General features: G+C 42.1%; 3 protein-coding genes across 6 annotated transcripts; 1 reads left to right on the forward strand and 2 right to left on the reverse strand.

Annotated features, from left to right (window-relative positions):
- Positions 1-104,769: 104,769 nt before the first annotated feature.
- ARHGEF28 (Rho guanine nucleotide exchange factor 28) lies at positions 104,770-232,676 on the reverse strand. 3 transcript variants are annotated; one of them, XM_082784005.1, is made up of 37 exons: positions 232,610-232,676; positions 223,910-223,953; positions 201,240-201,387; positions 199,075-199,365; positions 188,335-188,518; positions 186,266-186,446; positions 182,448-182,520; positions 178,269-178,315; positions 176,810-176,870; positions 158,499-158,629; positions 156,314-156,615; positions 153,290-153,485; positions 151,878-151,989; positions 150,026-150,106; positions 148,993-149,032; positions 148,634-148,757; positions 147,085-147,217; positions 146,672-146,727; positions 145,123-145,174; positions 144,532-144,679; positions 144,308-144,426; positions 142,576-142,716; positions 141,854-142,104; positions 140,816-140,938; positions 140,330-140,447; positions 139,169-139,423; positions 138,126-138,202; positions 137,249-137,427; positions 136,526-136,620; positions 135,501-135,683; positions 131,316-131,435; positions 130,443-130,543; positions 126,696-126,734; positions 126,559-126,606; positions 124,295-124,774; positions 121,929-122,229; positions 104,770-105,846 (listed from the first exon to the last, which is right to left on the reverse strand). In XM_082784005.1, the coding sequence occupies exons 2-37, from the start codon at positions 223,940-223,942 to the stop codon at positions 105,686-105,688; spliced, it is 5,184 nt and encodes a 1,727-aa protein (XP_082640131.1). In that variant the 5' UTR covers positions 223,943-223,953; positions 232,610-232,676; the 3' UTR covers positions 104,770-105,685. The 3 variants fall into 3 exon arrangements, with proteins under 3 accessions (XP_082640131.1, XP_082640130.1, XP_082640132.1); XM_082784004.1 differs by having other exon boundaries at positions 199,072-199,365; XM_082784006.1 differs by lacking the exons at positions 176,810-176,870; positions 178,269-178,315; positions 182,448-182,520; ... (4 more) ...; positions 223,910-223,953; positions 232,610-232,676 and adding an exon at positions 164,499-164,803.
- Positions 232,677-238,544: 5,868 nt separating this feature from the next.
- UTP15 (UTP15 small subunit processome component) lies at positions 238,545-249,600 on the reverse strand. 2 transcript variants are annotated; one of them, XM_082783857.1, is made up of 12 exons: positions 249,398-249,597; positions 249,037-249,129; positions 248,765-248,949; positions 247,454-247,632; positions 246,656-246,781; positions 245,909-246,044; positions 244,842-244,926; positions 241,283-241,432; positions 240,993-241,094; positions 240,657-240,790; positions 240,090-240,148; positions 238,545-239,575 (listed from the first exon to the last, which is right to left on the reverse strand). In XM_082783857.1, exons 1-12 carry the CDS (start codon positions 249,485-249,487, stop codon positions 239,352-239,354), a joined length of 1,563 nt encoding a protein of 520 aa, XP_082639983.1. In that variant the 5' UTR covers positions 249,488-249,597; the 3' UTR covers positions 238,545-239,351. The 2 variants fall into 2 exon arrangements, with proteins under 2 accessions (XP_082639983.1, XP_082639982.1); XM_082783856.1 differs by having other exon boundaries at positions 248,765-249,129; positions 249,398-249,600.
- Positions 249,601-249,678: 78 nt separating this feature from the next.
- ANKRA2 (ankyrin repeat family A member 2) lies at positions 249,679-257,711 on the forward strand. The gene is made up of 8 exons (XM_082783858.1): positions 249,679-250,077; positions 252,133-252,291; positions 253,691-253,756; positions 255,096-255,193; positions 255,362-255,487; positions 255,825-255,891; positions 255,983-256,063; positions 257,157-257,711. The coding sequence occupies exons 1-8, from the start codon at positions 249,780-249,782 to the stop codon at positions 257,210-257,212; spliced, it is 951 nt and encodes a 316-aa protein (XP_082639984.1). The 5' UTR covers positions 249,679-249,779; the 3' UTR covers positions 257,213-257,711.
- Positions 257,712-288,358: the final 30,647 nt, after the last annotated feature.

The following is a 288,358-nucleotide window of genomic DNA, read 5'->3' on the forward strand; positions in this document are numbered from 1 at the left end:
TAGAACTGAATGCAAAAATAATTCCACAAAAAGTGCATTTCACCTTCTTTTCTGTCCACAAACTTTTTAAACCACATCAAATTCAGTCATTCTTTAAAAATTATTTGCACTACTCTTGGTATTTTTTTTTTCCTACGCAAACACTGCAATGGCAGTTCACTGAAAAACAACAACAACAAAAAAACCTACATTGATACGTAATGTAAAAAAAATTAAAAATGTGCTGCGTATTTGTATCATGAGGTGTTTGGACACTGCTTGATAAAAGCATATAAGCAGAGCCTGTGGAAACTGGGTCCAGACCCTGACATTACTGTGATTGAAATGATATGCAAATAAACTAGGTGTTTGTGCTTGTATGGCTTCTGTGAACTTCAGGATTCAGGTGCAAGCAGTAAAGAAAAGTTGTTATACCTTTATATAAAAAATGATACTTTTCTTACAAACCTTTAGGAGCACGAGATTAGAAATAATGTTTGCAAATACCTCTACTCACGAAGTTTCAGTTCTTAAAAATGAAGAAATTGAGCCTGGAAGGATGATGACTTTGGCCAAGTTAGCCATCACTTCTGCTTGTATGTTTTTTTCCTCATTTTATTTCTTTTGATATCCTCCATAACATCTATATAAGCAAGTGCATGGCTTACTAGAATCTCATGAAAATTCAAGAATCCTGGTATGAAGAGCTATAAATGATAAACTGAACCACATTTAGGTTGCCATATATTCACCCTAATCCTATATAATTTAAACGCATTTCCTATATATGAAATCTGGATTGGAGGCATTGCTTAAGAGGAAGTATGGAAGTAATAAATTAGTATATCTGGCAATAGCATGAATTAGCCAGTGAGTAAATGACAAAACTCTAAGATAGATGAGGGGCCTCACTGCTTAGATTTGAGTCATTTCTCTTTGACATGCATGCTTTGAGATCCAGCTTCTGTTTTCCAGATGGAATGTAAGAGATCTCAGAGTCAAATAACTCTTTGGTATTAGGGTATGTGTCTCCTGTCACTCAGGAGGCCACCATGCCTTGGGACATGGGAAGCAGAGGGGGGTGAACCCATCACCTTTTCCGTTGTAATACTTGTGCTTTGTGTAAAGAGCCCGTGGGAAAGGAGACTTCTTTCTGTTGAATGCTCTAGCTGCTGGATCACTGACAGTGCGAGCTTCTTTCAGCACAAATGCTCAACATTTGAGTAGAATGACTTCTCCACTCTCACCATATTCTCACATGACTCTAATGTCATACAGCACATGCAGCACAATTCACACGGAATATACTTGAATTCTTAAATCTACTTAAATCTACTGCCTATGTGTACTCAAAATTCCTGGGACTGGTGGAAAATGAATTTTATATTAAAAATCTCAGGTTAGGTGAGATCTTCTGTGTTGGATATATGGATCACGGTTTTACATTACCATAGCCTTGAGTTCCCAAACATACATTTGAAGTAATTTAGTCCTATTAGGCAAGGTAGACATTACCTTGTAAGGACTTGGAAACTTCGTTCAAAAATAAAAATATTCTGACCTTCCTCTGTAGTTATCTAAAACTCTCAGTTTCAGATTATCTTTCTGTTTTAAGGTTGCCTGTTAAAACATTATCTGTGGCTACCCTCCACTCACCGCTTCACACTGAAGATATTTCTAAGGAGTATGAGTGGCCAGGAGCACTGAGCACAGGGCAGGCAAGCAGGGTGTGGTGTATCAGCCAGGGCATGGCACGGCAGTAAGTTCTGCTTTGAAGGAGGGCCACCCCACTGGTCAAGTGGGATAGTTGGTATACATATAACCCAGAGACCGGGACCATTCTGTGCCCATTTGCACTGGTGAAGGATGCTCACCCCACCTGACCCTCAAGGCAGAAAGGTGGGCACTTGTCTGAAAGTGAAGACTGCAGCTCCAGCTGGAGGGCCTGCACCATCTGTCCTAGCAGTGGACAATGCCTCTGCCCAGGTGAAGCTGCTGAATGGAGAGGTTGCAGTGCAGACCTCAGACTGCAGGCAGGACCTTTCTCCTGGCACAGGGACAGGCAGCAGACCTGCCTGCAGAAGGTGTGCCCAGGTGGAGGACATCCTGCAGCAGGTGGCTGAGCTGCCAGGGGTGGTGAGAAGGCTGCACAGCACCAGAGAGGCTGAGGAGGAGTAAGATATCTGCTTCCAAGTGCAGTCTGTAGTGGGCTTACAGCCAAACCATCAAAAACTCACCCACAAGTGCACACAGAAGGGAGGCATGCCAACAATGGAAAAGAATGAAAACCTGCAACAGCAAGGAGCAATAGGAAGAAAAAAGACTTTCCCTGAAGCCTGAGTAGCCATTGAAGGACCACCTCACTGCTCTGTGGACTGACTAGGAAGGACCCATCACTTCAGGGAGGATGCTGGCCCTGATTAAGCCAGCCCAATCTGCTCCCTGTGTAACAGCCAGCTCAACCAAGACAAAGCAATGGGTGATAGTTGTACATGACTCTCTCCTGTGAAGTATGGAGGCACCCATTTGTTAACCTGACCCAAGAGAGGTGTGTTGCCTACTGGGGATTCATATTAGGGATGTTGCCAAGAAACTACCAAGCCTTGTACAGCTCACTACTGTCCACTGCTGTTACTTCATGTGTGCACCAACAACTCTATCAAGAGCACACTGAAGCATATCATGAAGAACTGCAGAGCCCTTGGAACAGCTGTAAGAGGTTCTGGAGCACAGATGGTCTCTGTGATCCTACTTGTCAAAGGAAAAGGTATTGAAAGGACTGGTCAAATCCAGCAATGCATCATTGCAGGACTGGTGTTATAGCCGGGGATCTGGCTTTTTAGACCATAAGACTTGCTTTGAGAAACCTGGTCACTGGGGACTGATGAAGTCCATTTGTCAGAGGAGGGGAAGAATGTCTTTGGCTACAGGGTTGCCAAGCTGGTAAAGAGGACTTTAAACTAAAGTTGCCAGAGGAGGGGAACCATAATCCATCCAACTCCTACCAGCCAGTGCCAGCAATCAATGCCCAAAACCAGAAAAGGGATCAAAGGTCAATGAGAGAGCCCATGACGAGAAGCACAAAGGAATCCCAGTCACTCCAGCCAGTAAGGCAGCTTCAGCAGTGCCTGACATAAATGCCTCTACACAAATGCACAGAGTATGCATTGGGAATAAACAAGAGGCGTTAGAAATATGTGCATGCCTGCAGGGCTATGATCTTGTTGGCATCAGAGAGATGTGATGGGGTGGTTCCCAAGACTGGAATGTTGAAATGGAAGGATACAGGTTCTTTAGGAAGGACAGGCAGGGTAGACAAGGAGAGGATGTCACTATCTACATGTATGTCAGTGACTAACTGGAGTGAATGGAGTTCCACCTGGAGATGGATGAAGAGCAGATGGAGGGATTAAAGGGAGGGCAGGGACAGGTGACTTTATAATAGTGGTCTGCTATAGGCCACCTGACCAGGAAGACTGAGCAGATGGGGCCCTCTATAGACAGATAAGATCAGCCTCATGTTCACAAGCACTGGTCCTCATGGGGGAATTAAAATTGGCCAGAAATGCCAAATAAAACAAGACAAGCTTATAGTGTTGTGTTAATGATAAAAGGAAGAGTAGGAAAATTGACCCTCTCTGGAAGGAGATGTGAAACCTGGTTATCTAGGATATGGAGAAATCTGTGGTACTTAATGTTTTTTTTGCCTCAGTCTTCACTGGCATGAGCTCTAGCCACATAGCCCAGGTCCCAGAAGGCCAAGGCAGGGAATGTAAGAATGATGAACCATACACTGTAGGGGGAGATCAGGAACCTGAAGGTGTACAAGTCCATGGGATCTGATGAGATGCATCCTCAGGTCCTGGGGGAATTGGTGGATTAAGTCGCTAAACCACTATCCATCGTATTTGGGAAGTTGTGGCAGTTCAGTGATGTCCCCCCAAACTGGAAAAAATAAAACATAACCCCCATTTTTCAAAAGGGAAAAAGGAAGACCCAGGCCAGTTGGACTCAGCTTTGTGCCTGGCAAGATCATGGAGCAGATCCTCCTAGAAGCTATGCTAGAGCACATGAAGAACAGAGACATCACAGAATCACAGAATCACAGAATTTCTAGGTTGGAAGAGACATCAAGATCATCAAGTCCAACATCTGACCTAACACTAACAAGTCCTCCACTAAACCATATCACTGAGCTCTACATCTAAATGTCTTATAAAGACCTCCAGGGATGGTGACTCCACCACTTCCCTGGGCAGCCTGTTCCAATGCCTAACAACCCTTTTGGTAAAGAAGTTCTTCCTATCATCCAACCTAAAACTCCCCTGGCACAATTTAAGCCCATTCCCCCTTGTCCTGTTGCCAGTCACATGGGAGAACAGACCAACCCCCACCTTGCTACTGCCTCCTTTAAGGTACCTGTAGAGAGCAATAAGGTCGCCCCTGAGCCTCCTTTTCTCCAGGCTGGACAAGCCCAGGTCCCTCAGCCACTCCTCGTAGGACTTGTTCTCCAGGCCCCTCACCAGCTTTGTCGCTCTTCTCTGGACCCGCTCAAGCACCTCGATGTCCTTCTTGTAGCGAGGGGCCCAAAACTGAACACAGTACTCGAGGTGCGGCCTCACCAGAGCCGAGTACAGGGGGACAATCACTTCCCTCTCCCTGCTGGCCACGCTGTTTCTTCTACAAGCCAGGATGCCGTTGGCCTCCTTGGCCACCTGAGCACACTGCTGGCTCATGTTCAGCCGACTATCCACCAATACTCTCAGGTCCTTCTCCACCAGGCAGCTTTCCAACCACTCCTCTCCCAGTCTGTAGCTCTGCATAGCTAACATGGCTTCACTAAGTGCAAATCATGCCTTACAGACTTGGCAGCCTTCTACAAGAGGGTTACAACATTGGTGGATAAAGGAAGAGAAACTGATTTCATTTACCTGTAGTGCTGCAAAGCATTTGACACTGTCCAACATGATATCCATCTCTCAAAATTGAAGAGACATGGATTTGATAGATGGACCACTCAAAATTGACTTAATAATCACACCCAAAGAGTTGCAGTCAATGGGTCCAGGTAGAGACCAGTGACAAGCAGTGTTCCTCAGGTGTCTGTATTGGGACCAGTACTATTTACCATCTTTGTTGGCAATGTGGAGAGTGGCATTGAGTGTATCCTCAGCAAGGTTGCAGATGATACCAAGCTAAGTAGTGTGGTTTACACTCTGGAGGGAAAGGATGCCATCTTGAGGGACCTTGATGGGCTCAAGAGTTTGGCCTATGCAAACAACTTGTAGTTCAACAAGGCCACGTGCACCTGGGTTGTGGCAATCCCAACCATGAATGCGGGCTGGGAAATAACCAGATAGAGAGCAGCCCTGAGAAGAATGACTTGGAAATACTGGTGAATGAAAAGTTTGTTATGAACTGGAAATGTCTACCTGCAGCCTAGAAAGCCAATCATATCCTGGGCTCATCCAAAGACCTGTAGCTAGGTGGGTGATTGTCCTCCTCTACTCCATTCTTGCAAGACACTTCCTGGAGTACTGAGTTCTGCTCTGGGGCCTTCAGCATAAGAAAGACATGGACTGGTTACAGCAGGTCCAGAGGAAGGCCATGAAGCTGATTAGAGGGCTGGAGCACGTCTTCTATGAAGAAAGGCTGAGAAAGGTGGGGTATTTTTAGCCCAGAGAAAAGAAGACTCCATGGAGACCTGATAGCAGCCTTCCAGTGTTTAAAGATGGCCTACAGGAAAGTTGGGGAGGTACTCTCTTATCGGGGGTGTAGTGAGAGCACAGGGGGTAGTGATTTTAAACTAAAAAAGTGTAGGCTTAGAGTAGATATAAGGAAGAAATTTTTCACTGTGAGGGTGATGAGACAGTGGAACAGGTTGCCAAGAGAAATTGTGGATTCTCCATCCCTGGAAGTGTTTAAGGCATACTGGATGGGGCTTTGGGTAAAACTAGGTCTACTGATCTAATGGAAGGTATCTCTGCCCATGGCAGGGACATTTGAACTAGATGATCTTTAGGTTCCTTTTCTACCCAAATCATTCTATGATACTACAACTCTCTAAAAACAAGAAAACAGTTGCTCAGATGACCACAATGGTTTAAATGTTTGGCTGGCAGCTTTAAAGTACTGATTATTTTAAGTTTTGTTTTTTATGCATAATATATTAATGTCCACTTCTTTAGATACAAACTGTCTCCCAAAGGTTCCAGTTAAAACTATTTTGGAAACAGACATGTCAACAGCACATGAGGTCTCCATGAAATAGATGAGCATCTGGAAAGAGCTGCAGAAATATCACATCTTTCACTTTTAACTAAAGAGTCAACTGCTCTATGATCTGTTTTTTTAGATTCATTTAGGGGATTGACCATTTCAGGGTCTGGTTATTAGTCTGACATTCTGGATTTTCTATTTGAGGCCAAATAATAACTTGCATAAGGCATCCATTTTGCAGTAAAGCACTCTTTGAATTAAAGCAGTATTCTAGGATGAAGTACAAAAAAGACTGTTTTCCACTTTTTAGTCTCAATCTCAAAATTAGACTAAAGCTTTCTAAAGAGTGGAAACAGATCACTGAAAAGTTTTACCACTTTTTCATTGTTATATATACTGGTACTTACTAGTCATGACCAGAATTATCTGTGGTATGAAATGCAGACAATATTTCTCAAATTTCTGGACAGAAGAAGCAATCTTAATATATGGTTTGTGGCACTACACCTGGAATAGAAGAGTTCTGAATTAGAAGTTCCCTGAATTTCAGATAACTTTGCCTTTCCTGTGTTGCACTCTGACTTTATTGTCTTTAAACTTACCATTTACAGGTCTTCCATGCCCATGGTCCTTGCTGTTCTTTAACTTCTTCAAATTGTAGGCTGACCCAAGCTTTGATGAGTCGGGTTAGAAAAGATCAAACTGTTCCTGGTCAGAAGATTGTTAAGGCACTATTCTTTCTATCTATCTATCTATCTATCTATCTATCTATCTATTGCAAAAACACCACTGTCTCACTCACTGTCTTATATAGCTAAAACCTTGTATCTGAGTCACCCTGAAATTTGATTCACTGTCTATAGTGAAATCCAGATGTGAAATTTCTCTGCTTTTTCATTTGATTTTACAAAATAAGCAAAGAAAACAATAACATAAAAAAACATTAAAATCAGAACTCTTCACCCCATGTAGGGTGTCATACCTAGAATTAAAAATAAAATTAAATTAAATGTTTCTTTTCATCCTTGGCTAGTGCAAAGAGAATTCAACGTGATGTGAGAGTAGAAGGATATCCAAGACCTCAATTTGAAGCTGCAGTGGGATTTTCAGTAGTCAAAAGTAAGTGAATTACTCAAGCTGATAGAAGGGTTTTGGCTCAACCAGACTCTACATATGATAGATCACTGTGAGACTCTTAACAATCACAAGTTCTCAAATCTCCATTTTAGTCTCCAGTGCAAGCCCATCTCTTTCAAAAGATGAAGAATTAACTGTATTTCCTTACTGCTCATATGGAAAAAATGTAGTGGTCTAATCCATGTGTGTGTCTATTCTGAATCCTAGTAAGCACATCACTTTTAAATGACTTTGCTTCTAGGTAAATCATTTATCCATGCCTATATGTCTGCCTAATCCTATCTATCCATAAAACTGTGAGGACTCACATGTAAATAACGCTCTTCTGCAAAATATACCTGTTTCTTCACACCCAGACAAGACAATGTGTTGACATGCAGAGAGATATGTAACAGCACAGTTATATACAAAACTTGAATTTTGAGAATTACAGAAGGGGAGCCAAAGACTGTGGTCCGAGTTTTCAAGGTGTTTTTTTTTTTTTTTTTTTTTTTTTTTTTTTGTTATTGTTGTTGTTGTTGTTATTGTGGTAGACATAAATATCAGTGGTATGCTGAAATCACTTTGCAGTCCACCTGGGACTTAGTGTTTGTTTCTCATTATCTTTTTCTTCTTATTCCATATTCTATAATTGCAGGAGCTCTGTCACAGAAACACTATTGGAATTAGACAGCATAGAAAGAATTTATCTTGGAAACTGTAATTAAGCAATAAACTCTCTTATCCTGCAGTGAACAATAGGGTACAGGAAAAATCTTCACAGAGTTTTACTCAGATAACAAGTGGGGGCAGTAGAAGCTCCCAAGCCAGAAGCACAACTTGAGGGTTATTCCCAGCAAGAGGTATGTCTAAAACAAAGAGATTATCAAAAATAGAAGAGTCAGAGGAGAGAGAGAGGGAAAAAAAAACAAAACAAAACAAAAAGCACTATTGGAAACAAAGCCTTACATCTTCACTCAAAATAGAAAACAATTCTCCAAAAGTGCATTGTCAGCAGTAAAACATTGTCAGATAAGAAGAGGTTTTTGTTCAGAAGAAAAAGGGAAACTAAGAGAGTCAATTTAGATATTCTGTTATTTATCTCAGTTGAGGTGGCTAGATGAAGAAGCCAGGGTGTGAAGACGTTCTGGCTAGTGTGATGCTTCAGAGAAATTTATGCACCTACTGCAGAATTTAAGTTCAGGCTGACAGTATGCAATTCAGCCATCATACACTCCAGAACTGTTAAACTTTAATTTCTTATGCAATCAGAAAAGCAAGTTCTTTGTAGGAATACAGATCTGTCACTCTCTGAAAAGAAAAGTGGCTGCATTTTAGAAAGTTTGTATTAATTTTCTTTGGGATTTCACAGTGTTAAAAGTGCAAGTAATCAAGTTAATCCTGAGATGAGTTTTCAGGAGGCACCTGTGCATAATCCAGGTAAAGATCTCTTGATTTCACTCACAATTCATTGAGGAAAAAATTGCTTGTGTAAGAGCAATGTTCTGTCTTCTAGCAAGCTGCTTGGTCACTCTAATCTGCATTTTTGTTTTAAAAGAGCAAATTTTCTGTCTCATGACTGAATGTTATTTTTGGGAAATGCTGGGTTTTTGTAAGGCATATGATACATCAAAGAGGAAGTCTCAGCATGTGAGAAATTTCTGGGTAAAAGTCCTTCACTATCAATCTTTAGATTTCACAGAATTGTCCTGTGTTGTTGTAATATGCCCACACTCTGTCCTGTATTTGATAGCATGCTACAAACAAGTTGCTGAGACTAGATACTTAGTGGAAATCAAGCTTTTCTTGTTTGGATTATGTCATTTTGGTTTAAGCTAAGCTATACTTAGCTCCAAATGAAAAAGCAAAACCCTCCTTTGGGATTGTCTTTACCTGCAGACAAGCTATGAGTTTAGCCATTGTTCAACAAAGGAGGAAGAGGTTTTTTGTTTTGTTTTTTGTTTTTCTTTCTTCTTTCAATACACATCCTTCCCTCACAGGGAAATATAATCATAGAATCATAGACTCATTACTGTTGGAAAAGACCTCCAAGATCATCTGGTCCCACTGTCCCTGTACCGCCAATATTACCCACTAAACCAAGTCCCTAAGCACCATGCCCAACATTTCCTTAAACACCCCTGGGGTGTTTACTCAGGTAGGCAGCCGAGCTCCACCACAATCACTCCCTCACTCCCCCTCCCCAAAGGGAAAGGGAAGGAAAATACAATGCAAGGGGTGCAAAGGTTGAGATAAAGACAGAGAGATCACTCAAAAAGTACTGTCACAGGCAAAGCAGACTCAGCATGGGGAGATTAGTAAAATGTATCACCTATTCCTAACAAGCTAAAGAAGTGAGAAACACGGGAAAGAAACACCTTCCCCCATCCACCCTCCTCCTCCCTCCCCAAGTGGCACAGGGGAATGAGTAAATGGGTCTGCAGTCTTCAGCACTTCGTCTACACCACTCCTTCACAATCACTCTCTGCCCCTGCTCCCCGTGGGGTCCCTCCCTTCCCAAACTGGTCCTGTGGGGGCTGCCCACAGGCAGCAGCTCTTCAAGCATTGCTCCCACACGGCTCCGTACCACGGGGTCCATCCATGCCCCAGGAGCAAACTGCTCCAGCACGGGTCCCCCACGGGTGGGCGGCAGCTCCCCCCAGACCCCCTGCTCCTGCGTGGGCTCCTCTCCATGGGCTGCAGCTCTGGCCCGGGGCCTGCTCCTGCGGGGGCTCTCCATGGGCCGCAGCCTCCTCCAGGCCACATCCACCTGCTCCACCGGGGGCTCCTCCACCCATGGGGGGGCTGCAGCATGGAGATCTGCTCCATGTGGGACCCATGGGCTTCAGGGGGACAGCCTGCTCCACCAAGGGCCTCTCCTTACACAGGCCACAGGGGAACTGCTGCTGCCTGCCTGAAGCACCTCCTGCCCTCTTGCTTCACTCACTCTTCACCTCCTCACTCTCCAAGCTGCTGTTGTGCAGCAGTTTTTATTTTGTTTTGTTTTGTTTTCTAAAATATGCTCTCACAGAGGCACAAACAACATCACTTCTTGGCTTGGCTCTGAGCAGTGGTGGGTTCCTTTGGAGATAGCTGAAACTGGTCCTATCTAACACAGGACAACATCTGGTTTCCTCTCACAGAAGCCACCCCTGCAGCCCCCCACGACCAAAACCTTGCCTCATAAACCCACTACGGCCACCAGGAATAGTGACTCCACCACCTCCCATTCGTATGCCTAACCACTCTCTCTAAGAAGAGGTGTCTCCTAATTTCCAACCTAAACCCCCCCTGGTGCAACTTGATGCCATTCCCTCTAGTCCTATCACTAGTTACCTGTGAGAAGAGGCCGACCCCCAGCTCCCTACACCTTCCTTTCAGGTAGTTTTAGAGAGCAATAAGGTCTCCCCTGAGCCTCCTCTTCTCCAGACTAAACAACCCCAGTTCCCTCAGCCACTCCTCACAGGACTTGTGGCCCTTCACCAGCTTCATAGCCCTTCTCTGGACACACTCCAGGACCTTGATGTCCACTGGTGATCAGTCAGTCTCCAGCTGGATTTAACTCCATTCACCACCACTCTCTGGGACCAGCTGTCCAGCCAGTTTTAACACAGCAAAGAGTGTGCCTGTCCAAGTCATGGGCTGCAGCTTCTCCAGGAGAAGACTGTGGGAGATCATGTCAAAGACTTTGCTGAAGTCTAGGTAGACTACATCAGCAGGCTATTCCTTACCCACCAGGCAAGTCACCTGGTCATAGAAGGAGATGAGGTTGGTCAGGTAAGACATGCCTTTCATGAACCCATGGTGTCTGGGCCTGACTCCCCTGGTTGTCTTGCACATGTTGTGTGATTGCACTCATGACCTGTTCCATCACCTTTCCTGGCACTGAGGTCAGGCTGACAGGCCTGTAGTTCCCTGGGTCTGCCTTATGGCCTTTTTTATAGATGGGTGTCACATTACCAAATCTCCAGTCATCAGAAATCTCTCTGGTTGACCATAACCACTGATAGATGTTGGAAAGCAGCTCAGCAGTCACATCAACTCCCTCAGCACCCTCAGATCCCATCTGGCCCAATGGACTTGTGACAATCCAGGTGAAGCAGCAGGTCTCTAACTGTTTCCACCTGAATTGTGGGGGGTTTATTCTGCTTCCTGTTCTAGACTTCAAGGTCTGGGGACTGGGTACCCTGAGGATAACTGGTCTCACTGTTACAAACAGATGTAAAGAAGGCAATGAGAAGCTCAGCCTTCTTATCCTCAGCAGTCGTGTTCCCAACTGTGTCCAGTAAAGGATGAAGATTCTCCTTGGCCCTCCTACTATTGTTTATATATTTGTAAACATGATTTATATATATATATATATAATCTTTTACCACAGTAAATACTTGTTCTTAAAACTTATTTCACTTCTCTTTGGCAGCCAGAGGAAAAATAAGACAGGTGAGAGAGCAGCTGGGGAACACAGGCTGGAGACATGTTCACAGAAGCAGTAGGTTGGCTTGTGTCAGGAGCAGAGAGAGCTCTTTATTCTCATCCTACTACTCCACCAGTCAGTAATACTTGGCTGGAAGTTAGGGAATGAAGCCTGAGATGGTCTGCAGAAAGCACAGCTCTCCCCTAATCCCCTCACCCAGACCATGGAAGCCCTTGACATGTTGAGAAAGAAGGTTTCTCTGCTTGCTCAAGGGGCTCTAGCTTCTGTCCTCTGGGAATTTGACATGAATTTGCCTGCTAAGGCATGACAAATGGTCAGTACCTTGTGGTGCCTAGTAGAATACTGTTTATAAAGTGCCTCCTTTAATGAGTATCCCCAGGATTGCCTCACTCCATTAGTGCCCAGTTACAAAATTAAATGATTCAGAATTACATGAGGGGACAGAACAGACTAGAAACTGTAATTTTACTCTACACAATACTGGAATATCTTGAAAGCTCAGCACAAGGCTATGGGTTAAATCTACCCATACCGATTAAATCTACCCATACCCTCCTCATGTATCGGGTACCGATACATGTGGAGGTCATAGGGCTAAGAAGCGTGTGCATGAAGAGAGCACTAGAACACCATCCAGGAAATGCCAGTGTGGTGGCTTTCCATGGTGGAAGGCAGATAATTGCAGGTTGCTTATCTTTCAGTGGAAAAGAAGTATGCTTCCCTCACATTTGAGGATTAAGAGCTAATAGACAAATAATTATAGAGGGTCAGCAGATATACTGTAAATTCACCTTCTAATTTGCCCTGCAATGACTCATGGGCCTACACTTTGTGTTTTTACCAGAAGCATTTTGTTTTACTGTAGCTTCTCTGTTTCCTGATAGTGTTAAAGTCTGTTTCCCATAGTAAAGCCTAGCTGCTGTAGAGCTCCACTACTGTATCCCTCAGCAGCATCAGATGGGACCCAGCTCTAGTGAGACCAGCAGAAGCCATTCTGAGTCCTTGGTGGGTGTAGTGGGGTTATGTGGCAAGGTTTTGGTAGCAGGGGGCCATAGGGGTGGTTTCTGTGAGAAGGATCTAGAAGCTGCCCCATGTTTGGGAAGGGCCCCACTGCTGACCAGAGGTGAGCCAATAAGCGATGTTGTTTTGCGCCTCTGTGAGAGCATATTTAAGACAGGGAAAAAAATGCTGCGATACACAGCAGCTGGGAGAGTGAGAGGAGTGAGGAACAGCCTTGCAGGCGCCAAGGTCAGTGAAGAAGGAGGGGAAGAGGTGCTCCAGGCGCCGGAGCAGAAGTCCCCTGCGGCCTGTGGTGAGGACCATGGTGAAGCAGGATGTCCCCCTGCAGCCCATGGAGTACCACGGTGGAGCAGGGTTCCACGCTGCAGCCCGTGGAGGAGACCACGGTGGAGCAGGTGGCCCTGCACCGACGGAGGCTGCCGCCTGTGGAAGACCCCTGCCGGAGCAGATTCCGGGCCGGACCTGTAGCCCACGGAGAGGAGACCACGCAGGAGCAGGTGATCTGGCAGGAGCTGCTGCCCGTAGGGGAGCCAGGTTGGAGCAGTTTTCTCCTGAGGGATGGACCCCATGGTACGGACCCATATCTGGAGCAGTTCTGGAAGAGCTGCTGCCTGTGGGAAGCCCATGCCGGATCAGTTCATCAAGGACTGCATCCCGTGGAAGGGACCCCACAGCACAGGGGACAAGAGTGACTGAGAAGGAGCGGCAGAGAAGAAGCACTGTAGACTGACCATAACCCTCATTGCCCCATTCCTCTGCGCCGCTCAGGGGGAGAGGTGGAAGAGGGTGGATGGGGGGGGAAGGTGCTTTTGGTTTCTTTCCTTTGTTTCTCAGTTCTCTAGCTTGTTAGTAATAAGCAATAAATCTTACTATCTCCCTATGCCGAGTCTGTTTTGCCCGTTACAATAATTACTGCGTGATCTTCTTGTCCTTATCTCAACCTTTGAGCTCTTTTCATCGTATTTTTTCCCCGTTCCTCTTTGAGGAGGGGGAGTGAGAGAGCGGCTGTGGTGGAGCTCGGCTGCCCACTCGAGCAGAACCATGACAGTGGGAATGCCCAGCGGATGGGATTGATTATTTCCAATGTTATCATCCTTTACTTTTTATAAGCTATATTCTTTTCAGCTTTTGCAACGTTCCTGTATTGATTTATATCTGTTTTGCCCAGGGAAGAAAGCAAAGAAATGTTATTCTTTGTGTCTTGATAGAAAACCTTGGAGCAACAATGTGCTGAATGTACTCTTGCAGACCAAAAAAGGCTGCTTGGCAAACTGACATAGCTGTTGCTACTGTGCTCTGATTAGATAGCATCTAATCACTTAGGTGGCATCCAAGACTCAATTGTTGTTAAAAACATAACATTGTAAATTAGATTAACATAACACTAGAATGCAAACAAATAAACTTTTGAATAGCTTTCAAGCACAGCCAGCAGAAATACAGATATTTTTATCATCCATTTCCAGATCTAACTACCAGCTGTCTCTGAGGGTTTTTTCAGTACCAAATGATTTTTTAGTTTCTAGAATAAGCAAAAAGTAATGGAAAAGGAAAATCACAGGTGACCTGCCCACTTCACCTGGATTCAATTGCATCTAATCAATTGTTTAGGGTAAAAATTGTTGAGTTATGGGCATTTGGTATGAGATGACTAGCGTCCTTTAGGTAGGCTCAAATTCTGACCCTGGGGACAGAGATCTGTTACAGTAAAATCTGACATTTTGCCCTAAAAGTGTAAAGGAGTTTTTGAGATTACAAATGCTTTTACTTGAAATGTTCTCAGCTTCCTCAGAACAGATGGGTCTCACTAAGAACAGAGGCCAAACCAGGCTGCTGGTGTAACTCATCTTTTTGAGCACAGAGCCAGGTAACTTGTCATTTTCCCTTCACTCGCTAAGTTTTCTGTTGGCCAGAGTGCTTTCTGTAGTTGCTTGGTGCAGCTGTGGAAGTTGGAGTGATAAAGAGTTACTCTGAGCCTTACCCAGTGCTGCATTTGGCTCATTAGTGCCTTTTCTAATTTACAGACAATACCCTTTCAGACACGTGATCTCCATCAGGAATCAAGTAGAAGCCCAAGAAAGACTAGGATTCAATTCATTGCTGAATTCAAAATTTCCCACTCAGACTCTGTCAGACATCTGCAACTTTGAGGAGCAAGGAGAGGAGTATGTCCCCGGGGCCTTTTCCACAATGATCAGAGTGAAAGACAAGAAGTGACATAAACTTTGCTCTACTAAGTATGTAGCTCTAATAAAACCTCTTCCCAGGGCACTGAATGCAACAGCATACAGTGCTGAGTGAAACTTAAAAGGTTTTCTTGTACAGCTTGACTGTTTTTCTGATGTGCAGCCAAATTTTAAGTATCTCCTGAGCCTACAGAATAAGCTGGAAATTGTGTGCACACAATCCTACTTCTATAAGGTTCCTACCTTCTGTTCCAAATGGAAACATCACAGTAATATCCTTGTGATGGTGTGCCTGGGTTTCCAATTTCAGGCACAGACAGTTTGAAGAAAAAGATAAGTAAGATCTGCTTTTATTTAACCCTTCTTTCTCGTGCTCCCTGCTTCCAAAGGTTTTTCTTGGATGTTTGTGTAAGTCATCAATGTTTACACCTTTATTCCATTCATTTTACCCTGAGAAAATAGGATGCTTTAGCACAGGCCAGAACTTCTTCTTGTTCCATCCACCACAACTGGCAGTGGCAGGTCTCTGTGCTGCATGCCAGCTATTCACGCAAGCTAAGGTATCCTCTTCTTGCCTTTTGAAGGACTTCTAGGCTGCCTGAACTATAGCCTTGCTACACTGGCTTTCTAACACCGTATTTTATCAAAATTTTCTTTCAGTATTCTAGTGCAGCACTTTAAATTCCTCGGGGCTGTCCATCCCATGTGTGGCAGCACATTTTCTTTCTACACCCTGAGCCCAGATCCCATTTCTGCTGCTCCCCTCGGCAGCTGGAAGTTACTGGCACCTCACACCCACCAAACAAGTCGATCAGCAATCCCTCAATGTTTCAGCTCATGCTGGCTGGATTATCACAAGCCTGTTACTTGCACCATGCCAGCTGCTGAGACTGGAGGTCAGGATGATGCCCAACACCTGGCCAGCTGCCCTGGGGAGTGGAGAAGAAGGGGGAAACCAAAGTCCAGCACCCCACCAGCGCGGCCTCCACCTTGTCTTGTACTGCCCAGGGAGGAGTGTCTGGATTCAAGTCCTGGCCCCTGTTCAAATGCTTAACATGTGCAGGCTTGCATAGGGGAGGGTTGAAATAACAGACAAATTAGCCCTTCTCCGGTTTCTTTCTTAATAATATTCTTTCACATGGAAACTAAAGAGGACCACAGACTGCAGTCAAACTGCAGCAAAGCCTGCACTTTTATGAGTGCCATCCCCTTTCTGCAGTCTTCTCGGGTTTTCTTATTTCACATTCTCTCTGTAACTTTTCAGTGCCCAGACTTACCACTACCATTTTTCATATCCTATGGAGCAATTATGAACTCTAATAATTACAACTATATCAGTATTTTTCCCTAAGACAAACAGAAAGGGAGAATGGCAGTTTACAAGCAATATGTGTGAAAAACTTCCGTATGCTGTGCAAAATACATTAAATAGCTCAGAGCTACAGTTGGGAGAGATGTTTCCTTTATGTTGGAGAACACTTTTCATCCTCATGAAACACATAATGTGAAATGATTTGTGTTGAGGGTAGCTCCAACTAGTTGTAAAGTCAGACACATGCATATTCATAACCTCAGAAATATACATAATGCACCTGTCATCAAATTAGTTCTGGGTAAAGACATCGCATGAAAGCTCTGCTGAGGGTAACTGTGATATCTCAACCCTCTTCATAACTGCATACATGGGAATGTGGTCCCCAGGCAGCTCAGCTTCTCTTTACAACTGTTTGTGTACACAAGCAGTATCATCTGCATATATAAATTGTTGATTGTGTCCATGCACAACAGGTAGACTCTGCTAACCAGCATGCAGGGGCAGTGTGGACAAGAAGCATAGACGAGAATGTGCATATACACAGACTTTGAGGCATGTTAGAGGCTTGTTTATACATCTTCAGAGACATTTTCACCCTCTCTATGGACTTTGCTACTAGTTACACTTCTTCACCTGTTTTGCCCCTTGAGTCTTAAACATTGAGGGAACCCTATAGAAAGCCTATATAAAATATCCTTCACAGTACAGAGGAAAGCGAGACTGTGCTTAGCAGGGAAAACTTTATGTCCTGAGAATGTTGCATGGGTAGGTCACACAGCAATCACTTGAGTTAATGCAAACTTATATTACTCCATTGGGGGATTAGAGTAAATTGGGTCTCTACTCATTTGTAGGCCCAAGGATCTGGGGCACTTATTCTGTACTTTTTTTTTTTTTTTTTTTTAATTGTATTTAGTGTAATATTGCTCTGAAATGTGCAGTTAATAACAACTTCCTGTTTTAAATTCCATAGTTATTATTCTCCTGCCAGAAGTGGATTGCTTATAATAGGATTGTGTCCCTTTTTGGCAATATGCTGCTAAGCAGACTCCATTCCCATCCTTATTATTCATGTTCTGTATCAAGAGAATACAAGCTCACAGGGTGAAATTCAGTCTCTGATAAAGTCAGTGGCAGGCCTCCCAGGCATTCAGGAAGGCTGTGTTCAGGGGTTTTTCATTCCCACCACACCCTTCTGCTTGTCAAGCTAATGAAGCATCTCCGCTAATTACACTGGAGGGGAAAGATTGGTCTCTCTATAGCCCTAAAACACAGTCACATCATTTTTCCTCAAAGCAAGTAGTTCTGGCTATATTCTTTGAATCTCACAGTCTCTATTGCACTTTTAACCTCTGGCTGTGGAGATGTAGCATCCATCAGGAGATGCCTCCCTCTAGGACAGCTCTAGAGTAACCAATGGGCCCTCACTCACCACTGCCTAAACACATAGCAGGTGAACAGGCACCTCCTGAGAAATACATGTATGTGATGGACACAGATCTGAGAACACAGACTTTGCCATCACTCAGCCCCCAGCCCCCCAACCCACCCCCATTCTTATGCTGAATAGTTCCCTTTCGACATAAGGATAGTGCTTGTGGGTGTGGTTTGGCAGCCATGCAGACTGAATCATTTTCCTCCTGGGTTAAAATTCTTTATTTTCTTTGTTGCTTTAATTTGGTAGTGTTAGGAGTTTCACTTTACTTTTGTGCAAGTATAGTCACTACCATGCATCAGACCAATTTTTTTCTTTGTTAAATGAATAAATATAAATATAGAAAAATAAGTATATATATGACTGTATATACATGTGTATATATGTATAGATACATATTTTTGTATAATACAAAACACTGTATTCTATTTTTCATACAAACCTAATACAGTAAGATTGTAATATCAAGCATAGCTGACTTACATGCATGGATATATTATGTGCTAAGAAACGTAGTGTTCACAAAATTGGAAAATGTGGATCTTGCTCAGGAAAGTATTGTTTGAAGTCAGTAGTAGAATGCAACATTTGCTGCAGAACTTTTTCACAACCAGATTTTTCACAACAATATTGCAAACCTGCAAATCTGTGATACCCTTCCTGTGAAGTGGTTTTGCAGGAAAAAGATGGAAAGAAGGAAGGAAGGAAGGAAGGAAGGAAGGAAGGAAGGAAGGAAGGAAGGAAGGAAGGAAGGAAGGAAGGAAGGAAGGAAGGAAGGAAGGAAGGAAGGAAGGAAGGAAGGAAGGAAGGAAGGAGAGAAAGAAAGAAAGAAAGAAAGAAAGAAAGAAAGAAAGAAAGAAAGAAAGAAAGAAAGAAAGAAAGAAAGAAAGAAAGAAAGAAAGAAAGAAAGAAAGAAAGAAAGAAAGAAAGACAAAAGGGTATTTATTGTGGAGTTTTTTGAATGTAATATTTTGTTCTGTTAATAACAGAGCCAACATGACGTATTATTGGAGCAAATAATTTGTGGAGGCTTAATAAATGAAGAGAAAATAAAAGTAAGGTCAGGAAGGAAATGTTCAGTAGCAGTCAATACAGTGATTAGAGAGCAAGTTTCAGGAATGTCTCAGAAGGACAAAGAGGTTACATCAGCACATCAGAAACACTGTTTTTTCAGAGATGATGCCAGGAAATGTGGCCTTGCCTTGAGACATGAATTCACCAAGTTTCGGGCCAACAAACTACTGTAAGCATTTCTCGTGGACCACCGTGACCTTCCTTCACAAGTCTGAGATGGAAACATTCAGAATTGAAGAGAAAACCTCACCCAGACCCTGAGGACCACTCGCCACCCACAGCACACAGTGTGGGAACTGCTGCTCTAACGCAACAAAGCATCCAGCATATGACTCACCCAATACCTGCATACAATGAAAAGGAAACAAAGCCTCATAACTCCTCTCTGGAGATCCACTGTTATCTTGCCTACTCTGGGCTGTGGGGACACATAGCCTATCAAACCCAAGGTCCTTGCTACTCCACACAACAGAGCCAGCAGTGACACTGGAGAGGGGAAGAGCCACTGCCCCTCCATGAAGCTGTGTGGGAAAGGAGGTGGCAAGGGCTGTTTTTTCTTAGGCAAAGCTTGACTTGTTTATACTGAAGCCTTCAACATACTGCTTATTGCTGGACAAGCGGATCAAAGCAAAGGGCAATATTATATATTTATGTAGCTTCAACAGCGTGTTAGGCACTTAATTTGCCATCTTGGGCTGCTCCTTTTGCTGTGATATTTCAGACAGGGATTCTCATTTATCACACTGATCCCACTCAGGGGCTGGAGCACAAGGTCAGCTATCATTGGCTCTGTCATGCTTAAAGGCTGCAGAGCTCTGGTAATTAAGACTGTTAGATGGGAGGGCCTCTTTTCCTGCTATTTGATGTAGAGTAGGTGCAGATGAAAGATTTATAGTTTTAATTCAAATACGGGACTTGTCTTTGACAACTTAATTGTGTTTGCAGAGAAGTTCTGGACCCTTTCTCTTGCCAAGTCATTACAGAAAGGCCTCACATCTTGGATCTACCAGGAAGCTGTTTGGATTAAAGAAATAACCAAAGGGACTCTGCATTAGTGCTGATAGAAGCAATAAATATTTGCTTGTCCTTCTTTTGCTTGTAGTAAATATGTGTATGTTGCTTAAGGTAGTACATTTTCTTACTTTAAGGCCAAAGTAGGTATATTTTTTCCTAACTTATTTTCTGTGTCTATATTAATCTCTATAAATAGAATTTTCTCTTTTTATAGCACTCATTAAAATCCATTAATGAGGCTGGTAAAATGAAAGGCTAGACTGAACAGGATACTAAAACCAGGTACTCATTCCTTTAATAAAAATGTAATTATAAGCAATAAAATATGGTTTAGGTCTACAAGCAGAATTGCTTTAACATTTGTTTTGGAGCACTTCACAGTTATCGCAAAGGCTTTCCTTGTACTTATTTAGTAGGCGCTAAACATCAGGATGGCAAAGTGCATTGCCTACAAGTTACGAATGACTGAAGACATCCGGCCATGGGACCAGATTTCTCATGGATGGGTATGCAGTGCTTGAGCTCATTGCTTTAATCATCAGTATTGGCCTCTGCTGGCAGAGGCAGGTTGCAACACTCTGTGAGGACAGAGGGATGAAGATGATGCACTCCTTGCTTTTTATTTATTTGTCAGTTTATATAATGAGTAAATATTTATGGAGCAATTCCAGGCAGGCGAGACAGCAAGCTCCCTGTACAGGTGCACCTGGCCACTGTGCCTGCCTCTGGAAGAGATGATGTATGGTCAGACGGGTGCTGACAATGCACCTTGTACTGTTCATCTCTTTGGAAATGAGGTTTGCAGCAGTGCTGTAAAGCCTCAGGTTCGCAGTCTGGGCCCTCACCTCTGCTCTGTTTGTTATAACCTGCCAGCCCTTCATACAAATCGGCTCTTTAACAGCAAGGACACTCAACATGTCCAAAATATAGCAAGAAATACTTCCTCTCTTTCTTACACACGTAAGGGAACAAAGCTAGACTGCTTCCCTTTATGTGGCACTCATTATGGAGTGTCTGAGGGTTTTACAACCATTGTTGCAATTGTCCTCGTAAAAGCAACTGAAGCACACAGACTTAAAGAATGGCATTTAAAAAGGCATTTCAGCCCCCAAAGTGGCTGATAGTTTCCTGGTGAGATTATCCAGAAATCCCTAGCCAGGCATTTTTCTCAGCAGAGATGTGTATCTTCAAGCTCATAAAAACCTTCAGACTGTGGATATCTGGCCCAGAGTCACACAAGGAGCAGAACAAGGAATTTAACCCCAATATCACAAACTCCCCAAATCCAGCATTTCTGCCACACACAGAGCATTGGGTACATGATTTGCTTTTGTCCAAAAGGGAGAGCAGAGATGGGGGTGCATAAAAAGCTAGAGGCTGGCTAGAGTAGGAGTGGAACAACTCCTCAGGCATTTCCAGAGGAGCTCAAAAAACAAATCAGAGGCACTGTATAAACCCTTGTAAGAGAGAGCCTCTCCAGAGTTTTTGTTTTCCACTTTGTCTGCTGAAATCTTGTTGGCAGGGGATGTATGGGATGAAGGTAAACACCTCCCAAGGCTCTCAAGTAAAAAGCATGCAAGAGTGGAAGTGCTTGGCCTGCAGGGCTAGAACCCACAGGCAATAAAGCAGCAGTGGATGCCTTTCTCAGGGTTAGCAGAAGCAACAAGGGCAGCAGAGCAATTTGCAGTACTGGGGATAAGACTTTCCAAGAAGCAAATCAAACCTGTGCTCTCTCATTTACAAATTCTGCAGATAACTCTCCCTATTCATACTGCATATTACAAATAAATCTCACCATTTTAAATACATACTGGTATTAACTTCTTCTTCTGTGTTAAAATACAGATTCAGGCAAGACAAGAGGGGCTTTTCAGCTGAGAAGTGTGGCCTCTGGAGGTCCAAGGTAGTGAGTCATCTACCTTTTGACAAAAAAAGCTGCTCTTTTTTTTACAGGTCATCCTGCTCAGTATGATCTGGAGCCAAGGCCGCCCAGCAGTGTTTACATCAGGCAAAAACACTGGGTGAATGTTTGCATGTTTTTTAACCTCAGAATGTCTTTTTAATTTATACATCTATGGATCTTACTCACCTCCCAGCAAAATACAACTTTCCTGTGCTTTTGCTTAGTGTTCCTAAAGATCTGGCAGCACATGCTGACTGTACACACATTGTTATGAGATGCACCTTTATAAATGGGGGAGTTTTACAGCCCTCAACTTCACTGAGTTTCAAAGTGCAATTTCATGGTAGAGCAGAGGGTGTTGTGTCACCAAATGATTGTAGTCCTGTGTCAGAGGGTGCCACGGAAGCCAGGAGAATCTGTCCAATTAAAAAAGAAATTGGTCCAGGTGTTTAAAAAGGACTCAAGTTACTTCAATGAGACAATGTTGGCAGAAAAACTTGTTATCAGTGTAAGGGAGAGAATTGTCTTTAGGACAGAAGGTTTTGATGATTTTGAAAGTTTTCTTATTAGGATGAATTGTGCTCGGTATAATAAAAAAGGGGGACTGGAAAGGCAACTTTTCATCACCTCTGAAAACCTGAACAATTTTTCTTTAAATACCTGAAAGTAGATTTAGGAGCTTAACATCAGACATCAAGCTTTGTAAATGCTGGCCCATAATAATGACAGATTTTCCCAGCTGCATCTTAAATCCATTGCTTCTTGTTATAACCTCATTAAATGAGAAGCATGATAGATATTCCTTTAGCACATCCCTTTATGTTTCTGCGGTCAGTTGTCATCTATCTGTTATTCTCCACATCATTTATTGTATGTGTTACTCTCTCCTGATCTGTAGAGGAGGCCCCAGACAATTCTCACACTGCAGATGTGTGATTTTGGCAGGACTACTCAGTTACTGTTCCTCAGAAATAACCCTGACTTAGTACAGGGATGAAAAGCTGCAGCAGACCCTTTCTAATTAGCTGTGAGCACTGAAGGGACAAGTCCCAAGTCCTTCCCCAGTGCTCCCTTATACTGCTCAAAGGAAGGTGGTAGGAAAGCATCCATTGGCCAGAGTGATGCTGAACCAGATGGGAATAGCTCAGAGAGCCTTTTGGAAGGTAAATACTACATGTATTTCAGATGATTGTTGTGCATCTTGATTGCACTACAGCAGGGTAGATTAGCCAGCATGGAGCTCTGAGCTGCCGTGACAAGGCTATTATCAGCTCTGAGCCTGTTAATTTAAAGCTAGCTCAGACTCTGCACTGTCCTTCTCTTCCTTCAAGGCAGTCTAGATATGATTTCAAAGGATACTCTCTCACAGTCTCTTTGCCTGGGTTTTGGTTAAATATGTGCCTGAAAAATGCCTCAGTGTGTTAACAAACCTTCAGAGATGTTCTGTGTTCCTCTGTGTTTGTCTTTGTTCCTTAACAACTGGAGTACCTGGGGGTCTGGGGTGCAAGCAGCAGATAACCGCAGACTAAATCTGTGCAGACATTTCAGGCAATAATGTACATAGGGTGTCACAGCACATCCAGCCTTGCATATCTTTCGGGACATCCCATATCCTTTAAATGTGGCCAGCCATTTGCAGCTTTCAAGTATAGGAAAAGATGTGCCAGGTGACAGAGTGAAAGAGTATAACCATATTTGCAGAAAATATGTATCCACTGGATTATCTCTTAAACATATCTGACTTTTATTTGTATGGACAACTTATTTCTTTACTGTAGATATAGCAATTCTCACATCACTAACACTATTATTTAAAATACAATTTTAATTAATATCACTCAGGAATTAAACAGCGAGTTAGTTCACTTCCTTCCAAGGAGGAAATTCAAATCCACAGGGGAAGTCACAGACAACATGTATAAGCTCTTCTGTGGATGGAAAATGATGAAACATCCCAGAGCATCATTATTGCTCACTACTTCCTGAAATCTGTTACTCAAATCCCCCAACTCACAACCCAGTGGGTTTATGATTTACCGAGAGATCCATGGGTTTCTCAGACCATTCACCCAGCTTTGTGAGGAAGTGAGGGATTACAGGGAACTACACAAGCAGGTCAGCCAAGGTTCACATCTTGACTTAACTCTAAGTTGATGGTGACATTTTCCAGATATTTATGGGAATTCATCTTGGGAGATGCTCATTTATAGACACAGGGTGGAATTTCCTAAAGCAGGTATTTTCAGTGCCATGTGCATTGTAGTGAACATTTCCATTCAAACATCTCTTTCATGAACATTTGAAACATGAAGAAATGGCAACATGCTCTGCAGGTCAAAGAGGAGAGGGCTGAGACATGCTCTTTATCCCCATCCACTCTGCATCCCCAGCCACCACTCATACATGCAACTCATATGAGATGGGCTTCCAAAATGCTGCAGCTGCCTGGGAGAATATTTCCTACCTCTTCATACCAGGAGGCTGAGGGATTCCTTGCAAGCAAGGGATGGGCAATGACTCCATAGCCAGCCCTGGGGCAAGAAAGCCCTGAGCCTCAGGATATTCACCAAGGGAAGTGTGTGTCTCCAGGGCAGGCTGGCACAGGTCCACCTAAAGCTCTGGAAAGCATCAATAAGTGCCTTCTGCTGTGAGACAGTGTCACTGTAAATTTTAAGGTTGCTATCAGCAGCAGCTCAGGCAGGGGGCTGCCAAAAAGCAAATTGTATAATTCCAGCCCTAAATCTCTTGTTACTCTTTAAAATTCCAGATGGTCAGTTTATCCAGCAATCTAATTGTTGTTGTTAAAAAAGCCAGAGGTGTGCATGTTGCTTTATAGATAATTAAAAAGGGGCAGGTCTGGAGCATGGATGGCTTCCAGTCTGAATCAGACACAACATAGCAAGGGATGAGAATGACCCAGTTGGGAGAGAAGGCTGGAGAAGACGAGGACTGAAAGAGTGAGAGATTACTCAATACCCGTCTTGACTATGCTGGTAGTCTCCATTTTGAGGAGTCAGTTTGAGTAGAAGATTAAATGGAGATGATTTTAAGCAGATCAGTGCCCTGTGGACATGAACGGGTTCAGCACTAGCTGGAAAATGATGGCCACAGTTGTTGCAGATGCTTGATTTCAGTGACTTCAGAAACAGTATTTGTTGAAAGACGGGAACAGTTTTCCCTTGAAGAATATGTTACTGCTGCTTGCTACAGCTGTTCATAACTGTTTCTGAAAATGATGACCAATCTCACCAGCCCTCTTCTTGCTGTCATTCTCTCTTATAATGCTTAGAGAAATTGTGGAGGTAGATTTCCAGATTATTGTTACTACATCTCCCCCTAGTCCGCACCTACAGAGTATCTGCCTCTTTTGTCTGTTGGTGAACCATAAATTCTCTGAGAAATTTCCACATGTTTTTGGTACATCTGGGAGCACTTTGGGGGCTCAGCCTCAATTGACACTGTAGGATATGTACTGCAGTGTGCATCAGGATACTGCCTTTCAGATTTCTGTGATACCTATTGCAATATTTATTTATATGTTAATGCAATATATACATATTGCAATTTTTATCTATATCTAAAAGTTAAACATAAAATCTATTGAGTGACCGAAGTTGAAAGGAGCTGGTCTTGTAGATCTGTATGGAACAAGGAAGGTTTTATACCTGACATGAGCACTCCCTGTCTTATCTAATAATATCTTACAGCTAGCAATACTCAAAGCACAGAGATTACTGTTCATCACAGTAAGTGCCAGTATATATAGGAGGAAATACTGCTCTATGACACTAATATGTTAGTTATGCTAAGCTGGGCATGCCTGCAGCAGAATTGCTTTCTTTCTCTTTTTAGGACTCCTTTTTTTTTTTTTCTTCTTTCATTTTCACATGTATTTGGCAACTTAGTGGCCAACCAACTTCAAAACTTTGATAAAAGGAGGTAAAGGATTGTATTTTTAATATAAATATCTGAAGAGAGAAGCAAAGAATTTGAGTTATTCTGACTATAGCCAGCTGTTGCATCATTGCCACTTTAAGTGATCATGAAACTCAGTTGTTTTCCCTCAAAAAAAAATGAACGTAATTTACCAGGCATAGTTCTCTGCAGAGAAGAGAAAGCACATTACCTGTAAATAAGACTTGTGCATCTACACCCCATGCAGATATTTGGCAAATATGTTCCCACAGACCTCTTCCCAGATTGTTCAGCTGTGTTTCAGGCTTTGAAATTGATTTAAAGGCAAAAGCATAAATTTAAAAACGTTAATCTTAGCACTGGGGTATGCAAAATGTAAACTGGAACAACAATGTTTCATTAAAAAACAATATGGATTAACAAAAGGAGTTTTTACAAGAGTGTCATTGGCTTAAGTTACAGTAGTTTTTTAACTGAATTTGTTCTGCTGAAAACTATTAAAATCTGGAAATCGCTATCATAAATACATTACCAGGGTCAGGATGGTATAACTGTAACATATTTTGGACCCTTTTTCCTGATACTCTTTTTGTTTTCATTTCCTCTTTTGTGTTTAAAAAAAAAAAAAAAGAGAGAGAGAGAGAGAGACATCTCTGCTGACAATGAGAGATGCCTCCCTCCAGCTTTTCCACCCACATGCATTGGCTGCCTAGATACCTGTTTTCTGTTTTTGTGGATGTAAAGGTCACATGAAAAGCATCACCTGAACAGGAACTGGCCAGCAGACCATTGGCCAGAGTATGCTGTAGTGTCCACACAGAGGTCAGTGACACATTTCAATACACAGTGCCTGCAAAGGATGTGATAATAAAGCATGAAACACACGCCGAAGTGCAATGCTTCAGCTTCCTTTACAGTGTTTTCATCCTGACTTCTCTCTCACACTAACTCAGCATTGTGTAATGCTATGAACAAACTCTAGGTGGTCTACAGAAGGAAACCACAATGATTTCAGTGCACAGTGCTTCTAGGAGAGCATTATTATCTCATTTTCTAGCCCTTCTGCCTGTGAGCATCCTAAGACATAGGGTCTATCAACAGAGAGTAAGGTGGGAACACCTGAGGGAATTGATCACTACAGAGCTGAAGCACTGAGAGAGGTTAAAGAGCACAAGGACTCCACCTAGGTGGATCCTTCCCATCAACACAAGGACTGTTTCCAGTCACTTTGTGATCCTTCTTACCACACTGTTTCTGTAGCAGTGGCAGGGAATGGGAGTCACATGGGTTTAATTCATTTATATTCATGTCTCCAGAAACAGATACCTGCACCTGGGCTAAAATCCATTAGAGGATCTGGCTGAGAGGATCTGATTTTTAGAGTCACTGGAAATCTAGCAGATACAATGAAAGGAGTCTCCAGTGCTTGCCATCTTGTCTTAAACTAGGTGCCTAAACTGAACTGGGATAATTTTAACTTCTTTAAATTCAGAAATATGGTTATGTAGGACTATAGAGAGTTTTAGTAACAAATGTGCCAGGAGGTAGACATTTAAAGCCTTAAGAATGGCAAAGAAGCAATAAAAGTAATAACTTAATTATAGCAATTCTGTGTGTGTGCCATCACTCCTTTGGGTCTGAAACACATGTTGCTGAGGTTTAAGTAACTTCACACTTGAAGTCTGCCAGAGTTGAGATAAGTGGTTTTCATTAAAAAACATTTCCAAAGAAGCTTTACTGGTACACAGGAGAAGCATTCATCAATTAGATGTTTGGGTATGTACATCTTCACCTACCTTGTTGCAAAGGAGCTTTGTGCACACAAATGCCTTCTTTTCTGAGTGGACATTTGCAAGCTTCAACTAGTGTCAGTAGTTTTTTCTAAACTCTTTTTACCATGGCTGCCACTACATTTCATCATGAAATCTAGTCAAAAGAGGATGTTCGGATCATGAGGGGTTTTTTAAAAGGGGTTTATTTAATACGCTTTGCCCTACAGTCATACAGTCATGGCAAGAAATATTTATTTCTTCATGAGTGTCTGGCTCTGTGTGCTTCAGCTCTCTGGGCTGAACATAGCAAGGCTCTTTTATTTCTTGCAGACTGTCAGAGTTCCTCCCATCTGGCAATCAGGAAAACACAGAATAAAAGGGTGTTTCCAACAAACACCAGCTTCAGTAAAAGCTTTCTTCTAAGTTTTCAACCAATTTGGGGTCTGCATCATAAAGCAAAAGGAATGGGACAATAAGCGAAGAGCTGTGCTGTGCAAACAGATTGCTGTTGATGTGTGTTCTACAGCTGTACTTAGGGACACATAAGCTTGTTCTGATGTGATAGAAATTTAACATCCAGACTTCATGTGCCAGCTGATATAAATGATGGGGGACAAATTAAAAACAGTTTCGTTAGCACAAAACACTTGCATCAGGAGTCTGTCAATTAGGTGCTAGCACAGAACATTGTCATTATACAAGCGCCTTTTGGCCATAAATGACTGTCCAGCACCTCTACTAGAAACCTGGGTCTTGAGGATTGCTAGTAGGAGGCTGATTTCAAAGTTCATTAGGTTAAAACTTGGCAGACTGGTTCTCAAGCCAGATGTGTATTTTTTATTTTCCAAAAAATTGTATAAATCAGTTCAAGCACCTTTGATCTACAATTCTGCAGTTTGGCAAACAGCACACTCTTCTCAAAGTTTCATATGGAGGCTTTTATTCCAACCTTTAGGTTAACAATAATTTCCTTAAAACAGGGAGCGGAGGGCATGTGTGTGTGTCGGGTGGGGGGTGGGAGGGTGTTGCTTTGTAAGCAGCTAGCTCGTCAAGCTAGTTGTTTTGGTTTCTTACATTTCCCATTTCTCCCTCCACAAATATTGCTTGCAAATGGAAGATAACAAAAATGCCTAGTAGCCTTGTTGCCATGCTTCAGTGCCAAACTGAAACCATGCCACCCCATAATAAACCTTGACCTGCATTATAATTGCTCAATTTTTCATGGTTTCCTACCCTGTCCTGGCCATTTCAAATTGTAGTGACCTGCCACCCACTATACCAGACAAGTTGCCAGCCAGAAGTCCAGTTTTTAAATGAAACAGGATTATAACTCCAAAATGGTATGAGGAATTTAACTGCTTCAAGATGTATCATGTGTTGCTAACCAAAGCCTGGAGTGCTACCTAATATATGACATCCCCATGGAAATGTCAGCAAATGCTACTGCAGTGCAAAAATAGCAAAAGCTGCTTACAGTAAAGGGAATGAGGTGGAAGATTATAACTGTACTGGTGAGCTTCATTGCCGGAAGTTTTCAAAATAAGCCTGCAATTAAAGCTCAATTTTTATTGAATCATGTTACAGATTTCCAGAGGATTTTGTTGACTAAATAACATAATCAGCAATACAATGGGAAAAAAAAAAAAAAGAGAGAGAAAAAAAAAAAATCCTACTTTATCATTAAAATGCATTTTTAGTAGAAAATTTGTCTTTTAAAGCAGTAGTGAATAAGTCTCAGTAGAGATAGAATTTCATACCAACATCTAAAAACATAGATTTTCTACAGTCCTCCTGGTAGTTTTGGAGGTCCCTCTTTGTGCTCACACCTGGGTTAAAGCAAAAATGTAAATGCTCTGCATATGACCCTAGCTCCTTTGGATGCACGAGAGTATAATATTTGCTTTCATGAGCGTTTATAAATAATATACATTTATAGCCTACAGTGGTACAAAGCACACCTTGAAAATATAAGTGTCCACCTTTGCTCTGCAGGTAGTCTGAAACACGGGTTTGAGCTGTATAGGCAATCTGGGCATCTTAATCACTGGGGTACTTAACTGTATCCATTCCCTCTGTAACAAAGGATGTCTGCAGCAGAATAAAATGTCAGGTGACCCAAAACACCACCTAAGGCAGACACCACATGCATTTCATGAGGCTTCATGTATACCAGAGGTAAGGTATACCAGACAGCAACTTGTGTACATCCCAAGGAAGGTTGTTGCCCTGCCTGGGGAACAGCGCAGTGCAGCTGCAAGGTGCTGAGGAGCATCCTCAATCCACACCTGGGCTAGGAGGATGGGCCAACCTCCTCGGATCCGGTGATGCTTTCAGCTGGCATTACTGGCACCAGGATGACATCAGAGAGGACACCTCTCTCCTGACTGCTGCTATCCTAAGGTAGAAAAGCAGCATATGGGGGAAGAAGCACCTGTTCCTCCTAACTGAGGGCTGCTTGGCTCCACAGGGGCTCTTTTGGCTACAAAGAGGAGCTGTGCTTTTGCACGCTGTCAGGCTCCACCACGTTGCTCCCTGATGAATGATGTTAATAAGGCAGGTGTTTTACCCAGCCCAGCCGGTGTTTTGTCCCTGGGGAGGTGTAATCCAGGGGTGTGGGAGAAGGATGTTCATGCAGTAAATCTTTTATTATTTAAATAGGAAACATTTTTTATGGGGGATATGAGCAGCATTTAAAAGCTAGAGAGCTAGACACTCCAGGGATCCGCTGTAAATGAAGGTTAAGCCTTGAGAAGGCTTCTACCTTGGCTTTTTTTATTGGGACTGCTATTGTGACTGAGGCCTTGATGTTTTATTACCCTGGCCATATGGTTATGTGGTTTTGGAGAAGAGAGTTTGGCAAGGGGCAGAGGAAAGGGGGGAAGGAAGGGAGGTTGTTGTTATTGCTGCAGTGGAACAAGTATGTTCAACTTTCCCAGTCTGGTGTATCCTAACTTGCAGCATATGGACACCAATTCCACATTTTTTTACAGGGAAATCACATGGGCATTGTTAAATCATTTAATCTAAACTTTGAAAGAGAAAAATAATAAGGTGATTAAGGACAACCTGAAGCTACTTGATAAAGTGATTCTGAGGAGATGGAATCACCTTTCACTACCATGCTAGGGTGAATGCTAGCTGCTGAATACAGGGAAGAGACAGAAGGTAGATTTTTCAGATTTTTTTTTTTTTTTTTTTTTTTTACAGCAGCTGCTTATGTTCTTTCCATTATAAGAGCAACAGACGTGCAGAGCAAGAGCTTCAATGCCTTCTGCAGAGAGCTCCATTAGTTCTGAGCTGAAATTGAACCATGCTAATTTTAAAGTGCTGCAATATAACCATTTTATTTCCTCCAGCTGTGGGTCTTGACTTTCAGCTAGAAAAAGAGGGCAGAAAGACAGATTGAAAGAAGGACTGGAAAAAATAAAACCACAGGATGCCTGTCAATACCTGCTCTTGATATAGGAGACTCTGAATAAGACTACAATTGAAAGAAATTATTGAAGTATTTTGCTGCCTCCCCCTGGTAATGAGCACAATCCTTGTTCTTAAATATTTAGGATGCACAATTCAATAATTCTTTTTCCACTTGAAATTCTTCTTGGGACTTTAAAAACATTGGAAGTTCCCTGAATATCCTAGCAGACTGCATGCAATCAGGCTGCTATACCACTTTTCCCCATCAGAGACATTATTGGGAAAACTTTTCAAAGGCACAAAGGGGAATTCAGCACCTACCTCCTACTGATGGCCTAAATCCCCTCTGTGCCACTGGAAACCTTCCCTTAGATGAATAACCAATGAACTCTGAAGAACCCATTTCCAGATGTGAAGCTGGATTTATGATACTAGAAATGCTCAATGGCAGAAAAGTGCTGAATTTATAGTTCTTGTTTGGATTCTTTCATAAAGTCTTGCTTACTTCAGTTTTGCTGGAGGTTTTCTTATTAACTAATAGAAAAGTTGAGATGAGAAGAAGCATCATGGAGTGATCGACAGATGCCCACAAGTTTTCAGGCATTCGCTTTGATAACATTTATGAAATGTTAGAGAAGTACTGCCAAAGTGTCAGCCCACACTTTGCAAGATGTCTAAGTCATTTCATCCTACAGAGAAAACAAAAATTGTCTATTTAAATCTTTAATGAGATGTGGTAGAAGCTGCAGCAAAGACTTAAAATCCAAATACACTCTGGAATTTGCTTTATCTGTCTGTTTTCTGACCATCTAAATTAAATTAACGCAGTTTAACACATTATGCTTAAATGGTATTGTTATTCATCCTGTTATTTTCTGAGGTGGTATATCTCAGTCATGGCACTCTGGCAGCATGCAGTGTATGTGACACTAGGGATGCTTCATGGTTTGGAGGTGACTGAGCATCAGTGGAGAAGCTGCCAAATTGCTACGTGAGTGGTTGTGCTTTGGCATTGTCAGAGCCAATACCCACAGAATAACAGGGAATGACAAGCCTTACTGGATGAGATAACCCCTGGGAGTGCCAGGAGGATGGCCTTACTGAATGGAGAGAGGAGGGACATTTGCCTCACCTTCTTGGGGCCAGGGCTATGGCATTTCTTTGAGACCTGCAAATTTCTTCCAGCCTATGAATGTGTAGTGACAAACCGCCAGCAACTCATTGCATTCCCACTGCCAGAGCCTGCCTCTGGCACTCAATGCTTTAGTAGCCAATATTAAGGTGTTATTCTAGGTAAAAGTCTTTGTAACAGGTATGTGCCAGACACATTTCTGATCTTGTGAAGAAGTTCAAAATATGAAGGCAGAAGGTAGATTTCACCTACCATCCAAGAAAGCATGTACACGTGTTTTCTACAAGGAAAAAAAATGCTTTCAAAGGACAAATGTTATCTCCTTACAACTAGGATAACACTTGATTTGCAGCTGTTTTTTATCTTCAGCATTGTGCAAATGCTTGACCAACAGTCCTAAATTTTGCTGTTTTGGAGAGACCCTGAACTGACACTGAGCTCCATCACTTCATGGGAAGGCCCAGGAGGGGTGACAACACATGTGCCTGCATCCCCTCCCTCTGAGCATAGGGCTGGAGAGTGCCATACTGGCGGAGCCTTACAGGGATGTGGCCATTGCGGAGTCCACCAGATTAGTGTAGCCTGTGGGAGGAGGTATAAAGCTTTAACCACTCTGACCATTCCTTGCCTGAGAGCTGCTTCATGGCTGCTATTGAGGCTGGTGGCAAAATTAAATACCCAAATTTAAGCACTGTACAGACAGGCACCACGCTGAGGTGTGATTGCTTCCTCTGTAGACTGAAAGCAGGCAAGAGTGCAGCCTTATGAAATGGAAAGTGTGCATCACTAGCTTCCAACAGGTCACTGATAACCTTCAGCATCCAGTGCTTGCAGCACAGCTACCCTTTGGAGCTACACTTATATTTTTATAGAAACTGTTAATTATTTTAAAATAAGCCAAATTCACCCAAATAATAATGAATAATGAGTAATTCCTTATTCTCTTCACAAGTATTTCCTTTCCAATACCTGGCCATCAGTAGACTGAAACAGTTCCTCATATCTCAAGGAAATGTGTAAGGAAAAACTTAAACCAACATTTCTGAGACAGATGGAGAAGCATCAGCCTCACTCCTGTGCACCTACTTTTAATCCCTGTTGCTGCCTATAGTACATAAAGAATTTTGAAGCAGAAATTTCCCTTTACTTTGATTAGTAGTTACATTTTAAAATCAATGACATAATACATTCTCTGGGAAGGAAACAATTTCTGAGAATAAATGAAGACCCAGCTTTCTGAATGTTGGAAATAGTGCTAAGATCTGCTGAAATGCAAACGAGCTGTTTAAGAAGCTCCTAAGAGGCTTCTAAAAGACAGAGAAGATTTGACAATTGATCTTCAAGAAAAGAAAAAAAAAAAAAAAGTGTTTTTGTTTTAAAAGAATAAGTAATATTAACAAGACTTTGATGTCTTATTATTTAAAATTAGGTATTTTCTTAGCCCATTAATTTCCACTGGTTTTCATTTTATACCTGCAGGAAACATAATTAATCTGCAGGAAATATACCCAGTGTGTTAGCTAAACACCAGTGCGATGACAAGACAAGGACTGACATGGCATACATCACAAACAATACAAGTCCTGAAGAGGCCTTGTAAAGGGCAAGAAGCAACTTTTGTTCTGCTCAGCTACATGCATCTGTGCAAGATCTCTCTGGGTTATGCCAGCAACCTGAAGTTGCCCTTCCAAATCAGTGAGCTTCTGGGTTTTAATCACTTTGAGTAAATGAGCTATTCTAGTTACCAACAGGGAAACAGTTGCCAATCACAGCAAAGAAGAAAGCAGACCTACTGCAGGGCATGAAATTTAATTTTCCAGGTAGTAGCAAGTAATTGATACCACAATGTGACCTTTGCCTAAAGCAGCCAATTTAGAGCCATGTGGAACAACAATTGGAGTAAGCTGGAGTCTGTGACCACCGGCAGGTTTGCTCAGGAAAGGAACAGTTCTGGCAGCACTCTCTACTTTGAAGCAGGCAGCAGGTTGCTCTGTGGATTTGTAACCTGCATCAAGGGAGGACCTCACCTAATGTGGACAGCTCACTGACAATATTTTTATACAGACAAGTTTTTAACACTTTTGTTATTTTGGTTTTGTTTGTGTGATCATGTGTAATGTGGCAAAATCAGACTAAAACAAATTTGCATACAAATGACAAGGAACTGACAATTTTCCTTGACAGGAACATATGTCTTGTTGGCAATTGCAATTTTTCTCCAACCTGATAGCTGAAAAATTACTGAAGAACCTGTCTGAGTAATCCTCATTGTATCCCATGTAGATATTAGGCATAGTTTCTTCTAGGAGGACTCTGTACATCTTTTCTAAATCTTCAAACTCTCTGAGCTCCTACTGACACAACAAGTGAAAATGATGATTTCCCAGAGAGATCCACACTCATCCTAGAGATATGCCCATAAACCAAAGTGTCTGAGCAAGGAACACAGCCGTCCCAACCACCCCAGAAAAGAGAGACAAGCATTGGTGGAGGGGGATTTGTCCCAGCTGCAGGCTCAGTAGCCTTTAGGGGTGCCTATCTCACCATTTCTAATGTTCAAAGAAAGAGTCAAGAATCTCGAAGCTGCCCAAATCAGCACCTCAGTTTAATTACCGTGGCAAAAGAGGATTGGTCTTAGTCTACAGGCTGATGCTGACAAAAGTTTTTTCATCAAGAGCTTTGGATGAGGAGCTCAGCCTTCATCCACTATCAATGAAACCAAGAGGAATTTTGTTGCCAACACCACCCAGTCCACAATCAAGCTATAAAACCAAAATCACACATAAGGGAGTCTTTGTAAAGTGACTGTCTTTCACACCTTACAATATCCAGCAGCTGCTGAAAAATGAGCCCTCATGTCCAGACTCCTGAAGACCTTCTTATGGATTTTCTCCAGCACATTTTTCTCCGTGATCTTTGTAAGACTACTTGTGTGCTTAAACCAGGCAGGAGACTAAACGATTCACTGCACCGGTGTCTGGAACCAGCCCAACATCACTGGGGCTTCCTCATGAAGCACTGTTTATAGTAGTGAATATCAAACCCATTGCTGACATTTTTACTGCTCTGTTGCAGAAACAGTAATGCATTCTCTCGGGCCACTGGAGATTGAAGCTGTACACTGAATACAAATCTAGCAGAGCCAAGAAATGCTGATAATGTTATCAGCTGGGAGAAATTAGATACATATCATTTAGAAATGCTTCGCCATCCCCAGTTGTTTCCCAGATTATTTCTTCTTACAAATATGCATCCATAATCAGACATGAAATTCTATTGGTTTGATTAGAAATGCCTCCTGACTTTGGGCTTATTAGAATACAAGCTAAATGCAGAAGGAAGAAGAGATTTTAAAAAATAATAATAATAATACAATTAGATTTAGCTCTCTCAGCCATGTAATTTTATGATTGCAGAAAACTGGAGAGTCACAGTTCCCCTGTTCAATTTAGATTGCAATCAGATTCTAATTCAGATTTCAATTAATATTCTAATTTTAGGGGGAAAAAATGCCACAATAGTGAAGGGGAAAGTGAGCTGCAGGGACTCTCCATGAAATGAAAAGTCAGAGTTCAAAAATGAAGGTCTCAATAGGGAGCCCAGGCTGCTCATTAACACCACTGCGTACTAGGGAAGGACAATGAAATAGGAGGTGTCCTTTTCCTTCCTGGTTGGATCTCTACAAAAATAACTCTGCAACTCTCTCTCTCATCCTGCCTGATCACAAATGAGACCAATAGCTGTCATAAGCATTTTCAACTTGAGAGCAGCACTGACAAAGGAAAGATGACATTTTGTTATACTGCTGTTAGACCTCACTCTCACACTGCTGTCACTGAATTGTAATGCGCTAGCGATAGCAGGGATGGCCTCTGAGCCACAGAAAATAAATAAATTTTGCTTCTCCAGGATAAGGATGAAGCAGCTTCCTTGTACAGGACATGTGTGATATATTGCCCTCCCCCTTGCACCCAGTCACACAAACAGAGCCCTTGCTTCTTTCCCCAGTGCCAAGCAAAGCCTTTTCTGCCACATTCCCTCCACCTGGAGTGATGCACCTTCACCTTCTATTGCAGTGCTCAGTGCACTCCTTGCAACCCCTCACATGGGTGCCTTCTGCACCCACTCTTCTGGACAGTGTAAGCCGCTGCTCACACAAATACTTTATTATTCACCTTTGTCCTGCAAACTGTATGATTAAATAGGCAGCTGCTTCTTGGTTTGCAGGTTGGCTATGGTCTTCTGCTCAGCTTTCAGGTTGGTTGTGGTATTCTGCTCATTCAGAAACTTCCACTGGGCTGTGAAAGCCAACACATGTTGGCAATGGAAAATCAGACTATGTACAAGAAAACAAATATTTGTATCACTTTTAACAGACTGAGGGCCATAAGGAGTATTCTGTGAAGCAACCTGATGGTGAGATATGTTGTAGCTAGACAGAAAGGGAATTATGTGTTAAGAAATTTTTTGAAATTATAATCTGGAGAGCACCCCAGGTGCTACACAAAGCTGAGATATAAACCACAGGACAGCCTTTAACTAACAGTTTAATCTTGTTATTGTGTAGCCCTGAAGCCCCACAGAATTGGACCTAACACTCTGCTATGTGCAATTAACCTTTTGTAGGGATGTTCAGCATAGAGCAGGTAACCCTGCCCTATGGGGAGCTTCTCACTGGAAGCCCCAGGGCACAGGGACAGGCAGTTTTGGGGAGCATGGGCAGGCACTGCACCAACAGCAGAAGTGCTGGAGCTCTTTCTCAAACATCAGCTAGGGTGAGGTTCACATAGCGATAGCCTAACATGGTAGTGCCTGACAAAAATTAGGGCTTGTTGTAATGTGATGATCTTCAGTCTTGATGATTCTCATGAGTGCCAGCCATGCACAGCCGAGCCTGCACCACGTAGTGCTGCCCCTGCACGCTCAGGCGTCCCTCGTGCTGGTCCTGCCATCCTATATTTCACAGTGTAGCCATACCCAATGCCTGACTTGTGGAAAACCACATTTGCTTGCTTTTCTTTCTTTTCAGAGCCTCTTGCTATTGAAGGGAAAAAAGAGCCGCAAGCACTTTGCGCTTTGGAGAAATTAGGCTAAGGGTATGGATGGGTGGGAAAAAGGCTTCCTGCCTCCGCTGCTTCTTCCCAGCACTCCTGTCCTTCATTCACTGGCTGCTTTTTTGTTTGTTTGTTTGTGTGTGTGTTTTGTTTGTTTCTTTTCAGGCCATGATATTTCAATGTTAATCCCTTTGAGGGGTAAAAACAGACAGCCTGTCTCCTAAACTTTCACACCATCAACTATATAATGACCTCATGAAAAGAAATCCAGCAAACATACAAATTTCATCCTAATGAAGTCCTCTGTTTGTGGAGCTAAGGGCATCACACCTTCGGCAGCCTTTGGTGGTCCTGACCTTCTCAAGGTGCCTTGTCTTGGAGATGGGCGGCTAGCCCATGGAAAAAGTGCTCCTCATGCAGCCAGGCTGAGACCTCATCACACCAGCACAATAAAGATTTCAATAGCCAATCATAAGACAGCCATCAAAATTAACATTAAGGGTGTCTCATAAGGAACTTAATTAATTTTATGATAACATCTATGAACTGACAGTTGAGTGTCATTAGGAGATGACATTGCCCTCAGAGCTTTTGGCAAAAGCAATTATCTATCTGTGTGGAGGTTATTGTTCTGCCTACATCAAAAGTTGTGGGAAATAAAGAGCAAAAATGCCAGTTTTTTTTTTATAAGCAACAATATAGTCTCTGTGTGTGTCATAACTCCATAATTATACCTGTGTAGCCACCTGAAAATTTTTGTTAATTTTTTGAGACCTTCTTCTCTCATCTCTTCTCCACTGCTTCCAGCAGCACTCATGTTCAGTTTGCTGGTATACGAATGATTCTGAGCTAAGAGTTATATTTTTTAGAATTACTGTATAAAGATGGGAGATATTTTAAAAGTAGTAGGCTTAATTTATGTTGTTCTTATGTCCAAAATATTCTATATAAAATGTCATTAATGTCCATATATCTACTATTGCTGGTTTTGTTGTTGTCTTTTTTTCTATGCATAAATGTGCATAAGCACATGCACCTCTATACTCATGTAGTATTTTGTACTATTATAGGCCATCTTTACTGAAAAGAAACAAATCTTTTAACCTTGAGGAATGTTCTGATCCACAATTCTAGATCTACACCAGCCAGAAAATATCCAATGTGGGGAAAATCCAGATGTGGTGCTGAACTTCACAGATGTCACAGTTTTCTCAAACAAGTCCACTTTTCATATAATCATTCCATACAGTTCCTCTCCTCCTCTCCCCGTTGTCTTCCCATTCCATGCCTATACAATATGCCTGGATTGGGGTCAGAAATTCCTGACCCTATTGCTTCAGTTTAATCTTTTTGTATATCTCTCATTTAGATACAGACCAAAAAGGAAGAGAGCTTAAGATACTTGCTACTTCTCAAGATGGTGAAGTTCTCACAGCTCCAGCAATTTTCATGGTATTTTTATTTTGGGATGAAATCTGACAGTATAGATTTTGAAATTTTGACAGGACTAAGCCCTAGTCTTAATTCAGCCTCAGATCTGAGCTCTAAGCTACATCAGCTTCACACAATCATCCAAATGCTGCCTTATAATGAAGAGGAACAGAAATTATTTTCATTCTTATTTTAGGACATTATTACATCCTATGTCACACACTTCTACTGTGTGCACTAATTTCTCTCTCTAACCACCTATTTCAACCACTTCAGAATAACACCCGAGTCTGCCTTGTAGTGAAACCTCAGGTAGGTTTCCTTTTCCCCTCATAATTATGGCAGGTTGATCTCTTTTTAGTTCATTGATGACATGAAGTGGCACTTTTTATTCATGATGTGGTTTTTTTTGCAATGGATAAAATGGAGTGCAGCATATGATATTTGAACGGAGGTCTTCTGGTCAGAAAATATTCAGTTCTGAACTGTGACACAAAAAATTAATAGCAATATTAGAAAAAGAAAAAATTATTTCATACTATTAACAAACAAACAGAAAAAGCCTTAAAAATAAGTCTGTATCAGTATTTATTAAGATTATAATTTGTTGTTTGTAAATTTTCACAGAAGCATCTGGAAATAAAAAGGGGCCATATATAGCCAGAAATTAAGCTTGAATGCCTTAAATATTTTGATGAACACTGCAAGAACTGAAATCTGAAGGGCACCATCTGTACAATTTCTATTGTTCATCTGCTGAGAATCTTGAAAGCTGCCTTTTTACAAAGAACCACCATGCTGTCTTAATTATCAGTGTAGAAAAAAAGTGAAAGAAATTTTCTGGCAGCACCCACACTGACAGGAAATTCAAACATTTTCAAGCACATGAGCCACTGGAGATGCTGAAACTGAACTCATTGGGTGCAGGACTTTGTTTTGATGTGTGTGAGATGAGCCTGAGGCTGGAGGTGATTGTGTCAGGCAGACTGAAAGAGAAGGAGCAGGAGGAGGAGGGAGAGGATGAATAGAGCACCAAAACACACTCTTCCTCTGAGTGTCTGGTGGGTATTTCCATGCCCAGCTTGCCGCCTTTGAGCCTGCTGCATCCCTGCACAAGCTGCTTGTGTTGGGCATGATGCCAGCCCTAGGCAGAGTAGCTGGGACTTGCCCAGCAGGAAATCAGCATCTCCTGGTGCCCTTTGGGCAGACCATGCCCACAGGGCTGGCATAAATTTTCCTCCTTCCCAGTATTTGCCAGCTCTTTACAGAGACTGATGCTGTAATTTTACTCCCTTTCCACATTTCCTCTGCTTGACACATGGTGCACAATCTCCTCAAACTGTTAATCATCACTACAAACTCCCTTTGGCTTCATCTGAGATGTTTTCAAAAAGTACTTTAATTTTTTTGATCTAGCTGTATATTTATTCTTCTTGATCTCATTTATATTCATGCACGTACACACAGACACATCAATTTTACAACCACTATTAGCATCAGCTTAAGGTGAATTCTGGCAGCCAGACAAAACACAACCCATTTTGATCTGCCAGGCTTAAATGAATAGAATCTATTGAACTGAAAACAGTGCCAACAAGTTAACATAACAGATTGAGAACAAAACCTTTTATATATTGGGTAAGCTAAGATTATTAGGGACCAACACATTTGGAGAATGAAAATGTACAGAAATCTAATTTACTTTCCTGAGGAGAATAAATAAATAAATAAATAAATAAATAAATAAAACCAGCTAATTTCCCCATCAGTTAGCCATTCAGTCCATCTACTCATGTTCAATAATTTGACTCAGGTATGCAACACTTCATTTTCTATAGCCAATGTATTCTTGATATTTCATTTATATGCTCCACTCTCCATTCTGGGTGTGTTGTTCTTCACAGCTCAAGCAAATAGCTGTGAGCTTTTGTTTCTAAAACAAGACATCTCATTTCACTCTAAAAAGATTTCTGTCTTGGCTACCACTAAGCATTTTCTTTCATCACTAACACAGCAGCGACATAGTTCTTTCCTTCCCGAAACTGAATAACATCTGAAGAACTATTTGAGTTAAATTAGTGAGCTTAGCTAGTCACTTACTGTAAAGCAAGGAAGAATTTGCACAAGGAGGCTCCCCACAGACTGCTTCCTGTGCAGGAATGGCCAGCAGTGTCCAACAGGGAGCTGAACCTCCAGAGAGCTTCCCATCAGCTCTCTAGAAAGGACACAGTATTGATGACCTACAGGACATTCCACCTTCTAAACAGTGAATAGAGCTGGCAGGGCACAAAAAGGACCACACCCCAAAATGTGGCTAACCTGGCACGTGCTGTTCCATTACTCATAGGAAATTTGGAGGAACACTCATTGGCAGTGTGTTTGCTCTGGTCCTTGTAGCTGGAGGGCTTGAAGATGACATTAATTTCAGAAAACAGCTGAGCTCCTCATAATGAAGGAGGCCTACTGAATTGTAAAATACGGCTAGTAAAATGACACAAAATGAAGAGCTGACACCCTCTGCATATTCAGTGTATGCATATTGTTGTCATGCTGTCACAGCAGTCATAACATAAGTGTCCAGAAAGTCATCATTACAAATAACTGCAAAACAAGATCCTAGGGGACAAAGAAAAAATAACTGCTAACCCTTTGCATTCTCTGAATGCACGAATCAGTTCCTTTTATTGTAGGGAGCAAATAATACTCTTGAGAGACCTGAAACAAATGAGCTCACATTTCTGTTGCTAAGAAAGTTATATGACCTTCGATAAATTTCTCTTCTTGGAGCCAAGTGTTCTTCTGATACATTTTGTTATTCCTCCCTTTCTTCAACCTTGGGAGAGCTGCATAGGTCCTATGGGGACAGTGATCAAGCTAATATTGAGGTAAGAGCAGACTCCTTTACCTCAGTTGCCCTTTTCCACCCTAAACTGACTCCACCCTGTCTCAGCCTTCCCTGGAGGAGCAATCAGCCCTCATCATTGCCAGTGACTGGCAGTCCTTGCTGTTCCCCAGCTTTCATGCATTCTTTCCCACCTTCTGCTAATGGTTGTCTTTCCCAAGCTCTTCAAAAGCAGAATAATACATGTTTTGCAATTTCGTTTGTATATGTCTTTAATTAAATCTTCCTGTTCTGCTGAACTAATCTCACACTTTCTGCACCCTGCAGATTAGTTTGCTCTTCACTTCTACAGCTCTCTGATGAGACAGGCTCTTTTTCAGGTCTGCAATATTGCTTTCATGGCTAATTTACTTTCCTCTGTTAGAATATGAATTTGATGAATCTACTAACATTGCAAATCCTCTTTACTGTGTTCTTAAGGATTTATGAGCTTCCAAGAAATTAAGCTATTCCTCTCTCTTGCTCAATTTCACAAAGATTACAAATCACCATTGCATATTTTACAGTGCACTTCTGTAGGAATATCTATAGTAATAATGTATTTATAGGACACCTATAACTCTATAATGTTGCAGCATTAGCCAAGGAATGGGTCTGGGGAAAATAAGGATGGGAGTACATTCACCTACTTCTTGGATTCCTCTTCACAGTTTATAAAACACTTGGTGTCCAGACTATAGCTCGGTGGAAACAGAGAGGCAGCTCTGCAGCCAATGAAAGCAGATGGAGCTCAAACAATTCCAGCCCTTTTATCTGTGTGCAGTAGCTGAGGCTCACTTACAAGCTGGAAAGCTTTGGCTTCCTTAGAAAGAGTGATAAATCCCCCTCTCAAAGTGTTGCTCTGCATTGTGTTCTCCAAAACAAGCAAACAAAAAGGGGGCTGCAAGGTTCAGTCAAATCTCTGACCTGGCATAGAGTGAGGTCCTACAGTTTCACCATCCCCACAGGGAATGTGACCAAGTGTTATTTGGGGATTGGAATGAGCAGCCAGAGGCAGGAAAAGGTGGAGATCTCTTAAATCAACTTCAGTATAATAAGGAGCTACACTTGGTCAGGACAGACGAAGTACTTACATTTCTCTACTGTAGTAAGCACTGGTGACTCTAGCTCAAGTACACCTAACCTTCAGCAGGTGCCACTGCTCTGTACCAAGAGGCAGAGATACAGATCACATTTTGCCATCCTTCTAAAACTTGTGACAAAAGTCCCTTTTGTAACACATTCTGCACTTATGTTTGGGAATCAGTACTGTTATGAAACCTTTGGTCAAATCAGTTCTCAGATGTGTGATCAAGAAACCAACTATTTGTCAGGATATGGAAATTCTTTCCGTACATTTAGTATCTTTGGAGACTTCTTCATTCCAAAAAAAATAAAAAAGTTTGTTCAGTGTAGTAGTGAGAGCTGGTGTTGGGCAAAACTGGGGAAAGGCCAAGGCGGAAAGGGATTCACTGGCAGACAAGAGACACAGAAAGGACACCGTGCATCCTTACAGGATCATAAACTTGCATTACCCTGCAATATGAGCAAATGTCCACAGGCCTTTTAAACAACCTTCTCTTCATGGCTCAGGTGTTTCCACGAGGATCATAATCTCAGTTTATGGGGAAAAGGGTGTCATTACCAGTCCCTGAGTTGTCCCTGTGATTCTTTCCACCTGTTCTAGCTGGCCTTTTGTGGAGGACTTGGGTTTTCAGAGACCCAGCTGGTAAGTTGGTCTTTGGTGGGAGATTGAGGACTGATCCACCAAAGCTTGGGATTGCAGTATTGTGGAAGGGTGGGACCAATGTATTCAGCACCGTAAGAGCTACCTCAGTGTGTTGGGTTCATGTGGCGAGGTTTTTTTAGCAGGGGTGCTGCAGGGTGGCCTCTATGGGTAGAGCCCAGCAGCTGCCTCATATGAGACCAGCACCAGCTCCAGCTGGCTCCAGGAGAGAGTCACCACTGACCAGATCCAAGCCATGAGCAACTCTGGTTAGGCCTCTGGGAGAGCAAAGTTAACGAAGGGGGGAAAAAACAAAAACAAACAAAAAAAAAACTTTGTAAGACAGCAGCTGGGAGAGAGGAGTGAGAAGCAGCCCTGCAGCCCCACAGGTGGCAGGAGGTGCTCCAGGCAGGCAGCAGCAGCTCCCCTGCAGCCTGTGCAGGGAGAGGCCCCTGGTGGAGCAGGCTGTCCCCCTGCAGCCCATGGGTCCCACATGGAGCAGATCTCCATGCTGCAGCCCCCCCATGGGTGGAGGAGCCCCCGGTGGAGCAGGTGGATGTGGCCTGGAGGAGGCTGCGGCCCATGGAGAGCCCCCGCAGGAGCAGGCCCCGGGCCGGAGCTGCAGCCCGTGGAGAGGAGCCCACGCAGGAGCAGGGGGTCTGGGGGGAGCTGCCGCCCACCCGTGGGGGACCCGTGCTGGAGCAGTTTGCTCCTGGGGGATGGATGGACCCTGTGGTACGGAGCCGTGTGCCAGCAGCGATTGAAGAGCTGCTGTCTGTGGGCAGCCCCCACAGGCCCAGTTTGGGAAGGACGGCATCCCATGGGAGGGACCCCATGGGGAGCAGGGAAAGAAATGAAGTGTTACGGATGGACAGTAGCCCACATTCGCTATTCCCCAGTGTTGCTAAGTTGGAGGAGGTAGAGTCAGGTGGATGAGGGAAAGATGTTTTTAGTTTGCTTTTAATCTCTCACTGCTCTAGTCTGCTAGTAATAGGCAATAAATTATATTAATCTTCCTACGCGGAGTCTGTTTTGCCTGTGACAGTAATTGGTGAGAGATCTCCCTGTCCTTATCTCAACCCTTCAGCCCTTTTCCATTGTATTTTCTCCCTCTGCTCCTTTCAGGAGAGGGAGTGTGAGAGCGGTTGTGGTGGAGTTCAGCTGCCCATCAGGGTGAAACCACCACATTCAGATATCTGTACTGCAGGTGAGGAGCTATAGCTGACAACCTCTACCTGCTCCATGGCAAAGCAAAGCAGCAGTTGTGAACAACACCTGGACAGCCAAAATCAGATGAGCAGTCACAGCTCTGCAGATGCTTTGCTTAATCCTAACCTCTCCTCCCCATAAGCTGCTAGTGTTACTCCTCACTGCAGAGTCTGCCTTTAGATCATTTGTTTGCAGGATATAATATTGTGTGGAAGCATTCCTCATTAGTGGCTAGTTCTAGCTTCCCACATTCTCTGTTGCCTTGAACTGTCAGACATCTGCTCACTTGCAGAAGTGTAGTCCTTGACTGCTATATAAAAGCTAGAAGCTTACTGCTAAAGAAACAGCCTTCTTGGAGATACAGGATTCATCTATATTCCTAGCTGCAAGTACACACACACCCCTCCCCCAAAACACACACGCACACTTGTCAGTTCTTATTTATGGGTTGAGGTACTGCTGAAATACAGAGGTTCAAGGGTTCTGTTTCTTTGTCTGCCTGGAGTGAGAATGAGGTGGCAGCTTTTGCAGCCCCATTCTGACCATTTTCTTCCTGCTGGGGTGCAAATGCCAGCTGAGGTCTAGCACCTTGCTTTATTGTGTGAGGGCTGGAAAGAGATTTCTCAATTAGCTTTAAATTAACTGCCTCTTGTCATTATGAGTTCCCTGAGGATGGGTGTGAGGGTACGCTCAAAAAGGTCGTTAGGCAGGCTGCCAGTGTGTCCACTCTCTGGGCACCTACCAGACTGTGCCTGCCATTTCTCATCCCCAGGTTTCAAGTTTAATTAGGAACCTCCTGTGAGTCCAGTCTTCACAAGCACCATCTGGCACACCACATAAAATATGCTCTGTTTTTACTGCTGACAAATCCTATGAAAGTTGTTTGTGTGTATATTAGAATCATGGACCGGTAGGGAAGAGGATTGGGGCAAAAACTTCCAGAGCATTTCAGAGTGGCAAGAATCTAGGGAGAAAATGAAATCTGCATCCAAGTTTGGTTCTGCACTTAGAATATTATAAGTGTTATGCAAGCTTTTCATTGTCAGGACTTCTACATATGGACTGTGATGCAGCATGCTGGAGCATGTCCACTTTTATCACTTCCCAGTACGGATCTGGAAAATATAAGACTTCTCCTTTTGTATGCCTTTGTTTTTTAGTGCATATCATGACCAAGATCTAGCACTTCTTTCCTCCAAAATTCACAGTCGACAAAGAATTTTCATAGGAACTAGAGAGTGCCTTGTTAAATGCAAATCCTTGTTGCAATTCTGTAAAGCACTCAGAAATGCTGTAATTTTTAATATTAATACACACATTTTCCCTTCTTTTCTGTGGTCTTAGTAGATTGCTAAGCTGTAGATCATAATGCTAAAGGCCCAGGTGTAGCTACCGAGACACGTTGCTAACAAACCTGGGAACAAAGAACAGACACCATACTGTCCAAAATCTTGAGAAACTATGAGAGAAGGTGGCTGCCTGTGGTCTTTCTGCAGTATCTTGCAGTCTAAGACAGAACAGAGACATTTTCAATTGCATTATTTGGAAACATTACAGATGGAAAAGCACATGAACTATGATTTGTGTTTCTAATGCTTCTTCTAGCAGCCCACCACTGTGATGAGCTGTAATTGTGGCAGCCCTGTCTACCACACACAGCAGTGGGACAAGAATGTATCCTATCCAGAGATTACTGCTGGGAGGCCAGGTTTATCCATGGTAAGATGGGAGACAGCAAGCAGCTCAATGAAAGAAACCACTCCGCAGATCTTTGTTCAGTGCTGCAAATAGCATAAGAAGAAAATGTGGAGTTTTAACAACTCACTTCTTCAACAGGAGAAGCAGTAGTCCAGATAGCCAGGTAAAGAAAATACAAACATGAGAAGTGAAGTTGAATGTAACTATATCAATTGTAATTTCACATGATGGATATGGGGATAGAGGCTTAGCAAAATAGGTAATGTATATGAAACAATGGTAGAATACAGACCCAGTTGGATTAGGTTTCTTACTGCAGGAAATAGTTTGATAGGTGTCTCTTTCTTCTTGAAGTTTATATAGGACCATTATCTCTACATGGGGCTAAGACAGCTTTTGGAATGTCAACTTTCACAAAAAGCAGCATGAAACTTTTACTTCAAGTCGTGTTGTTTGGTACCTGCAGTGCAAGTGGAAGTCCTCGGGCTGAGCTGTAATTGAGCACCAGTTTCTCTCACTCTCCCTTCTGCCCTTGTGTTTAAGCCTGTTTTTTGTTGTTGTTGTTTGTTTGTTTGTTTCCCTAAATCTGCTGTAGCACTGCTGCAATGCCACGTTTATGCTGAAATTGACTGGATTTTCAAGATGAAAGGTATTGTGTATAGTGGAGGACTTCAAGATCATATGCCTAATATATGCTAAAACATTTCTAATGTTCGATTTGGTTTGAATTTTGGATGCAAATTCAGTGTTTCTTCCATGGGAACCGTTAGCCTTAACCCCCGGGGCTTAAATCCCCAGATGATAAGAAATGCCATATACCCTTCAGCACTGAGGAAACCCGAAACATACTGGGCCATTATTCTTTGCGGCTGCATGCAGGCAGGAAGGAGCTAACTCTTTTCCCATCCCTAATTTGCTTTCCCCGCATCCCCCGGGGAGCAGCGCGGGGGGAGGCACCGCAGGCGCACGTGAGAATGGTTCAGGAGCATCGGGCCTCCAAAATTCATCTTCAGCTCCCGAAGGTGAAATCCTGACCCAGCTGGAAGGATGCTTTTCACGGGAGCTGGTGGGTGCCTGCTCGCTCTTTTGAAAGCCTAATTGCAGGCGCTGAATGCGCCGGCAGATCTGTTCCCCTGCTCCTCCCGTGGAAACTCTCACGCTTTTGAAGTCTCTGGACACAATTACAGGTCAAAGTCTTTGTGACCGGCTCTGACATTACGGTTTCAATGGCATTTTGCCCGGGGGCATTAGCATGTCTTTCTCTCAAGTTGAGCTGAGAGGACCTTTATTAGCTGGTAACTGTTGTTTTGTTAATCTAATGAATGGCTCTTTAGGAAACAACTGAGAAAACGCTTATTAATGGTGAAAGCTTCATCCATTATAAAGCTCCGTGCCTCCAAAGAGATCAGAAAATGACAGAATGTAGAAGGAAACTACTTTACCCATACCCATCGGTCTTAATTATTCACCGTATCACAAGTTTTGTCTGATCCTTGGAGAAGGTAAAGGTCTGCCTCTCACGTGTGCACAGTAAAAAGCAAGAACACCAAAATGATTATCGAAATTAAGTTTTTAATCACTGAAATAACATTCACTGCTGTGTTTGGCTGGAATACTGCACCTCACAGACAAATTGCTGCAAGTGAAGTGTTGGCAGAGAATTAAGACTTAATGCCACTGATGCTCTGAGAAGATGTATTAATTACTTTTTAAATACCTAAAATATACTAAGGCCATCTGAAATATATACACACACACACACACACACACACATTATATATGTGTGCATTTGAGCTATTTTCTTAATTCTAGCAACACTTATGGTGGTGTAACCTATTGTAATAGAAAGGTGTAAAAGTAATTGTTCCTTAACCTTGTAGCCTGTTATATACTTTTGCATAAGAATATCAGATTTATCACTCCCTAACATAAAGACTCAGCTGCATTTCTTTCATAGTCTGTTCTCTTCACACTCGAGAAAGAGGAAGCAATATACTTGCTGTGCAGGGACCTCATTCAGCTACAGCCACAGAACAATTAACATTACCTCATTAGCTTTTGTGGTTCCTTGAAAGCAGAAAAATCCAGATTTTCTTCTCTCCATCTGCTGCTGTTATTCAGCACAGACGGCTGGGTGAGAAATAAGTTGCTTTAATTTGAACAAAATCTTCAGGACAGAAATCCATGACTGCTGAAATGGGTGTCCAGACTACTCTGCTGTTCCCATACTAACTTAGAAGACAAAATTAATTGGTACACCAGTAAAAAGACCGGGGACTATTAAATTCTCTCTCTCTCTATTTTTTTTTAACAGTGGCATAAGTAAAACTCTTGTGCAAAACCCTGGCAGAGATGAGGCGCAGCTTGTACCACAGATGGCTGGCAGGATGCGCTGCACTCCTCCTACCCCTGAATCCTGAGCTGCAGACCTTTGGTGGGTGGAAGTGGGGCATACAGAGCATGTAACAGCCCCAGTTGAAAAGATGAGATTATGACCTTGTCTATATTTGGGTCATGTATTATAGTGAATCAGGGACATTTTTTGAAGTGCATGGTCTGTCAGGGCCAGGGCTGCAAGGGGAGGTGCAGCATCATATGCGTTGGCTGAAGAAATGACCAGGCACCAGACAGTGCCTACTGACCATCAGAGAAGAGGTGAGTTATGTCTGCACTGCACCGGGAAGAGGAAATGTAGCATTTGGGTCCTTCCTGTGCCAATGCCAATGTGCCCTGGCAGCAGGAATGACATTTAACAGACACTGACTCGGTCTTATAAAGCCTTTCAAGATATGCTTCTGTATGGGATTTTTGCTTTCTTGGTCCTTCAGCACATTAAACATCTGTGAGATTGCTGTAAATTAAACAACAGAGCACTAAAATATATTTTGCTCTCTGTCTCCACATTTCTTGAATTACACTGAATTCACTCCAAGTAAGGTATCGCAGCACCGCGGGTTAGGAAAACATTCAGCATAAACATTCCTATGAATTTATTATCAACACTCTCAGTGGTCTCAGGGTACATCTCTATGTCCTTGGCTAGACTTTTTCTCCAGAACACTATAGAAAATGCTAACACTGTTCCCCAAATGAGGCATTTCATTACTAGTAAAGGTAGTGCCTAGTAAAACTTTTCATGCAACTGGGTGCAGCTCTTTAAAGCAATGCATGATTGCTCTGGATCATTCCTTCCAAGCAGGTGAGTACAGCAAATATCCCAGGAGCAGTAATGCCCCCAGTATAGTAAGGACTAATATGTGACTCTTCAGTTACTCTGTCAGTTTTCTAGTGAGGAGTGGCTTCTTTCAGATGCACAGCTGTTCTCCAGCTTATCGCACCACACTTCTACGATGTCAACCTGAGAGCTTCATACCTGCCCTGTTCCTCCAGTAGATCTTTACCCATGATCAGTCTTGTTCAGGACCTGGTTTGGTAAGGCATGTAAGCAACTACTTAATTTGAAGCAGATATTTATAGACATTGTTTTGAAAGAGCTGGAGTGAAAATCAGCCCAGCAGGCCTAGTGAAAATGCTTCTTAGAAGAGATAACAGAATAGGTCTTCCAGAAATTATCTGGGCAAAGTGCAAACTCATTGAACAGGAAAAAGAGAAACATATGTGTATTTTTATCCTTTAAAATATTTCTGGAATTATAGTTAATTTGCAGAATTTCTTGAGTAAAGAAAGATACTAATTCCCATTGTTTGCAGATGATTAGTTGCCTGGCTAGTACAATGTTACTATGGTGACTACTGCCAAAGGAAATATTATAACAGACAGCTAGATTATTTTTTTATTTTTTTTTTTTTTAAGTGAGCAAAATTTAACCTTCTGGGAACAAACATGACCATAATGACTTACATGAATTGTGAGTGTTTTTGAGGCTTGAGTTTGATCTGGGGAGTGAAAACAGTGTCACACTCTGAATGCCCACTCACTATTCATCCTCTATTACTTGGCTGGCTGGCTGGCTTTTTCATATCATATGGAATGATATGAAAAAGAATCCAATAATAAATTTAAAAAAGAAAAAAAAAAAAGAAAAAAAAGAAAAGGAAGAGAGCAAAGCCCTTATGCCTCTCACTGCTACAGACTGTTGAGAAGCCCTCTAGGTTTGCTGTAACTGTACTGAGATCCTTCTGTGACATTGCTCATCACAACGTGCCTAGGGAAACTGGAAATTGCAGCTGAAATGGCTAAAGAGCTCTTTGTGGGTCTTTGCAAACTGCAGCCTCCTGGATGTAGCCAACACCTTTTAACCAACTGTCCAGTCACAAGTCTTGAAGGTTCTAGTAATGTTGCAGAAGACTAGACATCAGTTCCACTGAACTAGCAGAGTTCATGGATATCACATTTATTTGGTTTACCCAGTGTGAGCATGAGTAAGACTTTATTGGAAGCAGCAGCATTGCACTGCTTATGAAAGAATAAATGCGATTAGTATGTCTGTCTGGAAGTTAAGAGGATATCAGTAATTGCTATCAAAACCAGAATTCACATGGAGATCATTACAATTCAAACAGCTATTTGACCTGACTTTTTAAAAGACCAGAATAAAGTAGCCTGATTGGATTCCCCAGGGAATCTGGTGTTCAGCTGGGAGAGGCTTTAGCTTTGTTAACCGTCTCAGCACTGGCAAGTGTTTAAACTGGAATAATAAGGTTTGAACTCCCAGGGTCAGCAGGCCAATGCAGAGAGTGTATTTTAAAAAGAAAAGCATGCTTTATAAAGCAATTAATAAAACTCAGACCCTAAGGTGGCATCTGTTCCATTTATTTCAAGAAAGGCATTGCAGCAGATCAGCAAATTGCCTTATTTCTTTGTTTGGGTTCATTTGAAAATATATCTAATTGTAAAAGAGCCCCCAGAGGACTGCCATCAGGTATAGCAGTCATGTGTAATTCTCCAGGGCTCAGCCTTGCATAAGAGACCATAAGATGCACTTTACCAAAACTGAAAACTGAAGCTGCTGTTTGGAGGTGACAACCACACATTATCACTTTCAGGTACATTGGTATCACCAGACAAAGCAAGATTAGAAATTAGCTGTGCTAATTTCTAAAAAGAACCACTAAATTGTTTTATTGTTTTGTTTTGGTTTTGATTTTTTTGTTGTTGTTTTTGTTTTCTATAACCTTCTGTTTCATTCAGTTTCAGACAGAGTAATCCAGTAAGTGAGTAGAGATGAAGTACCATTGAAGATACTCTTTTAGGACACCTGAGTCTGGCAAAAGCCATAATTACATGGGCATTACATTTATATATCTTTTCCTTTTCCATTTATATAATCTTTTCTGAAACATTAATATCTGGCTTGTTTCAATATGAATTACGGTATAACTTTCTATTCAACAACCTTTGGTCTGATCATATAGATCCACTGTAAGTCAACGGCAGTTTTAAGTTACCGTGGAGCAAGCCTTGTCTTCTTACATTTGCAGTAAATGCCACATAGCTAATATAAATCATGCAAACTACTGGACATTGTCAGGATTTAGGCTTGGGCTGCTGCTCTTACTGTTCCAGGCTTGCACAGAGTATTTCAATCTCAAGGACTCAGCCAACAGTTAAAATAAACAGAATTAACGAATCATTAAAAATTTGTAATGGAAAGTAAAAAACTAAAATATGCATTTTTCATTTTAGAAAGCCTTTGTTTAAATCTCCCAGCACAGCCTAATACACTCTGATCACTTACATCTCTCATTTCAGGCTCCGATACAGATTTATCTGTGCTGCAGACTTTGCAAGTAAATTAACTACACACAATTGTAATCTGACCTCTCCACCAGAGTTTGTGGAAGGCATTATTATGTGAGAAGCCTGCATGTGAGATCTGAGGGTCTGCGCAAAGTGGATAGACCAGAGGATATTTTCCAAACTACCTATACGTTACCTGCAGGAGATGTTTCTAAAATAGACAGAGGTACATCTCTGCTGTTAACTTCAGTGTAAAAAGGTACTTCTCAAGTGCTCAACTAGTGCTTACAGTATGCAGTAGAAGTACTAAGTATATGACACTCCAGCTGAACTAGTATTAACGCAGATGTTAACCCTGTCTTCACAAGAACTGCATCAGATCATTAATGGAATCTGTTTGCAACTAGGAAATGTTGTCCAGACAAAATTTCTGTACAGTAATCGACTCTAATAACACTGCAGCAGAAGTGCAGGATGCTATGGAACAAACTGTGGCTGAAAACATAAATCTATGACCTCCATTTTGAGTTGTTCTCTAAAATATAACTAGAATCTAAAAAATAAAAGTTTGTTTTTCAAAGCAGCCTTGAGGAGCAAAATACTAGTTCAACAAAAGTGCTGTTCACTGCCTCTGGACAGTGATTTTCCTTGTTTATCCTTTGAAGATAATTTCTTCTAATCTTTCAAATGTGCCCACCTTGGGGATTATGGTAGTTCGGATGTGTGTGAGCCTGTTTGGAACCTGCAGTATTTACCTGCAAGTCATAATAGTCTAGCAGAAGGGTAAAATCAAATACCTAAATAGTAGAAAGAATTTTGATTGCATTTTTTGAATGTAAGTTAAATCTGAAGTAAATAAGCGGCATGGGTTTTCCATGGTTAACTGACTTTGTGTCAGTAGTTAATTCTCTTGTAATCAATAGCTAATCCTGCCAGTGATGTTAATAATTCACTATCACTAGTTGTTTCTTCTAAAAATTTCATATAGATTGGTTGGATTTCTTCAGCTGTTTTTAAATCTCTCCCTCTAGGTTTAATTGATCAAAGTTGTCTCTCAGTTAAGCTCTGTGCTTAGAAGAAAGTACCAAACAGCTTTCTGTCATAAAACATAAGATTACACGGTGTTTCTTCTCTTTGGGGAACCAAATAGCTTATTTCTTTGCAGCAACCCAAACCCAGAGGCAGGAAAGCTGAATTTTCCTCCTTGTTGTTCCAACACCTATAGTACAGCATCTTCCTTATCTTTGAGGGGAGGAAGAGAGGGCTATGTTCAGATGTAGCTGTCAGAGCAGAAGGCTCCTGCCTATCCCTTTTGCCACCTCAACTAGAGTCATGAGGAGGTAAGGCGGAGGGTGTTGACTTAACAAAAAAAGCTGATTTTCACTGTTATCTTCAAAGTAGGCAACATCTCATCACCAGCTGTCTGTTTTACCTGCAATTAAAGCTATGACACCTTCACTTTGATGTTTAAGGTTGGCCAGCAGCATAGCTTCTTCCTGGCATTGCTGCATGGTATGAGGAAATGTTTAATTCAAAGCCATTCGGTGTTTATTAATAGAACAAAGGAAAACACACCCATGTCTCACTTCTCCATGTACCTAAAGCTCACATTACCATGGCGTTTCTGACCTTTATATTGTTTTTTAAATAGTATCAGTCACCTGACCTTGTGGATGGTGAAATGCCACTGCAGCTTAGAAGCTGGTGCTCTTTATGACCATATCCCCTGACCTCGGAGGGTCATATTGTCACTTCCAGCTCCACAAGGAAGATGACCTTTCTGAACTTCTTCAAATACTGACGCAAAATGGAAGAGCCCCAGTACCTGGTCCTTGTGTCCTTTCCAGGTGGCACTGCAGGTGCAAGGTTGTAATTGTTTTCACAGCACAAATCAGATCACATCATTCATTCCATGTGAGCTGCTGGATTTTCAGCAGCTTCCCCATCGGCACCCATATGAATATTCAAAGTGGTAATTAAAACCTAAAATTTCCAGGTACATTACTAATACTACTTAATAGTTAGAATGTTATTCATACAGGCTTCAGCAGAATAACTGTATCCAAATATGGATTCCTTTGATGAAAACCTGGTGTCCTCCCTTAAGGCATATCCCTACATAGAAATGGGAGCTTGCACAGGACCTGTAGCACTCCCACAGGATTGAGCAATGATATTACTAATGCAGAATTAAATTAGGTTCTGAACTATCCTTTAGATGGTGCCCTTTCTACTAACCACATCCATATCCTACAGCTGAGATATGGCTTTTTTTTTTTTTTTTTTTAATCTTGATTTTATATAATATCAAAGACAAGCAGTGCTCAGACTTTGGAGATACCAAAGCTTCACCTGTGGCAAACACTACGGATATACGTGCAAGAACAAAGTCCTGTGTTCACTTTTTCCTGCACACATGCATAGAAGTTAATCAATGCTGGCCTTGTGTGGCTAGCTGATTTTTGGAAAAAGACAGGCACTAGGTAAAACTTCACATCCCAGTATCACTGTGATTACAATACTACAAGAGCTCTACAAGGTCTGTGTCCCATCTGGGAGACACAAATGCCATGTTACTTTCTGGAAGGAACACTCCCCTACATGTTTTAACCTCTCTAGGAAAGTTCATGCTGGGATATTTACAACCCTGGTGTCACTACAATAACTTTTCCTTTGAAATCTTCAAATTAAAGGAAAAAAGTTGATATTTCATGCCCATTAGCCCTAAACAGCAGATTTAGAAAATGAATCTCAGTGAAATAATCTGACAGAAAGAATTTTACAGCATTTGCTATTTCTGCCATATTGCATTACAATTATCATAATTCCACGTGGTCTACAGAGAGTCACAACAAAGAGCAAACACCTTGCTGGGCTCCACAGCACTCTTGGTACAGCACAAGGACCTTCACTGTTCCAAATGTTCTAGAATCTGAGTTGTGCTACAAAAAATGGTGTAAATTGAGCTGCTGGATATAGTGGTGTGAGATCATTGCATACTGTATTCAACAGCAGACTGTGTCTGTAAATATTACACTTGCTCCATTTATATTCATTTACTCCAGTTTTACAGTTCCCACTCTTGTCCTGAATACTTCGAGGAAACAAGAGTTTTCCACAAACCTCCATTCACCTTCCACTTCATATATATTGAATACATGCACATTAAACACTCCCATTATAAACTTCATCTGAATCTGTCCTTTGTATGAAATAATGGTAGTACTCAAGTAATATAGCACCTGTTTCCAAAGCACTGCACAATGTAGGGACAAATGATATCTTTGTAATACTCACACAAAGGGTACCTTGGGTAAATGTTGTCTCTTATTCAAATAAGGAAGTGAAGAAAGAGATTTTTACATGCCATAGGGTTAACAAAAGTGTTTCCTAGAACACGGACTTGAGGAAAACCACTTTGGGTGGTCTACAGCTGGTCTGCAAAACCACAGATCCGGTAGCTTAAATAGGCATTAAAAATGTCTGATGTCCTTGGAAGAATCTTGATTCTTCATGCAGAAATTTGGGAAACCACCGATCCATGTGAAATCTTACAATACTATTATTTGACACTACCTTGAGATTTGTGCCATATTGTGTTGCAATGACTATGAGAAGGATCTGATTCTATCCACAAAGAGCTCAGAGAAAATGCAATGTCAGACTGCTGTAGCCAGAGCCACAAAGCAGTAGAGTGACTGGGTTTCTTCTCTCTGCTCTGTCGCTGATTTGTGAAGAAACTTTACTGGAACATCTTCAGGACAGGAAGCAGATTTTCTTCTTTATGTTTACTGTGCATTTCTTCATAATGCAGGTAAGAAACAAAGATACTTCACAAAGTGAAAATTACACCAGTGTCGTTAGGACCAGGAGCTCATTATTATCTCTGCAGCTAATCATAGCAGATATCATTAAAATACCATCTCTATCTACATGCCTGCAGAGCATCTCCTGTTTTAATTGTAGAAGGAAATCAAGTTCAATCAAGTAGTTTGGATGGTGGATTTGACTTTTTCATGTCAACCCTTTTATGAAAATACCAGTATTGTTTTCAATTATCACTTGTACTAGCTAGAAAGACTCTTCACAGCAGGAAAAAAAAAATAGCTGTGAGATACTCTAGGGACTTCCAAGCAAATGGGTAGACAGAGAGAAGCAGGACATGCTGAGTCCTTCCTCTTGACATCCAGGATTTGCATGGGAGGGTGAAAATGTTGGGTGAGAGTGTGCTGACATGGAGCCCCTTCAGCATAGTCAAAAAAACAATATTTTTTGCTAAAGGCAAAATCTTTCTCACTAGTTTGTCAGGTCACTGACCTCATAACAAGGAAACTTCCTGGGTTTACACAAGTGTAAAAAAAAACAAACCCTAAATAATGAGAAATGAGTTCTGTGTCTGAATGTAACCATTACTCATTACTCTAAGGACCACAATTGGACTGTGGTACATGTCTGTCTGTAAGGAAGGAGATGGTAACAGAGAGATGGCATGCCTGTCCCTCATCACCTAAGGTCTTCCCTTTCCCCTGACTTGTTTGTTTGTTTGTTTGCTTTTTTTTTTTTTTTGAAATCACATTTTTATCTTCTTTTGAGGGATCATAAATTGCAGTGAGAGCCGTCCCACTGACCTAATATTTCAGGATGGAAACAGAAGGAGTAAATCAATACCTCCTCCTGCAATCATTTACACGGAGCCGTGCTTCAAGAAAATGAGACAGAATGACAGCCAGCCCCTGCCATCCCTCCTTATTACAAACCCTGCAAGCCAGTGCCAAATTCAATACAGCCCATCATCTCTGGTCAGTGTCTCTCTCTCAACATGAGCTGTTGTTTCCTTACTGTGGCTTTTACTAAACAAAGCCCTTGGCCTGTAAATAACAGGAGATGTCAGCACCACACAGGCAGCCCTTGCCCCACTGAAAGATGGCTTTGTGCTGCACACGCGGCCCCAGCGAGCGAGCTCAGCTTGCTGATGCACTGTGGTACTCGCAGGCACATTTAATGCTCTCACTTTTCACACCTTAGCCCCTTCAGTATTTCCACTGGCTGCTAGAAAGGTGCCAGCTATAACAGCAGCAAAGACAGAGGTGGTAATGGCAGGTATCTGCCCCACAGGACGTCAGGGTTCAGCTAAGGTGCAAGGGTCAGGACAACTGTTTTGTTCAGAAGTGGCAAAATGCAGGGCATGATTCAGAAAAATATGAACTTTTTTTAGCATAACCTCAATCCTGCATCACCCTACTAGAATAACAAAACAAGACCCCCTCCTGATGCCTGTGCAAGGAGATGCTTTGGCTTAAAGCACACTCTCTGTCCCCCAGCAAAACCCAGGGACAAGAAATGGCTTTTTAAAAGCTCTTTATGGTCAGGTAGCTCTGGAAACAGGCCTATTTTGGCCAGAGCCCCAGAGAGTCCTGGGATGATCTGGAAGATGATCTAATCTGTATCAGCTGCCCATGTTGACAGAAAAACTATCTGCAGTGAGGTGGAGAGGTCTGTGCAGTGCTCCTAACAACATTACCACCATCCTGCAAGCAGAGAGCTTGATCCCTCTGGAGCAATGTCAGGTAACAGCCATGGTTCTGCTGGGATGGAGATTCAGCTGAGGAAGCCATTACCAGGTGTTTGGATTGGCCCTGGTCACCTGAAAAGGCAGAGAATCTCTCTGCTTTCTTGAGATTCTGGGGAGAAAGAGAAATGGGAAAGAGGAAAAAAAAAAAAAAAAAAAAAAAAAGCAGGCAGACCAAAGCTCTCCACCAAATCTCTTAGCTGTCAAATTTGACCTGATGGCTAAGGAAAGGGACAAGAGCTGTCAGGAACTGGGAATCCCCAGAGCAGAGTTACAAAACGTCTGGAAAATATGCTCCCTTGGCCCGAAGTTCTCTTGCCTCCCACACTGGGTGTAGATGAGGGAAACGTGCCAGGAGCTGTCTATGCTAGAGCAGGGTGGTGGAGGATTCAAGAGTAGATGCCGGAAAATGGGTAAGGAGGCCCCTGGACATCCCAGAGCTGCTGTTTTTCAAATGGGCTGCTCAGGCAGTGTTGCACAGGCCCTTCCATGCCCAGTCTCAGACTGTGCCATTGCCGCTTTGATTCTCACTTGTGTATTCCCATGTGACACATTTTCTCGACATCCTCTCCCAATCCAGGCACGAATAAAACATTAAAATGTGACTCATATTTTCATGTGGTATTTCTTAGCTTAATACAGGTACTCTGGCATATTTGAGTGCTTGGTCTGAGAACAGGAAAGAAATTTAGAGTAATGATACTTTACATTTCCAGAACCCACTGCGACAATGCCTTTCAAGGTGCCTGTGAGTGAGATTAAGAGTTTTGCTGCTGCATATTCACTGTTCTGCCAAACAGCATTATTCTGCTATCAGTGTTCTGCAGGCGCATGCCCTCAGCTCTTGTATGTGTCTCTGCACTGAACACCACCACTCCCTTCCCTCTGCATGGCTGTAGTCAAGCATAATTATGCAAAGCAAACATGTCAGCTTGCACAGCAGCAACCTCTGAAAAATGAAATCCCTATTCTTGCCTCTTAGCAGTAGGAAGATCACAACTCTCTGGTGTTTGATTCTGATCTCACACTCGTTCTCTGCTAATGGGATTTCCTTGACTTCAAAGAAGACATTATATACAATGGAGAGAGACCCTTGTACAGCCCAAATGTGTAAGCAGTTCTCAGTCAGTCACATGTATGCTCTTAGGGTTCAGCTCAGCAATATTCATTCCTAGACTGATCTCTTCTACCCCCTCCATAGTTGAGATCTCACCAAAGACTTGTCAACAGCAGTAAGTAAATGTGAATCCTTCATTCCCCTGTGTGTGGCATCACGTCAGCATCAGTGGGATTAACCAGCCAGGCCCAACCACAGCAGCAAGCACCACGATGTCAGAAATTAAACTTGCCCTCAATGCTGTGTGCTCAGTGCTCATCTCTAGTGGTGAGCTTGAGGGACAAAACCATGACAATCATCACAGAAGGGCTTCTCATTGACTTATTTGCAGTGTCCAGCTTAGGGACTGCAGATCTCAGTAAGCTTTTTTATGTGCTTGTAAAAAAGAATAAGAAATAAAAAAGCCCACAAAGTCAATAACCATCAGAAAGAGGCAATGTATCAGGTATCAGAAGAAGAAAAAGTGTGCATATTTTTTTTCCATCTAAATTGCTCTCAATACAGTCAGAAACTGGTCTGCTGTAAAGGCCAACACTTTCCAAGGGAAATCCTGTATCCCTGTATCCCTGACCTATGGATAAGGACAGGGGTATTAAGAAGATGGATAGGAAAAGCTGGTACATTACTGCTTTCAGATGCTGTGTTTCCCACACTAGGAATAGGCACATGGTAAATTTTAGGGAGCGATAATACCCTTTCCTGTAAGGAAGAAAAACATACAATATCAAGCCAAATCTTTATAAGACAAATCATTCTACATGAGTGAATGCCTTCATTTAAATATTTGTTCTTACAAAATACCTCTATCAGTGCTGCTATAGATGCTCATCGATACGAGGCACTGGAATACCAGTTTGAGACAACAATCAAGATCCAGGCCAATAACTGGAAGTTTCCACAAAGAAATGTACCCTGGCAAAGCAGAGTGTTGGAAACACAGCAAACTATAGGAAAAGGCCAAGAAAGGGTATCAGAGATTGGTTACAATATGTCAGGCTGCCATCACATCCACACAAGAACCCAGGTAGCTTTCCATGCCTTCAGAGAATCGCTCCATTCCCCAGAGTGAGGAGAGATCTCCCATTTTTAGAGAGAACCACCATGAAGGAGCATGCAATGAGTTCGTAGCTGTTGCACTTCAAGCACACACTACCTTACAGTGCTGTAACTTCTTGCTCCAACAGCTACTTCTGAGTGTGAATTGTGCAACAAGGAGGGTCTGTTTGCTGACTGTGTGAGAAGCATCCCAAATTTTTCATCTCTCTGCTAACCATGAGCACTTATCTGATTGGAAAGGACAGTCAGGCAGCTGCTCACAGGCTGTCCAACTCTGCAATGGCAAAGCCAGGGCTTGCTGCCTCCTGAAGCTGGCTGGAGGGGAACCTCACCCCAAAGTTTTTGGGGTGGCACCATGCAACCCTCATCCCATGGTGAACCTTCAGTTTGGGAGCTGCATTTGTTCTCCTGGTGAGATGTGTGCCTCTGACAATGATGCTGGCACCCCACATGCGAAATTGAAAATTTGATTTATTATGGATGAAAAACAGTAGGAAAAATGCGCAGTAGTGAGACAGGCAGCACAATACTAGATCCAGTGTCTTCTGCTGGCATTTCCAAACAGGATTAAGCTAAGTGGCATAAAATCATCAGATTAAACTGGATGCATAACATAAACTATACACGAATACTACATGCATAAGCTACATGCCGATTAAATGGCATTGCAGGGAAGGAGTGCAGAATGGATGCAAGTGTAGAATAGCTATTAGGCTTTTAAATTCCTCCTTTCTCTTTTTACACACCAGCAACCCCCTAAATACCTCATGTAGCCAAACTCATAAAACCAGCACATTAGTTAGATTTTGTCAGACTTTCCCACTAGTCTAAATTATCTAAGTTCAATAAACCTTAATGATATCACTTTCTCCATTTTCCCACATTGTCTCCTGGTGAGGAAAAAATAAATAAAGAAACCCTTAACTTTCAACTACAATTGCCTTCTTAGCTTTTAAATGAGGTTTCCCCACCCAGAGAAGCTATTTGTGTAGAATTCAGCTTTTTAATGCTGCAAATAATGCTTTTTAATGCTGCTGCATATAGTGTCCAGAACCACAGTGCACTGAAACCTCAACAGTTTTTACCCTAAAAGACCCAGAAACCCTAGGGAATCTGTGGGACACCTCTGCAGAGTCTGCAAAAGCTGACTGTGAAAAGTAAATCCAAGTGAGCAGACTAAAGTTCGCTATGCACTAGAAAGGAAGGAAGGAAGGAAGGAAGGAAGGAAGGAAGGAAGGAAGGAAGGAAGGAAGGAAGGAAGGAAGGAAGGAAGGAAGGAAGGAAGGAAGGAAGGAAGGAAAGAGGGAAGGAAGGAAGGCAGGAAGGGAGGAAGGAAGGAAGGAAGGAAGGAAGGAAGGAAGGAAGGAAGGAAGGAAGGAAGGAAGGAAGGAAGGAAGGAAGGAAGGAAGGAAGGAAGGAAGGAAGGAAGAAAAGGGAAAAAAATTAGTATAACACAAATATTAACTGTGATGATTTTTTTCATCTTTGTGTGCATGCATCTAGGAGTTGGGTCTTTCCCTTAAAGAGGAAACTGTGTTTTGCACACTAAACAGAAAATGAGGGTGAGGTTTTTTGTTTGTTTTCTTAGTAAGTCTAATAATAATATATAGTCCGTGTCAGAAATGAGAGCAGTATAAAATGCAGAGGATTAAGAAGTGTTTGAGTTTTGGTGACACTCCTACTTATTTTGAGTTTTTTCATTGTTTAGAAAACTATGTGTGACTTGCAAGTCAGAGAGACTGCATAAGCTAAGACTGGACCACTGAGATTTTATCTTGCCATTAGAGTGGCCCAAGTGGTTTGAGTGGTACTAACCTAACAGAGAGCTGGATTCAATATTCTATGGGAGGAGAGATTTGGATTGAAGAAAAAAAGCAAAATGAGCACATTTTCAGACTTGGACATTTGTCTTCATCTCAGCCTCAGCTCATTCATGAGTAGGACAGTATCCATGTGAAGCATGCTGATACCAAGAGCAGGCATCCACTGCTGTTCCTGCCTATGATAGACTCAATTCTTCCTCCATTTTACCCTCACATTGGTGCCTCTGTCTTCCTCCTCTTCTTCCACAGCCCCTGTGAGGTGGGAGTGTTCCTCCACCACCTCAGCACAGTCTGACAGCTGGGCTTGCTGTCAGCCTGAAGTAAGCACCATGTCAGAAAGAGAGTTAAAAATAGAAAGAGGGGCCCTTTTTTTTTTCTTTTTTTTTTTTTTTTCTTTTTTTTTCTTTCTCTTTTTTTCTTTTTCTCTGTCTGTGGTCTATAATACCTGTCAAATGAAGTGGCTTTTTCTCAGGCTAATGTTTGCCGACCAGTGTTCCTGCACTGGGAAGGCAACTCCTGAGACTCATGTTTGCTTTCTTATTCTACCTGTTACAATGAACCAAGAAGCCCATGATAAGGTTGTTATGTATTTTAGGGCAGGCAAAAGTGAAGAGATGTAGGAAGGAAAGGACAAGGCTAATACTGGAATTCACACCTCCATTTGTTTAAAGCCTGGTACACAGGAGTTACCCATGCAAATACTTCAAAACAAGTCAATGCGAGCAGTTATTCAGCACCAGCTAATGCTCTATTATCACTGGCTGAGTAATAGCATGCTATCAGACAATATTAACTTTGGCTGGTGGGTGGCAGAAAGCCATTACGGACTCTGTTATTATTAGCTTGTGTTGAACAACTTCACCCTTTACCTTATGGAAATATATTACTTCACCTCAAGATATAAAATGCCCTTAGAGGTAACGGGTGCATTTTGCTTACCCAGCTACAGTCCCCTTGGCTTCCCAGTCCTCCTCTACTCTTATCCAGCCTGCCTGCAGGCATGCCCGGCGATAGGAATGTGATAGAGTTTAATGGGGAGGAAGAAGCGATGAAGATCTAACGTTCTTAAAGCGTGTAATCTTGCTGTCCAATTCAGTGTGCTACCACTTAGTCAAACTTTGATATGATAATTAGCCTCTGGCCCCTTTGTAGCCAGCTCTGCTTAACTTACTGGAGATTTTGAAGATTGCCGCTGGTCTCCCTCTCTCATTACAGCTGATGCCATCTGAATGCTAACTTCCCATCTCTGCAAGTAGGAGGACAGGGAGAGTCTGGGCATGCAGAGTTAAATCAATCCAAAGGTTATTTGTATCACATTAATTTTTTTCTGCCATTTGCTATATACAACAGAAGAGGCTCTCAAATGAGGTAATGCACATAGAAGGCAATGGTAATATATTATGACAGGTACAGTAAATTAATTTGGAGACTATTCTAAACAGCGTGAGTATATAGATTTTATTGCAGTTTCATCTGTGGAAAGATGGCAAAAATATCTTTTCTTAGTAATTTAAGAGGCTGCAGTTGCTTCCAGAACACTCTGATGAAAACTTCAGCTTCTTAGACAAGGGAGACTCCACTTGACTGGCCAGAGTCCAGAAGAGCTTTAGCAATTTAAACCAGCTGAAACCATGGTCTGTAATACTGTGTTTACACCCTCAGCCCTGGAGAACATTTAAACAGGACAGATCCAAGTTTCTACAGCCAGTGGAAAGACTAACATTAATTTCAGAACTCAATTGAGCCATTAGCCAAACCAAGTTGATTCATTTTAGATGAAACAGAGGCATATGCAAAAACAAGTATGTGAGAGTTTTGGTTTTGAAAGCACAGGTTTCAGGAGGTGAGAGAACTGGATAGTGAAGCCAGTCAAGCCAAAGAGTTATATATAAGGTACTTCAGCTGAAGAATATTTGGAATTTATTTTCACTAAAAGCTGCAAGGAAGGAGCTCTCTGCAATTTGCATCACAGGGAGGGACAAAAACCTGCAGGAAATGGCTGCAGATTGAAATGGATGGACTGCACTAGGAAGTCCAGCACAGCATCTGTTTGGAAAGGAGGAAGGAGCTAATCAGCAAAGAAAACTTCATTTTGGAGGCCAGGAAGCACGAGGCTGGGGTAAACATTGCCAAAAGTCAAACCAAGTTAGAAGTTTGATGAGGAAATGAAATGATAATATTAAAAGGAAATCATAAAATGTTATTTAGCTATTGAAACAAAAAGATTTTAAAGGGGAAAAAAGTGATGTATTTATACAGGGAGGATTAGATCTGTTGTAGGTGTGTGAAAACATTAAATGAAACTGCTTTGGTTTTCTGTGAGAACATTAAAATCTGGAGAAAAGCAGGACAGATATGATATGGTGTCAGGAAATTGAAAATACCTCCTCAAGGGAGAGGCAAAACTCTGAAAACTGGATGTGGCAGGACTCTCCAAGACCTGGCAGCAACTCTGAGTAGTTTTGTCGAGCCATGATGGAGGGGGACCCACATGACTTGGGAGCAGTAAATATAGTAACCACAATTAATTGAGTGAGTTTGCATATAGAGACACTTTAGCTTGATTGCAATAGTATGCAAGAGCACAAGGCAAATTTTAAAGGAAAGGAATAATTAATGAGATGGTGATCAATTGAAAATTTAAGAAACAACAACAGATTGGGCCTGACAGCTAGGGAATACCAGGTCAGCCTAACGCTTTTCTTCTACAGTAGAGCTCACAGCTTTATCAAACAAAGGTGTCTGAACATCAGGGAAGCATTTGCCATATTGGAAATCATTAGTTCAAATTAGGGGAAAAGAAGGGAAAAGCACACAAACTACTATAAGAAAGTAAGAAATGGCTTTAATGTTTAAATTACAGAAGGTTGTGCTGAAGGAGAGCCCTTAGCATTCTCTCTGAATTGGAAAAATTTTTAGTTGTTCCTAGTAATTACTGTGGTTGAAAAAGTAGGTGCACAGTAATGAAATTTGCTGATTAGCCACATGTCAGAGACACCTTGGCATGGAAAGACATCTGAACATAGTACAGGTAGAAACAGATAACCTGTGAGTCTGAAGTAACATTAAAAGAGTGAAATTTAGTACCAGTTTTCAAGATCATGCCTTTAGCAACTAATGGGAAGATTTCTGAAGTACTCTGGGGATTCATAAATTGGAAATGGCAGAGAAGGAGGTAGAACTGGGAATTTTACCTGCTCACAGGAATTACTGTGGGTCACCAGGGAGATATGCCTGTACAAAATCAGAGAATCATAGAATAATAAAATCATTAAGGTTGGAAAAGACCTCCAAGATCATATGGTCCAACTGTTCCTCTACCACCAATATTATCCCCTAAAACATGCTCACATCCAACCTTTCCTTATACACCCCCAGGGATGGTGACTCCACAACTTCCCTGGGCAACCCATTCCCATGCCTAAGCACTCTTTCTGAGAAGAAATGTCTCCTCATTTCCAGCTGAACATCCCCTGGTGCAACTTGAAGCCATTCCCTCTAGTCCTATCACTAGTTATCTCTGAGAAGATGCTGACCCTGAGCTCCCCACACCTTCCTTTCAGGTAGTTGTAGACAGCAATAAGGTCTCCCCTGAGCCTCCTCTTCTCCAGGCTAAACAACCCCAGTTCCCTCAGCAGCTCCCTATAGGACTTGTGTTCCAGGCCCTTCACCAGCTTCGTAGCCCTTCTCTGGACACACTTCAGGGCCTCGATGTCCTTCTTGTAGTGAGGAACTCAAAGCTGAACACAGTACTCATGTACTCACCAGAGCTGAGTACAGGGGGACAATCACTTTTCCTGCTGACTACACTATTCCTGATACAAGCCAGGATGCCGTTGGCCTTCTTGGCCACCTGTGCACACTGCTGGCTCATGTTCAGGTGAGCATCAACCATCACCCCCAGATCCTTTTCCTCTGCACAGCTTTCCAACCACTCTGCTCCATGTTGAACCCCATCCCACTGGCCCCTGCCCATCAATCCAGCATGTCTAGGTCCCTCTGCAGGGTCTTCCTACCCTCGAGTAGATCAACAGTTCCTCCCAACTTGGTATCATCTGCAGACTTACTGAAGGTGCACTCAATTCCCTCATCCAAATCATCAATAAAGATATCAAGCAGGATGGGCCCCAACACCTACCCCTGGGGAACACGACTCATTCACCACCACTTTCTGGGCCCAGACTTCCAGCCAGTTTTTAACCCAGCAAAGAGTGTACCTGTCTATGTGCAAATGTGATCATAGAATTTATTAGGAAAAGTGCTTCCAGTAGACATAGGAAAGTGTTCACAGCTTTGTGCAACACACCAATCAGATGTTATTTTGAATACTGAGAACAAGAATTGTAACTCACATTTGAGAAAGAGACATATGGGAAGCAGCTCAGTTGGAAATTCTCCTCTGTGTAAGGAGATGGGGGGAGTTCTACTTGCATAGCAAATGAAGAGCACTAGCACACTTGAAATACTGACCTCTTGGCTCAGTAGACTGTATAGCCCAATGTGCATTTGGGATTCAAAAACCAGTATCCTTGCACACATGTTCGGTAAGGATCAGCCCTCATCTCCTAATCCAAGTTTCCTCGGAAATCTCTGGGAAGATGTAAACCTGAAGATCCATCTCCGTCCCTGGAAAGACCTCTCCTGCTTTCTATCAGGTCTGGACTTCCTGTCCTGCAAACTCAGAAAGATGTTGAGAGACACCTTTAAGATAAAAGGATGCAGTAATCAGAAAGGTTGTTTTGAGATCTGTCATCATGCCTAGATTTAGGTACCTGAAACAACCTTCTGAGTACAGGTAACCAGAGGCCTAACTTACAGAGGGCGAAAACTAGGACATATCAGTCCTACATTAAGGGCTAGATCAACAGGTATGCCTTCTTATTCAAATAAACTGAGTTAAAGAGACTTTAAGGGAGTTTTTGAAATAATAGTTCAATGTCTAGAGGACTTGAACAGGTAATGGATGAGGTGAGGCCAGTACCGTTCTCAGCCTGGAAAGTTCAAGACTAATTTATTATGTCTCACATAAGAGAATGTCCAAACCTGTGAGCTGCAGGCAAGTCTAAGATATGGAGACAGTCCACCCCTCCAATTAAAACCATGACAATGAGCATCTAAGAACTGAGTATTTGTGAGACTGTGTATTGACCAAGAGGGACAATAACAGGACTTGACTGAGAGAAAGGTAGTCTGGAAGGGCATATAGTATGAGCTTTTTTCCCTCAAGAAATTTGAATAAATAACCATAAAAGTAAACATAAAAAGTGTGCCCTTTTCTGGCAACAGGAATGCAGCCTGCCATGTGACCTTTGTTATAAATACATGGTAATACCTTAAAAGACATGGAAGAGAAATGTATGTGTGCTTGTGCATAAAATCATGTATGTGAGCTTGTGTCGCACCCCTCTAGGGATTGGCATTGGTGTGTGAAATGAGTGCCCTTTGTACTGGGTCTGGCTGGGATGGAGTTAACTTTTCCTGCAGCAGCCCACACAGTGCTGTGCTCTGCACCTGTAGGTAGAACAGCACTGGTATCACTCCAATGTTGTGTCTATTGCTGCATAGTACTGGCACCTCATCAGGACTCCCTCCAACACCACCAACAGCCAGCAGGCTTGGGGCGTGTAAGAGGTGGGGAGGGAACATCACCAGGGCAGCCAACCCAAACCAACCAAAGGGTTACTCCATAGCATATGATGTCACACTCAGCAATAAAAGGTGGAAAAGGGAAAGAAGAAGGGAGGGGCGGGCTCTCTTTATGAAAATCTCTGTCCTCCCAAACAGTGGTTAAGCATACTGAGACCCTGCTTCTGGGATGTGGTCAAGCATTGGTCATGGATGGGAAGTAGAAAGTAATTACTTTCCTCTCTCACTGTGCTTCCACAAAGCATTTACAATTTTACTTTAATAGTTATTTTCCATTCAATTAAATTATTCTTACCTCAACTCATGTGTCTTTTTTTTTTTTTTTTTCCTTCCCACCTCTTCTGAGAAGGGGGAGTGAGTGAGCAGTTCAGCTGCCTAGTAAGGCAAAACCACCACACTGATTTGGCTACCTCAACCAAGACTGTATCCCTCTGGGCCCAGTTAAGAAGCACCTATGTACTGGGGAAATGTAGGTGCCTATGGTCTCTCAGATACCAAGAGTTTGGGTGGGATCACTGTGGCTCAAGCCCTCAAATACCATTATCTAAACTGCAATGGTGATGGCTGAGGTCCTGGGTTCAGCCCTTTGGGTGGATCTCACCTCACCTGATGAATGTGAGGGATGAGGTAGAAGCTAGTTCTCCAGCTACACCCCTAGTCAGTGAAAAGAGACAGATGGTAGATACCTTCAAAGGTATCTCTGTTGGTTACAGGTAGAATTGGACAACCAGCTCAGATGACATACCTTGCTGTTGGAGAGCTAAAACCACATGGGACAAATCCTACCATGCAGACCTGAGCATGTAAATATCCAGGTCAGGGGGAATTAGGTTCCTTTGAGCTTCAGATGTACCTGGCAAAAGGAAAGGCAGAGAGTGAAGATCAGCTTGCCTGTGAGAGTCTTCAGGCCAAACAGCTGTATGTCAAAGGGTTTAATAGCTCCATTGGCAAATATGATAGATTTTTTTCATGTTTAGCAAACCCAATCTCTTCATTTAACTTACAAAATTTACAAGGTCTGGTGTAGTTGGTGGAGCTTATACCTTTGTGATCAGATGGAGCCAATGGAGCCATGTATGTTATGAGTGCCAAATAGTTCAGACGTTGCTTTCCCTCTTGCTTGCTTTAAATCAGCAGGAAAATAAAAGTAAACAACTACCTTCAAGATTAGAAAATAGAGCATTCAAATGCCAGAAAATCTCCCAAATCCCACAGCAAAAATAATTCATTCATACTTCTCTTTTGACTTCCCCTGAGAAGTGATTATCACAGAATCACAGAATCACAGAATTTCTAGGTTGGAAGAGACCTCAAGATCTTCGAGTCCAACCTCTGACCTAACGCTAGCAGTCCCCACTAAACCATATCCCTAAGCTCTACATCTAAACATCTTTTGAAGACTTCCAGGGATGGTGACTCCACCACTTCCCTGGGCAGCCTGTTCCAATGCCTCACAACCCTTTCAGTGAAGAAGTTCTTCCTAACATCTAACCTAAAACTCCCCTGGCTCAACTTAAGCCCATTCCCCCTCGTCCTGTCACCAGGCACGTGGGAGAACAGACCAACCCCCACCTCGCTACAGCCTCCCTTGAGGTACCTATAGAGAGCGATAAGGTCGCCCCTGAGCCTCCTTTTCTCCAGGCTGAACAAGCCCAGCTCCCTCAGCCACTCCTCGTAGGACTTGTTCTCCAGGCCCCTCACCAGCTTCGTTGCCCTTCTCTGCACCTGCTCAAGCACCTCGATGTCCTTCTTGTAGCGAGGGGCCCAAAACTGAACACAGTACTCGAGGTGCGGCCTCACCAGAGCTGAGTACAGGGGGACGATCACCTCCCTAGCCCTGCTGGTCACACTGTTCCTGATACAAGCCAGGATGCCGTTGGCCTTCTTGGCCACCTGAGCACACTGCTGGCTCATATTCAGCCGACTATCCACCATCACTCCCAGGTCCTTCTCTGCCTGGCAGCTCTCCAACCATTCCTCTCCCAGCCTAGATTGTCATCAACATGTAGCAAAAACACAGAGATTATCATTGCTATTCACTTGACAACACTAATAGAATGGAATGGGTTAGAAGAGACCCTTAAAGATCATCTTTCAGGACTTCATTTCTCAAGCTGAAATTTTTCATTAGCTTTAATGCTTCACTTTTCATTATCCTCCCATTGGAAAATGAGTTGACACAATAGTTAGGAGTGCCAGTTTGGTGTAGGAGTTTGTTTGCCACACACCTACTCATTTTCCTGTTTCTGTACCAGAGCTCTGCATGCATAGATAAACCAGGAATAGTCCTGTAGGTCTGGGAATAAGTCAAATACAAAGAAAGAAGGAGGTAAGCAAACCTAACTCCTTACTGCCAAATAATTTTGAGCTCTTTGGATGCATCAGCAGGATAGAAGGAGTTGAAGTATTTTACAAAGGGAAATGCTAAGGTGGAGCACTGCAGGGGAGGGAGGGAAGTGTTATAAATACTCTGAGGCCAGAAAGCAGCCCTGGCTACCCCATGATGTGCCAGATGCAATGGTCCCAGAGAAAGGTGCAGCTAAAACCAGCTTTCTGGGCATGAGGGACCGCTGCATTCAAACACTCCCAGCAAGTGAGCCCTCTGCACTCACCTCTGATACAAACTACCCACATGTATCCTCTGCTGGCAGCCCCTGACCTGGGTTGGGATGGGGCAAGAAGCATGGCTGCTCTGGAGGGTGTTTTTCAAGGCAATAGAGCTTTTCAAGGCAATCAGGCTTCTGAGCTTGATTGAAGATGGCCCACCTCAAAATGTTTCATAGGGAAAAGCAGTAGCAAAGGCAGTCCAACAGCTCTTCAAGCAGAAACTGGCAGCAGCTTCAAAGGTGTCATACTGTGGGGAGAGTCTGAGTCAAAGCTCAGGGTGGGAACAAATCGGTCACAACCCTTCTTGTGTGGGTAGATGTACCCGGCATTGCAAAGGTGCCATCAGAGAAGGAAACAGTGTCTTTCATCTCTCCTCCTTCAACTTTTCACCCTGCAACACTTGTGAGGTTGTTTTCACCATCCAAGCTCTTGTGTCTTCTCTGACTCTTCTGATGAGGGAGGTGAGGCTCTTGCTCCACTGAACAACACCCTGAAACACCTCTGGTGTTTATAACACATTGCCTAACTTAACAGGGCTCAGGGACATGACAGTTTCACAAACACATGATTTTTTTTCAGGAAGGATAGTAAGTATTGGTTCCTGGGGGTCAAGATCTGTGAATATTGTCTGGAAGTGCAAGTGTAACTGTCAGACCTAGGTTATCATGAGTCAGTTTTAGTGCTGTGACTTCCAGCTTCTGTCTGAGGTTTTCTACACATCAGGGTTGCCAGGCACTGTGAACCAACTTAGGTATATTATTGAAGCAGGACTTTTAAATCTAGATCTGCACCATTTTATTTTTTTTTTTCATAAAATCCAGAAAAAGTCAGAACTAGGACTTTATTTTCAGCTTCCCTTCATTTTTTTTATTTTTTTTTTTTGTCTTCATGCCTAAGCTCACTGTTGAACCTATTCCATCGTTTGTTCCTACTCACTTATGCATACACATGCACATGCATGTATATATTTCTTTTCCACCTTTCTAAAAGAACTGCCATCTATTTATAACTAAAATTCATGATGGACACTTGTATTTGGTAGCTCACCTCTGAAAAGCAGACAAAGTGGTTATTTTTACCGCTATTTAGCATAGTCTCCTAAGGAAACAAAAAACCTTGCTCTTGGGCCATCTTTCAACTCTGGAGGTTGCTGCAGTTATAATTGTATGTGACTGTGAGAAGTTTTAATTTCTAGTTTTCTTTAAATCAGTAACGTATTGGAGGAGAAGATGAATTACTCCACTGAAAGCATGTATTCAGGGCATCCATTCCAGCCCACAGCTGGCACATCTCACCTGGACGCCAGCCCCCAGCTGCCCGCTGGTGAGGACACAACAGGTTAGAAGGGAGGATCTGGGGGATGTGGAGGACAGATGTAGGAGGAGTTGTGAAGGACAGCAGGCAAATTTGGGGGGTCAGTGAGTGTGGGGCTTTGGACTGAGGTAGGTGTAGGCTGATCTCATACACTGAAACTAAGTTTTAGCACATGCCACCAGTTGAATTTAATAAGAAACATGCCTATAAAAAACCTAGCTATACTGTAAATGTACAAATAAAATGGTATCATGGTCCCTGCAAAGACAGTATCAGTGTATCTAAACTGTTCCCAGGCACTCTTTTTTTTTTTTTCATCAAAGCAAGCTTCCATTTATGTCAGTATTTTTGGGAGCAGACCAAGAATGTACCACTTGGAAGTAATTTTTCTATTTCTGAATGAGGGGGAATTTTGCCTCTTCTGCCTCTTCCTGGTTGGTTGATTCACATAAAAGTACCTGATTCCTGTGGCTGAGCAGGTAATTAACCTATATACAGGCCAGAAATCTTTCTCTCTCTTTGATATATTTCTTCAGTAGAAGAATAAAAGACTTCTCTGTAGTCCCCTGAATTTAGCTATTTTTAAATGGAAAGCAGTGCAAGAATATTTTGTGCCCTTCTTTTGGAACAGACAGCAAGAGGACATTGCTGACCTGTAGATCAGGTCCAGGTCTAGTCTTTTACCAACTGTCCAACCAAATGTTAGGAAGAAAAATCTATTTGTTAGCTTCTTGTGTGAAACTAAGGGCATTCACACGTACTCTTTCTGTTTGACAAGCTCAAACTTTTGCTGTTGCTGTGCATGATAAGCTCTTATATATATCCAGGCATCTGCTTTACTGTAAGTGTTCTGCCAGCTCCAGCACAAAGTTATGCTATTCCCTATTGTCTGGATCGTGCATATTTTTGCTCTTAGTGACCTGGAGTCTAGTGCAAGCTTTGGTTTAGTAATCTCCCACTAGGGCAGTATTTTCCAGTGGACTTTCACAATCTTTCCATAGAGCAATGGAGGAGACCTCTCGTGGCTAGCTAAAGCATTTTCTGCAGAGATGTAATTAATGTCACAGAGTCACAGAGTCACAGAATCACCTAGGTTGGAAGAGACCTCCAAGATCATCTAGCCCAACCTCTGACCTAACACTAACAAGTCCTCCAGTAAAACAGATCACTGAGCTCTACATCTAAACGTCTTTTCAACACCCCCAGGGGTGGTGACTCCACCACTTCCCTGGGCAGCCCATCCCAATGCCTGACAACCCTTTTGGTAAAGAAGTTCTTCCTAATACCCAACCTAAACCTCCCCTGGGGCCACTTTAGCCCATTCCCCCAAAAAAGAAACACTCACACAACCCCTGAGAATCGGTAAGAGCTGTTTATTTCTGGGACATCTTGCAGGCAAGCCTGCGGGATGTCCATGGTGTTTGGTGGCTCCAAGCTAATGCTTGCGATGGAGCCTGAGCTACAAGCAGTGATAGGTGATATTATTAGGCACTGAGCTGACCCTACAGGGGAAATATGAGAATGGAATTTGCAGTGATTTGATCATGGTCACAAAGCCACCATAGCACAAGTATCCTCTTCTCTGTCTCTCCACTCCACAATAATTTCATTATTACTTTTAAAGCTTCACCATGGTAATTTTGTTGTCCATTTGGTCTGAATTAATGAAAGCTGCATAACCTGAGTGACAACTTATTTCATTCTTAGTAGTGGCTAAAATTCACTGCCCTCATCCCTATCCATGTCCTTGCAACAGTTTTCCAGGCAGACAACCTCCTTCAAGACCTCGGGCCATCCATCAAGTACATAGAATCACAGAATGGTTTGGGTTGGAAGGGACCTTAATGATCACCCAATTCCAACCCCATGCCATGGTGTTGCCACCTCCCACCAGATCAGGTTGCTCAAAGATTGTATTCAACCTGGCCTTGAACACTCCTGAGGGTGAGGAATCCACAAGCTTCTCTGGGCAACCTGTTCTGGTGCCTCACCACCCTCTGAGTGAAGAATCTCTTCCTTATATCTAAAACCTACCATGTTTTAGTTTAAAGCCATTACTCCTTGTCCTATCACTACACTCCCTGACAAAGAGTCCCTCCCCAGCTTTCCTGTAGGTCACCCCAGAGTCTATGATTCTCCAGGTTGAACAACCCCAACTCCCTCAGTGTGTCTTGATAGAAGTGCTTCAGCCCTTTGATAATATTTGTGACTCTCCTCTGGACTCTCTCCAACAGGTCTGCGTCCTTCTGGTTTTGGGGCCCAGAGCTGAATCCAGCACTTCAGGCAGGGTCTTGTGAGAGCAGAGCAGAGGAGCAGAATCCCCTCCCTCAACCTGCTAGTCATGCTGTTTTTGATGCAGTCCAGGGTACAGTTGGCTTTCTGGGCTACAAGTGCACACCGTTGGCTCATGTTGAGCTTCTTGTCAACCAAAACCCCCAGGTTCTTTTTCTCAAGTCTTCTCTCAATCCACTCCTCACCCAGACTGTATTGGTGCTTGGGATTGCCGTGGCCCAGATGCAGGACATTGCACATATCTCTGGATGTTCATGTCAAGCAGGAGCATTCAGCATCATGAGTCAGAACTCAACACTGTATGAGTCTTCTGAAGACAGAGCAAAGTGGTAATTTTGGGTAATTTTACTCTTTAGGAACCTTGGGGGAATACAACTTTTTCTTACAAAAGTGTAGGAGGATTTCTCAAACATCCACATGAGCCAGGTTGCCCAGCCCCTGTGGGAGCCCACTGCTGTCATTACAGCCTAGTCTGGACCTGGGCTGAGGGCAACAGGAAAAGTGCTGAAGCCACCTGCAGCACTTCTTGCTCTGGCCTGCCCTGAAGATGAAGGCAAGTGAGGTGATGTGGTTAATCTTTACCAGGGAAAGCTAGAGAGGGGGGTCCTGAGCTATCCAGCTGCCAGCTAATGCTGCCTTGGCAACTGTGTAATGGGCAATGGCCTGTACTTGAATGGCTGCAAGAAGAGATGCAATCAGCCATTCATTATCTTTCTTCTTTCCATTAAGTTCAAAGTGCTATATAATCACTTCAATTTTCTTTCAGCAGTGATAAGGCTCAAGAATAAACCACAAAGCTTGAACTCTCAGTCTGTTCCATATTTTATCCTGGGTTTATCTTCAGCCATCATCAGGTGCTGTCTTTCTGCCTGACCCCATGTGGAAACTGGCCTCCAAGAAGGGTCAAGCATTCACTTTCATTCTCCTCTGTGCTCGAATGCTTTTCCTGGCAAGATTAGATAAAGCAATTCCCTTTCATTTCAGGCCATCCCAAGCAGATTCTTTATAAAAATCTACTTTAAAGCAATTCTTTTTCTCATTTGCTATAGGTTTATAGATTGAGACTATGGCCAGGCTATTCTTATATTCACTATGCCAGGAACAAAGCTCAGTAATTTATTCTGCTTGAGGAAAAAAATTGATTTTTATCTTAAAAAGGCATTTAGAGGATATTGTCAAAGACTCCTCTCCCGGTCACTACCTGGTCAGAATCTGCAATATGGCTCAGAGCCAGATCCAGTAAAGCTCAGCTTCTTTGCCTTGCTGCCTCTGGGGAGAGAATGAATGCACCACCACTCTCCCCATAGCCTACAACATGGGCATGGGCTGGAGCACTCATGAGATGTGGGAGATGAGGGTTCATGCCTCCATGGAGAAAGTATGAAACAACTTCTTTCCTGGGTGAATGCTCTTGCCACTTGGCTCTCACTGCTTGGCATTTAAAAGTGGGAAGCATGTTTTTGAAAGGTTTTCTACAACATGCATGAAGCCTGGGACACCACCACCTTGCAGGGATTTATTTGCATGGTACTACTCCTCCCTGCCCACCTGTTCCCCAACATCTCAGGTCTGTGGCTGTTTTACCCCACAGCGCCTGCCCTAGACCTGCATTGGGCAGCTGCCCTGCCCCTGTCCCAAAGAGCTGTTGCCATGCAGACAGGCACTGGGCCTTGTCCTTCACCTGGCCACCAGATGAACAAGCACCAGCTGATATACATGTCCTCAGCTTAGCAGTGATCCCACATCCTTGAATGATGTTGCTCCCCTGCCCATTTGTGCAGCAGTAGGCCAGAAAGACAAATCATTTGCCTTGAATCTCATTGAATATCAGGATGCAGTCATGGTCACAAAGTGAAATCAGCCATGGGGTGAGCACCTCCAGGACCTGTGCACACACATGCATTCGCACCTGCATACACACACACACACACATTTTGCTCTGTGCACACACAGGTCTGATCTAGTGCACAGCCGGTGAACCCCAGCAGCCAGAGTACACCCCAAAAATTAAACACAGGTGATTATTCACAGTTCAGTGTCTTAATCATGCAGAGAAGAGGTAGCTTCCTGGTGTGCAGTAGCATGACAGGACTTGCAGCAAGGACACCAAGCACTCACAACATGCTCTAGAGAGGTGAAATAAAATATTACAGGGAGGGCTGGTAATGCAACTAATTCTTAAAGATACTGGACACTTTCCATTTTTAGACATGATATTTGGCTCCTTAAACACCAAATGTTGACAGTTTGGTCTGATTTTTATGTGTGCCAGATGTTTGCATTGTGCTTCTGTAGTATTGCTTTCTAGAGATGGAGAGGAAAGAAAAAAGAAAAAAAAAAGAAAAAAAAAAAAAAAAACAGTTCAGACTCTTAGGAATACTGAACTAGGGAAGATATGTTGCTTTATTTTTATTCAAAAGTATTCCAGTGGCCTTTACTCTGAACATCTTGGGGTGCCCTGTTATGTTTGAGAAATATTTGGCAAGCTGAATAAAACTGCTTTCACTTTATGCACCTGCCTTCTGTTATCCCATGAAAACATTCCCAAATTTGTCCAGAATGTAAGCCTAAGAAATCATCCCTATTGAGTGGAGACCCTGATTTTATCAGCTGAAATTTTGGAAGCTATTCACACAAGACTTGCTCTGCACACATGGCAGTGAGCACACGCCGGCAGAGCTCCTGGATCAGCAGTCCCCAGCCCATCCACCTTCAGTGGCTGAGTGACCGTGTCTGGCAAAGGAACAAAGAGCACTCTCCACTTTGCCTGCTGCGACCAGGAACTCTAGTTCAGAAAGCTAGAAATATACCAAATATTGGTATATTTGGGCAAATATTGGGAAATATGCCAAAAAACTCTACCTCCTCCTAGCTGTGTTGTGAGTATTCTGGTGCCTCTCCTCACCCTGACTGGGACAAAAGGGGCCTGATGAGACCAAGGAACCTGCTTTGGCTGAGGCAGGAAAAAGAGACAAGTGTTCACAGGAGTGAAAGGGAAGCCAGTTCTCAGAGGCATTATATATGTTTTTCCTTCCATGATCTTACCCAGCTGCATCTTAAAAGCACCTTTCTTTGCCCATTGCCGCCTTCTTAGAAGTCTACGGCATATTTCTCTGATGTTGAAGTGTTTTCCTTTAAATTACAGCCTGCATGTGTTTGTGGGAAGTTTGTTACCATTTGTTCTCATGCCAATGCTGTCCTTTAACTTGAAAAGTGGTTTTATTGCTTAGGTATTTTTGTTTTTTCTTGGCCTCGTTTGTAGACTGCTGCAATATAGATAGACTGAGCAAAGACAGAGCTTCAGTTCAGCCAAAAAGCCCTGACTCCAAAGCAGAGCTGGGTTCAGTGCCTCAGGGTCTAAATCCTAAGCTTCAAGTACTGATTGTTTGTCCTCTACCAGCCACTCAAAAATTTCATCCTTCTCCTAAGGGGGCAAAAAACAAACCACAAACCTAACCCAAAAGCAGTGGATGTGAAGTAACACCCCACAAGCCAGATCTAGCTAGGTGGACAGCAATTACAGTGTTGTACAAACCTCAGGTACACAGTCACAATCCATTTTTTTCAATAGCATCCAGTATGCAGGATAGACCAGCCTCAAACATGAAACAACTGTTCTTCCTTCGAGCAATGCTCTGCAACATAAAAGACTCAGGCTATCAGTGTTCTAGTATTTTGAGTACTCAAAACTAAGAACCTAAACTTGGGAAATATGTTAGACCCTAATCATTCTGTGCTTCAACTTGCTGGCTCTAAGATGGAGATAACATCATCCTGCAGAGCTAGTGGGAGGACATATCCATTATTGTTTGTGAAACACTCAGGCTTCATAATGGTAAGCACCAGAGAAAAGCCTATAAAGCAGTTAATAACTTCATCCTCACAGCAGAATTTACACAGATGAGTAATAAATAAGATATAAAGCCTCATATTAAATAGCAAGGATGGAATAAAGCACAGAATAATTGCTCACTAAGGGGACTCATCTGCCCTGCGTACTTAATGAGGTATAGGTCTATGGGAAAACTTGTATGTTGTCTTCTTAAAACCATATCATGCTGCATAAGGTACAAAAGCAACAGAGGTAAAAGTGTATAGGAAATCTTCATTCTGGCATTTCCTACATTTTTAATTAATTGATATTTCAAACTTGATAATGTGCTTTAACACAAATTATTGTCTGTGCATGCGTTGTAATACAGACCTAGAGGAAAAAAAGCACCTGCACGTTCATCATATCATTTCACTACCTTTTTATTCTTCTGGAAAAGCTTATACAGTGTTGTTGTATAAGAAAGCTCAGGTTTCCAATACAATATCCTGGTTTCAGGTGCTTGTCCCACAGAAAGAAACATGCCAGACTGGGTCACAACCTGCTTAGAAAAGCAGAGAGGGAGAACAGCAAAGCTGCAGGTTTTATTAAAAGTCTCTCACAAAAGATACATCTGCCCAAAACATATTTTTCAAATGCTTCAAAAGAGGATGAACTGTTAGAATTTGCACTTTTTCACTATTTGCTGAGCCAGCAACTTTCCCAACACTGGCCTCTCTCTGTATCTGAGGTGTGTTTACTGGCAGTGACAATGGTATGCATGCACTTCAGCTGTGAAATGACTCATTTTTTCCCTTTGTCTGATTATGGAACTGACTTTAGAAACTGCTTCCTCAGGTTGAAAGCCTATGAAGGAGTGAGCAATGGAGGTAACCAAGCTTTGTTCCCTGCCACCCCCAGGTGTGGTGGCACCTAGGGGACCCTCTCCGCGATGTGGTATCCCCTCCAGTCAGCAGGCAGAGCATAGGTCAGGGCACTCAGTGGACAAGATCTGATAGCTGCTGAGGTATGCAACAGCCAGGGGTGCCCAGTAGCTCTGTGGTGTCTCCTGAGAAGGTATGGCTCATCTCAAGAGAGCTGCTAAGCTTCAAACAAAAATTAAAATGAACCGTGTAATATGATTTGCAATTAACACAAATGCATTAAGTATCAAGAAGGTCAAGAATATAACATTTTGTACATATATATATATATATATATATATATACACACACATACATATACACACATATATGTCTGTGTGTGTGTTATATACAGGGATATAAAAGCACATACATAGCACTCTTAGCGAGGTGGTACACTGTGCCTACCATCACTCAGCCCCCTGAGGACGCTTCAGCCCTGTCCTCAGGGATATGCTGTCGTGTCATCGGAAACCAGCTTGTTAACAGGACTGGCAACCTGCTACTCAAGCCACCCATGGTAATTAAAAAATGACTGTCTACTCCACCTCAAAGGACAGGGAACTTCAGCAGTGTATGAAGAGGAAAGCACTCACTCTCTCACTAGCACAGAACATCAGGACCAATGGTGTGGATGTAGCTGTCCAAGTACACAGCTCTAGCTCGGGTTTCCAAGATAATATTTGTCATTTAACATGCTGTTGTCTTAAAATATGGATTCCAAGCATAGTGTGGTGATATAGATTCAACATTATGTTTAAGGTCATTATTAATATATCTCCTTTATGTGTTTTGTTGTTTTTTGTTTGTTTGTTTGTTTGTTTGTTTTTTCCCCCTTTTTATTTGTTCCTTTGTGCTGGAATAGGTATTTCATGTGGTTTCTTTCTTTGTTTTAGTTCTGAATTTTATAGTTGTGGAGTTGTGGCTCCTTTTTATTTTTATTGTTGAACTTCCTGTTCCAACTTATTAAATCATTATTCCTTTATTTATTTATTTATTTATTTATTTATTTATTTTTACAGGGCAACTTGCATGGTTTCATGGTTTCCTCTATCTCTCTCTGGAGATCAGGGTTTCAATAAATGTATATTTCCTGTGGCTCTTACAATGTTTCTTCTTTTTTAATTTCTACCCAGGGGATGAAAGAAGAAATATAGGACTGGAAATCAATCAATAAATAAATAAAATAAAACCACACATCCAAAGAGATAAGTAAAAGTGGTGAAGAGCCTCATTCCCTTTGCATCAGCAGCATCACTTCCCAGTGACTCCTGTGCAAGTCCTCCAGGACCAACACAGGAGATAAGGCATTTATAGTTAACATTACTCTCTCTTCTTCCTTCATCAGTTGCCGGCTGTGGGCTCTTACTCAGTTTATTTCTGAGCTAGTTCTTTTGGACCTTTCAATAATTTATGCTTCTACAGTGAAAACAGCTGTCTGAAGTACCCCTGTAAATTTACTAATGACACCTCCAATTTTGAAAGCTGAAACCATAAAACCTTTCCAGTGATATAATTTTATGACATACGTTTGACTTCCTGACAGCTTTCTGAGACTTACATGGGCAACTTTGTTTAACCTGGACAGCTTATCCCTGGTTGAGGAAATTAAGTTTCCCTTTAGAAGTGTTCAAACTTCAGCTGAGGGCTGCCACCGATACCAGGATATGTTGCAAAAGTCTGCACTTTTTTGATCCTCTCCAAGTCTCTTTTTACAACCTCCAACATAGTACAAAGAGCTGGCCATTGTTCGTGCTGCATGATTTCATGCTGTCTTCCTTCCCCTCAGCCTTGTGTGCAGGTGTGGCCATCCATGGCAGCTGCCAGCTCAAGTGACCAACAGTGCCATCACTGCATCACAAAAGCTGTGAGGGAAATAAATGTCTGCCCTGATCGAACCAGTCATGTGTGCCTGAGATTTATATGAAGATATGGAGGGCTTTGCATGAAATCTCCACTCTGAAGATTGCGTGCAGTGTCTAATAAAATATGAAACATTTAATTAGAGCGAGTGATTACTCTCATTTGTTCAGGAATCCTGGAGCTGTAGTAATTTGTTGAGGGGAAATTTTAAAAATGAATCATGAGTACAGTAAGACCTTGATGAAACACACTGGGAAAAAAAAAAAAAAAAAAAAAAAAAAAAAAAAAGGAAAAAGAAAAAGAGAAAAAAACAGAAACATGAACAAACAGAGAAATAAATAAATAAAAGGATTCTTACCTAAACAAGGGCACTGCAGTACTTTTAAAAGAAATCTTTGAGTCTGTACTATTTTTCAGAACTAAAGCAGACTGATTGGTAAGGGGGTGGGATGTGATCTCTGTGTTTAATCAAAATTATTATTCACTTTAAAGTCTCTTATGAGACACCCTCATTGTACTATTTCTCTGTAAGCCCTGCTCAAGCCTTTAGACGATCTGGGTTACAACAGATATGTGTGAGTTGCTTTCCTATCACCCATGAAGATATTTTAAATGGGACTTAAGGGAGAAAAAGCCAAACAAACCAAAACCACAAGGATGGAAGAACTGCGGAGTAGACAGGTTCTAAAGGTTCATAGTTAATCTGTTTTGCAGAAGAGCTGACTCCCTCATTAGGGCTCCGAGGAGAGTACACAGGGCTATGAGATGGACATGGAAAGACACGATCCTTCGCAGAGCATCCACCTGATGTGGCAGCTCTGAGGAGGTTGCCCCAGGAGAAAGGCCATGAAAGGAAGTTGTGGAGGATGCTGACACCCCATTCACCTCTCTCCTTCAATGAGCGTTGCTTTGTGGTCTCCTCTCACTTTCAGGGTGCCACTGGCTGATGACAGCTGCCGAACAGCAGCACAGTCTGCTTCTTCACAAGTGTCCACTTGACTTGTGCACATTAATCTACTTCTGGTTATGCTGTGGTGTGGCAGGGCAAGAACACAAGCAGTTGTGATTGTTTGAAAATACCAGTTTGCTTATGTAGAAGAGGGAGAGCTGTTCATGCTCCTGAAGTAACCAGATTTATGAATGAGACTGGTCAGGATTCAGCTTTGCAAGGAACATTGCAGCTGTGATGGCATTTGCCCAAATGTCATTAATGCTCAGCCCCTAGCTATTAGGAGATCCAGCTGATGTTTCCCAAGGGGCTGTCAGTATCTGGGCTCTAGCTCACATCTAGGCACCTACCTTTTAACCCTGGGGCTTACGACCACAGTGCACCATCTGTCCACCAGCCCTGTTCCTCATCTCTGTTCCTCAAGTCCAGTCCTGGTTCCTGAGGCTCTTGTCTGAGTGTAAGTACATCCTCTCCCAAAACGCTGAGCATTCCTGTCCTGCAAAATACCTTTTTGAGGCCTGGGACAGAGAGAAACAACCAGACATGCAGATATAGATAGCCTTTACAGAAACTCTGTAAAGACACTATTGAATTTACTTACAAAATAAAGTACAAGAGATCAGAGTTCATTAGAAAAATGACAAAATATCCCCAAAGACAGATTTCCTCTCCTAAGGGGTCCTTGAGACTCTATCAGAGTCAGACTTAGATATTACAGCTCTGTACCACAGCTAGCTGAAAGACACTGTTACAGGAGCCTCAACCTGTTGTCTATTATCAGTGAAAAATACTGAAGCCTTTGTAATGCTCTTTATCAGCTATTTGTGTGGGATTATTTTTTTTTAATTATTATTTATTAGATATTTATAAGATATGATCTGGAACACATCAGGAGTATTTTTGATTTGTGAATATACATAAAGATTTTTGTTTGTTGGTTTGTTGACTGTGAAAGAAGGCAAAGGGAAAGCATTTAACCTTCCTCTTGTGCTGAGATGAGATGTTATTGCCCATATACCTGTTAACATGACACAACTCTCTGCATTAACCAGTCTTTTTTCAGAAATCATTTTCAGTCAAACATACATTGTCTCTTATGCAAGTATAGATAAACAAATATTTTTACTGTGAGTTTGATGTACAAATTAGATACACACGCTTCAACTGCATTGTTAATATTACTCTGTGATTATTTGTTATGTGTGTTATGGAGCACTTGTAATCTGCAATACTGTAATGAGAGTTTGCTGGGCACAGCTAACAAAGACAAAGCTTGTCCCAAAGACCCAACAAATTGAATATAAAGGCAACAGACAAAGGACATAAAATAAGTGCTGGGTACAGAAAAGCAACAAAGTAGTATTGATCAACATCACATACACTGATCTGGCACACCAGCAGCTGTCATGTTTTTGTGGGACATCATGGAAAGGAAAGTGTTTTAAAGACGTCTAGCCAAAATTTTCTTTTAAACTGAAGGAGGTTGTCCTGCTGCACAGCTGTAGCTCAGCAAACATCACAGAGTTGATAGGGTTAAATCTATGTTCCTGACAGGAAATGCAAAAATAGGTAGCGAGAAACAAGAAGCCAACAGCAGAGCTGCACAATGCAGCACAGAATAACAGAATATTGATAAGGCAGCAGGACTATCCTCTGAAGGATGACTACCATACTCAGTAATTAGAGGACGGCAAATTACAACTGAATCAGAGAAGGATGTTCTAGTTCCATCACTAGTGTTGAGACATTTCCTTAAAATGAAAGGGAAAAAAAAAAGTAGTTTAATGGTCTATGAGGATTGTCTGAGCACACTGTCCTCCTGCTGCTCCATGTCAGCAGGCAGTGCTGTCAGATGCTCTCACATTGCTTTCACAGCAATTACAAAACTCAGAACAACTTGCAGAGAGAGGTTACTTAATTTTAATATTGATACATAGAATAGTCAGAACCACAAAATATGTGCATTCCTAGTGCCTCTGAGAGGTATTTTTTCTGTTCCTCAATTCCAAAATATAACATCTATGGTACATCCCTATTTGCCACATTTTTTTTTCTCTGAGTCCTGCAGTGTTCCCTTTCCATCCAAACTCTACAAGCTTTGTAAAAGCTTATCAGCACACTTCAAGTGCTGTGATTTTATAATTTGGAGACCTTAAATGCTTGGTATTTGTTAGTCACAGGCATCGCAGGGCTAAATTTACCTTACCACAAGGAATGCACATACCCAGACGATTTCCTCCCACCTTTCCATCACATGCCGAGGCAGGCACCCAGCTCTGGGAGATGCTGCATTCACCGTGTGACGCTGCCTGTGGCTATTAGGAAACAACTTGCACATCTGTTTTCTTGGCATCGGACAAAAACTGCACTCACACATCTGAAACCTGGCTCTTAGGAACATTAAAGGTATGCATGTTGTTTAAATCCAACCACTGCTGTTGAGGCAGCTTTTGATGCTCCTTTCCCTTGTACTTTGTGTTACAGCCGAGTTAGAGGACTAGTGGAAAGAAGCCTTGCTCCCAACACCAGTGCCTGTTCCTACTGAAGTCAGAAGAGAGCATGCCATTACCTTGGGCTAGAGTCTCAAAGAGTGTAAATGAGCATAACTCCTGTCTCCACTCTGCTGGAGATGTGCCATTTCACACTGCTTGCAGATCTGCCCTTACAGGTTCGTACATCATCTGCCCTGCAGTTTGCTGATTTCCCAGATTAAGAGTGTGAAGATGGGAAGGCACCCGTGTAGGTGATGGGTGCAGTCCTAGCACTGCACGGGATGGCTATAACTACCTTGCAGTGCCAGACAAGCTTCAAGTTGCCAGAGAGCAACTGATGCCATCTGAAAGAAAAAATCTGTAGGAACATGCCAGCCTTTTACTATATCAGAAGTAAGGACTTGTACTTCCCTTTCAGGTTCATTCACTCTATGACATGCCAATGTTGGTAGACTTCAAAGTCTTCTCTTTTTTTTTTTTTTTTCTGCAGGGATCAGCATTTTCTCAGCTTGGGGTGGGATGAGTAATCAAAGCTTTGTAAGCATGCCATAGCATTTACAGGGGACATAATTCATACAGCAATAATATATATATTCATGGATTTGATCCGAGCCTTCTGTAGCCCATGAGCAGTGAAAGAAGAGAATTAATGTAAAACCTCACCAATCTGATGTGACATGTTTTATAGCCAGACCTACTGTTCCCCAAAGCATAAATAACTCCATATATGATAAATCCAGGTGAGGGAAATCACATATAAGTAAATAACAAGCACTGCTGCTGGCCTAACTCCTAAGAATGAATGTCCTGTGGATGAAGCAAACTCTGTAGCTGGCTCTGAACAACTTGCTGCCTGTTGCAGTAGCATTTGCAGTAAATTTTAAAATATGAAGTAAGGCACAAGGATCAGTTAACCCAGCAAAACTGAGACACACAATGTAATGGGTACATTGTTTCTTCTGACCAAGTGTTTGCTTTTTCTTCACCTTCTTACTCTGCATCAGTTCCCATCTTTTCCATTTTCTTTGTAACTGTCCCGGCTGTAAATGACAGTACTGGCAAGAGATAATATGTTGCCCTTTTTGTAGTCATTTTTCAGCACATTTCCATGGTTCATGCTGGCCAAGATGATTCATTTTATGCAGCATAGTATTCTGGCTGTTTAGCAATCAGATGTGAATATCAGTGAACTTTTGCAGACTTACTGCTGTCTTTTTTTTTCTTAAGCAGAGATATGGTGACAACAAGTGAATTACTTCCAGCCAACCTTAAAAAACTAAACATGAGTATGGTAAAAGTAAAAATTCATGTCCTGGTCCCTTGTGCTGGTTTAACCATATGTGGGGCAGAAATTTTGCCCTAGACTTGTCTCTCCAGTTTTTCCTGGGGTGAAATACAATCTTCTCAGTCTACCCGTCTTGTCTGAGAGTTCTTGTTTTTCAGAAAGTGCTGCTCTGAATAAATCCCAGCTCCTCAGGTAGCACAGAAAGGGCCACTTCTGCTTTCAGCACTTACTTCCTTGGGCTGGAACAAAGCTGGCCTGGCTTGAGGGGCTTGAATCTGGTTTGTAAAATGAGGAGCCCACCCAACTCAAAGCATTAATGTTCTCTTTCAGGCATTGGCAAGGATTTGGACACTGCTGACAATCTATGGACCACTACAGTCTTTACCTAGGAATATCGTAACCAGCCATTCATTTTCTAGACCAGCAATTAAACACAAGCACTAAGCTATTTTGCAATGTTGCCATGAGATGAGTAGAACTAATACATGGATTTAAAGACTGCTGCACCTATATGGAAAGAAAACGCAGAGATGTGGGGCAAGTACACATGTTGCAAGAAGATTGGTCAGAAAATTGACCAAACCCTGCCAATACATCCCAGCACATTTGACTCAGCTTCTGTCGTATGCAGAGTCATCATTATGGATTTAGCAGAGCTTGTGCCTGGAGGAAAGACGCCTCTGAATTATCAAGGACACTTCCCAAGGCTTTCACAGGATCTCCCCACCTCAGAGATATCAAGAAAATTATGCATTAACAAGACAACTGTAGCAGAAAAAAAAATGCCCTAAAGACCTTATAATGATCAAATTGCAATTAATATTTTCCAGGATTTCTGAGTCTCACACTGAGTTACACTGGTGAGGAGGGAAAACTGGTGCTTCTTCACTGCACCTGTGTTTTGTAGGGCTGTGCCAAGCCCTGGTGTAGTGAACATAAATGATCCCAGTCCCAAGCAGAAACACATCCTTGTATCTCAGTGATCAGGAACCATGAATTTAGTCAGCTCATCTCTGAACACACAAACACAACAGCCCTTGACCTGAGCCTCATCCCCCTTGTCTTTCAGATGAGCTGGAAGAATCGAGAAGGACCCCATCTCCTCTCTGTGCAGGTGGGATTTCCAAGCTGCTTTTTGCTTCCTTGCGGGTAGGCTGCTGCAAAGCACTCGGTGCACACTCCCTTGGACATTAAAAATACAGCTACAGCCCCAACTCTGCAAGGCAAAGAAATATCCAGATGTCAAATCTGCAAAAGGTTTGTGAGTATGGGGCCTAAATGGGGCAGAAATTCCCTGTTGGCAGTGTCACAGCTTAGGTTTTGGGGTTGGGTGGGAGGGTAACCTGTGCTTTTTTTTTCTTTCTTTGTGTCCAGGAACAGCTCCACTGCTGAGAGGACATAGCCCTGGCCCTGACTCCTGGTTTTGTAGATATTAGATGGAGGTTTGCTGCAGCCCTTGACTCAAGCAATTAATCATGCTCCTTAAACATTGTTGACAGAGGCTTGTTTCTCATTAAACCACCTGAAAGCAGATCTCCTGACAGTCCCAAGAGGAAAATAAAGAAGAAAGGTATTTTTTTCCAGGCACAGTTCAAAGGCAACAAAACTAAGAACTGCTGAAACAGAAACAATCACCATTATTTTATTTTATTTTATTTTATTTTATTTTATTTTATTTTATTTTATTTTATTTTATTTTATTTTATTTTATTTTATTTTATTTTATTTTATTTTATTTTATTTTATTTTATTTTATTTTATTTTATATTTTTTTCCGCATCCTGAGATAAATTCCCCAGGCGATGTCTTACTGAGCGAAAGCAGCATGGCTGTCTGCTGAGACACTAGTCTGCTGTTGCATGCCTTCCACATGGGGTGACAGGAGGTAGCTTGAGAACTGGTAAATTAGTGAGGAAAAAAACTTACTCTAATCTCCAGAGATGTAGGTGGGCATTCACACCTGGAGTACTGGGTCCAGTTCTGGGCTCCCCTGTGAGAGAGAGACATGGACACACTGGAGAAAGTCCAGCAAAGGACCACAGAGGTGATGAAGAGACTGGAGCAATGTTCCTATGGAGAGGCTGAGAGAGCTGGGACCATTCAGACTGGAAAAGAGGAGCTCAGTGTGGATCTTTTCAGTGCATACGTAAATTCTCTGAGGAAGGGTGAAAAGAGGACAGTCAGGCTCTTTAGAGTAGTGCCCGGTGACAGGGCAAGAGACAATGGCCATGAACTGTAACACAGGAATTTCTTCCTGAACATCAGGAAGCAATTCTCTGCTGTGCAGGTGGCTGAGCACTGGAACAGTTTGCCCAGAGAGGCTGTGGAGTCTATCTCCTTGGAAATCTTCAAAGCCATTTGGAGACAGTCATGGGCAATATGCCCTAGGTGGCTCTGCCAGGGCAGGGAGGTCAGACCAGGTGACTTCCTGAGGTCCTTTCCAACCTCAGCCATTCCGTGATTCTGTGATGAATTCACTGAGGTCAGAGATACAGTTAAAAGCTTACACTGACATAATCAGGACTCTAGTCCCACAGCTGCACAGTGAAATATGTTCAGACAAGTGAAATATGTTCAGACAAGCAAATACAGTGTAGTTAGAATTTGATTAATAGATAAATATATAGAGCAATGCATCTGAATTCTCGTGTCCCCTCTCAGCCAGCAGGACCAGCTGACCCCGTGCAATACTGATCTGAATTACCAGAATGGAGAATAATGCAGTCAGAAGTGTCAACTCTCTTCTGCAAGTAACAGGTTAAAACCCTTGCAGCTGGTGGAGTTGCTGATGTTGGCTGCAAGCCCACTTTTTTCTATTTTTTTGTTTGTTTATATGTATTCCCTCTATGTAAGTTAAACTGCACCTGATTTTGTGAAATGACACAGCTGCACTTCCTCCGTCTGGACTTTGAATTCATTGTTTCCCAGAGTGTGGGGAAACATGCTTATCTGTGTGCTTCCTGAAAAATTACTGCAATCTAACATGCCAAAAAGCTAGGCTGTGATAGAAGAGTCCTGGGAAATCCATGCAGCAAGCATGTCCCAGAAGAATTTCTGGCTATCAGCTCTTTGGTGGCCTTGGCAATTCTATTACAACTTTCTTGGGGCCTTGGTTTTCTAGCATACAGCAAGTATGCTACATCATACAGTGTCTTCATTCTTGGAAAGGGTTGGCTGCTCAGCCATGTGATGAAAGCAATCTGCACTCCAAGACTGACCACGGGTGCAGCTGAAAACTTCATCTTTGTATGGTTTAGTACATAGCACATTTACTACATCTCATCGACTTCCACCTCTAAAACAAATGATCCTGGTTTGCTCCTGCAGGTGCAACTAGTTCACCCCTGCAGCAAGATCTCTGTGTAACTGCAACCTGAGGTGGGATTGATCACAGCTCCAACTTCATGCAGGGAGCGTATGCAGGTGGTGTGAATACCATCACATTGCAAATGACCACAGCAGGTCAGGAACACCTCCCTTCCCTGTCCTCTGCAGACACAGAAAACATGAGCTCCCTGTTTTCCTTCTACCATGCAGATGATTGAATGAGGCTCCAGAACTAAACCACTTTCCCATCCTTCTCCCTTGCTTACGTCTTTGATCCACTTGGGCTTGGAGAGGAGAGGGGAGCACCTCTGTTGGCCAGGCTCCATTGAATCTTCAAAGTTTGCCATTTGCTTTTGTATTCCAAATCATTTTTCCTGGTTGTCAACAGGGAAAGTAGCTGAGATCCCAGTACAGGAATATCAAAAGAAGGAGTGACATTTAAGAAACTGATCATAATGGTTACATCATCCTCAGATGAGACAGGTGCCAGACATGTCCCTCTCAGACAGTGCCCTTTCATTAAGCAAGGCTGAAAAAAACAAACCTCCACCACCACCACCACAAACAACAAAAAAACACTTTCATGGTTAATGAGAAAAAGCATATTGAAAATATCAAATAATACATCATCTCAAGTCACTGCAGCCCTGACTGACATCCTGCTCTTTATACCCAGAAAGATAAGAGGTAGTCCGATTTTCCAAGAAATTTTATTAATTGCTCTCAGTCTGTCAGAAAGCTCATTATTTCCTCTCTGCTGTTGTTTACAAAGCAGCTGTATCCACTCCTACAGCCTGCTCTTAAATCGCCAGCTAAGAACAAAGCAGATCCCAAATGCTGGAGACTTTGGCAGCATGCCCTTGACCCCTAACATCATACACCAATGCTCACATGCTTGGGGGTATCTCCCAGCTAACTCCCAGTGTAGAAGGCACACACCATGGCAGATGGAATCTCCAAATTTCTCCCCAAATGATGTCTTGACACTCAGCTTGCAGGATTTGGCATTCTCTCTGCTGCATGGTGCTGGATTCGTCTTTCAGACTCTGCCTTTCTGAACCAGACCTGGCAGCACTAGCCCAATGCTCTGTGCTCTTTGAGAAGGAAGCACCTTGCACACTGCCTGTCTGGTTATTAAATAACAGAATTACAACCCCTTCTGCCAGCTCCAGATGGGAGCTAGCAATCTCAATGCAGCTTCTGAGAGGCAGCCTCTCTGAGGTCAGTGAAGGAACAAAATGCCCGTGCCCTCTTGGTCACTGCTGCAGGTTACACACCATGTGTTCTGGCAGTGGTTTGTGCACCACGAGTGCTTCTGTCCCTGGTAAATAAAGGAACACCTGTGTGTCTGGCTGGCACCTTTCCCAAATGCTCATAACAGCGTTTGGCTTGAGCCCATTGAAGCCAATGCAAGTCTTCCAATTTCTTTCAATGGACTTCTAAAAAGCTTGCAAAATAAATAAATAAATAAATAAATAAATAAATAGAGTAACCTCAAACTACACACCACTGCAAGTGAAAGAACTTGAAATTCAATCCTCTAAATTTTTAAAAAATTATTAGCAGGATTTAAATTATAAAAAGAGATACAAATTACTTTGAGAATATATCACAGGTTTGTGTGCAAAAATACCTAGTAAGATCACAGGTTTTCAGCATGAAATTCTGTGTTAGCTAGGACTTTATTCTGTAGCTTTGATAAACAGCTGACACAATGTGGACTGATGTTTATCGTGCTTCAGATCCTCAATTGCCTCAGGTATTATTTCTAGACAGCATGTGAAGCCAAGGCTTGTGTTCTCCAGTCCAAGAAGAATATTTTAAGCAAAAATATTTCAGCCCATCTCCTGAACCTACAGCCTGCAGAAGATCGGCTACATTGAAGATGAAACAAAAATACTCCAGAGAAGCAAAATTCCCTTTCAGTGTTGTGCTTAAGGCAACACAGTACCTACTATCTTTATTCAGAGAGCAATAACTGTATAGTAAAAAAGCAGGGTAAAGAACAGTGACTACTAGAATAGTAGTGATAGAAAGTGATTCTGTGTAATTTCATGGTATCTGTTGTGGTTTAGCCCTGACAGGCAGCTGAGCACCACAGCCACTCACTCACCCTCCCTAGGTGGGATGGCGGAGGGAATCAGAAAGGTGTAAGAACTCATGGGTTGAGATTAAGGCAGATTACTAGCTAAAGCAAAAGCCACGTGCTCAAGCAAAGCAAAACAGTGAATTAATTTGCTAGTTCTGATCAGCAGACAGGTGTTCAGCCAATTCCAGGAAAGCAGGGCTCATCATCCAGAACTCCTTGTTGGGAAGAACCATCACTCCAAACATAACCTCCTTCCTCCTTCTTTCCCACAGCTTTTGTTGCTGACCACGACATCACAAGGTACAGGACATCCCTTTGGCCCGCTTGGGCCAGCTGTCCTGGCTGTGTCCCCTCCCAGCTCTTTGCACACCTTCACTGGTAGAGCTGTCAGAGAAGCAGAAAATTCCTTGGTTTTGTGTAAGTACTGCTCTGCAACAACTAAAACATCAGTATGTTATCATCACTATTTTAATCAAAAATCCAAAACACAACATCATATGAACCTCTGCAAAGAAAATTCACTCTATACAAGACAAAACCATTACAGTATCCACTCTTTTGTCCATACCACTTACATCAGGTCCCATGCTTTCCAATACACTCTCATTAATCACCTCCCTTCCATTCATACACAGGTATCATTCTCTTAGTCTATGGACCACCCCTATGATATGCCCTTAAAATTTTCATAAAATGTCTTCTGAGTTCTTTCAGTCCATGACTTGGATTCTACCTGTTGTGGTGGCCACTCAGGACAGGAGAGGTGGTGTGCTGCATGGAGTTACTGGGCACCAAGGCCAGCTCAAGTTGGTTCACTGTTGCACTTGCACTGCTTCTTGTGAGACATCCTCCATTGGTTTGAGTGGTTCCTGCTACAGGACTTCCTATAACATGTGACTCATATTGGGTTGAATGGGTTACAACAATTTTAAGGTATATCCATCACAATCTCCACCCTTGGTCCCCTCCGACCAGGCTACAGGGTTCCACGTTGCAATGAACTCCTCCCTTTGCCCCTTGCCTGGCTAGCAGCAGAGGTTTCCTCCTATAGCGTTCCCTATAAAATGCAGCTCAAATCATGGGTTAGAGCAGTTTGAAGGCATATCTACTACAATCTCTACCCTTTGTGCCTTTGGACCAAGCCATAGGGGTTGACATTGCAATGAACACCACTCCTCGCCCCTGCTCCAGCCTTAGTTTGTCCACTGTCCACAGCCCCTTAGAGGTGCACCAGCTCTGGCACGACCTTACCCAGGAGCCACAGGCTCTTCAGAGGCCTACCCGCTGCATCATGGCCTTGTCCACAGCCACAGGTCAAGGTGTACCTGCTCTGGCATGGTGACATGGGACCTTTAGGGGTCCCTTCAGACACCTCCTGTGTTGTGCTCTCACCCACGGCCACAGACACTATGAGGTGCCTTTTGTCATGGCTTTATCCACAGGCATGGACACTGCAAGGTGCACCTGCTGTGGCACGGACATCTCCACAGCCACAGATGCTTCAAGCTGCACTTGCTCCACTGGGGCTTCTCCATGGCCAGAGATGCTTTGGGGTGTACATCTCCCACGTGGGTTCACCCACAGGTCTCCACCCCTCTGACTCAAGTTCACTCTGAAGCCCCAGCCTGTCCAGTAGGGCCACACAGGGACAGCAGTGATGCCCTGGCCATCTGCCAGCCTGGGCACATGGTCACAGCTGTTATCAAAATGTTCCCAGGCACAGCAAAGCAAGATCATAAGCAAATGGCAGAGGCAAAAGCAGCCACTACAAGCACTGGACAATAGCATAAAAAGGGAAACAGGCATTGTGACAAGCACGGGAGCCTGCCAATTAGCAGCTCAATGGCTGTAGCATATATAAATTTGGTCTAGCACACTGCACATTGCAATCTAATCTGTCATCACCTCAAACCCTTTGTGTCCCATGTTGGGCACCAAAAGGGCTGTTGTGGTTTAGCCCTGGCAGACAGCTGAGCACCACAGCTGCTCCCTTGCCCTCCCCAGGTGGGATGGGGGAAGAGATTTGGAAAGATAAAAGTGCAAGAACTTGTGGGTTGAGATAAGGTCAGTTTACTAGGTAAAACAAAAGCTGCACATGCAAGCAAAGCAAAACAAGGAATCCATTCACTGTTTCCCATCAGCAGGCAGGTGTTCAGCCACTTCCAGGGAAGTAGAGCTCACCACATGTAACTTTTTTGGGGAAGACAAACACAAGGACTCCAAACATCCTCCTATTTCTCCTTCTTTACCCAGCTTTTATTGCCCAGCATGATACCATGTGGCATGGGACACCCCTCTGGCTCCGTAGGGCCAGCTGTCCTGGCAGTGTCCCCTCCCAGCTCCTTATGCACCCCCAACCTCCTTGCTGGCAGGGTAGTATGAGGAGCTGAAAAGTCCTTGGCTTAGCATAAGCACCACTCAGGAACAACTAAAACATCGGTGTGTTATCACCACTGTTTTATCAAAACACAGCGTCATATGAACTTCTACAAAGAAAATTAACTCAATCTCAGCCAAAGCCACAATAGCATAGAATTTGGAAATAAAATACAAATTTTCTGTTCACAGCAATAAATCCTGGTTATATGCCTTCTAACAGACCAGAATGAAGGTGGTGGTGAAACCCAAATTGTATGCCAAGACAGTAGCAGAACAATGGAGACAATAAAGCTTGTATAGACTGGTAGACAGGGTGGGACAAGATAGATGCAATAGTAATTTCTACAATATCAGAGGGTAATTTAAGTTGAAGGAAATCTCTAGAAGTGTTTGGCCCAACCGTTTTCTCAAATCAGGATTACTTCAACATTAAATTGGGTTGCTAGGGTTCTTGGTGAGTCACATTTTAGAAAACTTCCAAGGATGGAGCTGCCACAGCCTCTCTGCACATGTCCTGGCTTGTGTTCCCTCCCACCCCAACATAGTGGAAAACTCTTTCTTCAAATACAGTAGGATTTCTCCTGCTGCTGGATCCCCCAGAGCCCAGCTCTAGCATCATTCCAGCCCAGAGGCAAGAATTTACATTCATCATTGCTGACAAATACCCACTCAATTTGGTTTCAAGAGTGATAGGAGAGGCAATACTGAACACTTTGCTAAAGAAGTCAAGTAATATGTTCAGTAAGAAGTTGCTAGAAAAATAAATTGAAGCATAAGATGCAAAACATAAATTTCTGTCCCTCTCCTGTTCTATAAAGTTTTAGCACTAAACAGGCTTTGACGTTGAAGATGCAAATCACCTTAACAGTATCCAAACTTGGTTTCAAGAAATTAGCTCAGATACCAGATACATCTTAGACACAGCTGTATGGCACACACTAGAGGTAATTTTCCCTGCCAAGGAGTTTAACATATGCAGAGCCTAAGGTTGTCACAGCTACATTTTGTATAGTGTCCAAGCTAGTTGATTTATATTTAGCTGAAGGCTCTTAATAGCGTTGGTTGGTGTAGCCGTAATCCATTAACTGTGTAGCCATAATCCATTAACCTTCAGATAGAAAAGACTATTAGACTATTCAGATAAAAAAGACTATTTCAAGAATAATTTGAAATTACAGTAAGACAGACAACTGAGGACATCAGAAAGGGAAAAAGGTATGTGGGGAAGGTGATCTAATAAGGAACTGTAGGAAAAATTTCATTTAAATGATGTAAAAGCATAGCAACATTTTGCTGTGTATTAGTAAAAAATAAAAAATAAAAAAAAATAAACTCTTAACAGAAAAAGATGGGAAATGGTTGTAAGATTAGCCAGCAACATAAGGATGCACATAGTTAAGGAGTAGGGACTGGGGGGAAAAAGGGATTTAGGCATCTACCTAAAACTAAGAAAGTATCTAAATTGAAATCAAGTAGCTGGTAACCAAATACACGTTTAGAAACTACCTATATAAGGAAAGTCAGAAGTCCAATGTTAGGAAAGTATGTTCTAGGGGAAAGTATTCTACTTGTTTAAGGAGAGCATGTAGTTAAATCTACATGTACGTAAAGAAACTGCACAGGTTTCATTCAAATGTTTTGAATTTCATCACAAATCTGGGGACACTCCTGCTCGATGGTACATCTAATTTCCCAGTGACATAGAAGGTGAGTTAATACCTTCAGTCCATTTCAGTCCTTCCTATTTAAAAGGTTATCTATGTTTAATTTTGTTTTATTCATTTAATCAAAAACTATTCAACCGTTTCTGTTGATTTTTCAGCTTTCTCTAAAAGATTTATTTTTTCATATTATGGATTAGATTGTACTTTTCTTTCTGCAGAAAAAGTTTTCTAAATCTAAGTAAGAACAAGCAAAGCTCTCATTAGCAACAAGAAAAACAGAAATAAATCTAGACTCATTCAAAAAGCAGGCTGTAATCTTTTCTAATTATTTCCATAACCTTAAGGAAGCCACATTTCCCAGGAGAGCATCTGAGATAATCCTTGAATATTAAGAAATGAGCGGAAAATGCAGCAGATCTAGCAGGCAAATTGGAAAGAGAAAGAGAGGATTGAGCACCTGGTAAAGAGATATGCTTCAGCATTCATTAGATTGGCTGTTTTTTCCCAAAATCTGGGAAAAAAATCTGTCACTTTTCATTGATCATACAGATGATTCAGAGAGTTTTACACTGCAAATAATTCTACTTCAAAAATAAGAATTTCAAGTACCTGATTGTTACAAGAGCAGAAGACTGGAGTATGAAATTTTGCCAAAAGTGCTTAGAAATTCATTTTTAAAATAGGATCCAGGATGAGAATCGTGCCATGGAAATATTTTATTTAATAGCTCTCAGCAAGTTAATATCCTTGTGATTGCCTTCTACCTCTTTAGATGAAAATGTCCAATTTTATCTTAAAACTAGGAGTTGCAGCAACATATTTTCTTATCAATAAAACTGGACATTTGTCCCCTTAAAACAGGAAGCTCTCGGCCTTCTACAAAATTTCACTTGGAAACATTGCAAAGACGTTTCTTCCACTGTAGAGAATGTGTGCAGTTCTGAGATGCCAATTTTTCTTTTTCAACAAAATGCCCTTAGAAAACACTGGGAGCATTTTTTCACATTTCATTTTCAACCAGCTGTGGTCCCAACACAACCAGCTCTTCACAAATTAGCCATAGCTACTCCAGAGCACTGCATTGCCACTTCCTAATGGTTCAAATATGCAAGTTCGAGTTATGGTGTTTTTGTTGTTGTTGTTTTCCCAGTGGATAGCTTATAGATTTTTTCCTTCTACATGCTTTTGGATGAGGCTTCAAAAATTGGAAACCGTCCATCTCCCAATGAAAAGTCAGGGGGAGAACAGGAACAGTGGTGGGAGAGCAGATATCCATCACCACATCTACCTCTCTCTCTGTAGTGTGCTGTTCCTACGAGTTCCTATTTTCACAAATAACAGTCCCTATGAAACCTAGAGCATTTCCTGAAGCACTGGTAGATGATTGGGCATTGCTCCCTCACTGTCCGGCAAAGAGGAAACAATTTAATGATCTCAAAGCCCTGCTATAGCAATAGAACAAAACTCAGTGAGCAGAGGGAGAGGAATAAGGTTTGGAAATGATGTTTTGGTGTGCCTTTTGAGCTTAGCAATACCCCACAGATGTCAGTAAAACAGCAAGTCACCTAAACTTTAGATGCACAAGCACATGTATAAGCTTCCTCTTCTGTCTTTGATTGCATAATTTATGTATGCATATAAATGCCTCTAAAAGCTTTATGTTTGAGCATTTTAGGCTATCATTAAATGCTATTCTTCAACTTTAATCTATTTCACAGGTGAATTGGCTCTTCTGAATTCCTGAATTTTGTAGGAAGAGGTAGGGCAGCTTTTGTCCTTAGTTATAGCATTTTCTTGTGAAATGATGACCCAGATAGATGCTGATTCTTAGTCTTTTTTTTTTTTTTTTTTCCTTTAATCTCTATTTCAGCATGCAGAGGGGCATCAATTGTTGTATACCAGTAATTCATTTTACCTGAAAAGTTGTCAAGCACAAATTTAGGTGGATAGTTGGATAGTTCTCTCTTCCTTTGTTTCTTTCCCTCCCCACCCCTCCCCAAAAAAACAAACAAACAAACAAAAAAAACCACCACACTGATGCAGACGCATATTAACTGCAAGTAGAAAGCACAAATGACACTACATACTCCACAGCATCTGCTCAGGCCTTAATTAATCCAACCTTCATGTGGTACCCATGGCAACGATGCTTAACAGACTCTCCTGACTTGGAATATTCAATAGAGAATCTTACACTACATATTTTATTCAAATTATGGCCATCAAATTACTTCTGTGTTAGCAACGTAGTGTTGGTGTTGATGGGAACAGAATGAGTCCTTGTTCTACTTGACCCTCGTGCATTACCTCATTAAAATGTATAATGGCGTTCAAAGCTAAGTCACATGAAAGCAGACATACTCTTTTTCAAAGCCTAGAAAGAAGCCCATTACCACTTTTTTTTATGTTTTAAAGAATATCTTGGTGTTCAGAAAAATGAATAGGATATTTTTCAACCCTACTCCTGCAACTGCTATCATAAAGTCAATAATGAAAATATCAATAGGAAAAATCCTTGGTGTATTTCCTATCTCTCCAGTCCTGGTATCTTATCAGCCTAGTTTCCAAGTATGTGTTTTGGCAACATCGCACTCCTCATTATTTAAGCCTCAAGGGATGCTGGAATAACAGTGACTGTTAGAGCTAAAGGAAGAGTTGCGTATTTTGATGATTGGTTTGGCAAAGGAAGACCCATTCTCAACTGAGATGTGGCCAAAGCCACATCCTCTCTAGCTATGTTGAGCAAGGCACCAGGCTGGATATCTCCACCACGATGCTATTGGACTGCTCTGCCAGCCAGACCTCAGGACTCTTCTTTCTGGGAGTGAAAAGCTCATATCAGTCCCCTGGTGAAGGCAGTCCTGATGGCCAAGGGCCAAGAGTGACCCATTGCCAACCCAACCTCTCCCATAAAAAACAGAAACCCAAACAGCAGGATATTTGGATAAAAACACTTAGGCCAACACCACAGAGGGAAACACGAGCTGTCCCTGATGTTTTCCACCCTGCTCATTCCCAGAAAGCTGCCTCCTCAGGGACAGAAGTAGCATGGGGCCCTCCAATAGCAGAGGAATGAGGAGCCCTTCAAACTGAGACCAGGCTCCATTAGTGGGGCTGGAGCAGGGTGCTGCATGGGGTCATAACCACACTTGGCAGTTTTTGTCACATAACAACAACCATGTACTCACAAAATTATGCCCATGGAAAAGAAGGAAGGAAGGAAGGAAGGAAGGAAGGAAGGAAGGAAGGAAGGAAGGAAGGAAGGAAGGAAGGAAGGAAGGAAGGAAGGAAGGAAGGAAGGAAGGAAGGAAGGAAGGAAGGAAGGAAGGAAGGAAGGAAGGAAGGAAGGAAGGAATCAGACAAGTGATTTTAGAAGGATCTCAGGTAAAATGAGAAGAAGGCAGCAGGAGCAGGTGGCTTCAGGCCACAACTGTGCACCAGTGTCAACTGTATGGAGGGCACATAGGCTTGGAAAACCTCTGTAAATTTGCATCTCATAAACTGCTGTATCTTTCCTCTGGGTATTAAATTAAAACTTTAAACACAGACAGCATACACACAGAGTTTAAAAAGATGATTTTGCTATTGTACATAGACAGCTAAGTTGCTCTGAAGGTATGTACAGACTAAATGTTAATCTGAGTGCAAGGATAATCTAATTATTGTTTCCTTTTGATGTAAGAGAAACAATGTTTACTGAGTAAATTATGGACCTCTAAAGGTAAAATTTGCTTTGAAGATTAAACAAGACACATGTTGTTAGTTATTATAACCATACTTGACCCCTATTGCTTTGTAAAAATTGAAATGAATTTTGAGCTTTCACAGAGATGTTGCATTTCAGACAGCATTTTACTGCTTCATATCCTTGTCAAATGCCTTTAAACAGTGACTGAATAGGCAATATAACAGAGAACCTGTTTATGTGATGTGTGCAATGCACAGCTACTATGTAGTACAAAAAAATACGGTCTTCCTCCTCCCCCTATTTTAGCATGGAGGAGACTCATGTGGCATGGAGAATCCATCTTCAGCATTGCAGCTGCGGGCCAAGCTCACAGGCCAGCTCACTTGGTAGAGGCCTTGGGTAGAGAAGCCTAGACCTGATGCCTGCTGGAAAGGGCCCAGAGCATCCAGATTTTGTGCCAGGAGGGTGATCACAGCGTAGGACTGGACCTAGGGGCAAACCTGGCACCTCCAGGACAGTTTAGCAGCTCTGGTGGGACAAGACAGTGCAATCTCACACCCCTCCTCTGACAGTTAATGAACTGCAAAAGCTTCCACAGAAAAAGATGATCCTTCCTGCTACCTGGCCGTGAAATCCTGAGGTGTATCACACCCAGTCCACCATGTTCAGCTTCATTTCCAACACTGACTTAGTCTAGAGCTACCCCATACTTTAACTATATACTAAATACCAACTAACAAAACCCCCAATTAAACCCAATTAAATAATAACAAATTATTGTTATAAGGTAATTTCATGGAATTCCTTTATGATATTTTTTTTTATCAGTAACTTCCTGAACACTATACAGAAGGATCTGTTGCCACCATTTCTTTCAATGTATTATTTCCTTGACTACTTATTTTTGAGTCTCTGTCACTTTGACTGACATTACATAATGTAAGTTTGAAAAACATCACATTGAGTGGAGCAGTTTATCTGAGTCTTTCAAGTTTTGATTCAGGTCTGCATGTTCCAAATATCTGAAGGTCTTTGGTTCTCTTTTATGTTCAGGCCTATCTCTGTAATTACCCCAGAATCGCTGACAGAAGTAGCAGAAATAATAGGTTGGAAACATCTGAGCAATGTTTAGGGAAATGTTTCTGCTTATCAGAAGGCAATTGGGAAATTAAGTGGTGAACACTAATTGAGTTACATTTAATTGAAATTATAGATGGAAGGACTGAATTCTGGGGAATTTCAGTTGCTCAGATGTTCTGAGTTCCAAATTTACCAGAAGGAAGAATATTTTGAGTTTGGTATCTGTAAACCGTGCTGTTTTAGGCATGTTCAGAATATCTGAGAAGTATTTTGAAGCCCCAGTCATCTCATTGGGCCTTTTGTTTGTAGGACTACAACGCAGTCCTGCCTGAGGGACAAGCAAAAGTGACTAAGCCCTTGCAAATAAATTAAACTGCTTTGCCTCTCTTTGGCGGCCTCCCACAATGCTGATATATTGTCTTTGAAAGTTGTTATCCTGATCTTTTGAAGAGTTATGCTATAAATAGAATTGAAACAGCTGGAGTTAGAATTAGAAATTGAGTCACTTCTACTGTGCAAACCAAAACTTCCAATAAAACAGCTGAGGAGTGTTACCATTTGTCAATAATTACTTCATATTGTGAAATACCCTTTAGCACTCAGCATTCAGTTTTACATACCAACAGTGGTATTCCGTGCTGCAAGCCACCTTTCACAACCCGTATACAAACAGCCAAACTCAGTGTATGTACCAGAGAGATGACAGCCAAACAGGTGGGAGACCTGTCCAATTCATGGTCTCCTCTGGGGCCCTGTCACTCTGCTGTGAAGCAAATCAGGGTTGAGTGTGCCTGACTTGGTGGTGTTGGCTTCAGATGAATGGCTAGTTCCTCCCTCAACTAGGTTTTTGGATTACCAACATGCCAACTGTCAGCCCTGTGACATCCCCAGGGCTGGAACTTTTCCCTCCACATCCACTGTTTCCATTATGGAGCAGATGAACATACCTTGTAGCTCATCTGTAACACTGATGATCACCTTTAGTTTCTCAGGGAGTTTGTTCCCCATCTGTGGATCAGCCACATGCAAGGTTTGCTTCATGTACCAGTGACTTTCACCTTGTGGTAAAAATTACCACAGTTCCAGAAGTAGAAAACCATCAGTCATGTGATGTATGATGAACCACCCTGGAGTTTTAGGTATTTACTTAGGATTTAAAATGAAAGAAACTCACCTAGATAACCCTTTGTACAGGAAGCCTAGGCAGCAACTGGAAGGTAGTCTGATGTGCTGAAGAAATGTGCCACAGCACTCAACAACAGCAATGTGGTTTCCTGTACTCTAATGACTTACTGCCCAGAAATTTTGTGTGGATGTAGTTTATAACATATACAAGATAGATATCAAAGTAGATATCAAATGAGGGCTAGCTGAAGCTGGGGCATTATTTCCATGGTGGGACAGTCTGCTAACAATCCAGAAGAAGGAAGGGAATCTCACTCACAAATAAAGCTATGTGCGAACTTTTGTCCATAGAGCATCTAAAAGCACTCCCAGATCTCAAAGTAAGTAATGGAGTTGATGTGTATTTCACATGAGTCACTTCTCAGCTTTGGAGTGTCAAAGTCCTTCCTTTGTTTGCAGCATTGCTGCTGTCCAGCCTTCATTGAGATATGAGCTGTTTCAGTATTACTCCAGAATCAGGCACTTGGAGATAATTTTATGAAGTCCAGGCCACATTGTCAACTCACCCAGTGGCTGTACACATGTTTTAAATCAGACCATGGCTGGTCACATGGGAGTCTGCAAAAGAAAGCACCATCAGCAGAGAGGCAATTTGACTCCCTCTGATGTTCTCATTTCTACTGACAATTTCAGTACATTACTCTGAAACCCTGCTCCTTACACATAGGGGGCATCAGTAACGCATAGTAAACAGCATCAAAAGCTGCAGAGAGGCCCCAGAGGGTGAAAATGGTTATCCCCCACTGACTGAAAATAGGAGACCCTCAGTAACTGCTCTGAAAGCTATTTCTGTCCTCTTGGCTGCCTTTGTATTTAGATTGTGCTTGACTGAAGATATTTGCTTCAATTAGGTGTTTCTAACCTGCCCATAACAACCCCTTCAGCATTGCTAGGACAACTGTGTGCTGATAGGAGAAAAGGCAAAATTGACTTCAGGTCTGACATTATTTAACTTCAATGAGGAGTGACACCATTTATTTTTTTTTTCCACTAATGAAGAGGAGCAGAAGTAGATCTACAGCTTTATCTGAATGTGCTTGAGGGGCTGGCTGAACCCACAGTCCTGTCATTGCACTCACTTAGGAGGGCAGGGGATTAGTGCTGTCTTGACAAGCTGTCTTCAGTTCATGGGATAATTCATTGTGCAGGGCTTTGTGGTGAGCAGTGGTACCCTGGGAGGGTGAAAGGCTCCCACCTCTGCATAATTCCTGTAGTCATGATTTGGTGATTTTATAGTAAGTTGGTAGGAAAGTTTCTTTGTTTCTGCTAAACAGCCTCTATAGGTGAAATTGTTTCTGCTTGTATGCCTCACTGTCACTTTTGCAGATATCTGATTCTCATTCCATCTGGCACTGGTTTTCAGAAACATGGCATGTAACCAGTTCTCAGATTATCAGGCTCACAAACAATAAGCAGTGCAATAATTGCTGATGTATGTTTTGTGTGTGTGGTTTTGCTTTATTATTTTTTTCCAAGTGGAAAAGCTTGTTCCATAAAGGAGTTTAGAAAACATCCCACAGGTAAGGGACACTCTTCCTGCATTCTCTACACCCAGAGTGCCTTTTTCATTTTTCTTTTCTCTCGTCTCAGTTTCTTCCTGTAGTATTTTGAACCCCAGCCTCAGAACTCGGTGGGACCTGCAGACTTCCCTGGGACAGAGACCTTGTGTGTAAGGGATGGGAATGTTTTTACCAGAGACTGAGTCTGAGTCAACTGGGAGAAGAGGAAGACACTTCTTCACAGCTGAATTTGGGAGCCATCTACTGACCTGGATAGAGCTGCCACCAATACTACTCTACATGTCAGTGAAAAACGTTGACATTCCCAGATGACATGCTTAGTGCATTTCACCACCATGGTGCACAGAAGAACTGCAAATTCCTCCATCATCCTCTGAGTCTTTGGTGATCACCTGATACCACAAAGCCTATCTATCTATTTTATGATGCATTTTTTGCAGAGCAAAGGGCTGTATTAATGAGAAAACTGGCAGGCAACTGCCAGTAAATTTACCCTTTGAGATTTCTCCTTTAAATTGAAGAAATGAAAATGTAGATTCACATCAGCCTGATAAAGGAATCCTTTATGCAAAAATTCAAGCCACTGAGTTTAAGACATCCTTATGGTCACATCTCAAAACTGGGCACCAGGTGAGACATGAAAACCTTTTTGGGGGTTGACATATAGTTGTCATGACTAAGATTACTGAGAATATTCACAACTTCTTCTGCGGTGCATCTAAATACAGGTCATTTGCCAGGGATAAGAAAACAACAAACACAACCATGTACCTTGGTAAAAAAGTCACAAAGTGACTGCTATTCAGTAACAGAAAGAGTAGACATCCAACCTCTTAAAGTATGCTGATGCCCCATAACCTGTGCTGTAACCTCAGATACGAACTGGGCACAGTAAAGGCTTTGCTCTGGAAGGATTTGGGGCTGGAATTCTTTCCAAACAAGATATTCATTAAAAGGTATCTGAGAAGTCATGTTATTTTCCCATTTGTCATCAAATACATATGGAGAACTGCCTCATCTGCAACTTTCTTTTGCATTCAGAATCCAATCAGTGACATTTCTAAGAATGTTACTAGCCACAGCACAGCCTCGCTTATTTTTACTGAATGAACAACTCTGTGAACATGATTTTACCAGTGTTACAGCACTTTACTGAAGAATCTACTCTGACTTAATTGAGATGCAGAGAAAAGTTTTACTAGTTTTGTTGTTGTTGTTATTTTTAACCTAAATGGATGGCATATAAATTAATGCAGCCCACAGGGCACAGTAAGTAAAATGATTCATGTTCCTTATGTGGTAAACATTAACAGATTATTATTATTTTTTTAATTATCCTTGTAAATAAACTTCGTGGAGTTTTGCTGAGAGCCTAATCTGTATTTAATTTAGTCATTTGAAATTACACCTGTGCATAGACAAGCTTTGTGAAAAGTCTCTAAAAAATGCAGCTGAGTGTGCTGTTTACCTTAACACTCTTAACAGCAGCCAAGTGAAGTGCTCACTCTATTCTGGCCTCATCTTGTAGATGATGGAATGCATAAGTCTAAGGCACCAAAAGCTTGAGCCCTTCATTACTTTTTTTTTTTCTTTATCATCTTCATAGACTTGCTGTACAAAGTTTAGTTGAGATTTTCCATTAAAAATCTTCCAAAGCTGTTAGATATGGCAGCTTTACTAGCATGCAATGACATTAAGGAGAAAGTGCTGGACAAAGTCTAAGTATAGTGATGAAGAAACCCTACTTTGTTAAATGATGGAAGAATTCTAATAAAAACAAAAGGAACAAAGGGAAACACCCAGTGCAGTGGAGATTTACAGAGCAGCAACTGCTTCTTTTCATGTCAACACTGAAGTGAAGTGAATGACTAAATTCAATTTTGAGCTTTTAGAGTCAAGACGTCTTGACAAGCATAGCTAAAAAGAAAACACACAGGAGTTAAAAATAAATATAACAGGCTATACAAATATACCCACTTCAAAATAATATAATGAAGATGAGGGAAAGAAGTACTTCTAAATACATTTTTCTAATTAAAAAAATAAATAAATAGGAGGAATCGTTAATACATGCCTGATAAAGACAAAAACACAACCTGCTAAAATAGCTGTCTTAAAGGGACTGCATTTAAATTCTGAGTATTAACAAATGCCTGAATAATGGACAGAGTTCAGGGGTGCATAATACATCTTATTACAAAGAGCACCTGCCGAGACCATACTGGCCTATAGTATAAACATTTTCTACAATTAAAATACCTAAATCTAGAGACCACCTGTTTCCTGTCTTTGCCTTCCCCAAGTGCCTTACGTTTTACTGTAAACACAGGTGAGCAAAATAAGATGCTGCCTGATAGGGGACTTGAGGAATTTGCCCAACAGTTTAAGTCCTGGCTAGCCACTTTCTGACTCCCAGTGCCTCAATTAAAACTGATGAGAGAAGCAGAATCCTCTTCCTCTCCCATTTGCAAGAGACACTTACGTGGGAATTCCCACACCAGGTTGGGACAGCAACTATCCATCCAGCAGCCTGGATTTGACAGTAACCAGTACCAGATGTTGCAGCAAAGGCATAATAAAAAGCAGAGTGAGCAATTGTGGAGCAAACTTCTTAGTTTTTCCCAGTCTCCCACCAGTTGCTGGGCAATGTGCATATGCTGAGACATAATACATTCTAGGAACTGGGGTGGTTATTCAGAAATTTACCAAAAAGGTGTCCAGATGGCAATCCAGGTTCACTGCTGACTGGTAAAACAGTGAAGGTTTGGTCTGTAGGATCCCTATCAAGAGGCTGTACTCCCATTTTAATTGTAGTCTAATCGTGAAATTTAAAGCACATCAAACACTCTGAAATTCTAGAAAATTGTTTTTTTCCTCTTACATGAAGATGGCAAAGAAGTGCTGTCAGGTGAGCAGGAGTCTTGAAGGCTGGAAATAGAAACTGGAAAATACCTCTGCAGGCCCAATCTTTCCACAATGACATGGGAAAACAATACCAACAGGCAAGCAGCACCTACTTATCAAGAACATCAGTCACCCAGTTATTAGCCCAAGACACCAGCCAAAGAGACAGCCTGGTAATCCAGTGAGAAGCAACTTGGAAAGCACTGCTTTTTTGTTTTTAATATCCCCATTAGCCTACCAACCCTGGATGAGAAGCCTCCACAACGACCACCATCCAAACTTCTGCTCCTTGCAAAAGATTTTGCACAATGCAAAGCTTAGGGTAAAATGGAAACCCTACGATGCTTGGGGCACATCCAGAGTGCTCCTGCTGCACCACTGCAGGACACACCTACTCAAATAGGCATGGCTTTGGTTTTGCCAACCAAGGTGCCTGCAGCACAGCTTTGGTTGCACTGCACCAATGCAGGAGTTGGGCAAGGAGATTTTATGTTAATTTTTTTCCTTCTGTTTTCAAACTTCTTTGGAGGACGCAGCAATACATCAACATGACAGTTTTGCAGAAAGACGTAGAGCATTTAATTGATTCAATTAAAGTGTACAAAGATTACTTAAAGACAAAAAGGCATAAAACAGGTCCCAGTTGCTTACTGCCTAACAGCCTGATGATCCTGTAAACCTGAAAGCAGGAAGCTAGTTGGTTCCATGTAGAAAAGCAGCAAAGTTTCCAAAGGGATTGGTTAAATGAAAAACCTACGTTTTTTCCCCTCTCTTTTGTGTTGTTCAATGAGGCTTCATCTGGTAAATTTTAATGTATAAGGGCACTTACTGACATGAGGTACAGTTCCAATACAATAGAAAATTGACTTACAGCATCTCTACACAGAACCTGGCAACAGTACCAAAATGATGATAAGGTCTGGGACCTGAAAAACACTTACTAGCAATTGTATTGAGACCACAATCACCCTCCTCTGAGCAACTTCTGAGCCAAGGGATAAGGAAAATGACCCAATAGTTAATGTACATAGCACATTTCAGGAGAAATTATAGCTATTATTATTACACTGCTCTCTTCTCATGTAATATCACAACTGTTAGAGGGTTGCTGATTCATACCCTGGAATCACAAATAGCAGGCCCAACTCTCTTAGTTTGCTCTTTTAAAAAGAGGGCTCATGAGAAAAGCAACAGTTGAATTCACAGCTCATAACGGTGTCTTTGCAATTCCAAAATGTTACATCTCCCCTGCTACCCACTTCTTGCAAAACACTTGAAATAGAATCATAAATTATTTTTTTTAAAGACTTCAAAATAACTTAATTGTTGTACACATAATTGGGAAAATCTTGCACTGAGTATTAAATACTATCCTTAGAGCCACTTGGTCATACAGAGAGCAACTACAGACATTTAGAAAAGCAAACACAAGTATATTTCTAAAGTGCTACAAAGATTAGGAAATGAGCCATCAGAGGTAAACAATTTTCTCCTCTCCTCTGTCTCCACTCTTCATGTCCTGCAGGCTCTCAGGCTGGTGGTTCGGCAGCAGTGCTTCAACCCGTGGTGTCTGGATGGATCCATGGCTCAGACTGCTTGTTTGGGGACCCTGGGTTTGTGAGGCATTTAGATCTGTAACACAAAAAAGAAGGACACGTGACAATACATCTTATTCCATACCCATGCAATCATTAAGAGCAAATTTTAACTTTTAATTAGCAGTGTGCTGAAGTACCATGTCCTATCTTGTGTCTGTCTAAAAAGGAAAACATTTCTTACTATTGAGCTATACAAAAGCCTGGTGAGAGCTAGGTTGTCAAAATTTACAGAAATCTGTTCAAGTCTTTCCATTGCCATCCAAGGATCAGTGCCACTATTTTACAATAAAATACATGTTTACCCTTACTTTGCCAACCAGACACACACTAATGGAAAGGCATAAATGCTGTCAGAGTTGTGCTGGAGGGAAACGTACAGTACATAACTGGTACCTTTATTAGCAAGATAATCCAATTGTAAAATTAATACGGTTTCCATCATTACACAGAATTTTATTTGCAATTTTTCTTTTCGTGTATGCAAAAGAATCAAGTGAGCAAAGCCCAGGTAAAAGTCTACCGGACTTGCTCTTGCAGTATGTAATAGCTTTATAACCAGTCAGCTTTTTCTGCCAGTTTTATCTGTGCTTCTTTGGGCAAAACACCTACTCTATTCTTGTCTCAGTCTTTTAGCTGTGGAGATGGTACTTGTAACCAAATGCTACAAAATTACTTCACAAAGACTTTTCATTTGTTATCTTCCTAATTTTCTCCTGCAAGTGCAGTGAACCAGCCACTTTTTTTTTTTTTTTCCCCAGCAGAGCTTCGAAGGCTGTTGCAATGATTTATGGGTTATTACAATAAATAAATAAATAGATAGATAGATAGATAGATAGGCTGTATTTTCTTTCCCAGTCCAATGTTTGTACCACTTTAGGACATCAGGAACCACACCACTGTAGTTGGCTCTTCTACATCTTTATTCCTTGAAATCAGCATTTGCCATAGAAACAAGATGCATGAGAAGGGAGCATGTATCATCATACTTGGTATGAAAAAAGCCTGCAATGGCCATGCTGCAATATTTGGTCCATTCCTTTTACTGCAATCTCAGCCCAACCAGCCCATACTACCTAAACAGGGTTAACACCTCTTTCTTACCTCTGGTAAAACTCCACAAGAAGCAGCAGAGGTTGGGACATCTGCCACAGTCACCACGGTTAACACCAGAAGCAAGCAATCCCAGCTCTGGGGGCCTTTGGGCTTTCTGTCATTCATTCATGCCACTTTGTGCCTGCCCTGGTCTCTGCCCCTTCTCACACGTGTGCAATGAAAATCAATTTTAAAGGATATACTTGGCATTTTACACACTGTCACTCTAAATGGTGGCAATTTACAATGTCACCTGCCCACAACTGGCACTTCTGTGATGCACACAGCTCTCACCAGTCTTGTTCATTGAGTTTACAGAAAAACAAGTTTCCTGGCACCCTGCAAAGCCCAGGCTCTCCGGTGTTTAGAGTGGTGGGAGAAGATTACAGGACAGGCATGTGGGAACATGTCATATCACTGCCTCTGCCTACAGCGTGTTCTCTGCTTTGATATTTACCCAGCTAAGGGGAGCAAACAGGCTTTGGTGTTTCACACCCGGTGCAAGCTGCAGGCACACTATACCCTCTGCTGAGATTTCAGGGTGGGTGCCAGGGCAAGGTATTTACGTACAAGCAGTGCTTGGTCATGCTGGGGTTGTAGTAAAATGTCCAAATTCCCTTTCTTTTACTCTTTTACACTGGATTTAAAGGATCAAGTTTTTGCCTCAGTTGAGATCCAGAATAAGTCTTGACTCTGGATTTGCAATATCTAACACAGAAGGATTGGACTCCCTTACTTGAACAGTCCTGCTCTGCTAGTTGACATTTGCATTTATTTCTTTGTAATAGCCGTATTAGAAAAAGATTATGATTTGCAGGCTCAGATTCAAGAAACCAGAAATACCCTACATCTGCTTGTCTTTATGCAAGCTGGAGAGTTTGCTTCTATTTATTCAGTAAAAAGAGTAAAAGGTCCTCAGCCTCTGAACACGTATGTTTCTGGGTAATTTTGTCCACATTAATATTCCTTTTAAGTCCTGCGAGTCCACTCATCTTGACAAAGTTATGTGCATAAGAATATCATACAGTAAGCACTTATTTGAAAGATCTGTTTCCAAAGTTTACGAAGTACATAATTGGAGACGCCTAATTACAAATTTGAAGAAACCTAGAAAAGAAAGAGAAACACCTTACACAGTTATTTTCTACCATCAAAACTAAACAGTAATTGCTTCACCAATTAAAATAGTAGCTGTTTCCAAACCATTTCTCATTAACTGGTACAACACTAAGCAACAGATCTATGCAGTGAAAACTGACAGCATTCTGGAAAAACAAATCAGATGCTGTCACTGTTGAAATAAGTGATTTGCTGCTAGTTTAGCTGTTGTGTTTTTGTTGTTGTTTTGCTTTTTTTTTTTTTTTAATTTTTATTATTATTCTCTTTATTTATTCTCTAATCCTTTGCACCCTGAGAACCTGAGCCACAGGAGACCATCCAGGAGGCTCCAGCCCTGCCACCACTGGGGGTGACAGCAGTTTGACAAAGTAGGAAAGACCTGCTCAACCTGGCAGATGAAAGAAGGGGCTGGTTTTTGGGTGGCACTTAGCACAGCCTTTGCCCCACAGAAACACAGAACGTCCCTGGGCCGAGGTCCCCAGCCTGCCAGGTGCCCTGCTGGCAGCTGCCTGAATGGACACCAGCCAGCCTTGCAGGAGCAGAGCAACGTGCTGGGGGACCAGCTGCTCAGTGACAGGGGAAAAAGAGGCTGGAGTCAGTGATAAGCCTCAGAAGGAGGGAGAGCAGGGAAAGGGGACTTGCTGTAGGGTGACCCAGGTGTCAGACAGCATGGGCTCGTCGTGCAGAGCAGTGCCAGCTGCCAAAAAGGCTTCCCTAGCTCCCCTGCAGCATGGGGCAGATGAGCTGCCCTTGGTCCCAGGCAGACAGCTCTTTAAAAATGCTCCTCCAAAAGAAGGAAGAGCCAGGCTTGAAAGCATCACCTGCTGGCTAGTGAAGAGTCTCAAGGACTAAGGATGCCCCAAAAAATAAAAGTATTAAAAAAAAATAATCAGGAAAACAAGCCATTTATCCTCAGAGTCCATGCAAACAGCAAGGCAGAGGACAGCAGGCAAAGGGAGCTACTGCTGGGAAGGGGCTGCCCAGAAACTCTCCAGCACTGTGCAGGCAGCTAGGCTGGCAGAGGCAGCACAGAGACACCCATGAACATTGCACCAGCTCCAGTCCCGGGCTCCTCTCTGCAGCGCTGTGACAGACAGTCAGGGCTCGGAAAGGATTTAGAGTTAGGTCAATAAGGACCATCTGCCTTTTTAAGAGCCTCCTCCGTCGCAATCTTAATTCCCCTGCCAACATTAGACACAAAATGAGCTTTGCAGTCTTCTCTCTCTTACGTTTAGCATTTATTTATTCCTTTCTTCCGCGCTGCCGTGGGGGTGATGCTAGGGCTGACTGTGCTCGGCTCAACAGCGCGCCCACCAGACCAGTGCCCACATCACCAAAAGCGATGCTGCCTCACCCCTCCTGACCAGCCAGGCAAAAACAAACACCAGAAAAATCCATTCATTCACTCTAGGGCTGGCCAAACTCCCCAGCAAAGCAGGATGTGCTTCAGTGAAGCTAGAAGCCAGGTATTAGATGATCTGTAGTAGCACTTCAACAATAAGCATCATTTACGTCCAGCTTTTTTTCTCTCTCTTTTTTTTTTTTTTTCTCCTCAGTCAAGTTAATTTTATTTAAATTAATAACAATAATTTAAAATAAATAAATAAATAAACAAAACATATTCCCTACTTCCTCTCACCCCCAATTTTCTCAAAAGTAGTTGGAGGCTGTTTCAGCAGGATTCTGGAAGGAATTACAGATTGTCTCATGAACATTTCGTACTGCCAAACCAAATGTTAAAAATGAATCCCCCCACTCCTCATTTTCCATGACCATTGATACAGTGCAATGAAGTTAGTTATCAGGCAAAGGTAGACAAACATTTTAAGCCTCCAAAATACATTTCTAGGCAACCTGAATATAGCAGTAAGGACCATACTGTAGGCTTTCAGCCTGTGGGACCAGTTTACATGGGATTTTCTAGGAGGACCTCAGTTCTGCCCCCAAGGGTCTGGTCCCAAATTCATAGAACCGATGGCTCCTGCCTAAAAGCATGCTAATCTTGTACGGGAAATGAAATAAAAGTGGCATTATGCATCCTAACTACCTTATCCTACCCTTCCTGAAACACCAAGAGACAGGATTAGTGGCATAGAATAAACCACTCAGAAGGTGAAAGACAAAGCAAAGGAATTTGCAAAATCTGAGATCAACACATACCAAAACAAACATAGCCCGTTATCCTGGGCTGGGGGCTGGTGGTGGTACAAAAGCCAAGTAAACAACTCATTAGTCACACTGATTCTCACCTTCTGACTGTTGTCATAGGATGTAATCATTTCCACATCAAATAAATGCCACAGATTTTCTCCTTCACCTCTCTTTCCCCGGAGAATAAGACCTCTGCAGGTAACCCTGAAGTGCCCACAGTGATGGTGACGGAAAGAATGGGAAGATCGCCCGGCACTTAACCTAGCGTTAGGAAATACTCCAGGCAACAAAACCCTCTCAAGTATCTATGTTTCTAATAGCCCTTTCTCCTCCAGCTCTGATCCCAAATTTTCAGCATTGTAGTATAATTTAAGTTGGAAAGGATCTGAAAAGGTCTCTGGTTCAACCTCCTGCCCAAAGCTGGGTCATCTCTAAGGTCAGGCCAGATTGGATACGCAGGGCTTTCCAAAAAGAGAGGAAAAAATAGTAGAAAAGAGAAAGAAAAAAATAATGAAAGAAAGAAAAGAGTGGGAAAAAAAAATGAAAGGAAAAAAAAAAAAAAAAAAACAAGGGAAAAGAAAGAAAAAGGGAAAAAGAAAAAGAGGAAAGAGGAAACACTACATGGACTGCATAAACAGCACATACACACTCAATGACTTTGCTGTGACTTTCAGAGATCCGTGTCACGTGTTGTCTATCTTTGTACAGAAAGAGAGATTTACTCCACTTCCAGCAGTGAACATGTTAAAGATTCTTAAAGCCATTATTTCCTGAGGGGGTAGGGTGTAGACAGAATTAGTTTTTAGTTTGACCATTTATTTCCAATAACTGATACCAGTTTTTATACCACGTTCATCTGGACTGACAGCTGACACATCAACTTCAGGCCAGAGCTATATGAAATGGCAGAGTTGCTGTATTTAATCCCCCCTGCCGGCACTCATGCATAATGCAAAGCATGGGCAGACACCTAAAAAACAGTGCTGTCTACCGGGTCTGGGATATTCAAAGGAATCCAAGGGAGACAGGCTCTCAATTGCCATCACAATTCAATAGCAAATGGCAGCCTAACTCCCGTAAGCTCCACTGAAAGTCCCCACCAGCAATCCTAGGGCAGCTGTTTATCTCTAAGGATGCGCCCTGTGATTTTCGTGCAGATTCCTTTGCAAGAGCTGATTTCCCAGGCACCTCTGAGCATCTCAGCTTTGCTCCCTTTCCTCCCGGCAAAAGGCACTGTGATCAGTTTTGATTGCATTTTCAGTTGATAGAGACTATTGCGACAGATATTGCATTGATAGACTTGCAATGGTTCTCCCATTATTGGGAGTTCAGTTGTTTGTGAGCCTACTAGTTGGTAGGGGGAAGTGAACAACATGTGGCAACATCAGATGTGCTGGGGCAACACAGCCCTTTGCCCATGGAGGGAATAACCAGGACACCGAGCCTCAGCAAAATGCCAGGAAAACATTTTGATCTTGAAGCTAACCATGGAAAGAGGAGCATAATCCATTCCTTAACCAACTAAGGCAAGAAACCAAGCTGATAATGTTGATGCTGTTATTTACTTGTAACCAGCCCAACCAGAGGAAAAAGTGGCAAACAAGCACTTCCATGAATAAGAGGTCTTTTCACAAAAAGCAGGTGATCAATCAGGTCATAACAGAACCTACGTTAATTAAACTCATAAGATTATGGTGCCATTTGTTTGTTGTTGTTAAGAGACACAGAACAGAAAGAACCTAAAGCCTATGATGATGGTATGCCATGTACCCCTTTTTCATGTCTGTTCTTTGGATTTTAGATCATGGTAAAATTGCTCAAAATGTCTTTATTCCATGTCTTTCTGCTCTTTGTTTTAGCTCTTGAGTTCAATATAATAATGTGAGTCACTTTTTTGGGTTTGCCTCATAATTCTTTAGAGAAGTTTGGTCTAGACAATTTGGACCAAACTGTTGGCCAGGAAGAAATCCACATTATTCAACTGAAAATGCTTTTTCATAAAGCTTCATAATGGTTCCAATTCAGTTATCTGATACCTGTCTTATCAGATTTTGAAGTCATATGATAATGCAACCCTCTTCTTTTATTAAAGCTCAGCAAACACTATTTCTAACATGGATGATATCAAAGAAAAAATTGAAAAAACATCTCATGCTCACTGTCAATGATACCTCTCTAACATCAAATTTATAGCATGCCCTAACCTAGGTCAAAATAATTTTAAATTTTAACCTACGTACATGGCTACAGTATCAGTTGTGTTAGTTTTAAAGTGCACAGCTTCTGAACTATTTTTGGCATGCTGTTTTTTAATGTATATCAATGAGGGACTTAAAAATAGGTCTTAACTTAATCATAACTTGTCTGTATTTTAAATACCCACAGTCTCACCTTGGCAGGGCATGCTGCCTGCCAGCTCTCTGCTTCTGCTTAATATTAATTTATTTAGGTATGAATTCCCTATTAAGCTTTCTTTGTGCTAAGCTTTGAAGCTTTAGATGGTCAATTACAGACACACACATGGTCCAACAGGTATTCTGCTAACAATGAACACATGTTTTATTGACCTACTTCTTTTCCAGCTCATTAAACACAGCTGCACTCAAATGATCAAGAGAAAATAACCGTAAAACCCCAAGAACACCCTTCCTGCAGAGGATCACAAAGAATGGTACAAGCTGCCTGTGCAGAGCCACCACTCCGCACAGCCCTCAGCACCTCTCCAGAGGCAGAGCCATCCACCCAAATGATCATAAAAGTGAGCAGCAACAGGTAAACACCTGGAGCCTCCTCCTTCAGGAGCCTAATGCAAGTATCCAAGGCAAGATGCAGCTACTCCTCCCTGTCCCATGATTTGCAGAAGACATCCAACCAGCAAACTGAAGCCACAAAAAACTGCAGCCAGTGATGAAAGCTCCAGCCTGAGTGCTTGCTGGAGAAATGGAAAGTTCAATTCCCAGAGATTTAACAACTGATGAAACCAGCTCACCTCTCTGCTGCTGGGAAGCAGACCCCCCTGCCTTCCTTGCCAGCCTCCCCACTTTGCACCCCAAGAATAAAACATTGTCATGCAGCTTGCTCTCCTTCCCTACCAAAGAAACAGCATTAACCCTGAAAAAACAGCGTCTCTGGCACAAATTTACTCCCTTTGAAACAAAATGGGACATTTACACATCAAAACTATTCTCCAGAGCTGTCTGTTACCACAGGTTGGCATTACTGTGCTGATTAACCTCACTTCATATTTTATGGTGTTGTGTTGTGTTTTGTTTTGTTTTAAACTACAAGTTTGCTTTGAAATGAACATTCAATCAAAGTCCCTGGAAAACAATCAGTTTTGTCCCCAGCTTTTGGCCACTCTCTCAAGGTACAATACAAAGGAGTAAGATCTGGAATTTAGTAAATATTTTCCTGAAGAAACAGGAGGGCACAAATGAAGGGGCAGGTCATTTATAAAACACTCTCAAGCTACCTCCTAAGCACCTTGGCTTTATACAGCGGTTTTCCAACAACAGACCAGCTCCATCATTTTTCACTCATAAAAGCTGACAAGATCAAAACGGAGTAATTGGTACAAGAATACTAAGCCAATATAAGGAGTTGCTGCATAAGCAAAAATAAGGCAAAGCACCTGTTTCAAATCAATTGCATGGTAATTTTAACCTTTAATAGAAGCTCCTCCTTATTGATTAATACAGGAAAAAATATGGGCATTGCTACGAGTAAGTATCTGAAAAAAACCTCTTATCTGATGGTCACAGAGATAACTGCACTCCACTGAACTCAAAAGACAGGGAAATATTCACTAATTTTTGACTGCAGATTGAGTCAACCACTTTTATCTGTTTTAAATCTGGTTGTTAGGAAGTGTAGACTGTGACATTTATTTCTTGCAGTCAATTAAAAAACAAAAAGAATTGAACAGCTAAACATTCCACAAGTTCTGCTTTGTAAGCAGAGGAAGTTTTAGGGTGTGATCAAATATTTTGAAATAGTTGCCCTTTTTAATTGTTTGCTAACCACTCTGTGGACATCTAACTGCTGTGAAAACAGTTTGCCTATAAGATATAGGGAAGACCATACATCAAAGCCCAAGGCACCATTATCAAAAAAACACGTGCTTTCATCCTGTCAGCCCAGTGCTTTTCTCAAAGAAACTGGAAGTACTTGGGTCCACTTTTCTTTTTTCTGCTCCCACTTATCGCTGCTATGGGCAACTCTGGCCTTACTTGTAAGCCTGAATTAATCACCACCTCCTTCCACTTTGCCTTTGCCACAGGTTTTGCTCATCTCTAGTCACACAGAATCACCTCTGTAGACCCAGATCTGCTTTAGTCTAGCTCCCTTCAGTGCCTTCCCATCCATTCCCTTCATGCAGCAGCTCTGCCTTGGTCCCATCCCACTGCTACAGAGACCAGGCTGTTTCCCCCCAGCAGGAAAAAGTGATGCTATATTTTAAAATACCTTCCTCCGTTCATTTTGGGAGGCAGGTTAAAACTGCCCATCTTTAATGCAGAAGCCTTTCTCAGGACTTTCTCCCCCTTCCAATCCCTCTGCTGTGTTATAATGGCAAGTTTCTTTGCAGAGCAGACATCTTCTCTGCAGTTATTGCTGTCAGCAACAACTATCCTGCCATTCTCAATTTAAAAAAAAATGCTTTTCGTCCTTGCCAAATCTACAAGATGTCTTGTCTGTCATGTATTCTTTAACACAGAATATATCCAATGACTTTTCAAAGTGCATGGGTTTCTTTGATTTTTTGTATGGTAGACCTAAGCAAATATATCCAAATCACATTGATTTTTGTGGCATTTATGTTCCAGCTCTAAATAACACTTCAAGAGAATACTCAAGGAATCTCAGCAGGTTACCACTGGAGATCTTATTTGATTAAACTAAAAACAACTTCCATACTAGCATCAAGGCTCCTCCTTTCTACTGCCCCACCAAAAATTTACACCCAATGGAAAATTTTCTGTAGCATCTGGGGAGGCAGAACAAGATACTCCATTAAATCTCCCCTAGCAATTTGGCTAGTGCCAATATAATTTATGTGGAAGGCAACTGGATGCTCTTATAATTGGTGCCAATAAAAGACAGACAGACAGACAATCTTCCCCAGTTTCTCAATAAATATTTAACAGCAGATGCTGCTAAGGTGGTTTCATATTACTGAGACTTCATTACTTTTACACAACATGCTACAGGCCATTTCCTGGAATATGTAAAGTATTATACTAAATAATTAAAATGAGATTTTCCTTTTCAAAATAAGCCAGACAGATACATTTGGTGATTCAGCTACATGATTTTCTTGGGTGTGTTTGCATACTCAGGATCTTGCAAAATTCGATCATCCATAAACTGCTTCTCCCAGCCATTAAGATGGATTATTTATTCATACTTCTTAATCTATTTCAGGTTGTAACTGCAATAATAAACCATATACAAAACATTTTTAATGTACTAATGCAGGGCACCCAACCAGGTCTCCACCCACAGCTCACATTACCTACGGAAAACATGGACCTCCCAAGGATTCTTCCTGACATCAGACAATTAACAATTGTTTTGTGCTTCTCCTCAGGGATCACCTCTTCCGCTTTGGACTTACTGCTGAAGTCACAGCTCTGCACAACCCTGAGCTGGAGCTGCCTGACCAGAGACCAAAAGGAGCAGTCCTTTGGCAAATGACTCCCCATGTCTTGTTTCAAAATTTGCTTCTCTCCCCCCTACAGTTCTCTGTAACCCTGATCCATTGGAACAACCTTGCTTAAGTAAAGAATAAATCTGCATATAAAAGATGACAGTCCACACCATTCTGAACTCACTAATGCCAGTAATTCCACTGAATTCAAAAAACACTGTACTGAAATTGCTGGAATCATAAGTACAAGCAAGCTGAGAAAGATTTGGCCATCATTCTGTTGCTTATGAAGTCTGCAGGCAAGGCACCTCTCAGTGCAATGTGCACATTTATACCAATTCCAGCAGTACCCCAAAAGAGAGGATGGATAATCTTTACATTCCATTCATAACTTTGAAGACATGGCACTATTTTACACTTCCCTCCTAATGAATGAGCTCTCAGTGGGAAGATATTAGAAAGAATAAAATCAGACAGGCATTGGACAGGAAATTCTGTACTTACATTAGTGTACAAAACAAAAACAGTACATCATTAACTGCCTTAATTAAGAGGTTATGCAATACCACTGAATCTACTGTGGTTACGTTCAGAAATAAGAAGTATTTTGAGAAGAGAAAATTAGTAACAGAAGAACAAAACCCTAACATTGCAGAGCTGAAAAGCAAATGTTACTTGAAATATACTAATTGCGGATGACATATAACGACATATTTTTTGCTTTGGTATCACACCGCCATGTGATTTAATCCCTTTTGCCATCTGCTTTAAACAAATGGCAGTGTTATTCCCAAGAGGAAAAAATACTTCCCCTGTGATTCACTTCCACCAAGTATCCCACAGACACTGATGTCTTATGGCAGAGCACAAAACTCAGTGTTCTGTGATACGAAGAGGAGACAAAATTGCTGCTATCAGTTACAGCAAGTTGTTCTATTAAATTGATGTAATTTTGAACCCAGGAGCAATGGATGGTGATATTCAGTTACATATTCTTATATCTTCCCGTTTCAATTTATTCTCATAATAACTTATGTTGGGCACTGAACAGGTTGTCTGCTTACCTATGCAGCCACCCATGCTAAAAGCAGAACGAATAACCAGGATACAAAGGGCACTATTAAATTTAGAATTAAATGGATGTTCCTAATTTGACATCTACTCAATTAAAAGAGACAGCAAATTTAAAGTAGCTCAACATATCACATCTGCACAGGAGGCTCCCTGACAATCCTGGAGCTCCATAGTCAGGTATCTTCTGCTTTTAAGAGATTTCCACCATTTCCACTTCTTAAGTAAAAGAATGGAAAGAATTCACATTCCATGCAAAGCAAACAATTTTTAAAAAATCACTGTTAGAAATGTTGTGAAGCACAACAGAAAAATAAAACTCAAAATAGGCAGAACAGCATCCTTCCGTACCATTCTACAGGTGATACGGGACTGGTTTGCTGTTGGCTACAAAGGATGATGTTTAAACTGGGGACCAGTAAAGCGTGTACTGTGCAAGGTACAATTACATTTCAGTTCAGAGGATGAGTGGGTCAAATGTACTCAAAAGGAGCTCACACAGCAGTACCATTAAAGAAATTAACTGACAATGGTCATATATACAGAACTGTGATGACCTTTTTTGTTAGAGTAAGTCATTATTTAACAAGTTCCCACTGATGAAAGCCATCTTATTCAACAAAGTCCTAAATATCCCATTAACCACCCCTAGTGCTGGCAGCGGTGTCTGCCCTGAGTTACCGAGCTCCAGCCCTTGCCAAAATCCTGTGCTGACTTGGAACCATGGGGAAACAGCATGTATGTTTTCAGATGACTTTTAGCACTGTAGTACAAAACATATTTAATGTGATTTTTATCACATTTGCTTCAGTTTTACATTGTATAACTGTACTGACATCAACAGATTTGCCTTATGCAATGAGTGAAGAGCCAGGCCCATGCAGCACCATTCTCATCTTCCCTGATGTAAACATATGCAGATACTTCTATACAATGCCATTAGGCCATAAACAATGTTAAGGTAGCCAAAAAACAATGTGTCATTCTAAACCTCATAGCAGATATTATCAATGGGAAAATAAAACAAATGAATCTCATTCTCAATTTTAAGAACAGGCCCAACACAGCAATCACCTCTAGCACAATCTGCCTTTAGGAACAGGAAAATAATTTCTTATGAAGGATAAAGAAAACAAATGAAGTTACAGGACACTAAACGTTGTTTCTGTGATTGGTTTGTGGTTTTGCTTTTTCTATAGTGAATTAAATATTTTACAACTCTAGAAACCACTTTCTTTGATGAAAACCACTGTAAATGGATCGTTTTGCCAAAATCAAACTATCTCATTTGCTTGTATGCATATATGTACAAATTACTGTCTCTCAAAAAATTAAAAACGTTTTATTCAAATATAGCCCTATTTTTTTTCTCCCTTTTTTTTTTTTTTTTAATTTGGATGTTTATGGAAATCATAGTGTTTTCTATGTTCCCCATTAAGATTTAAACCGCATTTTTCACTACACCATGTATAAAGATCCTTCATGCTAACACTGCAAATGTTTGGGAAAAATCATCCATAATCAAGTTTCAGTGCAGTTTTCCAGATGTTCCACTTTTCAACTCTATTCTTGTAGGTATGACTTATGAATAATAAATAAGTAAATAAATAAAATGTGAAAAAATAAAAAGCAGTACTAGGTACTGCAATGTTGTTCACTTCAAAGCTTAAAAGAATTAAAATTGCATTGATTTCCGAAATCAAAGAGGTGAATCCATAGGTAGATCCTTAGGCATTGCTCCAGGTAGTCAACCCGACATGTCAATTAAATGCAAGATGTAATTTATTCAATTCTCAGTCTAGTCTGACACAAAACCTATACTTCCCCTGATTCCTAATTAGCCAAAGTACTTGTCTTCTTTCATGCAGATAATTTCATAACCATTAGTGTAAAGCATTAACACGTTTTTCTTTCAATCATATTTTCCTCCTGTTGACTGACACACCTTTCTTTTCTAGTGAGTGTACTCGTGCCAGTTTCAGCTTTGTGGGAACTTGCCCCAAGGTCTTTAGTAAAGTTCCCTCCCATACACATAAAACAATGATATATAATCATGATGTTAGCAATGTGAAGAGACATATGTCTTACCTTAGAAAATATGAATGGAAAACTATGCACTGGAGGAATGTAGCTACTTCCATTTAGGTACATTTATGAAGCTAAACTGCACAGTATTTAACTTACAGTATAATGCAGCATGACTAACTCCTTGACAACATGTTCAGGTGGTATTTCTCATTAAATAATTTATTTTTTTTGACAGACCAGACTTCTTACAGGATGCCTAATAATTCTATGAAAATTATTCAAAACCAACAAGTTCTTTTTGTGTACTGGGCACACAAACTTAATATACGCAAGATCTGGCTATGTATGTAGCTGCTACGTGGCAATTCCCAGTAAAGCATACTCAGTATTTTTTTTCCTTAATTCTTTTTTAACTTACTATTTAGGACTGCTTTTGGAAAGATGATTATAAGTCTTTATATAGAAAGCTGGTTGAAGAATACAGAAAAATGTCATGACATTTCATCAGTATAAAAATATGAAAAGTTTCAGCTAACTTTCAAATTCTTTCTAGTGCTTCTTTCATTGTATCCTTGCTGGTTTTCTTTCACAGCAGTCAAAACTGACTTTATCTTGCAGAGGAGTCAGGAAAAAGAGGCACAAGGCACTTCTTAAACTTCTAAACTCTCTGGGGAAAAAGCATGGCCAAAAAACAACAGAAAGGAATTTGCTTTTTAGTTATGAAATGTTCGTACTATTCAACTTGATTCTCGTTGCTTAGGAATGAGTGATTCACTTAATTTTGATGTGGGGGGCCATTTGCTGGGGCTACGGATGCCATCTGTCTTTCAGGGGGATGCTCAGCGTTCTTCTCATTCCCTGCTCCCTGTACGGTGGCTCCTAACGCATGACAGAAGCAAGCCCAAATCATACAAACTCATGCACTGCATGATCAGAGAATAAAATACTTGTCACCCTCTGAGTCACAAATGTGACTACGGAATATGATGGCACATCCCTCTGGGGGGAGGCTCCCTCCCTGCCTGCTCTACCAGCATGCCGAGAGCTTCACAACACCATCTGCACCACCAGGATGCCACAAGGATTTGCTGCACTGCCTTGCCAACAGTGCTTTGTGACTTAATCAAGGCATTAGCTCCAGTTTTTACAGACTTGGCGTCAGCAGAGAGATTTCAGCTAACCTACTGCTTTCCCTCTTGGGCAGGTTTTGTAGCTACTGCTGGTCCCAGGCGGCTGGGGCTGTACTGGTGCCCTGTTTCCACAGCAAGATCAGGATGTCTGCATGAGATGCCGTGACAGCAGCTGAACACCACGCTGGCCTACTGTCAGCCCATTGTAGGTGAAGGGCATCTTTACACAGAGAAGCTCCACCAGCTTATCTTAGAATCAGTGCAATTACACTGGTGCAAGCCAGTTTAATTAAACCAGACGCTCTCATGTGGGCTTAATTTAGAGTATCCTGGTTAGCTTGCATCTGAACATTTGCCAGTGCAAGCTAATCCACTTTTGAAAGGTTTAAACCCACGTATGTGTTCCTTTTCAACTTTGCACTAGCTTAGCTAACCTATTACTAAAATGACAGCTTCAGTCAAACTAGAACAAGTTTCACCAGGCTAATTATTTAGGCATTTTTAGAAATATTAATCTCTTTTGCTAATCAGCTTGGTTTGCTGATTGTGGTGATGAGAATAGTCAGCCATACCTTTGAATATAAAATGTTGGTTTTTTTTTTTTTTTTTTTTTTTTAGCAATCTGTGTACTCAGGACAATGTTGTTATACTAAGGCTGTATAGCACATGCCTGATTAACACATTACAAGGAGTCCTAAGTAACAACTTCCTTAACCAAGGACTTTTCCGTTTGAACAACTTCGAGATTTGACCTAAGAATACTAAAAAAATAATAATAATAAATTGTACCCATATACGATTTAACCTTCTGATCCTACCTAGTTCTGCTGCCCACTGGTCTTGCTGTGATCTGAGCTGCATGCAGCAGGCATGGGGACTGAAGACATCCTGCACTGCCAGCTGCAGAAAGAGGGCGGCTTGTGTGCTGCTGCAGTGCTGACTTGTCATGTGCCACCTGGATCTCATGACTGTGCAAGGAAAGCCCCGACAGATCATTTAGTCTGTTACACCAAAAGTGCACCATTGTCCCCTATGATTCCTAGATGTGTTTTTAAAAGCCGTTCTGCAACTCTCACTATAACGAACAAAGATACCACAAAAGATCAAAACTAGCACTGTGAAACAGGAGAAACTAAAAACAGATAGTTTAGTGTTTCTCATTAGCATGGCTTTAAGCCACTCAGGGAATTTTCAATGCAATGCAATGCTCAGATAGGTGCCATTTTTCCACTCATTTTGGTAGCAACAGTTAGTAACTACCATGCAATTAACCAGTCTTGTGGAGTTCTGGCAAAATATATAAGTAAGGAAAGGTAATGCAGTAAAAGTTACTTTTAAATCACATGGCTGCTTATTGTTAAAGATTATATTATCCCTTAAAAGTGATGTAATTTTCTTTCTGCAACTACCATGAGCCTTACAAGATATTTTCAGTTCATTCCCAGTGAAGGAAAAAGGAAGGTCTTTGATCAGAGACTACCATTTCAATATAGTAAAATAAAAGCTGTTCTAACCAGAAATCATCTAGAAGTGTAGCTGTGTCCTAAAACAGCTGCTAAACCACTAAGACGAACTTCAGTCCTCCTGAAAAAATAGCCAAAAAACCATGAGGAAATGATTTGCAGAGACCAACACACTGAATAGCTCTACACAGACACAGAGAAGGATATATTTTTTTTTGCAAAAGATTTCTGTATTTGTGTTCTATGCTGCTCATTTTCTCATCTACCCTCAACAATATTGCAAAATGGCATGCAACTGTTTTAGCAAACTCGATTGCTTATGCCACTACCAAGCTGCTTTCCTCCCTAGGACTATTCATCCTGAGAGGTGGCAAACTGCCCATACTACTTGTTAACTAAATAAAGTGCTAATTACCATTATTAAAGGCATCCTTGTTGTTTTTGCAGGAGAAAGGCATCTGCTGGGAAGGGCCAGTGGATTTGCACAGTTCATTGGTCAACGCTGGCTGACAAGAAGTGTTTGTTCTGAGGTCCACCTGATTTTCAACAGTCCGTGCTATATCAGAGTTTGAGATGTTCAACCCATACACACCATCTTTATAGACAAGAGAAGAATCTGATCTGTTGAGGCTGCTTAGAGACACACATACTACAGTGTCATTTAAGTAGAATGAATGTTCACGAAGAAAGCGATCCGACTGATTATGTCCCATTATCTGCAAAAGGAAAACAAAACAAAACAAAACAAACAAACAAACAAACAAATAAATAAATAAATAACAGCATTTTCAATTTTGTCCAGCACAGAAGAACCCTTATACCAGGGTACCTTAAGTTAAATGCTGGACAGAATGAGGATTCATACCACACAGTCACTTAGTTTCGCAGAAGCTAACATCAGAAAATGCTAAATTGGCCACACGTACAGGAATATACATCAGTAATTGAGTATATTTTGCTTTGGCTACTCCCAAAACACAGAAAGAATCAGTAATAACTGCAAAATAGCGAAACACAAAGACCCCGTACCTGAGATGTACCAAGGTTAGCTGACTTCTTTTAGGGAGTTAATATTTTGCTCCATGGCTAAATAAGGTACCATTTCACACGGTGTAACCATAGAGACGAGGACTGCAACCGCCCTACTGGAGACTGCAGATGGTGTTCAGCAAGTACATGCGGCTCCTGGGAGATCCAAATGCATTACCTGCAGCCTGCAACACCCCGCAGGCGTGTTATCAAGACTGGGTGCACCAACAGAAGGAGTAGCAGTAGAATTAGCTGTGACGTCTGGCCATCCAAAAATAGCTAGGCTCAGAGTGATGGCAAAAATAATGGTCTGGGAGAAAAGGCTGGCTGGTAAATGCCCAGTCCTGGTTCTGCTGCTGCTGCAGTGTGTGGCATTGGAAAATGCAGGACAGAGACAAGCCCAAGGACTGGAGTACATTCAGGTCATATATTTTACTTGAAATAAAAACACAAGTGAAATGGCTTTACACATTAAATAGTAGGTTAAGAATTACTTAAAACCTGTGGCTCTTTGACACTCAGGATTTCATTATTTTGCCTCTGTCTGTGGCACCCTGGACATCCCTGAATCCAACTGTCATCCTTCAACTTCCTCTCCTCAGAAGACTTCAAAAGTCTCATTAATTAGAGCTGATGGGCAAGTTCAGCTTTTGTTTTATCATCCACTTCTTAAGCATTGCCAAATAAGTCAAACTTTTACCACAATCTGTACTAATACACACTGCCTTCATTGTTTGGGCTGGGCAAGCATATAGGGATAAGTTGTGTTCACACCATGCTGACAAAAGATGGATGAAAAGGAAGAGGTCAGAGGCCAATCCTTCATCTCCTCATTCAGGCTCAGGCTTAGACACTGAATGGTCACTGCCTGTTATGGGTCAGCTGCCAGCTGAAGAGCTAGGGAGGTGATGGCCTGAAGAACGGCTCTACATTTTTTCTTGTGAAAATGAAAACCTGAGGGGAAGAAAGCTGTTTGGGTCAGTGGGCTTTGAATCCATGTGATTTGTTTTGATTTACAGGTGCTTTAGGGAACAGCCATGGAAACCAAAACTTTGCTCACTGGTGGAGGGACTGGGCAGCCAGGGCACACCTGGCAGGTTAACACCCAAAAGCTGAGTGCAAAGCCAGCTTCTTTTCCTGCACCCTCAACTTCAAGAAGAATTTAACCATTTTTGATACTAGCACTTAAGCAGCATCAGAGCTGCTTTAAAGAGCATCACCTAATAATGACCATCTAATAATGACCAACAGTATAACCAATTATACTGTTGAGGCCAGAGCCACACACCGACCTCATTCACTCAGGAGTTGCTTGTTTCAGAGAAGCAAGATGGACAGTGCAAGGCCCGATAGAACATCGTGGGAATCAGGCCTGCTCCTGGAGGAGCCTTTGTTCCTTGCTGGAGACAGTGCTGCCGTCCAGGAACAAGGAGGGTGGCTGACCCTTCACTGACAGTGCTGCATGCCTCAAGCATTACAATTTAGCTTTTCTACAAGAAGCAAGAGGCAGAGTGTATCTTGCCAGAAGGTGGCTACCACAGCAGTAAAGTAGAATAAAACACAATTCTCACACTTCTAGTTCCCATCTCCTCAATGTAATATCCGAAGTGTGGCTTCCACAGGGCTCCAACATTAAAAGAAAGCCCTTGGATATTACCAAGCAGCGGACACCGATGAATGCTGGTCCATTCATCGAGGAACATCTCTACAGCTCTGCAGCTGGGGATGTCATTATGGCATGGAAACACGTACCTCATAGCTCCCTGTAGCTGAAAGCAGGCTGCTTTGACTACCTTGCTTCCAGCGCCAGAGGAGCTTCTTCTGCATTTTCACTCTGTCTCTCTCTCTGTCCACCATTTTCTGGCCCTCCCGCAGCCTCTCCAGGCTCTGCTGGTACTCCTGCAGCTGCAGTGCCAGCTCCTGCCGGCTCCTCTCCAGCAGCTCCTCCTGGCAGACACAGGCCCGCTCCCGCTGCTCCAGCAAGCTCTCCATCTGCTCCTGCTCCCGCTCCCGCTGCTCGCATTCACGCAGCCAGCGCTGCTGCTCCTGCTGGAACTGCTGCTTGAGTTTGTCTATGTTTGCCAGCTCCTCCCTTTGTTTTTCTGAGCTCCGACATTTCTCTTGTTCCATGAGGAGGGTGAGCCAGGAACCATGCCCCCAGCCCGTCTTCTCATTCTCTTGCAGAAGTAACCTGTAGAGTTCTTTGTGGCTGTCCTGGATATTTAATGCTGCCTAGACACCACAACAAAATCAGACACAAATGTTTAAATATTAACATTAATCCATTTCTATACTTCAGCATTTTATAAAAATGCTCCATCCTCCCTTAATATCAGTGCTAAATGCTTCTGGGGAGGTTACTCCTCATGCAAGCAAAGAACTCCGTGTTCACGCCTATACCAAGAAATGTTTCTAAAAGCACTCAACCATTTCAAGCACTTTTAATGAGGCTTACGGTTTGCACTTGGTGTTACTATATACAACGTTTATGTTACAGCTGGGGTTCTGTTCTGTCAGATGATGTTAAGACACATAGGAAAAATAATCTTTCATGGTTTAAGAGGGCATTAAAGCATCAGTCTAGGGAAAGCTGCACTTGACAATGTATTCCTAATACAGATGTGGCTTAGGCAGAGAAAAACGTACGATTTCCAGTGCATCTCATTCAGGACCTAAGAGTCACCTTGCTAACCTGCAACAGCTCAGTCCTATCAACATTAGACCTACAGGCACCCGCCAACAGAGTCAGGTCATCAGGACCTTACTTCTACATGCAGAAGACCAAGATACCTGTGCCAGCTGAAATCTGCCACATAGTCATTATTTCAGTTTTGATGTTTCAGTAGCTTCTTTTACAACCAAGAACACAACAGGGCATCCCTTACAAGGATGTTGTGACATTGTTTGCATTAAAGATTGTGACATCCTCCAGTAGAACAAAAAAATTGCTGGGATTCAAATACAAAAGAAAGCAAGAAAGGCCTAGGTCTACTGAGGCACTTAGTGCACTGCCTGTCCTCAGGAACTGACATGGGAATCTACTTGAGCAGATATTCCCAGAGAATTCCATCAGCCCCGTTACTCCATGCCATCCACACCCAACTGCACATTTCATAAAGCTAAAGACTTTTTAAATTTTCTGGCTTTTTTTTTGGCTCTTCCCCCAGTACTGGGTCAGTTCCAGTGATTTGTAAACAGGGCAAGGACAGTATGCTCTGTTTGTTTCTTTGCACCTATACTGACAGCTTATGCAATTTTCATGGTCTGGACAATAAGGCATGATCCCTTTACTTTACTGCCACTGGTATTAAGCTATTTGTTTTTCATTTTTTCCAACACTTTAGCTGATTTACAGGCCTTTTATTTTGCTTTTGCTTTGCTTCAATCCACTTAATTTCTAAGCCTAAAGTTTCCAGAATTGTTAAGAAGCATGCTAATGTCAAGAAAGTTTAGAAGTTAAATGAAACATTTCAAAATTAATCTTCAATTGGACCTAACTGAGTGAAAAGAAGTTAAAATATTCAAACACGGCATGGAAGAGGCAAAAGCTTTAGACTAAGACCCTATAGCATATGCACAATAATCAACGGAGGTTGAAATATCTTCAGTGTGTTAACTGGTCACCTAAGTGGCAGAGGTGTGTTTTAGCAGTTGCCAGCAGAATATTCTAAGCAAAATACTTAAATTTTTTCAACATTTTTAACTATAATTTCAAAAATCTGTACATGAAATGAAATCAGCTCAGCTCAAGCCATCATTTTACTTCCTCCCTAGACTTTTGACTGTACATACAACCTTTTTGGGAGGGAAGTAATCTCCAAGCAAGCATTATTCAGTTCTTAAAAGAAACATCAGTGATGTAAAATAAAAATATATCATATGACAGCTTGTGCAACAGTCAGTAGAGATAAGTATCCACTGACATAATGTCTAAAAATAGTGCGAGATGAAAACAAACCTTTAGAAGTAAATTACCAAGACTAATTACTCTACAAAGTTAACAGTGGAATAGTCACCTGTATGCTGTACAAGAGACGAGTTAGATTCTGGACTGTTTGTACAATCTAGAAAACAAAAGAGAAGGATTTTCAAAGCTTTGTCCATTATTAACTAAATAGTTACTATATTCTGTCTAGGGTTTAAATAAACTCACCTCTGTCCCTGTAGATCCTGGGAAAATCATACTTCCTTCCTAAAATAAACACATGTTGCTTTAAAAAGTAGTTCTTAATTTTACAATTGTATCATATAGGTAATTTTTTATTTATTTATTTTTTTTACTAGTGGAGACATTCATATTGCTAATATATGCAGTGCTGAGTCAAACTCTCTCGTGGGTATGTGAAAAAAGACAGAAGCAATAATCTATGAAGACTAATAATTCATCAACACTGTAGTTTCCGTGGAAATCACTAGAGATCCTAAGCACAACTGTAAAAACAAAAATATTTCATCCACAATTTTAATCCTCTTGTGACTAATGCTACACAGAAGAGACATTTCCATTCACTCTTTGTTTACCTGACAGTTTTGAAATACAGTAACCAGACTTCTGTATATACAGCAGAGTGGGTTTAGATTACTTCTAGTAGGATGAAACAGCTCAAGACTCTTCAGAAATCAAGGCATTAATAGAGTAAGAAGTTGACAGCAGTTACATTAGTGGGTTATGGCGAGTGCCTTCAGTGAGCAGTGAGGCACAGAGCTAGGGCTGTGTGCCTGCTGTACCTTTGGAAATCTACTGGCATAGTGACAACCATCCACAGCAGCTAGGCTTGCTGCTTTCAGATGAGGCTCAGCCACTTTGCACTTTCCACCCTATCCTCTTTTTCCTAGGAAGCTTTTTTAATTTATGGGGTGAAGCCACCCATAATCCTTTCTGCATGAAAAACAGCTCCTCTGAGAAAGATAAGGTGAAATAGTGGAGAAATAAAACACAATCCCTCCTGAGGCTACACTGGAAAGACTTCCTGTATGATTTCTGTAATTTTTTTTTAGAGAAGTGGAGGAGGGCTTGGGGAATATTTGTTCTTTCTGTAATTCTCTTAAGTTGTCTACTGAGCCTCATTTCCCATCACAGAGAGCACAGCAGCTGCTCCATTTCGCTGCAATAACTGGAAATGAAAACGAAAAAGGCCAGGCCCCAAAACAGAACTCACAATGAAGATGAAGTTTAGGAAAAAGGAGCACCAGCTGCTGCATTTCCTCCACAGCTTGCATTCTGCCTCATTATCTCCCTTCAGTATTTTCCTCCCCACACCTTCACCTCCTCCACTTCCTACTGCAGCCATGAACCCAACCACTTGCCCTGCCGCAAGACACAGAGGACACAGCAGGGATGCCTCTGTAGCACTGGGGCAGACACACAGGAGCTTGGCCCTCCTGCTCTGGGCTGCCAACACAAGCTGCAGACAGGGAGGAAGAGGAGGGTGAAGAAGGGATGAAGAGAGAAGAGAAGAAGATGCAGGTGGGGTGAGGAAGAGTGAGTGTATGAACGAGGGCCCATTCGTTGAACAGAGGTGTGGGATCAACTCTACACTTTGTTTCATTCTTTTAAGCCCTGTTTAATTTAACAAAGGAGGTTTACAGGGGGATTCAAGGCCTGGCTAGCTTTGGCATGGCTATGAGGTAGCCTGTGAACAGCCCAAATGCCTGTGGACTCTTTAATGCAGCTAGGCAGCACCACTTGAGGACTGGCCATAGTCTGGGCATGGTCCTGGGCACCCTGCTGTGGGTGTCCCTGTTTGAGCAGGGGGTTGGACCAGATGAGCTCCAGAGAGGCCTGCTAACATCACCTATCCTGGGATTCTGTGACTAGGGAGTGAGCCCAAGGAAGGTGTGGTCAAGCTACCCAGGGAAACAATAGCATTGTAGCTGCACCACTACAGCTTCAGCACAAGTCCTTTAAGTCTAGTTAGGTCTGAACCAACATATTCAGCTGTTTTACTTGTCCACCACCATCTCCCTGCCACTCTACACCTTTGTTAAGAGTGACGAGCAGCAGATGTTCAGACCCCAGTGCAGGCTGCCAGTCCTCAGGCAGCGAGCTGGAGATAAAATTACAATGCAGGAGCAGGGGGATGAGATGGAGACTGCCTCCCACTAGTGCCCGCTTGGCATCCCAGGAGGAGCGCACAACACTCCTCCTGCTGCTCGGTCAGCACCTAATCCCAGAGCTAGGCGCCTTCAGTCTGGCTTTCTGGCTCTCTTCCCAGGCTAGCTGGTCTGATACCAGTGCTGCCATTCCACAACCTCAAGGCACTGCACACAGCATCTAAAGGCAGGCTGGTGAGCACACTCTGCCTTAGAAAGCCCTTGCCTTTCCTGTTCTGTTTGCACATTCTGCCACCTCCTGGCGAATCTGATTCTGACACAGTAAGATGTGACATGACTGTTGCCCAAATAGTAGGCTAAACTGGAATAAGGAACTATGATGGCTTGCTGGAAAACCTCTAAGTGGGTTAGGTGAGGTTGTTCAGGGCCTTCTGCAGTCAAATACTCGAAATCGTCAAGGACAGAGACCCCAGTGCCTCTCTGTACAACCTGTTCCTGCTTGATTACCTTCTTCATGGTGATTTTCTTCCTCTTATATACAATCAGAATTTCCCTTGCTTCAATTTGTAACCTTTTATGCTCATCATGTTGCTGCGTGCCTCTGAGAAAAGTCTGTCTCTGTCTTCTCTGTAACCCCAATGGCATTTTTTTCATGTGAAACTACTGAAACTTTTAACAGGGTAGACCTACGCCCCTGTACCTTTTATTATTTTATTTAATTTCATCTAACTTCTGTGACCCCTCACTTGGAATCGTCCCTACCCTATTTTTTTCCATACACAATTTTCTTTCCACTCTCCTAAACAGCAGTCTGGTAGACAAGATGACCTAAAGCTGAACATGACGTGAGGTTTAATGAACATGAACATGAGGTAAGGTTTAAAGGGAAACAAGTGTTTTAGTAAGAGTCTTACAGAAAGAGCTAGAAAAAACATCCAAGGTTTCAGGCACACAAGTCCTCTTTTTGATCTGACGCAGACATCACCATAATGCTAAGCATCTACTTTTCTAGCAAACTTTGCTTTCCCTTTCGTGGCACGCATCTTCTGTTCTTGTCTCTCCCTTTTATTCCTTTTGTGGTTCTGTCCCTCCATCTAAGGTCTACACAATTACAGTTCAGTTTATTTGCACATACGAATTCATACTGCTCTTGCTGTAACACTCCCTGCTGCTACCACAAATTTGCCATTTATAATTCTGCCCAGAACTGACTTTTCATTCTGTGTTTTTTGTTGTTGTTGTTTGTTTTTTTTTTTTTCCCCCCCTCCCCCGGATTCGCTGAAGAGTTACAGGACTTTGAAAAATATGCTGCTTCACTTCTATTTTTTAATTGCTCCATTTTGTTCTAATTCAAAATTCTGAAGCAAGCTGGCGTAAGACAATCCATCCTATTTTATATGCTTGTTCTGAGGATGAAGCTCTTCCAACGCATAAGCCTTCCTTGCATTAGCTGAGGTCTCTGTCATTGCAGGAGACTCAACATCCTGTGAATAGGAGGAGAGAGTAGAGGGAATACTATCAACTCCACAGAGGTGGATGTATTGAATGATGACAGTGGAGAACCAGGGTCTTAAGTGTCCCATACAAAAGCATTGTGGCTGCTATCACACCCACCAATCTGTAAGCCTGTCAATAAATGATTTTTTTTAATGATTTTTTTTTAATTCATCATTAATTGCAGTGACCTCTATTAAATTGAATTATCTGGACTTGGATAAAATGTGCCTATCCCATGCTTTAGGTTTTGGAACAGTCTTTAGTCTTCCTTTAAACATTTGGACAGCAGTTACATTCCCAGTGCCCACAGTCATAAACACAACACAGGAACAGAAATCAGTTACGCTACCTTATACTCTACATTGTCATCTGACGTTTCCTTATCAACAGGAAATGTGCCTTCACTGAGGTCGACGTCAGATGATTCTTCAACTTCCTTCATTTCTGCATCTAACAAATAAGACCACAACAGGATGCAAGAGAAAGCTGTATCAAAGCATATTCTGACTGCAGAAACAAAGGGCACATTTTTTTCACAGCTACACACAGGATGCTGAAAATACCTAATGCTCTAGAATTTTAGGCTGAGGAAAAACAAGTTTCAAAGTCAGGATGGCATGGCTGGGACAATCTGTTTTTCCTACCATAAAAAATCAGTAGTATTTAAATTATGAAAGCTAAGATATAAATACAGCCGTATCACTAAAAATACTCTGCAGCAATGGCTTTTACAGGACTTAATTTTTGTGTGTGTGTGTGGTTTTTTTATTTATTTTTGTTGTTGCTGTTGCAAGAAAATCATGTTATACTTTTTATAGCTGAAATTATTGCAATATCAATCCTACTTATGAGCTGGCTTTCAGGCCTTCAGACAAAAATTAGTACCCAGGAAATGGGCTACACTGCAACATACATTTGCTGTGGAGCTGAGCAACAAAGACTAGAAATCACGTATACATTATGTATGAAATTACACAAATCACACTCAATAATGCTGATTACAGACATACGATAAGGAAAAGATGCAGTGGATGCAAACAGTCTGTTTGCATTAATGAAGTTATATGACAGTTTACACTATCGGAGCATTTGTCCAAAGACAACTTTTGTTACATTTTTTTTCTGTTGATTCTGCCATAGACTGAGACAGCTTTCCAAAAAAACAATCCTGTATCAATTATTTCAGCAATCCGAATACATAGAAACATCAAATTTTACTTACCACCATGGGAAGATTCCAAGATTTCATTGGCACTAAGTTCATGCTTCAAATTTAATTCTTCAGGACTTTCCTCTGATTCACTCACTTGTGAGTATGTGACAGCAACACGGAGACTTTCAGCTAGAGAGGAAAACATGAACAGTTAGAGGCCCTTTAAATAGCCCTTTAAATAGCTCCTTTATGCATAAATAAATGACAACAAGTTGTAGAATAAGTTAGTCTGGAAGGGATTTTCAGAAGCCATCTAGTCCAAACTTCTGGTCAACAAAATTGGGTCACTCAGAGCTTTGTACAAGCAAGCTTTTAAAGTATCGAGGGACTGAGAGTTCACAATCTCTCTGAGAGACTTGCTCCAGTTTTTGACCATTCCCACAGTAATATAATTTTTCCTTTTATTTTATTGGAATTCTCCATGTTCCAACCTGTGCCTGCTGCCTCCTGTCCTATCCCCATGCATCTCCAAGAGTTCAGCTTCATAGAATTACAGAATTGTTTGGGTTGGAAGAGACACCCTGTTCCACTCCCCCTGCCATGGGCAGGGACACCTCCCACCAGACCAGGTTGTCCAAAACCCCATCCAGCCTGGCCTTGAACTTCAGGGATGGGGCATCCACAGCTTCTCTGGGAAACCTGTTGCAGTGCCTCACCACTCTCACAGCAAATAATTTTCTTCTTATATCTAATCTAAATCTACACTCTTTTAGTTTAAAGCCTCTACCCCTTGTCCTATTAAAACATTCCCTGAAAAAGAGTCCCTCCCCAGCTTTCCTGTAGGTCTCCTTTACTGGAAGGTCACTATAAGGTCTCCCCAGAGCCTTACCTTCTTTAGGCTGAACAAACCCAACTCTCTCAGCTTTTTTTCATAGGAGAGGTGCTCTAGCCCATTTACTATCCTTGTAGATCCCCTTTACTATCCCCTCTGGACTCTCTCCAACAGACCCATAACCTCCTTGTGCTGGGGGCCCCAGACCTGAATGCAGTAGTCCATGTGGGGTCTCATGAGAGCAGAGTAGAGAGGGAGAGAACACCTCCTCCACCTTGCTGGCCATGTCTTTTTTTGATGTAGCCCAGGATACAGCTGGCTTTCTGGGATGTGATAGCACATTGCCAGCCTATGATGAGCTTCTCATCAACCAATAACCCCAGGTCCTTCCTCTCAGAGCTGCTCTCTGCACAGCCCGTACTTTTGCTTGGGATTGTCCCGTCCCAGATGTAGGACTTGGCCTTGTTTATCCTCATGAAATTCACACAGGCCCAACTCTCGAGCCTTTCCAGGACCATCTTTAGGAACATGTCCAGGTCCAACCTTTTCCTCCAGTGTGTCAACTGCACCACACAGCTTCAGCAAAAAGTGTCATCAACAAACTCTCTGAGGGGTGCACTCAATCCCACTGTCCATGTCACCAACAAAGATGTTAAATAGCACAGGTCCCAATATCAACCCCTGAGGAACACCACTTGTTACTCTCTCCACTTGGACATTGAGCTATTGGCCACAGTCCTATGAGTGTGACCATCCAGCCAATTCCTTACCTACCAAGTGGTACATCCATCAAATCCATGCCTCTCCAATTTAGAGACAAGGACATTGTGGGGGACAGTGCCAAATACTTTGCACAACTCCAGGCAGATGATGTCAGTTACTCTTCCCCTATCCACCAATGTTTAACCCCATTATAGAAGGTTTGTCAGGCATGATCTGTCCTTAGTGAAGCCATGTTGGCTGTCGCCAATCATCTCATTTTCCATGTGACTTAGCATAGTTTCCAGGAGGATCTGCTCTGCGATCTTGCCAGGCACAGAGGTGAGACTGACTGGCCTGTGGTTCTTTGGTCTTCCTTTTTCCCCTTTTTAAAAATGGGGGTTTTGTTTCTCCTCTTGCAGGCAGTGGGAACTTCACCAGACTTCCAAGGCTTCTCAAATATGATAGATAATGGCTTCTCCGCTCTTCTTCAGCTTCTCTGTTATAGTACTTTTATCTGGTTGCAGACAGTTGTAAGATCCACCAAGCCTTCTTATTTCAAGGCCTAGCTTTTGCAGCCCCTCCTCAAACATCACATTCTTCATGCCCTTCACTGGACTCTCTCCGGTATGTCCATGTCCCACCACTGGACACAGCATTCAAGATACTTCCCACCACAGGTGAGTAGAGGAAGGACCACCTCCCTCAACCTGCTGGCAACACTTCTCCTATTGCAGCAGCCCACAAGCCTGCTGGCCTTCTTTGCCCCAAGGGCACACTGCTGGTTCATGGTCAACTTGCTGTTCACTAGGACTCCCAGGTGCACTTCTGCAAAGCTATTTTCTATCCAGCCAGTATGCAGCCTATACCAATACACGGATTACTGCATCCCAGATGCAGAACTTTGCATAGTCTCTGTCATTTTTTTGAGGTTTCTCAGCACATTTTCCCACTCTGTTGAGGTATCTTCAGCACATTAATCACTCCTCCTCATTTGCTGTCAGTCATTAATTTGCCAAGAGTTTACTCAATTCCTTTGCTACTTCACTAATAATATGCTGAAAAGTACTGGTCTCAATATCCATCCCTAACTCCCTATTAGGGATTCCCTCTCCCTTAATAACACGTTGCCAGCTGGACACCGTACTGCAGATCAAAATCCTCTGAGCCAATTTTCCAACCAGTTATGCAGTCCTTACATCACCAATGTGGCTGTAAGGATACTACAACCAGTGCAGGCCACATTGACTGCCTTGCAGATATAAAGGTAAAAACATGCGCTGATCTCTGCTCATCATAAAAGCCATCAAGTTAGTCAATTTGCCCTCAATGAATACATACTGGCTGTTGCCAGTCACCTCTTCACATGTTTTGAAAAGGCTTCTTTGAGTATTTCCTCCATCATCTTCCCAGAGGCTAAGCTGAGGCTGGCTGCTTTGTAGTTCCCTTTATCTTCCTTCTTGAAGAACAGTGTAATGCTGTTTGTGTTCTTCAAGTCATCAGGAACATCTCCTGGTCACCTTGACCCTTTGAAGATGATAGAAAGCATCCTCACAAAGATATTGGCCAGCTCCCAGAGCATACTTGGATTTATTCTATCTTTCCCATGGATTTGAATATATCCAATTCGCCTAAGCATTTCCTAATTCTATCCTTCTCTACTCTGAGTAGTGTTTTACTGCTAGAGAGTCTGTTATTAGCTCAGGGACTTAGTATTTGTGTTCTGGAAAATAATCCTCCACACATTGCTGTAAATTCATTATAGTGGGCTGAAAAGACATCATCAACAGTACGAGTATCATGAAAGAAAGTGAAAATTAAAAGTGGGCAGAATTAGCTGTGTCAGTATAGGCTGCTGTTTTAGATAAAATCACATCTATTATGGCATCACTACCTTATATTCTTTATCTAAAGACAAAGTCTATCAACAAACTTATTCTCTGCCTTCATAATGATGATGGAGGTCAACCTTTGCTGTTAGGGTTGACAGCTGGTTATTTGCTCACAGATCTCAGTCTATGTGATGCTATAATCTTGCAGTACTTCTCAGAGTATACCCCTATGTTGGATATGGCTCAGTTTATCAGGACTCATTTCAGCTAAGTTTAAAAGGAATGTGGCTAAACCTCCAGCTATACAAGACATCACCAAAACCAGTCTTCCTTACTTCAGAGGACAGCACTGTAGGCACAAGGCTATGCAGCCCCTGCTAGATATTATGCAGAGAAACACAGCTCCTCCAATGGCAGGTGCGTCTTGGCAAATCTGCCAATACCATCTGCAGTTTGGTTTGTATATGACCCTACATGATCCAGACCTATCATCAAATCAACCTAGGCAGGTGAGGGTAAGGGATCAGATGCAGTATCACACTGTATCCCATTATCTTCTTCACCAGGCTGTACTGCAAGGAGTCCAGTTAAGGAAACACTCCTTGGATACAACCTAACACCACGGTCCAGCCTGCTTACATATGATGTTATGCACTAAACATATCCCTTATGTCACAGTCTGGCAGATACGATCTTATGCACCTGACAAGTATAAACTCAAGAGACTTTTCCTCAGCATCATTTGCCAAGTTTTGACACTGCCAGCTCTTGAGACTTGGTAGAATTGCAAGGCAAGCCAACATGGCTGTATTTTGTTACTTGGAAATGTAAAATGTTATCTGGAAATCCCATTTGGAGAGGGCAGAAACCACTATTCCCATACAAACTCACCTTCTCTGAGTGCTGCTGCCAGCAGTGAAACAGCCTGTGGAGTTTCTCCAAAATCCAGTTTGATAAGGAGGTGAGGCTCTACATGAACATCCTTTAACCCAATCATATCTACCAGTTCCGCATAGGTACGCAACTTGTCTTCCAAGCAGCTGCAGATTTGCTGGTCCTGGTTACTCAGTGATTCTGTCAACAAAAATTGAGTAGCATATTAATATTTTTTTAACCTGCAGGCAAAGTACTTTGGACATTCACACTTCTAATGCTTACACCACACAGACACTGCTAATGAGCTAGGCAACAGACCTACACGATACCTTTTGCAAGTGGCTAGGACCCAAATTCAACCCATAGTCTGTCCTGCCTGACAAAGGACCAGGCAACTGCCCTATCCTGATGAGGTGGCCTTGCCGGTGTTCTGGAGCACTCAGCTATCTCCTGCTACACTCACAACAAGCAATGCTGGAAAAGCACTTGGCTAATTCACTGTCTCAACATCAAAGAACATCTGCTCTCAGTGGAGGATGCCCTTCCCTGTTTCTCTCTCCAGGAAGGACATTGGTGAAATTTCTCTCCTTACAGCACTTAAAGATGTGGAAATTAGGTGTACAGGAAACAAGGAAGTGAAATTTGTCTTGATTAGTGATAATTTTAGACAAAAATAAAAGCAGCAAAGGTGTACTGCCATAAACAAGTAGAAAAGTAGTTACTGGAGGTTTGAGGTACTTCCACAAATAGGAATCTATCTGACCTTGATGCTGATCTGCAAAATTTAGCGCTTATTCTGAAATAAGCCATTTTACCTTTTCTTTTGTACTCACAGTAATGTAGTAAAAATATAAAGTACTTGGAAAAAAATGGTTCTTTTTCAGGCAACTCCCATATACAATCAGACAACCCTAGCTTTCTGTGCTGTGACTCTGCATATTAAGCCATTCTGAGTGCATCAGCCAACACGTGAATGTTATTCCTTCATCCTAAACTCTCAGGACATGGGAGGTCTCAGAGTGGCAGGAAAGGTACCGCACCTTGATATTTCTGAATTCTGGATGCTTTGGCCTCAGCAATACGTCTGTCCTCATCAGATTCATTCATTTTTCTTCCCTTTTTTTCCTCTGGACATCTTTAGAGATGAAACAAATGTGGATAAAGCAAAATCTGAACATTTATAATTATCTTCAGTACAGCCTTGCATTCATAATAAATCGCACAACATCAACATCAACTTTTGCTCCAATCCAGCAGCATGCCATTTGCCTACTTCTTTAAAAAGCAGTAACTGGGTATGAACAATACTGAAGGATTCCTTTCAATCCTGATAAGGTTACATCATGCAGTGAGTGGGTGGCTGGCCCTCCTGCAGGTTTGCAGCTCCCACACGGAGCAATGCTTTCCCTGCCATTCCTAAGGAACTAATACCAAGGTGTAATTGGGGATTTATCCAGAATGGATGTATGGACACTTGCAGAACTCAAGAAAGCATCCAGTGCCAAAAGGAAAGGTGAGAGAAGCCTAAAATGACAGGTGAGGACATCTGATGGGGAGCAAGAAAGGTCTGTAGGTTCAGTGGTAAAACAGAAGAAAACGGGTAGTTTGGCAGAAGTGATGGTGAGGTTTTGGTGTTTGTGAACCCAGCCTCATAGGATAGATCCAGTGCAGTGCAGAAGAGAGAGCACGCTGCAACAAATACCCAAATGACCTCCTATCTGCTTTGGACTGCCAAGGTGAAAACCAAAAGCCTTTTTCTCTACCTTTCCACTGCATCTTGAATATGCCTCATCCAGCTGTTACGTTCCTCTTTGGAGCTGGTATGAATCTCATACATTTCAGGTCCTGAAGATGAAGCGCTGATCAGAAACATCCCCCTTTCTTCATTGGCTACTTCTCTTACTATGAGTTTCTGAAGACAGATAACTGAAGGCTTCCGGTCCTGGGGGAAACAGTCACAGTATATTAAAAAAAATAAATGGGTTTCTCATAAAATACCATACTTTTATAATAAGGCATATTTTTGAATTAACTGAACTAATTCTCCTACTGTTAAACTCAGCCTATGCATGTTCTCACCAAGTATATGGCTGCAAAAGATGAGTATTCAGACATCTTTTTAAACTATTTTTGTTAAATACCTTACAGTATTCACAAACAAGTAAAGCACTGTGTATGCGCTAAAAAATAAATCCCAGGGGATCAATGATACTGACACACTGTATTTATATAGTATTTATAATAAGTTTGGGAACTTCAGTCCATGACCTTTCATATATTTTATGCGTATTTACTACTACATTTGCAGTCAAATTATTCTTCTGTTTTGTTTAACAGAACCAGAAGTTAAAATTTATTTTAGATAATTGAAAGAGCCTGCTCTGCTTCCCATCCTCATAACCACATGAGGCACATCGCTAAACATCATTCTGTTGTTTTATCCTTCTTCTTCCCCGAGATTTCTTAATTTTGAAAATAAACCACGTTTTCCATATACTGGTACATTACCGTTCTGAATATACTACCAGGATTAAAGAAATAAAACAATATTTGAGAATAACCTAGAAAGGGTCCTCACATTTGAGAAATACACAAACAAAAATGTAATGTATATATTCAAAAGTCTGGTAATATACTTACAACAGCTGCAAAGATGTATTTTTGATCTTTTTCTTGTAAGAACAGCAGCACATCAGTTAGAAGCAGAGCTAAGGTGTCTTAAAATGAGAAAAGTAAAAGATTTTTTTTAATGAAGGGTTATACTTAACACTATACTTAATTTCTTCTTTTATACTTTAAAAAGGAAGAAATCCTGTTCAATAAGTCTCCCACATAATCCTACAGTAAACTAAACAGGAAATAGCTGGATTGCCCTATGGTCTGCACAAAGCAACTGCAAGACATCACTTTGTGCCTCCTGGGAAAGACCCCACTTTCTACTATTCACCCTCCTGCAGCACAGTGCTGGAGCACTGTCCCATGGAAAGCAGAAACCCTCACTCAAACATCCCCCCACATTTCCCAGGCCACTGACAGGCAACCTGGCAAAGAACAACTCACACAAATTTTGTTTTGCCTGTAGCAGCACAGTATGAAAGCATTTCTGGAGTAATAGTGAGGAGATAGCTTTATAAATCTTACAACAAATACTAGTAAGTTTAAAAAAAAGACAATCCCAACATATGATTAAAGTGAAAATCAGACTGTGAACTTGAATGTAAAAACTGGGCTCTGGCCATATTTGCCCTCATGTTTTCTTTTTCACTGTCTGTGTACCAGTACCACTGAAGAACCGCATGTAATTTTAATGCCTTATTTTCAGTAGTCAATGCTGTGAAGAATATAAATATGTAAGTCAAGAAGCTACTTCACGGGATGAAGCTGCAAACTGTGGGAACTAAAAGAAGTGTCTGGAAGAAAAAATGCAACTAATAGTAGAATGTACAAAATTTACAGTTTCCCAGGCACTGTAGGCAAACTTGTCATTTTAAATATACAGGGGATTACCTATAAAACATGACAGCTTTTGGAACTATTCTTCCAACAATATTCTCACTACCATTCACCCAAAAATCTGTGTTTGCAATGCAGTGTAACAAAGTACTTTCATTCTTAAACCAAACAATCTTTATATGTTACTTGCAAATAAAGAGTTGGAGGACTTTACTGCTAGGATGCAATACCTTTGAAACGACCTGTAGCTGTTTTCCAGTACACTAAACCTTCATGAAGAAGTATACTCTCTTTTCTCAGTAAGTCTTGCTTCCTAAAAACATAGCCGCTCTTCAGCTTTGTGTATGTTTTGTTGTCAGTCCGACTGAGAATTTCCAACAGCTTTTGCTTTTTCTCATATTCATTAACTTTTAAATCTACTGCGGCAATTATGTCCTTAATTAAATGAAGGGCTTTGCACAGGTCTTTATGTTCTTCTGTTCCTTCTGTAGGAAACAAAAAATAAACAAACTGATAATAGCTGACATATTCAATAGAAAGTATTATTCCTTACTTTCTTGGAACTAATCAACATGATGCAAGGCTTAAATTGATAAATATGTCATTTTAACTTGAACACAGTAATCAACTTACTAGAAATACTAGAGATATCTGCCTTTGGTTTGCCTGTTAAAAGATGACGGGTACCTCAGATTTATTCATCAGTCAAAACTAAACATTGAATATTTCTGACATATTTATGAGCTGTTAGCATCTCTTTTTTTTTTTTTTTTTTTTTTTTTAACTAAGTTAAATCATATATTACTCTTCTGGTTAAGAGTTAAAAAGAAATTAAAATAGGATTTCAGGGATTTCAAAGACAGTTTCCAAGGAAATTTTGCAACTTTCTGCAATATAGAAATATTGTATAAAAACTTTCTGCAATATTCACTTATTACCCATTTTGAGGGTAATATCTGTAAGCTTCTAGCATTTCTAACATATTCTACAAAACTGCAGGGTTATTCAAACTTTTGTTTGAAAAGCCGAACAATAATTTGCCTAATTTTACAAGATCCTTCACTGTATCTCATTTTGAAGAACATGCACATACTTGCCTGAATTAATTCACATCCTCTATTCAAGATCTTTTGCTAAAACATGTTCTACTGGACTTCTAGGACTTACCTCACTGGAATCCTGGAAATTTTCACATCCTAGCTTTGGCAAAGACTATGTATACTAGACACACACTTTAGGTGATATTTGCCTGAACAGTAGTTACTTACATTGCTGTGTTTCTCTACAGAACAGTGAATTTCATTCTTTGTATAAATTGTATCAGTGCATATTCCTTACATTAGAAATGCACTATGATTACAGATGTGAAGCAACACTCAGCTTTTATTCACCTTTTGTGTACAGCAATATCCTTTCAACCAGAACAGGGTATTTGGTGATTCGCTGAGTGACAAGCAGAATGCACTCAGGGATTCCTCGGCGTCGTGCCAACAGGTTGCTGTTCCTCAGCTGTACAGACACAAATACATACCTTAAGTAGTAAATGCTTATCAAAGCACCAACTGACTAATAAGAAATATGATCTCAACATGCTAGACTAAACTGAAATGAAATGCTGGGTTACCTGAACCATCCCCAAGGAAGATTTGTTGCCCTGAGGGATGAGGTATGCTACAACAGAAACATGTATGTGATATATACTGAATGCCAAAGCTTTCATACATTTGAAAGAAAACTGTAATTTATTAGCTCACTCATTAAGAATGAAAAAAACTTGACATTTTTATTGACTACTAAAAGAGAGATACTGAATATAACTTTGATCCTTAAATTTTAAATAAAGGCTACATAGGGATCACATTCATGTGGAAACATACCTTAATAAAATTGTGAAATTTCTTGTTTTGCTGCAACTCTTTGAAGAGACTAACAGCTTCTTTCTGATGGCTGCAAAATTCCCCATATATTTTCTTCATTTTGGTTGCATTTTCCTCTGAAAACTGAAGAAATTAATAATTAAATCATGCTCAACATCGCAACTAACATAAAAGTATATACCAAGGATTAATATATTCTGTACATACTCAGAACCTCTAACTTCTATGCTACTTGTTTGTCAAGTTCTCTGAATGTCACTAACAGGGTCTGTCACCACAGAACAAAAAATGGGCTAGCCATTTTAGGAGTAAGGAGAGGAAGGTAAGCTGTAGAGGGCACAAGTGTGACAATCCTGCAAATAATGGCTAGACCAACTAGTATAACACTGCTTCCTTTGCAAACGTGATCCCTTTGAGGCTTATTTGCATTCATCTGATCTCCCCATCACTTATAAAACAGATATCAATAGTTCAGCTTCTTTAGTTCAGCAGGGTGAGAACTGACTGCCAAAAGGTGAAAAGCTGCACTCATTGCAAGGAACCAAACTGCTGGCAGCAAGCAAGCAGAGTTAGCTAGCAGTACTACAGCTACCATAAGCACATGTGACGACCCCTCCTCTAATGAGCAGCAACCCGAGATACACCACACCAGACCACTTTATGAAATGAAGAAATGAAAGGATAGTTTGTTTTCCATGATCAATTATTCACACTTCTGCCTAGCTGTTAACAAAACGAACTCATTGCTACTGTTTGAGCAATCCATGGGAGCAGCTTTTTATCATGAACAGAATCTCAAATTCATCACTTTCTTTGTCACTTGTACCATGCATGTACAAGTTCGTCCACCTGTTATCAGTTACCTGTCAGTAATTATTTTCTCTCATTGCTATTTCACCCTGCCATAACCTTAAGGGGACATTGAATTTAATAAGGCAACATTAGCCCTCTTCTCATCCCCCAAAAAAGTTTCAAACTCAGTAAATTGTATTTGAGAACCCTGACTATGTGAAGGATTAACAGAGCTGATGTCTCTACCTGTTGCACAAGGATGTCTCCAATTCTACTGATTACAAAATTACGGTCATTCCCCACTTCACACGATTCCTGCCGTCTCTCTCTCATTCTGAAGAAGAATTGCTTGTGGATCTCCAGTAGCTCATCTAAGCAGGGGAATATCTTATTCACTGTGTTGTGGTCCAGCTGTAGTTCTTCTTTCATTCCCTTCCTGAATATTTCAGACATAATGAACAGGGTATGGATGTGATGCACTTCTGTTTGCACCAGCTCTGCGGCATAAAAGAAAACAGCTTAGTGTAGTAATCACCTGAACATTTTAGACACCTTCTGTGATATGTTATATTATATATCAGATATCGCACATAATCAATTTTCCTTTGTGAGCCTCAAACCTAATAGATTATGCCAGTGAGAAGACTTAATATATTGAGCTCTAATGCAGCTTTCTCAGTTGTACCCCACTGAGCATGCTAGGATAGCAACTGATTAAAATGGGAACTGGATGAGGTCTCTTCCAACCTCAACCATCCTGTGAACAGGGTAGGCATGTCTTTGGTAAACAGTACGCTCCTACATTTCCTTAGCTCTAGAATAAATCATAATCTGTGACAAAAATGTTCTTTGAGCCTTATTATTCTAAATTGAGCCATTCATTCTTCCAGACATAAAACGTCAGGTTCCCTAGTGCATTTTCTACACCCAGTTGTTTCCAAACTTACACGAAGCTTTGATATACTGACCAAAAATGACGTCCTGCCTCTTGATGACATCCTTTTCTTGTTTGTGATAGAATGCTGGGTCCACAACAAGACTCCAGGACTCCGCTTCAAACTCTCTTGCATCTGAGCTGAGGTCAGTCCACTGAGACGAATCCACATACTCTGTGGGAAAATGTGTATCTCATATATACCAGCTGTATGAATGTTAAGGGACACTCCTTTGCACACACACATCTATTTGTAAATAAAGGAGACAAATCATCAAATCATAGGAATTAACTTTAAGCAACTTCTGCAAATGCTGGCAATTGGTTTTATAACAGAAATGCTTGCCAGATGTCAATAGCATTACTGTAGTATTGAAATGCAAATGTGACAGCAGGGGAGAAGAACAAACAAACAAAATCTTCTCAGATTAAATCCTTTTACCCTTTTTCACTTGAAGAAACCTTTCAAATTTAAAAATAAAATCCATCATTTTCGAAAGTATCTGTGATTTTGGAGGATCACTATTCATTTTGCAGATGTCCTGCATAGCATATCCACACTACCTTTTGTGAAAGGATTCCCTTCATCTTTGAAATTTAGCCTCTCACCTACCTACAGAAAATGCCTATATCTGTTCACCTCACAAGGATGTGTATCCATTTTGGAGGGCAGTTTACCAGTGGGAGATAAGATTTGGAATCATAGAATGACTGAGGTTGGAAGAGACCTCTGAATACCATCAAGTCCGATCCCCTGCCGAGTAGGATCACCTAGAGCACACTGCACAGACATCCAGAGAGGTTTTGAACATCTCCAGAGGAGACTCCACAACCTCTCTGGGCAACCTGAGCCAGTGCTCTGTCACCCTCTCAGTAAAGAAATGCCCTCTCATATTCAGCCAGAACCTCCTTTGCTTCAGTTTGAGCCCATTGCCTCTTGTCCGGTCACTGGGCACAACAGAAAAGAGACTGGCTCCATCCGCTCAACACCCTTCCCTCAAATATTTATACTCATTGATGAGGCCTCCCCTCAGCCTTCTCTTTTCCAGGCTAAACAGGCCCAGTTCTCTCAGCCTGTCCTCATATGACAACTGTTCCAGTCCTCTCATCATGTTCATAGCCCTCCTCTGAACTCGATCCAGTAGCTCCATGTCCTTCTTGTACTGGGGAGCCCAGAACTGGACACAATACTCCAGGTGTGGCCTCACCAGGGCTGAGTAAAGGGGAAGATCACCTCCCTCAGCCTGCTGGAAACACTCTTCCAAATATACCCCAGGATACCATTGGCCTTCTAGGCCACAAGGGCAAGACTGGAGGCTACTGGGGAAACAGAAGGGATGTAGGTTTATATTTTCCAATGTATGTTGACAATAGAAACAATTAGGTGAGTGCAGAAAGAAAGTATATTTTTTCTGCAAGGATGCCAAATATATTTACCCTATTTTTTTCCAGTAGCCACACCATACAAAAATATTCTAAAAGTTTTCAAAGATTTAGTTACCAGGAAGAAAGAAAAAGCTATATTTTAAGACTATTGTGTCTGATTGTATCACTTTAATGAAGGACTCAGTTTTAACTAGCAAAAATAGGTTGCTCGTCTTTTATAAGCACCTTCCTGTATCAACTAATTATATAGGAATAATGATAATAATTAAGTGATATTAAAATAATAATAAATAATATTAAAGTAATTAATTAAAAATAATGACTTATTTTGCTCTTTGAATATAGGTTATAAAAGGCAACATTTGTATAATACTTCTCACCTTCCATCATAAATGTATCTGTTGAAGAAAAGGTCCCTAATGCCTGTAACATCTCCTCAGAACGCGACTTGGACCTCCAGGTACTAGTCTCAGAGTCTTCCTCAGGAAATGGCATAGATCTTCCATAGCAGGGGAAAAGGAAAAAAAAAAAAATTAATGGATGCAATTTTCCCAGAAATGCTGAATGATATATTTAGCAAAGAATCTTGGTGGCTACCCTCTACCTTTCAGAACTGGCACTGGGAACACTTTTGGACAATAAGTGGGACTGTGGCAAGGCTTCCCTCCACCCAGCAGACAGTCCAATAGGCACAGAGGAAGAAGGACGCACAGAGAACAGCACAGGCTGTGGAATATCTCCAAGCCGTGAATCTATGAAGCAAAGCACAAAATAGCATTTTGAAAATGTATAGCATATATTAATAACATAGTTAAACTAAAATGCTCTCTGGTTTTCTTGTAGACCCATACCAGGTACCAGGAATGTCCTCCCAAACATGGTGCAAGACTGTAATATTCTACCACAGAATATAAAGAAAAGTCTCCCAGCAAAGTAGAATAGCTCCAGTGTGGTTACTATTGATAAGAAAACAATATCTAATCATACATGCTCTCACATTGCAACCTGAACACCAGAAGACCCAAATATCTATGCATATGGTGAGTGACAAAAGCACAAGACAGAACTAGCTACTTCTGATTTCCATTCCCATGAATGATGAAGGACAGTTTCTGTTGTCATTCCCCTGATTTTTTCAAAGAGGCTTAACTTTGAAGTGCCACGTTTACACATCTTAGCCTACAAAAATACTTACTTGCTACACCAGCTTGGGGCTTGCTTTTGTTATGGTACCTCTCCTGGGATTTCTGAAAAAGAATTATTTTTGAAATAACAATGAAATCACAGCAGACAGATAACTAAATAGTCAAGTTAGTAATTCACTTACATATAACATCACACAAAAGGGCTTCAAGAAAATGGTCCTAAATGATGTTCCTAATTTCAAAAAATATCAAATAAACCTAAGTCAAAATAAAACGTTATTTGTACTACAATACAAAACTGAATCTATTTATACCAAAGAGAATTACTGAGCTACTATAAGCTGCTTTTTATGTATCAATATTGCCATGAAGGCTGCAAGAAAAGGAGATCATCTTCAGGGCTTTATATTCAAATATACTTGAAATACTTGTGGCAGGATACTGCCTGAGGAAGTCTGGGCTAGGTGTCAAGAGGCAGAATCAACCATCCTTCCAAAATGTGCTTTGCAAAACCTGTCATGAAAGGCTGTTGTGCTTAGACATGTATTTCACCTGAGGTGGTTCAGTGAATGTTTTCTGTATCTCATTCTTGTTGAGATGAGTCAACAAGAATGGTGCGGAAAGGCTCTTGTCTCCTCTTGACAAATAACCTATCAGTCCCAATAAATAAAATTGCCAGTTCAGCTCTCCTAGTGTCCTCTAGTTGGCCAGAAATGTGTGCTATAACATGAGAGCTATAAACAAAACAAATAAAAATACCTGTTTTACATCCAGTTTAAGCCTTGTTTACCCTGAAGACTCTGTGTGGAAATATTCTTCCTGCAAGCCACCATGATGCAAAACCCAGCTACACCAGAAAGACACACTCCAGTGATTTGAAGAATGACCTGCATCACTGTGGCATACTTCTTTGCTAGACCCATTTTATTCCATGCGGGCAATGACCTTACACATCTATTTTTGAAAGTGACATATTTCTTATGATAACTTCACCATATCTGCACACCTACTTAAAGGGAAGCAGCCTGTATATTTTCTAACCCTGATTTTGCTCTGTCTGCAGTGGCAGCTGAACGCTGGGGGCGAGTGCCTAGACAGGCTGTGGAGTCTCCTCCATGAGAGATTTTCCAGAGCACATCAGAAAAACATCTGCCAAAATTGTTAGCTAAAGGTCAGCTTGCCCCAGAGTAACAAGATGGACTAGGTCACCTCCTGAAGTCCCCACTGCTTTCCATTATTACACACATGTAGGACCCCATTTCTGCAAAAGGGATGTCCATGACTTTGGGCAGCCTTTCTTTTTAATCCCTTTGTGTACCCTCCAGGCACACCGTTTTCCAACTTGCCCTTGCAGTTCTTAAAAAATACAAATAACACTTTAAACTTATTTTTGACCCTCTTCTAGAAATTCTGGTTCAAGCACAGAGCTTGCTGTGTTGTTCACATTAGACAGTTTAATGCCCTTGTAACGCTTTGCATACATATATAGCATTAGGTCTGCAAAGGCTTCCTGTGCTTTCTGTTTTTTCTTCACTTTGTTTCTAAACCCCTTGGAAAGCAAATATTCTCTAAAGAGAACAGTGTGGTGTAGGAAGTTACCTTGGTGCAAACAGGAGCACACTCCTTACAGCTTTTATGGACAATCATGTTGCAATCTGAAAGAGAAGGTACATTTCAAAGCCTGATCCTGAACAGGGTCCTCAGCCTGCAGATGATGTTATTCTGAGGCTTCATCACTTTTCCTCGTTCAGATCCCCTTACTAAAGTATACTTGAGGCTGCTGTGATGCTACAGCTGGAAGAAGTCTCTGCCTGGAGATGACTGTGGTCCCTTCTGAAGTTTTCATCTGCTGTCCTTACCCCCTTCTCCCCTGCCAACCTCAGCCCACTACATGAAGTAGGTACTTCCAAATCTAGGCAAGGTTTCTTTTTGACATAAAACACTGAACCAGGATCTCCAAAGCAGGTTTCAGAGCACTGCAAATTCACACACAAAAGCTAGCAACTACTTACAAGAGCACTGAAGGGACTCCTTTCCTAGGAGAGCCTTTTCGCAGGCCATACATGGCATAACTCCTGAGAAAGTCCCATTTATAAAATTATGTCTGTTCAGTTTCTCTTTATCTTTGGTATCTTTATTTTTTGTCTTCATCCCCAACAGCACAGACAAGAAAAAAAAAAAAAGGGGGGGGGGAGAACATTAGGAAAGAAGATAAAATGATTCAACCTTAGAAACACTACAGCATTCTCTTAAGAGCAAAGGATCTTAAAGCATTCATTCCTTGTTCTGGAAGACTTATAATACTATAATATATTATTACATCTGACATTGTTAAAGTTCTAAAATGATGAAGGCATTAATTTCACTGGCAGCTAGGCGAGAAAGCATTAACACAAGGAAGACTGGCATTTAAAAACCTGCAAAAAAGAAAGGGCCAGGAAACAAAATTTAAGAAGTCTTATTGACTTGCCACATACAAAAAATATTTTTGTTTGTTTGTTTGTTTGCATCTTCTTGAGGAGTACAGGCAAACTCATGCCTGTGCAGTTAAAGCTGCATTCACATAATCTTATGCAAACTGTCTTCAAATATTAAATGACATCGGAAATAACCTATTTTCAATAAGTGTTAATGGATTTAATAATTTTTGACTATTTTTACAGTACTTCTGTTGGTGTGAGCATACATTCCTCTGAGCACTTCTGGTAGTCATGCTTTAGGAGACCACACAGAAACACATTCATGTATGGCTGCTGGACTGGACATATGTGTTCAGAGCCAGCTCTGCCTCATGGGAAGATCTCACCCCAGCAGTAGTTTGCTAACCATCTTCATACCCACATATGTTAGGATATCCTGGGGCACAGCAGTGTGCATTAGAAAGCCTGCAAAATTGCTGAAACAACCCACAGGCCAAATCCACCCCTCAATCTTTTAATTGATGCCATTCATCTACACTTCAGATGTCTCAAGATTAAACCACAAACATTGTCATCTACCTTTCATAACACGTATGTTTGACCAAACAGGCCTTGAATCTGCACCTCTTTAATGCTAAGCAGCATTTACTCATACAAGAAGTACCATTAACTTCAAATAAAGGAAATTCAACTGATTAAGTGCCCACGTACAATGACTAAGTGCCCATGCTACAGACTTGAGCACTTATTGAGAATGATTACAAGAACAGGAATATATCTTTTAATTTTATTTAGCAGAGAAAATTATTTCTTAAAGGTATTTCTAAAGACATTTCAACTTTGGCTAAACAGTAAAATGAAATTATTGATAACATTGAAAAATGGCACCGGCACCAGTTGATGTTGTTTTGCTAATGCTATCATTTAAAAGGAAAGCTGTTTTTCTAATATGAAGGCCTTTTGAGGGTATTCTGCATAAGTTTTAAAATTACAAGATAAAGACTGATGTTTCTTCCTATTACATGTTTTTTGCAATAAAGAACAAGCTATGTCTACATAAAAATTTAGATTCTCATCTACAATTAATTTAATCACAGTGACATAATTATAGATAATAATATAGACATAAATCTCAAATTACCTTGCACTTATTCCGCGAGCTAGTCATTCTGTTCATTAGAAAGCTGAAAGTCCGACTCACTTTACATTTTTCAGGCTCTGCTTTTGAAGGAACAATATACTTATCCCATTCCTCCTCCTGAATCCTAGAAACACAGACCAGCAAAAACAACTCATCCCAGTGGGAAACAGAGCAGAACCTAGATGGGGGTTGCTTCGTCTGACATTTACAGCTACAGTGTTTAATTCTGGTTTTAGTTCTCATTATTACAAAGATGATAAACACTATTTATTTTTTCCCCGCTCGGCTCCCTAGGTGGCAGCACGCTTGCACAGACCCGCTCCCGGCTCCTGGGGACCCGTGCCCGACGAGCATCCTACCTTTTCTCCCGGGAGTGCTCGGGCAGGCTGTACGCTCGCTCTGCAAGACACAAGCAGGTAACCAACATCAGGCTGGGAAGACACCACGTTTACGGGAAACACGCGACCTCCACCGGGCCGTAAGCTTGTCATTAAGCGCTTGCAATGTCATTTTAAAATTAGGGAAGCAAAAACAAATAGGTACATTAGAAGCAGCTTTTTCTAGGGTAACGCCACTGCTGACTGGGCTGCGGTTAGCTGGTGGAACCTGATAGAACTGAGATAGACAGGTATCAGCAAATGCCAGCCTCTACAAACAGTCTTAAGAAAAAATAAAAAATATATTTTTTTTTCTTAACAACCCAGACTTGAATGATTCATACTCCATTTTGCTTTTTAGCAGATCTGTCATAATATATCTTCATGATATTCTTCTAACATTCACAATTGCCTGTTTAATGCAGCTTTATCTAGAACACTATTAAAAAAAACAAAAAACAAAACAAAAAAAAAACACCTTTTCCTAAAGAGGAACAGTACTAGCCTATGTACTGCACAGACCATGTCACTTTTTAAACGTTTACACCCTGGAAAGAGTGGAGAGGTCTCAAGGAGACACTTTTCAGCTAACTACCTAGAAAACAAAAATAAATAAATAAGTAGATAGATAGATAGGTAAGCTGGGTTGTTTTGATAAATTAGAATTTCCTCTACTATTTCCATATGAGAAGTAATTTAGTTTTGCAGAGATTACTTGAAAAGTATCAGAAAGATACTTAAACAGCTAACCTGAAGCATCAGACTGTGCCATGTTTAAGGTTAGATACAAACTTAAACATGCTCCACAGAATCAGCACGTCTTCAGACAAACATGTAGTTCAGGTTAGCGAGAGCCAGAGTCAAAGAAGCAGCGAGACCAAAACAGCATCTCAGTTAGCTGCCAAACAAAACCTGTGCAGCAGGATGCTTTCTGAAGACACGAAGACCATGGTGCCCAAGGAAGATGAAGGCAGCTTCATGCAAAACAGCGTCGTGGGGTTGTCGTGGTACTTACTACAGGGGTGGAGCAGAGACACTGACTTAGAGAGTGTAAGAGCCTGAAGGAGGGATCGACCACTGTTCATGAGCACACCATCTACAGAGCAGGGACAAATCCTTTACTGTTATGGCCTGGTAATACCTTCTTGAATAAAAACAGGCAGCTGTTTTAAACCTGAGCATATCAAAAAGCTTCCCTCAGAAATAGATGGGGATTTCCCATTTTTTCATCATATTTGGTGTGAGAAAGACCAGCCTGTTGCCATCGTGCATTCCTCTCTTTGGCTTACACCTTATTGACATGTACAGGGTCAGCAGTGCCTCCCTCTGGCACAGCCAGGCCCTGAGTGAGATGCCTCATGAGCTGGCAGCTGGGCAGAAGGGGCAGGTTTCCAGCAGGCAGACACCCAAATGGACCTAGACACAGCCCCTCTGTAGCCTGCAGAGTCCAGGATGTCCTCTCATCCACGGCCCTTGCTCCCAGCAGTTGGTGAGTGCAGAGCACACTACATTTGCAGTGTGGGCTGCAGAGCAGCTTTTTTCCAAAGGAGAAGGAGAAGGAGAAGGAGAAGGAGAAGGAGAAGGAGAAGGAGAAGGAGAAGGAGAAGGAGAAGGAGAAGGAGAAGGAGAAGGAGAAGGAGAAGGAGAAGGAGAAGGAGAAGGAGAAGGAGAAGGAGAAGGAGAAGGAGAAGGAGAAGGAGAAGGAGAAGGAGAAGGAGAAGGAGAAGGAGAAGGAGAAGGTTTCCAACAACACAGGGAAATGTCTAGCACTGACAGTCCTAGGGGGAAGGGAGGAGAGAATGGACAGGATGTGGGCTCAAGCCCAGATCAGGTTGGAGTAGGTAAGGGTGTCTGGATGAAACTTAATGTTCTGTGACACCAACGGTCCCTTTGGCAACAAGGTCAAAGGTTTTAACTCTAAGCACACACATTACAAGGTTCTGCTTATCAGCCATCCTCTGCTTCTGTGACATACTTTATTTATTTCCTTCTGCCTTGCATTTTCAAAGACTTTTCACTAATCTGTAGGATACGAATGGTTGCAAATACATAAGCGGCGTGACAAAATGCAGCACAACTACATGCTGCAGCACACAGTACTCATTTCAAGGGGACATAAAATCTTACTCAGAATAAAGCATGTTAGAAACAATTTGTAAGACATTACAGGTTAAGCAGAAAAGTCATTTTGACAACACCGGAATAGAATGTGATGTTCTTACAGAATTTTTCCGTGGGAAAACACCTGTTCACTCATAAATCTGACAGCTCAATCTGATCAGAAACAGGCTGAGCCCAACCCTCAGCTTGAACAGCATGCAGATGTCATACGCATGAATCCCCACCAAGACACCTCCAACTTTGTTTGAAGGAGAGGGTGGGTTCTGATTATGAAAAAGACCACAAAGCCAACAATTTTAGAGATTCGCCAGGATCTAAGTGAAACTGGGGCCACTCGCCTTCTCCGACTCTGCTTCCGCATCATCTTTAGCCTTCTTTCAGTCTCTGTTGGGCACACAGCAGGAGGTTAGGGTAAGGCTCTTTGGAAAAGAAGATTAGTGTCTACATTACCTTTTCTGACTAATGGTCTCGCTGTCCCAGTTCACATGTCCTCCTAAGAATCTGCTGCTGTATTGGGGGACAGCATGAGGAGGTAGTACATGGGAGAAAAGCAAGGGAAGATGGTACAGGAACCTGAGGGCAACTAAACCCTTCATTCACGGGCACTAGTGAGGTCTATGAGTGCATGGACCTTGTGCACACAGGTACCGAGGGGACACAACGGGCCTGAGTAAAGACATCAGCACTGGGTCTGAAGCAGGCAAACATGGGTGCAGATGAAAAGCAAGAGCAGAGCTGGCACTGACCTTCATTTGAATCACCAACTGTGAAGTCCTGAGGAATGTAAGGTCTTCCTAATACATCTTTTGGTGAGGAGCAGGAATAGGAGCGTGACCGAATTCCAGAAAGTGAGCATTCCTACAACAAATTGCAGCAAATGAGAACCTGTATCGGTTTGAAATTTGCCAGCAACGGAACCAAAATAAATCAGTGGCAACATTTCTAAAAGAGACAGTTGACCACACACATATATTTACTTGGCTTCATTAAAGTCTTAAATTCAAGTACAGGTTTTGTCTACTTTGAATTCTTAAAAGACCCTGCCATACTTCTGTCATAAGAAATTCTGGTATATTTCAGGAAATGTTTTCTGGGTGCAGGTTAGACTAAGAGGAAGCTTACATTTTTCTCGTTTGGTGGCAAGCATCATCCAGTGTTGTGCACCATTACATCTATCTGATGACCAAGTTATGGTTTTTTCCTATGGGAACCACTAATTCTTTGTGGTTTAATACCATAAGAACATATCATATAGACTAACACCCTGTCCTGGTAAGTAGTGATAAGTCTCAAAAGAAAGCAGTTAGCTTCTTTCTCCTTTTCTCCCGTTCTTTTTTGATTGTGCTTGAAAAAACATTCTGATCCCCAACTATGTCAATGATATGGCTTGAAAGGAACCCCCTCTGATTTTTGATGCATCATTTAAATTTCAAGACAGGCTATTCCTAAACTGCTTATACTGCTTTTAAAAGTCTCCCTAACAGAATTCAGCTCTTGCTGGACTTCTTTTCTCCCTTCAAGTAATTATTTACTGAAGGTCAGATAAAACTACAGTTTCACAAGTAGCCTGCCTAATAAAATATAAAGAATCTCTATGAATATAGAATAACTCTGTATATGTGTCAGATATTGACAGAAATGGCACCAAGGTCTAACGAAAACAAATGTAGCCAGAATGCTTTAGGAAACTGTAACCTGGAGGACAGATCTGCACTGGTCCTTGTACAAAACCCAGCTGACCCTCCATGAGTCTAGGAATTGTTTTATGGTAGGCAGCAGACTGGATTTATTCTTTACAAAGCTGTTACCCTTTCACATAACTACAGCTGGTTAAACATTTTCTAACTCAATATATTTTGGTTGGAAAATGCTTATTCACTGAACCTGATCTATTTCCTCTGAAACAGTTCTGATAAATGATGCTTTTCCAAAGGTGAAGGCAGTCTCTGGTGACCCTTTCCCTGTGCTGCTGACAAACCTGGCCACAACCATGGAGCCCCTGCTCCACATCCCTGCCCATGCTGTTCTCTGGAGAGACTAGCAGCTGTGACGTCCACCTCGGAAGTGAATTTTCACTTTCAGATTTCAGGAGTTGCTTGTATGTTTTCAGTGACTAACTTAAAAGGATGACAATCCACATCAAAACAGTATCACATACCTTGGTTTGCAGACTGGTGGATAAGGAAAGCAATTCTGTCTGGTTGATATTAAAATCACTGCTCATCTCAGAAGAGTCTAATCCATCTCTGCTGCAAGCCTTCACATCTGAAGGTCCGAGGGGAAGGGAGGAAATGTGGGGTCTGTCCAAAACACCATCATTTCCGCTGTCTACTTCAAGGTCATCAAGGCTTGAACTGAAGCAGACAACAAAGTCTTTAAGTCTCATGGATTTTATGAATCAGTCTCAACCTTAATGCCACAAAGCAATGATACGTCTGCATACTCTGATAAATGACAACCCAAGTCACACTCTTGAGTACCCTCACATTTTTCCCATCACCTGGTCACTTTGCACAGGACTTATCTGACCTAACCCAGTGGATCTGCAGTACAGATATTTGCATTGTCCAAGTCACCCAGATTCCCACCACATTTAGCCACCTCTGGAGAATGATATTCAGAACCATGATAGTTATCTCCCTTAAAAGGAGATATTTTGTTCCACACAAGTACCTGCCAATCTACATAAACAATAAAGAGAACCAAGACAACTAGCTCAGATCTCAGCAGGAAGATACATAGATGTGTGGATTTTGCTGTGTGCCTATGTGCGCATGTGTGTTTATGTAAACCATACCATGCGGCTACTCACAGAAGTCTTTTCTACACCTGTGAATTGATGGGGGATGGAAAAGAAAACAGAGATCTGAAGGAGGGTCTGAAATAGTTTATGAGATTAATTTCAAAATATATACATTTAAAAGCATATGTAGGTGGTGAGGCAATGGAAGAGGTTGCTCAGACAAGCTGTGGATGCCCCATCCCTGGAGGTGTTTGAGCCCAGGTTGGACAGGACTTTGGGCAATGTACTCTAGTGGAAGGTGTCCCTGCCCATGTCAGAAAGTTGAACTAGACAGTCTTTAAGGTTCCTTCCAACCCAAGCTCTACTGTGATTCTATAAACATATTCAAAAATCTCTGGCTAAATCAATATATCGAACATCTAGATAATTTGATTGGCAGGGGTTCCTGTACAGAATAGGACAATAAGACTGCTCAGCAGCATCAGGCTGCAAGAGGTCTCCCACGTCGGGTCACATTGGCTGCACATGTGAGTTCATGGTCTCTTCATCAGTGCTACTGGAAAGACTGGTTGACTGCTTGCAAAAACATTCCAGCATTACAACATAAAACTTTAAGTTATGTGTGGTATTTCTAAATAGCCAGAGTTTCTACCAGAAATATTAGCACAATAACTCCTTCCCACACCACTACAATTCAGTTTGCCAAAGGAGGAATCTATCAATACTGTCCAAAATTACTTCCTTATTACATTTCTGAAGACCATCTTTCACAATGTTTCCAAATAATATCATATGTGATTTCTCAGAAATGTTATTCAACCATATTATCAGTTATTGTCATGTTTTAAAACTGGAAAAGCAATACATGTCTATGTCAATAGGCAAGCAGTGCATGTCTTACTAGGGGTACCTTAGCCAGGAATTTTTTCTGACATAAAAAGATGTTTTAAAGATCTACTAATTAACTTGCCACATCACCCCAGATCCTTCAAGGAAGATGCCACTGAAATTACATACTGATTTTTCTCATTTTATGTACAATATTTGAATCACTTACACTGTGGATACATCAAGGTCAATCACATCTCTCTGAAAATTCATATAAGCTCTTAAAGCTTATATATAGCTACCTGACCTTGGTCTTACAAAGTCAGGAATAACTAAACAAGTATAGGAGAAAGAATGCTTATGTCAGAAAGGCAAAAGAAGATTATTTATGGTAGTGTGCATTTTATCCCCATAGCTAGTAAAACAGAAAGGTCTGAGAAAGATCAACTTTTAGTCTAATATTTGTTGCCTTATCCGTGCCACAACATTCCTCCCAGTGGGATTTTATAGTTGCTTAAGGAAAGAAAGACTATGACAGAGAAAATGTTATTGATCACTTTGAATCATATTGATCAACAATGATGAATAGCCTCTACTGCTCCCTTTCCAAGCGTTTTTACATAGATATGGTGCCCTATGTCCAGTTAGTCCAAACACTCCTGAAAAGTGGAATACAAATTCAAATTTACTTCTGCATAAGAAGGAATGGACTTCAGGTCTCTTCTACCCAGAGCAGCAATACAGCATTTTTGTTGTTGTTTTGTTGTTTGGTTGGGTTTTGTTTGTTTATTTTTGGTTGGTTGGTTGATTTTTGTTGTTTTGTTTTGTTTTGTTTTTGTTTTTTATTTTATTTTGGTTTGGTTTTCCCTACGGTATTAACCAATTGCTAAAAGCAAAAATGATCATTTCTTCTCCAAAGTTCTCTCTGAATTCCTGAAGCCAGTCAGTTCCCAGCATAACCAGCATAACCTAAAGCTATTTGACGGAGAGTCCTCAGAGAACTGGCTCTGCTGGCCTCACACTTTTTGTATCAGCACAAGAGCAGAAAAGTCTGAACCTATCAGAAACATGAACTGTACCGTGTACTATGTATTTTGAGGTTAAAAAGTATATGAATTCATGAATATGCTGTTCCTTCCACATATAGGTGCCAAGAAAGAAAAGACTCCTACAGAATTCAATGGATTTTGAACTATTCCCTTAATGACAAATAGTCAAACTATTCCCAAATAATGACAAAAAGTGAGAAAAACTCAGGGTGAAATTGCAATTTCTGACAAAAACACCATAATGGAAACTTACGGTGAAAAGCTGATTTTTTTTTCTTTGTATATTACATACAAGAAAAAAGGTTAAAAATATATAAAATTTGCATTAAAAATTAATCTGCTTAGAAGACACCTTTTGTTTGTAAATAAAATAAAGATAAATAAAAGTCTTCATAACTACCATATAAAAACAGATCATTAAGACAATTTAAATATCAGTTAATGAACAGTGATTTTACCTTGCAAAAAATATTTATCACTACAGATTCTGCCTCATCTTATAAAATAAAAGATTACTGTAAACAATTCTTACTCTGGCCATATTATTGAGTCAATTCCATACCTTTTTTCTTTCATGTCAGCATAAAGTCGACCTCTCTTCTTAATTAATGTCTTGTATGGAATGTCTTGTGTGGAATCTGGTCCATACAGATCAGAAGGTAAAACAGTATGCCTTAAACCTACATTTTTTCTGTTTTTTACTGACGTTTGATTTCTTTCATTGGGATCACATTTATATTGGTCATTCTCCTCCAGAGACAGAGTTGAAGAGCTCTTTGCCACTGATGCTGAGTTGGTGGAATTCAAACATGTTTCACTGCTGACACTATCTCCATGAATGGAGTTCATCTTTGAATCCCCAACCTGCAGAGGAAAAGCAAATGCTGATAAAATTTAGTAACAAGATATCTTGTCAGGGAACAAGGACCAGGTTAGTTTGCCATTCTATGGTTATTTCATTTTTTTTCCTCTGTTACTTCTTGTAGCATGTGAATTTATAGATCTTTTTATACCACATGAACTGAAGATAAATTATATGGCTAAGAAGTTCTAGACCTTGTGCTGCTGTTTTGCATGACAGTAGTAATGGATTGACAGTAATTGATAGTAACCAAAAATTTTGAAGTCAATCAAAAAATATGCATAATACATTAGTCTGGGGAACATATGGAAGAAAATTCAAACTATTTAATTTGGAAAAATCAGCCTATACATTACGCACACTTTTATTTTTTCCATACTGGTTCCCTGACCTTTGAGATAAAAATGCATGACCTGAAACTGAGGTTCTCCACATAAGGATGAGAAAGGAATCTCTCTTTTTTTGTCATTAAGCAGTTGCAAGCCATGAGGCATCCTTTCTCTGGCACAAAACCAAGAATGCAGCTAGAAACTGTTTTCTCAGGAACAGGGATTAGGATTTAGACCCTGGTTACAAACGCTTAATTCTTTATGAAACTAAGGTTGAAATTCTCTGTCAAATCTACATAAGATATTCAATTCAGTCTGTTGTCAGTCGTTTAGGTAGACACTACTGCTGTCTAGATAGATGCAGAATAATATTGAAAAGCCAGTGAAGACAACCTCCCAAAAGCACCTGTATAAGCAAGAAGAAATGAAGGAGTGGAAGTGTTTCCAAAGTCCTCTTTTTTCAGATGATTGATTACCTTCTCTCCAGCCCCATTTGAGATGTATTATCCCATTCATAACAATGTTTCATAAGAGATGGAAAGAACTGCTGACATTTTTACAGCGGTCCATATTTGCAATCAAAGGTAGTTCTCTTGTGCTGTGCAAATGAGATGCATAAATGAAAAATTCTTCTCCCAGGTTTTACAGCTGCTCCTCCCTCCAAAGTTATCACTGTGCAGGCAGTGTTTCCACTCCACACAACCACAGAGTGGGTCAGTGATGCTGGCAGAGCAGTGCTTAAAGGAGGATTTTGCCCCAGTCAGCAGTTTAATTAAGTTAAAGTGGCTACATGTTGAGCTATGAAAGGGTGGTAATCCAAACTGAAGGTCCCACCAGCAACACACTCGGGTAACATGAGCATTTCTGCAGCTCTGTCCTTACCACCACAATATTATTAAAATCAAGGATTCACTGATATTCATAAAGAGTACCCTGCTATTTACTCACTCCTAGGTCGTTATTTCATGCATCTCTCAGTAACTTTAGGTGCATTTTGAACATACTGACATCTGACAGAAACTTCTGCCTCAGCAGTCAGAGGGCTGCAGTGTATGTAGTGCTTGAATGGGGAGAGGGAGAGGGAGAGAGGAAAGCACAAAGGCATGAAGAAAAAAAGAAAGAGAAAGCGAGAGAAAGAAATCACACCTCAAAATCTCAGCCTTTTTCTAACATTACGATCTTATCATTTCTTATTCCTATATTCAAACTTTCACCCAAGTCAAAGCTAACAGTACATTATAAACAAATAGATCACTTCAGCCTTCACTAAAACACAGCCTCATGATGCCAAAATTTTGCAGCTGTTCGACTACACACAATGACTAAGATTGGACCAGTCCCCCTTCCCCAAGTTATGATACAGAAGTGTGACCATAAAGAGGTATTTCAGGTGCAACGCACTGATCTAAAATACAGTTTGGTCTGCATGCTCTCTAACCTCCAGTGCTGCTAATAAATTGATAAGAAATGTGAATACTAATCCAGGAGCTCTGCATCAATTCTAAGGCACTGACTTCAGCTTCTCACCTTTCCATGAAGTTCAAACATAAACTTACTTGGCCTACTACCATGCAGTTTGCATATATTTCGTCTCCTCCATTCAACATGGCAGAATGTCTGGCTGCAGCAAAGAAAGTAGGTGGAGTTTTGAGCTTCCTAAGAACATCAAAGGTAGGATGTCTCTGCTCTGGAAAAAATAAATTGTGGAAAATAGGCAATTATTTCTCAAACCATTTTCTTTTTTATGTAATGTCATAAAAAATTGAGAAGTTTAACTAGTAAGCACCAAATCTTAAGATTACAATTTGAGAAATGTTTGCATGGCCTCTCAAACATCTGCCAATTTCTTAATTGCCTAACACTTGGTATATGTTTCTAGAAACCTATAGCCAACAAAACTACAAAAGATACCACAAAATGATTCACAAAAAGTAAGTGTTCCTGCAGCTTGGCTAGGAACACCTTCCAATTTTCCTACCAAGCTAGAACTTTGTACAGTCTGTGGCTGCAGAAGTATAACCGCAGTAAATAGGACAAGATTTATGGGCTAGGATGAAATATGTAGGATTCTGGCCTATATGTTAAATATCTAACATCAGATGCATTATACGAACAGAATACAGTCCATTTGCAGCCAAATAATGACTTTGACAAAGCATTCTGCCTGCTGGGAGCAACATAATCTTAAACCAGTGAAGTAAATTACTGTTATTAAAACAAACAGACAAACAAACAGCAACAAAATTTTAAGATAGAGATAAACAAAATACTATTGATAGTGTCTTTACAGAGTGACAGAAATCAATTAAGGTTTGATCTGTGAACACAATGTTTGGGATGAAGACTGCACCTGATATCTTTTCAGTAGCAAAAGCAGAAACAACCAGTTTCAACAGCGAACAATCTTTATCAGAATTTCAGGACTTATATTTCTATAGTGTGTTCATGACTGCAGATATTACAGAAAGCTGTGTGTGCTGACTCAGTATTTCAGAGTTCTGAGCAGTAGAAAACCCAACCAAGTGCTACAGAAACAGTCAATCTGTCCTGTTGGCACAGATCTCTTGAAGCTGCTTTTGAGTATGAGGAGCATGCACCAACCTAGCACCTGATCTGGTCATCAATGCCTCATAGTATCTTCTGATTGTAGAAGGAGCAAAGTTTCACAAAGTGGGAGCCAGTCAGTTCTATAGAGTGTGAAAACAGGTATATAAGATATATTTCTAGAACTGCTTCTGGAAGACACTGTGCCTATAGCCATCAGACTGCAAGAAGAGTTACAAAATACTGGATTAGAAACTACGCTTGACTAGATCTGGGACATTAGTTCCTTAAAAAAAAAAAATCCTGGACAATGGCCAAAAATGCAACACTACACCACAGCTTTTATTTAATTTTAAGATCCTATCTCATAAAAGCCCATGAACAGTAAGCTCTATACTTAGAGAAAACTGGAAATTCCCATTTAGAAATGGCACGCTATGAACTATTTTGTTTCTAGTCCTGGCAGGCTTTGTGGGATCTCATACCATTAAAAACATCCTTATATCTCTCATTTTGTTTCTTCCCTCCTGTAGGATTTTTAACATGATTTTAGTGACTGCCATCTTGAGACTTGCTAAAGCTACAAACCATTTCCTTATGTCTGCCAAAATCCTGAAGTCTTTGTTTATAAATAGCGTAAACCATTGTTTTCTACAGCAATTCATCAGACTTTGGCAGCTAAAATCATAAGGAAATGTGATTTGGCAAAACAGGCAGTGCTTTCTTGTGGCAAGCAAAGTTTTCCGAGTGCTGATCTTAAACCAACAACCACTGAAGAAAATCATATTAAACTCTACATTGCCTCTTGTGCATTCACTGTCTCCACTGCCTCCCCCAGGTATGAGCCTGGTGAGTACAGCTGGAAGGGTGGCATTTGGCTCCTGTGCTCGGCTGAAGGAGGTTCAATTATACACCCCCAACCAGTCTGCTGTTAAACATGCCTCTAAATATTCACCAGAGTTTTAAGTGAAAAGATGAAAGAAAGCGGGGTATTTGGGGCTTTGTGATGCAGCACGATTCCACTGAACCTCCTTACCCACTTCGCCCTCAGATTTCAAACATACATGAAGTGATGACCACATTGCACTAACTGTGTTAACCATGAAAGCATTTCAAGACTTTGCTGAATGCAGGGGAGAGCATTATTAATTACAAGTAACTTATTTCTACTGGAAAGGCCAGCTTAGTTTAAAGGAGGACAAAACCATAAGAAATTTCCACATCATGCACTGTATTCCTGGAGCCCCACTAATTGTTATGCTAACAGCCTGCATCATGAACAGTTATGAGTCATCATCAGTCTTACAGGGACCATCAATACCTTTCACCAGTTTAAAATGACAGCAGGTAGTAATAGTTCACTGCACTTGGTGACAGTGTTAAAGCCCAGAAAGGCCTTTTGTTGTTGTTATTTGAAAGGTTAGGAGTATTGATTAAGTGTATTTTCAAACACAGTATCTCATAAATATCCCCCACCCTACCCAGTCAAAAGCGTTGTTATTCCTATTGCAGATGCAAATTCCAGCACGGTGTATGAAGAGACATTAAGACTGGCATCTCTTTTGGCAATGAAGGTGTCCCAAAGAGACCTAGCTCTGAAAAGTGTTGGTAATGGACTTCAGGATGCTTATTAAGGAAAACACAACCTAAATATGACACAGAATAGACCCAGCCCTCTGCTGCTGAAACAACCCAGCAAGCACGCCTCACCAAGCTGATCCTCTTTCTCAGAGATGAATGCTCTGACTGTATACTGTGCCACAGCCACCAAAAGGGAATAAAATAAAGGCATGTCTCCCTTTAACAGAGCATGTGGATCTCTGTTATCTGCCTGGTAAATGGATAAGTAAGATGTGTGCATTGTTTAGATGCAGGTGAACAAAAGCCACAGTGCTTGGAAGGATAATCTCCAAACATGGATAAAATAAAACATGTGGACCACCAAACGACTAGGCACAAGTTCTCTACATCTTTTGTTATGTCAGGTTGTCATCAAAGTTATTCAGCAAAAGCTGCACATTTTAACAGGCACAAATGCTCGTGAAAATACTTTAACTTTAGAAAACACATGATCATCATGGCGGTAATTTAAAACATGCTTAATACTGGCATAAGAAGATGTATAGCCTTGAATGACCTGTTTTGGAAAATGGTCCAAACCAGTATTATGACCAAATTCATAATACTGACTTTTACCACAAAAATCAAAACTTAAATTTTCTGAGAAGGCACATAGTAAAAGGGAAGTGAAGTACATCAGTGTGACCAAGCTGAGAGCCAGAAAAGAAATTACAAATTCCCCTCTCTAGATGCAACGAATAGTTTTCAGACAGCTCATCACATTTACCCCCAGCAGACCAAATAGGGGTTAATGTGTAACTGGAAGTAAGAGAGGTATGAAGTCAGAGAAGAAATGCAGACAACTAAATGCATGGGTCATGCAGGACTATGGTAATGTTCCTCTAAATCCAGAGGTGGTCACCTGAATTTCACAGAAGTCCACAAATTCCTGACAAGGCACTGAAAAAGCAATATGCATATTTGGAGATGTGGACTGTATGATTACTTTCAACCAGGTATCTTCATTCCTAGCCTGGGGAGTCTTAGTGCTCCATTCAGACAATGCAACCACTCCTGGGAGTAAAATTAAACAAGCACATGAGAACAGCACTGCACTGTGCATAAAGTGAGGTTGGCTTTGAGGTGCTGTTGTCACAAGCCTGAACGTGACATTTAAGTGTCCTGAATCTGTGGAGCGGGAAACTAAAGCACTGTCTCCATGATGTATATGGGAAACACAATCAGGCAGCTGTATGCTAGAAATCTTATCCAGGATGTTCCAGACGTGATGCTATAGTAGCCACTAAGAAAAACAGACGATAAAGGCACTTTTTAATCATCACCTTTGATTTTTGTCACCTAAACCTGGATAAGAAGAGAGCAAACTCATCCACCATGGGATTCACAGCCCTGACCGCCCTCTCTGAAGCAGGTACTGTAGCTGTTTGCAGTAAATCAATGAGTATAAAGGCAAAAATAAGTTTGTACAACACCAAAATGCAAAAACTACATTTCCAAAATAGAGTATGCTTGGTTTCTTAGTGTGCTCTGTCCTGTGAAGCCTGAGAGGTCTCCAAGCAGGGACAAATGCTGAAGCTGGGGTGAGAAACTTAAAATTTGAAAACACTGATGTACGTAATGCAAAGTAGCATTCAAGAATTTCAGCTTTTGAATTTCCCACCAGAAGTCTGCAGAGCTTCACTACCTCCCGGGAAGAGAAACCCCAGACCGTGAAACCAACAATGGGCTTGGGGAAGAAGGAAGGAAGCTGACGTTTATTGCCCAGATCAGCCAAAACACCCAACACAGGTACATAACTCTTCATGACTTTTGGGGTGGGGAGGAAGAATCCCCCACTGCCTCCACACAGTTCTCAGGGTCTCTTGTTCACTGAGACCCGAAGCTGTACGTGATGGAAACACAGATGCAAGGCACCATGTCCCACACCTGGCCATGTGAAAACAGGTCACGTTCTGCTTGGAAAGGAAGCGACCAACACAGCTGTCCTGGAGCAAAGTGGAGAAGAGCTCATCCCCTCATAGAGGTGCTTCTCCCACCTTACTTGCTGCCGGGATTTCAACACCACAGACACCATTTGGAATTTACCACTGAAACACACAGGTGCACCCGGAGCATCTTCTTGCTCCAGCAACACAACATAGCCTATCACCTGTGCACACATGCCACATGTGTTGGTATGTTATTCAAAGAGACAGGAATCAAGATGCAACACTATAACATGAAAACATCAGGAGTGTATACAATGCTATGTAACACATAAAATATCTAAGAATAATAATGCTGTCCTAAGGTAAAATAAAGAACAATCAAAGTGCCATGGAGGATGGGTGAATAGCTACAACATATACAAATAAATCAAGTACTCATGAGAGACACAGACTGCACACTACACAATTTGCAATCCTTTTCATCTTCTTTACAGATTGTGTACACATCCACACACATTACAAAAACTCCTCTGCACTTGGGAAATAACGGATTTCCCCACTAATAAATAGTTCATAAATTGCTGTGTGCTTTAAAAAGTGTATTCTGTACACGTTTTTTGCTCTAAAAGTTAAGGTCAAAGTCTGAGCCTGTGTAAACAACATGATTCTCCTCACTCACTGACTTTAATGACACTGATGGATCTTGATTCTCTTATTTGTTCTTTTCCCTTTCTGAAACAAACAAACAAAAAACTATGAAAGGAAATATAAAGTACATTTTTTCCACTCGTCCTCTTTTCTTTGCTTCTAAATGCAGGAAAAAATATATTTCCTTGTTAAGGCTTTTAATGATAATTCTTCCTAACACAAATTTTCTGCCCAGTGCTTTTCCGTCTCCTTAAAACTCCTTTTCTCATGCTGACAATTTATAATGCTTCCCTGTCAGAGGCTTCTCCACAAAGACAGACAATATCTAACTGCACCAGTATCTGTGCAGAGAATGACTGACCCTGCCATCTCTTTCTTTTACAGAAAGCAAAAGAATTCCCTCTTCATTCTGATAAGATTTCTGTACATAATTGTAAAGGTTCTCTTGTTAGCTGTTGAGACATATTTGAGTTACAAAATTCCCCTTAAGTGAAAACAACTGTAGCTAGCAGAACTTTGTGTAGCTGCAGCAGTGCCGTTCTGCAAGCTCCCATGGCACCAGAACTGCTTAGTGAGAGCAACACATATAGCCTGAAGAAAAGAAGTCCTGAGAGAATAAAGAAATTAAAACAATTTTAAAGAACAGTACATAATTTGGAGAAAACACTTTTTTCCTCAACAATTTTCAATAACATTATTTACAAAAGCATAACTAACAGTGAGGTAGACTTTTGACAAAAAGGAAGAAAATTTGCCTCATTACAGCTGTCGATAGCCACCTGCACACAACCAGACAACAAAAAAGAGGCAGAGCAAGTAAGCAAGAGTCATTTAAAAGAAGACAGCTTTTTCTACCTTGTTTGGATGCCCTTCTTCGAATCCGCATTTTAGGTAGGGAAGGCCAAGAGTAATTAAAAGGTGAATCAGAGTCTGAGTCCATTTTTTTGCTCAATAAGCAGAGAGCAGATTCTCAAAGTTGCACTTTGTTGTTCTCAATTGCAAGTCAAGTCTAAGAGTGATGTAAAATAAAGGAATGGACAAAGAAGGATCAAATTGCCCACTAAACACAGGGGAGGGAAAAGCTGTAAATGTTTGCTCTCTTCAGGCGTCCAGGCATGTAGACAGATCAGGCTGCAAATATTAAGGCAGAAGCAAGGAGGTTAAAGTATGAGAGCTTCGAGTGGAACTGTTCCATCGTGGTCCAGAGCTATTTGAAAGGTCATTGTGTGCCAATGAATCATTAACTCACCTTTCCATTTTGATGTAAATGAAAACAATAGGAGCTGAGTAAGGAATGAGAAAATATGTCTCAAAAGTAAACAAACCAGTGTAAGGTTTTTCAAAGCTTCATTTCCACGTTAAAGCTAGGATTTACAAGAGTCTCAAACTGAGGACAAGCAAAACGCTGGGAGTGAAGAAGCGAAAGATTAACAGTAAACTAAGAAAAATAGTCTACCTGCTGGACCCTTTATAACTGCGGAGAAATGCCTCCCCTCTCAGTGTTTTTGACTTTGGCAGACCTTGGGATGTAGCAGCTGGAAAGCAGAGATAACCCACTCAAAAGCCTGTCGCTCCCATCTTTCTAGCTCAAATGAGCGTAAAGCTTAAGTGTTATATAGAAAGATTACAATGTTATTAGAGGAGCTCTCTTTCAAATAATATTTAGTCTGAATAGTGTTTTCTCCATCACACAGTCACCAAGTGAGACAGTGAATCATAAGGATTTTGTAGAGCTGGCACCTTTACAGCACTAGTCTAACCTCATAGCAATGCACAATACAGCTAGTGACTAATTTACAACAAATCCTCCATTCTTATACAGTCTCCCTGAACAACTCACAGGCAATTAGTATTCAGTAGGAACTCATTATCCCTTCCCCCAACATCTTTACACTACACAAACTACATTTTTTAAACAGGCTCGAATGTGGCTATACAAGAGCTAATACAAAAATAACATGTCCACTGTTTCTTAACCAGCTCCGCCAAACATTTCTTTTAGTTACCCCACAATGCATGCGTTTTTGTGTTCCACATAAAGGAGGAGAGGGAATGTGGATCAGCTTAAATGTCAGTTTTTGGAAGATGATGACATTTGAGCTTGTTAACATTCCTTACTTCACTTCAATTATTTTTCAGGCTGCTGAGGTCTGCAGCGCTACTTCTGTATTATGTTTCAAGTGATTCCTCAATCCACATTGCAGTCGGAGATAACAATGTATTTGTTGAAAGAAGATCATGCGATTCAAATGCAAATTTAATTCAAAGCTCATTATAAAAGTATCTATCAGGTTTTCAGGGATAAAATAATTATTATATGAGCACTTCATAAAGTGCACAAATTACACAAAACACAATTGAAGCAGATCATTGTTCTGCCCTTCCCTTAACTGAAGTCCTGCCAGCTTTGTTAGGCCTGGAAAGAGTAATTTGCCCCAGACGCTGGAAGCCTTAGACTTTCACTTTAAATATTAGACACTCCCATTGACTTTGTTTGATTTATATATATAATTAACAGCCCCAGGGAATAACAGCAGACAATGGATAACTGACAATACAGGGAGGATATAAATCCACGGTTTAAGCATCCACTTCAAAACATCTCCACTCGCTGGAATGTCAGGTTCGAGCAGCACTGATGGATCCCCTGGGCCCACGGGAACGCAGGGGCGGACATTCTCCTGTGCACCTGCACCCCGGCCGGCCCCCATTCACCAGTTGTGGCCACAGTTAAATGAAAAAAAGAGGAAAGGATGGAGCATATTTACTGGGTAACTTGTTCGCTTAGGAAATGTCTTCCCAGCTGCTCCAACACAAAAGATTTTCCCTGTACACAACATCTTTCCCTAGCCAAGCTCTCTTTATCACCAGATATATTTAATGACAACCTGAATACAAGCCTCAGTTTCAGATGTACTCAGGGCAGTGCTCTGTGAGCAAACTGGTGTTCATATTTAAAGAGCATTGTAAGTTTTACACTGGCCTTAAAATTCCTTACCTTTCAGTTTAGGCAATTATTCTTTCATTCGTGATGAGGAATGTTTTTTTGTTTTTGTTTTCCTTTTCTCTACATTGGCCAATTCTGACTTTTTCACTCAACTTTATATGATCAAGAAAAATATACTTCTTCACCTCCACAGGTCTTCCTTCTATCTATTTTATCTATAGTTAGTCCAGAAAGAAACAATTAGAACTGAACAAAACTCTCACAGCGTGGACATGCAGCTGATGTATTAAATGGCAATAAACTATTTTATATGCCAAGATATTTACTTTTCTGAATGACCTCTGTATGTTTCATAAATGCTTTCACTGACTGTTTCAGCTATTGCCTGCCCTTAAACTAGCAGTGTTAATTTAGAACCTCCAAACATAAATGAGTAATTGAGGACTGTTAAGTAATTTTTAAACTGCAATCCTATTACATAATTCTTGGAGAATCCAGCTTTTAAACTTCTGCTGTGATAAAGACCTGATCATTTACTGCTGCTATTTATTCTCTATTTCTTGGGCAAATCTTAGGCTTTTTACATGCTTACTGCAATCTCCCCTGAACAGGATCTTGCATGAGAATTTGTCAATTGCATTCTGAAAGTGCAGATAAATTATCAACCTTAACCAACTATTTCTGAAGGGCTAATTGAATACCACTCACATTACTTGCTCTGTTCAGGCCCTATGAAAGATTTATTTTTTTTTCTGGCTTGTAGAAGTCCTTTCTTCAGAAGACCTCATGCTGCTTTTCTGCCATGAAGACAGGTTTTGCTTTGCCTTCCAATCTATGGCTAAAAGTATTTTTCTCCCCATTCTTGCACTTTGGGGGATGATCCAATCTACATCTCACCTCCCACTCATCATTTCCAAAGTGGCAGCATTTCAGCAGTGGTATTTGCATGCAGCTGGCATAGATATTTGGCAGCTTATAAGATAAAAGGTGATTTCTAGCTGGAAAATATTAACCTTACTTTCCATGTAAAATGTTTTCAATTATGTATACCAACGTATAGATGTGAAGATAAAGAACAAATGTTTTTTGTGTGCATTACCTAAGGCTAATGCTTTTGATAAATACTAATGCAATGCTTTAAATTCTTTCACCTAACGCTTGCCAAAACACACCCATACGATATAAATGTTTTTCAGAGATATTACAGTCTATTGTCTATTGTCTGACCACTCCCTCTGCTCGTGGCAAGACGGAAGGAAGTACAGGAATGTCACCAACATTTACAGTTTCCATGGAACAGCACCATCACCTCCCCAAGGCACTTAGAGGACAGCCTCATAGTGAAGTGGTGTGGGGGATGTGGTCTCCCTCTCCTGAAACACTGCTAAAACAGCCCCATAGCTGGTAGTTAGCTCCCTGGCAGGCCAGAAAGAGAAGATCCCTTTGAGTTAGGTGCCCCGTTCCCAGATGGAGAACAGATCTACGGGGCTAATGACCCCAGAAACAGGACCGGTGATGGTCGACATAGGGTGTGGGTGTTGAGAACTGCATGAGCAATGGTTTTGACAGAAATGCCCTCCCTGGTTTGCTCTGAACAGTCCTCACCAACATTAGGGACAAAGTTGATTTCCGCCAGCTTCATTCTGTCCCAGGACCAGCAGAGTTCATTTCCCAAAACTGTGGAGAAGACTTTGACAAGGAAAGATAGCATAGAAAAGGCTACATGCTTTTCTCCACCAACCTCTGTGACCCACAGGTCCATGTGACTTTTCTACCATCTTCACTCCATTGTTTGTCTAAGGTCACAGAAAGGACCTGCCAATGTACCTGGACAAAATATCTACATTACCTGACAGTAATCGCTGTTTTGAAAATTCAGCAAATGTGAATTAAAGGCGACTGAAAGCAAAGTGCTACCAGCCAGTTCCCACACACCAAGCACACCCCAACCCAAATGTTCTTTCCACCTGCCCACAGCAATTATATGGTGACTGTGAAGATCACTGTCAGCAACAGCATCACAGTTCCCATAAGACAGCTTGTCATGAAAAAAAAAATAAAAAATCTTTACCACCTCTCTTCTCTGCCAAACACCTGGGTCTTTTTTATAGAAGTTTATACTGGAATTGTCAGAAAACTTTGCCACATCTCTCTTCTCCCCATCTCCCTTTCCCAAATCATTGATGAATACACTGAAAAACACAGAACAAAGTCCAGATCCTTAAGATCTTGGCAGATGACCTCCCCAATTCGTTTTTATGATCTTTCTTACTGCTGAGCTTCCAATGGATGATTCATTCATTCAGTTTAGAGAACTGTCTTTTCTGATGTATTTATTTCCTTTCTTTGTGCACAAGCAGAGGAGATCTGAGAAGGTCTCCCACTAGCAACAAAACAACTTGGAATTTAAACTGCATAGCAGTGGATCACAAAAAGATTCAAGCAGCATTCACTGGCCATCATCACTGCCCAAATTTTGACAGTATTTGGTAGAACCTGTCTCTTTCATTGAAACTGCATGCAAAACTCCCTGTCCCATGTCACCGTCAAGGGGAATACTGCAGGGAAGGGGAAAAGTACTGGAGAGGAAGTGGGAATTGCAACCTTCCTGTACTGCACACATTTGTCAGCAAACACACATGCTTTTCACTGTTTCAGCCCCACCAATGCTAAAGGTTAGTGCTAGCAACAGCCTTGTGAAAGATCATCATTGTTTATCATTATGGAGCCTCTTCCTCTCACCACCATTTACAGAGGCAGATTTTTCTCTACTAGAAAAGCCCTAGGTGAAGGTAAATATCAAAGCCAAGTAAATCCTGAGATAAGATTAAATGGCCCTGAGCCCTCAGTCCTCTCATCTCCTACATGAAATACTTGCAAGCATTCTCCACCTTTCATAAATAAAACATAAAGATGTGGTGCTATAAATTTGGGTTGATTTTTTCTTTTATTTTTTTGTGCAATTTCTTGCGCAGTAGTCTGATGATGAACCAAGATGCTACAGCTTCACAGAGACCCCAGTGAGAGTGGCAGGCCACCTGACCTGTCTCTAAAAATGCTGTTGTACACAAATAAGAGTTTACTGAAGCACTCACGTCACAGCAGACAACAGAAGAAGCAGAGCCAATTTGCGTGCACTGCATTCTGGTTCACTTTAAGCTAGATTGCCAATCCAAGCATTTTCATGTTCCATTGCATTTATTTCCCCAGGGATATATCCTTTTACTAACTCCAGACAGTGCACATAGACTCACAGTGTCGTAAATGATCCAGACTGAAGCAGGCCATAACATCTACATTTTTTATCTAACTCTTCAGCTACTCACTTGCAGGTGTATTTCTAATTACAATGTGAATTATAAAATTATTTTTTAAGGCTGTTCTGCACATTTTTTCTTTGAAACAATAAAGACAACTTCAGTTAGAATGGATTTAATGAGAATAATGTTTTCATGTTAAAAATACCATGTTTATGACAGTCAATGAAAGGTGCATCATTCCACAAAGATCTACTGGTAATACTTATCTTCCCTTTGAAAAGCAACTGCTTCGTATTTCTTTGCTAAACTAAAGGAGCAATTCACCTTTAAGAATACAAGAGAACCAGGTTTGCATAAACAATACTAGTACTGCAAAATCTTTGGATAACACCCAAGAGACTGGGATGAAGAAGAGCTCAGCGCTTACAAAACTGAGGCAAAGCGCTACCTCTGCTCAACCCTGAGTCATTCTAGCTCCAAAGAGCCACTGGACAAAAAGCATTATTTCAGGCTTTGTCCCAAATGCATTGGCCAGTTTACTGTACTGATATTATGGTTTCACAGTGTTCTTCAGATCCAGAGCTTTCTGAAATCTGGTTCATGACTCACTGGATATGCTTTCCTTTTTTAAAAAAAAAAAAAATATATATATATATATACACATATATAAAATATCTACAATATATGTTATATATTTTATATATGTGTGTAATAATAATATATATTGATATGTATATAATATATATGTAGATAATATATATAGATAAGATATGCTTTCTTTTTTTAAATATATATATATATGTATATATTCACCTGGTTGTTTAGGATAACAGTTTCAGTTTGGGTAACTAGCTCATTAATACTACTTTCATGTGACAGCGGTCAGTATGCCCTGACTCCTGAAACAACCACTAAGCTGTTCCAGCAACGTACATAGTGAAATAATTTGACTAAATGCTCTCCTTGTCCAGCATCTACTCACATCAAAAGGGTAGCTGGGATATGCAGTCCAACTGTGGACAGAAAGCTCATTGCTGTTTGTCTCATATCTTGATGAAAAGGTCTCCTGAGTTTATTTGCAAATGCTTGAGAATTAAGGGCTAGGATAAACAGAAATTTCTTCCTGGTTTCTGCTCCACAAAGTCCTGTGCAAGTCCCAGTAATGCAGACAACACACGTGGCCGTACATGAAAGCACACCAAAGTTTGAATTGGACCTCACTCATACTGAAGTTTTGCCAATGACTTGGTTGTTGAGTCTACAATTACACTGGCAACCTGAGCAGCCAAAAAGTTCACCAAAGACCCGATTCATTAAACATTCAATTTTCCATGTTTCAGGGAAGATTTCAAGGGAAGGGCTGCTTCTCAAGGAGGAGGAAAGCTGAGAAATGTGATCATCTGTGCATTTTCAAGACTGCAACTGTTCTCTTCACAATATAGTTCTGGAATACATTTCATATTTAAAGAGTAGCTTGACATTAGATATATCCCAGATTGTTTATTTACGTTAGTGTGAAATGAGACTGGGCAGAAGACAGGCGAAAGAGCTTATTTAAACATCAGAAAAAAGAGCCTCTTTTTGAAGGATTATTTTGTTGAGCAAATTTGTTTTGGATTTTAGGCAGAGGAGGAGGACAAGTTCTGGGAAGCCAGACAGCACATGTTTGTAGCTTGTTCATTTTTCTTTCTGTCTTCCTTTTGAGGTTAACTTGAATTATAATGTCTCAGAAAATGAAGAGTGGAGGAAACTCCAAGAAACAAGAACAGGCTTGTTTTACTGCTTAATGCTTCTTCTTCCAGATTTCTCCACAGCTTTTTAATTAAGCTCAGTTGAGGCTTACATCCCAGGAAGATTTTCCTTCCCACATCTTCTTTAGCTCTCAACTATTCAGCTATCTTCAACACTCAGTTGTTTATAGACAGTTTAAACAAACATGAAAATGTTTTATCTAACGCAACGAACAACAACAAAAAGTCAGCTATATGTTGTTTAAAGGTTGTTTCTGGAAGGGTTCTGACAGACCAGATCCAGGTTAAGTGTCTGTTCTGCAAGGTGCAAGAAACTACGCAAAGGTTTTGCTCAGTAAAAGAAGCACCATAAAGATCTGAGAACTTCAGTGAAAAAGGGCACAGTATAAATGCCACAGTCATTAAAAGACAGCTGCATCAATAACTCTGCAGTTTTCTTCAGCTAGTATTTTTCTCTGCAATTTTCAAACCCGTCACATTTCCAAAAAAAAAACAAAAACCTGCCTTTAAAAAAAAAAAAGCCTCCTTCCACTGCAAATCCATCTTCCTGAACTTCTTCAGCACATCTCCAATCATTTAAGTATTTCAGTGCCTCTTTCTCATCTTATTCTTCATGATCTCCCTTACTTCTGATGAATAACAGATACAGGGAAAAGATAATTGGCATGTCCAAGGTCATGTTGTAAATCCATAACAGAACAGAAACTGAAGTAAAGGTCTGCAGATACAAGGGCCGGATCACCCAGCTTCTCCCCAGGCATAGAAAAGGGGAAGACTGGATTGGGTGCTGCCATGCAAGGACTGCAAACACAAAAGATCTGCCTAGCATTAATCATAGGATTCTCGTAACTGTCTCGAATAGGCAACACGACATACAACTTTCACTTTTATCTGTCAATAACCATAAAATTACCTCCTGTGGTTCCAATCTCAAAACAGGTACATTTGACTCAGAATAGTTCCAAATGTAAATATTCTTCTCCCCATTGAAGGGGAAAAAAAAAAAAAACACGGAGTGAAAAAGTTAACCCCAATCAGTAGAAGAATCAATCATTTTACAGACCCAGCAAAAACTGTGTCAAGGAGGGACTCTAGACAGTAGAACCATGCTTTTTTGTATTTAAGCAAAACAAAAAACTTTTTAAGTCTTACCAACCACAGTAAGGAAATCTAATTGAAAAAAGAACAAAACAGCAACATTGAAACCAGATTCTCTGCAGATTACAGTGAAGCCCTTCTGGTTTACACAGAGAAGAAGATCATTGTGTTCTGTTCCTTAAACTGATCTGCGGTTAAACTAGGATTTCTGTGGAACCATGAAAATCAAAGGACAGATTCTACTAAAAACGTTTCACAGCTGCCTGATCACATACAGAGAACCGCCAAAATTTGGCATCAGTATTTTTATCTCTCAAAGTGCAAAACCTGGCTTGCAATACCCTTTCACCACTGGCAGAGCAAACAGACTAGATTAGGCAGACACCAGTAGGTCACTGGCACTGTAACTAGGAGAACAGGGAAAATATTTTGAAAATTTATCTTCATCCTGCCTTCCTGAAGTTATATTTCCTTGGAAGAAAAACTGGAGGTTAGATTTTTCTTGTTGGAAAAGAGAAACTTTTGCAGCTTTATAAATGGCCTTGTGAACATCCTCTTTCCAAACCAGCTATACAAAACAGGAAGGAATTATAACTCTTTAAAAACACATGCCCTGCTAACACCGTCACATGCCCAACAGTAACAGCATTCAGCTGTCACCTCCTAGACTCTCTCCCAGAAAGTACAGGGCTGCTGACTCTTGAGGATGACAATGCTTGGCAATAATACATACGCTTAATATTGACAGAAAAAAAAAATAAAATCCTTTATTTTCTTGCTTCCCTTTTTGTTTCTTTCATTCACTCTCCCCAACTGGATATTGTTTTTCCTCTCTCAATCTTTCCAGTGTGTTTCTTTCACTGAAAAAAGCCTTTGTGTTCTATTTTTTTAAAACACAAAATACATCTTTAGCAACTTCTGAGAGAGAGAGAGAGATCAGTGGAGGAAAGAAGACTGCCAGGTGTGATTATCACTGAATTCAGGTGTCTCTACGCCATCCACTGTTCGTCCTGGTTTAGCTTTCTCTTGTGCCCCACAGTTTACTCCTGTTTTTAAAATTCTTGAATATGACAAACCCACTTCACCCGAAGAAAAAACATATGTAATTCACATGGCTTCCCATGTGTGTTCCTCACCTCCCCAGTACACATCAGGGTGGGACCCCAGGGCCTCTTCCCTCAATTCTGGACAATGTGGTGCCTCTTGCTCAGCAGAGGCCAAGGGGAACAATTTTTGGAGTTGAACTCTGAGAATCAAACAGTGCCTGAGGCAGCCAGGTCCCAAACCAAAGATGAAGACAAGGAGCAAGAAGAGTTGGCATCCTTTTAGTACCCTACTGACTGCTGTGAGCACCCTTGCAAGATACTCCCAAAACTTTGTTAGGTGAGGAGAAAGAAACACATCAGTCAATACATTTGAAACGGCAGGGTGGAGGGAAGACAGACTGCATGAACAGGAGAACCCCTCCAGGACCCACCATGCTTAGACCAATTTTTGGAAAAGCTTCTCAAACCACGTGGAAAAAGAGTGAGATGCAGAAGTAGAATAACTTACATCCCATTCAAAGAAACCCATTCAAAGAGTACTGGTGTTCTTGCTCTTAGAAGTCCTCTTTGATTTACACATCCAACTTCCTAGTGAGATTCCAGAGTTTGCTTGTTTCTATTCATTCTTCTTCACTCAACCCCCCCTAGCTGTTTTCCCTCTTCCTCTCCCCCACTGACAACCGTTTCCATTTCTCTTCTTATTCCCCACTGTGTGCTCTTCCTGCCAAAAGAGTTGCCATTTAAAAACAATGCCAGGCAAACAATTATTTTTTTAAAAGTAGTTTAAAACAATTCAGGGTAATAAAACTGACATTTAGCAATATGGTTATGTGAGTCAGGTTAGAACATATACTGTTTTTTATATTCAAAGAAACCCATAAAACCAGCTTAAGCCAACTTATAAATTTTTGGTTGTCACTAAACCCTAATTTCATCCCTTTCCCTCCCTACCTTCACCTTTTAGTGCACATCCAAGAGCACCCTTAAACCCCAGCTTGCACTTCAACCCCATCACCTCTCACACAAAATGCTGATGGGAGGCCTTCCAGGCTCTGGTAAGGTCAATGGCAAAAACCCATCAAATGTCAGCACTACAAGCTGAATTTCAGCTGAGTTCAGTAGTCAGAGATGGGAGATGGGTAAGGAGAGCTCAAGACCCACATAGTAGTGAGACCATGCTCCAGTCTTCACAGAGTGAGCACATTTTCAGTTACAGTGATTTACTGATGTCTGTTCTAAAACAAGTAGAATAGACTTCACTGCAGCTTCTCCACACGTAAGTCAACCTCTTAGATGCATTACATGGTGATTACAGTTTAGTGAAGAGAGAGAAGGTTCATTTTCAGACAGAAGGTACAATAGGTAATATTTCTGATTTTAATATAAGCTAAGCATGTGCTCAGGACAAAAGCTTTATATGTTCACATGTATATGATATGTGCATGTACACATTTATCTACGTATTTATAATTTATTATTGTAAATGAATAAGATGCCTAAGAAAATAAGGTAAAATCAAATATTAAGCACCTAAATCTTGTTCCAAGCTGTATGCAAGTACACCGTTTTTTCACCTGGAAGCTCCTTTAAGAATCTACCATTCCTATCTAGCAGTATGAACCACAGCCAAAGTCTCTTGCTTGCTTCTTGCAGGGGACCCAGGATCTGCTGGCAGCTGCCTATCCAAGCTTCAGAGAGGAGAGGGAACTGTTCTGAAGCCAGAGGGCCTGGCTTCTGTTCCTGCTGTCACATCCAGCCCTATGCAAATGATGACTTAGAAGGAAAACTCATTTCAGGGGTAAGAAAAAAATATCAGCTATAATTTCAGGGTTGAGAATTTCCACTATGCAGCTTTTCAGCTACCTTCTGCTCGTTCCAGATGGTGTAACTGGAACTTAGACCGGAGCAGATTAGCAAACCATAATCACTCCCCAATGGCTCCACACCCTCCTACATTGAGACGCAGCCCAACATTTTGGTCTTCCTTGACAGAAACAATTTGATCATGTGGGAAGTAACATTGCATGCACATGCACTGCATTTTTGTGCAAGACAAGGACTGCTATTCTGTGCTATTAACAAAAGTATTAAAGCCAGTATAACCATGCATATTAATATTTTTGCTACTAGTCCCAATTTCCTTATGCAGCTCCCATATCGCTTGGATGGAAGAGCAAGACAAGCATTTGGATTTGCTGCAGTACAGGCATTTGACCTAACAACAACTAGAAAAATTGAGAACTAGATGATGATTTTAATGAGAGATTATTAAAATAATCTGCTGCTTTCTTATCTTACAACCATGTCTCTGAGTTTATGCCAGCTCATTTCTCCCTAACATATAATGCCTCCATTCATGCATGCACATCCCCCCCCCCTCTTTGCACACACACAGAGCAACTGGTGGTTTTGTAGCCACCAGAGCCTGCACACAAGTGGTCTGAATGCAGCCATCTGGGCTCCGCCATCCTGAGCTCAGCACTGGACCACAGGCAAGCCTTTGCCTGGCACAGCAGTTCCCACAGGCAGAGCTCAGCTACTTGTCTTTCTCCTCCTTGCTCTGCTTTGTATGCAACCATGGTTGCACTTTCCACTTGGAGCTTTCCCTAAACTTGACAATACTCACCTTTCCATTTGATTTTCATTCTCTAAATGCACTGTCTTAATGTAGTTGGCTATATTCTCCTTCTGGCCCTACAATGCACTTTGCACTGTTACATCTAAACATTTCCACTTGCTTCATTTAATCTACAGTCACATATGTTGGAAATCGATCAGAAAATCAGAAACGATCAGAAATCGTTTTCAAGATTCTTATTTCTACAACAGTTTATATTCTGCTGAAAAATCCTAGGATAACATGATACTGTTGGATGCATTGTGTATGTACATTAGAAGCATTTTGAAAGAGGTTCTCCCTTTGACATAGACATAACTCATTTGATCTTTTGCCAAGCTATGTTGCAATGTAATTGATATTTACATTTTTAAAAGACACTGCCTTATGGCATCAGAATACATACCAACAGCTTTTTGGAAGTCAAAATGATTAATTATTTCTTACCTATGCCCAAGAGGACATGATCTTCATTTTCATTAGAAGGAACCACAGCATCTCGGAAAGGCTAGAAACAGAAAACTTTAGCTAGATCTTCTAAGATTAATAGTTACATTTGTGCTTAGTTACAAGCTGTGCTTCAGGCTTTCTGAATTCAGTTCAAATAAAATCAAGCAGCAGTCACTTCATTTTAGTCATTTTAATGAAGGCAACAGATAGAGAATGCCTCTTCCAGACTGATACGAAAATGAATTATAAGGCTGACCTGGTGGACTCAAACTCATAGTCAAAGAAGAGATCAAACTCTCTTGACATGCAAACTCCAGTTTTCTTCCTTAAGAAGTTTAACTGTGCCCAGAGTAGCCAGTAGAGTGCTTGGGAGGAAAGAGACATTTCTGAGAGGGCTCCTCTAATGCCTGAGCTGTTCATGCCTATAGCAGTAGTATAAGCCAGCTCATTCTCTATAAAGTGAACTACAGACTTTCCCCACCACAAAACAAGAAACAGTCAACACAGTACCAGAAACTTCTACCCCACAGCACGATTTGTGAGCTACCACAGTCTGCCCCAACAGACATTATCAGCATAGACTCAGAAATTCATGCACACTGCAGAGATATGATTTTGAGATGACACAGATTGCAATCTCAAAGGAATGGTCAATCTTCTTTAGAGCTGGCGCTTAAAAGAACTAAGGGGGTGAGCACATTCAAAATCAGGGTGTAATAGCAGTGGCAGCCTAACAACATTCCCAAAATTCAAATGTTATTTAAAATCAAAAGTCACTAACTATGCAAAAGATAATACCTTTACCAGATTTGCCAGATTTTGTTTCTGTCGACCTAAATAATTTAACTTCACACCCATTTGAGTTAATAATCAAATATAAACTTCTGGCTTAAAAAGGTGTCAATAAAAAAAAAAAAAAAAAAGAAAGAAAAACAGAATGTGATTTCTCAAAAATATTTTTCCTCCACAAAAGCTGTTTGAGACCTCCATGTAAAAGACAATGGGAACTGTTATCTTTTCTACAGCAAACATTTTTTCCCAGTTGAAAACTCACAGTTAACCAAGAAGTCTCCTTCAGGTGTAGCAGACCATGCCATCCCAAGGATGAAGCAGGTGCTCACAGGAGACAGGTTTTGACCCCACAGACCAGCAGCTGAGCTGCAGGCTGCCTGAAGGCACTCAGGATGGCCACAAACACAAGAGTTTTCTGGTCCAAAAGCAGAGCTTGCTTCTGTGACCCAGCTTCCCGGCCCACAACCACATAACAGGTTCCTTCAAATGATAATCATCTGCACACATAGCTATTCCTACAGGATAGGAATGGACAGGAAATGTTGGCTGGCAGGCATTAGTCACCTTATTTGTTAGTTCTGAGAGATCCTCAGATAGCCAAGCAAAGGTTGCTGCCCCCGAGCCTACAGGGAGCTTAGCTATTTGTATAAGGAGAAATCTGTACCTTCATATCATCCTGGGACAATTCATCAGATGTCAAGTTCACAGGACCTGCAAAAGCAAAGATTCCTGCCTTTAAGAGCAAGCGAATGCAGTTTGGATCTGCTTTGGCTTCTGCTGCTGGTCTCTCTTCTCTTTCAGATAGGAGGGGGAACAACGAGCACACAAACATGCAGGCAAGCCAAAACAATGGACTTGTGCAGCCCATGCATCCCCCTAAAACAGCATTCCTGTGGGCAGCAGGCAGGCTAGATGCACAACAAGTGCTATGTTATTGTCATGGGACAGTTATGAACAAGCTATTGAAACCAAAGGCTAAGAAAACATGGTGACTTGTCGGGCAGATGCTGATGAGCCGCCAAAGTGTTCAAACACCACTGTTTCTTGTTCTGTGCTTTGCACTAACTCTGCAGAGCATTTGGGATCTGTTTCTTTCCCTGAAAGAGGTCTCTTGTATTTTCCAAAATTAGACCTCACATCTTCACACAACCACACACACATACAAGGGAAAAAAAATAATTTCTGTCACTCTCTCTTTTACAGTTTCTTCTCAGAACTGTGGGAAAGGACATAGCACACACATAACACTTTGCAAGTTTTGCCCAAACAGCCTCCAGCACTATTGTGAAACAGCAAAGAGAAGTAATCTGGCTACAGGAATGCAAATGAACACCAGAATCACCCAGGCTTCCAGGAACATTATTATTTACTAAGTATATTTTAAATAATAACAATTATACCACCATAGTTATGCTGGTAAATATGTGGGGTTTTTTTGACTGAATCTTTCAAATTGAGGTTCAAGTCTGCTGTCACCTACACAAATCCCTCTCAATTCCCCATTTCCAGCAAATCATTAAACTAAGCATGACTCAGCAGCTGATATAGGGTGGTTTAGGGAAGTGCCTTGAAGAATGGTAGGTTATGTGGCAACTCACTCCTTTCCTAGTATTCCAAGTATTTCCAAGAAGGGAAGGGAAGGGAAGGGAAGGGAAGGGAAGGGAAGGGAAGGGAAATCACAAGCCCAGTGCAATCAGAGCACCTGTGATCTCTGAGCTCTGCACAGCCTCGGGATGCTGGTGTGAGTCAGAACTGCAAAGGCCTGGGTTCATGCTGATCAGTATCTCAGCTGCTAATTCTTAATTATTTCACCTTGTGTAACGAACCTGCTGCAACAGTCAAATACATACCTTGCATTTGTCTTCCCTTGCATTCCAACACTGACAGAGTCCTGTGCATGAGGTGTGTCTGCATCCATCCTCACACAGGGCTGACATGCACAGGCCACCCTAGCTCCCTGACACCTGCCAGTAGCATGAAGCACTGCCTGCTTCTCCATGCCAATTGCTGGCTCTGCCTGAAGCTCTTCCTGTCCCTTCACAGTTGTTTTGTTTTGTTTTTGTAACTCTGATCACAGTAACTTACTTTAAAAGCTTCAGTGGAAGAAGTGGCATTTTTGAAATGTCACTTCCAGAAAATGAATGTCCAATGTTCTTCCAGATTTTTCTTTACAATACTGAGATGCAATTATTATCATCATCCAGTCTTACAATTCTCAGAAGAAAAGCTGTTTCCTCTATAGCTAAGTTATTTTGCAGAAGCAAATGGCTTATACCTCCAGATAACAGCATTCAGTCTACTTACAGACATGGAATTTCACAGTCAGAAAACAGAGAAAAAGCACAAACTACTGAATTAACCAAAATACCATCTACTTCACCTTTTGTTCTTCATCCTTACCAGATAGTGTATCACTCCATGTATTTTAATTTAATGAAGTTGCTTTGAGAGATTCACTACTAAGCTAGTAGTATCACCTTACAGTGACCCACTACTTTCACTTGATTGCATTTCACAACAAGCAACATACTGCTATAGCAACCTTTTGTAGATAAAAGCTCAGGGCTTCTGAAAGCATTGTGTTTTAAAGGACTGCTGATCTTGACTTTAGGCCCACCGTGAAAGGAGTAGTTATTTGTTCGCTAAATGGCAGCAGCTCTGAAATATGAGGGGGGATCCTTTCATGACACTAATGCACCAAATTTATATCCTAAGCTCAGCAGCCATTTTGCAAAGGAGTTCACTAAATGCAACTGAGAACATAGTAAAAAACATTCCATTAATTGTTTCATATTAGTTTTAGTTGTACAGGTAATTATTTTAATTAGATCTACAAAAAAATAAAATTATTTGAGTCTCCTGAATGCCTGCCGATGGAGAGCTGGAGAGCATAACACAGACTACAAGTCACCAGTACTGATCATTAATGAATTTTCAACATCTAGATTTGGTGGTAGGTGGTGGGAAAAAAAAAATAATCCTGGCTGATAGAAATGCTGTAACTGAGGAGAATATCAAAACATGTGAAATTAAAAACAAACAAACAAACAAAAAAAAACTGTTGCCCATCTATGTGAAAATAATAATTAAGGGCTCCCCATGTATACATGTAGACAACGCAGAATGCAAAAATGCAAGTCTGATCAGCTTGCTACTGATTTGTTTGACACTACCAAACCAGTTTCACAGTGGTTTGTGTGGTTTATTGGATACTAATAAAATGTGGCATACTTCTCTTGTCTGAAATGAGGTATTTTTTTTTAAATCCAAATCAGGCACAAAACAACTCTGATCTATAAAGGCACAAAACTACATAGCTTCCACTGAAAATGCAAATAGGTAGGTGTTCAAACATCTTTGTAGATCTTGACATGATATATGTTCTATATGAGGATCTTTACAACCAGAATCCCAAACAAGAAGCCCTGCAACCAAAATCCAACCAGAATGCAGCCCGTCCTGAACTCATGATTCTCTCTTGGGGCAATCAATACCCACTGATGTTCATTAACTGCTTGCCCCAAGTCAGGCCAAACAAAAAGTGCCTTTGGTGAAAACATCAAAGTAATTATCACCTAGAAGTTGTATTGCCCTAGCTAGTGCTACATATGATGTTACCATGCCATGCCATTCATTTTCTATCCATGAAGTACAGAGATCATGCTGGTCAGAGTATGGCCCTCAGAGGAATAAACTGAGTCAATGTGCATGCTGCATCATCAAAGCCATCCACATACCATGTAAAGGAAACTGCTGTTTACAGTTGCAATAACAGATGTATAGTTTGCAACTGCTAACAGCTGTTTATTGTTTCTCTGCAAATTTACCTTCCACTGGCATGACAATAGCTGCCTGAACACTGATATATTAGATGTGAAGTTCCTCTTCCAACACTAACCAGCAGTAATCTACCTTTTTACCTGTGACCTACACTGTTTCACTGATTTATCTATTCCCTGAAAACTTCTAGTTGATGCCACTTGGAAATACAGTCCAGCCCGGTCCAGGGCCTGCCAAAGGTTCATGCAAGTGCTCATATTCATGCTGCTCTCAGCAGGGCTGCCACCACTGCAGCCACTTAGCCTGACCAGACACTCTCAGAGCGCCCACTGTTCTTAGCAAGACACTTAATCTCAACAAACAGCACCAGCCTCATAAGCAAATGGATAAAAACTTTTAATTAATTCCTAACAATCATACATCAAATATCCCAACTTCCATACTTCTGATGCTTAGGAATGTCTTTGTGATTTTCTTTTCAGCTCTGAAGTACATACAAAGATGCATCTTGGCAATGAAAGAGCTCTGATTAGAAAGTACAGTCCTGCAACCCTCATGGAGGTAAATCACCCAAAAGCACATTGAATGTTTAATAGAAATACATGGGAGTTTTGCCACATGAAGACTTTTGGCCTGGATCCCAAAACTGTTTGCACAAGAAGTTACATTTTTGTAATCCACTCAAATCTTTGTTAATTTGATTCATTTTACCGGCATTTTCAGGCTGCAGTGTTCATTCAGTTAAACACTGCCCTCTCCTGGAAACTACTGACATTTTTCTGGCTTTTGCAATAAAGTTGATTGAGGCCTTTCCAGTCACTATGCATGCCATAACATTTTTTGAACAATTTCAATTTTACACTGGAAAAACAGTGCTCTGTAGGGAGTATAATGATTTACAAATCTCTCATAGTGTATGATTTGTGTATTCCACTGTTGCCTACTTACAGGTTTCTAATGTCATATGTAACATGATCTTCCTGAATAAATAAACAGTATATGAATCTATGCCAACTTTCCAGAACTTTTAGAGAGTTTAACATTATGGAATAAGAAACTGTACCTTCTACAGAGCTTGTCGTACTGCAGGGCATTTTTGGACCTTCCAGTGTCTCAACTGGGTTTGAATTAATACTCTATAAAAAAGAAATACATATCAAAATCACAGTAACTGTATTTGATGTCCATGACATTTAGATAAAAATTTACAAACAAAAGCAAAGACTAGCAAACAAATAAATTATACATAATACTAAAAATGCTTGATAGAGGTTCTACAGAATATTTTATCAGTTTCCCTCTCTCAAGAGGAAAATTACCCTCTGCTTACAGTAACTTCCTTCTCTATGAGAAAGGCAGCACAGCAGTTAGCTAGAGTGGCTCTGTCCAGAAGCCTGGTTAACCTTGTCAGCATGCCTATAAAGAGCAATTTTTACTGATAAGAAATACAAAAAGCCTAAATCAGGACTAAACAATGACTACATAGCAAACCCAGCCTGCAAGCAGGAGTCCATGTACCCCTTGCTGATGTGACCCTTCGGTCAGGCACACACACAGCAGGCATTGCTCCACTGTCAATGAAAGTGGGGTGGTCAGGTCCAGTCACTTACTTTATCAATTACATTCAAAGAATGTAAGTCACTTACTTTATCAATTACATTCAAAGAATGTAAGAAAAGGGAATGGAGGAGAGACTGTCTCATTTTGAGTAGTTACTTTCACCTACAATTTTACTGCTTTTAATCTTTCCATCTACAGCTAGGATTCCCATGTATATGTCATCTCTCAGAACAGCAAGCAGATAACGGCATGGTAGTTTAATTTCAAGAAAGAAAGTTAGAGATGACACTGAATTATTTTAATGTCTGAATTTTGCACCCAAATTGCTCCGAAAGCCACATAACTATCATTCTAGCTCTTTCTCCCCCTTGGTAGGCCCAGTTACATTCTTCTCAGCTCCCACACTTTCCTACTCCTACAGTCACCTGTCAGAAGTAAGCCCTTGCAGTCAGCTCCTCCTTGAGAAATTACAAAATCTATCCAACACCAGGCTACAAAGTTACTTTTAAAATGTAAATTATCTTACTCATTTTGGACAATTACTCTGTTTTGCCCTCTTTTTTTTTTTTTTTTTTTTTTTTAAACCCTGACACCATTTGATGCGTGGATGTCAGTCCATGGATTTCTTCTTCTCTTGTGGAGGATGCTTCTTCTGTGTGTCTCCAGCAAACCGATCACCTCTACCCACTGGTTACAGCTCTGCTGGAGGTGCAAGACAAACCCCAAGAAGCTCACCTTTCCACTGCTTTCTCCCTATGCCCTCCTCCAACCCACATGTGCTCCCTGCAGCCTCACTGATGCATGCTGCTACCTCCATGGGGCCATTTCTGCCTCAAAGAGGTTTAAACTTGTGGGTTTAAACTTTTTTGAATTGCACAGCCCCTGAGAGTTTCCAGTGAAGGCAAGATTACTGCACAAGTAACTCAAGCTTACTAACAATCCTGTTTGCTTTAACTTTTCCATTGCTCTTTTAGACTTGCAAGGAAAAGTGAAGCCACAGCTAGGGAGTGAAAAACATAAATGAGAAAGATCAGGTTTTGTTGGTGTGAATAAACAGAAAATTAGCTTCTGCTGCTCCCTTAGCCATCCATTTCACACACACAAATCTAGTGCTGCTTGCCACCATAATCAACACAAGCTCTTTCTGTTTAGTCCATGACTTTTTCTGGCTCAAACTGAAAATAACAATGTGGGCATTTATACAGTCTCAAAATACAATAAACTAGATTTACAGTCTTGGGGCTGAATGATCAAGTACAGCAGTAAATTCTAGCTCTATTTTAAACAACTACGTATCTAGAAATCTCTGACACCCACCTTATGCTTTGGATCCAGCTAAGGGCTGCAAGTCATTTATAACAGAAGAAAAAATAATTTTACTTTATCTTTTGGATATAATACATAGTCTAAACATGACAGTTTGATTGCCTCCCCACAGACATTTCAGGATGGCACCTGGTCTATCGAAAATTAATCAAACACTGTGACCTTCCTAATTATTCTGACTTATTTCTGTTTTAATAAAAGAAGTACAACGCTGATGCTGGGATGGACATAGGGTCCACACAAAGAAGTATTTAGACTGCTGCAACTACAGGAATGAGCAAAAGGGAAAAGCACAACTGAAAGCTGATGGGCTTTTTTCTTAAAGTACATAATTTTGCTACCTCAAAGAGTTTTTGTTTCTAAAAGCTGTGCAAACATCTAACATAGCACATTTTCTTATTCCATTTCCAATACCACAAGAAGAACATGGATTTGATGAGTTTAAGAAAAAGCCAGCGATATAAATAACAATGCATTCCTCATTACAGTCTTGGTTTTGCTACTGGGTTTACTACCGTTTCCATGGGAAAACCACACAAATTGTAGGTATTCTGCATGGTACAGAGTAACTTTTTTTTTTGTATGGGAGCAAATCAAAATCTTGGCAGTAAACACACAAGATTATACACAAGAGCTGTACAAAAAATCACACCTTTAAGTTTTTGTGTTAAACTTAACGAGTAGCTTATGTTCTAAGTTATAAGAACATGTATAATATAACAAAAGTGACTCAAGGAAAATAAGGAATGCTGAAATTAAACAAGGAAAAGGGAAGTTAAACTTTAAGACCAGAAAAAGAGAAAAGCCTGACTATTTTCAGTGTCTTTTCAGCTAACTAATTTTATGTCATGAGCTAGAACTATGATTGAGACATGCAGTCTCAATCCAAAATTATAGGTGAGCACCTGCACTGCTATTTAAAAACTCAGGTTTCCAACTCCTAACCTCCTTTGTTTACTTAATTTTAAGCTTGTCCTGAAGGTATCACAGTAGTGCTCCAGACACCTTACAGCAAAATAAGACCCAGTGCACCATAAATTCCTCCACAGCAAAAGTCTATAATCTGTATGTTCTTGCTTTGTATAATACACTGGGGTTGGTACTGTGAGAAACTAAGTTGTGTTTTTGCAGTAGAGAACTAATCTTCTGTATTCCAAGGTAGTTGTGTAGTCATAATAAGAAGAAATGCTAACTAGAGAAGTGGACAGTAGAAGGCCTCACTGTTCCAAAATAAGATAAAAGCTTGAGAAAAACAGGATGAGCAGTTTGAGAGCAGTAAAACAAAGACCACAGGTTCTCAAAACATAAAAATGGAAAAAAAAGGAGAAAAAAAAAAAAAGGAAAAGGGAGAAATTAATGGGTTGAAGAAAAAAAAATGTACTTATATGGTATAGAGGAGCGTTGAGTAGCTTGTGAACCTGTAGTACTCAGGCAATGAGGTGATCAGGCATCGGGTAATAGGGAACAAAAGGATATGATTTGTTTACTAAAATGTGCTCCTGATTGACAGGATGTCTGCCATTGCAATCGCAAATAAAACAGCTTCACAAAAGATCCTGTCTGAAAAAAAATATTGAGATTTTTCTCACAGTACATGGTAAGGGCTCACAGGCATTACACTGGTACAAAGAAAAATGGAACTAAATTAAATATTTCAAAGTACCAACATGAATACAATGGCAATGTAATCTAAGAGACAGAGATTTCAGGGGGAGATATTCACCAGGAAGTCCACAGCAAACCAAAAACAATTTGGGGTGTAAACAAAACTTTGATAAAGTTCTCAAAATCTCTCACTCTCTCCAGCTTCATATACACAGTGAGCTGCATTTACACACCGTGGAAGCCCACAGCAGTAATCCTTCATTACACTAGCCATGGGTGAAACAGGCAGCTTCAACGAGAAGGCTACTCAAAAAAAAACAATCCGGATTGCCCACAGCAAGAAATGTGTGAAGACAGCCTGTGAGCGCCCTGAGTTGGGCTGGCACCCACCTTGCAGAGCAGGGGTCTGTTCATGAAGTACCTTCTGAAGAGCCTCACGTCCGACTCCAGCAAGTGCTTTGCAGTGTGGTCAAATGTCAGCGTCAGGGCTGATGACGAACGAACAAAGCGCACGCAGGCATCCTTGCCGATCTCCGCTCTGGAAATTTTAGGTGAGCGGCTGCCCTGGGAACTGGAAAAAACACACTCCTTGAGCCAGGGCAGATGCTCTGTGTGCAGCTAGGGTGAAAATACAATCGCAGCACCGTTCCCACTCCCCTGCAGTATGGCCTGCCAGCATCCCAGCACACTCACTGCAAAATCCTGAGGCAAAAAAAGCTTGAAACATCCACTGAAAACACAGCTGGGCAAACAAATACTTACCAAGGGCTCCTTTCAGTACTAGGAAACTTCTAGCGATTGGCATGGAAAAAACAAAGACTGCTCTAGAAGTGGTGAGTGGTTAGTCACTAATAAAACAAGCCAGTGAGAGCAAGCTGTGACAATACCTATTTCTCCTAATTGCTGTCAATTAGCAGTAGTACCTTTTCCTGTTACCGTTGCCATATATAGCAGTAGGACATGACTGGCAGCTAGCAGATTTGTTATCCCGTCACAGAGAGTAAAACAGAAAGTGTCTCAAGGGAGTACAGCATTGTTTGGACATTACAAACAATTCATAACATAATGTACCATACTGCTCTTTCACGTATTTTCTTCAGACAAACTGAAATGTGCATAATTCTCACATCAACTATACACTGCACTGAACTGGGACTGAGCGAGCCTCACTAAGAAAAAAAAAAAAAAAAGTAAAGCATTCAAATTCTGGCATATTTCCCCATATTTGCAAAGAAAACCAGCAGTAAGAAGGGCTCCTGGCACTGAGCATTTCGCACTGAGAGACACACGCATCAGGCAGAACTGCAGGTCAGTGCAAGGGAAGCTCTCGACAGCTGAGGTGTGCCAGAAAGCACTTGTCCTTGAAGTCATCTGTCAGCCTGGAGGAAGTCTGGTGAAAACACAATCATCACTGCAGTCCTGGGTGTGCTACCCTCTCCCTTGATTACAACCTGAGACTTTACAAAGGCCACAAAGTCACCCAAGGCCTTTGTGAAAGTCATGTCTCTGCACCTGTGTGCCCCTCCATGTGCATTTTAAGGGATGCCTTTACTTGTTAGCAGCAGGTTTGGGCCCAGCTAAGCCAAGACCTTTTCAGCTTCCCATGCTGCCCTCCTAGCGAGAAGGCTGGGGGTGCACAAGAAGCTGGGAGGGGACACAGCCAGGACAGCTGGCCCTGGGGGGCCAGAGGGGTGTCCCATACCACATGGCATCATGCTAGGCAATAGGAACAGGGAGAGAGGGCCTGGGGGTCTGTCACTGCTCAGGGTCTGGCTGGGCATCAGTCAGCAGGTGGTGAGTGACTGCATTGCACAACACTCTTTTTATGCACATATTTAATTACTATTATTATGCTCCCTTCCTTTTCTGTCCTATTAAACTGTCTTTACCTCAGCCCAAGCGTTTTACCTTTTTTTTTTCTGATTCTCTCTCCCATTCCACTGCAGGGAAATGAGTGAATGGCTGCGTGTCACTGTGCTGCCTGCCAGGTTAAACCACAACAAACTCCTGTCAGACAGGTGTGTTCTCTAACAAGTCCCGGAAAAGGAGTACTTGTTATTTAATAATTTCCTTTTACCTCTCCCATGAATCCAAAATTATGAAATGCCAGAATACAAACTCATAAGGCTACAAATTAATGTCAGATGCTATTTACACAACAGCCTGAAGGAAAAAAATAATAATAATCCCTAACTGAATCATGGCAATAGCTTAAAATCACAGAAGTGCATTGTTGATACTAACACTATTAATGGATTTGCAAATGCAATGAAGGATACACATCATAATCTTGCTTTACTTATAAATAAGTGCCACTTGAAGTGGTAATAAAGACAAGAAGTAACAGAAACCAACACAAGACAGAATCATAGGCAAGTCTTTTGAGAAAAAAATTACTTCCCACATCCCTTAACAGATGAAGAGTTTTTCAGGAGAAACAACAAAACCATTATACTCACTTTGTGAAGACCTCAACAAGTTTGGAGTGCCCGTTTTGTACAGCCAAATCTAATGGTGTTGCTCCATCTGCATTAGGTAATGTTAATGCCACTGACCCTCCAGGCTGGGCTGCTAAGAACTGGGAGAGTTCAATCAAGCCTAATTTCATCACAAGATGGAGAAGAGTTTCCTTCTGTGTAGGTTCTGAAAAACACAATAAACAAATAAAATCATAACTACCAAAACTGGTATTTTGTTGGCTTAGAAACATCAAATTAAACTTTTTTTACGCTGAAGCAATAGCTCAGCTCAGGTTCAGACCCATGGAAGTATTTAGGCAGTATTATTTATTAGGCAGTATTATTTATTAGTATTATTAGGAAGTATTATTTATCCATCTTTCACCGAAATCAATAGAGTTCAGCCCTTAATTGTATCTGTAGAGCTAACCCAGGATATACAAATACCATCTAAGTCCAGGAGGTAAAGAAAACACTTTGAATTACATGATTTCAATACTTCTTTCTTCATGTATAGTATAGCATTCAGCACAAGGGATGTCCCAATATATAATACAGAAGATAGCTGAGGTAATTTCCCAGCTGCTGTGCACAGCCTCAGCAACACAAAACATGGCAGCATGGCTAAGTATTTATTTTATTTTATTTTACTGTAATTAAAGTTTGTGATTTTTCAGGGAGCCTGCTTAACAGCATGCTAAGACATCCGTAGTGGTGCAGTGTGACATAAGCTATCACACCTGTGGGTAAAGCATGCAGTTCTTGTGTCTCTTGTCTTGTCAATAGTTCTTGTGTCAATAGTTCTTGTGTCACTTTTTGGAAAGGTGGCCTCACCCACCAATTTCTCCTCTTTACTTTTTAACACAATCATCAAGTTCAACTGAGGCTGAACCTTAAAATAAAGCAATAGACAACATGGACTAAATCATGTGATGCTGATTGTCATTCACTTGAGCCATTTGCTTGACTTTATTCAAAGCAAGATTTATCTGTCTACATGCATTTTCAAACACAAAGCCTCTGGTTTAAGGGCAATAAATGAATATTAGCTCAAGTGCTACTAAACATATTCCTTACATCGGTATTTTGGTATGAAGCTAAATATTAGGGTGTTTTGACAAGCACTGACTTGGGACTGGACTGCTGACTTGGGGCCCCAGCTATATGTAATACTTATGGCTGGGCTGAAACTAATGTGAGATGCAATAATTACACATTTTGATATCGAAAATACACCAAGGAACTTTTCCATATATCAAATCTAGCACTTTTTCCTAAAATCAATATATTTTTGAGCTTGCACAGACAACAAATCACGGCAGAAAATTGTGTTTAGGCTTTTTTTTTTTTTTTTTTTTTTTTACATCAACTGTGCAAAATACAAACAGCAGCATTTAAAATATATATCATAACCATAAAACAAAATCTGTTTCTTATCTAGGGACCATCTACACACCCATTTTTTCCAAGGAGAGACCTATCCTAGTTCTAGTGCCATCTGCAAGCCCACACATGCTAGCCCAGGCTTTCAAAGCCTCTGACCTCTTTTCAGTCCACCTAGTCTGAAACACACTGCATAAACAGCTATGTTTCCAGAAGGGAAACTAAAGGATGTATCAGAAGAAAGAAAAAGTGGGAGGAAAAGGTTTCTCAGAAGAGCATCAGTGAAGAACTTGGCTCCTTTTGCTTATCTTCCACACAGACAAGCTCAAGAATAACCAGGAGGAGGTAGCATTAGAAACTCCCTTCTCTCTCCTTTCTGCTCTTGGGGAAAATGTTCTCTGCTTCATCCCACAGCACTGCTGCATAGCTAAGGCCAGGGCCACTGTCTCCTCTGCAGCCTGTCCCAGGTGCAGCAAGGGATGGCTGCTGCACATGGCCCCTGCCTGTGTGGGGTTTTGCATGTAATGCACACAGAGCTGTGCTGATGTGGGTGCACAGAGCTGATGATATGGGTGCCAGCATATCTAGCAATAGCCAGCTGATGCTGGTTGAGAACTCAGAGCAAAATCTAGGACACATATGCCTAAAAATGAATCACCTGGTCCTGCAGGGTCTGGATGACTCACTAAGACAAGTGAAGGTGAGAGCCTCAGAGAGAAGCTTCACAGAAACCCATGTAGTGAGCATGTGGCTGGCTAAAGTCAGCCCACAGGCAATACAGAACATTAGAATCTCACTCCAAATCACAGCTTCAAACAGTGAAACAAAGGATGATGTGCCACTTCAGAAATGGAAGACCTCCATTCGACTTCCTCCTTGGCCAGATGGGATGTAGACCCACATCTTCACACTTCTTCAGGTCACCCCCCTTCAGATGGAAGCACAGCCTGTCTGCTCCATTAACGAGTAATTGAAAGTGGCTCACCAACTATGCAGAAGGAAATTCAAGGGACGCAGGGCAGGAGGAGACCACAAAAGCAGCAGCCTGACTCTACTGCAACAGAGCATGGCTGGGAACCAGACATCAGTGTTTCCATGTCTGGCATGCTTACATTTACACCAAGGAGTTATGGTTTCCTGGAGATGCCCAGGAAATTTTGTGGTATAAAACACAGTCCCAAGGCCATATTATGCGTTTCCAGACTAAAATATTCACTAAAGCATGAGCTTTCAGAAGTGCTCCTTGCTCTTGAGCTCTTAAATTACGCTGAAGTCCCACTTTAGACATCATAGTAGGACTCTGGATGATTCAAATTTGGCCATTTTTTTCTACATAAGCAACCAGTGCATAAGACCATCTAATTAAAACACATGCAAATGTTTTAACCAGTATTAAGTACACTAAGCATCTGATTATATATTAACCACACCCCAACCCTCAGATTAAAGACAGAAATAAAAGGACAAACTATACTCTGAACTCCACTGCCTGATTAAAACTTTGGCCTTGGGTCACTGGGTTTCAGTGTCTATTGTAACACTGTAATTAATAAAACAAACAAACAAACAAACAGACAAAAAAGTGCACGCACACAAAAACCACAGATAAATTTACACTGGGCAAAATATGATTAGGACTTTTCTGCTCAGCAAAAAAGGAAGCCCTTAGGAAGACTCCCATAAGGAGTAGCCTAGGCAGTAGCCTACCCTAAGCTCTGACACTGCAGCAAATAAAGTTACATTTCTGGAGGCCAAATCTTAAAAACAATGTAGTGTGAATAAGTCTACCACAAAAGAACCTAGTTTTAAAATTAACTTAAATAACACTTATTAATCTCTGCGGTCTTAAAACATGACTTACAATAATATCTTCTGTTATCTCACCACAAATATTCTGGTAACTAATTTTTACCTGTCCAACCCAATGACCTTCATCTAACACTAGACTCAGTTTGCTCATGGCTACCTTAAAAGCATGTTGTAGCAGAACCAGCCTGGCAGTTCAACCAGCTCGTTTCACTAGCACTTAGTTAGAAACAGTACTTAGATCCCTCTGCAATCTTCAACTCCAAAGAGTCTTTGCTGGGCTACTCTCCTACTACTCACATCTGGCTTGCCTAGGAGCAGGCAAAACCTGATGGCGATTACTAACACCTTCAGGATACTAAAATCTGAAATATAAAGCTTAAGGTCTGCAAGATAAATAGGAAGGTAAATGAGTTCTTCCAATACAACGAAAATATTTTTCACCAAAAGGATGGTCAAACATTGGGACAGGCTACCCAGAGGGGTTACGGACCCCTCTGTCCTTTGGAGGTACTCAAAATTTGAAATTGAGCAACCTGATCCAACTCTGATGCTAGCCACGAGCAGGGGGCAGGAACAGACCACCTCCAGCAATCCTGTCCATCTAAATCCTGCATTCTGCTATGGTTCTATTTATGATTAGCAATACCAAAGGGGAGGGGGGGGGAAAAAAAAAAAAAAAAAAAAAGTAAAGTTCTGATTTTTTTAGCAACTTTTTTCATAAGAACAGCTTCCAGTCTCAATTCTTCTCTTTTACTCTTCCTCTTCTGGCTCCTCAGTGGCAGGGAACAAATGGCATTTTCCCATATTTTTTCATTTTCATTTACTCTTCCCTTGAGGAAGATTTGTAATGTGGCAAAATGGCAAAACAAATGCAACAATAAATAAAAATACCACATCAAGAAACAAAAATAAAGATGTGGTGAAAAAAAAACACAACATAATTCATTGAACTTCATTCAGCGGCCAAAAAAAAAAAAAAAAAAAAAAAAGGAAGAAAAACAGGAAACAATGAAAACATAAGATTTCTTCAACAAATTCATATTTAAGTGGTATAAAATACCATTTTCCATCAAGACACACAAAAAAACAATTACTAACATTTGAAAGATGCAGTGCTGGCTGATTCATACAAGGTTAGATACCACAAGCAGGTGGTGCTGTAAAGGATATGCACTATCAGGACGTTGTTTTGCATCGCATCCCGGTTCTCCAGCCAAAACACCCTGTTTGAGTTACACTGAGCTGAGCCAACACAATCTGTTTTAAACATTATATAAATCCCTTTGTTCTTCCTTGCACCTGAATCTCTTCCTACGTCCAAAACAATAAACTAAAAACAAATATTTCTCTCTGACAGAAATGACTAAGCCCTTTCTGGGCTATGAATCTCATTCATTTCCTGGAAGGAGAACGAAAACTCAAGACTTGTGACTTGAAAAGCAGAGGGAGACATCAAAACAGTCTGACAAATTCCAGTTTTTCCTGGCTTCATTCTTTTATGTATTACTCTTAATTTTTTTTTAATTTTCCCCTAGGTACGAGTTTATAAAGAAGTCTTCTGTGCACCCCACTACTGCAGAAACATACATACATGCTGATCTCACATGGCAAATGGTTTTGTGAACACACAGCAGTGAGGCATGAAGTCAGTGCTGTTCTGAAACCTAACCCCTTTCTACTTACTAACTGGAATATCCCCTTTTTCTATTCCTCACATCATCTGCCCTTCTGTAGGGTACCTTTATCGATTAAACTACTGGATTTGGTGATCTGTGTGATCCCTTCCAGCTGTAACTATTCCAGTCTATTTCGATACCCTTCAACCTACTTCAGACAGAGCTGGACCAGGCCCAGGAAGTGGGTTACAACAGTCAGGCACATCTGCTGCTCTTGGTTTGGACAAACCCAACCAGCAGCCACCAGCCTGACACTGAGACATGTTTGAGTGCATGTAGCATAGCAGGACCATAATTAGCACCAAGTAGAAACAGTAACAGGATTTACAGTGAAAGCGAGCAGGGAAGGGAAATGAAAATGTCAAAAATGCAACAGAAAACAAAACAGCGTTCCCCAAAAGCAGCCTATAAAGCAGAGAAGTTGGATACTTCAAGTCATTCTGTGAGAAACCAAGTTGTGTTTTTGCAGTAGAGAACTAATCTTCTATATTCCAAGGTAGCTGTACAGTCATAAGAAGGAGAAATGCTAACTAGATAATTGGACAGTAGAAGGCCTCACTGTTCCAAAATAAGATAAAAGCTTGAGAAAAACAGGATGAGCGGTTTGAGAATGGTAAAAGAAAGATCACAGGTTCTCAAAACATAAGAAAGGGGAAAAAAAGGAAAAAGGTGAAATTAAAGGGTTGAAAAAAAAAAGAATTGTAAATATATGGTATAGAGGAGCATTGAGGAGCTTGGGAACCTGTAGTACTCAGGCAATGAGGAAACAGGAGAGGTGATCAGATGTCAGGTAATAGGGAATAAAAGGCTATGATTTGTTTACTAAAATGCTCTCCTAATTGGCAGGACGCTTGCCATTGCAATCACAAATAAAATAGCTTCAGAGAAGATCCTGTCTGAAGAAAATTATTGTGATTTTTCTCACAATTCCACAAGACCTATTCCTAAAAAACAATTACAGAGCATTTATGAAATAAAATGAAAATTCTCTTTGTTTCTGAAAGAGAATTAAACAAGTATAGACACTGTTCTGTTCTCTATGAACCACAGCTATTTTTCATAATTTTATTGCTTCTACTAATAGCCTCAAACCTAATAGAGCACTCTTCTTCAAGAAAAAAAATGTAGTAGTGACAAAGCTGGCAGGAAACGTTCTTGTTTCACTAACAGCACAGTTATGTCAGCCAGACAACCTGACCTCAGCCTCCCAGCAATGCCCTTAAAGCAAACTGAGACACCCTCAGCCACCTGTGTGTAATGCAGATGCCTTGCAGATTCCACGCTCCTGCACTTGCGCACCCATTCTGACAGCCAGGGGACAAAAGCCTGAGCATGCCAAGGACATAAGAGGTGCAGAGAGGATGCTATGTCCATGTCTGATGGGGCTGCCAGCCCTGAAAGACTGCCCTAAGCTGACCCTACTATAGGAAGCACGGAGACATCCTCTGAAGGTTATCATAGAGCATTTCTCATCCAAATGAATCCATCTCTTCTTTTCATCTTTTTTTTTTTTATCTGAACATAACAACTGTGAGAGGATTCTCCTTTTCTGACCAACCTTAACAAGTTAATTGGGATAATATTTATTACAGTTTAGCTTCCTAAATTGAGCAATCCAATTTTCAGAATGAAAATGTCCATTACAAAAGTACAATTAGCAAATAAACAGCTTCTCCAGTCCTGTCCCTCTTTCCCCTTTCCTCAAACCCACCAAGGAGTACGTGTGCAAGCACAGCACCTCCACTGGGTCCTCAATTTCCCCTGGCAGCAAACTGGCTGTGGGCCAGGTGATCAGACCGTCTGACCCTTTTTTGTGAGCAGGCGTTTTCTGACATAGCTGTCTAACAGGCACTTATTACAAGTGAGGATTACCAGAAGGTTCGTGCTTTCTTGTTTCCTTTGTTGAACTTTAAATAATGTGGATAACAAGTTCTGACCTGTGCAACTGCACTAAATTCCTGAATTATTTGCAATGCTCCCTAGACAATCCAGTCTCTCTCTTTATCCAGTACTTTTTATGCCTTATAAAGGGAATACAAACACTTTTTCCAAATACCATAGCTCCTATGAATAAATTATTCTTCCATCTTTCCATCAACCCATACGTCTCTAAATCCTCATAAAAAATGAAAGAGATCCAAAAACACCAGATGGTGCAACAATTTTCTCAAGCCATGTGTCACTCAAAAGTAATTTTTTTCTAATAAAAATAGCCCAACAGGCCTGAAAACTGACAGAATCAGCAGCAATTTAGTCTCACAGGCATGAGATCCTAACTAGTGATGAATGATACCACCCAAAATGTTTCATAATACTGATACTAAAATGAACATCCTGACACTGTCACGTGTCAAGACACTAAACAGACCTTCACGACAAGGAATTTCAGGGACATCAAGGACGGAGAAAGGGTCTCCCTCTCTTTTTAGCTCCCATATTTCTCCCCCAATTTGATCTTTTTCAGGGGGTGTCAGGGAAGAAGCAAGGTCCTGGGGCAGCCTTTCATTACTTCATGGTGGAACAGGAAGAACCTCCTTCTCCTCTTCCTCTCACCTGTCCAAGGTCCTCCTTGCACAGTCCAGTTCCTTATCCCTCCCTCTCCTTCCCCTGCATGCACAGGGCTCCCTCTGCAACATGCAACCGATGGCTTTGCTCAGCTTCTTGGTACTGGGACAAAAATACTGGTATGGAGACAACAAGTGGGTTAGAATATAAGTCAGTGCTTCTCAGGCTCAGGTGAAAGAGAATATGGCTGTGAGACAAAAAAAAAAAAATGATTTCAGAAAAGAAAGAGAAAGGATACAGGAGATGAAGAAGAATTGTACAAATTGATTAGAAGAGACTAAAACAGATGGGCCTCATGAACAGAAAACACAGGAGAAAAAAATGGAAGAACTATGTAGAGACTTTTAAAGTAAAATGCCGAATACTCAGTTACTGTGGGTAAGCTGCTCTCCTGTCAAGTTGACTACATACACTATGAGATGACAGGCTTCCTTATTTCTATATGTGTGCACATGGCCATAACCAGTTATTTGAGCCACCCAGGCCATTCTTGCAAGTGATGCATTTAAAGGACTCCACAGACTTCTGTCCCAAAAGGCCTAGAGTCAGGACTTCTCTGGGTATGGAAGGCTCTCCACCACCTATCTGTCTTAACAGAGGCACAGAAAACTCCCCTCAAAGGCCAGGATCCATCTTGTCCTCGTTCAGCCTCAGTTTTCTTTGCTGTATCAACACATCCTTACCATAGCACTGGCAGCAACACATTTATTGTTGCTTCACAAACTCTGACAGAGGGCAGAACTACACTACATAAGGAGTGGAGGGAGGCACAGAGGGAATGTCAGTCCACCCTTGGGCTGAAGGAAAAGCTAGCCAGAAACCTTTTGGGAGCCCTCAGTCAACAAGGGTTGCCAGCCTTTGCCTTCCTGCCTAGCAGGGACACCCCTTACAAGGACTTTGTCACTCTGGGAGAGGAGAGAGCCAACCACCCAGATGTAACACTGGCACTGCCTGGAAAGCAGGGAGAAGATCCCCATTTAAAGCAATGCCTGAGGTATGAATGCAGATGTGACCTGCACACATCAATGGAGAGTACTGCAGCTGGGTCAGGGCAATCCCAGACATGAGCACAGACAGGGAGAAGAACCCATTGAGAGCAGCCCTGCAGAGAAGGACTTGGGGGTTCTGGTGGGCAAAAGGCTCAGCATGAGCCAGCAGTGCACGACTGCAGCCCAGAAAGGCAGCATGTGGAGGGAGGTGATTGTCCCCCTCTGCTCTGCCCTTGTGAGACCCCACCTGGAGTGCTGCATCCAAGTCTGGGGCCCCCAGCACAAGAAGGATGTGGGTGTGTTACAGTTGGTCCAGAGGAGGGGCATGAAGTTGGTTGGAGGGCTGGAGCACCTCTCCTATGACTAAGAGAGCCGGGGCTGTTCTGCCTAAAGAAGAGAATGCTCCAGGGTGACTTTATTGCAGCTTCTCAGTACTTAAAGGGGGCTTATTAAAAAGAGGAAAAGCAACTTTTTGCTCTGGCAGATAAATGACAGAACAAGGGGAATGGTTTTAAACTAAAAGAGGGGATATTTAGATTAGGTGTTAGGAGGAAATTCTTGGGTGGTTGGTGAGGCCCTGGTACAGGCTGCCAAGAGAAGCTGTGGATGCCCCATCCCTGGAAGTGTTCAAGGCCAGGCTGGATGGGGCTTTGGGCAACCTGGTCTGTGGGAGGTGTCCCTGCCCATGGTAGAGGGGTTGGAACTGGGTGCTCCTTAAGGTCCCTTCCACCCCAAGCTGTTCTGTGATTCTATGATTCCTGGTTAGACACACACTCCCCACAAGAGGCATGAATGACCACTGAGTCTGAGCAATTTAATGTATAAATGCTGCAGTACACCTCAAAATTGACAGCTAGCAAAACTAAAAATTTGCGATTTGGGTAGCAGCTGCCCTGGCAGAGCTCTGCCTGGTACTGGCTGTGCTGGTCTCTGATCCCCCAGACTCACAACACACACAGCAGAAACTTCCCCGAGTTTCAGGCAAACAGGTAGGCATCTAGATTTGGCCAAGCATCTCTCACTAGCTCTGGTGTCCTGCTGTTACTTCTGGACTGGGCTTCAGCTGGTTTTGATGAAAAGCTTAGCGAAATCTGTGAAAAAACTACAGCTGATTTCTTCAGACTTTGAATCAAGATCTTCACTGCTACAAAACAGTCATTCCAGAATTTGAGCGATGTGAACAAATATTTACTACACATGAAAATGAAACAAGTAAATCCAATGTCTAGCCAATATTTGAATGAGCCTTGGTATTTGTTTTTACATCTCTTGAAAGAGCTATTTACAGCAGACAGACAAAAATTATCCTTCTCCTGAGGAAGGCAGTAGCGGATTTCAAGCTGACTGTCATTAAGAATTAGAAAGATTTAAGACAGGGAAAAACCCTCACCCAGAGAAATGGGCTAAGCATTGTATTTTCAGTTCCCAAAAGCTTGCATGAATCTCTCCTTCAGTTTGGCTCATATGGAAACTGCCTGTCCTCCAAATTTTAGCAATTTAAAGTACTAAGAGGAAAACAGCCAAAAGTACCAAATTTTCAATGAAAAACATGTGAAGCCATCAAGTTTAACACTGTTTCCAACCTCAGCTATAAATCAACTCAGTCTGCAAAAAAAATTACACTCTTCAGCAAAAAGTAACTACAGCTTTGTGTTTGCAATGAAACATGAAGCCAGGCAAATTTCACCTGATTTTGTTACAAAATTTTTCAATAGCATACCCTAGTGTAAGGTTTCATGTATATTTTCATTCCACTTTCTATTTAAAAAAAAAAAAAAATCAAAACTTGGTTAATGATACTCTCCCCTAAGAATAATCATAGTTGCAAGTAAAGCATAAATACTTACAGAACTATGATAAACAGTATGCTTACTCTACATATCCAAACGCCTACAGTAACACATTATTCTGTTTTATGACTGTATACTTCGTCTCCTTTTTGTCTGCACAATTAAAACACTTCACTTGGTTGGAATCACGGTAGAGATACTCTACTACTACAATTACTACTACAATTCTTTTTAAGAGACAACCCTTTAATCTTGTAAAAGCAGAGTCTTTTTATAAAAGCTATTTTAACAGTGAGTCAAAGTACAAAAATCTTCTGGAGAGACTGAGTTACAATAGCCACAATTATTTTTAAAACTTCTGGGCGCACACCAAAATCTCTGAGTACCCTTCTCAAACAACTTTTCATCATAATCACAAAATAAAGCAGAAGGGTTGGAAACCTTCAATAAAATGCTGAGAGACTCTGCTCTGACCTATGCAGGAAGTCACCACTAGAAGCCTTCCAACCTGAAATAAAATCTTACCACCTTCTGAGTAGCTTCCAAGGATGTTCCACGTTGATGGCAATTCTTCATGAGCAATGGCCATTGTCAAATCATTATCCAGGGACTGCAGCTCTTTTATTGTTAGCCCAAACTTATCCAGTAAAACCTTGTGACTAGTGGCAGTGATGCATTCTGTGTGATTGACCAGAAAACGAGACAGTTTGCAAGTCAGGTTCTCTCTGTAGGTGACAGGACAGCTGCCGAGCACCACAGGTGAGTATCCTCTTGTGTACATTAACACAGAGACAGAAACTTCTTCCTGGCATCCATGGCCTAAAATCATAATGTAAATTAATCATTAAAATTATATATGCTCAGAAAATTAATTAGTTTTTCCTCTTTTCTCATCCTGTAAGAGCGGTGACTACTCATCCAGAATTACTTTCTTCTTCCCTCTAGTTACACCTACTTATTGTCAGGCACCCACCAAGCATTTCTGTTGATGAACTTGGATTTGACTAGATTCTGAACTGCCAGTCCTCCAGTTATACTGATATAGTGCATTTTTAAAGCAGTCCTTCTATATGAAGGTTCTTCAACTACAAGAGAAAGAAGAGGTAACCATCTCAGTACTAAACACCAAAAATCAAAAGCATGAAAGTACCTGGATAAGAATTACAAGAGACGCCCATAAAAAGAATGTCACAGTAGCATGCAACATGAACTCTGAGGAATACATCGCATCTATTTATTAACACACATTTTTTAATCTACCCAGCATCTCCATGCAGGCCAAAACCTAGATGCTTTTAACAAATGCGCATTTCATACTTTTGGCAGGCTTGATTCAATGTTGTATCAACTGTCTAATTTACAACCCTGACTGTCGAAGTCTAAGGGAATTTGCCACTTAAAAATCCCACCCCACCTTTCCTCTTTCTTTGCCAACCAGGTGAGGATAAATGTCACACATCCGTAAGGTGTGCATCCTGTACTCACACGTCTTACTGGAGAGCTGCCATGACATACTATGGGTGCAAATCTAAATTTCCTACAATAGCCTCCCAATAACTACAAGTTTATATGCAGTCTTATATCTGCAGAAGCATGTGCTTACCACATCTGCAGTTGTTTTTGAAGTGCTCTGCATTCCCTTATGTTTAATTTGGCCACTATGAACCAACAGTAACTACACCAGAGCCATATTTTAACTTCGCCTTTTATTTTCATCTGCTAATGGCCCCTGTTGAGAGCAGACAGAGGACTAAGCATTGCCTGCAGCCTCCTGTTTTTATCCTAGCTGAGAAGTAATCATTTAGTAGTGTCATTTCAGGCATCTCAGAAAAATAACCTTGCTACCCTGGGATTAGTCTAGCACTGCGTTTTCTCCCATTGTATTTCATGACAATCTTTTAGCATTTACAGACTAAAGCAGCCACCACGTAACAGCAGCAAACTTTCCCTTTTTATACTCACTGGTTACTCTAAGATTCTAAATGTCCTTTAGAAAACAAGAACAAATAACAAGTGGAACTTACTGCCTAGGTACATCATGTTTATAGCCACCTACTCCACAAATGAAAAGGTCACAAAGCAGACGATAACGACAACAGTCAGGGTTCATATTACACCAGCAAGAGGGAAAACGCCAAGGCCGAGAGAGACAACGCCAGCTGTGAGGGAGCTCAAACCCCCTCTACTTGCAGCAAGGCACCTGCAGATGATTCTCCCCATGGCTCAAGCAGAGCTCCAACCACCCCAAGCCACCACCACCTGGGTACTGCAAGCTGGGCTGACTGCTGCCTTCAGGGAAAGCCCAGACAAAAATGTGAGTTTTGTAGGCATTACAATTCCCAGAGGCAAACTCTAGTAGGATGGAACTGTTGAATAGAATTAAGTCAGACTAAAATCAATGAAATGCCTGAAGATGCATTTTCCTACACACCCTACTATGTGTACACCCAGGAAAGCCCTGCCTGTAGCATTGTCTGTGTCTGACACCATGCAGGTACAGATGGCTACAGAGGGCAGCATAACTTATGGCCAGTTAAACTCATGCTGCATCCTAAGGACCATCATTCAATGCCTACATTTCCTCCACTACAAAGCCATAAAACAGAGTTACCCAAATCACCCAGTTATGTCCAACTTCAAAATGGGACTGCAGTATAGCAAAGAGATCAGAAATAAAAACGAGTAACACTCACCTGGAACTAGGGACTGAAGAGCATTGTCACTTATCCGCGCAGCAAACATTATGTGCCTCTTCATGGATCCGTCATAAACAAAGTAAAATTCCGCATCTTCTGGCAGGTAAATGCCTTTCTCAAATTTTGCATTTATAGTCACCTGTCCCTGAAAAATGAATATGTTTTCATAAACATCCAATAGGTTTCTCATTTTCAACACACACATGAATATATACTTCTAGTGCAAACTTTTTATAACCTTTCCAACTCTATTATACAGAGTCTGTGATCCAATGACAAATCTGAAATTTTCTACTTCCCCTTTGAAAATAATGCTGTGTTTATGCCTGTAAGGTGATTTAAAAATTTGTCTTTAAACAATGCCTTTTAGCATACTCCTTTCATCCTGACTTGTGCAAATATATGACTTTTAAATAAAAATGCCTCAGAGCAAGCAAATCAATGAATCTGAGGATTTTGCTATTTACAAAGTATTCTTTGTGTTAAAAGAAAGAGAAAAAAAAAAAGGAAAAAAAAAAGTGATTGAAATATTTTAGACTTGGTTTACAAAAGCACTGTTGCAACTCTACAGCTGAGTTTCAAAAAATACTAGTTCCCAGATACCTGCCCATGTGTGTTGTTTTTTGTTTTGTTTTGTTCTCTTATAGTAAACAGAAAGCAACCAGCCAAGAAAAGTCTGCCATACAATGGCTTCAAAAAAGAACAGGAAAGGGATCTGAGAAGCAGCAAACAATAACAAGTGTCTGACATGTTCAAGGGAGGAAATTTAGATGAAGTTGCATTTCCTCAAAGAGGAGGACAGCTTGCTCCAACGTGATTCCTGGCTGCCACGGTTGCTTGAAGTAAGACTGGATTTGCCCAAGCATTATCTGAACTGGTGTTTCAGGAAAACACACCGCAGAAGAATATCTCATCATTTCACACTTCCAAAAGATGCATGTGCCCTTGCTACTCTGAACAGCTGCTGTGACATGCGCTCCATCAGCTCCATGAGAAGTATGGTAAAAGCCTGCATCAAAGCATAACACGGTAGCATAGAAATTTCCATGGCTGAAAAATACAGCTGTGCTCCTTTTCATTATATAATAAATGAGCCTCTTTGTGTAAACATGCTGGATAATTTGTGATCAAGTTAGAAAAAAGAAGTACTGGGGTGTTTCACCATCTCCACAACCTCAAGTGTCCGCAGGACTGCAGGCCATTTCTCTTGGTCCACATGCAGTGAGATCCTTGCCAGACCACTGCAAAGTCACATCTTTGACTGCCTTCCCCAAGGACATCCTTCTTGTCACTCGTAACAACGCAAATCCTGCGTTTGTTTTCCTCTTAAACACAAGCATGTCTATTGAGCTAGAGCTAAAGAGGCAGAATCTAGTTTCAGACACACAACATCTTCCTTAAATAGGATTTTCTGGCAAGATTAGATGTAAACAACTTTAGGAGACTAGCACTGAGAGCAGACATGTCTGTCATCCTCAGAAATTGATGCTTATCTCTTTTTATTAGCCTGAAGTGTTACTGTAACTGCCAAGTGCTTTCTCCTGCTTCTCTTTTTCACAGTTATACACAGAACTGGTCTTCTTTTTTCTATTATTATTTGTAACTTATATCCTTTTTTTTTTTTTTTTAACTATCATTTTTTCATCTTTTTATGTTAGTTGTGAATGGGTCTTTTTATTGGTTGAGTAATGCTATGGATGGCTATTCTGGGGAGACAGGAACAGGGTATGTCCCTGAAATATCTCAGATAGCTCCAAGGACTGCTCCAGTATGGGCTTTGCTGCCAGCAGCCTGGTGCAGGGGAGCACCACATGGGCCATCACTCACAAACCACCTCTGAACCCTCTGGACCCCAAAGGCTGAAGGACTACATAGGCAGCCAGCTTCCACACTGCGCAACTGCAAGAACACTGGAGATATTTTCGTGGCAGTACTTCTCATTTTATAAACCAACTCTTAGAAAAAAAAAAAATCAACTTTAAATTGTAACTGTTGTCTTACACTGCTCCTTAAAAAAACAAAACAAAACAAAAAAAAAAATGTCTGTTTAGACTCAGTGAAGATAGAGGAACAACTTCAGAAACACTGATCACACTGCCAGATGTGAGGAACAATTTCACAACTCCTTGTCTTCTAAAGGGTAGAGGGGAAAAGCAAAAGGGAAAATACAGTGCAAAGCTCAAGTGTATATGATAACAGTTTTTTCATAAGCCCTACCTTACAACCCTTCAGAGGAAGAAACTGCTAGTAACTTAAGGAAAAAATTACAGAAGAAAGGCAAATTGGCAGCTATCTTGTATCTGCCCAAATAATTAAGTGCTTCATTTTGAAAATTCCATGCAATTCAAAAAAAGGAGGGTTAAACCATATAATACGAGAGAAAACTCAAAGATAAAAAAACTTTCACAGCTCAATAGAAGTCTTCATGCTTTCTGATGCTGGGTGATTACCACACCTGGCATCAGAGGCAATTACTTCACTAAACATAAGTTCGTCTCCAGCACTTCCAAATTGCATCCATCCCACCTATAGACTTCCTTATATCATACTCCTTAATTCCATACTCCTCAGTTGCCTCCACTAAAATATGTATCAGTTTCCATTAGTTGATCAAGCCACCATGTGTTTTTTTTTCTCTAGCTTTGAAGTATCTCTTTTCTTCTCACCTACTCATCTCCAAAACATCCTTGGGACATTTACATCATCTCCCCTTCTCACCCTCTGAAAACCTTGTGCAACTGCATCCTGTTGCCACTGGACTTCTGGAGTTCATGCCTGCCTTTTCATCCTTTCCTGTCCCTTCACTGCTTTGCACAGCACTTTTCCCATCCAGCCATGCCCCGTGCCTGCCAAGCTGCTGCCTGCCCTCTCTTCACCCTCTCTTCTCACTTCTGCCTTCCTCATCCTCTCTTCTGAGCTACAGCCTTCAAAATGTAGTTAATACCACATTTAAACCTGAATATTTAAGCATCTTCTCCTTAACTCCAGCTACCCTTAGTGCACAATTATGTCTATTTAATGACAAGTTTGACAGTAAAGCAATATTTCCACGAAAAGCATCAAACGTGTCTATGCTGCAGAGGAAATCACAGAATTTCTAGGTTGGAAGAGACCTCAAGATCATCAAGTCCAACCTCTGACCTAATGCTAGCAGTCCCCACTAAACCATATCCCTAAGCTCTACATCTAAACGTCTTTTGAAGACTTCCAGGGATGGTGACTCCACCACTTCCCTGGGCAGCCTGTTCCAATGCCTCACAACCCTTTCAGTGAAGAAGTTCTTCCTAACATCTAACCTAAAACTCCCCTGGCTCAGCTTAAGCCCATTCCCCCTCGTCCTGTCACCAGGCACGTGGGAGAACAGACCAACCCCCACCTCACTACAGCCTCCCTTGAGGTACCTATAGAGAGCGAGATGGAGATCACGGGACTGGCTGGAACTAGAAAGCCTACATACAGTGTTTGATCAACTTCTTTCCTACATTTGCAAAATCTTTTTTTTATATATACATTTGAATAAAATTATTATACTGTTAATATAATTATCATACATGTTGTATATGTAGCATACATATAATTGTATCTCTGTATATACACACACTACAGAAAAAAAAAAGAGAAAAAGATGCCATAATGCAGCTAGACAATGTCACAAACAGATGTGACTGATGGAGATGACCACACCCACGACTGCATCCATTTGCTCTGCTGGCACAAATGTGTTTAACAGTCTTCCTAAATCCTATGACCACTTTTCTCCTCCACTTTCCTCCAGCCTTTGCTGGCAGAGGTTCATTAATTGCACACAGAAAAAACAGAATGCCAAATATCAATACTATTGAATATTGAGGATGATATTATTGTTGCTACAAGAGGTGTCTCAGTATATGCCCATGAACACATTAAATGTGCCTTACTCTTTGAATTGCTGTGAGAGAGCACCACAACTAGAATGTTGTTCATTTCCTCTGTGTAAAGCCAACTTTGTCACCAGAACCTTTTGTTTTGTTTTGTATTTTCCCCTCAAGCAAAGATCATCTGCAGTCAAGTCTAGAAAACTTCCAGGTAGAAACAGTCAGAGAAAGGGATTAGCCTCCTGCATCTGGAGAAGGAGGAAAGATGCATCCAGCTCCCAAGCCAGACCAATATGCAGTCTTTGCAGGTGGAGAAGGAAGAAGAGGAGATAAGGTGAAAATGCCAGTTCATTTAGCTCTTTGCACTCAGTTTTTAGATGTTTGGCCTTGCCTTTAGCTGTATTTAAATCCAGACATTCATGAGCGTTGACTTTGCCATGTACTCATCTCTGTATACAGGCAAGCCACTGCTTTATTGGGAGCTGTCACTCCCAGTAAGCAGTAAACTCACTTTACTGATCACCTCAGAGTCTGGGGAAGCCACTTGTTGGAGACTAATTCAGACAACTTCATTAGGAAAAACAAAACAAAACAAAACAAAAAACTTAGGATGTCCTAGGCCACATAAAAACAGCCTGGAAGGACTACCAACATACATACACATATACATATTAAATTAAACAAAATTTCAGTGCTACAACTACTTCAGATTATTATTTTTTGCAGCAGTTGTTAATGCACAGTTTTAGAACGATGCAAACAGCTTCAGAAACATGTACCAGCTTGATTCCTGTCAGCCTCACTGCACATACAATATAAGCTCAACTAGGCAGAAGCCCAGAGCTCTTAGCCTTTTGAGAAAAAGGCTTATGCTACTAGCTTAAACCTGAAGGATAGTTTACACCTTTCCAGTACACCCACTCCTGCAGAGGCAGTGCCTTCCCCAGTCCGTCGGGGGGCGAATGTGCCCAGCCCAGCCCCAGAAGCAGGCTGCAGTGGAACAGCAGGAGCTACTTGCACAGATCTTTCCTAAGTAAACAACAGCACGGCACAATGCCATGAGTCCCACAAGAAATTCCTACACTCTCAGAAAACATTTGTTTGGTAGCACTGCTACTGCCTCCAGCAAAAGTGCTTGCTCCACTGCTCCCCATTCCATTTTGCAAGGTAATATTGCCAATTACCTTTTCTTGTGTACTTCTCTATAGTGCACAAACCTCTACAATTGACCCACTGCTGAAGTATGAAGAGATTAATATTAGGGTTATCAGCACCTAAAACTAGGCAATTGAGCCCTAATTTAAATATTAACAAACAGAGCAAAACCAACAGAAATAAATAAATAAATAAATAAATAAATAAATAAGGATGGTGTACACATGACCATGTGCTCCTGGAAGGCCATGTTTGTTCTGAGCCTCTTCCACACAATTTAGCTGAAAACACATCCTACTGGTATATTTCTTTCAGAATGGTGTGTGTTTCTAAATAGAGAACCAATTTAAGCTTTATGGTTATCCTTTTCGTGCTAAAACAGAAACTATAAGGCACACTGGCACCAGCAAAGTGGCCTGAATACAAGGCAGCTGTGAGAGCATGGAAGCAGAGGACTTCTCTGGGCCACATTCCTGAGAATCTACCAGTGGTTAGGAAGCTTTGCCTTTGACATTATTTTCACCAGTTCATTGTCTAATGACAATTCAACCTCTCTCCCATTGTTTACTTTCCCTAACAAGCCTATTTATATTCAGATGGACTTGGAAAAACATAAGAGGAAGTTACAGGTTTATTTCCATGCGTAGGTAAGCTTAAGGATGATTCTCAGCCTCCACATGGATCTAAGATTGTTAAATCCTCTTTCAATAAAAGCAAAGGAAAGGATGTGCCCCCTTTACCATCTCAGGAAATAAACACAGCCCCTGGTCATGACTTGTTTCTTACAAAAATGCTGGGGAAGGTTCTTGCCTTCAAGTTCATACAGTGTTGATTCTGGCAGACTTGTACAGGAAGTAAATTTTAAAGTCAAAGGGTGTTTGTTGAGACCAACCTGACAGTGTATTGCTTAGATTTACACTCTAAACAAGAACCTCAACTTTACCTAGCCACCACACAGCAGCAGGAGATCTCTCAAATATCATCTATGCTTGTAACAGCCAAGAACTTCAGACAGACACAACATCTGCAACTGCAAAATGTACCACAAAAGTCATTGCAGACCACTGCAGATAAACTTCTGGTCAACCACCTGAACTGCTGCTGCATGGACCTTCATTTAAAAAAAAAAAAAAAAAAAGAAGAAAAGAACTTCACGTAGAGTACATTGCAGTATCCCAGTTATCTCAAGTTCAAAATTAGAGAGGCACAGACCACCTTCCTACAGCCTGAATCAAGAATAAAAATATTAAAATGTTCAAAGAGTAGAAAGGAACTGGTGTTCGGAACCAGAGCTCCAGAAAATGCCACATGCATCATGAGACTGGAGAAGATGAGGCCCTTCCAAGCCCTCAGAGATGCAGCATCTGGTAGAAAGACCCTATGGGCAAAGGCCAGAAGCTCCTGCTTCTATGAGCTCCCCCAAACGTGCCCCACTCGCAGCAAATTCAATACCTTCAGCATCAGTCAAAGAGAAGGGCTTTCAACTAAAAATTGCACAGAAGAAAGGGTTATTTTCCCTAAAGAGCTTCTTAAAGACTAAGAAACTTTGGGTGCAACCCATTTTCTTTAAAGAGCACTTGAAAAACTCTCCATCTATATAAGCCAAAAGGAGTTTTGCCACTGATTCAATGACAGCCAAGAGTATCACTGCAAACCCTGAAATAAATTAAATTAAATTAAAAAAAAAAAAAAAAAAAAAAGCTGCACCCCAAATTTTGCAGGCCCTGGGCACAGAATGCGATCAGGGAGGTGGGGCAGCAGCTGTGGGGGTATTAAAAGAGATGACAATCCTACTCCAAGCACATTAAACCTGTGACCAAGCTGTTGTTTGGCAGGTTTGACATCTTTGGGATCCATGAATTAAAACATACCTCTTATAACCAGTGAAAAGGCTGCACTGGTACTGGTGCCAAGAAAGAGATTAGGAAGGTTTGTGTTTTTAACAGGATTTATAGTTCTAAGCAATTTTTCAATGTAACCAAACAGGTTTTTTTTTGGACATACATTTTTATCTGGCTTCTCTAGGGTGCTTGAGAGCTGATAGGGATGGGTTCTGACTATGTTCTGCATGCAGGGTGCATGGAAGAACCATGCCACCATTCCAGCGAGAGAAGCAGAGGGAAATGGAGGTACCAAACCCTCAAGGCCTAGGCAGGCAGGACAGGATGGTGACGCTTCTAGTGCATCTGATCACCCTGCCTCATGATAAATCAGTGGCCCTTAACCTGAACAGAGCTTCTTCCTTTTTGAATTAATTTAGGTAACATCACTGTCTTCACTAGCAACCTGCCCCAGCAAAGCTGGTGCAATGCAAAAACATCTCTAGTGGTCTGCCAGGCCCGGCCCACTGCACCGGGTAACTGAAAATGTACTAACTGATCCCAATTCTTCTACCCCCAGCCTGGGGAAGTCTACGTTCCCAACAGATTTTTACCATGGAAATAATTAATTCCATTGTGACATACACTTAGCATACATCGTAAAGTACGCTAAAAATATTTTTATCAAGCTATATGAACAACATAATAGCTGCAGAAATACTGCATGAACACAACACTTTCAAGGATATTATCTGTAAATATAACAGTATAAGTATACTGCATATATGCAGCTTGATGGTTCCAGGAAAATATCTGTGCACAATGGTAAAACACGGTGCCTTTTTGATCCAAAAATGCAAGTTCCGACATTCTGAAGTAAATGCAAATCCCTAAGCATTGCTAGCAATAATGGAGCATTTGCCCTCTATGTAAAGCTGCCACTACAATTTAACATAGATATGCATACTAAACAGTGCATTCCAGTATAAACTCTAAGTTAGGCTCATAGACAATGTTATTTCAGAATTATATTTATTTATTTTATCTGCACCTCAAGTACTGTGTTCAGTTTTGGGCCCCTCACTACAAGAAGGACATGGAGATGCTCGAGTGAGTCCAGAGAAGGGCAACGAAGCTGGTGAGGGGTCTGGAGAACAAGTCTTATGAGGAGCGGCTGAGGGAGCTGGGCTTGTTCAGCCTGGAGAAAAGGAGGCTCAGGGGCGACCTTATTGCTCTTTACAGATACCTTAAAGGAGGCTGTAGCGAGGTGGGGGTTGGTCTGTTCTCCCACGTGCCGGGTGACAGGACGAGGGGGAATGGGCTTAAGTTGAGCCAGAGAAGGTTTAGGTTGGATATTAGGAAGAACTTCTTTACCGAAAGGGTTGTTAGGCATTGGAATGGGCTGCCCAGGAAAGTGGTGGAGTCACCATCCCTGGAGGTCTTTAAAATACATTTAGATGTAGAGCTGAGTGATATGGTTTAGTGGAGGACTGGTTAGTGTAAGGTCAGAGGTTGGACTCAGTGATCTTGGAGGTCTCTTCCAACCTAGACGATTCTGTGATTCTGTGATCGTGTAATTCTGTGATTTCAGATAATTATAGCAAGTGCGTTGAAACTGTTGTTTAATTTATCAGTTGTAAGATGAGACCTCACACTCATGCACCAAACTTAAGGCCGGAAGAGAAAATCCTGTTAATGTAACTTAAAACACTACAGTATGAAAGAGGCAGGAGAATTTTCTCACTAGTTTTCTCATCTTTACACAGGCCTTGCAAGAGTGTAAGGTTTGCTTTATCTGACCACAGCAAGCATATTAAAACATTTAATCAATGTTCAAAAAAATCACTTAAGATCTTGCTATTTGAAGGTGAATTGTTAAATATATTTCACTTGTGCTTAGATAAGAGGAGTGGCATGACAGTTTCCCTGAGCATTTTAATGACCTTTATAATAAAGCTTAGCTGCAACAATCAACAAGCCTACACAAAAGATGACAAAGCAACAGTAGAGAAATTGTTAACACAACAAGATTGTTTAACACGAAATAAATTACTTAAGTCATTAATAACAAGGACAAAGTTGTAAAGATGTCTTTCTAACATTCAGTGATATGGCTGTAATATTCACTGGGCAGTCCTTGTAGCCAGACTGCAGTAAATATTGTGATGGACTTGTTTAAGAAAGCACATTTTATATTTTAAAGGAATGCGATGGGATTCAAGGCTACATACACAATGAAACAGCAATTACTCCCAGGGAAGGAAAAGAGCAACAAAGTAAAAAACAAAATCAGAGATAAAAGCTGAACATTTCTGTATAACCATTAACACTCTAACTGTATAGCTAATAACATCTTAAACAAAAATAGCTGTTTTTTCCCAGATTAACAATTTGGCAGAATAAGCAACCAAAATAATTCATATCTTTTATATCCAGAGTAATAGCACAAGTCTAATTCCACATAGACCGGAGATGCAATGTGATGGTATGGTCATACTCAAAACAGTATTACACATTGCCTAAAAGCCTTCACACTGATATTTTTATTAAAACTATATATGTACATAAAGGTGCTTTGAGAAGAGCCATGTCCTCTGCTTATACAAAATGGCAAAACTCCACCAGCACTACAAGAACCTCTCTCATTCACAGCAGAAAAAAAAAAATAAATAAATCAGTCTTCAGCATTTGCACGTGTGAACAGGAAATACTTGAAACAACAGGACTTTTACACACCGAGTATTTTTAAGCTCCTTTTCAGCATGAGGTAGCTTTTGAGAAATGCAGAGAAAGCATTTCCACAGGAATTCCAAGCACAATTAAGAAACATCTGCTCCAGCAATAAGATCTTGTCAAAAGAGCAAGGAGAAAGTGGCTCAGTGACCACTTGGGTCTCTGAATTGAGCCTGAAGGATGCTTCCAGCAAGGTTGAAGGTCAACCTTGAGGAGAAAATACTTATCAGAGAAATTCCTTAATGAAGATTCATTCCCTGCCCTCTTTCGATATGGAGTATCAGCAAGTTCACCATTTTGGTAGTGATGCAGTGCCTTTTTGAAAGGGAAGGTAAGTGTTTGCTGCAGCTATTGCCACCTCATCAGCTGCTTAACAACCAGGGGTCACACATCCAAATAAAATGGAAAAAAAAAAAAATTACAGTATTTCCAAACAGATGACAAAAGTATGCTCCTCAAAGCAAACAAACAAACAAACAAACAAGCAAGCAAAAAGGTGGGGAGGGAGATAGGGTCAGGGAGCTGGAAGAGATCCTGAAAGGTCTGACTCTGCACTTCAGGGCAGGACCAGCTCTACTGCAGTTACTTCTAAATGATGGAGTTTGTTTCACATGTCCTAAAAGCACCCTGCAGACTGTCAGTTTGCACTAGGTTGGTGCAAACATGGAACATCTTCCCACCCAAGCAATGCTCTGCTTGGCCTCTCCCGTTCTACAGCCGGCACATGCTTTGGCTTTTTCAAGAGCTGAGATGTTTGGCCTTATAAGTCTTTGGCCTTCGTACATAGTAACTGGGTGAAACGTAATGGCCAGCAATGTAACAGAAGACTGCACTAAATGGAGCAGAGCCTTCAGTACCAGTGTTTTCACTCATAAGTTGAGTTCTAGCCAGTTAAGGCCTCTGAAGCAGGATGGTTTTTTAATTATTTTGAATAGGAGGGGAAATGAAAGTTCATGTTTTATTTTGTTAGGTTTTAACAGATGATCAGTCTTTAAATTGTGTGTGCAATCCTCCTTATTGCAATCCTCCTCCCTCAGTGACAAACTGAAGCACATTGGCTGTTGTGGGGGTCTTTGAACTTGCATACACGGGTATTTTCCCACAGCTGGTGCTCCAAATTAAGATACACCTTCTGCTGCCTCCCTAGTTTAGATAGTGACCTTCTTCATGGCCAACCGCAAAAAAACAAGTTTTGTGTTGGGAACTGCAAGGCTTGGGCCCTGGGAAAAGGAAGATCAAGAGGCAAATAAATCTAGTATAACCTGAACAATCAGCCATTTCAGGAATTAATATATTCTTGGTGCCTAGCTCAGAAGTTCAAGGACTTTATAGGATCACAAGTACGTGGCTGGATTCCCCCATGGCTTGGCTGCAGAAACTCAAAATTTAGCCAAAAGCAAGAAAACCCCCAACTGACTTTGCAAATCATAAAGATGAATAGAATGATTCAAAAGAGAAAGCATCCAGTAATTTTTCCCTCATTGTAGCTCAGTAAGTGATAAGCTGCTTCTTTCAATCTATTTAAAGACAAGCCTGAAATGACATTAATCTATCATCTAAACACAGGGCTGAACATTTATGAGTTGCCATGAGCTACATCCAGCCAACACCAGTCTGACCCACAACAGACATGGACATAAAATCTCACTTTTGTCGAAATAGCGAGAGCACACAATACACAGCTTACACCGTGTTTGTGCTTTATATGCCTGCTGCATGTTAGCAGCAGGAAAACAGACAACACCTGATCTGACCGCTGGTACAGAGCTAACCTGCCCATGTGTTTAAACAATCTGTACTAGCAGAGCAAATTTATATCAGATCAGGACTCTGCATCACGTGGCTGTGATTTTCTGAATCTGTCACTAGCAACCTTAAGGCTGTGTTTAATGCTGAATCAAAACTGTGATAACAGGTAAGGTGGATAAAAGTTTTCAGTCTCCCATATAGCAAAGTAAAAAACACAAGTAGAGAACACATCATCTCATTCTGGAATTGCTGGATACTAATAAAAATAGGTTGGATGTCTTTTTACAAAGAAAAAGAAAAAAGGAAAAAAACAAAACAAAACTTTTCAAGCAATACACAGTGCCAAAACATGTATTAACAGTCTTGCTGGTTAGTTGTTAAAAATATCATTCAGTATGTTGATGTCAATGGCAACACAATTTATGTTTGTGTTTAAAATCATATACAGGAATTAAGAACCCTGGGACTGAGCTGTTCACATACAGAGGTCAGAAACCTTCCACAACAAGGGGCATTAATAAAAAATGAACATCCATTCTGACATGTAACTGTTAACTGAAACAAGGGAGTTACCTCTTTCATTTGACTCAATTTAAAATAAATAAATTGGATTAGTTATTATTCTCATGTCCTGTGTGACATCAGGACTCTACTCTTGCAGACAATACACAAATGCATGCAGGTCCCTGATTAGAAAATCATAATTTAAGGACTGACCATGGACAAAAAAATGGAAGGAGAAAAGTACAGTATGGGCACAAAAATGATCTGACTGCTGATGAATGTGCTTTGAAATACCCACTCTTTTCCTCCATACATTTTAAAATAGATCTCATTGTTTTACATGTATTTCCTGAGTCTCATTGTGGCAGCAGCTACACATCCAAGCACAGACCAACCACTGTGCAGGCTCTTTTGTGAGCACCCCAAGCAAGCCGCCCACGACAGACCTGACCAGGCTCCCATAGGGGTCAGCAACAAAACACCCACTGACTGTGCTGGACCAGGCCAGCAAACACAGCACTGTGCATGAGCAAACACATGCTGGAAGCCTGACAGACATTTACATTTTAAACCACATTACTCTGTTGCGTTTCAAAGTCACCGTATAACAGGACAGTGATTTCAGCCTGGTTGAACACACAGACCATGGCCCAGACGTGGACAACACCACTGCAATGAAAAACCTCTCTCCTCCCATAGCAAGGAACTTGAAAGCAGAGGATGGCAAGATGGGGCAGAAGCGGGCTTCTTTCCCCACATTGCTGGCCAGAAGAGACTGAACACATTGCAAGGGCAGAAAAAGATAATAATAGTAATAAAAAAAATCTGTACTCCATCCACTGTGGGAAACTCTATCCCTTCCCAGACCTCCTTCCCACTCAACTCCTTTTAGTGCAGCTGGGAAGGACAAGGAAGACATGTAGTTTGGCAAGGCAGATGACCAACTGCTCACTATGGGAGCTATATGTGAGGCTTACTGCCGCTTTCCACTTCCACCATGCAAAAACGCACTGGAATCCCATACTAGTTTGACCTTCACATCAATCACATTTCAAAAACAGAATACACTGTTGAATGATTTATATTAATTCTGTTTCCCAACTCTCACACAGATGAAACCCATGCAGTTGTAGAGAAGATAATAATCACAGTCCATTCGTCCTTCTGGCTATAACCAGGCACACAAATGATATACATTATAAAACTATACAGAATTCCTTCCTTACAAACAAGATGATTCACAACTTTTTAACTGCCTTACTAAGTGTTTTTAAAGTCTCTCTTCCTACGGACCTCTGAACATTTTCCAACAGAAGATACGCTCAAATTATTCCTGGACATACTGCTAGAGTAAAAATGAAAACAGTGTTTATTTAATCATGCTTTGCATGGAGCACAGAGCAGAGCTGAAAAATGTCAGAAGTATTCAGGGTTGTGTGAATATTAGAGTGTACTTTACCATTGCCTTTAGCTGGAGCAACGACAACCAACAGCAAGCACTACAGAAAAATTTCACCACTGAGGTAAAAACAGCACAGACAAACAGAAGTTCCTGACAGAGCACTAAATTAATCCATTTCCTGGATATAATCTTTTCAAACTAGACTTTCTACCACTCTGCTCTCTACTCTTTTGAGAGGACTTTGATCCCTAACCTAAACCTTCTGTCTTTAATTTATTTAGCTGTACATCAGGCATTCATATTCTGAAACTGTCCTGGAAGTATTTTACGTGAAGTGTACAGTATGAAAATCCACAATTATTTTTCCCCTCCGTGCCATTGCTGTGCAGACAGTATAACAGTGGGTGTACAAAGGCCACGGAAAACAAGGTGGAAGGAAGGATGGAAAACAAGGTGGAAGGAAGGATGACCGCTAATAACTAGCTGGAGAGAGCTCCCTTGCTTCATTCTTTAGCCAATGTCTACTGGCTTGTGTCTTTATTCAATGGTTGGAAATTAGCTTGATCGTTGGCTACAACCTTTTAGAATGAATTCTGTCTCATCGTATTTCCTTCACATAGAAACCCAAGCAGTTAAATTGTCAATAAATACAGCACTCATTGCTTTGAAGAACCTTAAAATTTAGTCCAGGAATTTGCTGTTGTTGTTCTTTGGGCCCCTAGGGTATGAAATAACTCCGTTATTTCACTTTGTCCTATTACTTACTCAGACACCTTCAATTACCAAGGTGCCTGTGAAAAAGCAGTTGTGCTTTCATTCAGATCCCAGACAATTATGCCTGCACATCCTGGAGGAACAAAAATATCACTGATTAAGAAAACAGTGAAGATGCTAACGAGCCCGACTGTAGCCCAGGTGTTTGCACAAACAATCCTAGAAGAGGGCATTTCCTATGAAAAAGGCAACAAGACCACAAGAACTTTAAAATCGTTACGTAATGACAGAAGGAAATAGAAGAGATCCAAGGGATAATTAATGGAGGTAGGCTGTAATCAGGCATGCCTTTGTAGGGATAGGCTACTAGTATATCACATGCAGTAAAAAAGCTGCCAGCTTCTGTCTTGCCCAAACCAGCACTTAATTTCCAGTTTTGCAGCTCCTGGGCAGCATTTAATGCAGGGAGGCTGACAGCAACCAGCAGCAAGGAAGCCACACAGTCATTTCCACTTGCTCAGGGCAAGTCCAGCTGGAAGGCCAGCTGAGGCCACCAAGTTGCTGCCTGAGTACCTCCTGCTACCCTGTGAGAGTGCGTACCAGGGAGCAAAGCTGGAGGCACAGCTGCTGGGGACCCCATTTATGCTCAGCTGCCAATGCACAGTTCTGCCCAGCCACGGTCTGAAGCAGCCGCTCGATGTGCCTGCATCTAAAGCAGCTGCACTCCTGTCTTTTGCATCATAAATAAGATGGGATACACTTGAGTCATGAATATGCCACAAACAGTTTGCATTAGAAGCAGTTTTCACTTTTCAAAGCAAAACAAACAAAGCAAAGCAAAACACAGGAAAATGTTCTTCATACAGACATCTTTAACATCTAAGTGGCTAAAGGCTACAGAGTAAGGATGCTGCCCCATCCTACCACTAAGTTAGGATCTGAGAAACCTGGACTGGATTGTGTTTTATCACACCTTTGTTAGGTTTGTAAAGGTAAGTGCACTTCACTGCACTTACCTTTAAAAAAGATGGTCTGAGCTAATGAAGTTAAACAACATTTCCTGACCACAAAAGAATATTTGTGACTTCCAAAGAAAAAAGTTAACAGGCACTGACATTATGACAGCAATAGAAAATAGAATCAAGCCCACATCACACCACCAAAAGCAACCCACCAACCCAAACAAAACACGCAAAGAGCAGGACAAGCAAAGAACACGTTTGACCACATGAACTCTAAAGACTGATACAAGGAAAAATGCTGGGGAGGGGGGGGAAGGTGGGGGGAGACATGGAGGAGGGTGACTGGAAAACTTCACACACTCGTCACTCTGCAGCACATACCAGGCAAAGAGAACCACTGGTTCACTCCAAAGTGGGACAGCCTGAAGGTACCAATATGCTCTGCAGCTTCAAGCAGCTTGACACTATGTCCTAACCTCAGGCACCCCTGATCCAGTCAGAGGGAAAACCACTCAACCCTCAACCTTTGTAAGAGCACTGATACATCAGTAGATATATAACTGTGCCTCCCTCCATGCAACCTACAGTTCAACAGAGAAGCTGCTACAGTTTGAGAACCAAACCCAAACAGACATTCTTTTTGCAAAGAAGGCTGATGTTATCCAGGGCTTCATTAAGCAAAGTATCACCATTGGGTCAAGGGAGGTGATCCTTCCCCTCTACTCACGCAGTGGTGAGGGGTGAAGCCACAGTACACACCTGCAGTGCTGTCTCCAGACATGGCCATACTGGACAGAATGCAGCAAAAGCACACCTAGATGATGAGGGGACTGGAGCACCTCTCCTGTGAGGAGAGGCTGAGAGAGCTGGGGCTGTTCAGCCTGGAGAAGAGGATGCTCAGAGAGATCAGTCTAAGACTGATGAGAGGCTAGAACCTGAGCTGGCAAAAGTCATGTGGAACATGGTAGATAAGGATGTAATTTGCAAGGTCCTGCAGTTTTGCCACCTAACCTAACCCATAACAATGGCCTAAAAGAAAGTGGAGAGGGACTGTATCAGGGAGTATAATGATGGAACAAGGAATAATGGCTCTGAACAAATGGAGGGGAGATTTAGATTAGATGTGATGTGAGGAAGAAATTCTTCACTCAGAGCACAAAGTGCACATGGGCATTAGGGCTGAAGATGTACCGTGCTTCTGTTCTTTTCCATAAATTAATTTTAATTACCAAAAAAAAATGTTAAAAATAAACCCAGGGCACAGGATGAGAGGTGGAGGACAATCCCTGTGGCCGAGGGGCAGCCTTTCTCTCTGGCAAGCCAAATGACCTGGGGGAGCCAGCCCCACAGAAGGGGCCCTCAGCCCCCCCAGTGCTCCTCCTTGTCCACGTGAGGGCATCTTCCAGGCCGTCTCCAACACAGCCATCCTTGGCCATGCGTGGGCCACTCCACCACAGAGCCTTGCTGTGGTCACAGTGGCCACCACTGCTGTGCCTTTGCTGCAGGCCCTATAAAGCAGGACCCCTGCAGCTGGCCCACCACTCGCTGAGCTTCTAGGCACTGACAGCCAGCTTGTGTGGCAGGAAGAAGAGCCAAAGCAGCAAGGCGAGTGGCAGGCCTCCTCGGTGTGAGGACAGCAATGCAGTCCGAGGAAGCACTGAGAAGGAGTGCACCTAACAAGGAGACGTGTTATGGGCGAAGGGGCAGTGCCTACAGCACAACTGACACCAGTGCCCATGGGACATCTGGCACCCAGCCCACAGACACGTATAAGCAGTACCACTGGCACCACAACAATGCAGGGAACAGGCCGCCCCCTCAGTCATACAGCAACAGGGGGCATGGGCCTAACCAGTTGTGCAACGGTGGTGAGGGCCGATGGCCAGAGCATCAGGCAGACAGCCACGGGAAGCAGAGGCATGCCTATCGTCCAGAATACTGCGTGGGACCCAGCCATGGCTGCAAAACAGACGGCAGTGTCAAATCCATGCATGGAAATGAACCAGATGGTGGCATGGGACCTAGGCATGGAACTGGACAACCCCCTGGTTCAGCACCCTGGCCTGAAAACATTCCAGATGCAAGGCATCCCATGTGGGCAGTCCCAGGCAAGGACTGGCTCATCCTTTTGCCAAACACCGTGGAGCCCATGGAGAAGGTTCCACCAGAAGATGTGGAGGAATCAATGGACGTGGATCCACCTCAGCCAGATCAGACCTGCAACTACCCCAGCATGTCTTCACTCTGTGCCATCAGAGCACCCCAACAGCGTCATACGAGTGCCCGGAGAGCTCCCTACTCATCGCGCAGGCTCCATCCCAAGCATTAGCTTGGAGCTGCCAAACACCATGGACAGCCTGCAGGCTTACCTGCAGGATGTCCCCGCAATAAAGAACTCTGTTGCCAATTCTCAGGGGTTGTGTGACTGCTTCTTTCCCATCCCCCAGCCCCAGTGCGGGATGTGCCATCCCTTCTGCACAGAGCCTCCAGGAAGAGCACAAGAGAGGACCCAGCTCCCTTTGGGCTGCTGCGCTGGGGTGACAGGAGGAGTCCCCAAGGGCCACCATGTACCTTTAACATTTGTGAAAATAGACTGAGGGGTGAAAAACAGTAGCGTGTAAGTGATCATAGGTGGCTAATTTCTTATATTAGAAGTGAGTTTCTGTATCTGAGTAATTGGCAACAACAGACATGGAGAAGGCTGAGGCACTCAACAATTTCTTTGCCTCTGTCTGCACTGGTAGGTGGGCTTCCCAAGTCTTTCATTTCCCTGAACACATAGATGGAGGCTGGGGGAGCAAAGTCCCACCCACTGTAAGTGAAGAGCAGGTTTGAGACCACCTGTTGAATCTAAACAGGCACAAGTCTGTGGGACCTGATGACATGAATCCCAGGGTCCTGAGGGAATTGGCTGATGTAGTTGCCAAGCCTCTCTCCATCATAGCTGAAAAGTCCTGGCATTCGGGTGATGTTCCTGGTGTGTGGAAAAGTTGAAACATCATGTCCCTACTCTTCACCAATTAAAGAATTGAACAAAGAGCACAACAATTAAAACAATTAGGATACATTTCTTCTCAGAAAGCGTGGTCAGGCATTGGAACGGGTTGCCCAGGGAGATGGTGGAGTTCCCAGGTGTTCAAGGAAAGGTTGGACCTGGTGTGTAGGGACATGGTTTAGTGGGTGATGTTGTTAGTAGGGTGATGGTTGGATCAGATGACCTTGAAGGTCTTTTCTAACCTTAATTTTTCTATGATATTCTATGATTCCAAGAATGGATACGTAGCCTCCAGCATCGCCTTGGAAGATGAGGCCCCTCTGTCATCTATAGGGAACTGCTGTGAATACCCTTCTGTGACTCTACATCTCTCTGTTTCTGTCTGTTACTCCCAAGGGAGACATTTACTGGGCTCTCAGTAAAGAATAATTTACAAGCTTCTGAGATCACTCATCTTCTGCTCTCAAGAGTTGACTGCTCCCACGGTCTGCTTGCCCCATGGCAGCAAAACATTCCTTTGCCAATGTCAAAGATCAACACTGATGATCAATAATATTTCTCTTAAAAAAAAAAAAAAAAAAAAGACAAAAAATCACCTACCATTAAATAAGAAGGAAGAATTTTCCATTAGAGGGATTTGTTTTTACATACTAGTATCAACTTTCAATAGGAGGAACAACTACCATCTTTAATTTTTTTAATATCTGAATTGTGTTATAAAGCAAATATTTGCTTTTTACATATTTTTTACCATCAACAATGAAACTGATGGCTGTCTAAGGACAGGACAGGGTTATTCCATATACTGTGTTTCCTATGCTGTAAAATGAAAAGACTCATCTTGCTGAGATCCTTGCAGAAAGAACTGGATAAATATGATTTTATTTGTATCAGTTAAAAAAAACACAATTTAGAAGGGAAAAGGCTATTTCAATTCTGGTTCTTCTTGAAGCAACAAATTATTAGGACTGAAAGAAGAGACATCACAAATGATGCATCAGTTTCTACTCGGCTAGTCTTAAAAATCAGATGGGTTTATAAAGACTAATTTTAAGATGCGGTTACCAGGATTTTGCTATCTAGAAGCCGGAAGCAGACTCCTCAAATTAACTGAAAAACATGTGCTTGAAATATTTAATTTTCTGTTTCATTACCATTTATTTTTTAAACCATGACATTTATGTGTGTTGTAATTAGATTTTAATCGTATTGCTGCTACAAAAATCATATATAAGAAGTGTACCAAAATAATGCAATTTTGAAATGGAGTAATTTCATAGAGTATTTTAAATTATATTTCACAAAAATCATATTACCCAGCAAAGTCCTTGAGCTTTCTGAATACATTCTCTCTTATGCAACAGAAAATAAACAGCTCTCACTCACCTGACAAGATTACACATACTATGTTAGATTTGTGAAGAAATTCCACAATGACACAGTGGGATGGTTTGAAATAACAGTGCTGTATGCATCCTCCAGCTTTGTAAGAGCTGCTCAAACACAGCTAGTCAAAAAAGTATTTTGCATGTAATCTTTAAAAATATTAACAATTATATTATAAACACAGAAATATAGTTATTCTAAGGTAATTTTACACAAAATGAGAGTCTCTCAGACAGACATTTTCAGAATTAGGAATGGCATAAAATCCACCTGAGACAGATACTAAGTATATTTGAATACAGTGTGAAAAGCATCCTAATTTTGGACCTAGCATACAGTAGATCCCTCTCTCTCTCTCTCTCTCTAGTAAAAAAAACCCACATTTTTGTAGAGGCTGGCAGGTTGTGATTAGTTCCTACCTTTTGATCACTTTAATTGAAAGATTTTTCTGACAGCAAAAAATACTTACTACTAAAACTCACCTTACTTCTGCAGAAAATAATGTGTTATAACCATATGTTGCCATTATTTTTTAAGTTGCATGTGAACAGCATGCAACTGTCATTATGTCTTATTTTCTATATTCACCATTCCCTTTAAAAGGGACTGGAACACATCAGAAGTAACTGCATTTGTTGCAATGCAAATATCTGTCATGCTTCCTGTCTCCCCAAGAGATGCTTTCCCTGTCCTTTATAATGGATGAAAGACTCAACAATTTTTTGCTAAGCTCAGATGGCCAGAAAACTGCTTAATGATGTCTAAGGAACTTCAAATCAGAAAGGTCTTTCATGTGTTATGTGAATGCTGACTTGATTGTGTTCTCCAGCAAAGTCATGCAAATGACAGCAGCAGTGGGAAATAGTTTCCAGAACTGACAAAGTAATTGGATCTGACTAAGAGAAAAGAAATACCTTAACTCAAGGACTCCTCAAGATAGACAGACCTCTTTGATCTTCCCGGATGCGCTGAGGAGCACTCACATTAGGAACAATATTGTAGGGGGTAGGATTGTGAAGGTGCAACACTTTCAGATGCTAACTCACCAGAGCAGCTGCAGACCACAACCAGCAAGTCCTGAAGCAACACTCAGGTCCAGGACAGGCTCTCACTTGTGCAAGGCTTACAGTGAGCGTTCCCAGGTTGTTGTGGTTTAACCCGGCCGGCAGCTAAACACCACGCAGCCGTTTGCTCACCCTCCCCCCCTCCCTCTCTGGGACGGGGGAGAGAAATGGAAAGTGAAGCCCGTGAGTTGAGATAAAGACAATTTAATAAGACAAAATAATAATAATAATAATAATAATAATAATAATAATAATAATAATAATAATAATAATAATAATAATAATAATACAATTATGATAATAGTACTACTACTAATAATGTGTACAAACAAGTGATGCACAATGCAATTGCTCACCACCCACTGACCGATGCCCAGCCTAACCCCGAGCAGTCCGGTGCCCCTCCCCCAGCTAGCCACCCCTAAATATTGTTTAGCATGACGTCAGATGGTATGGAATACCCCTTTGGCTAGTTTGGGTCACCTGTCCTGGGTCTGCCCCCTCCCAGCTCTTACTGCACCCCCAGCCTGCCTGTTGGCAGGACAGAGCAAGAAGCTGAGATGTCCTTAGCTTGGTATGAGCACTGCTCTCCAATAATTAAAACATCAGGGTGTTTTCAGCACTTTTCTCATCCTAAGCCAAAACATAGCATTCTACCAGCTACTAGGAAGAAAATTAACTCTGTTCTAACTGAAACCAGGACACAGGTAAAATCACATTCTCACCCCTGTCACTCTGTAAGTGACTAACACAGCCCAGCCTCCTCTGCCTCCACCTGGTAAGCCCCTACTTCATAACAGATTTATCACAATTATTATCCAAATGCTCTTATTAATTGGAGTAAGTAAGAGATAGGAAAGTCCAATCTGTCCATGTAGTAACTGAATTGTCCTCAGCATTAAACAATACAATAACGTCCACAGATTTGCACAGATCTCACAAACCTCCATCTGGCTCACGAGTGTATAATCAAAATATCAAGCAGAACTGGCCTTAGATCTTATCCTTAGGGAGTATCACTTGTAGTAACTTTCTCTCTATCCTGGTGAGTGTTCCTGCAATGTAACCCATAGCGTATCCATACATCCTTATCTGGATTACAGGACCAGTATTAGTCTCCACCTTCATCTGACAGAATAATTTCCTCTGAGACGTGGCATCAAATGTTTCATTTCAATTAGCGGGATTAAGCCCAATTACACTGCCCTTGTCTAGCCCATCTGTTAAACTATTCCAGGAAGATATCAGATTAGTCTGATGCAGCTACCTCTGATGAAACCATGTTAAATTCTATCAATTACCAACACATTCTTAATTATCCTTCCTGTTAAAAATTGTTGAGACCTTGCACACAACATGAGCAGTTCTTACAAACCTCCACCCCACCTTTACAGACGCTGCAGTTAGTTTTCCACAGCATGAGGTTCCCACTCCTAAATTGACAAAGACAAAGAAAACTCTTGGTGTTTTAGAAAATCCTAAATTCTTTCAGTACTCCAGGGTACAGATGATTAATGCCTGCCTCCATTTTCAACCCTATCTTATCACAATAATCAGATAATTGTTTTATTTCCATCTTTCACCACCCTTTCCATTCCCATTCAGTACACTCCCACTATTCTCCTATACAACACCATTCAGTAGCCCTACTACCATTCTCATTGAAAACCATGGCAGAACAAACTAAAAAAGATAAGCCATGGTTTAGTAATAATAATTACTAGGTTGCCTGAGTTTTAATTCCCATCATTACATCCCAGTAAATTAAATGTAACTAATGCATATCCTCACATCTTTTAACACATTTTTGATCTCTTCTGAGCTCTACTTATTATATCCAATCACTTCACATTTTGCAGAAAAAAAATACATTTGATTACCAATTTCAATCTATTAGGCTTACACACATATATATATACGTATATATATATATGTGGTACAATTTTGTGTTTTGAGGAACTGGAGAGAAAGGTAGTTTAGAATTGTATAATTGTACAGCTATTTACAGTAGCTGCATATTGTGAGAAACTAGAAAGTGAGTGCCACCTCCTCACAGACAATAACTGTTTTGAAAACTGAGATTGAGAATGTTGAAGAATAAAATAATTATCCTAAAGAAAAAATAATTCTAAACTTACTTCAGAGAATGGAGCTACAGTATTATAAACCATCATCCCCACACATGCCTGCTTTCAACAGCAACATTCAACTGCCTAAGGTCGCAGACAGCTATAGAATGTTTTTTGGTTTCATTCACTCTGTGTTTGAATGAGCTGTTACCCAAAAGAAAGCGACTCTCAGGGCAGAAGCCCAACGTTGTAGAACTTACATAAAGAGGTACTTCAGTGCAGCTCAACTCCATTTTCACAGCACCTGGGAACAGAATAAACCAGCGGAATTATTACACAGCAAATCAGAAGGTACCGATATCACCCTATCCCATTTGCATCTTCCAGAATTAGTAAAAGCATAGTAAACTTATCAGACACCCAGTTGCCCAAAGTTTCCTCGGTGCGAGGAGAGGCTGGTGCAATGATGCTGCAGTAGGGGTGGCTGGTTTCATGGACACGCTGCATGCTTTTCACACAATTGGCACAGTAAAATAAAACAGGTCAGCAGACAGCGGAGCCTGGTCACAGAGACATTCCTAGTGGCAGCAGATGAAGTGCTGGGCCCTTCTTATCTCCGGAGGCAAAGAAAGGAATTTTGAATTTGACCTAGAGATGAAGTTGTAGCAGCCTTTTACTCCACACCAATATCCCAAATGTCTAGTGCTGGTATTTAGAAACTTCACAGAAGTTATGCCCAAGGCAAGTTGCCTTAAATACCCTGAACAGCAAATTACTGCCACAGTAAGTCACTGGAATTACTATAATTACAGCCATCATAGCAATACTGATTTCTATTATTATATTTCAAACACAATACAACCTCAAAATTCATACCCTAAAAATAGCATTCCTTGCAAATGAGAAAAGCATATCAGAAGCAACTACATCACTTTAAAACAGCAGGATGGGCTCAATAGCTACACTCAAGCCTTCTTCCACTTACTGAAATGGGCCACAAAAAAAGAGCCTGTCTTAAGAGGAGGCTGCCTCAGCTCAGATGTGGCCTTGTTTTTACAGCTGAACAGTTTCCAAAAACAACAGAGTTGTGCAGCACATTTCTTGTTAATGCATAGGTACAGCCTGCTATGAGTCAGATAGGATTTGAGAAGTTCTTCTCCAACAAGCTGCAAAAATTAAATGCAGAGCTTCAATCAAAAAAAAAAATCACACACACATACACACATATTTCATTTAAACCATGGAGTTTGTTAATGCTCATCTCCCAGTGCTTGTCAATTCATCTATATTCACAAGTACCTACATTTTTGCGGTTTGACTTTAGTGCAATTTCAAAAGAGAAATCACTGGCCACAAGCATTCAGTCAGAAAAAAAAAAAAGGGGGGGGGGGAGAGAGAGAGAGAGAATGCAAAAGAGCACATTCATATCATAAGAAAAAGGTCTTAGGGAAACTTTAATCCAGCCAGCCTAGTCAGCAGCTAGACACAGGCAGACGGGATTCTTATGTTCCAAGGCAGGAGGAGGAATCCTGAAGCTGTCTCCAAGGTGTCTCGCTTTAACAGACAGAGACAAAGCTCTGCAGTTTCCAGCACCAGCATCCTGAATGCTGCCTTAGGAGAAACAGTACTGGAAGCACAGCTCTGTTTGCACAGAAGAACACAGATCTACAATAGAAACTAAAAAAACATAGCATTAAGTCTTCAAGCAGTATTTAAGGTGGAGCTTCTAGCAAGTGTCACATTACAGGACAGGTGAAGCACATTGACTTCTGTCCCTGACCTGTCACCAGCTCACAATTACTGCCACACACATCATTTAATGGTAGGCTGAAATGAATGAGAGACATGCCAGCCAGATGTTTTTGCACCATTGCTCTATAATGATATACAAAATCCCTTCAACTGCAGTGGTCCTCCCTCTTTCAAGGAGCACATCCAAACTAAACTCTGCCATCTCCTCTGTAAAAAAAATACAAGCACAATCAAATCATTATGCCATGCCAACAGAACTCGACCTACTCTGGATTACTTCTGACATATGACGAGCTTGAGCTCTACAGCATCATGAGATGCATGTTATACCCTTCTCTGCAAAGGATGAGGAAAACAGCTATCTTTGTAGCCTAGTCTCCATATTGTGCTGCAAGCATGCACAAAAAAGGCTTAATTTCATCCTTCCTTTCAGGAATTACCATTATCACCTATGCAATAAATGCCTTTTTTATTGGCTAATACGAACAGAACTCACTGGAGATATGATGCTATCCCAATTTTAGTTCCCTTTACCCTTTGTTTATGTCACCCTGTGGATCATAGAATCACAGAATGTCCTGAGCTGGAAGGGACCCACAAGGATCTTTGAGTCCAGCTCCTGGGTCCCCAAAAGACCACCAAAAAATCAGGCCATGAACCGGAGATTGTTGTGCAAATGCCTCTTGAACTCTGGCAGGCTCAGTGCTGTGACCACTGTGGATGCTGTGGGAGCTTGGTAATTCTGAAACACCAAGCTCCTAGCTCAGTATTGATCCTGAGTGGATAAACAGCCCAGAGATTTAGGTCATTGGAGGCAATCAGTGTTCTCCTGTATAGCACTCAGAAAACATTGGATGCTGAACGCTGACTAGAACCACACAGAAATACGCTCAGTATTTTCAACATGTGCTCCCCTGACAATCCAGCCTATAATGTTTTTTCCTGGAGACAAAAGCATCCCTAATGATGCCCTTTTTGCCTCCTGCAGAAAAACCAGTAACTGTCAACAGTGGGTGGATGGTTCTGCTCCTCTCACTCTTCAGAGTGCTGGTTGTTTAGGAAAGGTTTCATACGAATGTCTCACGTCTTTCCATCTGGGGCTTACTGTAACTTGGTTTGCTTGCTAGAAGCAGCTGGGAGTGGCAGGAAGAGGATGCACGTAGGGAGGAAATACTCAGCTCTGGCTACTGAGCTGCTCTTTTGCAATTTCCATTTCAGAGAGAGGGACCGGAAGGAATCCTGCCACTCACCTCCTCCAAACCTCTTCCAAGTGCAGCTCAGGTCCCCATACAGCACTTTCCCCAGTAGCCAAGGGCTATCACATAGACAACTGAGGAGGAATCCAACCCTGAGCAGCAAGCACAGACTCCACATCTAGCTGGAAACAACAGATACACATCATTCCACAAAGTACAACCTCAACTACCCTTCCAGCATATGTGCTTCTGACTCAGAAACCAGTGGGATGGGCAAACAGCTCCAGTTTAAGGCATTGCCCACAAACACCAACCTCACATCTACTTCAGCAGGAAGCAGAATTCATCTACACAAACAGAAATACCTTTTTAGCTTCCAGATTGATTCAGTTTAGTATTAGATGTACTGGAAATATTTGCTGTGGTGAGCATTTCAGCCAAGTAGAAGTAAGTATACAAGAAAGAACAAAAAAAATCTTGAAAATAAAATGGTTTACCTATCTTTTTTTTTTTTTTTTTTTAATCTACACTGTCCATTAAATCTATTATCAAATGCTATTACTGGTCTCCTGACAAGCTTAAGCTTTATTGAAATGAACATCAACAAGTATTGTGGGTTTTATCTAAGTGCAAGATATATAAATAATCTCTCCTATACCTTTCTCTTGCTCTCACAACATCTAATTTATTGGTTGCTAATCACAGGACTCTTCTATTTCTTTCAACATCACAAATTTCAGCATTTTAAGGCATGGTTTCCCCAACTATCAAAACACGTTAAAAAGGCCAGAAGAAGATACCTGAAGTTTTTATTTTCCAGTAGTACATTGACTTAACTGCACTTTAATGGAAAAGACTTCAGTTATCAAACTTCTCATTCTACACACACCAAAGAAATCAAATAAAAGAAAGCATTATCTGAATCTCAGTGGAAAGGCATTTCTGCTAGCTGTCAAGGTGACCCTTCAGCCCTTCATTATTGTTTGGTTGTCCTGGCATCTACTCTGGATACTAGTGTATCATCACTATTTTCCTGAACAGAAGATACCACCTACTGATCCTACAGCTACCTGGCTTACAAGTCAGAACTCGACTTTCTCCTCTTCACTGTAAATGAAGTGCATAACAATGGCAGAAAGACTCAGAGAAAGTGAAGACAGGACACGCACCCTGATGGTTCTCTGTGATCCAGCACTGGTGTGGACCTCACTTAACTTAGGGCTCTCCTGCTGCCTTGCTTTTTTCATCCCACATTTCTGTGCCCCAGATCACTACTGATGATTCATGTATTGCAATATAATTGACTGAAAGTCAAATAAGCCTCCAGTAATACTTCATAGGTGGCTTGGAATTCAATTCTTCCTCTCTTTTTTTTTTTTCCTTTTTTTTTTTTTTCCTTTTTTTTTTTTTTCCTGTGTGTGTGTGATGCACATATTTAAACTCATGTTTATTAACACTGTTTATTACTACCATCAAAACAAGCATGTTAAATCTTGATTTCTGATCAAGTAGAGCAACAAGGAAGTAAGAGTGGATGCCACCCAGACTCTACTGGAAGGTAAGCAGGAACCCCTAGAATTATCATTCACAGTGCTTGAAAACGCATCATTATTTTCTAAGCAAAAAAGCCTTGTGCATTGTGCTGCTAGACTTTTTGCGCTTTTTACAAGCATTTTAATAGGGCTTCCACCTAGCTATCTTCCTCTGCATGGCTGTGTTACACAGCACCTTTATCACTGTGTTGCTGTTATGTATAATTCATTAGTCCATAGTGGTAGGTGCTCTACCCAAAAACTACCCAAAAAACAGCCTCTAAGATGGATATGAATAATTTTACATAGTGTTTATACTTTTCATATCTAAATACTTTTTAAAAACAGTGCTACTCTAGTATGGCGTTCATGGAGCAGCTGGTTTCCATTAATAATGTTAATCCCACTGATTCCTCTCAAAAAATATGGCAACTGAACCAAACTGTATTTTTTTACTTACTGATTCCACCAGTTACGTTATGTATGCACAGGTAAAGGCTCACTCACTGCTTCTAAAGCACCAGGAAATGCACTGCACAGAGATCAAATGTAGTTTAGTACAGAACATCATTTTATGTACAGATCCTTGCTCCGAATCTGGTTAAAAGACACTGGAAGAATTAAAAGACAGGAAAAAAGTAGAAAGCTGAAACTGTACCTATGCTAAACACTGCATTCCAAAATACAAATATTTGCACCTTTGTAGCCAAGTTTTTTGACTGATCTTTCATTCTTACACCTGGCTTTCATGAAGATCTATAGCATGAAGAGGGTAGAGAGGAGACAAAGCAAAATCCTCAGTTAAAAACTTTGCAAGCATACTCTCTTAGTTCTTTTTGAACACTATTCAAACTGAGAAGTAAAATGAACCCTTGCCTAATAAATTTATAATGAAGCTGCTTGCATTAATGTTGATTACTTCACCAAACATTAGTTGCTCTTGAAACATGTGAATAGAAGAAATGCAGCTAAACACCTTTTTTAATAGCTCTCTTTTCAACAATTGGAGATGAAAAGAGTATTAAGTCTTCCAAAGAACATCACCTCACTTATGGCTACCGTACTTCTTCATAGAGAAAATATTTAAAGACTGTCCAAAAAAAGTCTCAAATTTTTACACTTTGAAGAATGATTTGGATTTTACAACAAAAACTACCCTAGAAAAGTGCCTCTCTGACAGCAGCTAGTTCCTGAAGTTGGCAAAGTTTATTCTTTATGCATTCCTGTATTAACATTCTTAATGTAGCATTTTCATTTCATCTAAAACCAAAACAGAGTTCTAGGTTTTAGAAACCTTAGGTTATACATTTCCAAAAGACAAAAAGAAAAACAAATTGGCCCTAAAATACAAAAACAGACATCTGTCTCACTTCCCCTACTCCTTTAATGACAGTTTTGACATAGAAAATTGCTTTCTACTGATTTTGTTTTAATGGTTTTAGAGTTTACCACCCCCTAGGTTCTCTACTGTGAAGTCATAATATTAATTATATCATTAAAGGGTTTACACAGCGTAGTTACACTTGTGTGGTTCACTGAGAAGGTAGCAGAAAAGTGGATCAGAAGTGTTTGTTTTTACCAATGCCACCAAATCCATGCTCCAATGCTGCTATCAGCAATGCTTCATCATCACTCACTCCTGGTCATCGACCAAAGTGCTAGAACTAACAAACAAAGTTAGGGGGGACACATTGTGTATACACCAATACTCCTGTAATTTCTCGTCCACATTCATGAACAGCTAGAATTAACTGCCCTGAAAGCATGGCTTATTGAACTCAAAAACAGTTGGAGTGCATCTCAGCTCGCTTTGGAGATACGAGATGGTCCCGCTTTCTGATTATCCCAAGGGCAGCTGCAGAGCAGAATTCAAGCTTGTCTGAATGACTTCACCTCTATATTTTCATGTTTTCAACTATGTGGAGCACCCTGTAACACTGAACACTGGCAAACTGTTTATTTAAATATATTTCCTGGAAACTATACAGTTCTCTTCCCCCTTGTCCAAACTTCAAATTGAAAGTGAAAGAGATCATTGCCTGAAAATCTTAATAGGTTTATTCAAATTCACAAGCTCTGCAGATTTTTTTTGCTCCTGAAATCTTACTTCTTCCTTCATCTTTCAAAGTGTGTAGGTGAAAGCCTGAAGCTCAAACAAGTTCCACTCTCCTACCAACACACATAAAGCAAGAACACAATTTCAATTCCAAAGCTGACAGATTCAGCTGGGAAGTCTTCTCCCTGATTTCTCCAGAATACGGCCACACACTGAGATGATACATAAAACTGTCATGGTACAGCTTTGTGTTTACTGACTCTTTTCCAGCCAAATTTAGTCAGCATATTGTTGCACAGACCTTCTTTCCAGCTGCTTCCCCTGCTAAATTAGCAATCAAGGTACAATTTTCTTTACTTAGCCCATATCATAGTGTGCAAACAATTCTGCTAGCAAAATTTCTTCACATTATTATGTGGCTAAATGTGTTGTCCATAGGCTGTGCAAAGCACAACAAAATACAGACATTAAAAATAGAGAGGGAGTTGACATTTTTGATATCAACAGTCATTAGATATTCTGATATTCAAATAAGTGGCTTCACCCTTCAGAAGGGTGAGTATTCTACTTCACAGCTCTCCTTTAATCATTAAGGTAGTTTAGCAGTACCCACATGTTAACAGCATCCACCTTAATGGTGCCTTTAAGATACAAGTCACACAGTTCAACTAGTCAGTCCAACATTAATTAAAAATCTGTAATTTCTGAAAAAATTCAGCAAACAGCATCGAGGAAAAATCAAAAAGCATCCCCAAGATGACAAGATGATGACAAGATTGATTGATGACATGATGCTCTAGATACAGTATATAGATGCAGTAATACTCAAGGTGCTACAGAGGTGAACTCGGGCACAAACTTTCACTGCGATAAAACTTCTGCCTGCTCTTCTAGGTAGCATGCTAGCAGGTGAAACACTTATTTGTACGAGGCACAGAGAATGTATGTACCTGCTCTAAGATTACCACATCTCCCTCATCTATAAACTGAAAATCTCCATGTTCAGGTGCCAACTGACTGACACACAGACATGCAGAGATTTGGCTTTCAGCTGGCAAAGCCAAAAATTGGAACTGGATCTTCTGAGTCACCATATTAGTCATGAGCTGTCCTTCCTATATCCTGGTACAAATTCTTGTTCAACATGTTATTCAGATCAAAAGAACGGTGAGCCATTTTACACACCATACCCTTCCGAAGCAGCCGCACAAAGGAACTATTCTTGGGGGGAAACAATAGGAACTTCTCCGGAAAAACAGCAGCAGCTTCAGACCCAGAAAAAGAATACTCCTGTGTGATATTACGTAACAAAATGTTGGCAGAAATGCCCAATTTACTCGTCAACTGAGAAGGCCAGATGAGTTTCCTGGTAGATATTACTAACATGATTGCTTACTTTATTGCATTCAATATTCAAACACTGCTCTGGAAAAAGAAAAACACTACAGTAATGAGTCTTTTAACCAGATTTTGTCCTGACATTTTTATACCAAGTTTTCAGAACATAGTTCATTTTTCAACGATGTGGAAAAGTCCCTTTTAATCAAACGCCTCCTGAAGCCCTATTTCTGCAAAGCACAGCAGAGAGTAAATTACTTCCATAAAAGAGAGAGAAATAAAGTATGTCATCTGCTGGGCTTCTTATCATGTTTGCATGTCTTATAACAATCTGTGAAAACTACCTCCATTTTTGTATACCACCAAACTGCAGATGTAGGAGTAAATGCATAAGAACGCAGAAGATTTTCAGAGACTTTTTTTTCTTTTTTTTGCATAAGAACCACCGTTCAAGTTGAAAATTATGCAGCTCTAAGCTGCACACACTGTGCCATATAACAAAACACTGCATAAAAGCATTTTAAAATCTGTTTCTATGATTTTTACTGTTAGGAAAGCTTTCAATTCTTTTATATATTTAGTTAAAACAGTTTTAAAAAAAAAAAAAAACTCCTTTGCTCCGGCTCAGGGAGGCTAAGGCTTAAGAGAGGACATGAGCTGAGAAAACACCAGCAGCTCTGCAGGCAAAGTAAGGAACAAACACAAATAAATAGATGATATAGATGCAGTTACAGCTATAGATAATATAAGACATAGATGTTATAGATACAGTTATAGCTACGGATAATATAGATACAGATGTCACAGATACAGTTATAGATATGGGTATTGTTACGGATGTCGCTTTGTATATAGTTACTGATACAGATTGTGCGACAGATGCAGTTAAAGTTAGTTATAGTTACGGGTATAAAAGCACCTCCGTTTCCCCCCCCCCCGGGACTTCAGCACCCCCCTTTCCCACGGCACCGCGTCCCGGCCGCCAAACGCCGTGGCAGCGGGGGCTGCCGGGGGTCGTCGCTCGGCAGGTGCCGCCGGGGGCTGCGGGCCCCCGTCCCAGGGCTGGTGTCCCCCTCTCGGCCTTACCTGCTCGCGAGGAGAGGGGAGTGAGGTCCGCACGGGGAGGGGATGCCTGTGTCAATGCCGATGCCGGTGCCGGTGCCGGTGCCAGCGTCCAGGCTCGCCCCGCCCTCGCCGCCCCGTCGGGGGCGATCCCTGCGCGGCCCCGGCGGCCCCCGGGCGGCTCCCGGAGCGCAGCGCTGCCCTCTGCCGGCCGCGGAGCCCCCAGGGGCCCTGCCCCGGCCCGTGGGACGCTGCCACCCGCGGGGGGGTCGTGGTTTGAGCTGCGCTCGCAAAGAGGGCGGCAGTGCCGGCTGCCGGCCGCCCGCTCGCACAGCCCGGGCAGGGGCAGGATGGGGCGCGGAGTACCCCAGGCTTGGGCTGGGGGCAGGTCTGGGTTGCAGTTTTCTCGTGCAGCTTAGAAATTAGTTCACGCAGGGGAACAGCGTGCTGCCTGGGCAACGGCAGCACTTTTGCACGGTGCTGTGAAGATGAAAAAAGCTCGTGCAAGTGCTGTCAGCAATGCATGGAGAATTGTTTCGCTGGGAAGCATCATCTGAAGCACCACTTATACAAGTCCTCTGAGAGTATCATCTATGAAAGCGTGCTCCTGCTGTGCTTGTTTTATATTCTGTACTTTTTTTCCACACCCAGAGGGATAATTGCAGGTGCTGACTTCTGAACTCTCCTTGGCCAAAGGCAGTAATATGAGCACAAATATAAATCAAGCAATAAACAAAACAACAAAAAAAAAAGCAGCAATAACAAAAAACAAACAAACAAAAACAAAAGAGTGTCATGATGTGCTGCTCTTCAGAGGTAAGGAATGAATGAATGAATGAATAAATAAATAAATAAATAAATAAATAAAAGCAGGCATTTTAACAAGGAGTGGAGTAAATGCTAGGAAAAGGCAACAGTAGAAGACAGTTTGTTCCCCAAGATTCACTGGGTATAGTGGGTAAGGACTCCTCTCTGAGGCCTAAAGAAAAGGTTTGAGGTCACATATGCAGGCCTACCCCTTCCTTCACCACAAAGGGTGAAGCAAATAACATACCTTTCTCTCTCGTGCACACACACACACACCCCTCATTGTAGCCTGTCTCAGATCAACATTTCCATTAATTTGATTTCCCTTTAAAACAAACAAACAAAAAACAAACAAACAAAAAAAAAACATTTGAAATTAGAATAGTAAACACATTAAACTATCAACACAGATTGGTACTGTAAAACAAACAAGCAAAAAAGCATACACAGGAAACAGTAACACAACTGAGGCTGACATTCTCCTTATCTTATACTAGAAGGCTTATATGTTTTACATTCAACTAATAGAAAAGCTGTACCCAGGCTGGTAAATACAGTGAAAGCTTCGAGTTAGCAGCACAAAATCACCACTAGACTCAAATTTCATAAAAAAATTCAACTTTTTTTTTTTTTTTTTTTTGTCATTTTATCAGATGCCCTCAATGCAATCTTACTTCTGTAATTTGCTTTCATTCACCTATATAAATGAATGATAGTCTCAGCAGGTTTTTTTTTTTTTTAAAAGATAATGTATGTGCTGCAACAGAGCATAGGTAGCAAAGATAACCCCCTGTAAGAGAGAAAGAAGCCAGTAAAATCTGACTTTTTCCTGTGTTTTAGTAAGATTCACAGTTTTACACAGTACGTCTGTCTTTAAAATTTGAAACTTCTCATTTCATTTCTCCATGTAGCTTATCATGACATACCTGACAAACTTCTGCTCAGAGAACCAGGAAGCAGGAGCTTTCTGTGATGCACCTATTAAATCCAGAACTGAAATTGCAAAGGTGATATATCCACTGGGTATTTCCATCATGCAAACAAGCATCTAGGTAAGCTTGTTGTATGTACATAGATACGTATGCAATATGACAAGTTTTGCTTAACCAACCCAAGTATCAAAGCAAGGAAAACACAGACTTTGGAGACTCTCTTTGGATTGCACAGAGCATCCTGACATCCGCGTGACAACCATTGCCCAGGGCTTGTACATCACTGACTAACATTTATTCAGTTCTTGATGTGTAGACTTATTTCTGCTGCAGTAGTAAATGTGAAGAAAAAAAAAAAAAAGAAAAAAAAAGAGATCAGTATTATCTGCGCTTTGTAGAAGTATTTGAAGACAATGGCCTGTTGCAGGAAGCACGGCCGAAAGCACGACAGACACCAGTAGAGTCAGATCATGCTCCATTTTATTGCCCAAATAGCCTAACTTTTATAGTGAACTTAACAGGAGCGGACAGTGTTTCACACAAGATTATTGGTCAAAAGCACTCAGACAAACAGCTACAAGAAAACAACCCCACCTGCAAGAAAACAACCCCCTTGTGATTAGCAGTCACATAGACCTTGTCCTTGAAGCCAGCTACTGGTAACAATATTTTCCTGAATTCCTCAATTGGGCAATGTGGGAACACTGTCATGGGAACTTCTCATAGTTGCCCTGGTAGCTTGGTTTGCTCAGCTACAGCAAGCCATGGGATTCTTGCTGTATCAAAAATCCCTCAACAATGGCCTGCTTGAGAACAGTGACATGGGAAATAAATTGGCACACTGCAATATTTAAATAAATGTGGGCAACGGTTTTTGACTGTTTTGCAATTTAGGTTCAAGGTGAACTTTTTGCTGTTTTCCATCATAGGATAATGTTTTTAATGCTATCATTTCTACATATCAGTTACTAAATGGAGTTTAAAGCAAAGAAACTTCTTAAAGCCAAATTTGACCTGACATTACTTATTAATTAATAAGAATGGAGATATTTAAATGAATGCCTAGCATTCATATGCAACAAATAATTTTATGAAATGGGAAGCACAGTCAGAGAGGCAGTTTCTGGACCTTACTGTACCACAACTAGTACATAATACCCTTCTGCCTCCCAAGTAACATACATGTAGCTTGGAAAAACTTCTCCATGTGAACTTCTAATATTATAGTATGGATAAATTCTTACATAAATAAGAATGCTGAAATAATCCTTGCCTTAAGACCTGAAGAGGTGTTAGTTGTGGTACAGTAAGCTCCAGAAAGCAAAGCTACTCTCAAAAGAAAGAAAGAAAGAAAAAAAGTAAATTAATTTTACATCACTTTCCTTCAGAGTATGTCACAGAAACTACAAACTGCTATCTAGGCAAGGATTAAAATCAAGACATACACTCAAATACCTTTAAAACATAGTGTTCTTATACACTATGTTTTTTGTTTTTTTTTTCTCTACCTTCATTTTTAAAGGGGATTTTAAATGAGAAATTTAAACCAAAAATTAAATAGGGGGCTCTTTCTCAGGTGTAAAATGTGTGAGATCTTCCCTGAAAAGTTAACTCTGCAGGTACAAAACTTGTGTTTTAAATACTGAAATGCAGTATCCTATGAAATCTAATGTCATTTTTTTTCTGTAAAAACTTTTTCTTGTTTTGCATTATTTCACTGGAGTGCATTACAGGCTCCAACCAAGGAAGCCAGTGAAAGGTAGATGATGATTATCCAGGGCAACCAGAAAAATTGCAACTGTAACCTGCACTAACTCTGAGCTCAAGTAGGCATGCAAATCTAAATCAAGTATTTGGCAAGAATTGCCTGTGCTACACAAGCATCATTAGAGCCATTAAAACTCTTTTTGTTTGTTTTTAGATGCAGAAACATGAAAAAGCCTGAAGACTAATGATGGCTATTTGCTGGCAACACCAAGGCCAAACTCACCATCCAGACGTACTTCTGCAACCTGCGAGAGATTGCTCCCTCTGAGCAGGGTCAAAAAAATATATTTTTGGAACCTACGAAGAGGCAATTTTTGTTTTGTTTTAAGTAAGGTATGTCTCAAGTCTGCTTTAACGCACTTAAAATCTTTCCTGACGCAATTCAGCCTTTTCTGCTCTTAGTGAACTCATTAGATTTCAAACCTAAAACCAAAACTCTGGCTGGTTAAAATACCAGACAATATAGATAAACCTATTCTGCATCAAAAACTTAGAACCCAGATGTGCCATTTTCTGCTTATAGTTGCACATACACAGTCTGATTTACACTGTCTCAACTCCAGATTTCCATCAGAGAGTCAGTAAAAGTGACTTCTCTGTAAACTGCAACCTGTTTAATTTGAGGAGGGCTGGAATGAGCATGTACCCTGAGACGGTAACGAAGATTAAAAAATAAAAATAAAAATAAAAAATCTATGACAGCTCACACAACTGCTCATGGAGGAATGCAACCTCGTACATACAGAGCAAGAATATTTTCATCTTCATTTATATCCAACTCCTCATGCCTACAGTATTAAACATTCAGAATTTGCTTGCTTTATTACTCACTTTAATACTACACTTCCACTGGCTTTACTCTTTCTCCTTCACATTTTACTGTTTCCTGTGTCAAATTAATTATGGATTACATAGCATCCTTTTAGCAACCACCACTACCAATGGATCTTCACAGACAATGTACTGAGCATCATTCAGCCCCTTCTACTATGGGCTATTGCTGCAGAATGTCAACAGGTTCCTTATTAATAGTAATATGCCTTAGTTTTACTCCTCTGAGCTGCATAGGTACTGGAAAAAAATGGCCTAATGGAAAAACAAACAAACAAACAAACAAACAAACTACTAAATGTAGAGAAAGAAGACCATATTTTTTCATAACAAACAGGGTCACAAACAATAAGCAAGTTTGACAGGCAGACTAGCTTTCACCTGAACAAATACTAGCCTTCAACACAAAGGCACTGAATCCGCAACTCAAGACACAACTTAAGTAACAAAAAATCATTTGACCTTTTGTTTAAAAATCTTCAAAATTTGATTTTAGTAGTCTTCTTAGAAATGAAGCTCTTAAAATAGCGTATTTTCCCACCTTTTGATCAGATTTCTGTTTGTGTAGATGCCACCTCTGCAAGCTCACTTGACAGAACAACGTGAATGGGATACCTGATGATTAATCAAATTACTGTAAGATCAAACTGATCTACTATTTTAATGCAATTCCTTACTATGCTGCTGCAAGCCACACATCAAACTTCAAGGCAGTACAATGAATGCATAGTTCAGATAGGAAGATCATCAATAAAAACTCAGACAATGATGTCAAGGGCTGTGGTCCTCAAGTCATGGAAAACTCGGCTGTCAAGAGAAACATCCACCTTCAACAGATACTACTGAAGAGATGTGGAAGGAGGAGGCTCCAGGAAGAGCTTCTCACCCCAGAACTCCTATGTTCTGTTAAGTCTTCTAAAAGATACTGCCTGATTCAGTCACACAATTAAAAGTAAGATTTCCTAAAAGACAAAAGAAAGTTCAACTCTATTAGCAGCAATAGGATAAAAATAGTCAAGTGAGCACCAAGAAAACAAAGAAGCATTGAGAAATGTTTAAAGCTTGCATGAAAATGCTCCTCATTGTTACTTATTATTATCTTAGCCCTTCAAAATATAACTAACAAATCCCAGTAGCCAGGAAGATATATTGGTCACATATTAACTTTACAGCAGACCAGGTACTATTCTACGTTTTCCAGGTTGAAGATAATAGTAAGATTTCAGGTAAAACTCAGAAAATATTACCTAAATGTACTTAAACTTGGAAAATTTTCCCAAGTTATACTGATAAACATAACTCACTGCCAACTGCCAGACATGTACAAATTCCTTTTGAGGGAAATTCTTATGGTATCCCAGTAAGTTTCAGCCTACAGACTACAAATGAAGCTTTACATCACCCTAAATGTGTGTGGCTTTTGGCACACCCTTCTTTCCAAAATGTATGATCTTACTTCAGTTTCACGTGAAGTTTAAAACAAACAACAACAAAAAAACTACCCTAGAATACTGATACAAACTTTGTGTGAATGTAGCGCTCAGGGACATGTTTTACTACTGGAACTGGTAGCATTAGGCGATGGTTGGACTTGATGAAAAAGGTCTTCTCCAACATAAGTGATTTTATGATTTTATTCTTTAAAAAATTAGACTCTATTGTATAACAACAGTTATAGAATTAAGTAAAATCTTTTGCGTTGATTTCCTCATTGATGTACAATTTATTTACTTACTACATTTATTTTGAATTCACTTCCCCATACATGCAAGGATTATCTTTATCCTTGAGAATTAAAAGTCTTAAGCATACATCACTCTTTAAAAAAAAGAAATGAGTTTTTCCAATAATATAGAAGCATATTTCTTCTACTGTACAAAAAACACCTACTTGTACTAGTTCTTCTTAATTTGTTGTTTTCTATGAATTTATGGAAGTTTGAAGTGCAGACAAAGCAATGAAAGAAAATACAACACTATCAAGTTATATCAAATACATACATGGTTTTACTCCTGTGTCCAAGTACCTGAGATGGGACACTAACCTTAAATGAGGATGATGACATGTTAAAATTAGACAAACTTGTAATTATTTTCTGGTGAACAAAAAGTAAAAATTGATTGTTTTTCCAAAATCAAATTGTGACTTAGTACTGGATGCATAATACACTTGTTAAAAGTTAAATAGCTTTGGAATAAAAGTTTAAAATCCATTAGTTTTTCAAAAAAATACGTCATGGAGAATCTTGAAAAAGTCCTTCTTCCTCTGTCTTCTAAAATTGGCCTCTTCAAAAACACATCCTGCAAGAAAGAACTTGTACAGAGAGGGGCTTATTTTGAAAGTCACTATTATAAAAAGTTATCAGTAGAACAGGTCATCTATTTCAAGTCCATATAGTTTTAATAAGAATTTGTTGTGGTGCACATCACTTAGTTACACGTATCTTGATCCAGAGTCTTTGTAAGACCATTACTTTTGTTCTCTTCTAGATATGTAGCTTTTTTCTTAGTCAAAGTGGCAAATAGTGCATCCATCATTCCCAAAACTTCTAGTAGTTCCTCTTGATAGTCAATCTCTCTTCCTATGGCTTCCTGAAGCCTCAAGAATTGTTTATCTACAACTGCTGACTGTCCAAGCACAGGCTGATAAATATCTGTAAAGAAGAGAGTCACTTAAGATAGACATCTTAATTTTTACATTAAAGATGTAAAAATTATTTTGGCTAATTAGATAGGCATTTAAAGAACCTGGCACTAGTCCAACATTGTAGATGAGTAAGACAACTTTGCTAGTGTTCTGAAAAACAGTGTTAATTATTGGTACATACCCGCAGTAATACATAAGACAAACTAACAGAAAAAGAAGTTTTTACGATATCAAATTCTATTTTTACCTCACTGGAGAAACCAAAGTCACTTGTACTACAGAAGTACAGGAACATGAAGAATCAAAAAAAATTAAGAAACCATGAGGTACCTCACAGACAGTATCTGATTTATACTGTCTGCAGGATCAATGCTGTCTAGCAAAATTTCTTTTTGGATCAGTTCATCGCCATTGAGTTTATAAACCAAATTATGTAGGTGTAGTTTCTAAAAATGGTAGCATTTGTCACCTTATTTTCAAACTAGCTGCTGGGCTTTGAGTCTTCTCTGTGTGGTACTTACCAGTGATCATATCCGCAACAGTTACCAGTATTGGAGTAAATCTAGGTTCAATTACACGCCTGCAAAATTAGAACACATTGTCATTGTACCGTGTTGCCAAATGAAACAGTTACAAGCAGTTCTATCATACTGGCATGCAGACAACATTTTTCTTAGAGAAGAGACTTCACAGATCAGGGATATGAGTCAAAAAAGCTACATGTGGTATTTACCCTCCTCTTTTCACAAAGACAGAAGGGAATGGAGGACCGGCAAAAGCCTCAGGTACGTTAAGACATGGGTTGCATTGAAAAGACAAAAAGTAACAGATTAAGGGTAAAATGTGTGGCAAAGGGCCAAAATAGTCTCTTTTGGTGGTTCTAATAATATCAGCAAAATCTTTTCGTGCTAACATGTAAACTATTTCAGTACTACAGCCAAAGTCCCAGACCTTGGCATCAGAAAGCAAAAGGCACATGAAATTTCAGTCAGTGCTACTAACATGATCTCCTGAGCCCCTGTGGCAAAAGCTAGTAAGAAATATGGGTCTCAAAATAAGTTGTCAGAGTAAGTATGGTAAAACAATACCTTGTCACAAAGGTAAGGAGGAGACTAATTTGCTTCTCGTCTCGGCCTGCAAGCGCACTCCTTAGTGTTCCTCTGCGGTTTAGTTCCTGCATAACTGCAACTGTAACTTCAGGAGTATAAAGCCTGATGTGTGGCTGGACAGACAGTAGAAGAGTTTAGCATCAAAGCAACATCATCATACAGAAAACAGGGATGGTATCAGTTTGCAAAAAATAAAATGAACAAAGGACGCATAAGGAACCCACGCGGTTTGAATGCTCTCTAGTTATACACTGAAAGAAAAATCCACTCTGAATGACAGCACACAACTTTGATGAGACAAGAACAAAGGCTTACCTCCAATACTGCATCAAGGGCCTTGGATGACTGAAAGCCCTTCAGTAGCTTGTCGTATTTCCTCAAAACACATTTTCCAGGCTTACTGACAAAGAAATCCTCCTGGAATTGAAATACAAATTCATAATAAGATGGACACAATGAATTTGTGTAGATATATAATGTAAACATACTGCTATGGACAAGCTTGTATGTCTTTGTGTCTTGCCTCCCTTCAACTTAGCACACACCAAAAAAAAAAAAAAAGAAATCTTGAGTGCTTCAAGATACATTTCCTCACTTCACCTTACCTGTTTTGGCATGTAATTTCTTCCTTTCACATAGGTTCTATACGCTGGCTGTCTCTTCTTTTGAGACTTTTCTTTGCTTTCTTCAGGCTTTCTGTGTTTAACATTTAGCACCCCATTGGTCATGCCTACAACTATGGTTTCATCTTCAGGCTAAAATGCAAAAATCACAGAGTTAGGAACCTGGTGTTTTATTTGACAACACATGCATTACTACTGTGCACAGTTTTCAGCTTTTATGTGTAATAATAAAACTCAAATCACAGTATCATAGAAAGATTTAAGCTAGAAGCCACGTCTATAGGGTTCTGTTGTCAAACTCCCTGTACTTGAAGGACCATCTTCAAAGCTATGATCCTAAGCAACATTATCTATTTAATAAGCCTCTAATAATAAAGTATATTAGAGAAGAATCACAGAATCACAGAATTTTCTAGGTTGGAAGAGACCTCAAGGTCATCAAGTCCAACCTCTGACCTAACGCTAACAGCCCTCCACTAAACCATATCCCTAAGCTCTACATCTAAGCGTCTTTTGAAGACTTCCAGGGATGGTGACTCCACCACTTCCCTGGGCAGCCTGTTCCAGTGCCTCACAACCCTTTCAGTGAAGAAGTTCTTCCTAACATCTAACCTAAAACTCCCCTGGCTCAACTTAAACCCATTCCCCCTCGTCCTGTCACCAGGCACGTGGGAGAACAGGCCAACCCCCACCTCGCTACAGCCTCCCTTGAGGTACCTATAAAGAGCGATAAGGTCACCCCTGAGCCTCCTTTTCTCCAGGCTGAACAAGCCCAGCTCCCTCAGCCGCTCCTCGTAGGACTTGTTCTCCAGGCCCCTCACCAGCTTCATCGCCCTTCTCTGCACCCGCTCAAGCACCTCCATGTCCTTCTTGTAGCGAGGGGCCCAAAACTGAACACAGTACTCGAGGTGCGGCCTCACCAGAGCTGAGTACAGGGGGACGATCACCTCCCTAGCCCTGCTGGCCACGCTGTTCCTGATACAAGCCAGGATGCCGTTGGCCTTCTTGGCCACCTGAGCACACTGCTGGCTCATATTCAGCCGACTATCCACCATCACTCCCAGGTCCTTCTCTGCCTGGCAGCTTTCCAACCATTCCTCTCCCAGCCTGTAGCTCTGCTTGGGGTTATTGCGCCCCAGGTGCAGGACCCGGCACTTGGCCTTGTTAAACTTCATGCAGTTGACCTCAGCCCATCGGTGCAGCCTATCCAGATCCTCCTGCAGAGCTTTCCTACCCTTGAGCAGATCGACACACGCACCTAACTTGGTGTCATCTGCGAACTTACTGAGGGTGCACTCGATGCCCTCGTCCAGATCATCGATGAAGATATTAAAGAGGACCGGCCCCAGCACCGAGCCCTGGGGAACGCCACTAGTGACTGGCCTCCAACTGGACTTGGCTCCATTCACCACGACTCTTTGGGCCCGGCTATCCAGCCAGTTTCTAACCCAACGAAGCGTGCGCCAGTCCAAGCCAAGATACAGCATGACTAGTTCAGCAAGATTCAAATACACATTAACATCCTTCTCACAAAACCACACGCAAGTATAATCTTATATAGGTTTGTTGTGTTTGTTTTGTGTTTGTTTTTTCCAAATGGTGTACAGCTGCCTTTGGATACTACATGCTATACAGCAGACATAAACACCACCTATGAGAATAGCTAACACAGATCAGTAGCATTTTCAGAAACAAGACAAAGTTGTTCAAAACATCAGCCAGTGCCATTTGTTTTATCTACGTAAAAAGGTTAAATTTATTTGATGATAAAGGTTATAATTTTAAATAATGCATGAGAGAAAAAATACTGACTTTATGTATATAAAAGTGGGTTCTGACCCATTAGTACTAGTAGATAACTATATGAGATCTTTAAACTTTAGCTGTATGGTCAACAGATGTTAAGAAAAAGCAAATTAAATTGCTACATAAGAAATAAAAAATAGGTCATGATGACATTAAATAAATCCATAATTTGCCCACCTCTTACAGCCTATGCAAGTCATATTCTCAAAAATCAGAAGCAGAATCAGAGTAGGAAAAAAAAATAAAAAAAATAAGGAGAATAAAAAGTTGGCTTGATTTGAGACAGAACTCCTTAGCATGGGCAAAGGACCACTGAGGAGGCATATTATAGAAGCCTACAAAATCGTGACAGGCATGGATGGAGATCAGCTGCTTAGTGTTTCTTAAGGGTATCATATGACAGCAGTGAAGGTTCAAATGGAACAAAAGGAGGCAGCCTTGCTAACTGCTGTGTGAAGAGACATGGAACTCTTCGTCTAGGAATTTAGTGAAGGTTAAAAGTTTGTACAAGCTAATGGGGAGACTGAACAGGTTTATGCTAGAGGAATTCTTTGAGTTGCACAGAAATTGCTCTCATCACCAACCTTCTTATCTGAAAATGAGTTTGGAAGAACATCATATTTATCATACATATTTGTCCTGCTTTCAGCTTTCCATAAACATCTGCTAATGGCAATAGTTAGAAGCAGAATCTGGGGCTAGATCAGCCTTTGGTTTGACACAGCACAGCCAGTGTTATGATCTCATATGATCATTTAAAGCTTAATAAGGTGTTTAGTCAATAGGAAACAAAAAGATAATGTCTCAAAAGATATATACACAGCTTTAGAGATGCCAAACTGCAGGTATGGCATGTGTTTTGCAGTTGCAGCAGAGGCTTGAAGTATATGTTTTCTGTGGTTCTATGAAAGATATGCCCCACTACAGTCTTCACCTAGTTCAAAATCATTCAAGCTCTAATTCTCTTGGGAACAAAGTAGGGCATGAAGGAAGATTTTCTGTCACCCTTAACCCTCCCCCTTCCCCCTTGGTTCCAGAAGATCACCACAACAGCGAAGTAGCAAAGACCTTCACAGTCCCTTTTACAGGTTATATAGAAGGGTGACTGCATCATGACAGTACTGCTTTAAGGAAAAAGAGGTGCTGGCCTTCAAATTTTTGCCCAAACAGTCAGTTATCCATTGGAATGCTTTGGAGAAATAAGCATCTTTGTTTTCTGTTCCTAAGACAGTAAGACAGCTGGTTTGGCAGACCCTCATTTATGTTTGTACCCCAGGCCCTTTCCTCTTCTCTTCCTCAGACCACTCTAACATCAACAACTTCTAAGACAGGTTTATCCTATTCTAGATCTCTCAAAGAACAAATAACCCACTTTTTCCTTTTATCACTGCCTTACAAGAAGACTCAGAAGGTTCCTGAAAAGCAAAAGATGTGTATACTCATCATAAAGGACTTCCCTTCTAAGCTGTGTACTTCCCCAACACTACATATGGTGCCTGATAAACACACAATTTTGTATAGATCTGAATACAGGTAACACCTGGTATCTTAATCTGTTATGTTTTAAACCTCTAAATGCCATTTTTACCCAGGAGAAATATAGTCAGTGATTCTAGTTCATATGTTCAGCATTCCTGTGAAACATCTAATGACAATGAAAGCAAAAATCAATTACTTCAGTGATTTAAAGCTTATCAACAATTATGCTGCCTATAAAGACTTCTAAAGTACTTACTGACAACGCAAGACTGAGGATAGATGTTGCGTAGTTAAAGCTGTGGACTACTTTGTAGGAAGTCGTACTGTAAATCTTCACATGCCTGTATAGGAACAGTGACAAAGCCTTGTTACTAATGCCTTCACAGAAACTTCATCGTTCTCAGCTTCTAGGAGATCATTTAAAGAAACTGAATATTTAAGCAAAGCTTTCTTCAGACTACTAGCAAGCTTCTCAGTTATTACCTCTCCTGTAATAACAGAAAGGTTCTAGCAAAAGATTCAGAAAAGAAAAAGAAATAATTACTTGCCCTAATACTAAAAAGATGAAAACAGTGAAAAGGGCAGAAAGGGAAACCAAAGGCAGACGTAGAGACCATTTGACTTCAGCAACACTTAATAGGAAGCACTAAGACAGTGTTTCTTCAAACTTGTTGTTAGTTTTAAATGGAAGATTTACTGATCATTTCTGCAATTAAATCCATGGATATTTTTGCATCCAGCTGCCCTTTAATGATTTGTTTTAAGGTGGAAAACCCTTAACAAATGAGAAAACTAAACACTATCTTAAAAGTATGAACTTTAGTGTTATAAGCATTGAACAATCCATAGCTACATAGTTAATGCAACCCTTCACAGCTTATCCTTTGTGACCACATCGCTCAAGGGAGCCTAGGAAGTACAGCACAGAGGGAAGACAGGGAGTAAGAGAACAGACCACTGTCACTTCAGACCACTTCATTCTTCTGATGTCTCAGAGACAATAGATTGTATAACTGAACTCGGCAACATTAAAAAAAAACAAAAAAATCACCTCTGCGCCTTGGGTACATTCCTTCCATTGACAGAGTCACTTTAAGAGGGACAAAAAGCAACAGCACAGATACACCAAAAATGGTCTCTTTTAAAGGTAAGTGCTAGCCAGTATTGAATTGTGTTGAAGTAAAATAAGAACAGTTTTCTTATTGGGAGAGCAAAGGTCTGTTTAGAGGTTCAAAAAACCAAGTGCTTACTCAGAAGTTCCCCACAAGCAATTACCAAACAAAAGTTAAAAAAAGGCAAAACAAAGTTACAAAATATACCAACCTGTCCAGGGATCCTGATAACAACCTTTGTCCAGAGCTGTTCAGGCATAAACAAGTTACAGTTTTATGATGATTTTTAAGTGAAACTAGTAATTGTCCACCTTTCAGTACATCCCAGACTTTGACATAACGTCCTCCTATGAGAAAGAAGTGCACAAAACAGTTGGACACGCACACATTTATGCTTCTCTGAAAAAGTTTTCACAGAAATGACACAGTGCATCCTTTGTAACGGAGTCTTCTGCACCTGCTTGTGCTCCCCATACATTATGGCTATCCCCTGGGACAAGACACATTACAAGACTGTTCTTTTTCAGGTGGTTTCGCAGGCATAGCTGAATGGTTTAATGTATTCCTTACAAAAAGGATTTAAACACTACTGGATTGCAAGACTTCTCATGCAATAGCAAGAGACTAAAAAACATTGCTAAGCATAATTTAGAGAAAGATGCAGGCAAAATATTTCTTAAATACGTTCCTTCAGGCCAGCACTGGGCCAATAAAGTGCATTGCATCATTAAAAGCGTACTACTATTTTTTAACTAATTACAAGAGAAGCAAATCAGAGATAAGATCCCTACCTTCAGCCTTCAGGTCAACACTGGTTCCTAAGGAAGATCCTCAAGAAATCTAATTTTTACATACTTACCACTTCTTGGCCAAATTAAAGCATCACACAGGGAAGAGACAGATGAAAGATTTCTCAAATTAGGCCCAGCAGAAAACAAAGTTGATTTTATTTAAGTACCTGCAGATACTAGCAGCCCTCCTGAAGGGAAAAGAAGCACACTCTCCACTGGGTGGCCATGTTCTATTGTCATGACACTACTTTTTGCTCTTGCATCAAACACTTTCACAGTGTGATCATAGGAACCTGCAAACAATAGCATAAATAGCTTCAGTTGCATAATTTAAGTATTTCAGGAAGTAAAATGGCCAAGTGTTACCATCTAACAGAGCTCCAGACAAATGGAAACAGTCTTACAGCATGCATTTAAAACGCCTAGTGGCCTACTTAATTTATAGCCTTCTGGCAGCATAAGGCCTCCAATTCTAGTCAGATTAATAGAAAGTTGCTGGTAGGAAAAAAAAAAAAAAAAAAACAAAAAACAACACACACACAAAAGCAATTGGTCTTAAAAACTTCTTATAAGGCATTTCATTTCTGAGTCTGCAAGTTTTAGGCTGTACAAACTACAGAGGAAATAGTGCTCTACTCCAGTGCCCTGATAAAACACTTCCATCAATCCCAGCTAAAGAATGCATTCACAGCATCTTCAGCTCTCAAAGGCAAGTCAGAATAGCGCCATTAAGCTTAACAGGCTAAAGCAAGAAGATGTTAAACGCTTGGTTTCCCTACAAACACCAGCATTAACTGTGAAAAGCAAGTAACAAGGAAACAACAAAGTAGGCCCTGAATGGGAAGATTATTGATGTTTAAAATAAAATACACGAGATGCTATTGTATTAAAAATTTACTGTATTTTTAATTCAGTTCTATCCCCCCCCCCCCAAAAAAAAAAATGCATAAAAAATAAAATCAAACCTGTTATAAAGACATCTCCATTCAATTTACTTGCACAGCCACATCTCACATAGTCAGTATGTTCAGTGTATGACACAATTTCTGTAGCACTCGGAATATCCCACAAATTTGATGAATAATCATCACCACCTGAAAATATCCGGTATTTATCAGCGAGGAAGCCCACCACATGAACAGCTCTGGAAACCAAAGTGCACAACAGCCATTGTTAAAAGTGTACTCTTATTTCCACAAATAAACAGGTTGCTGAAGGAAAGGATTCTCTCTCGTCTGAAAGTGCAAAGCATTTACTATTGGAAATTAGCGAGCCTCACTTCGGAAGTTAAAAGTAGTTCACCCTGTACAGTTCCAGCCAGAAAAGGATCTTGCACACAAGATGCTAATCTGAGCACTACTGTGATCTGCGTTAAGAGTTTTACAGATCTACTGGATGTTCATTCATTCAAGAGCTGTAAATTCTGCATTTATTACTTGGAGGCCTGTGTACTAGCCCAGTCCTTTTGAAACTGTAAGCTTTAAGCTATTTAAAGTTGTAAGCCTTAAGTAAGACCGTGTTGGACACTCTCCTTGTCCTTTAGGAATCCCTACCAAGATCAGTATTATCATTTTAACATCCCAACAGAGAATGACTGTGACAGGAAACACAGACAGTTTATATTTTATTAAGTTAACCTAGGGATTAGGACTTAAGATAATACCCTATCTGCAACTAGAGAGAGCTCAGATAGGTAGAAACACAATCTCAAGTTCCACATGGGTGCTTTCCTGTAAAGGAGGGTTGTTGTTGTTTTTATTGTAGAAAGATAAAGCAGTTTTAGGTCTTCCAGAGTACAGCAATCTGTTTAATCTAATTATTACTGTTGTCTTCTTCTCGCTGAAAGATCAGGATTCCTCCTCCAACTTCTTCTCCACCAAGGGGCATACACTTCCCTTTTCTTTTCTTTTTTTTAAGTGATTCTTGCTCTTTCTCACATACTTCTTCACAGCTTTTTTAACCACTTTTTACAACTGCTCCTCCCAGCATGAAATAAAATTTGCTTACCATGTGTCTACACAGTGTATCAGCAAACATTTGCCTTAATTAGAATATGTATTTATTCTTCCACGTGCCCAACTCACACGCTTAGAGTTAAAATTAATATCACCACTCTAATTTAGAATTCAACTTTAAAATCTCCTTTTAAGTAAAAGCTGCAGAAGCTGCAAGCAGCACAGATGAATACTACCCAGGTTTTCAACAACAAGCAGAGCAGACAGCAGTTAAATACATCAGACAAGCTTATGCACACAAAGAACAAAACACTGCCTTACTTCGTATGGCCATCAAATTGCCTCAGGGGTGCTTTTCCACTAATATCAAAGAGCCGAATGCTGCCTTCCTCGCTGCCAGCAACAAGAAGCTGGCCATCATCCCTGTACGTGGCACAATAGGCAGCATCTTTGAAGCGAGAGAACGTTTTGATCGGTTCTTGAGAATAGCGACCGTAAATATGGACCTGGAAAAGTAAAGCAATTGTAAGCTCATTCACGTGACAGCAGTTGAGAAACAACGTGAAAAAAAGTTTTAAAAAAACGTGACTTACCCTTGAGGAGGCTGTAACAGCATAGTTATAGGGAGGAACCGGGGAGAAGTCGATTTTATTTACTGCACCAAATTCTTTTATCTGAACAGGCGTCTAAAAGAGGTGCAATAAAGATGATTAAACACACGTAAGTATCAGAAATTAAATCATTTAATCCATTCTTACCGCAGAGCTCGGAAGGATATTTACAACCAAACCACCCGTGAGCGCTGCCCCACGAAGCCCCTCTTCTTCTGGGCTACCTTTAGCACCTTTTTCTGCACTTTGTGCGCTAAAACAGACCCGCTAATCATGCCTTTTATAATCACAGTAGTCTTTTACAGCCTGCAGGCAGCCCGGTGGCCGAGGGGCCGTGCCGTACCTTGTAGCCCTGCCAGTACAGCGTGTCCTGCGTCACCTTCTCGCCCAGCCTGGGCACGGCCGGCACCACCACGGGCTTGTAGGACGCCATGGCGGGCCGAGGCTCGGTGGGGGCTCGGTGTGGGGCTCGGGGCCGCCTCAGTGTCCGCACCGCGCGGCCGCCGCCATGCGCGCCTCGCTCGCAGCGCGCGGAGAGGCGGCGCGCCCCGTGTCCGCGCGCGTCATCGGCGGGCGCCTCCCGTGGGCCAATGGCAGCGCTGCGCGCCGCGCGCTGTGGCGCCACTTCCCTCCCCTCCCAGCTCCACCGGCGCAGGGCGCCTGTCGCGACACGCTGCGCTGTCGCGAGGGCTGCATGGCGTGAGCCGCCGCGCCTGGCCCGGGCCATGGCGGCCCCCTCCGGCAGCTCGGGCGCCGGGGCGCAGCTGGTGGTGGAGGAGTGCGGCGGCGGCGGCGGCTACAGCCTGGCGCCCATGGCGGACATCAAGGTGGAGCAGGCGCTGGACGGCGGCGCGGAGGAAGGGCAGGCGCAGGGCGTCGCCATGGGCATGAAGTTCATCCTGCCCAACCGCTTCGACATGAACGTCTGCTCGCGGCTCGTCAAGTCTCTGAACGAGGAGGACAGCAAAAACATCCAGGACCAAGTGAACTCCGACCTCGAAGTGGCGTCCGTCCTGTTTAAAGGTGGAGCTGTGCGGTGCCGGTTGTTGTGTCTGGGCTCTTTGCATCCTCTTAGGATGCCGCATATCAAAAAAGTAATTGCCATATGTGTGTGTAATAGTTTCTACGATCCATTCTGCTACCATTTTTTATACGCGTCTTATTAATTATTACCCTAAACTAATTTTTCCCAAGTTTATTTTATTCCATTTTTTAATTGAAAAGACGGCACAAAAAGCCTTTAATTTATTAGAAGCTGATGCAAATGATAAAAACAAGCTTACTTCTTCTGATAGCAAGCCCTATTACAAAGTCATACAACACGCTACCCATTCTTGAATATGTGTGTCTTTACAAAACACTACTAAAAGCACTATGCGGTCATTTCAACTACAGTAGTGTTCTGGACCACGTTTTATCTTTTCACTGGTGTGATGTCCAAATAGCAGGTGATGCGGTTGACTTTGTCTTATGAATATGGATAGACAAAGCCTGTTCTCATAGCAATTGTCTTGCTGATTGAGTTTCACAGTATTTGAAGGTGAACAGTGCTGTAATTCTGTAGGTTGTTCCCTGCAGCTAATATTTAACCACCACTGTCCAGCTTCATAAGAATTGATCCATACCTTTTAATAGCTGAGCGTGTTAGTAGAGAAAGGAATTAGGGTTTCTTTCTATTACGTAGTAATAATTATGTTTTTGCAGTGCTTGCTTTAATATTTCAGACACTTAGTCGTTTGTTTTTTCATGATACTAAATTTGATCCATTTCCTATGACAAATACAAACAGACCTATTGTGGATTTTCATGATTTCTCTGACTTGTGTTGTTTGGCTGCAGTTCAGCCATCGTAATTTTCACACTTTTTTGATTTGCAGGCCCTAAATGCTTTCTAGTGGAGCTGCAGACCTGAACGGCAAATTTAGACCCATCAGCAATAGGGTTGTTTTTAATTAGGTAACATTTGTGAACCCTTTAGAAGTAGTCCTGCGGATCCAGAGACCGCAGGTCAAAAATCCCTGGTAGGTCTCTTAATTTGATAACCTCAGCTGTAGCTGTTTGATAGGCAAACAGAATGTAATTTTACTTTCATCCTTTTACCCTGTACTTCTAATTGGTTCCATTCGTAAACTTGCACTTGGGTTGATGACCAAGAGGTTCGCTATAGTGTGAATTCAGTGTGCATGTTAATTATCTTGCAGTCACTGATTACTGGTGCACACTGGTTTCAAATCAGTTTAGCAAATACTGAAATTTAATCCTTCAATACATCTTTCCAGTATTCAGTCATCTAGCTTCTTAAAAATTATTTGGCTTTTCAGCTACTTCTCAAAACCAAAAGCTATTGTTTTGAGAATTGGAAGCCAAGATGCTCTATCTGTTCTGTAATAACTTGCTATTAGATTCTGATACAAAGTTAGAAAAGTCAGTACTGTTTAAAACAGCAGCACTGTGTGATTTTTGAATTCTAAGTGGTGACCTGCTTCTGCATTTTCTGCTAGCTAGTTCGGAAGGTCTTTGTTCCTACTGGATAAATGTTCATAAGACATCCATAATGTAGTCACAGTTTTATCCAAGAGGAGTTGAAAAGGTTTTAGTGAAGAAACACAGTGAAGGTCCACCCAACCAATGAAGGTTGGGTCCACTGGTCAAGGAGTAGGTAGAGTAATGAGCTGAGTGGCTTGTGACTGCAGGACTCATGTTTTCGTTGTACTGGAGAGTGCTAGTAAGAATACTGAATGCGAAGTGGAGCCATCCTGCCTGGTAAATCTGTGCTGGATGTGTTGGGAATCTAAGCAAAGAATTACCTTACTTAGACAACAAATAGTTTCTGGGTGAAGTTACGCTGTATTTAACATATTTGTTATCAGTATTGCTTCATGCCAGAAATGAAAACAGCCCTTTGATCAACCTGTATGATACACGGTGGAAAAAGTACATGTCACAAAGCTTCCTTAGTGTAGGCTTGGAAGATCTTGTGGTAGTGGTGTTTTCTACTTTGGTTTAGAATCTGTGGCTTTCTTTTCATTCCCTTCCTAGCATTAAAAAAACTATGTCTGTTTTCTCTGTTCAACGTAGCTGAATGCAACATCCATACTTCTCCTTCCCCTGGTATCCAAGTAAGGCACGTTTATACTCCATCAACTACTAAGCATTTCTCACCAATAAAACAATCAACTACCCTAACTAACAAACACAGGGGAAATGAAGTCTCTACAACACCTCTGCTTGTAAATTGTAAGTATCCTTCTGTCATACTGTCAATTATTATTTTGTGAACTGCAGGTTAGATGCTTGTCAGATTTTTTCCATTTTTCCTTTTTTGTGTGTGTGTGTGTTGTTATTTATAATATAGGAAGAAAACATTGAAATAATCTTGTCTAGTGTTACAGGCTTCCAGCCATAAAATAATGCACATACTATATGTACCGAATTCGTGACTGAGGTGTATTTTCCAGAAAGGATACAATTCTTGGTTTGAAAAGTACAGAAAAAGATTTTTCTGATCCTTTTAAAGCTTCAAGCTGTTATTTATGATTTTCTTGACTTTCAAGCATTTTCTCTATAAACTACACTCATAATCTACTTAATCTCCTATGAACTGCTTTCCTTTAAAATCATTTTTAAGTCTTGACCGTGCATCTTTCTTAAACTAAGCAAGACCAATGTTTAAAGAAAAAAAAAAAAAAACTGTTTGCATGGGAAAAATTTATCTGGAACTGTATCATATGCTTCAGCCTGACTAAAATAGTCAGTCTTTCTGAATTAAATCAAACTTTCATTCAGTGAATAGAAAGAGGACACTGAATATTTATGTATTATGTAACCATTAGCTAGTTTTCTTGCTATATAAGTCAGATAAATTGCATATATTTCCTCCTGAGCACCTTTCACACCTGTCTGTATTTGTAATTGTCAGAACCATGCATCTGTGCAGCATTTACTGTAGGATTAGAGAATATTTCTTTGTAACTCCTTAAGAATTCTGCTGCCTTTAATGCTTGGTACTTTGGATTTAAGAAAAAAATATCTGTAGATGTCGTTTTGTGCATAGTTCTGTAATGTCTGATCCATTCAACATTGTAGTAAATAAGAGTCATGTTAGGGACATCAACTGGTATCATGACAGGTTTCCTGGTAGCTTGTGACCTCTTACAATAATGATGTTAGAAATGTCACTTATAATAATGATGTCACTTATAATAATGATGTCAGAAATGTCACTTCTAAACTGCTCAGCCTTAATTTATCAAAAGATGCTAATTTTCATTTGATAAATGTTCTTAACATGATCTTGGGTTGCTGACCAAACAACAGAGAGTGAAGTATGTTGCCTGCAGGAGTCGTTGTAGGAAGTATCTCTGTTTTCTAGTGTTTTTTTTGTATTAACAGGAAGTATCTCTATTTTCTCTATTAATTTGTACATTCGTTAAAAATTACCAAAACCTTTGAGGCATTTCAGAAACATCTTAGTTTTTCACATAGTGATTCCAGTTCAGAGTATAAGATGAAATCTATCCATGCTCTTAAATACAAGATAAGTACAGCTCAAGCCAATGGAGGTATTATGCCCAGCTCCAAACAGCAGAATGAAAACTGGTGTGTATATCAGCTGATTTCTCTTCCCTTTTTGTAGCTTTATCAGTTCACCAGCTGGCTGCTCAGGGAGAAATGTTGTATCTGGCCACACGCATTGAACAAGGTGAGTCTAAGGAAGGTTAAATAACATCCTCTTTATCTTTGGCACATGTGCAACCTGCTGCACACTTTTTCCCCAAAGCTGTATTAAAGATATCTCAAAATATGGTACAAATTGAAGGATTTTTTAGATACCTCTTCTTTGTAGGTGTGGACTGTTGTTTTACATGAGTCTTCTATTTACCCACTGCTATCATTTGGGTTTAAAATGAAACATTAATATCAATAGGAGTTGGGGAATCCCTTCCTCCCCGTGCTCTCCCACTGTATAGATGATCTATGGAGATGAGGGGTTAGAATCTGTTGGTTCTATCAAAAGAGGTAAACTTTTTTAAAATAATTTAAAACACATTCTATTAATCAGGGCTTTCTGATTCTATATTATTGATCAACATAGAGAGCTGTGTGTTTGGTAATTTAAGATATGGACCACACCTGCAATATAATAGCACTACTCATTCCAAGTTGTATAGTATTCAGTGTGACAACTGTGAGTCCATAATACATTTATAAAATTTAAATTCTTCATAATATATTAAACTGTTCATAGAATATTCTTATTCCGATATTACTAACCAGCTGTTCTTTCAGTCCATCTCTGTTAAACCATTTGTAGAAAGCAGGTTTTAAGTAACTCAGTCCATATACTTTGCTAATGAGTCATCTGTATTGAAAGCAAACTGATTCTGGAATGTTGGTAATGGTTAAAATTATGGTGCTATGGCAAACATGGGACTTTTAAACTATTTAGATATTTTTTTAAAAAGTCACCTACTTGTTGATATATATATATATATATATGTATGTATGTATGTATATATTCTTTTTTTCTTACATCAGCTCTTTAAGTAGACCTTAATTGTTTTCTATAAAACAGACAATTCATTAAATGAACTTTGGGAGCAACGGGGTTTTGCTGTCTGTATTACTTTACAAGATAATTCTTTACAAGACTCTTGAAAGTGTGCTTTCTACAATATAGTACAGATAATACAGTACGTATTTGTTTTTCAAGCAGTACTTCTCTCCAAAGATAAAGCCCATATTACAGACAACTTGTAATATTTTTAAGTAAAAACAGAGTTTGATTTGCAGAACTTAAAAAAAAAAAAAAAAAACTTAGATTTTACTTCAGTCAGTTGGATTTTTTTTTCCTTCAGTAACGATATTTGCACCACCTCTGGGATAGACATTTGTTTTTAAATTTAAGATGAGAACGACTTTCAAGGCACACTGCTATACACCAGTCCATTCACAATGAACATGTCAATACATTCATTCTACCAGCTCCTACAATGCGTTAGTGAGAGGGATTCATAAATTGCATATTTTTATTTAAACAGAAAATGTAATCAATCATAAGGATGAAGAAGGATTTACCCCTCTGATGTGGGCCGCAGCTCATGGGCAGATAGCAGTGGTGGAATTTCTCCTCCAGAACGTAAGGAAAAGAGCACACTTAAATTTCTTAATTTACTTTGTATTTTATTTTGCATTTCTAAGTTTGTCAATGCTGCTGTATGCTTAAAACTTTTAAAATGAAGTTCTCTGTAAAAATGTCACTTCAAAAAATTTGGTTCATTTGCTTTTCTTTTTATAACTGTTTTAGGGTGCAGATCCTCAGATTTTGGGAAAAGGGCGAGAAAGTGCCCTCTCACTGGCTTGCAGTAAAGGATACACAGATATTGTGAAAATGCTGCTGGACTGTGGAGTTGATGTCAACGAATATGACTGGGTAAGTCTCTAGACTGAATTTATATCAGTGTGCACTTTGGTCAGACACTTGAAGCAGGGCACAGCATTGGCTTTGGTTTGAAAATTGTTCTACCTCATCTGAAAGATCTGACATTCCCCAAACTTACATGGGATGCTTTTTGATAACAAAAGAGAAATTAACCCTACTAGTTATGGCTTCTTGGTAAAAAGAGAGTGAGGCTAATCCTGAGCCCTTGCTTACATTCTAAAGGACCAAAAGTTTCTGATACATATGATAAGTATGCTAGGAGGCTGAGGAATTACAGTTGCAGAATAGTTGGTTGCTAAGTGTCTAAGGCTTTTTCCTGCTTTTGCAGAATGGAGGAACACCTCTGCTATATGCAGTGCATGGGAATCATGTGAAATGTGTAAAAATTCTTCTTGGTAAGCAGCCTATACAAATGGAATTATCAGTAATAATGTGCTGTCAGTTAGCATGGTTAGAAATCTGACTTTCTTTTCATATTTTACATAGAAAGTGGTGCTGATCCAACTATTGAAACAGATGCTGGTTATAATTCCATGGATTTGGCTGTAGCCTTGGGCTATCGCAGTGGTGAGTATTGGAAATGTATATTCCTTGATTTTTTTGCTACTCCTTGTTTATGCAGCTGCTGCAATAACCTCATAGAGTGTTATTCCTTATGCAGCTGTAAGAAGATCCCTGTCCTAAAAGCCTTAATACACTTAAATGTACCAGCAGAAAATGAACGATTTTCCTTCCTGGTTCAGAAAACCAGGTCCCTACTGAGAATATGTCACTGGTGTGGATCTGCATCTACGGGCACTGACAGCAGTGTGTAGGGCTGATGCAACCATGATTGAGGCATGAGGAACTAAGCTGCTCCCTAACTTTGCACAAGCAATCAGAGTTGCACAGGAGAATGCTAATAGAGCTTGCAGTCCTCATGAACCACTCACAACAGTGCTCTGTGTGATTGGTATGGTGTGATGTAGTTTGCAAAACCTTCTGTGCTTGTCATACTAGCTCTAGCTCTAGTTCATCTAGTTCATCGTGGGGGCAGACAGTAACAGTGTGAGGGTGAGTGAATTAGTCTACCTTACTTGGCTCTGGAAAACAAAGTGGCAGAGAAAGGACTGTGTTGTTTTTAACTCATGCTGCCTTCATTTTGAAAGCTGTGAAATGTCTGTTGTTACAGAATCTGGAACCGAACCCAAAAACGAGACTAATGCTGCACATGTAGTTTCTCCAAGCAGAGCCCTGTGCTTATGGACAAGCCAGTAACTTCACAGCCCTACACATCTAGGTGTAGGACTGTGAAGGTCTGCCAGAGTTCAGTCTCAAAATGTTCCACAGAAGTAGTTCCTAATAAGTAAACATTCATTTTCCACTCTCTGTGTATAGGCTTTAAAATTTGCTTTCTGTAGCTATCTGCCTATTCAAACCAGAGAACAGATCATCATCCTCCAAAACTGTCTGCCTTACTGAGTGTATTGTTTTTTAATTACATGATGCTTTTATTTTCTGAAGGGATGCAAACTCCCTTCTCAGAGTGAATTTATTCCTGTCTGTTTTTATTAAATGTTTGTAGAGGACAAGTCAGCATCTCCTAAAATAAAATAATATGTACCTAAAGACTTGGAAAAAACACTGAACACTGATTAACCAGACTTTTTCTCTGCTTTAGTTCAACAGGTTATTGAGTCACATTTATTAAGGCTACTACAGAGTATCAAGGAATAAGAGCTGTCTCTTCTGTGGCTGTCAGTTCTCGTCTTGGAGATTTGGATTTCTTTTTAGCCCTGTCATGATTGACAAGGGTTGTTTGTTTTGTAAATTTACCTCAGTAAAACTATGTGCTGTTTTTAGTTAAGCTTTTAAATATGCTTCCTCTTTCATAGAAATGTTTGGTGTCATCCTTTTTCTTGAAAATATTTTATATAACTTTGAAAGAAAAGATTGTTTGTCTTGCATGAAAAAAAAAAAAGTTTGACCGTGTAAATGTTCATACAGAGTGCATTGGGTGGTGCTGTGCCAAGAGTACTACCTGATCTTGTCATTGATACGTGTTCATGAGAAAACAATAATTTAGATACTGCAATATATCGCCATAGAACACAGATGTCTTTACTGTTAGCGGTACCCACTTGTGATGGTTTTCAAGATCCTCAGTTAGTATTATTGTGTCTGTTTTTGTCTTTGTATGATTTTTAAGAAGTTAGTAATAAATTGAAGGACTTTGATGGTAGTTTGATTCCTGGTCGATTTCTTAACACATCTCTCTGCCTTCTTGTATTCTCGAAACAACTCATCCAGAGTGGTCTAGGTAGAAACTTAGCTGATATAAGGAAATCCAAGCATAGAATACCTAGCTCCTAACTATCCTCTCTGCAAGTGCTGAACAGCAGACAGTGTGGGAACAAAAGCCCGAAGTGCTGCATTCCAGCCTTCTTCAGCTGATGTGTGCTCTGTTGCATGCTCCAGTGTAGTTGCAGCAACTATGGTTTTTGAAAATAGTTGAAAAAGCAGGCAATGTTAACTGATTTCCTGGGACTCATGCACTTAAAACTACAACGAGATGGGATATGATAGTTTAAATAATGGATAAGCTTTTGAAATAGACTTTTCAGAAGTTTGTTTTCCCCCTGACAATACATGTGCATCCCTCATGCATTGTTCACGTATGTTTACCTAAGCATTTAGCCATTGTGTCCACTAGAGGTCTGGTATCTGTACACAAAAATACACCTCTGAGCCCCTCCTTTCTTAGTCTATGTGTAGTAAGTGCAAGCTTCAAATTGCTCTCCACCAGCAGCTCAAAAGATGTGAATGAACCCAGGTAAGTTACAATAGTAAAAATACAGCAAGTATACCCATTGTGTTTTATTTTCAATTCAAAAAATCATTCTGAGAGAGGGAGTGTTATAAATTAGACCACACAATTTACTGGTCTATTGAAATTATTTTATTAATCAAGTAAGCAGACACAAGCAAAACAGCGCTGGGCGGCTGGGGAGTCTCCGCTCCACCACGGCACGCCACTTCCCCTTTCCAGTGTCGCTGTTTTATAGCATTGAAGTTCTGGCTTGTCGAGACCTGTCGACTTGTCGAGACCTATTGAGACCTGTCGACTTGTCGAGACTTGTTGATTTGTCGACTTGTCGAGACTTGTCGACTTGTCGAGACCTGTCCTGAGACTGCGCAGTCTGTTGTTGGGGATCGTTATTCTTCCTCCGGTGATCATGCGTTGTGCTTGTGTTCAGGTGGGGGCAAAACAGGATGTCTCCTGGTGGGTGGGTGGTATCTTACAAAATCTTTGTTTTAACAAGGATGTTCACCCAACCCCCCTTCCCCATTTGTCCCCATGTTACAATGCCATGAGCTGTGAAACCTAATCTCCTCAGTAGATTCTTTAAATTCTCAAGGACAATGAACAAACCCCTACTAATTTATCACAGGGAGTTAGGAGAATCTTAACAGGTAGTGATAGAGCACTGACAGCATTAAATTGGAATGCTACTTAGTGTCTTTGCTAACTGTGGTGCATTGTGCAAATTAACTAAAGCAAGAAGCCTTGGGCCCCTTACCAAGGTCAGTCTCCTAGTAAGAGCATGAGGTTCTCTTAAGAAACTGGTATAAACTGGTCCTGCGGATGGATGAGCCAAGGAGCAACTGAGTCTGCGCAAAGACAAGAGGTCAACTAGCGGTGACAAGGAAGAGTCATCAACATTCATTCCCCCCGAATACCACCACCAGAATACACTGTGTAAGCACAGATGGGAGGAGTTTATGGGAATGACTCCTTGGAACTAATTTTAATACAAAGCAGGGACAGGTTATGAATATGTACAGATGTATTGTGAAACTTCATTCACATGTAACACTTTACTGCATATAACTGTTATATATGGAGTGGTAATTCGTGTCAAGGAAATGGTTGATATTAATAAAGAAGGCGGAGATTTGGGAATGTGGCCATGGGGGTTGCAAAGCCCCGTGGTTGAGATAACATTAGACTCTTAACAACGAGGCTATAAGGAATATAAAAGAGTTTAGAGGGAACAAAGAAGGGTGATTCAGGAGACTCCATGCAGTCTCCAGTTTCTTGTTCTCCAGATGGTTCTATTGTTCTCCAGCCATTAAGGCATGGAAGTTGCTGGGAGTTTGCTGTTGTTGTTACATTTAAAGTTGTTTGACCAATGAAAAGCTATTTTGAAAAGGATTGCTGTGGGGAGAAGGGTATAAGAGGGGAGCCTGACCTCAAAAAACAAGAGAAGAAAAAAAAAAGGAAAAGAAAGGCAACATGAAGTAACATCAACAAAGAAGCAGGAAAAAGAAGTGAAGAGGAACAGGCTGGCAGAATGCAGACCAGGATGGGAACAGGCACATTGATTGCCTCATGAAGAGAGGTTCGCTCAAAGAAGCTCCTACTGAAAGTCGCTGGAAATGGGCGCACCGGAGCTGCAAAGAAGCTCACGCTGAGAGAAGCAGAGCCGCTCACACAACTGCCCCTCGCTGGTAAGCAGTTGCGCATTACGGGGAATCATGCGTCCGTAGAAACAAAGACTGTCCTGGTAACCTTACGGCTTATTCTCCTTCTTAACAATCGGACAGTTTATGATCCTGAAATATGGGACCAAATTGAGGTCAAGGTGTGGGACTCTGCAACTAAAAACAACAAGGTTGCAGTGGGATTGCTCGGCACCTGGTGAGCAGTCTCTGAGGCCTTAAAGAGCCGTGTGGGACCACAGTCAGACACGTGTGGTTTGCCAGACAGTGAGGGGGGAGCTGCGGGCTCCTTTACTGATCCTGCTGCTACGCCATCGGCCCCTCTGCTGCTACAGCCATCGAAGGCCTTTGCTGTTCCGCCCCCTGGTGACCTGGACGTGCCTTTTGACCCAGGCCCTGTTGGCCTTGAAAAGGAGATGGATATGCTTTTATTCGATGCGGGAAGCACGGGATACATAAGGCCCGAAGACCGAGTTGCTTAACAACTTAAAGCGAGACATATTGCTCCCACGACTAGCCCTGGAATTCTCCCGTGTTTGTAATGCAGAAAAGGAATGGAAAAGGGAGACTGTTAAGTCATGGAACTTAAAGGATTGTTTGTTACCTTTCCTGATTGTACGCATGTATAGGCATACTCGGGTTTCATATGTAAAAGCAATGTTCTGTATATGTAGAATGTTTGATGTTCGCGTGTGCGTGTTGGTGGAGCGTAGACTCCCCGCACACCCAGCGCTGTTTACTTGCCTTTTATACCTTTTATAAATATTCCTTTTATAACTATTACTAAACACAGATTGAGTTGAGACTTCACTTATAACAGAAGGAACAACCGCATGTATCAGTACAGGCTGGGGGATGACCTGCTGGAGAGGAGCTCTGCGGAGAAGGACCTGGGGGTCCTGGTGGATGACAGGTTGGCCATGAGCCAGCAGTGTGCCCTGGTGGCCAAGAAGGCCAACGGGATCCTGGGGTGCGTTAAAAGGAGCGTGGACAGCAGGTCAAGGAAGGTGATGCTGCCCCTCTACTCTGCCCTGGTCAGGCCTCACCTGGAGTGCTGTGTCCAGTTCTGGGCGCCTTGGTACAAAAAAAGACAGGGATCTCCTGGAAAGAGTCCAGCAGAGGGCCACAGACAGGATACGGGGCCTGGAGCATCTCCCCTAGGAGGAAAAGCTGAGAGACCTGGCTCTGCTCAGCCTGGAGAAAAGAAGACTGAGAAGGGATCTTATCTATAAGTACCTGAGGTGTGGGAGACACAGGGATACGGCCAACCGCCTTTCAGTGGTCTGTGGGGACAGGACAAGGGGCAATGGCCACAAAATGGAGCACAGGAAGTTCCGCACCACTACGCAAAAGAACTTCTTCACGGCGAGGGTGACGGAGCACAGGGACAGGCTGCCCAGGGAGGCTGTGGAGTCTCTGCAGATATTCAAGCCCCGTCTGGACACCTACTTGTGCAACCTGCTCTAGGAAACCTGCTTTGGCAGGGGAGTTGGACCCGATGATCTCTGGAGGTCCCTTCCAACCCCTACAATTCTGGGAAACGAGCCCCACAACGCCTACGTTTCTCTATCTTCTGTTTAACCTATTGCAGTAACAGCTCCATTAATACAATGTTTCCACAGTCTTCTAACACCTGGATTACCCCTAACAATTGAAAAGACGAAGATGCAGTCTTTCTAGACCTGGCTTGCATCGATAAGAACCCCTGGTTTTGAAGATGACATCGAGTTGCATAGTGGGGCCTTGGTCCTTCCACAGTCCACAGACTCAAAAGTTTGCAGAGCGGAAGCTTTGCAGAGCTGTACGATCACTGAAGATCCAGTTCTGCAAGAAGCTGATGCAAAAGCTACATGGCACTGGGCAGTTTGGGTGAGGAAGAAAGGGACTGGCATTCTCACGGTGCATGGTTTAACCGAGTTTAGTCCTGTGGGCTGTGTCAACAGAACTGGCTTTGGTTTGTACCCTTTGTACTGGGTCTGGCTGGAATGTTAACTTTCCCGGCAGCAGCCCATTCAGTGCCGTATTCTGTACTTGTAGCTGGAACAGCAGTGTTATCACACCATTGTTGTGTCTACTGCTGAGCAGCAGTGGCACAGCATTGGGCCTTTCTCTAACCCTCCTAGGGGGTGGGCAAAAAAGTGAGGAGAGAAACATCACTAGGGCAGCTGACCGAAACCAATCAAAGGGATATTCCATACCATGTGGTGTCACACTCAGCAATAAAAGGTGGAAACAGGAAGAAGAGGGGAGGGGTGGGCTCTCGTTGAGAAGACGTCGGTCCTCCTCTCGAACACCGACTGCGTGCGTTGAGGCCTTGCTTCAAGGACGTGGTCAATCATCGCTCATTTGTGGGAAGTAGAGAGTAATTTCTTTCCTCTGCACTTCCATATAGCTTTCATTTATTTTGTTTGTTTGTTTTCCTCCCTTTTTCCCCTTTCCCTTTTATTTCCCCTTAGTTAAATTGTTTAGTTCATGGTAGTCTTTATTTAATTATTATAATTATTTCCTTTTAATTAAATTATCCTTATCTCAACCCGTGAGTTGTTCTTTGCTTTACTTCTCCCCCTCCTTATCTAAAGGAGGGGGAGTGAGAGAGCGGTTGTGGGGTTTAGCTGCCCAGCACGGTAAAACCACCACACCCTTTCAGGACACTGAGGACCCAATTTCACGTCTGTGGGCAGCACGGCTAAGCGGGCAGTGTGCTCTGTGTCACTGGGGACAGAGGAGGGATTGACTGATGGGCTACGTCAGTGTGCCCTGCACAATGCTGCCGCCACCTTGCTGGAGCAGTTTGCGTGCTCCTAGCGCCAAAACGTGCCTCTTGGAGGGCCGGGGGCAAGGCGAGGCAGAGCTGGAGGTGGTGTCAGGAAAGCCTCATGGCTCCTGCCAGGCACTGCGCCAGGCCTCAGGCCTGGGACGCCAGCCCCGCCCTGCGGCCTCCTGGCGCCCATCGGATGCCACAGCTCCAGGCTGCCTAGCAACAAGCGCCAGCGGCCTCACTATTGGCTGCGCCCAGAGGCGCCAAGGCAGGCGGCCAATGGGGCGGTGCCTGGCCATGATGGAGCAGAGATGTCACAGGGCAGGGTGGGTGATATGGTGCTGGGTGTGCTGGGGCTGCGGCACTCCGGCGATGGTGGTGCGCAGGCGAGGCGCGGCCTTTGGGCTGCTTGTGGCCCCTGAGGAGTGCTCCTGTGTGCAGCTCTCGGTGTTGTCTTCACCGTGTGACCCCGCAGGAGGGTGTCGTCGTGCAGCTTTCGGTGTTCTTATCACGGCAGCCCTGAGCAGTTCTGCATCGTTCAGCTTTTGGTGGTTCTCCTCTGCAGCCTCTGAGGAGTGCTTTCTTGAGCAGCTTTTGCTGTTTTCTTCACTGCGACTTGAGGAGTGCTTCTGCGTCCAGCTTTCTGTGTTGCCTTCACTGCGTTTCCACTGAGGATGCCTTCATTGTGCAGCTTTTGGGGTTCTTCACATCACGTTTACCCTGAGGAGCGCTTCATCATTCAGCTTTTTGCATTTTCTTCGCTGTGGCGCTTGAAGAGTAATTCTTTGTGGAGCTTTTTGTGTTTTCTTCACCTTGTGGTCCCTGAGGAGTTCTTCATCGCGCAGCTTCTGGGGTTCTCTTCACTTCGGGACTCCGGAGGAATACGTCATCGTGCACATTTTGCTGTTTTCTTCACTACGGCCCTGAGGAGTTCATCGTGCAGCTTGCGGTGTTTTCTTCTACTCGGCCCTGAGGAGTTCTGCACCGTCCAGCCTTTGGAGTTCTTCGCCATGTTTTCCCTGAGGAGACCTTCATCATGCTGCTTTGGTGTTGTTTTCACCTTCCAGCCCCTGAGAAGTGCTTCACCTTCTAACATTTGGTGTTTTTGTTTTTTCTCATTCTAGGCCCTGAGGAGTGCTTCTGCGTGCAGCTTCTGGCGAATTCTTCATTGCGGCCCATGAGGAGCTCTTCATCGTGCAGCTTTTCAGCTCGTTTCAGCTCGCAGCTTTTTCCATCTCTTCACCACGTTTCCCCGGAGGAGGGCTTCACTATTCAGCTCGTCGTGTTTTCTTCACTGTGGCGCTTGAGGAGAAATTCTTCGTGGAGCTTTTTGGGGTTTCATCTCCCTGTGGCCCCTGAAGTGTGCTTCTGCGTGTGGCTTTAGTTGTGTTCTTCACTACGGCCCTGAGGAGTTCTTCATCGTGCAGCATTTGGTATTTTCTTCACCGCGGCCCTTAAGGAGTTCTGCATTGTCCAGCTTTTGGCGTTCCCTTCATTACGTTTACCCGGAGGAGTTCTTCAGCGTGCAGCTTTTCTGGTTCTCTTCACTTCGGCCCCTGAGGAGAGCTTCGTGGTGCAGCTTGTGGTGTTTTCTTCACTGCAGCCCTGAGGAGTTCTGCACCATCCAGCCTTTGGGGTTCTTCACCATGGTTTCCCAGAGGTGAGCTTCATCATGCCAATTTTGGTGTTGTTTTCACCTTGTCCCTGAGAAGTGCTTCATCTTCTAACATTTGGTGTTTTTTTCTCTCATTCCGGGCCCTGAGAAGTTTTTCATCGTGCAGCTTTGTGTGCTTTCTTCACTACGGCCCTTGAGGACTTCTTCATCATGCAGCTCTTGGTGTTTTCTACAATGAGGCGCTTTTTGGCATCGCCCATGTCTGCAGCCAGACCGACAGCTTTGTGCCTGACGTGTGAAGAGGCACATTCTTCTGTTTGTTTTCAATCTGCCAACCGATCATTTCATGTAGAGCTGGTTTTCTTTTTGTACTTTTTTTTTTTTTTTGTACTTTTTTTTTGTGCCATGTTCTGTCATGTTGCTATAAATCTCTTTCAAACCATTTCCGAGTTCTCTTGCCTCATGTACTGGGTTTACGTGGCAAGGTTTTGGTAGCGGGGGGGCCATCAGGGTGGGTTCTGTGAGAAGAATCCAGAAACTGCGTCATGTTAGAGAAGGGCCCGCTGCTGGCCACAGCCAGGCCAAGAAGTGCTGTTGTTTGTGCCTCTGTGAGGCCACATTTAAGAAAGGTTAAAAAAAAAAAAAAATGCTGCGGAAGAGCAGCTGGGAGAGAGGGAGGAATGAGAACAGCCTTGCAGACGCCAAGGTTGGTGAAGAGGGAGGGGGAGAGGTGCTCCAGGCTCCGGAGCCTGCAGCCTGTGGTGAGGACCACGGTGAAGCAGGCTGTCCCCCTGCAGCCCATGGGGTACCACGGTGGAGCAGGGTTCCATGCTGCAGCCCGCGGAGGAGACCCCGGTGGAGCAGGGGCAGAGAGCCACCGAGAAGGAGCGGCGGAGACAAGGCGCTACAGACTGACCGCAGCCCCCATTGCCCCGCTCCCCTGAGCCGCTCGGGGGGAGGAGGTGGGAGGGGGTGCACTGGGGGGGAAAAGTCTTACTGCTTCCCTACTCTGAGTCTGCTTTGCCCATCACAATACCTGCTGAGTGATCTCCCCGTCCTTATCTCAGCCCTTGAGCCCTTGGCATCGTATTTTCTCTCCCTTTCCCTTTCAGGAGGGGGAGTGAGAGAGCGGCCGTGGTGGAACTCGGCTGCCCACCCAAGTAAAAGCACCACACAGTAACACCTACACTAAAGTCCCTTTGCTGCATCTGAAGTCCTTTCTTCCTTGTCCTAAATCTATGGCCTGGGGAGAAGTTTGCTCGCTTTTTACTTGCAGCATCCTTCTCCACATCTCGGTTCTGCCTGCTCTTGACATTAAAGCCTTAGTCCATTAATCCAATGTTTAATCTTTCCTTAGAGACCATGTTTCCTAAAAGTCTGATCCTAAGAAGGGTCGTTCTTAGCATCACTTCCTGGGTTCCTTGGATGCTTTCTGCTCGGTGTGTGTGTTCCTTGAAATACAATCCTCAGAAATGGGCACAATTTCAGTGGAAAATTTCACAGTAGACCCCACGCTCTGGATAGAGCAGTCTTCCGCCAGCCGCTCCCTCTCACCTTCTTCCACCTGCTGATGGGAGCACGAGGTGGAGGGTGTCGAAGGCTTTCTGAAGGCGCCACATGGGGGTCTTCCCTGAGCAAGGTATTCCGCTGTCAGAGAAGGAAACGGCTTTGTTGTTTGTTTCTCACCATTGGCACTTTGTTGCAGTTTCAGTTGTGATTGCCTAACTACACGTAACCTATTGGATTATTTCTTTGAGTATTTTTGCAGGAGTGGACATTTAACTCATTAGTTCAAATAGTGAGATCACGTTCATGTCATTCACTTACTTTTCAGCCGAATGCAACTTTTCATAGAATTTGCTAGCGTTGCAAGGGCCCAGACATGACCGCTCTCCTCTTAAGGCACCTCCAGTGTTAAGGAGATGGGGAAAGACTTTGGCAGTGCATTTTGTGTCTTCCCAGTGGGATGCTGATGCGCTAAACTTTTCTATCACCGAGCGTGATGTGAATCTCCAAACCAAACAACAACAACACAACAAAAACAAAAGGCTCTTGCTACTGTCTGCCACGATATCCTGCTAACAAAGCTGACAAAGCGTGGCACAGAAGAGCGGACAGTAAGGTGGGTTGAGAACCGGCTGACTGGCCGAGCTCAGAGGGTGGTGATAGGCGGAGCAGAGTCCGCTTGGAGACCTGTGACAAGCTCAGGGGTCGGTGCTGGGTCCCGTCTTGTTCGACAGCTTCATCAGCGACTCTGATGAGGGAACAGTGTCCACCCTCAGCAAGTACGCTGATGATACAAAGCTGGGAGGAGTGGCTGGCACACCAGAAGGCTGTGCTGCCATTCAGCGAGACCTGGACAGGCTGGAGAGCTGGGCAGGAAGAAACCAGAGGAGGTTTAACAAAAGCAAGTGGCACCTGGGAAGTGTTCTATATGGAGTGGTAATTCGTGTTGAGAAGATGGTTGATAGTAATAAAGAAGGGGGAGATGTGGGAGTGTGGCCATGCGGGTCGGCACACTCTGTGGTTAATGATAACAGTAGACTCTTAACGATGAGGCCATCAGGAATGTAAAAGAGCTTAGAGGGAACAAAGAAGGGTGATTCAGGAGACTCCATGCCATCTGGGGTTGCTTGTTCTCCAGCCATTAAGGCATGGAAGATGCTGGGTGTTTGCTGTTGCTGGGCAAAGTTGTTGGACCAATGAAAAGTTGTTTTTGAAAAGGATTGCTGTGGGGAGAAGGGTATAAGAGGGGAGCCTGCCCTCAAGGTTATAAAAAAATTAAAAATTAAAAATTAAAAAAAAAACAAACAAAAGGCAACACAATGAAGTTATGTCATCAATAAAGAAGCAGAAAGAAGGAATGAAAAGGAACAGGCTAGCAGAACGGTGACCAGGACGGGAACAGGCACATTGATTGCCTCATGAAGAGAGGTTCGGCCAGACTCATCAAACCGCTCAAAGAAGCTCCTACTGAAAGTCGCTGGAAATGGGCGTACCGGAGCTGCAAAGAAGCTCACGCTGAGAGAAGCGGAGCCGCACACACAACTGCCCCTCGCTGGTAAGCAGTTGCGCATTACGGGGAATCATGCGTCCGTAGAAACAAAGACTGTCCTGGTAACCTTACGGCTTATTCTCCTTCTTAACAATCGGACAGTTTATGATCCTGAAATATGGGACCAAATTGAGGTCAAGGTGTGGGACTCTGCAACTAAAAACAACAAGGTTGCAGTGGGATTGCTCGGCACCTGGTGAGCAGTCTCTGAGGCCTTAAAGAGCCGTGTGGGACCACAGTCAGACACGTGTGGTTTGCCAGACAGTGAGGGGGGAGCTGCGGGCTCCTTTACTGATCCTGCTGCTACGCCATCGGCCCCTCTGCTGCTACAGCCATCGAAGGCCTTTGCTGTTCCGCCCCCTGGTGACCTGGACGTGCCTTTTGACCCAGGCCCTGTTGGCCTTGAAAAGGAGATGGATATGCTTTTATTCGATGTGGGAAGCACGGGATACATAAGGCCCGAAGACCGAGTTGCTTAACAACTTAAAGCGAGACATATTGCTCCCACGACTAGCCCTGGAATTCTCCCGTGTTTGTAATGCAGAAAAGGAATGGAAAAGGGAGACTGTTAAGTCATGGAACTTAAAGGATTGTTTGTTACCTTTCCTGATTGTACGCATGTATAGGCATACTCGGGTTTCGTATGTAAAAGCAATGTTCTGTATATTTAGAATGTTTGATGTTCGCGTGTGCGTGTTGGTGGAGCGTAGACTCCCCGCACACCCAGCGCTGTTTACTTGCCTTTTATACCTTTTATAAATATTCCTTTTATAACTATTACTAAACACAGATTGAGTTGAGACTTCACTTATAACAGAAGGAACAACCGCATGTATCAGTACAGGCTGGGGGATGACCTGCTGGAGAGGAGCTCTGCGGAGAAGGACCTGGGGGTCCTGGTGGATGACAGGTTGGCCATGAGCCAGCAGTGTGCCCTGGTGGCCAAGAAGGCCAACGGGATCCTGGGGTGCGTTAAAAGGAGCGTGGACAGCAGGTCAAGGAAGGTGATGCTGCCCCTCTACTCTGCCCTGGTCAGGCCTCACCTGGAGTGCTGTGTCCAGTTCTGGGCGCCTTGGTACAAAAAAAGACAGGGATCTCCTGGAAAGAGTCCAGCAGAGGGCCACAGACAGGATACGGGGCCTGGAGCATCTCCCCTAGGAGGAAAAGCTGAGAGACCTGGCTCTGCTCAGCCTGGAGAAAAGAAGACTGAGAAGGGATCTTATCTATAAGTACCTGAGGTGTGGGAGACACAGGGATACGGCCAACCGCCTTTCAGTGGTCTGTGGGGACAGGACAAGGGGCAATGGCCACAAAATGGAGCACAGGAAGTTCCGCACCACTACGCAAAAGAACTTCTTCACGGCGAGGGTGACGGAGCACAGGGACAGGCTGCCCAGGGAGGCTGTGGAGTCTCTGCAGATATTCAAGCCCCGTCTGGACACCTACTTGTGCAACCTGCTCTAGGAAACCTGCTTTGGCAGGGGAGTTGGACCCGATGATCTCTGGAGGTCCCTTCCAACCCCTACAATTCTGGGAAACGAGCCCCACAACGCCTACGTTTCTCTATCTTCTGTTTAACCTATTGCAGTAACAGCTCCATTAATACAATGTTTCCACAGTCTTCTAACACCTGGATTACCCCTAACAATTGAAAAGACGAAGATGCAGTCTTTCTAGACCTGGCTTGCATCGATAAGAACCCCTGGTTTTGAAGATGACATCGAGTTGCATAGTGGGGCCTTGGTCCTTCCACAGTCCACAGACTCAAAAGTTTGCAGAGCGGAAGCTTTGCAGAGCTGTACGATCACTGAAGATCCAGTTCTGCAAGAAGCTGATGCAAAAGCTACATGGCACTGGGCAGTTTGGGTGAGGAAGAAAGGGACTGGCATTCTCACGGTGCATGGTTTAACCGAGTTTAGTCCTGTGGGCTGTGTCAACAGAACTGGCTTTGGTTTGTACCCTTTGTACTGGGTCTGGCTGGAATGTTAACTTTCCCGGCAGCAGCCCATTCAGTGCCGTATTCTGTACTTGTAGCTGGAACAGCAGTGTTATCACACCATTGTTGTGTCTACTGCTGAGCAGCAGTGGCACAGCATTGGGCCTTTCTCTAACCCTCCTAGGGGGTGGGCAAAAAAGTGAGGAGAGAAACATCACTAGGGCAGCTGACCGAAACCAATCAAAGGGATATTCCATACCATGTGGTGTCACACTCAGCAATAAAAGGTGGAAACAGGAAGAAGAGGGGAGGGGTGGGCTCTCGTTGAGAAGACGTCGGTCCTCCTCTCGAACACCGACTGCGTGCGTTGAGGCCTTGCTTCAAGGACGTGGTCAATCATCGCTCATTTGTGGGAAGTAGAGAGTAATTTCTTTCCTCTGCACTTCCATATAGCTTTCATTTATTTTGTTTGTTTGTTTTCCTCCCTTTTTCCCCTTTCCCTTTTATTTCCCCTTAGTTAAATTGTTTAGTTCATGGTAGTCTTTATTTAATTATTATAATTATTTCCTTTTAATTAAATTATCCTTATCTCAACCCGTGAGTTGTTCTTTGCTTTACTTCTCCCCCTCCTTATCTAAAGGAGGGGGAGTGAGAGAGCGGTTGTGGGGTTTAGCTGCCCAGCACGGTAAAACCACCACACCCTTTCAGGACACTGAGGACCCAATTTCACGTCTGTGGGCAGCACGGCTAAGCGGGCAGTGTACTCTGTGTCACTGGGGACAGAGGAGGGATTGACTGATGGGCTACGTCAGTGTGCCCTGCACAATGCTGCCGCCACCTTGCTGGAGCAGTTTGCATGCTCCTAGCGCCAAAACGTGCCTCTTGGAGGGCCGGGGGCAAGGCGAGGCAGAGCTGGAGGTGGTGTCAGGAAAGCCTCATGGCTCCTGCCAGGCACTGCGCCAGGCCTCAGGCCTGGGACGCCAGCCCCGCCCTGCGGCCTCCTGGCGCCCATCGGATGCCACAGCTCCAGGCTGCCTAGCAACAAGCGCCAGCGGCCTCACTATTGGCTGCGCCCAGAGGCGCCAAGGCAGGCGGCCAATGGGGCGGTGCCTGGCCATGATGGAGCAGAGATGTCACAGGGCAGGGTGGGTGATATGGTGCTGGGTGTGCTGGGGCTGCGGCACTCCGGCGATGGTGGCGCGCAGGCGAGGCGCGGCCTTTGGGCTGCTTGTGGCCCCTGAGGAGTGCTCCTGTGTGCAGCTCTCGGTGTTGTCTTCACCGTGTGACCCCGCAGGAGGGTGTCGTCGTGCAGCTTTCGGTGTTCTTATCACGGCAGCCCTGAGCAGTTCTGCATCGTTCAGCTTTTGGTGGTTCTCCTCTGCAGCCTCTGAGGAGTGCTTTCTTGAGCAGCTTTTGCTGTTTTCTTCACTGCGACTTGAGGAGTGCTTCTGCGTCCAGCTTTCTGTGTTGCCTTCACTGCGTTTCCACTGAGGATGCCTTCATTGTGCAGCTTTTGGGGTTCTTCACATCACGTTTACCCTGAGGAGCGCTTCATCATTCAGCTTTTTGCATTTTCTTCGCTGTGGCGCTTGAAGAGTAATTCTTTGTGGAGCTTTTTGTGTTTTCTTCACCTTGTGGTCCCTGAGGAGTTCTTCATCGCGCAGCTTCTGGGGTTCTCTTCACTTCGGGACTCCGGAGGAATACGTCATCGTGCACATTTTGCTGTTTTCTTCACTACGGCCCTGAGGAGTTCATCATGCAGCTTGCGGTGTTTTCTTCTACTCGGCCCTGAGGAGTTCTGCACCGTCCAGCCTTTGGGGTTCTTCGCCATGTTTTCCCTGAGGAGACCTTCATCATGCTGCTTTGGTGTTGTTTTCACCTTCCAGCCCCTGAGAAGTGCTTCACCTTCTAACATTTGGTGTTTTTGTTTTTTCTCATTCTAGGCCCTGAGGAGTGCTTCTGCGTGCAGCTTCTGGCGAATTCTTCATTGCGGCCCATGAGGAGCTCTTCATCGTGCAGCTTTTCAGGATCTCTTCACCACGTTTCCCCGGAGGAGGGCTTCACTATTCAGCTCGTTGTGTTTTCTTCACTGTGGCGCTTGAGGAGAAATTCTTCGTGGAGCTTTTTGGGGTTTCATCTCCCTGTGGCCCCTGAAGTGTGCTTCTGCATGTGGCTTTAGTTGTGTTCTTCACTACGGCCCTGAGGAGTTCTTCATCGTGCAGCATTTGGTATTTTCTTCACCGCGGCCCTTAAGGAGTTCTGCATTGTCCAGCTTTTGGCGTTCCCTTCATTACGTTTACCCGGAGGAGTTCTTCAGCGTGCAGCTTTTCTGGTTCTCTTCACTTCGGCCCCTGAGGAGAGCTTCGTGGTGCAGCTTGTGGTGTTTTCTTCACTGCGGCCCTGAGGAGTTCTGCACCATCCAGCCTTTGGGGTTCTTCACCATGGTTTCCCAGAGGTGAGCTTCATCATGCCAATTTTGGTGTTGTTTTCACCTTGTCCCTGAGAAGTGCTTCATCTTCTAACATTTGGTGTTTTTTTCTCTCATTCCGGGCCCTGAGAAGTTTTTCATCGTGCAGCTTTGTGTGCTTTCTTCACTACGGCCCTTGAGGACTTCTTCATCATGCAGCTCTTGGTGTTTTCTACAATGAGGCGCTTTTTGGCATCGCCCATGTCTGCAGCCAGACCGACAGCTTTGTGCCTGACGTGTGAAGAGGCACATTCTTCTGTTTGTTTTCAATCTGCCAACCGATCATTTCATGTAGAGCTGTTTTTCTTTTTGTACTTTTTTTTTTTTTTTTGTACTTTATTTTTTGTGCCATGTTCTGTCATGTTGCTATAAATCTCTTTCAAACCATTTCCGAGTTCTCTTGCCTCATGTACTGGGTTTACGTGGCAAGGTTTTGGTAGCGGGGGGGCCATCAGGGTGGGTTCTGTGAGAAGAATCCAGAAACTGCGTCATGTTAGAGAAGGGCCCGCTGCTGGCCACAGCCAGGCCAAGAAGTGCTGTTGTTTGCGCCTCTGTGAGGCCACATTTAAGAAAGGTTAAAAAAAAAAAAATGCTGCGGAAGAGCAGCTGGGAGAGAGGGAGGAATGAGAACAGCCTTGCAGACGCCAAGGTTGGTGAAGAGGGAGGGGGAGAGGTGCTCCAGGCTCCGGAGCCTGCAGCCTGTGGTGAGGACCACGGTGAAGCAGGCTGTCCCCCTGCAGCCCATGGGGTACCACGGTGGAGCAGGGTTCCACGCTGCAGCCCGCGGAGGAGACCCCGGTGGAGCAGGGGCAGAGAGCCACCGAGAAGGAGCGGCGGAGACAAGGCGCTACAGACTGACCGCAGCCCCCATTGCCCCGCTCCCCTGAGCCGCTCGGGGGGAGGAGGTGGGAGGGGGTGCACTGGGGGGGAAAAGTCTTACTGCTTCCCTACTCTGAGTCTGCTTTGCCCATCACAATACCTGCTGAGTGATCTCCCCGTCCTTATCTCAGCCCTTGAGCCCTTGGCATCGTATATTCTCTCCCTTTCCCTTTCAGGAGGAGGAGTGAGAGAGCGACCGTGGTGGAACTCGGCTGCCCACCCAAGTAAAAGCACCACACAGTAACACCTACACTAAAGTCCCTTTGCTGCATCTGAAGTCCTTTCTTCCTTGTCCTAAATCTATGGCCTGGGGAGAAGTTTGCTCGCTTTTTACTTGCAGCATCCTTCTCCACATCTCGGTTCTGCCTGCTCTTGACATTAAAGCCTTAGTCCATTAATCCAATGTTTAATCTTTCCTTAGAGACCATGTTTCCTAAAAGTCTGATCCTAAGAAGGGTCGTTCTTAGCATCACTTCCTGGGTTCCTTGGATGCTTTCTGCTCGGTGTGTGTGTTCCTTGAAATACAATCCTCAGAAATGGGCACAATTTCAGTGGAAAATTTCACAGTAGACCCCACGCTCTGGATAGAGCAGTCTTCCGCCAGCCGCTCCCTCTCACCTTCTTCAACCTGCTGATGGGAGCACGAGGTGGAGGGTGTCGAAGGCTTTCTGAAGGCGCCACATGGGGGTCTTCCCTGAGCAAGGTATTCCGCTGTCAGAGAAGGAAACGGCTTTGTTGTTTGTTTCTCACCATCGGCACTTTGTTGCAGTTTCAGTTGTGATTGCCTAACTACACGTAACCTATTGGATTATTTCTTTGAGTATTTTTGCAGGAATGGACATTTAACTCATTAGTTCAAATAGTGAGATCACGTTCATGTCATTCACTTACTTTTCAGCCGAATGCAACTTTTCATAGAATTTGCTAGCGTTGCAAGGGCCCAGACATGACCGCTCTCCTCTTAAGGCACCTCCAGTGTTAAGGAGACGGGGAAAGACTTTGGCAGTGCTTTTTGTGTCTTCCCAGTGGGATGCTGATGCGCTAAACTTTTCTATCACCGAGCGTGATGTGAATCTCCAAACCAAACAACAACAACACAACAAAAACAAAAGGCTCTTGCTACTGTCTGCCACGATATCCTGCTAACAAAGCTGACAAAGCGTGGCACAGAAGAGCGGACAGTAAGGTGGGTTGAGAACCGGCTGACTGGCCGAGCTCAGAGGGTGGTGATAGGCGGAGCAGAGTCCGCTTGGAGACCTGTGACAAGCTCAGGGGTCGGTGCTGGGTCCCGTCTTGTTCGACAGCTTCATCAGCGACTCTGATGAGGGAACAGTGTCCACCCTCAGCAAGTACGCTGATGATACAAAGCTGGGAGGAGTGGCTGGCACACCAGAAGGCTGTGCTGCCATTCAGCGAGACCTGGACAGGCTGGAGAGCTGGGCAGGAAGAAACCAGAGGAGGTTTAACAAAAGCAAGTGGCACCTGGGAAGTGTTCTATATGGAGTGGTAATTCGTGTTGAGAAGATGGTTGATAGTAATAAAGAAGGGGGAGATGTGGGAGTGTGGCCATGTGGGTCGGCACACTCTGTGGTTAATGATAACAGTAGACTCTTAACGATGAGGCCATCAGGAATGTAAAAGAGCTTAGAGGGAACAAAGAAGGGTGATTCAGGAGACTCCATGCCATCTGGGGTTGCTTGTTCTCCAGCCATTAAGGCATGGAAGATGCTGGGTGTTTGCTGTTGCTGGGCAAAGTTGTTGGACCAATGAAAAGTTGTTTTTGAAAAGGATTGCTGTGGGGAGAAGGGTATAAGAGGGGAGCCTGCCCTCAAGGTTATAAAAAAATTAAAAATTAAAAATTAAAAAAAAAACAAACAAAAGGCAACACAATGAAGTTATGTCATCAATAAAGAAGCAGAAAGAAGGAATGAAAAGGAACAGGCTAGCAGAACGGTGACCAGGACGGGAACAGGCACATTGATTGCCTCATGAAGAGAGGTTCGGCCAGACTCATCAAACCGCTCAAAGAAGCTCCTACTGAAAGTCGCTGGAAATGGGCGTACCGGAGCTGCAAAGAAGCTCACGCTGAGAGAAGCGGAGCCGCACACACAACTGCCCCTCGCTGGTAAGCAGTTGCGCATTACGGGGAATCATGCGTCCGTAGAAACAAAGACTGTCCTGGTAACCTTACGGCTTATTCTCCTTCTTAACAATCGGACAGTTTATGATCCTGAAATATGGGACCAAATTGAGGTCAAGGTGTGGGACTCTGCAACTAAAAACAACAAGGTTGCAGTGGGATTGCTCGGCACCTGGTGAGCAGTCTCTGAGGCCTTAAAGAGCCGTGTGGGACCACAGTCAGACACGTGTGGTTTGCCAGACAGTGAGGGGGGAGCTGCGGGCTCCTTTACTGATCCTGCTGCTACGCCATCGGCCCCTCTGCTGCTACAGCCATCGAAGGCCTTTGCTGTTCCGCCCCCTGGTGACCTGGACGTGCCTTTTGACCCAGGCCCTGTTGGCCTTGAAAAGGAGATGGATATGCTTTTATTCGATGCGGGAAGCACGGGATACATAAGGCCCGAAGACCGAGTTGCTTAACAACTTAAAGCGAGACATATTGCTCCCACGACTAGCCCTGGAATTCTCCCGTGTTTGTAATGCAGAAAAGGAATGGAAAAGGGAGACTGTTAAGTCATGGAACTTAAAGGATTGTTTGTTACCTTTCCTGATTGTACGCATGTATAGGCATACTCGGGTTTCGTATGTAAAAGCAATGTTCTGTATATTTAGAATGTTTGATGTTCGCGTGTGCGTGTTGGTGGAGCGTAGACTCCCCGCACACCCAGCGCTGTTTACTTGCCTTTTATACCTTTTATAAATATTCCTTTTATAACTATTACTAAACACAGATTGAGTTGAGACTTCACTTATAACAGAAGGAACAACCGCATGTATCAGTACAGGCTGGGGGATGACCTGCTGGAGAGGAGCTCTGCGGAGAAGGACCTGGGGGTCCTGGTGGATGACAGGTTGGCCATGAGCCAGCAGTGTGCCCTGGTGGCCAAGAAGGCCAACGGGATCCTGGGGTGCGTTAAAAGGAGCGTGGACAGCAGGTCAAGGAAGGTGATGCTGCCCCTCTACTCTGCCCTGGTCAGGCCTCACCTGGAGTGCTGTGTCCAGTTCTGGGCGCCTTGGTACAAAAAAAGACAGGGATCTCCTGGAAAGAGTCCAGCAGAGGGCCACAGACAGGATACGGGGCCTGGAGCATCTCCCCTAGGAGGAAAAGCTGAGAGACCTGGCTCTGCTCAGCCTGGAGAAAAGAAGACTGAGAAGGGATCTTATCTATAAGTACCTGAGGTGTGGGAGACACAGGGATACGGCCAACCGCCTTTCAGTGGTCTGTGGGGACAGGACAAGGGGCAATGGCCACAAAATGGAGCACAGGAAGTTCCGCACCACTACGCAAAAGAACTTCTTCACGGCGAGGGTGACGGAGCACAGGGACAGGCTGCCCAGGGAGGCTGTGGAGTCTCTGCAGATATTCAAGCCCCGTCTGGACACCTACTTGTGCAACCTGCTCTAGGAAACCTGCTTTGGCAGGGGAGTTGGACCCGATGATCTCTGGAGGTCCCTTCCAACCCCTACAATTCTGGGAAACGAGCCCCACAACGCCTACGTTTCTCTATCTTCTGTTTAACCTATTGCAGTAACAGCTCCATTAATACAATGTTTCCACAGTCTTCTAACACCTGGATTACCCCTAACAATTGAAAAGACGAAGATGCAGTCTTTCTAGACCTGGCTTGCATCGATAAGAACCCCTGGTTTTGAAGATGACATCGAGTTGCATAGTGGGGCCTTGGTCCTTCCACAGTCCACAGACTCAAAAGTTTGCAGAGCGGAAGCTTTGCAGAGCTGTACGATCACTGAAGATCCAGTTCTGCAAGAAGCTGATGCAAAAGCTACATGGCACTGGGCAGTTTGGGTGAGGAAGAAAGGGACTGGCATTCTCACGGTGCATGGTTTAACCGAGTTTAGTCCTGTGGGCTGTGTCAACAGAACTGGCTTTGGTTTGTACCCTTTGTACTGGGTCTGGCTGGAATGTTAACTTTCCCGGCAGCAGCCCATTCAGTGCCGTATTCTGTACTTGTAGCTGGAACAGCAGTGTTATCACACCATTGTTGTGTCTACTGCTGAGCAGCAGTGGCACAGCATTGGGCCTTTCTCTAACCCTCCTAGGGGGTGGGCAAAAAAGTGAGGAGAGAAACATCACTAGGGCAGCTGACCGAAACCAATCAAAGGGATATTCCATACCATGTGGTGTCACACTCAGCAATAAAAGGTGGAAACAGGAAGAAGAGGGGAGGGGTGGGCTCTCGTTGAGAAGACGTCGGTCCTCCTCTCGAACACCGACTGCGTGCGTTGAGGCCTTGCTTCAAGGACGTGGTCAATCATCGCTCATTTGTGGGAAGTAGAGAGTAATTTCTTTCCTCTGCACTTCCATATAGCTTTCATTTATTTTGTTTGTTTGTTTTCCTCCCTTTTTCCCCTTTCCCTTTTATTTCCCCTTAGTTAAATTGTTTAGTTCATGGTAGTCTTTATTTAATTATTATAATTATTTCCTTTTAATTAAATTATCCTTATCTCAACCCGTGAGTTGTTCTTTGCTTTACTTCTCCCCCTCCTTATCTAAAGGAGGGGGAGTGAGAGAGTGGTTGTGGGGTTTAGCTGCCCAGCACGGTAAAACCACCACACCCTTTCAGGACACTGAGGACCCAATTTCACGTCTGTGGGCAGCACGGCTAAGCGGGCAGTGTACTCTGTGTCACTGGGGACAGAGGAGGGATTGACTGATGGGCTACGTCAGTGTGCCCTGCACAATGCTGCCGCCACCTTGCTGGAGCAGTTTGCGTGCTCCTAGCGCCAAAACGTGCCTCTTGGAGGGCCGGGGGCAAGGCGAGGCAGAGCTGGAGGTGGTGTCAGGAAAGCCTCATGGCTCCTGCCAGGCACTGCGCCAGGCCTCAGGCCTGGGACGCCAGCCCCGCCCTGCGGCCTCCTGGCGCCCATCGGATGCCACAGCTCCAGGCTGCCTAGCAACAAGCGCCAGCGGCCTCACTATTGGCTGCGCCCAGAGGCGCCAAGGCAGGCGGCCAATGGGGCGGTGCCTGGCCATGATGGAGCAGAGATGTCACAGGGCAGGATGGGTGATATGGTGCTGGGTGTGCTGGGGCTGCGGCACTCCGGCGATGGTGGCGCGCAGGCGAGGCGCGGCCTTTGGGCTGCTTGTGGCCCCTGAGGAGTGCTCCTGTGTGCAGCTCTCGGTGTTGTCTTCACCGTGTGACCCCGCAGGAGGGTGTCGTCGTGCAGCTTTCGGTGTTCTTATCACGGCAGCCCTGAGCAGTTCTGCATCGTTCAGCTTTTGGTGGTTCTCCTCTGCAGCCTCTGAGGAGTGCTTTCTTGAGCAGCTTTTGCTGTTTTCTTCACTGCGACTTGAGGAGTGCTTCTGCGTCCAGCTTTCTGTGTTGCCATCACTGCGTTTCCACTGAGGATGCCTTCATTGTGCAGCTTTTGGGGTTCTTCACATCACGTTTACCCTGAGGAGCGCTTCATCATTCAGCTTTTTGCATTTTCTTCGCTGTGGCGCTTGAAGAGTAATTCTTTGTGGAGCTTTTTGTGTTTTCTTCACCTTGTGGTCCCTGAGGAGTTCTTCATCGCGCAGCTTCTGGGGTTCTCTTCACTTCGGGACTCCGGAGGAATACGTCATCGTGCACATTTTGCTGTTTTCTTCACTACGGCCCTGAGGAGTTCATCATGCAGCTTGCGGTGTTTTCTTCTACTCGGCCCTGAGGAGTTCTGCACCGTCCAGCCTTTGGGGTTCTTCGCCATGTTTTCCCTGAGGAGACCTTCATCATGCTGCTTTGGTGTTGTTTTCACCTTCCAGCCCCTGAGAAGTGCTTCACCTTCTAACATTTGGTGTTTTTGTTTTTTCTCATTCTAGGCCCTGAGGAGTGCTTCTGCGTGCAGCTTCTGGCGAATTCTTCATTGCGGCCCATGAGGAGCTCTTCATCGTGCAGCTTTTCAGCTCGTTTCAGCTCGCAGCTTTTTCCATCTCTTCACCACGTTTCCCCGGAGGAGGGCTTCACTATTCAGCTCGTCGTGTTTTCTTCACTGTGGCGCTTGAGGAGAAATTCTTCGTGGAGCTTTTTGGGGTTTCATCTCCCTGTGGCCCCTGAAATGTGCTTCTGCGTGTGGCTTTAGTTGTGTTCTTCACTACGGCCCTGAGGAGTTCTTCATCGTGCAGCATTTGGTATTTTCTTCACCGCGGCCCTTAAGGAGTTCTGCATTGTCCAGCTTTTGGCGTTCCCTTCATTACGTTTACCCGGAGGAGTTCTTCAGCGTGCAGCTTTTCTGGTTCTCTTCACTTCGGCCCCTGAGGAGAGCTTCGTGGTGCAGCTTGTGGTGTTTTCTTCACTGCGGCCCTGAGGAGTTCTGCACCATCCAGCCTTTGGGGTTCTTCACCATGGTTTCCCAGAGGTGAGCTTCATCATGCCAATTTTGGTGTTGTTTTCACCTTGTCCCTGAGAAGTGCTTCATCTTCTAACATTTGGTGTTTTTTTCTCTCATTCCGGGCCCTGAGAAGTTTTTCATCGTGCAGCTTTGTGTGCTTTCTTCACTACGGCCCTTGAGGACTTCTTCATCATGCAGCTCTTGGTGTTTTCTACAATGAGGCGCTTTTTGGCATCGCCCATGTCTGCAGCCAGACCGACAGCTTTGTGCCTAACGTGTGAAGAGGCACATTCTTCTGTTTGTTTTCAATCTGCCAACCGATCATTTCATGTAGAGCTGTTTTTCTTTTTGTACTTTTTTTTTTTTTTTGTACTTTTTTTTTTGTGCCATGTTCTGTCATGTTGCTATAAATCTCTTTCAAACCATTTCCGAGTTCTCTTGCCTCATGTACTGGGTTTACGTGGCAAGGTTTTGGTAGCGGGGGGGCCATCAGGGTGGGTTCTGTGAGAAGAATCCAGAAACTGCGTCATGTTAGAGAAGGGCCCGCTGCTGGCCACAGCCAGGCCAAGAAGTGCTGTTGTTTGCGCCTCTGTGAGGCCACATTTAAGAAAGGTTAAAAAAAAAAAAAAAATGCTGCGGAAGAGCAGCTGGGAGAGAGGGAGGAATGAGAACAGCCTTGCAGACGCCAAGGTTGGTGAAGAGGGAGGGGGAGAGGTGCTCCAGGCTCCGGAGCCTGCAGCCTGTGGTGAGGACCACGGTGAAGCAGGCTGTCCCCCTGCAGCCCATGGGGTACCACGGTGGAGCAGGGTTCCACGCTGCAGCCCGCGGAGGAGACCCCGGTGGAGCAGGGGCAGAGAGCCACCGAGAAGGAGCGGCGGAGACAAGGCGCTACAGACTGACCGCAGCCCCCATTGCCCCGCTCCCCTGAGCCGCTCGGGGGGAGGAGGTGGGAGGGGGTGCACTGGGGGGGAAAAGTCTTACTGCTTCCCTACTCTGAGTCTGCCTTGCCCATCACAATACCTGCTGAGTGATCTCCCCGTCCTTATCTCAGCCCTTGAGCCCTTGGCATCGTATATTCTCTCCCTTTCCCTTTCAGGAGGAGGAGTGAGAGAGCGACCGTGGTGGAACTCGGCTGCCCACCCAAGTAAAAGCACCACACAGTAACACCTACACTAAAGTCCCTTTGCTGCATCTGAAGTCCTTTCTTCCTTGTCCTAAATCTATGGCCTGGGGAGAAGTTTGCTCGCTTTTTACTTGCAGCATCCTTCTCCACATCTCGGTTCTGCCTGCTCTTGACATTAAAGCCTTAGTCCATTAATCCAATGTTTAATCTTTCCTTAGAGACCATGTTTCCTAAAAGTCTGATCCTAAGAAGGGTCGTTCTTAGCATCACTTCCTGGGTTCCTTGGATGCTTTCTGCTCGGTGTGTGTGTTCCTTGAAATACAATCCTCAGAAATGGGCACAATTTCAGTGGAAAATTTCACAGTAGACCCCACGCTCTGGATAGAGCAGTCTTCCGCCAGCCGCTCCCTCTCACCTTCTTCAACCTGCTGATGGGAGCACGAGGTGGAGGGTGTCGAAGGCTTTCTGAAGGCGCCACATGGGGGTCTTCCCTGAGCAAGGTATTCCGCTGTCAGAGAAGGAAACGGCTTTGTTGTTTGTTTCTCACCATCGGCACTTTGTTGCAGTTTCAGTTGTGATTGCCTAACTACACGTAACCTATTGGATTATTTCTTTGAGTATTTTTGCAGGAGTGGACATTTAACTCATTAGTTCAAATAGTGAGATCACGTTCATGTCATTCACTTACTTTTCAGCCGAATGCAACTTTTCATAGAATTTGCTAGCGTTGCAAGGGCCCAGACATGACCGCTCTCCTCTTAAGGCACCTCCAGTGTTAAGGAGACGGGGAAAGACTTTGGCAGTGCATTTTGTGTCTTCCCAGTGGGATGCTGATGCGCTAAACTTTTCTATCACCGAGCGTGATGTGAATCTCCAAACCAAACAACAACAACACAACAAAAACAAAAGGCTCTTGCTACTGTCTGCCACGATATCCTGCTAACAAAGCTGACAAAGCGTGGCACAGAAGAGCGGACAGTAAGGTGGGTTGAGAACCGGCTGACTGGCCGAGCTCAGAGGGTGGTGATAGGCGGAGCAGAGTCCGCTTGGAGACCTGTGACAAGCTCAGGGGTCGGTGCTGGGTCCCGTCTTGTTCGACAGCTTCATCAGCGACTCTGATGAGGGAACAGTGTCCACCCTCAGCAAGTACGCTGATGATACAAAGCTGGGAGGAGTGGCTGGCACACCAGAAGGCTGTGCTGCCATTCAGCGAGACCTGGACAGGCTGGAGAGCTGGGCAGGAAGAAACCAGAGGAGGTTTAACAAAAGCAAGTGGCACCTGGGAAGTGTTCTATATGGAGTGGTAATTCGTGTTGAGAAGATGGTTGATAGTAATAAAGAAGGGGGAGATGTGGGAGTGTGGCCATGCGGGTCGGCACACTCTGTGGTTAATGATAACAGTAGACTCTTAACGATGAGGCCATCAGGAATGTAAAAGAGCTTAGAGGGAACAAAGAAGGGTGATTCAGGAGACTCCATGCCATCTGGGGTTGCTTGTTCTCCAGCCATTAAGGCATGGAAGATGCTGGGTGTTTGCTGTTGCTGGGCAAAGTTGTTGGACCAATGAAAAGTTGTTTTTGAAAAGGATTGCTGTGGGGAGAAGGGTATAAGAGGGGAGCCTGCCCTCAAGGTTATAAAAAAATTAAAAATTAAAAATTAAAAAAAAACAAACAAAAGGCAACACAATGAAGTTATGTCATCAATAAAGAAGCAGAAAGAAGGAATGAAAAGGAACAGGCTAGCAGAACGGTGACCAGGACGGGAACAGGCACATTGATTGCCTCATGAAGAGAGGTTCGGCCAGACTCATCAAACCGCTCAAAGAAGCTCCTACTGAAAGTTGCTGGAAATGGGCATACCGGAGCTGCAAAGAAGCTCACGCTGAGAGAAGCGGAGCCGCACACACAACTGCCCCTCGCTGGTAAGCAGTTGCGCATTACGGGGAATCATGCGTCCGTAGAAACAAAGACTGTCCTGGTAACCTTACGGCTTATTCTCCTTCTTAACAATCGGACAGTTTATGATCCTGAAATATGGGACCAAATTGAGGTCAAGGTGTGGGACTCTGCAACTAAAAACAACAAGGTTGCAGTGGGATTGCTCGGCACCTGGTGAGCAGTCTCTGAGGCCTTAAAGAGCCGTGTGGGACCACAGTCAGACACGTGTGGTTTGCCAGACAGTGAGGGGGGAGCTGCGGGCTCCTTTACTGATCCTGCTGCTACGCCATCGGCCCCTCTGCTGCTACAGCCATCGAAGGCCTTTGCTGTTCCGCCCCCTGGTGACCTGGACGTGCCTTTTGACCCAGGCCCTGTTGGCCTTGAAAAGGAGATGGATATGCTTTTATTCGATGCGGGAAGCACGGGATACATAAGGCCCGAAGACCGAGTTGCTTAACAACTTAAAGCGAGACATATTGCTCCCACGACTAGCCCTGGAATTCTCCCGTGTTTGTAATGCAGAAAAGGAATGGAAAAGGGAGACTGTTAAGTCATGGAACTTAAAGGATTGTTTGTTACCTTTCCTGATTGTACGCATGTATAGGCATACTCGGGTTTCATATGTAAAAGCAATGTTCTGTATATGTAGAATGTTTGATGTTCGCGTGTGCGTGTTGGTGGAGCGTAGACTCCCCGCACACCCAGCGCTGTTTACTTGCCTTTTATACCTTTTATAAATATTCCTTTTATAACTATTACTAAACACAGATTGAGTTGAGACTTCACTTATAACAGAAGGAACAACCGCATGTATCAGTACAGGCTGGGGGATGACCTGCTGGAGAGGAGCTCTGCGGAGAAGGACCTGGGGGTCCTGGTGGATGACAGGTTGGCCATGAGCCAGCAGTGTGCCCTGGTGGCCAAGAAGGCCAACGGGATCCTGGGGTGCGTTAAAAGGAGCGTGGACAGCAGGTCAAGGAAGGTGATGCTGCCCCTCTACTCTGCCCTGGTCAGGCCTCATCTGGAGTGCTGTGTCCAGTTCTGGGCGCCTTGGTACAAAAAAAGACAGGGATCTCCTGGAAAGAGTCCAGCAGAGGGCCACAGACAGGATACGGGGCCTGGAGCATCTCCCCTAGGAGGAAAAGCTGAGAGACCTGGCTCTGCTCAGCCTGGAGAAAAGAAGACTGAGAAGGGATCTTATCTATAAGTACCTGAGGTGTGGGAGACACAGGGATACGGCCAACCGCCTTTCAGTGGTCTGTGGGGACAGGACAAGGGGCAATGGCCACAAAATGGAGCACAGGAAGTTCCGCACCACTACGCAAAAGAACTTCTTCACGGCGAGGGTGACGGAGCACAGGGACAGGCTGCCCAGGGAGGCTGTGGAGTCTCTGCAGATATTCAAGCCCCGTCTGGACACCTACTTGTGCAACCTGCTCTAGGAAACCTGCTTTGGCAGGGGAGTTGGACCCGATGATCTCTGGAGGTCCCTTCCAACCCCTACAATTCTGGGAAACGAGCCCCACAACGCCTACGTTTCTCTATCTTCTGTTTAACCTATTGCAGTAACAGCTCCATTAATACAATGTTTCCACAGTCTTCTAACACCTGGATTACCCCTAACAATTGAAAAGACGAAGATGCAGTCTTTCTAGACCTGGCTTGCATCGATAAGAACCCCTGGTTTTGAAGATGACATCGAGTTGCATAGTGGGGCCTTGGTCCTTCCACAGTCCACAGACTCAAAAGTTTGCAGAGCGGAAGCTTTGCAGAGCTGTACGATCACTGAAGATCCAGTTCTGCAAGAAGCTGATGCAAAAGCTACATGGCACTGGGCAGTTTGGGTGAGGAAGAAAGGGACTGGCATTCTCACGGTGCATGGTTTAACCGAGTTTAGTCCTGTGGGCTGTGTCAACAGAACTGGCTTTGGTTTGTACCCTTTGTACTGGGTCTGGCTGGAATGTTAACTTTCCCGGCAGCAGCCCATTCAGTGCCGTATTCTGTACTTGTAGCTGGAACAGCAGTGTTATCACACCATTGTTGTGTCTACTGCTGAGCAGCAGTGGCACAGCATTGGGCCTTTCTCTAACCCTCCTAGGGGGTGGGCAAAAAAGTGAGGAGAGAAACATCACTAGGGCAGCTGACCGAAACCAATCAAAGGGATATTCCATACCATGTGGTGTCACACTCAGCAATAAAAGGTGGAAACAGGAAGAAGAGGGGAGGGGTGGGCTCTCGTTGAGAAGACGTCGGTCCTCCTCTCGAACACCGACTGCGTGCGTTGAGGCCTTGCTTCAAGGACGTGGTCAATCATCGCTCATTTGTGGGAAGTAGAGAGTAATTTCTTTCCTCTGCACTTCCATATAGCTTTCATTTATTTTGTTTGTTTGTTTTCCTCCCTTTTTCCCCTTTCCCTTTTATTTCCCCTTAGTTAAATTGTTTAGTTCATGGTAGTCTTTATTTAATTATTATAATTATTTCCTTTTAATTAAATTATCCTTATCTCAACCCGTGAGTTGTTCTTTGCTTTACTTCTCCCCCTCCTTATCTAAAGGAGGGGGAGTGAGAGAGCGGTTGTGGGGTTTAGCTGCCCAGCACGGTAAAACCACCACACCCTTTCAGGACACTGAGGACCCAATTTCACGTCTGTGGGCAGCACGGCTAAGCGGGCAGTGTACTCTGTGTCACTGGGGACAGAGGAGGGATTGACTGATGGGCTACGTCAGTGTGCCCTGCACAATGCTGCCGCCACCTTGCTGGAGCAGTTTGCGTGCTCCTAGCGCCAAAACGTGCCTCTTGGAGGGCCGGGGGCAAGGCGAGGCAGAGCTGGAGGTGGTGTCAGGAAAGCCTCATGGCTCCTGCCAGGCACTGCGCCAGGCCTCAGGCCTGGGACGCCAGCCCCGCCCTGCGGCCTCCTGGCGCCCATCGGATGCCACAGCTCCAGGCTGCCTAGCAACAAGCGCCAGCGGCCTCACTATTGGCTGCGCCCAGAGGCGCCAAGGCAGGCGGCCAATGGGGCGGTGCCTGGCCATGATGGAGCAGAGATGTCACAGGGCAGGATGGGTGATATGGTGCTGGGTGTGCTGGGGCTGCGGCACTCCGGCGATGGTGGCGCGCAGGCGAGGCGCGGCCTTTGGGCTGCTTGTGGCCCCTGAGGAGTGCTCCTGTGTGCAGCTCTCGGTGTTGTCTTCACCGTGTGACCCCGCAGGAGGGTGTCGTCGTGCAGCTTTCGGTGTTCTTATCACGGCAGCCCTGAGCAGTTCTGCATCGTTCAGCTTTTGGTGGTTCTCCTCTGCAGCCTCTGAGGAGTGCTTTCTTGAGCAGCTTTTGCTGTTTTCTTCACTGCGACTTGAGGAGTGCTTCTGCGTCCAGCTTTCTGTGTTGCCATCACTGCGTTTCCACTGAGGATGCCTTCATTGTGCAGCTTTTGGGGTTCTTCACATCACGTTTACCCTGAGGAGCGCTTCATCATTCAGCTTTTTGCATTTTCTTCGCTGTGGCGCTTGAAGAGTAATTCTTTGTGGAGCTTTTTGTGTTTTCTTCACCTTGTGGTCCCTGAGGAGTTCTTCATCGCGCAGCTTCTGGGGTTCTCTTCACTTCGGGACTCCGGAGGAATACGTCATCGTGCACATTTTGCTGTTTTCTTCACTACGGCCCTGAGGAGTTCATCATGCAGCTTGCGGTGTTTTCTTCTACTCGGCCCTGAGGAGTTCTGCACCGTCCAGCCTTTGGGGTTCTTCGCCATGTTTTCCCTGAGGAGACCTTCATCATGCTGCTTTGGTGTTGTTTTCACCTTCCAGCCCCTGAGAAGTGCTTCACCTTCTAACATTTGGTGTTTTTGTTTTTTCTCATTCTAGGCCCTGAGGAGTGCTTCTGCGTGCAGCTTCTGGCGAATTCTTCATTGCGGCCCATGAGGAGCTCTTCATCGTGCAGCTTTTCAGCTCGTTTCAGCTCGCAGCTTTTTCCATCTCTTCACCACGTTTCCCCGGAGGAGGGCTTCACTATTCAGCTCGTCGTGTTTTCTTCACTGTGGCGCTTGAGGAGAAATTCTTCGTGGAGCTTTTTGGGGTTTCATCTCCCTGTGGCCCCTGAAGTGTGCTTCTGCGTGTGGCTTTAGTTGTGTTCTTCACTACGGCCCTGAGGAGTTCTTCATCGTGCAGCATTTGGTATTTTCTTCACCGCGGCCCTTAAGGAGTTCTGCATTGTCCAGCTTTTGGCGTTCCCTTCATTACGTTTACCCGGAGGAGTTCTTCAGCGTGCAGCTTTTCTGGTTCTCTTCACTTCGGCCCCTGAGGAGAGCTTCGTGGTGCAGCTTGTGGTGTTTTCTTCACTGCGGCCCTGAGGAGTTCTGCACCATCCAGCCTTTGGGGTTCTTCACCATGGTTTCCCAGAGGTGAGCTTCATCATGCCAATTTTGGTGTTGTTTTCACCTTGTCCCTGAGAAGTGCTTCATCTTCTAACATTTGGTGTTTTTTTCTCTCATTCCGGGCCCTGAGAAGTTTTTCATCGTGCAGCTTTGTGTGCTTTCTTCACTACGGCCCTTGAGGACTTCTTCATCATGCAGCTCTTGGTGTTTTCTACAATGAGGCGCTTTTTGGCATCGCCCATGTCTGCAGCCAGACCGACAGCTTTGTGCCTAACGTGTGAAGAGGCACATTCTTCTGTTTGTTTTCAATCTGCCAACCGATCATTTCATGTAGAGCTGTTTTTCTTTTTGTACTTTTTTTTTTTTTTTGTACTTTTTTTTTTGTGCCATGTTCTGTCATGTTGCTATAAATCTCTTTCAAACCATTTCCGAGTTCTCTTGCCTCATGTACTGGGTTTACGTGGCAAGGTTTTGGTAGCGGGGGGGCCATCAGGGTGGGTTCTGTGAGAAGAATCCAGAAACTGCGTCATGTTAGAGAAGGGCCCGCTGCTGGCCACAGCCAGGCCAAGAAGTGCTGTTGTTTGCGCCTCTGTGAGGCCACATTTAAGAAAGGTTAAAAAAAAAAAAAAAATGCTGCGGAAGAGCAGCTGGGAGAGAGGGAGGAATGAGAACAGCCTTGCAGACGCCAAGGTTGGTGAAGAGGGAGGGGGAGAGGTGCTCCAGGCTCCGGAGCCTGCAGCCTGTGGTGAGGACCACGGTGAAGCAGGCTGTCCCCCTGCAGCCCATGGGGTACCACGGTGGAGCAGGGTTCCACGCTGCAGCCCGCGGAGGAGACCCCGGTGGAGCAGGGGCAGAGAGCCACCGAGAAGGAGCGGCGGAGACAAGGCGCTACAGACTGACCGCAGCCCCCATTGCCCCGCTCCCCTGAGCCGCTCGGGGGGAGGAGGTGGGAGGGGGTGCACTGGGGGGGAAAAGTCTTACTGCTTCCCTACTCTGAGTCTGCCTTGCCCATCACAATACCTGCTGAGTGATCTCCCCGTCCTTATCTCAGCCCTTGAGCCCTTGGCATCGTATATTCTCTCCCTTTCCCTTTCAGGAGGAGGAGTGAGAGAGCGACCGTGGTGGAACTCGGCTGCCCACCCAAGTAAAAGCACCACACAGTAACACCTACACTAAAGTCCCTTTGCTGCATCTGAAGTCCTTTCTTCCTTGTCCTAAATCTATGGCCTGGGGAGAAGTTTGCTCGCTTTTTACTTGCAGCATCCTTCTCCACATCTCGGTTCTGCCTGCTCTTGACATTAAAGCCTTAGTCCATTAATCCAATGTTTAATCTTTCCTTAGAGACCATGTTTCCTAAAAGTCTGATCCTAAGAAGGGTCGTTCTTAGCATCACTTCCTGGGTTCCTTGGATGCTTTCTGCTCGGTGTGTGTGTTCCTTGAAATACAATCCTCAGAAATGGGCACAATTTCAGTGGAAAATTTCACAGTAGACCCCACGCTCTGGATAGAGCAGTCTTCCGCCAGCCGCTCCCTCTCACCTTCTTCAACCTGCTGATGGGAGCACGAGGTGGAGGGTGTCGAAGGCTTTCTGAAGGCGCCACATGGGGGTCTTCCCTGAGCAAGGTATTCCGCTGTCAGAGAAGGAAACGGCTTTGTTGTTTGTTTCTCACCATCGGCACTTTGTTGCAGTTTCAGTTGTGATTGCCTAACTACACGTAACCTATTGGATTATTTCTT

The sequence above is a fragment of the Aythya marila genome, assembly GCF_965140915.1.
Source record: "Aythya marila genome assembly, chromosome: Z".
NCBI classification, from domain to species: domain Eukaryota; kingdom Metazoa; phylum Chordata; class Aves; order Anseriformes; family Anatidae; genus Aythya; species Aythya marila.

What these genes read in the sequence shown, in the direction of transcription:
- ARHGEF28 (XM_082784004.1), bottom strand. Translation starts at nt 223,942, where the DNA reads ATGGAGTTGAGCTGCACTGAAGTACCTCTTTAT. An exon ending in TGGAAGCTACTCAGAAGGTG is followed by an intron (nt 188,519 to 199,071) that starts GTAAGATTTTAT and finishes TGTGTTTTTCAG; the next exon opens with AACCTACACAGAAGGAAACT. An exon ending in ATTCAAGATGCAGTGGAAAG is followed by an intron (nt 136,621 to 137,248) that starts GTAGAGAAAAAG and finishes TCATCTCTAAAG; the next exon opens with ATGTCCAGAGGAAAAAAAGG.
- UTP15 (XM_082783856.1), bottom strand. Translation starts at nt 249,487, where the DNA reads ATGGCGTCCTACAAGCCCGTGGTGGTGCCGGCCGTGCCCAGGCTGGGC. An exon ending in TGGAGATGTCTTTATAACAG is followed by an intron (nt 246,782 to 247,453) that starts GTTTGATTTTAT and finishes TATTGTTTGCAG; the next exon opens with GTTCCTATGATCACACTGTG. An exon ending in AGGGCTGCTAGTATCTGCAG is followed by an intron (nt 246,045 to 246,655) that starts GTACTTAAATAA and finishes TCTTTCTCATAG; the next exon opens with GAGGACGTTATGTCAAAGTC.
- ANKRA2 (XM_082783858.1), top strand. Translation starts at nt 249,780, where the DNA reads ATGGCGGCCCCCTCCGGCAGCTCGGGCGCCGGGGCGCAGCTGGTGGTG. An exon ending in GGCCACACGCATTGAACAAG is followed by an intron (nt 253,757 to 255,095) that starts GTGAGTCTAAGG and finishes TTATTTAAACAG; the next exon opens with AAAATGTAATCAATCATAAG. An exon ending in ATGTGTAAAAATTCTTCTTG is followed by an intron (nt 255,892 to 255,982) that starts GTAAGCAGCCTA and finishes TATTTTACATAG; the next exon opens with AAAGTGGTGCTGATCCAACT.